Source organism: Carassius gibelio, chromosome B8 (assembly GCF_023724105.1).
Source record: "Carassius gibelio isolate Cgi1373 ecotype wild population from Czech Republic chromosome B8, carGib1.2-hapl.c, whole genome shotgun sequence".
Lineage (NCBI taxonomy): Eukaryota > Metazoa > Chordata > Actinopteri > Cypriniformes > Cyprinidae > Carassius > Carassius gibelio.
Window position 1 is genome coordinate 13,747,935 of NC_068403.1, and position 275,665 is coordinate 14,023,599.

Consider the following 275,665-nt stretch of genomic DNA (forward strand, 5'->3'; position numbering starts at 1 on the left):
GCCATCAAGAGGGTATTTTCCTTAATGGTAAGAGGGCTAAACAGAGTAAGAAGGTTTTAAAACCCTGTTTTTACTAGTTCTAGTGAGAAATTGAAACAAATTACATTTAGCATTGTTTGCATGTATACGGTATGTGTATATATGTGTGTGTGTGTGTTCTTTTGTGATTTACAGAACATTGAAAAACATACAGGTTTGGAAGAACATGAGGGTGAGTAAATGATGACAGAATTTTCTTCGGGGCTGAACTACTCCTTTAATGCTTGTTTGGTCTGTCTTTCTTTCTTCGTACTGTCTGTGCCCTTGAGGTGATGCTTCCTCAGCATGATAAAAAACAGCCATCAGAGCCTGTCCACATCCTGTTTACCCCATCACAAAAGACTAAGTTATCTATCCCTCTCTAACACACAACTTATATGGCCACCAAACCACCAGGCTCCACCAAATGAATGGGCAAAAATTTAAAGGGTAAGAATGACTCGTTGGCCTGGTCTGAATCACTATTACCCCACAGGAGTCTTTCAGCCCCAGGCATCATTGCTGTCTGACATTTGAGAGGTGTCAGTAACCTCTAGTTCTGCTTTACTTGGCTTAAGGGCTGCCTAGACTAACTGTAGATTAGCCTTATAGTTACCACTGCATGCTTTGACATAACTTAAAAATGTGTGATTTACCAGTAACTTAAACTAATATAGGTGACACAGAGATAATATCATCAACAGTTATTTTATCACGACTACAACCGTAATCCAAACCATTTAATCACACTGCATTTGTTCTGTGAGACTGAGCGCCATCTTGTGGCAAGATCGAACACAAACGTTGTAAAAAAAAAAAAAAAAACACTATTCAATATTCATCAAATAAAATATATTAACTGTTAACAACAAATAAACATGTTTTATCCGACAGTTACAGCAAAATATTATTTTAAGCACGTGCTTTCCCGACTTAATCCAAGCGCACGTGATAGACGCAACAGACGTCCAATATGACGCGATAAAGAGAATGCAGAATCGAATCTTAAAAGTTGCAGGGTTATCTTTTTATCTTTTTTTTTATCTTAACTTCTCATATCTTTTGAACACCGCAATTAAGGTAAGGCCCATATATTCTTGTTTTTGAATGATAAGTTGACATATCAAATACATCTTTTTCTTTCCACAATATCTGCAAAATTGTAATTATTTTCCCAAAATTAGAGGGATCATACAAAATGCGTGTTTTTTATTTATTTAGTACTGACCTGTATAAGATATTTCACATAAAATACATGAACATATAATCCACAACAGAAAATAATAATTTAACTCATAAAAATTAACCCATTCAAAAGTTTACATACACATGATTCTTGATCCAAGGATCATCCAGGTAACAACACAGTATACAGAATGCAGATAATGTAAACTTATGACCACAACTGTAAATATTCAGGTGTGCTATAGATATGTTTACATTAGTTAATATGTTGATTTAATACATGTATGCTAAGAATGTTTGTACAAATTTAATTTTAATATTACACAAATATAACCCATTTAAATAGAAAATGCAGTTTTGAAATAATTACTTCATTTATTAAGAACGTGCCTGGCCCTGCATGAAAAAGTAAATGCTTCCTAAATATAATAACTGGTTGTTTGCACCCTTTGGAGTCTTTCACAACGTTGAGGTCACAAACTGATGCCCGGACATTCTCCTTCAGGATTTTCTGATAGACTGCAGACTTAATGGTTCCATCAATTATGGCAAGTCGTTCAGGTCCTGAAGCTGCAAAGCAGCCCCAGACCATCACACCACGTTTGACTGTTGGTATGATGTTCTTTTTATGAAATGCTGTGTTGGTTTACGCCAGATGTAATGGTACAAACACCTTCCCAAAAAATACATAAATACAATTTAAAAAAAAAAAAACTAAAAAAAAACACTTGTCTCATCAGTCCATTTCATTTGGAACTCTCCCATGGATGCCGTTTTTGCTCAGACTCTTTCTTATTGTTGAATCATGAACACTGACTTTAATTGAGGCAAGTGAGGCCTGCAGTTCTTTAGATGTTGTTGTGTTCTTCGTCTGTGCGCTCTTGGAGTAATTTTGGTAGGCCGGCCACACCTGGGACGGTTCAGCACTGTTCCAAGTTTTCTCTATTTGTGGATAAAGATTCTGACCGTGGTTCTGAACTTAGAAATGGCTTTATAACCCTTTCCAGACTGATACATGTAAACTGTTTTTTTTTCTCATGTGTTCTTGAATTTCTTTAGATCGCGTCATGATGTGTTGCTCTTCAAGCATGCTTCACTTTGGCAGAAAGGTTCTTTTTATGATTTCTTGATTCAGCAGGTCCGGCAGTAATTATGCCCGGGTGTGGGTAGTGAAATTTTACTCCGCTTTTTTAAATAATGGGGTTACTTACATTTCTTTCATGATTTAACACAAGGGGGCAATTCTTTTTTCATGTAAGGCCAGGTATGTTAAAATGTTAAAACAACTTTTTTTCCCTTAATAAATTAAATCATAATTTAAAAACTGCATTTTGTATTTACTTGCATTATCTTTGTGCGGTATTAAAACTGGTTTGATGATCAGAATCTTATATATATATATATATTTATATATATATATACACATTTATATATACATACATACATTAATTAATTTATATAAATATTTGGGCTTACAGATTCTCATTCTGGATATTTTCTGGCAGCAGTGTCAGAAGTCACAATGGCACATTCAGCACTTTGGCTGGTGTTGTTGCACTGGATGTTCCTCCAATCTCCAAGCAAGTGTAACAATTTAACCCAAGCCGAACTGCAAGAACTGGAGATGATCAGCACCTGGGTCATCACCCGCAGTTTTCCCTGCAGTGCCACCTGCGGACTTGGCCTCCGCACTCAAGAGCTCTGCCCTACTGGGGGAAACCGAAACATCTCCAGCACCTCCTGCAAGATGAGGACCATCCGCTGCCTAGACACCTGGCAGTGTGGACTAAAGACCCAAACAACTACTGCTGGTCAGCGCCTGGTGCTAGACTGCTTAGAGGAAGTGATGGAAGCCATGGGCCGCTTTGCATTTGTGGTGTCTTGGCGCTTCGCCGGTGGAATCATCACTTCTGATGACTCGTTATTCAGCCGCTATGAAGCCCTGAGCCTGGACAAGGTGGTGCTAGACCCCCTTAGAGAAAAGGATTCTGGGACATACCGCTGTGACGTACTAGACACCGGCAAACGAAGAGTGAAGAGGATGTATAAAGGGGTGAAAGTTTTATCACCTAAAGAAGTGAGTTTAGACTTTGCTAAAGGTCTGATTCACTGGGAAAACCCTGAGAGTCTGTTTCCTAACACGACGAGCACAGGAAACCCGTATCCCAGCAGCATCGTCCGAAACATGGCACTGATAAGTGTGTCCGTATCTGCTGCAATAGCAGCACTCATCCTTCTGCTCTTGTGGGGATTTTACCGGATAACACTTAGAAGAACAGCTCAACTTTCCCAGAACAATGTTTGAAAACGCTTAAAAGATTAAAAAAGTCCTTAGTCACTGATGCAAAGTGTTAAGAATGAGTTTGACCAAGTCATAAATGCATGCGATTGAAAAACATGTTCAGACTATCTGTGTACTATTTATAGAGCAGAGCTGTTAATGAACTGTGAACTGAAAAGATTCACATTACATTTGTGTTAAAAGGTCAGAGAGTTCACGGCATCAACAATGGGTTGAGTATAGTCACAGGTTCCTAATATGGATGCCAGGAAACAATGCTTAAAATATTCACTTGCTCACCCTCAAAAGTTGTTCCAAACGTACACAAGTTACTTTTTTCCATTTAGCACAAAATATATTTTTAAGAATGTTGACAGTAGCCATTAACATGATTAATCAACAGTATTCAAACTATCTTTTTTTGTGTTTAGCAGAAGAAACTCCTGCAGGTTTGGAACAACTGGAGGCTGAGTAAATGATGACCAAATAACTTTTTGGGTAAACTATCCCTTTAAATTGTACTTAAAGCAGCCTTACTTTAAAACAATCACATACATTATAACAGCGGTTGATAATTCAGTTGACAAAAGATAATTAACCATAACGATTTTCAGATTAAAATACATTTCTAGCACGGTATGTTCTTCAAAAAGAAGAAGAAAAAAAGTCTTAATAAGATAGATTTATTCACTTTGTTAGAATAGTTGAAGGGACTTTTTAAAATGAATAAAAAATGTATAATATACGTTTTAAGGAACAAAATGTTCCTATGTAAGAGGAACAGAAGAGCCTCACACTCATTTAAATGAACTGGAATTTTATTCAGGACGTTTAACAGGTCAAAGTGTGCCCACACCTCAAAAACAAACTCTCTATCAAACAAATAAACCAGTGAAAGGTGCTCTGTGAGCGCAGGAAAAATCCACAAACACTCTACAACTCAAACTTAAGGCAGAGAGAGGAATAACGTCCACCTCCCACAGCAGAATGTGACATCAGTGAAAACTGGAACGGTGTTCAAACCATCCAGAAGCAGGAGTGCTGTTCCTCCATCAGCACTGGATTAACAGCAAAACATTGGATAGTTTGTAAGGACTAGTGCCAGTGTGAATAAACTCCTTTATACACATTGGTGTAGTTATTTCTTTAGCTCTAAGCAAGTAAATGTAGACCCCAGAAATCTTAAGACTAGTCTACATCCGGTTAGGTGAAAAAAAAGTTGCAAAAAGAAATACAAACTTTTACAGGCAAACAACACAACAGTCATTCAGTGTGTATTTAACAACCTGCCATGTGTCAATGTGTGTGTGTTTTAAATATACATGACATCACAACTAGCAAAAGGTGCATTGTTAATCTTTGAAAAGAAAAAAGAAAAAGTAATTTTTCTCATTCAAAGAGAGTATCCTCACATTAGGACAAGGTTGCAAGCAAGAAACCCACAGAAAAATAGGTGAGATTTGAAAACAGACACACTATCATTATGACACGCTGGTTTCATGGTCATTTTCAGCATGCGAGATACAGCATCAAGAGATACAAAGCAGCCCAGCCTGTGATCTGCTTCTTGTGGACAGTGTATCAGTTCATCAAGCCATCTTTCATAAGCGATAACCATGAAATCACCCTCACATATTCCCATTCAAAAACAGAAGAACAAGTGAAACAAATAAACAAAGCAGCAAAAAGAAAAATCTAAATACAAATTCTCCAACTCATTCTTAGCTCTTTTGATTTGTCCAGCACACAAAAACATGCAACAGGCCGACTCTCAGACAGCATGAAAATCTCCAGCCACTCTTATATATTAAAAAAAGGATAATAATAATAATAATAATACACATCCAGACCTAAGACGGTCACATATTGCTCTAAGGATAAAAAACACTATTCAATCACAATTTCATGCTACTTCTATTTGTAGCATTCTGCGATACAGTAATCCGTTACTTGTGATAATATTTCTCTTGCAGTATATTGTGTTCAACAGCTGCTCAGCTCGAGATCTAACAAGCAATTCCATATACAAAACCTTTGTCATGCTGTTTAGTCATCAAATTATTCACTCAAGCATTCAGGGGAATCTCCGATCATTCCAGGGCAGCCAATCCTAAACAAATGCAACTTCTAGAAGCCTATTTAAATCTTCAAGATACATTCAATTTGGTCACAGAAAGAAGACATATGGGTCCTGATTGTTGAAATATGACTCAGTCATTCTCTGTCTGGAATCTCACACACTTCTGAAAATTGTACTGGACACCTTTGTTTGATTTTTTACAAAGTCAGCCATCACAAGCAACATGCTGATACAAGCAGCATCCAATAACGCAGACTGACTGGAACCATTATGGAATGAATCTTTTGCTACAAGTTTATACGTTAACAGCTTAAGAACGTATAATTAATGCTGTATGAAAGCTTAAGCATCCACGACCAAACAACATCGAGAGTCAAGCCCATAAAGCCGATCAAAAGTGGCGCCTCTTTGGTAATATCATCCCCAATATTAAAATGGAAGACTCGATCAAATTCAAATCCCTGAATAGTGTTGTTATTTTCCTCAAGATGCAAAAAAATGAGACTTTGTTCCCCAAACATCAGCAATGAGCCCATTTTTTAAGAGAAACGACAGTATTAGCACCAAGCAACTTCTGAATCAGTCAGTGGCTAAAATGACCCATTGAATAAAAAACAAACACTTGTCCGTTTGCTAGAGTTTGCTTGGTCTTTGACATCAGCTGGTAATGTTTGCTAGCAAGCTGATGAACAATTTGGTTTGATTGGTAAATGCATTCATGATGTTTCTGCTGGTGTATAGGAAGGATCCGTATGTAAGGCATCATCTGCAGCTCCGGGGGTTTGTGTGTATCACATTCAGAAAAGACTGATTATGAAGCCCCATGTTATCCACCGTCACTGAGATCTTGGATGGTGACCACGAGAAAAAAACAGTAAGTATGGATTTTTCAAAACATCCATCTTATTGGACACAATGGAAGTTTTCAGTCTTTAAAATGTGTACAGCAGACGAGGACTTGAAAAATGCTGAGACAGGGCTTCTACCACAAATACTAGTTTATGGAAATAACCAACTGATGATCCACCTCTGCTAATGCAATTAAAACCAATTATGAGTGCAGGAGGTTTAACTAGCTTCCGTTCAAGCCCTTTTTTTTTTTTTACCAGTGTCAGAGTACTAAAATATCTCCATTCCAAAATGTATAAAATCTGGCAACCTAAAATATGATTGCCTTAAATGTTAGATCCTTAAGAAGTATAAAACCGAAAGCTCAGGGATGAAATGAGCACATTCAGGGTGTTAAAGGAAAAGAAGCCCTTAGATAAAACTTTTGTCTTTCTATGGATTGAGTGTGGGCGAAGTCCACATCCATAAATGGGAGAGTCTAAACAGGAAACGGATGATGTAGGATCCTAGAGATGTGAGGAGGAGCAATGGAGAACGTCTCATTTTGGGAAAACAACCACTGAAAGAGTGCAGCAAGTTCTCAAGTGCTATCGAAGCCTATCTCTTCCCAGTTTTCATGTACGATGGGATGCCTCCTCGTGCTGTCAGCCCCTCAAAGCGCTTGTATGTGTAGTTGATGAACACCCAGTCTTTACTCTTCAGATCCGCCTCAGTGTGGTTGGACACAGGAGCGACTTTAGAGAAAGAGGGAGGGACAGTAAGAATAAGATGTTTTGAAATACATAACAGCTCCAAAGAAATGTTATGTACTTTAGAAAGCACTAAAAACAAACCTGAAGGCTGGAGGATGTCTGAATCAGGAAACTCGTCAAAGTTGGAGGTGTCGTCAATGCTTTTGATCTCAATTGGAATAGCCGCTGGTCTCTCCCTAGGGGGGGAAATTGAGCAGCAAATAAGCATACCGGAATGATTTCTGAAAGATCATGTGACACTGAAGACTCTGTAGTCTTGTTGAAAAAATAATAATTCTTAACTGACCCCAAACTTTTTAATAATTGAAAAATGTTTGCTTTGCAAATGTCAGACAAAGAGTAGCCATATAACCTAGATTCACCAAAATAAGCAGTATCCAAATTTTAAAGAGCACACCGCATGGAATAATGTATCCCACAGTGCAATGTGCTCTACCTGAGCTTCTAATTGTAGCATGAATGAAAGAGCAGTAATACAAGCCCTAAAATTACCGTTTTCTTCCTGTCTGATTATTAGAACAAAATAATTTTTGAACAAAACTGGAATAAAAAATAAAAATAAATTAAATAACTAAAAACCATTTCTTGAATAACTGGATACTGGATACTACGTGCTGAATTAAACATGCAATGTGTCAAGGTCATGTGACAAATTAAAAGGGATCATTTGACAATGTAGCATATTAACGGTTTAAAATATTTATAATTAAAACGCAAAAGACATTATGCATGAATAGTAAGATGATTCCAGTTTAATCTGTGTGTGATGACAGTTTACCTGATATGGTCATAGTCCACTCCCTCAAAGAAAGGGTTCGTTTTGATCTCCTCCACTCCAGTGGCTCCAATCCTGTGTTCACTCTCACAGCAGAACCTGGTGGAAGACAACAAAACATGAAGAAAAACAGCCTGCTCAATATAAACCACGTCTGGTGTAGTTTCACAACATGGTTAATGAAAGCAAAATCCACTGGGTTGAGAGAAGTGCTACAGCTAAGATAGAGTACAAAATAACCACAGCAAAAAGAGATGAACATGAAGAATGGGAGAATGATAGGCAGTGACGAGGCTAAACCTGAGGATAAGATCCTTGGCCTTTTCTGAAATGGGAACCTCAGGTGGAAATGTCAAAGTTTCCCGCCAGTTCATCACTTTCCTGTAAGTTTCCTGAGGCGTCTCAGAGCAAAATGGAGGGTAACCTGAAAAAACCCACACAAACACTTTAGCCATATACGGTATCTAAAATACTCATTTTATTTTTGAACCAAAAATCAACTCACCTATCAGCATTTCATACATAATGACGCCCAAACTCCACCAATCACAAAGCTTGTTGTACCCATTTTGCATAAACACTTCTGGAGCGATGTAGTCAGGGGTTCCAACAGTGGAGAAAGCCTGAAAAACCACAAATAATTTGTCTACTCTTTTTCTTCTGATACAACACAAGAAACATTGTAAGATCTACTGGATTACACAAGAGAACATCGTAACCCCTTCCATGGTACTTCTACAATCATCGTCTACCATATTAAGAACACGTTCATTTCACAATAACTTCCTAAAACACTGGATTAATCTGTACCCACCCACCCACTGTGTGTAGAACAGTGCTAGGTCAAGAGAAATCTCTTACCAACTGTCTCCGGTTTCGTTTCCATGTTTCTGCTTTCCTCTTTGAGTTCATGTTCTGTAATGCTGAAATAAAAAAATATATATAAATATATATATTTTTTGAGCAAGCATGCATTACATTTAAACTGCTGAAAAGACAGTTTTAATGCTACAAAAATATATATTTCAAATAAATGCAGTTTTTTTTTAAGCATCCAGAAAAAAAGAATCATGGATTCCATAAAAATGAAGCAGCACAACGGTTTTCAATATCGATAATAATCAGAAAAGTTTTCAAATCATTAGGATGATTTCTGAATGATAATGTGACAGGAGTTATGGACCGTGATAAGTCTTACTGAAGTCGCTGGGAAGGCTGTGGTTAAGGTTTCTGTAGAACTCTGTGCGGTGAGCTTTCTTCAGACCAGTGCATAGGCCAAAATCAGACAACTTCACATGGCCCTGAAAGAGCAAAATGACATTGTGAATGAGAATCACTCATTAGATCAAAGCTATGTGACCCTGCTAGACCATTAGATTGAGCTATAATGTCACACTGTCACATTTTACCTATATTTTCAATATACATTCAAATACAGTTTAATATATATATATATATATATATATATTTTTTTTTTTTTTTACCCTTGAGTCCAGCAGGAGATTGTCTGGTTTGATGTCTCTGTGGATGAAGCCCATCTGGTGAATGGAGTCAATAGCCAGCACAGTCTCTGCGATATAAAACTGTGTGGCCTCCTCTGTTAAAGTGTCTTTCTTCATCAGTAGAGTCATCATATCACCTGGGCAAACACACACATGCATATATCAGTCATCCTTTGGCGTGGCTTTCCTACCATAATTTTGACTGTAAAGGGATTTGACATCCTGCACTCACCTCCAGGCAGAAACTCCATGATGAGGTAGAGGTTCATCTTATCCTGAAAGCTGTAAAACATCTTCACCACCCAAAGACTGTCTGCCTCTACAAGGATGTCCCTTTCTGCTTGAATATGGCCAACCTTGAACAGAAAACAGAGACCTGTTAACAGATCAAAGAACTTTAAAGTGTCATGAAACCCTAAAACTATTTTTTTGATATGTGGACATATATGAACAGGTTGCACATCAGTGCAAACAACAATAGCACTCATTATGTCTATTAAGGGAAAAGTGGTTATTTGTTCATTTTTTTGGAGCAAAAGAAAAGTTTCATATACAAAAAGTGATGTATGTGTGTTAATTCAGAGTGGTGATTGGCGGCCGTGGCTGCAGAGTACGTGTCTACGTCAGCAGTTTCCCAAGTTTTTCCCATGTTGATCCAATCACTGTGCTGTATTATGCATGAGGTTATTTTACAACAAAGAATTGAAATCTGATGAACGAGCTTCTGCGCTGTCAGTTCATCTCTTTAAACATAACAGTAACAATATTTAATATGCAACAACATGTGGAGCATGCATGAGTGGTTTCTGCGCAGAACACTGTAATGAGTCACTGTGTGGATCATAATAGTTCACATCCAGACCAGAGCAAGCTTCCCTGGTGAAAGACCAGTGCTGAAACAGGGGGGTTTCATGACATTTTAAATGACATCTTTGAACATAAGTGACTCCATCAGTGAAGACTTACCTGTTCTTTCTCAAGCATATCAGCCTTACGCAAGATTTTCATGGCATAAACGTGTCCTGTGTCCTTCTTCTGAACTAACCGCACCTAGAGAAATAAAGAGGATTTTAAATGTGCTAAAAATCACAAAATACACTACAGTTCCGTTTTTTTTTTTTGTTTTTTTTTTTTATGAAAAAGTCTTTCATGGTCACGAAAGCTGCATTTATATTCAGTAAAAACAGTAATATATAGTTAAAATTTTCTATTTTAATATTGAAAAAATTATAATACAATGGCAGAGTATACACAAACATATATAACATATAACATATATGCCAAATACGACAAAAAAAAAAAAAATGTAATGAGGTCTATAACAGAAAGAAACTCATACTTCTCCGAAAGCTCCTCGGCCAATCACTTTGAGTGACTCAAAGTCCTCTAATCCAAGCCGTGTTCGTTTGAGACGAAGGAACTCTGTCTCTTTCCTAGCATGCTCAGACCGCCGTAGACGCTTCTGCAGGAGCAGAAAAGGCAGAAATTAAATCGACCGATCACATGAAATTACATTCTGATCCGATTTTTTTTAACCGATGGGGTGTATTTTTTCAAAAACGCTTTTTGAAAACGGAGTCAGGCCAAATACCAAAACAAACTTGTAGCCAATCAGCAGTAAGGGGCGTGTCTACTCATGAGTGCAGCCGAGCCGAGCGACAACAGAAAGATAGAGATGGCGGATAAAACAAAAAATAAAAAGGGAAACCATCTTCTGTGATTTGAAATATCAACACTGGACTACCAGAAATCACTTACCCCACCTTTAAAATGTAACAAAACCACCAATATCTAGACCAAGATGTTTGTTAATGTAAGCGAGGAAATGGTTTCAGAAAAAAAGGCCAGCATTTCAGAAATGCTCACCTCTTCATCACCTAGTCCCTCTTGGTCCATGACCTTCTCCAATTTCTGCTGCCTGTAAGACATAAAGAATAACGTTCAGACATGTGATGAAACACTAGCAGCAAGAGGCAGATTGCTTCACCGCACCAATGAAAGGTGTGGTCTTCTAGTCTGACATCATTTCAAGAGGGACCAAACCGAACGTCTAAAAGGGCCCCTGGAATCTGGGAGGTTCTTAAAGAAACAATGTGTGATAATGACAGATTGTCGTCACACCATATTGACTCAAACCTACAGTATGTGAAGAATTATATGCATGTGTCCAAATGCTTACGGATTCATTTAGACCCGCCAAACCTGTTCACTAGCGAAAGTTTCAAAACTACATGTGTGTCACTTATTTTAACTAGCACATGGGCTACAACAAATGTTAAATGGGAAAATGGAAAAGTCTATATCTAAAAATAACATGAAAACAAATGAAAAGTCTTTTGCCTTTTTGGGTCTCACCTCATTTCCCTTTCCTCATGCTGTGAGATCAGGTTGCTATAAAAATTCTCCAGAGTCACTTTGGCCATGGTGACCCTTTCCTTAGTGTGGTTGCTCATCGAGGAGCAGGACGTCTGACTTGTCATCGCCATGGTAAACTGGACAGGAAAACCATGTTACATCAGAATGGACAAAATTAGACATGTTTATAACTACAAAAAGGATACAAAATAGCCCAGGTCGTTTTAACACTTCACAAATCAGAGCTCTGAATCTGATATGGTTAGATACAATGCCTCCCAGTCTTCAATCTATGAGGGGTTTTCAGATGCCATGGACCCCCAAATACCACCATGCTTTCCATAACCAGCTTCCCAGGGGCTTCTTGAAAGTGAAAGGCAGCATTTAACAACATTTACACAGCAAGCCACAGTCTTTTAACACTCAATCTTCCACTTCCCAGAAGCTCCACGCCTGTAAGGTCTGACTGGACCTTTGTTGCGCCGTGGCCAAAACAAGCATTAAATACCGGCTAAAAACGTACATTTGTGTACATTTCTGCTTGGAAATTCAAACAAACGCTATATTTGTCATCTGACTCAACTTCCACAGCTGATGTCACTGAGACTGAGGTCTGGGAAAGAGGCGTTTGCAGACAGCAAGGGGAATTTTAGTCTGAATAAATCGTCTGACTAATAAAATGAAATGAAACCAAGTTGACAACGAATATCATAATGACATAAACATACCATCGGATGAACAAAACTTAATACTAATAAAGTCCATCATGGAAAGACACAACAAACAGAAAAACGGACAGAAACAAACACCGTAACCACGCATACTTAAGTTTGTCAGTGCATGCAAAGCCACGCTTTTAGTGGGTTTTTTTATTTAACATTTATGCCGTTTTAAAAGCAAAACCAAGGCTAATAAATTCTTATAATTATAATAATTACAGTCCTAAAGAGAAACTATGTAAAGTAAAAACACAAGAACTATTCTCACTTAGTAAGACTGTCAGTGTGCTAGCAGCAGCCGCTAACGTTAACTATCTGTTCAGACTCGTCTGCTCTCAAAGCAAAGTGTGAAACGGCTGAGATCCAGCTTAATTTCTAATAAGAGCTCAAGTGACTTTGGCAAAGTATAAACAACTACCGAAAACAAACTATTACCTTCTTGTAAACAATGTGTTTGTTTGAAATAATCCTTGTTTACTTACCTTCCACTCGACCGACCTCAAACTGACTTGCTCTAGTGGACGACAACGGACATTATTTCCGTCTTCCGGGTTTGTGCTTGAGTGGAAAAGAGAAGAAAATAAAAGTCCCCTTTATGTCTTCTAAAATATAATTATTAAAATTAGATACTTTTTATCAACATTTCCTTGATTAACTGACCTACTGAAAACAATTATTCTTCATTTCATCCATACATTTTATAAATAATTTTTTTATTTTATGCCTGAACACTGATATAGGTATATATTTGTTTGTGTTTTATTGAAATGTAAAACAAATACCCTTTTTTGACTAAAACAATAGCAGCAACAACAGAAGAAAGTTCTGTTTATATGGTCAAAGAATAAAATCGAAGAAAAATGTATAATTTTCAGAAGGGACTCAAGGTCTAGCTATCAGACTAAATATTTCTTTGTAAAATGTATTAAAATAAGTTCTTGACAAAACAATGTAAGGGAAAAAAAACAATAGGCTTTTTTTAGGTAAATTAAATAAATAAATCATAATAAATAATAGAAATGTGTAAATGTATAACATAATAAAACACGTAACTACTTACAACGACCTGACTCTTTGTCAAGTCAGCATATAGTTTTACCACGGTCACTTATTTTTCCAATAGATACGTTTTTTTTTTTTTTTTTTTTTTTTTTTTTTTTTTAATATGGTGATATTGGAATTTTCGTTTAGTTATTTTAGTTTTAGTAGGGTTTGTATGAAGGACTGAAGGATTGAAAAGAATCGAAACCACTGCTGTGGTAACAACTGTAACAGCTGTTCAATTTAACACATCCCCATCCGAGGGCGCTATTGTTCAAAGAAGTCTGGACACTAGATCAGCCTCCAAACCATCATGAGTGACTATTCACACGCGGACAGGTGAGGTACAGCTGCAGAATATTCCACTCTCAGAAAGAATTAGGTACAAAGATTCGGGTGGTACCCTATCAAAAGATACATTTAAAGAGTACAATATTAGTACTCTGAAGGTAAATATTAATACCTAAAGGATACATATCAGTCCCTAAATATGTACATATCGGTACCCAAATGTTAGTACATTTTAAGAGGGTAACTACCACCCCAGTGACAGCTTTTGTTAAAGTGTACCAGTATGACAAAATACATTTACAATTAAATATTAGATGCATGCTTCTTATTATGTTGATGAGAGAATACTGCTTTTAACAAATGTAACATATTAAGAAAGTTGTGCAAATGAAGATGATCCTTAAATAATGAGGATTTGAAACTTCTTGGTTTTACCATACACCACAGATTTTTTATCTATCCATGTTAGATGACACAGCCTACTGTACATAAATGTTGCATGGGAGAATTAAAATATCACCTTTCTCTGCATGCAGAACTATGAGTTTATAGAACTAGTGAAGAGCTGCTTTTGGGGATTCTGACTAGATGCCTTGAGAGGTGATGACTGGAAAGTTACAGAGAGCCTTTTCAGCACTGTGCCCTTGAGAGACTGTCTCTTCTACAAGCCTACTGTTTGTCTGTTAAATACCAAATAAATGAGCTTCATTGAAAATCCTGGCCAGAAGCGTCACATTCCTTTACGGTTCTGCCTTACAAAGCCAAAAGCAGTAAAACTGCAACAGAAGAGGATTATCCCAATTCACATATTTATGCACTATTCAATACTTCAAATAATGTGAGTAGAATGCTCACAATAAACATTTAGAAAAAAAAGTTAACATTCCTGGATGATGCCCTTAATTAAACAGAACATGGTCAATTTTTTTTCTCCCAATCAAGAATAAGATTCCTTCATAATGAGGTTTTGTCTGATTTAGCTCGCTTCCTAGGTATGTACACACAAAGAAAAAGAAAGAGAAATGAGATTCAGAACAACTGACTTGAGAAGGCGGGCAAGACAAACTGGAAGTCCCACTTTTTTTCATAACTGAAGGCATGGCTAAAAGCTCCCTTTTCCCTTTCAATACATCTATCTGTATTAGATGCCATACTCAAGAACCATCTAGGAGTACCAAACCATAATTGTTCTCTTTTTAATATACACTGGAAGATTTTTTTTGTTCCCTATATTGATTTTTTTTTTACAGTTTTATGCTATTGAATAAAAGGAAACGATCCACTCGAAAGTCTCTGCTCATCATGACAGGACCTGGATCAATGAGCTGCATCTCGGGCCCATGACGTCACTTCCAGGGAGGCATGTTGTACATGTCCCCGTCCCTTGACTCCACCCCCGCGTCAAAACAGTGCCAAAGAGAGACGTGCAGAAAAGTGATCATCAAGTGTTAAAATCATTGTTTTGCAATTAAAAATTTTTGTTTGCAAAAAGAAAATTTATTTTCCTTAATACTTTAATTTTCGTTTGAAAAACTTTATTTTCATTTGCAAAACTTTATTTTCTTTTGCAAAACATAATTATTTTTGCGTATATATATATACTGCGTTAAAATTACTCCATACTATTCCACCATTCAGCACTAGTGCGAGAGTGGTTTGAGAATCACCCACAATTCAGGATGGTGTTTCTTCCACCATATTCTCCTTTCCTGAATCCTACTGAGGAATTCTTCTCCTCTTGGAGATGGAAAGTATATGATCGCAACCCTTACAACCAAGTAAGTCTTCTTCAAGCAATGGAAGAGGCCTGTGGAGATATTGGGGTACAAGCATGACTCGTGAAAATATTTTCTGTGATGTTGATGAAACTCTCTGGTCAGATGTAATTGAGAGGCATGATCAATAAAATAACTGATTCAATGAATGCAGTACATGTATCACTTTATTTTTTATTTACCTATGTACTTATTTGCATTATATATATATTTTTGTGTGTGTGGCGTGACAACTTATTGTTATACACCTGAACTCCTCATTAAAGAACTTAATGAAAAACATGTATTTTCATTTATTTCTTTGTGAATCTTTAGCTGAATTTGTTATAAAATCAATAGAGAACACACTTTTAGTTTTGATGTTAATATTGAATTTTAATAAATGCATTACTAGAACAAAATGCTGTGTTTCATTGTACAGTGAATACTTAACGGTTTCACCAGCATAAGAGTGTGTTTAGTTTGCAGTATTAACTGTAATTAAGGAAAAACTGTAATTAAAGTATTAAAAGGTAAGAAAACTACATTATCTCTCAGTTATTCCCTCAACACTATGTCAGAATAAACAACATAGTGGACAGTTGTCCAATGATTTCTTTATATAGATGTAATTACAAAATAGGAGCGATGATAATGCAAGTGTAATGAACCAAGTTCACACAGAACATCAGAGAATAAACAGAAAGCCACATGATGAATATAGAGCAGATCTCTCCCCGCCAGAGATCAGGTCCAGAACCAGACAGCAGGTGAGCGTGATGCAGGGATTGAGACGGGTGATCCTGACGAGTGAAGAACCAATGGTGAGCACGGGAGGGAGTAGATTCATCTTGAGAGAGACAGGAAACAGGGACTAAAAGACCAGGCACGAACATGGGAGACTTCAAACAACGATCTGACGTTGACGTTCAAACAACGATCTGACAAACAATGCCTCCTGGAATTCCCAGACGAACCTACCTGTCGATTGTAATCATCAATAAGGGAGTGATCCAGGATGTCCCTAGCAGGTACCCAACTCATCAAAACAAAACATCCGAATAAAAAAAAAGTGCCCACCAAGCTTGCCGGGAATGGAGTCTTTTAGCAGATCTATATATTAAAGAGTCTGATTAGTCGGTCCAAATGATAAAAAGTTACCTCCGACCCTTCTAACCAATGACACCATTCCGCCAATGACACCATTCCGCCAACTTCACGGCCAGCAATTCTGTAACCAATGTCATAGTTATGTTTGGCAGATGATAGACGATAGGACAAAAAAGACAAAAGGATGCTTCTGGTCGTCTGAGGAAGCATGTTGGGAAAGAACTGCACCTACCCCCCAATGCATCGACCTCCACCATGAACTGACGTGTGGGATCAGGGGCGGCTGTATCGGACCACCTGAACATAATTCTGGGGGAGGTCAAGGCAGTCAGAGGTGTGGCTAGTTGGCTGAAGTTAAAAATGAAACGCCAATAGAAGTTGGCGAATCCCAGACACAGCTGTAGGGCCTTACGGGAATCTGGACTTGGCCAATCTATCACAGCCTTAACCTTGTCAGGATCCATGTGCACTCCCTCAGAAGAGAATATGTAACCTAGAAATGAAACAGACTGTGCATGAAAAATGCATTTCTCCGCCTTGACAAAAAGTCCATTCTCTAGCCACCTCTGAAGCACTCGCCTAACGTGTTGAACTTGTTCCTGGAGAGACAAAGAAAAAATCTATGTCATCAAGGTAAACATATGAATTGATCTACCATGTCTCTCAACACGTCATTTACGAGTGCCTGAAAAACCGCTGGGGATTTGGAGAGCCTGAATGTCATAACCAAATATTCAAAAAGCCCTCTGGGGGTGATGAAAGTGGTTTTCTATTCAGGGATAGAAAGCAAGGGAAGTTTACATTTAGATGAAGACTTCCCTAGTAATAACTCTATAGCACAGTCATAGGGATGATGAGGAGGAAGAGAAGCAGTGCAAGGCTTACTGAACACCTCCTTTAGGTCCAGGTACTCTGCGGGAACGTTTGACAGAACCGGTGCCTTCTCCTGAAACACAAAACCAGACACAGGCAAACAAGCAGACAACGGACAGGACTGGTGACAGTGTTCGCTCCACATGGTTATGGAGTTCAAGCGCCAATCCACCTGAGGATTATGTTTCACAAACCAAGGATGGCCTAAAACAATGGGTGCAACAGGGGAGTCCAGGAGGAGGACTGGAATGGTCTCTGTGTGAGTGCCGGAGGTGATTAGGCTTATGGGACCAGTAGTAAGTGTTATGTTGGGGAGCCAAGCTCTCCCCACCTGCATGTGCTCGTGATTGATGACGGGATCGACCGTGTTTTCCGTACTGCTGCCTCGAACTCCAGTGCTTCCGGGAGTGCGTGTGAATCGAGTGCGTTGCTGCAGCTGATCAATGTGGGCATCAACCCGTAGAGCCAAGTCAATCAATCCATTGAGTCTAGGAGGTAAATCCAGCATATAAATCTCTTTGAACAAGGTCGGACAGACCATGCAGGAACATATCCCACTCCGATTCCTCGTTCCATTTGAACTCTACTGCCAGCGTTCGGAATTCGATAGAGTAGTCCACAACAGAACAGTCACTCTGCCTAAGATCCGCGAGTATATAAATTTGAATATCCCTTGTTTACAGTGGCACTATATGCCAATTCTCACACACAAATTTCAGCTTCACTGGATTCACTTGAGATGTGGACAGGATGTGGGGTGAATAGTGGTTGAAGTGATGGAATAAGATTGAATATTATGCATCACATTTCTTTGCAACTGTTTTGTTTTCCACATATAGTCAGAGCTTCAAAAGCCACTTTACTGGTTTAAAATGCATCAGACCTGTAGGATTTCAGTTCCACTTTGGCATAAAGGTGTTTCACGTCAACAGTACGTAATGGTACTTTGTGACCGGTTATACCATTTCAGTCAATTAGACTTTATAATATCTAGGACTCTATAATACACCTGACACAATGTGATGCAAGGCGCAGCGCAAGTGTGTTTGCTAGTTCCAGTCCGGCACCGTTCGCATTTTCCCGTCCAGCGCCACATCGTTTAATTAGCACACCCATTTACGCTCATTTTTGCGCACATGGGTGTGCTGGTCTAAAAAAGAGGTGTGTTCAGGTACATTGCTGGTGCATTGCTATTTTAAGGAGCTGAAAATAGAATGCGCCATAGACCAACTCAAACCTGGTCTAAAGTCTGGCGCAATGTTTTTTCTTTGTTATTTAAGGAGCGTACATGCTGCTTATTAAACACAGGGACGCACAGCAGTACACAAACATGCCAAATATTAAAAATTAAAGGATTGCAATGCATAAGATTTTTTTATATATGAATGGATAGTCATCACATGTATCAGAATTAGGCTATTTGCTCGCACACGAACAACTCCGTTTCATCCTGGAGACGTGTTCTGTCTTTGCGCTTGCCAAATGTAAATAGCAAACCTATCATGGCACAAGCACAACTAGGACTTGGGGAATGGGAATGGAAGATGAGACTCTAATTGGTTTATTGCATGTTACGCCCAAAAAACCCCCATTACTCTTTAAGAGAATAGGGACAACACGTTTAGACCATATGCCCGAGCGCGCCAACTGTTTTTCAGTCGTTAAAATAGCAAAAGTGGATTTGGACAAGCCCTGAGTGCACCTGCGCTGTGCTATTTACACTTTGTGTTTAGATCGTTAAAATATGGCCCTTAGTGTTTTGAGGCCTGTATAAAGCTTTGTTTTACCTTTCAAGGCATTACAACAATATCTTGCTGTGAGTGAGGCCCCACATGTGTCATATAAGCTAATTCCTGTCAAAATGCTAGTCTTTGTGTGACAACATCTTGTTTGATGACGATAATCACACAAAATTTTTGAAATAAATATTTTTATTATAGCTTAAAATGTGACCAAATGGCCATGTGCCTGCAAACACTGGCATAATGCCTTGTGTGTGTGTGTGTGTGTGTGTGTGCTCTTGTTTTTGTGACATATCAGGACACAACTCTGTATAATGACATGGGTATGACACGGGTATTACAAGGAGAGGGTGACTTATGAGGACATAACCCATGTCCCCATTTTCCAAAACACTTATAAATCATACAGAATGTTTTTTTTTTTTTGGAAAAAGTAAAAACGCACACAGTTTCCTGTGAGGGTTAGGGTTAGGTGTAGGGTTGGTGAAGGGCGATAGAATATACAGTTTGTACAGTATAAAAACCATTACGCCTATGGGATGAACCCACTTTTCACAAAAACAAACGTGTGTGTGTGTGTGAATACCGTTTTTCATACTTTGCCTTTGTTTTCTTTATTACACCTTTAAAACGTATACTTTTGCTCTCCTTAAATGGATTTACAGTATATGCATAGGAATTACATCTTGTGCTATGTGGTGTATAGTCTCAGTGAAGATTCCTGACCTTTCTAATACAGTAGCTGTTTTTGGTAATTCTGCGCCATGCATGTCTTTAAAACCACAATATACAGGACAACATGACGTCGAATCAAGCATTACTAGACATTTAATACATATATTGTTGTTTTTCTTGTTATTTTGAAACAAAAACATGAATTAAATTTAATTAATTAAATGAATACATAAATAATCAAGGGGCTGGCTTAATATAAGCCAATAGAATGTTTTTTTTTGTGTTTGAGTGGGCATTTACAGAAAGAAAGAAAAATTGACAATGCTTTTTTTAATTTCATTTTAGATTAACAGTCTCTTAATAGCCAATGTAGAAGATAACTATAACTATAACTTAAATGCAAATTTTAAGAGATTTTAAAAGATTAAAACCATTTATTGACTTTTCACACACTTTTTTTTTTGACAAACATGACTTAATTAATCAGGAAATTATACATTACAAATACATTAAATTAATTGCCTTGGTTCATAAAACTTGTAGCACATTAAACTATCAAAAGGGATTTTGGATTTATTTGCACTCAAACTTGAGGCTTGAAAATATTTGGCCATGAATGACTTGAAATTGTGACAAAAATGGTGTCTAAAATTAATAATAAAAAATACAGCATGTTTGCTTAACATGGATTACAATGTCTAATGGTTTTGTCCAAATGCTTGCAGTTAACCTTAACAAAGCACTGATCTTCTAATCCCACTTCTTACCACAACACACAATTACCCACAAACCCCTGCTTTCTCCCACATATTTTATAACCCCTAACCCAACTTTATAGTCAAGTCAAGTCACCTTTATTTATATAGCGCTTTAAACAAAATACATTGCGTCAAAGCAACTGAACAACATTCATTAGGAAAACAATGTGTCAATAATGCAAAATGCAGTAAAAAAGGCAGTTCATTATTGAATTCAGTGATGTCATTTCTGTTCAGTTTAAATAGTGTCTGTGCATTTATAAGTCAACGATACCGCTGTAGATGAAGTGACCCCAACTAAGCAAGCCAGAGGCGACAGCGGCAAGGAACCGAAACTCCATCGGTGACAGAATGGAGAAAAAAAACCTTGGGAGAAACCAGGCTCAGTTGGGGGGCCAGTTCTCCTCTGACCAGACGAAACCAGTAGTTCAATTCCAGGCTGCAGCAAAGTCGGATTGTGCAGAAGAATCATCTGTTTCCTGTGGTCTTGTCCTGGTGGTCCTCTGAGACAAGGTCTTTACAGGGGATCTGTATCTGGGGCTCTAGTTGTCCTGGTCTCCGCTTTCTTTCAGGGATGTAGAGGTCCTTTCTAGGTGCTGATCCACCATCTGGTCTGGATACGTACTGGATCCGGGTGGCTGCAGTGACCCTCTGATCTGGATACAGACTGGATCTGGTGGCTACGGTGACCTCGAAATAAGAGGGAAACAGACAAATATTAGCGTAGATGCCATTCTTCTAATGATGTAGCAAGTACATAGGGTGTTATGGGAAGTGTTCCCGGTACCGGTTTACCTAATTAATGCAGCCTAAAAATCCTTTAAAGGGTTAGTTCGCCCAAAAATGAAAATTATGTCATTAATAACTCACCCTTATGCTGTTCCAAACATGTAAGGCCTTCTTTTATCTTCGGAACACAGTTTAAGATATTTTAGATTTAGTCAGAGAGCTCTCGATCCCTCCATTGAAGCTGTGTGTACGGTATACTGTTCATGTCCAGAAAGGTAAGAAAAACATCATCAAAGTAGTCCATGTGACATCAGAGGGTCCGTTGGAATTTTTTGAAGCATCGAAAATACATTTTGGTCCAAAAATAGCAAAAACAACGACTTTATTCAGCATTGTCTTCTCTTCCGTGTCTGTGTGAGAGAGAGTTCAAATCAAAGCAGCTGGATTTCCGGTTCGCGAACAAATCATTCAGTTCACCAAATCGAACTGAATCATTTTAAACAGTTCGCATCTCTAATACGCATTAATCCACAAATGACTTAAGCTGTTAACTTTTTTAATGTGGCTGACACTCCCTCTGAGTTCAAACAAACCAATATCCCGGAGTAATTAATGTACTCAAACAGTACATTGACTGAACTGCTGTGATGAACACCGAGCCGAGCCAGATAACGAACAATAGATTGAATCCTTCAGGAGTGAAGAACCGGTTGCATCGGTGTTCGGATCACCAGTAGTTCTTTCGGACAGTTCGATTCAATAAACCGGTCATTTTTGGGCGAAATAACCCTTTAATGGATTTGGATATTAAAAGCATATTAGGATGTTATGTGTAAGCCAGGTTAAAGAGATGGGTCTTCAATCTAGATTTAAACTGTAAGTGTGTGTCTGCCTCCCGAACAATGTTAGGTAGGTTATTCCAGAGTTTAGGCGCCAAATAGGAAAAGGATCTGCCCCTGCAGTTGATTTTGATATTATAGGTATTAAAAAAATACCTGAGTTTTGAGAACGTAGCGGACGTAGAGGATTATAATATAAAAGGAGCTCATTCAAATACTGAGGTGCTAAACCATTCAGGGCTTTATAAGTAATAAGCAATATTTTAAAGTGACACATGCTAAGACAGACCGGGTTAAATACACAAGGAGAGACAAACGCTAATGGGAAATAGACAGAGTGTGATGATTGGTAACTATTGACAGCTGGGTGCGATAATTAAGCAGAGAACATGAGGAATGTGATCATAAAGTGACAGACACCGTGGGGAAGGAGGACATCTAGTGGATTCCCAGGGAACACAACCCAGACACTGTGACAATACCCCACCTCTACGGAGCGGCTCCCAGATGCTCCATGACACAAAACAGAGACCAGGAGGGAGGAGGACAGGTGGAGGCTCAGGGGGAGGCACGGAGGGCCAGAAAAAAAACATGGGGAACAGACAAAAAACAGGGAGACCAGGAGGGAGGTGGACCGGAGGAGGTTCAGGGGGAGGGACAGAGCGCCAGGCTAACAGAGGGGAACAGACAGAAAACACAACAGAAAACAAAAACCACAAAACATAAGTCCATTAAGGACATCACGTGGTGCCCACCAGGGCGGAACAGAAGGCGACCACAACCCTGTGGTCAAGGCAGAGTCCCCCCCAGGGTGGATCAGAAGACCACCACAACCTTGGTTTTAGGGCGGTAGCCCCCCAGGGTGGAACAGAAGATCACCACAACCGTGTGGTCAGGACGAAAGTCCCCCAGGGCGGAGCAGAAGACCACCACAACCATGTGGTCAGGGCAGAAGCCCCTCAGGGCGGAGCAGAAGACCACCACAGCCGTGTGGCCAGGATGAGAGCCCCCCAGGGCAGGGCAGAAGACCTCCACAACCATGTGGTCAAGATGAATGCCCCCCAGGGTGGAACAGAAGACCACCACAATCATGTGATGAAACTCGATGACCACAACCGTGTGATGAAACTCTGGTAATACCCTGGTGTTTCTACTGGACTCTGGTGAGTAGCCCTGACTCTGGAGGGTCATCAGTGACTAGCCCTGACTCTGGAGGGTCATCGGTTACTAGCCCTGACTCTGGAAGGTCATCGGTGACTAGCCCTGACTCTGGAGGGTCATCGGTGACTAGCCCTGACTCTGGAGGGTCATCGGTGACTAGCCCCTTACTCTGAAGGGTCCACGAACACCTGACTCGACTCTGGAGGGTCAATAGGAACCTGACTCAACTCTGGAGAGTTCACTGGAATCTGACTCGACTCTGTAGAGTTCACTGGAACCTGACTCGACTCTGGAGAGTTCACTGGAACCTGACTCGACTCTGGAGGGTCAACTGGAACCTGACTCGACTCTGGAGGGTCAGCTGTGACTGTCATCTTGTGCAGCGGCACTGGGCAAGCAGCCCTCTTGGGCCATGACTCTGGACAGGTGGCCATCTTGTGCCATGGTGCTGGATTGGTGGCCATCTTGGGCCATGACTCCGGACGGGCGGTCATCTTGGACCGTGGCTCTGGACCGGTGGCCAACTTGGGCATTGGCGATGGGTTAGTGGCCATCTTGTGCTGTGGCACTGGGCTGGCAGCCATCTTGTGCTGTGGCGCTGGATTGGCGGCCATCCTAGGCCATGACTCTGGATGGGCAGCCATCTTGGACCATGGCTCTGGACCAGTGGCCATCTTGGGCATTGGCACTGGGTTAGCGGCCATCTTGTGCTGTGGTGCTGGGCTGGCGACCACCTGGTGTTGTGGCGCTGGGCTGGCGGCGATCTTGGGCTGTGGTGCTGGCTCAGCAGCAATGACGTGAACAGTTTTGGGAGTCTCTAGGACCTTTGACAGCGTGGAGAAATAATCCAGCAATGTGTCAGCGGCCATCTTGGGCGTTGGCGATGAGCTGGCGGCCATCTTGCACCGTGGTGCTGGACTGGTGACCACTTTGTGCTGTGGCGCTGTGTTGGCATCCATCCTGCCTCATGGCGCTGGTCTAGCGGCCATCGTGGGCAGTGGCGCCACAATGGTGGACGTGCGCTTCTTCTCCCCTCTCCTTCCAGCATGGTGAGACGGTGGCTCTGATCCATCCCAGACGAGCCCCAGGTCGAAGGGAGGCCATGGCTGAGAGCGATGCTGAGCCTCCACTCGACCACTCCCGCCTCGGCGACCTCCCCTGGTCCCCCGAAAAACCACCAGGCGAGTTCCCTCAAACACATTCCTCCTCCGCTCTGTGGCTGGGGAGGAGACACAAGCAGACATACCCCTGGTTCTCTGTGTGACGGAGTCCTTCTGTCACGACCGGGATACAAGGATTCAAGGAGAGAGAACCAATTGAGAGTAAGTTTTTATTAAGGGGAAATCCAAAGAGAATAAACAGTCCAGGCATGAGTTGAATCCAAAACATCAATCCAAACATAAACTAAACATGAACACAGGGCAAGGGCATGAACTGACGGACATGAATTAACAAGGACTCCGTGACACATGCTAAGATAGACCGGGTTAAATACACAAGGAGAGACAAACGCTAATGGGAAATAGACAGAGTGTGATGATTGGTAACTAGTGACAGCTGGGTGCGATAATTAAGCAGAGAACGTGAGGAATGTGATCATAAAGTGACAGACACCGTGGGGAAGTTTTTTAGGTACTATAATTAACACTTCTGCTTTTTCAGAATTTAGCAGTAAGAAATTGCTCGTCATCCAGTTTTTTATATTGACTATTCATTCCATTAGTTTTTCAAATTGGTGTGTTTCACCGGGCCGCAAAGAAATATAGAGCTGAGTATCATCAGCATAACAGTGAAAGCTAACACCATGTTTCCTGGTGATATTTCACAAGGGTAACATATAAAGCATGAAGAGTAGCGGCCCTAGTACTGAGCCTTGAGGTACTCCATACATCTTCATTCACTGCTACGAACTGATGGTGGTCACATAAGTACGATTTAAACCATGCTAATGCACTTCTATTAATGCCAACAAAGTGTTCAAGTCTATGCAAAAGAATGTTGTGGTCAATTGTGTCAAACGCAGCCCTAAGATCCAATAAAACTAATAGAGATACACCCACAATCAGATGATAAGAGCAGATCATTTGTAACTCTAAGGAGAGCCGTCTCAGTACTATGATACGGTCTAAATCCTGACTGGAAATCCTCACATATACCATTTTTCTCTAGGAAGGAATATAATTGTGAGGATACCACCTTTTCTAGTATCTTGGACAGAAAAGGGAGATTCGAGATTGCTCTATAATTAACTAGTTCTTTGGGGTCAAATTGTGTTTTTTTTTTTTTTATAAGAGGCTTAATAACAGCCAGTTTGAAGGTTTTGGGGACATATCCTAATGACAATGAGGAATTAATAATATTCAGAAGAGGATCTATGACTTCTGGAAGCACCTCTTTTAGGAGCTTAGATGGGATAGGGTCTGCTCTCTTTAGGGTGCGAGTATGCTCATTATACCATGGTGTCAATCTGTTTTCCTTAACCCTCCTTAAGCGTAAAGGAGCAACTGTATTTAAAGTGCTAGAAAAGAGAGAGTCCATAGTTTCTGTTACATCATCAAGTTGTTCTGAGGTTTTGGATATGCTAAGGAATTTGGACACATCAGGAAGATAACTTAAAAAGCAGTCTTTTGTTGTAGAAGTGATGGTTCTTCCATACTTGTAACAAGAAGTAGAATTTACAATGTTGGCTATATGAAGTTTGCACAGAACTAAAAAATGATCTGAGATATCATCACTTGGCAGCATAATTGCAACACTATCAACATCAAATCCAGTATTAAATCTAGAGTATGATTTCGACAATGAGTACTGAAACGTGTTGTCTAACCCCAGTAGAGTTCAGAATGTCTATAAATAATGATCCCAATGCATCTTTTTCATTATCAACATGGATATTAAAATCACCAACTATTAAAACTTTATCTGCAGCCAGAACTAACTCGGATGTAAAATCACCGAACTCTTTAATAAAGTCTGTATGGTGCCCTGGTGGCCTGTATACAGTAGCCAGTACAAACATAACAGAGGATTTATCATTAACATTTGTTTCTCTGGATAATGTTATATGAAGCACCATTACTTCAGACGAGTTATACTTGAAGCCTGCCCTCTGAGAAATCCTGAAAACATTGTTATAAATTGAAGCAACACCTCCCCCTTTGCCTTTTAGGCGCGGCTCATGAGTATAACACTAATCTTGGGGGGTGGACTCATTTAAAATAATGTAATCATCAGGTTTTAGCCAGGTTTCTGTAAAACAGAGCACATGTATATTATGATCAGTGATCATATTATTTACGAAAAGTGTTTTCGTAGAAAGGGATCTGATAATTAATAAGCCAAGCTTTATCATTTGTTTATCCATATTGCATCTGTTTTTTATTTGTTGAACCTCAATTAAATTGTTAATCTTAACTTGGTTTGGACGTTTTTTGTATTTTCTAGTTCGGGGAACTGACACAGTCTAGGTGAAAGAGTAAAAAAATCCCCCATACTGTTATAAATTTCAAGCATGATCATTCTTCAGTGTTCTAATGCCTGGATGTCTTTTTTCTACCATAGTATAATTTGTATTCATATATAAGCATACACATACATAAAAAAAACCCTCTGCCGAATCATGATTTTAAACTATTTTATGGAAGACTCAGACCAGGGCTTCCCTAGACACAGACACATGTCCACTCCTCCACACAGGAGTTCATCTCCTCCCCTTTCCCGTCTCAGAACACAGGTGAGCTCTGAATGTTTTCTCACACAAGCTGGACAGCTTCACTTAACACATTAACAAACGAATGAATGAGGACTCTCTGACCTCAGGATACCACTGTTGCTACACTTAGAGACTTTTTTCATTTCTCAAGGTTTCTCTTTATCCCACAGGTGTGAGTATTTTCTCTTTACTGCTTGAATACAAGCGTGTGTTTGAATAAGGGTGTGTAGGGAGGTTCATTCTGTTTCAATACCAATAAAGTTTTATCCTACAGGAGTCATGTAACCAAAACTTGCCTCACAGGATTAACTTCCCTTGTTTTACAGTTTCTGTAAGATTGTTTTTATTCACATCATGCATTATTTCACACCAGTTGTTAATTTTGGCAGTGAATTGATGGTTTGTCATGAGTACCTTTGGCATTAACTTATTTTCCATATTTTTCCATATTTTACATCATGGATGATGGTACTCTGTTAAAGTACACTTCAGTTGAACTGTATATCTCTTGTCTTGCTTTCACTTTAAACAACACAAAATAGATTGTGCAGAGTATGATGGTCTTTAATATAGTGTTTTAAATGGAGCATTAATTAATATGTGGCTCTAAAGCTAAATATATTTCTGATATTTTAATCTTCACCGACTTATTTTGCTAGTAGCTTGACCTTTAAAGACTGTAGTTCTGTGCTTGCCAAGCTTTAGCAAGACTTAAAGTATTCAGGGAATCATGATTCAAAACCCAAATATAGCAGAGAATGAATACAGACATTTTCTCTTATAAGGCTACTGCCCGTATCCTGAACGGAAGATTAAGATCTAAGTATTTCTTGACGTACAAGAACTGGCAAATTTTTCACAATGTTTCCTTGTCATGCCGAGAGTGCAAGCTTAAAAAAAATTTCATCAGCCATGCTATTTGTACTAAAAGATGCCTATATGATATACAAATACAATATTAGACTTTTTTATAATAATAACATGTGACTCACACTGTGGTGTGTCCATCAACACTATAGCTTCATGCTTAAAGGGTTACTCCACCACAAAATGAATTTTTTTTCAATAATCACCATGTCGTTCCAAACCAGTAAAAGCTCCGTTCTTCTTAGGAACACAATTTAAGAGATTTTGGATGAAAACCTGGAGGCTTGAGACTGTCCCAGTAGCCGTGTTTCCACTATCGAGCTAAGACCGGGCGTGCTAGTGCGTGCCAGGGCCAGTCGCGTTTCCAATGTCACTTCCGGGGCTTGATCGTGCCTCGCCGGGGCTTCCTCGGGGCCAACGGCCAGGGTTTTTTGGCCCGACGAAAACCTTGGGCCAAAGCGGGCCAGCTGGGGCTAGAGGATGGGTTATGAACAAAGGTGGAGTTTCTCCGAGTCTAGAGAGCGTCAGCGCGGATCATTTCAGAACCGCTTGGAGAAATCAGACGTCAGCTTCTTATTCTCTATCACAATTGTGTATTTATTAAGTAACATTTTATCTGTCGTCTCGTTTCAAGAGTTTAGCTCCACGTTGCATATCATCAAAATATAATAATGATTTTTGTTCAGGAGCTTTTATAAAAATAGCAAGTCTGCGCTGCGGATCATTTCAGAAAGATAACAGCTTTAACACGAGCATTAAACACTTTTTTAAATAAGTCGAGCTCAAAACTCTCTTTCAGTCAGCAGCGAGTGTTTGAAATAACTTAATCCAATGTGGATTATAATCACTAAATAAGGCAGAAATATTTATAAGCGATGAAAAAGATATGCACGCTAAACATGTTACCATATGCCTGCCTTTCCACCGAAATTACCCGGAACATTTGTACCAGGAACTTTATTTCCCAGGAACTTTTTTCCCCCCAGACCTGTTGCTTTCTGCGTTTCCACCGCGGTGTAAAATACCAGGTAGATTAGGCAAACAAACTGGTGACGTAGGTCTGCGCGTGTTTCTCAATACAAAGTACCGCTGATAAAAAAAAAAAAAAAAAAGTAAGCTGATTTTGGACGTGCATCCTCGGTAGTTGGTTCAGACTTTGTGCATTCGTCTCGGGAGTGTGATGTCCGCGACGACGCAAGTCCGGTAAATCTATAAACAGCAGCGTACTTGATAACTTCAGTCTGCTCGTCTTGGCTACTGCAATTTTCCTTACTGTATATTTACAATAAAACGAAATAGGATATCAAATACCACTGCCTCCTTTCGTTTTCATTTGAGCATAATAACAACTGCAGAAATGTACTTAGTTCAGGGAAATGTGTATATGCAGCCATTACAATGAAACGAAATATTATATAAATTTGCCTTTTTTATTTTCATTTTAACATATAGATGAATGAAAACAGACCAAATAAAACCTGTTAGATTTACCCCGCAGCTGAATTATATTTTATGTTTAACCACTAAAGACACATCAGAGCCAGCGGCACATATCAGGAGGTCTATCCCAGGAAAGGCTGCTCTCTGCGGATACATGAGGACTGAGCTCCCGCTGATTGCGTGGAGCTCACCGTCTCAGAGATCGGCGAAACACATTTTTAAATAGACGCTGTCTTTATAAATAAACAACAGATTTGAGTTTCAAACAACTACATTCTCGCCTGAAATACTTTTAAAATTACATTTCATGACACAATAACAGTAATATTTTGAAAATGTTGATCCAAATAAATGGTGGTTTGATCTCGGGTTGTTTTCACTTTGTGGTGAATTCTGTGTGTTCTGCATCTGCACTGATTAGTTGTGGGCGTCTCCGTTTATTGTATCAGCAACAGCTGCCACTCATTACTCATCTCCTATATAATGGCTTGTCTCACGTCTTGTGTTTGTGAGATCGTTGTTTCATGTCGTTGTGTTACCCCCGTCTGGCTTTAGTGTTAGTTTGCGTTTGGATGTCTGTGTTTTTCCCTAGAACCTCATCCACTCTCCGCACGATCACTCAGCCACGGACACTTACCTTCGGCTCTATTCCCCGCAGTTCCTGTGCCACTTTCTCCTGCTGCCTCACGCCACCAAGACCCGGACTTCCCACCTACACTCCACTTCAGGCTGGATTTCTCACCAACCACCGTCTCCCTGGAGTGTTATCGTCCCATCTTCTTTGTGTGTCATTGTTCTACTTGTCTTCTTCTCATTAAATCCTGTTAACTCGCATTTGTTTCCGGACTGTCTTTCACCAGCCGTCACAGAACGATCTCAACCAACATGGAAGCAGCGAGCACCAACACCTTCACCGATTTCCTGCACCATAGCGTCAAGAGAATGGATCAGCAGCAGGAGAGCATCTCGAACACCGGACGCGCTGTCCAAGCGCTAGTGGCACAGGTGTCCAAGCTCACCCAGCAGATCCATCAGCTCACGTCTCCCACTGCGCCCATCGCCCCGCCTGCGCCGACCGTTCCCCCGGGGATTCCCCAGGACCACTTCCGGCCTGAGCCGCAACTTCCGGAGCCGGAGAGTTACGCTGGTGAGCCAACTTATTGCAGTACATTCCTTAACAAGTGCTCTATGCATTTTGCCCTGCAGCCCCGCACTTTCGCCACCGAAGAATCCAAGGTAGCGTTCATGCTCACACTCTTATCGGGCAAGGCTGCCTTATGGGGAATGGCGGTGTGGGAGAATCAACATCCGTGCTGTGCCTCGTTCCACCTCCTTTCTGACGAGATGAAGAGAGTTTTCGACCGGGCCGCGACCGGCAGGGAGGCCGCCCATCGCCTCTCGGAACTCCGTCAAGGACATTCATCGGTCACAGAATATTCCATCGAGTTCCGTATCCTGGCGGCCGCGTGCCAGTGGAACGAGGCGGCGCAGTGGGATAAATTCCAGCATGGGTTATCCGACCGTGTGCAGCAGGAGATCTACCTCCTCGAGCTGCCCCCTACCCTCAACGAACTCATCGACCTGGCGTTGCGGGTGGAGGCCAGGTTTAATCGCCTGGGCCGCCAACACAGTCCTTCCAGACCTCCATTCTCTCCTGGTAGGGGGCGCTTGAGTCGAGAGAACACGGTCGGCTCTGTCGACGATCACGAGCCCATGCAGGTGGGTTGAGCTCGGCTGTCCCGGAGGGAGAGGGAACGGCGGAGGTCCCAAGGACTATGTTTATACTGTGGAGACTTTGATCATAACATCTACTCTTGCCCGGTTAAAGGACCCAGCCCGGTAGTAAACCTGAGGCTACTATCGGGTGGGATCTCCGCTGAGAAGTCCTCACCTATATCATCGACCCTCCTTCCGGTGAAACTGCGGTGGAGAAATCAACATCACGAGAGTCACGCCCTTCTGGACTCCGGAGCCGAAGGTAACTTCATGGATTCTTCACTTGCACATCACCTGAACATTCCTGTCCTTCCTGTGTCTCTCCCCATCCATGTCACCGCACTCAACGGCCAGGAACTGCCTCCCGTCACCCACCATACTGAACCCATCACACTCATCACATCCGGCAATCATCAAAAAACCATATCCTTTTTTCTCATGGACTCCCCTGTTGCTCCCATTGTTTTAGGTCACCCCTGGTTGTCCAAACATAATCCACGAGTGGAATGGGGTTCGAACACTATCACATTGTGGAGCGAAAGTTGTCATGAGTCTTGTTTGGTTTCTGCCTGTCCTGTTGTTCCTGTGTCTGTCTTTCAGAAGGAGACCATGGCGTTGCCAAACGTGCCCGTAGAGTATTTGGACCTGAAGGAGGTGTTCAGTAAGTCCCGGGCTGCTTCTCTTCCTCCGCATCGTCCCTATGACTGTGCCATAGACTTAGTGTCAGGTAAATCTCCGCCTAAAGGCAAGTTATACTCTCTTTCTATTCCTGAGAGGGAGGCCATGGAGAAATACATTTCTGATTCCCTAGACTCTGGATTCATCCGTCCTTCCTCATCTCCAGCTGGGGCGGGGTTCTTTTTTGTGGGTAAGAAGGATGGTTCTCTGCGACCTTGTATCGATTACTGGGAGCTGAACAACATTACTATTAAGAATACTTATCCATTACCACTCATGTCTTCAGCTTTCGAGAGGTTGCAGGGAGCATCGGTATTCACAAAATTGGATTTACGTAACGCTTATCATTTGGTCCGCATCAGGAAGGGGGATGAATGGAAAACTGCCTTTAATACCCCTAGAGGGCATTTTGAATATTTGGTTATGCCGTTCGGGCTTTCCAACTCGCCCAGAGTTTTCCAAGCACTCGTGAATGACGTGTTGAGAGATATGGTAGATCAGTTTATATATGTTTACCTGGATGACATACTGATTTTTTCTTCATCTCTCCAGGAACATGTCCAACATGTCAGACGAGTGCTCCAGAGGTTACTAGAGAATGGGCTTTTTGTCAAGGCGGAGAAGTGCGTATTCCATGCACAGTCGGTCCCCTTCCTAGGGTTTATCGTGTCGTCTGAGGGAATACGAATGGACCCTGACAAGGTAAAGGCTGTGATAGATTGGCCATCTCCAGATTCCCGTAAGGCCCTACAGCGGTTTCTGGGGTTCGCCAATTTCTATCGGCGTTTTATTCGTAATTACAGCCAACTAGCCTCACCTCTGACAGCCTTGACCTCCCCCAGTACTCCGTTCAGGTGGTCTGACGCAGCTGAAACTGTGTTTTCCAACCTAAAGAGCCGCTTTGTTTCGGCTCCCATCCTTGTCGCCCCTGATCCCACACGGCAGTTCGTAGTGGAGGTCGACGCATCAGAGGTGGGGGTAGGAGCAGTGTTGTCCCAACGTGCTGCTTCAGACGATAAGGTCCACCCTTGCGCGTTTTTCTCTCATCGATTATCTCCTGCCGAACGTAATTATGACATTGGCAATAGAGAGTTGTTGGAGGTCAAATTAGCGTTGGAGGAGTGGTGCCACTGGTTAGAGGGTTCAGGGGTTCCCTTTATTGTTTGGACCGATCATAAGAATTTAGAATACATTAGAACTGCTAAAAGACTCAATTCCAGGCAGGCTCGGTGGGCACTTTTTTTCGGTCGTTTTGATTTTACCCTATCGTACCGCCCGGGTTCCAAGAACGTTGAACCCGATTCTTTGTCACGTCTTTTTGATCCCTACGCCCGTCTCGTTACTCCTGAGTGTATTTTGCCTGAGAGATTAGTTGTCTCAGCACTCGTATGGGAGGTTGAGTCGAAGGTCAAGACGGCCTTAGAAGGGGTAACGCCTCCGTCCGGTTGCCCACCGAACCGCTTATTTGTGCCGGAGGAGTTAAGGTCCGAAGTTGTCCGGTGGGGTCATTGTTCCAACATGGCTTGTCATCCAGGGATAAGTAGAACTAATGGGTTGGTTAGACAACGATTCTGGTGGCCACGTATGGCTCGCAACGTCCGCGATTTTGTTTTGGCTTGCTCAGTGTGTGCCAGTGGTAAGTCATCTAACCGACCTCCTGATGGGCTCCTTCAACCGCTGTCTGTCCCTTCGAGACCCTAGTCACATATCGCTCCAGATTTTGTTACCGCCCTCCCGCCCTCTAATGGCATGACAGTCGTTTTGACTGTAGTGGACCGGTTCTCGAAGGCAGCACATTTCATTCCCTTGCCCAAATTACCGACAGCCAAGGAGACAGCGGTTACTGTGTTAGATCACGTCTTTCGGCTTCATGGCCTCCCGGTAGACGTGGTCTCAGACAGGGGATCCCAGTTTATATCCAAATTTTGGAGAGAATTTTGCAAGTTATTAGGAGCGACAGTTAGCTTGTCGTCGGGTTATCATCCCCAAAGCAACAGACAGTCTGAGCGAACCAACCAAGATTTAGAGAGGACGTTGAGATGTTTGGTCTCCAAGAATCCTTCTTCCTGGAGTCAACAACTCTCTATGGTGGAGTAGGCCCACAATTCGTTGCCAGTGTCAGCAACGGGCCTCTCTCCGTTCCAGTGTAGTGTAGGGTACCAGCCACCAGCTTTTCCCAGTCTGGAGTCTGAAGTCGCGGTCCCCTCTGCTCACGCGTTTGTCCAGAGGTGCCACCGCACCTGGACCAGAGCCTGTGAGACTCTGCTCCGGGTGAGGGAGCGCACTAAGGCCAAGGCCGATCGCCACCGGTCAAAGCCTCCCGTCTACGTCGTGGGTCAAAAAGTGTGGCTTTCTACCAGTAACATTCCATTGCGATCCGTTTCGAACAAATTAGCTCCCAAATTTATCGGCCCGTTCACTATCACCAAGATCATTAGTCCGGTGACAGTCCGCCTCAAACTACCTCCTGCGTACAAGAGGATACACCCCGCCTTTCATGTGTCCAAAATTAAACCTGTGTTTTATGCACGTATTAATCCGCCTACTCCGGTTCCCCCGCCGCCGCGTCTTGTAGAAGGGGAACCAGCATATTCGGTTAATCGTATTCTGGACTCGAGACGGAGGGGACGAGGATTCCAGTATCTGGTGGACTGGGAAGGTTACGGTCCGGAGGAGAGGAGTTGGGTACCTGCTAGGGACATATTGGATCACTCCCTTATTGATGAATTCAATCAGCAGGTAGGCCCTTCTGGGAACTCCAGGAGGAGTTCTTAGAGGGGGGGGTACTGTCACGGTTGGTAAACCGTGATCTCGGGTTGTTTTCACTTTGTGGTGAATTCTGTGTGTTCTGCGTCTGCACTGATTAGTTGTGGGCGTCTCCGTTTATTGTATCAGCAACAGCTGCCACTCATTACTCATCTCCTATATAATGGCTTGTCTCACGTCTTGTGTTTGTGAGATCGTTGTTTCATGTCGTTGTGTTACCCCCGTCTGGCTTTAGTGTTAGTTTGCGTTTGGATGTCTGTGTTTTTCCCTAGAACCTCATCCACTCTCCGCACGATCACTCAGACACGGACACTTACCTTCGGCTCTATTCCCCGCAGTTCCTGTGCCAACTCTCTCCTGCTGCCTCACGCCACCAAGACCCGGACTTCCCACCTACACTCCACTTCAGGCTGGATTTCTCACCAACCACCGTCTCCCTGGAGTGTTATCGTCCCATCGTCTTTGTGTGTCATTGTTCTACTTGTCTTCTTCTCATTAAATCCTGTTAACTCGCATTTGTTTCCGGACTGTCTTTCACCAGCCGTCACATGGTTGAACTCAACCAATGCTGCGTGAACTCAACCAATCAGCATGTTTAGCACCAAAGTCCCGCCCCCGAAAGTTCCGGAACTTTAAAAAAGTACCACCTCGCCAGCAGGGACTTTCTGGGGGGCATTTTTTTACCCGGAACTTTTATTTAGTTCCTGGTTCCTGCGGTGGAAACACACCAAGTACCGGACCAAGTCCCTAGTTCCTGGGTAAAGTTCCTGCGGTGGAAACGCGGCTATAGTAAACATATGACAGCTTGAAGAAATCAGACATCAGCTTCTTATTCTCTATCACAATCGTGTATTTATTAAGTAACTTATATTATCTGTCACAAGCCTTGTCTCGAGAGTTTATCTATCGTTGCCTATCATAAAAGAATATAGCCTAATAATGTTTTTTGTTCAGGAGCTTTTATAGACGGTTTCAACGGCATCAACATAAACAAACGTTAATTTTGCAAAACTTTAACAAACTTTTGTGGACCTAACTTAACTTCCGGTAGACTCCAAATAGAATCAATAACAACAGTCAAGTCCCTCTAGAGTAGATATTTTTTTATAACAAACAAAATATGTTTGCTGCGTGGATCAGGCGGACTTAATGAAAATGCAAATTCATTCTTTGCCAGCAAGAGATGTTTTAAAGCATAGACATAAAGCGCGAGAAATAGAGGTTTCCCCAGTAACAGCTGTAAACAAAGCAGAGCTGGTACGCTCAGACGCTGCTTTATCAGGCATATAACATTCAAGTCCTACTTCAGAAATACAGCGATATAAAAACAACTGTGCCTCCTTTTGATATTTAAACATAAATGAAAGGAATTATTATTATTAAACGTGCAGTACGTTACGTAATGTTACGTTACTCATGTTTATTTAACGAAGCCTTTTTGAAAATCGATCAGTTTTAAAATTGTGTTGAGTCTCCAAAAATAAATAACTGTATGGAAAACACATCCTGCAGCACAACCACCTGAGCCCAACTTCAGTCAACTCATCACCTTGCCTTTAACTGCGTTTGTAGATGGCACCGCAGCCAGACCGATATAACACAGACCGGAAGTTAACTTAGGTCCAGGCGCGTGCGCCCGATGAAACCGTCATAAAATAAAATAGAGATATTATCATTCATTCTAAATATGACGGCTACTGTGGCTTCAAATGAACAGAAACAGACTAGACTGAATAAGCAGGCTATTTTCATAAGTGTTAAAAATAAATAAAATAGAAATAAGTGTATTTATGTGTGATTAATTTTGAGTCCTGATAAATTAAATCAATTCTATAGTTAAAACATCGATGCTTTTGAATGTGAATATATAACAAAGCATGCAAACAAACGGCCGCTTTTATCATGTTCATGTGTGATCGCGCATGTTCCAGTGACTTATTTCTTAGTTTTCTGATAACTTCTCTTTGATGGTGAAATGATGAGGTTGCATGACGTTGTTCTGAGAGGCGTGTAAAGGGCGTGTTTTAGTGACGTGCAGCGGTGCTTCAAGCTCCACTGTGGAAACCCTGGGCTATTCTGGCCTCGTGCTACTGGCCCGGGGCTATGAGCCCCGCCCGGCCCGCTTTAAGCCCTGGCTCGCACTGGCCCGACAGTGGAAATTAGGCTATAGATTGCCAAGTAAATAACAGTGTCAAGGTTAATAAAAGGTATGAAAAGTTGTCATCAGAATACTCCATCTACAATCAGACATGCAATCTGAGTTAAATGAAGCGACAGGAAAATGTTTGCAAAAATAACGACTTTATTCAATAATTCCTTTGTCAACAGTCTCCTCTGCGTCACTCCATATCACCGTTCTGCGTGTGTTCTTCTGTGTCATCTGCGCCACAAGGATGCACTGTTTCTATGTTTATGTAGAAGAGCATATGCAGCACAGTATTTACTTGGCAGTCTATGGGACAGTCTCAAGCCTCCAGGTTTTCATCCAAAATATCTTAAATTGTGTTCTGAAGACAAACTAATGTTTTACGGGTTTGAAACGACATGGGGGTAAGTGATTAATGACTACATTTTCATTTTAGGGTGAAGTGTCTCTTTAATAACCTTTGTGAAACAGATGAGTTCTTAAATTGTATTCAGTGTGCACTTTAGTGTACTTCAAATTGTTAAAAAGTATTATTTTTAAAGAAAATATAAAATGAATGAAATAAAAGGCAATTTTTATGACTTGTAAATACATATTAAGTACTTGATTGTAATTGTTAATTGTTAGTTGACCTATAGGCCTGTAATACTTAGAGAATACTTAGAGAAAGCTGTTACCATAGGGCCATGCTAAACAGTAAAACCTTGACCTCCTGGTTAATCATCCAGACCAACTGAAACAGCAACAATGGCTTAAACAAAATTAAGAATTTGGAGGCAGAGTTATCCATTCACCTGACAAATGGCAATTGTGTACAGGAAACCTGTGTGAAAACAGTCAGCAGAATTTTCAGTAGCATGATACTCTTCTTATTTGGGAAGATCTGAATATATTTAGTTTTTATATAGTATGTAATTGCACCTCCCACATATTAAAATGATAGTGTATTTTTACTTTGTTTAAAGTAATCAAGCTTTAAAAACACAAAGCATTGTAATGCCAGCCTGAATCTGATGATGAAGAGGAACAATATGCACACAGACACTCACAGCTGTTTTCTATCAAGGCTAATCTTTCCATTAGGTGTTTTTTAGCATGCAGTAACGCTCTGCAGAATGTTTTTACCATTACGTTTCCCCTGTCTTGTCCTCGACCTTAATATTATTTACATGAAGGATATGGTCCTGTTGAAAGTTATTGTCACTGATCTCAATGCTTAAGCAGATTTGAGCATGTACTGAATCTGCAATTTATGTTCTAGATTTTGGACATTTTTGAACAATTTTCAGCAAAGCACTCGTGTTTCATGTTGATTTCAGTTGTCAGTAAAATGATAATTTATCCCAGAACCTTTTCCTTGTGTTTCAGATTGTGTTGACAGAGCTTGAGCTTGCAGACAGTGTTCTTTGGAGGATTGTTAAGTGTTTTACAGTGTAAAATGGAACTACAGAATATATCAAACGGTCACTATGTTCTCAACTCTGACAGAAGTCTTGAGAATGGGTAAGTTTCAACTTCAAAACAAGAGGAACTTTTGCAAAAAAAAGTTACTGCTTTAAAAGTTCACAAATTTGACATGATATCATATCTTCTAGCTTGTAACTTTTTTTGCCAATTAATGCAAAGCTTGGTTTGAAAGATACTAGGGATCTGAAACTCAGGTGTTATTAGACTATCATTAAATCAGACCTCAATTTTCACTTGCATGTTGGTTTAGCTAGTAATATTATCTCATGTATGTTTTTTATATATAATATATTACACCAAATCAGTGTTTTATTAATATTTTAAATTAACTTTTTAAATTTTATATTTCATTTTTATCTTAGTGTAATATCTAGTAATATTATGTTTTATTAAATTTTGTTTTTAATAAAATATCATTTAAATATTTAGTTAAAGTTTTTATTTCCATTAGGATCAGTTCGTAATCGGTATGTTATCAGTTAGAAATTTTAGTACTTAAGCTTATTATACATGTTTTCATCTTATAATTTTTTTCAGCTTTATTAACATTTAAATTAACCATTTTGTTTTTAATAAAAAGCAATTCAGTAACCACTTGGTAATTTGAGCCTGCAACCACTGTTTTAAACGCATTTATTAATACAGCATTCACAAACCTGCTGCATTAATGCAATTAGAGATAAATCTTATATCTTGATGGTCCTCACCTGGTCAAAAAGAGAATCAGTAGCTTTTCCTGCATTTTGTTTTTAAACATTTTCAATGCAAGATGAAATAGAGCTCAAAACAGAGTAATTAAAATGTACCATTTGTTACTTTGCAAAATAAATAAATAAATCATTTTGCTTATATTACACAGATCTGATGCCCTCGAAAACATGACAGAGGGTGATACCTTCCTCCCCAGTAAGAGTAATGGAAAGACAGAAACTCAGTTTACAGATGTGAGTATCCAGATTTCAGAACTGCCTTCACAAAAACTTGCTGAATAAAGCTGGATGAAACTGATTCGAATGATGTAAAAGATTCACAAACATAGACCCTCTCTATATTACAGTTAAGTATAATGTGTAACAGTAGGAATTACTTGTAACTACTCTGTCCTAGTAATAGTTTGTGGCGTTAATACACAGAAAAAGTTAATCTACTATTTAAATTAAATTAACTTATTCAGATAAATAGACATACAATCCATGACTAACACAACATTCAACTTTTATCGCAGTTCAAGGAAAAGACTTCTTTCGGAATGTCTATTTTAAACCTCAGTAACGCCATTATAGGCAGTGGAATTCTGGGACTGGCTTATGCCATGGCCAACACCGGAATCATCCTTTTTGTGTAAGTCAAACTACAATTCCAATCAAGCATTTGCATTTAGGTTGATTTATGGTATAAATAGATAATAAAAATAAAGGTTATTGAAGGTGTGCTAGTAAAAATTAGTTCTAACAAATAAGTGTTTCTTTTATGTCATAAACATAATGAGTACTGTGTGTAAATTGTCTTTCTGGTATGTGCTCATACTTACAAATGTAAACAGAACATTTCAGGTTCTAGAGATGTTTAAGGGGCCGTTCACATATCGCGTCTTTTGCACGCTCAAGTTCGTTATTTCCAATGCAGGCTCGCAGTATGTGCGCTCATAATGGAAGCGACGCGGTGGTGCGTCCACACTGCATCGAGTTAAAAACATTTCAACTTTTCAGAATGCCGCAAGCGCACCGCGGGTCATGTGACAAGAACCATCCAATCAGCTTCATCCTTTCCCGTAACAACGTTGAAAGCTCAGCCAAGAAGAAGGAACAGCTGAATATAGTTGTATATGGATTGCCATTTTTAAATAAATTTAGTAGCAGAGCAACTGCAAGCGATTTTTAGAGCTGCAAATCCATTTATCTTTTGCTGAAATTTACGTGTCTTCATGGAGAGAGCACGTCATGGTTGCTTAGCAAAGGCAGAGCCTCAGGGGCACAACTGCCCGAGCGCTTTGGAAAGAAGGAGAAAGTGGCGGGCCTAGCTTTTTGCATGCGTTTTTAGGCGCGACATGTGAACGGCCCCTAATAAATCTCTCCTTGGCATTTGGCTACATTTTATTAATCTGTCTGTATCTCTTTCTGTCTGTCTGTCTGTATCTTTGTCTCTCTCTCTGTATGTCTGTCTGTATCAGTTCAACTTCAAATCAATTCAATTCAAATTTGCTTTATTGGCATGAATGTAAATGATACAATATTGCCAAAGCTTAGTATACATATGCGAAATAAATAAATAAATAAATAATATAACAATAATAATAAATATAGCTGCAAGCAGCAATTACGGGCCCAAACACTCCAGCGGCAAATTAAGGAGCTAAGAATGGCATGAAGGACCACAGTAGATGCAAAAGTGAGCAATTACAGCAATTTTAGGATAATTGAAATGGCTGAAAAATCATAAATACAACCACTAATAATACAATTAAATGGCCTATCACTTTTGACCAACAGGTGGCGCTGTAATCAAATCATTTTGGTTTGTTCTGTGTGAGATGACAATAACACACAAAAAGTTTAGTGTCAATATGCTAAAGCATTGCAGAGATACAGCCTGAGGTGTCATTTTGGCATGATGCCTCAAATTCGTCACGGTGGTATGCGAAAACCGTTTCGTGTATCGATACAAAATCCATAACATCTAGTCAGCACAGTCTAAAGATCATCTTTCAATTTTTTGGTGATTCATTGCAATAGGCTAATGCATTAAAAAGTTATTAGCATTTTTATAAGTGTAATTATTCAGGGTTAATGAATGGTTTATTACTCTTCTTGACCAATAGGTGGCCAAATTTATGTGGCATGGTCAGTTTGAGGTGACAATAACAGACACAAAGTTTGGTGCAAATATGTCAAAGATGTGTGCAGCCCCAAATGTATTTTGGCATCCTTCTAGCAAATTCATTGATGCGCTAAATGAGAACCGTTTTGTATATCGACACGAAATCCATAATTTCTGGCCAGCTTGGTCTGAAGATGATCCAAGTCACATTTGGTGAAAATCGGACTAACAGTTTAGGAGGAGTTTGAAAAAGTAAGATTTCAACATTAATCAAAATGGCGGACAGGAAGTATGGCCAATTTTGCCATAATTGGTATCGATGCTCTCAGCAAGAACCAAAGAATATAGGGAGAACATTTTCATTTCAATAGGCTAATATATTCATATATAAAAATATATTTTTGTGATATCTCATTATAACTTTTGACCAAAAGGCGGCGCTTCCACCAAACTTTTTGAATACCTTCAGGGCATGGAGCTTATTTTCGTAACGATACGATAATGCATTAAAAAAATACAGCATTTTAAAACATAATTCAAAATGGCTGACGCCTAAAAAGGCTGACACGGGAAAATTCGATATCATTCGACTCGACATGACTAACTGAATCTGAAGACACCAGTTGTGTGATTTTTGGCCAAATCATTCAGAAGTTATAAGCCAAAATATGCATTTTTCATATCTCCTGACCACTAGGTGGCGCTGAGTTGAAATACAGCAGGTTGTCTCAAATCATGGTTATTATAACACACACCAAGTTTGGTCTCAATATGCCAAACCGTTGCCGAGATATAGCCTCACATGCATTTTTGCATGCTTTCGTCAAATTTGTTCACTTGTCATTTGAGAACGGTTGGACGAATCAACTTTAATTCCTTGAACTTTAACTTTTTTCCAGCATTGTCTGAAGATGATCTGAGCCAATTTTCTTGAAAATTTGACTTACCATCTAGGACGAATGTTTTTAGAAAAACTTTTTTTTCCAATTTCTAATTTTGGGGTTCCTTCGACTTGGCATGAGCCAAGGATTCAGAGGAAAATTTCATTTTCTGGCTTACAGTTCAAAAGTTAATAGCATAAAAATGTTGAAATTTTGGACAAGTGGTGGCACTAGAGAGTTGGAGTTAGAGATCAAATTTGCTATAGTTAATGTTGGGACTTTCCTCTATCAGTGTGCCAAATTATACAGCTTTCCCACAGTCGGTTCTATGGGCTGCCATAGACTTGCGGCGGAAGAAAAAGGTAGAATAATAATAAGAAGAATCCTAATGGATAAAATAGGGGCCTACGCACCTTCGGTGCTTGGCCCCTAATTAAATTAACATCACAGTAATTGAACTGAATATTACAACTTAGAATATTATATCTTAGAATATTAAATTGTAACAAATTAAAATGTGTGAACATTTGATACCACAGTCTTTAACTTACATAGAAGCACACAAACATATTTAGGATCACTGTGGTGCACAGTAAGGTAACACACTGAGGTCACACACACACACACACACACACACACACACACACAAACACACGTTCACCTACTGTCTCTCAGGCTGTGGTACGTCCACATGTATCTCGCAGCCAATGCTGGCGTGTGTCCCTCTCCTAATATTATCTTTATTTGTTCTGTTTCTGGCTGTAAAGTTCTTTATTAAGTTGGTGAATTTGTTAAAGTAGAGGTCTCTTATGGACATGTATTTCTGAGAGTGAAGGAGGAAGTGGGTCTCTGTCTCGATCTCTCCTGTCTGACAGTGAGCACATACTCTTTGCTCTCTGGGTAACCGGGTAACTCATGTCTGCCGGTCTTGATGGCTAGACTGTGCTAGACTAGACTGTGATAGAGAAGAAAAAAGTTTTTTTAGTATAGTTTCTATTTCAACAGCTAAAACTACAAAAAAAAAAAAAAAAAACTTCCTGCCAGTCAAAAAAATCTGCAATATGCAAATAGGGGAAAGTGTTAGCAAATAAAACATGTCATTGACTTACTGTTTTGCATGCCTTTACTACGGAGTTATTTGTGTGTGTGTTTGTTTGTGTGTGTGTTTGTTTGTGTTTGTTTGTTTGTGTGTGTGTGTGTGTGTGTGTGTGTGTGTGTGTGTGTGTGTGTGTGTGTGTGTGTGTGTGTGAGAGAGAGAGATGGTGTTGTTGTTAGAAATGCACTCCCAGCTTGTCTAAAGCATCATTAATGAGATTAGAAGTTAGATTTGTGTCTCTGTCATCTCCTTGTCGACTGGTGATAATATCCCGATCAAACTGCATTTTGTGCCGCCTAATTATGATTACGTAAATTAGCAATACTGAAAGTCAAATGATCGGCTGATGAGTCTGTCAATCTATTAGAAATAATTTTGTGGGGAAAAGAATTCACTGAATATCCATCTACACAGGCTATTAAATTGTCAGTGGATTTTGTTTTGGAACTCTTTTTTTTTTACTCCACCAAAGACAGAAAGATGTACAGGTTTGGAACAAAATGAGGTGGTTATATTAAGATGAAAATCATTTTGGGTGGACTATTCTCACTGTCCACATGGGAAGTTGCTTTTTGCTGTTGTTGCTTGGTTTCATTATTTGTTTAACCTGTTTGCAGAATCCTGTTGCTATTCATCGCTGTTCTCTCTGCCTACTCGATACACCTGCTTCTGGAGTGTGCAGGAGTGGTTGGTGAGGAACTTTTTCTTTTTATCTTCAAGACAATCCTGATAACATCGCACCCTATGTTAAAATGTATCTTGACTTTTTTCTGAACTTTCCATTCTGTTTGTTTGTGTGTGTGTAGGGATCCGTGCCTATGAACAGCTCGGGAACCATGCATTTGGTCAACCTGGGAAAATATTAGCAGCATGCATTATAATAATGCATAACATTGGAGGTAAAATTTTATATATTATACATTTCAGTAGGTACCCACAATGTCAAAAAGACATGACAGCTGATAAAGCAAAGTCAGGGATAAGCACTTTAAGCAATATGAGCACTGAATACAGATGTACTACAACACTGTGTTTCTTTCTTTCAGGAATGTCCAGTTACCTGTTCATTGTGAAAATAGAGTTACCTCATATTATTCAGGGTTTTCTGCCAGATAACTCGATAGAGTGAGTACCAGAACACAGTATTGATCCTGATGTGCCGGATACAGGGAGGTTCAGAACTGTAAAACTTTTAAGATTCTGAAAAAGATAAAATAAATAAGATTGATCTTAAATAAGTGAGAAATATTTTGCACTATGGATTATATACTATTTCGAGGTCTGACATGATATGTGGTGTAAAACATTTACATTTATTCTCTTTGTCAGTTCCTGGCTTGTTGACGGGAGGTATCTCATCATTATCATCAGTGTCTCTATCATTCTTCCCCTGGCATTGTTGAAACAACTTGGTAGGTTCCTGCCTCCTTTCCTCACATTCTTTCATTAAGTTTTCTCCCTCTGACATTTATCATTCCGTTATATTTCATAATAATCACAATCAAATATCTGCACTAAGGATTGTTGAGTGCACCAAACGATGCTTTTAAATTCAGAAGTCATTGCTCAGCGAAATTTCACAGGTGAAGGAATCAACACAATTGTGTTTGGAAAATGTTCTTTAACCAGATTTCACTCATTTTTAAGATAGTCATGTGAATTCGGCACAATATACAACAGAAAGCAGGTTGCTAACATGACTGGGTAGGGTGTAATAAAGGCCTTTATTATAGCTACACATTTCATCAGTATCTACCAGTTGAGCTTAAAAATGTATTCAAACTGGTATCACATGAATGTAAATGCATTTATTATGTATTTCTGCATTTATTTTAGGGTATCTGGGTTACACCAGTGGTTTCTCCCTCAGCTGCATGGTCTTTTTCCTTATAGCTGTAAGTCCACTTTAGACTTCCACCTACATACAGTATAAACACACACGTCTACATTAATAATGACTGACCTGTAGTTGGGACATATAAAACCATCTCCCTCTATTTTGTCTTATTAGGTCATCTACAAGAAGTTTGTCTCGGAGTGTCCTGATGAACACAGCTATAACAAAACTGTGCCCACTGAAAGCAAATACAACTCCACCGATGATATGTGTGAAGCTAAACTTATAACTGTCAACCCAGAGGTTAGAGATATAAAGTGCAAATCAGACAAATATGTGTAATTTTAGCTTCACATTAAACGCAGTGAATTAATAATTTAATCTCTTTTTTTTTATTATTCATTACAGACTGCTTTTACCATTCCAATTATTGCGTTTGCTTTTGTGTGTCACCCTGCAGTGTTGCCCATTTACACAGAACTCAAAAAGTAAGACTGGATCTGCATTTTTGTTCAATCACATTGCATTTTTGAAAAATTACTTTATTATGTACTGCTATGTTTGCTTTTTTGTCTCCTTATTTTAGTCCAAGCAAGAAACGCATGCAAAAAGTTGCTAATATCTCTATTTTGGCCGTGTTGGTCATGTACCTACTGACTGCCATCTTTGGCTACCTCACCTTCTATGGTAAGAGAAAGTTTACAAAAAAAAAAAAAAAAAAACCTGTACAGTACCTGAAACTATGGCATTTAAAATGAACCATGGTAAATAATAATCAAAGTACCAGATTTTCAAGGTTTGTGATATTTGAGTTTGAACAATCACTGTGTGTCTACATATGTGCAGGAAATGTGGAGTCCGAGCTTCTGAATATGTACAGTAAAAATGACACCCTGATGCTGTGTGTTCGGCTGGCTGTGCTGATAGCAGTGACACTGACCGTTCCCGTTGTCCTTTTCCCGGTATTTAAATTTTTTCTAGTTTTCCTCGCTCATTAGTTATTGCATGCACACAATTCTTCATTAACGTGTTGGTGGAGTGTTGACAGTACTTCATTGTTTTTCTCTAGATTCGTCGTGCTGTTTTGCAGCTTCTTTTCCCCGATAAACCTTTCCACTGGGTGCGTCACATCTCCATCACTGTTTGCCTCCTCTTCTTAGTCAACCTGCTCGTCATCTTTGTGCCCAACATTCGTGACATCTTCGGCTTCATCGGTAAGTCAGGTCTGCCACTTAGAGGATTTAATTATCACATGAACATAATAAAAATACAGAAACTGAGCCGAATGAATTTTGTTTTAGGTGCCACATCTGCTCCCAGCCTCATTTTTATTCTTCCGGGAATATTCTACATTTACATCGTCCCTGAGGAAAAGGAGCCGTTGAAATCTCGGCCAAAGATCCAGGTGAGAATCAGAAAAAATGTAAGTAGTACATTCACAGATCTATGGCTTTTTTTTTACTCACTTTATGTTACATTTTCCAGGCGATTGCATTTGTGACACTGGGTTTCATCTTCATGATTATGAGCATTACGTTCATCATAATCGAGTGGGTCACCGGGAAGAAGACATCGGGTGGCCACTGAGAGAGCACCACCGGATTCCAAACATTAAAGACCAAATCTAATACAGAACACAAAACTCTTGAACCTGCAACGTCTGCATCAGGTTCAGTTTCATTTAATTTGTTAGATATCAAACAACTAATCCTTAAACAATAAACAGGTAATTTTGATTTTGTATCCCACATATTAAATTTGGTCTTAAACCTTTGCACCCCACTGAATGTGAAGTTCAGTTAATTTCATTTTTAAAGAAATAATGGGCAGTTTGATTATTCAACATTCCTAAAAGCAGCTTATAACAATCTTTAATAAGGAAGAGTGTACCGTTTTGTGATGAAACTGAAGTTAATGGATTGTTTTTATTGGTATATTTTTGTCGTTACATCAGAAAAATGAAACCTACAGTACAAGATGTCTTTTAGTAAACAATTAGTGTTTAGTGCAGTTCTCATCACCATCATATGACAACATTTCTTTACCCAGAAAAGAAGGAATATAAATATGTAGCAGTATTCCAGAAACACATGACACTGCTGGGGATTTTTCATGTTGTATGTCATTTTATTTGTTGAATAATAATAATACTTTTTGAACATCTTGAAAATGAGAAAACTTTTAACAAACTTAGGGAAAAAAATAATTGTGGTTAATGGTGAAATGTTGTGATTCAGTGACAAAAAATTCCACTCCAGAAATGGGCCAGATTATTAACAATGAAATGTTAATAATTATTATATTTACAATGAATGTTAATAATTTATTTTATTTTTTATTTTTCTTGTGAAAGGTCACTACAGTATAACACAGTATTGATAGGTCTGCAGAATTTATCATCAATAATAAGCTCACTGAAATGTTCCTGTGGTCATACTATGCCCATCTGCGTTACTTCTCATCAGTATCTGTGATTTTACATGGACCAGGACTAAAATTGTTTCCTGCTGGTCATTACAACTACTTTATCATAAATGTCAACATGTATGGTTGTTTTGTATAGTTTTTTATATACATATTGTTTGTGAAATGGAAGAAACCTTCCAATAATTGTTGTAAATAAGTGTATATTATTCTGTGTACATATTCTACAGTCTTTTTCTGCTCTGATTGGGCTTGAATGGTGATCGAAAATAAAACGTAATCCTGAATTTATCAATAATTAGTGGGAAGCTTATTAATAGTTTTGCATTTAATTTAATTCACATTTCCCCATGATTGTTTTTATAAAGTGCCTTACATTAAATAAATGGCAACCACGGTAGCATTCCACAATGATTAATGTTTAGAAATACATGTATTCATTGTTGAACACATTGATCCTGAATAATAAAGTAGAAAGGTTGTGTAAAAACGACTGGTTTTATTACATAAAACTATATTGTACTAAAAAAAGAATCTGACCAAAATACATATATGTTATGTATTTGCAACATCAGGAACATAAGACTAGTGTTAATTTAATTCCCAAATATGTCTGAATCGTTTGACTAAATGATTCTGGTTCATTGAATGATTCATTGACTCGCTCAGACAATAATTTGTCGCCACCTGTTGGCGTATCGATATAATCGAATATTTTAAAAGGCACCTAGAGTTTACTTTTTTTTTTTTTTTTTTTTTTTGGCAACTTATCAACTTTTGAAAAGTGAATCAAATTACAAAAAGGCATATATTTTCCATCTAAATTACACAAAAGAAAAGAAAAAAACATTGATGAGCTAGCCAGCCAGGCAGCACATCAGTTTGTAGAGACTTGAACAGAAGTGCCTAGATGACACGTGAATCAAGTTGCTAGCTGCAATAGTTTTTTGTTATTGTTAGTTTATTCCTAACATTGTTAGTTTGTTCCTATTATTGTTGATCAGTTAGGTACAAGTAGCAACTTTTAACAACAAATCTACCTGCTTTTAGCAACATTCCCTGAAAATTGGATGGCAACATTGATGTACAGTAGGTCACACCAATGTGGATTATTAGCATAGACTGTATAGTGGTCTACCGAAGATACATTGAAATTGTAGCTACAGTATCACTGAATTTTCTACATGAGCCAGTGGTTCATGGACCCTAATAAGTGTTTATGAAATTTGTGCTGTTTATAATTTATAATTGTGCATGTGTTTTGGTTCTTATCACACAGATGTTACTCACATGGGGTGGATTCCAGTAAGTAATAACAATGATTAACACCTAAAAAATTCATAATAAATTTCAAGTTTACAATACAAATCGTTGCAAAGCAACTTTGCAAAAGCAAATTAAGTTTCGACAATATTTAGTAGTAGCTTATCAGTGATGACCAGTGTTGGGAAGGTTACTTTGGAAATGTAATAGGTTACAGATTACAAGTTACTCTGTTTAAAATGTAATAGTAGTGTAACTTTTTCAATTACTTTATTAAAGTAATGTAACTAATTACTTTTGAGTACTTTTGATTACTTTCTAAATTTGTGAACATTATAATAAATAAAAGCATATATATCAACTCAAATAAAGTTATATAATAAGCATGTGACATATGCTGTTTAATAAACTCCTGAAACATTGGTGTTTTTTTTTTAAACTGCTCTCTTTATATATGATATGATGATAGTTTTCTCAAAATAAGTAAAATGCATGAAGTGACAGAGCAGTTCTAGAAATTATGTGTATGTGCTCGTGTACTCCTATATTGAGACGGCAGAGGTTGAAAACACTGCAAGCTTCAGTAGGCCTATGTGTAGTAAATGAAACTGCATGTCTTTGCCATTAATTTACAGGAGGGGCAGACTGGGAAGAAAAAATCATAATGGAAAATTCAAACTCATACAAACAAATTCATGGACAATACTATTTTTTGTATGGACCTGACATAAAAAAGGTTTAAATCTTTAATATGGGGACATGTCAAATAATTAAAAGTTCTCTCCTGAACGGCACTTTCACTTCCATTTTTCTCTTCAGTCTCATTATTTTGCCCCCTTATCCATCTTAATACTCAAGATTGAACAAAACTGTACTTTACAATACAATACTCTACAATACTACAATACATTTATAGAAAAATCCTAATACTGTACAGGAGTCATGTTTTTCCCTTACAAAAATTTACCATGCTTTTATTAGCCTATATAAAAGTACAATAACCTTGTATGGTTTTTTGTTTTGCAAATGGATTCGTATTTATTTTTAACCCAGCAAGCAATTTTGCGTCTAATAGACGTCTAATAGCCGTCTAAACACAGCCGAGACGTCTAGGCTAAATCGAGGCTAATTTTGGGCTGTCAGTGAAAATCTAATAGACGTCTAAACATACCCCAAGAATAGACAGCTATTGAATGACTACATATATACGTCCAATAGACGTCTAACCATAGCCCAAGAATAGACAATCAGACAGCTATTGAACGACTATATTTATACGTCCAATAGACGTCTAACCATAGCCCAAGAATAGACTAGTCATCAATTAGACCGCTAAACAACTACATACGTCTAATAGACAGGCAATATGGGTCTAGGCTAAAACAAGGCTGATTTTGGGCTGTCAGTGAAAATCTAATAGACGTCTAACCATAGCCCAAGAATAGACTAGTCATCAATTACACTACATATACATGTAATAGACAACAAAATGAGGCATAAGGATTCTTTTCACTCAAATATAACAGGTTCTCATAAATGAGAATCCATCCAAACTAATTGAATATAAAGGGATTTATTTTGAACAATTATATAGACAACAACAACTTGGACAACATTAAAACATAAAAATGAAAGATAAAACATTGGAAAAATATGTAAAACAATTAATTTTTAAGAATTAACTGTTTACTTTAGACCCATAACCCCCACCCCCTGCCCTCCCTGGTGCTTGTTTGAAATGATTAGAAATAGCATTTTTTATTTCACATTCCATAGCTGATGGAAAGCTGGTCATCACTGCGTCTGCCAAATGAGAAAAAGGAAAGAATTATTGCTCAAGAAGAACATTGTTGACAATCCTTTTTAACTAATTAGTCAATCACTTTTGCTAGGATGATTTAATAGATAGAGTTAACAGAATATAGATTGAGACTATATAATTTATATCAATATAGACAATAATTTATATCAATATTATAATTAATATCAATAATTGAACATTTTTGCTCGCGTAATGGTGATGCAATACGGCGTGTAACGATACGCGTATTGAACAATTCTGTACAAGGCATATATATATATATATATATATCAAGCTCATATATATTCAAGTTCTGTAATTTCACTTAAATGGCAATGAAAATGACCTATTAATTTTCAGCGAGAGCATTAACTCGATCTCTCAAGCGACGCCATTCTCTTAGATATTTGGGATCCATAACTTCTGAATATGGAAATAAAATTAACATTATAATTGATTATGTAACACTGTTATCCCAAGACATGTCTGACTACTACCATAATGTGTTGTGAAACTGAAATACAGTATTTTTTTTAATTATCATTCTAATGAAGGTGAAAACAGATTTTATTTTCATTTCTACTTTAGTTCTTCCCTCAAGTTTAAAGGGATAGTTCACTTTGAAATTAAATTTTGGTATGTTTTAGCTTACCTTAAGGACGTCCAAGATGTAGGTGTCTTTGTTTCCGCAGTAGTTTCAATTTTTTAGGTCAAACTATTCTTGTCTGTCAGTCATATAATGCAGGTCTATGGTCACCACCTAAAAAGGCCAAGCACAGAGAAGTCCAAATTAAACAATTCCCCATCGTAAGTACACATTGATGGACTAAGACACGAAACGAGCAGTCTGTGTGAGAAAATGAACAGTATTTATATCGTTTTTACCTCCTGTACACAGCCACGTCCAAGTGATATGAGGGCTCGCGTGCTTCCAGGTGTGTGATGCGTCCGCGTTCTGGCTTAATTTGCGCAAGCGCCACACTTAGACTGAGCCAGCCCAGAATGCGCACACACCGAAGCACGCGCGCCCTCAGATCACTTCGACGTTGCTGTGTTATAAGAGGTAAAACGATATAAATACTGTTAGTTTTCTGACACAAACCGCTCGTTTCGTGTCTTAGGCTATCAGTGTGTATGGTGGGGAATTGTTTAATTTGGACTTCTCTGTGCATGCTCTTTCAGGTGGTGACCATATAGACCTGAATTATATGAGTCACAGACAAGAACAGTTTGACCTAAAAATATAAAAATTGAAACTACTGCGGAAACAAAGACACAAAGTGAACAATCATTATAAATCATTCTTTATCACTTACTCATATAACTCTAATAAACATTAAAAAATACTTATAGGCGTAGTTCACTTAAAAAAAAAAAAAAAAAAAAAACATGTAATCATTTACTCACTTTCACTTGGTTCCAAACCTGTTTGGCTTTCTTCTGTTGAACACACAAAAAAATATATTTTGATGAATGTTGGTAACAAGACATTTAATGGTAGTCACTGACAAGTGTTCTGTATATTCAATTGCTGTACTTTGTTGACTGATTGCAGGATAATTTGCAATAAACAGTGTCTTTAAATCAAATAAAGTGGATTACATCACTCCAGTTCTGAGGTTTTTACACTGGCTATCTGTCTGTCAAAAAATTCATATCCAAAAACTACAGTTGGTTATTAAATTAACATTTTAAGGCCAAAGTAAATTTCTAATCTTCTGATGCACTATGAACCATCCAGAGCAGACCTCTCAGGACATCTGGGACAGTAACCAGCTACTTTTATATCTCCAAAGTCAAAACAAAACATGGAGAAGCAGCATTCAAATTTATATCTGAAACAAATTCACTGAAAACTGAATGTATGCTGCATATTTTAATTATTTACAAACAAGTTTAAAGACTTTATGTTTGCCACTACCTTTTATTAAATGGAGAGGATTTTTTTTTTAATTTCTTTTCATGTTGCACTATGCTGCTGTTAAATTTTATGTAAAGTACTTACAAAATTTGCTTTAAATCAACTCTAATTTAAATACAAATATATACTAGTATATTTATAATAATAAAAAATAGTAATGTTAAGTTTCATAGTTTCATGCTTACCACATTCATTGAATTTAGATACATTTGCAATAACACGTGCAGGTAACGTTAACTTTTTGGAGAAAAGTAGTACTCTGCAATGTTAATGTTAAAATGTCACGGTTTCTACACATTATAACAGCTAACTAATTTAAACAATAAACATATCAAAAATAACACGCATACTTACAAGATCGAAGTAGAAATGTGAAGGTTTTCACTCAGACTGTTGCTCATCCGTTGCTCTCCGACAGCTGCCTCGTGTAAAATAAAATGGCGGAAATGTTTATCGCGAGATTTGGCTAAAGTGATCTAGTCACGCAATGGCATTAGTCCCAGTAGACATGTCTCAGTAGTGTTTCAATTGTGCCATCTAGCGGTTGGGAAATGCAATTGCATTTGATTAGATATTTTTATCGTAGATTGTGTATGAATGTTTGACAGAAAATATATATTAAGCTGTGTAAGCGAAAACATTTCAAAGACTAATATTCTAGGTCGCTGGTCTGAATCTGGGCCAAGCCGTACGTAGACCAGATTGTCTTGATTTCGCCAGGTGGGCTAAAGCAGACCGCATATAGCCCGTCCAATTCGGAGCTAAATCGTGATCGACCATGCCGTGAAATGACGTATTGAACCTTGATATCATACCAATGCGAACATGATTGAATATTAACCATTTCATGCACTGCCTGGCAAAAAAATACAATTAATCAGTTTTGACAAAAAGTGGGCTACAATAGCCGGGTCTGAATATGAGCTAAATCGTGGCTACGCACAGCCTACACATATAACATGTAAAATAAAGTAAACCAAACAACTTGTAATCACGGTAGACTCTGCGTACATGATGGAATATCATACATCTCACAAGTTATTTTGCAAAAAGAATACATTTATCCAGATTAAATGTTATTTGGGCTAAAAGTGGGTTACACATAGCCGGACTATATCTGGTCTATATTTAACCCAGACGTTGAAATGACGGCTATTGCTTGCTGGGAAATAAATAAATTTGTAAAATAATTTTACATTTTTGGTTACCACAGTTAAACAATAATAACCATTTTCACTGGATTTATAGTAAAATAATAAAATGTTAATTTTCGCAAGGGTTGTGTCAAAAAAGCATCTTTACAGATTAAACTGACCTGAAACCCTGAACAGTAGTTCTGCTTCTCTGCTCCAGCTGTGCGCTTCCACAGTCCACTCTTTTATCTCTCTTTCGCATTGATTACTTGGAGTCTGATCCAAACCGTTTGGCGGAGGCGCGGAGAGCGCGCGAGTCACGACTAACAGATTTATTAGAGATTTAATTATCAAATGGCGGATTCGCAAATGATCGCTTTAGTACATTCGGCAGGCAATTATACAATAATGATATTAAAATATTGGGACAAGTTGAGGAAGACTGAGGAAGCTGGCAGGCCACCGGGAATTGTCCCGGTTCTCCCGGTGTCCAGTCCGCGCGTGATTTCAACTGACACGCAGAACGTGCAGGAGTCATATATTGCATTTTGGGGACTTGATATTCACAGACACCAGTCCGTGTCATGTTTTGATTCAAGTGTACTGACCTACTTTTGATTTAGTCATCCAAAATGTGGCATATTCCGTCCGCGTTAGGCATTCAATTTTTCTGACTGGATTCTACGAACCAGACTGTGTTTCCGCATCCCGGAAATTATTAGGGCGTATGTCTGAGAATAGTCAGTGCAATTTGGGAAATCAGTTAAATCTGTATGTGGATGTGTGTAAATATTCAAATGTAATCCCCTTTGTAATCGTTAAAAAATTCATAAGTAACTGTAATTTAATTACTCATTTTTTCTTAGTAACTGTAACTAATTACAGTTACATTAATTTTGTAATTAAATTACGTAACGCCGTTACATGTAACTAGTTACTCCCCAACACTGGTGGTGACTGTCAGTTTATGTGCATATGGCAGAAATGTAGCCTATGGAAAATTAATAAAATATGTAATCAAACAGACGATGAACACTATTAGAAGCAATTATTATATAATCAAACTTAGAGCAAAATTTGGTAGTTCTGAATGTTGTTTCAGGGTTAGCATCATCTGAGGTGTCCTCTGAGGGGATTGGCAAACTTGGCACTATATCTTTTCAGGTGTTCTGGATCTAAATGTAAATCCCGAGCCAGATAAAGAACAAAAGATTGACTTGTTGCTCATGTAAATATCCATATGTCAGAAACGGTTGACTAAAGCCCAGTTCATACAATAAATGATAATTATAAAGATAATGATAGCGTCCACAGCAGCGAACGATATAATCTGTTTATTCTAAGCGCACGCTCGTCCGCTGCTTTCAATTCTCAAGCTCATTATAGCAGGATTCTGATTGGCTTGTCAATGTTTTTAATCGTTTATCAGCTGAAAAAAAATTCTGAAACGGATTCCAATGATATTGTTTCTCTATGTCTTTATCATTATAGCTGTGGTGTGGACTCTTTTTTTTATACTGAGAACAATTTTTAAAACTATAACATTAAATCTTAATCGTTATCTTTATCGTTTGGTGTGGGCCTTAAAGATTTACTATACATGGCAATCTAAAAATCGCAACAGTAACGTATTTAAAATAATTCATATCAAGTGAACAAGTTCCTATCACAGCAAACACCTATCAGAACCACCAATGCAAATAAAAGTGGATTACCGGGAGACCTGCTGTTATTTCTAATATCTCTTAGGAGTTATAAAAAGATGAGGTGGAAGGAGTTTAAAGCTAAACTCTAACTTAGCCCTGCTATTTTTGTGCTGATAAAATCGGCAGAGGTATCAGCCTTATTAGCTAGATTTGCAAGAAGACAATTGAACAATATTTACCCCAAAGTTGTTGAAGTTACTTGAAACGTTTAATGCTCTTCTCCATGCGATGAAATTCATTTACAGTAATCAGGGGAAGATGAAAAATTGTATTCTTCCCTTGTCAATTTGAAACTCTACGGAACAAGCAATGGATTCCCGTGCAGCACTGGATTTAAAAAGACCCCTGAGGACAAACATTGTGTAAGAACAGACCTAAACTGTCCAAACTGAAAATATTATCAATTAAAGTCTCGATTAAATATCGGTGTTTAACTTTCAGCACTGCCCCCTAGTGGTCGGGAGCATTTCCATTGTGTTGTGGCTTAATTTCGTTGTGTTGTAAGAATTTCGTTTTGTTGTGGCTTAATTAATCTTAATAAGTATTAAGATAATGATAGCATCCACAGTAGCGAACGATATAATCTGTTTATTCTAAGCGCATGCTCATCCGCGTAGTGTGAGTAGAATGCTCACAATAAACATTTACAAAATAAGTTCAAATTCCTGGATGATGCCCTTAATTATACAGAGAACATGGCCCATTTTTTTCTCCCAATCGAGAATCAAGAATCAAATTCCTTCATAATGAGGTTTTGTCTGATTTAACTCGCTTCCGGGCTGTAGGTATGCACACACAAAGAGAAAGAAAGTGAAATGAGATTCAGAACAACTGACGTGAGAAGGCGGGCAAGACAAACTGGAAGTCCCGCTCTTTTTTTTAGAATTGAAGGTGTGGCTTAAAACTTCCCTTAAATGCTACCAATGTCTTTCATATCTCTCTCTCTCTCAATCCCTTTCACTCCTTCTGTCTGTTTTGGATGACATACACCATCTGGGAGTATCAAACCATAATTTTTCCTCTTTTTATATACCCTGGAAGATCTTTTTGTTCCCTGCATTGAAGATTTTTAATTAAAGTATTAAAAGGTAAGAAAACTACATTATCTAGCAGATATTCCCTCAACAGTATGTCAGTATAAACAACATAGTGGACAGTTGTCTAATGGTTTCTTTATATAGAGTCACTAGTTAATAATTCATTTGTTTCTTGATGAATTGTTAGCACCATTCATGAGAACTAAGTAGAAAGACCATGTGCCATATGGCTTCTATATAGTCGAAAGCAGCAATAATTCATGACAGAAGCAGACCAGAGAACAATCACACAACTGTCTGTAGGTTCACATGAATCTACCCTGTTTCTCAATTTAATCATTGCATAATTATTGTATATTTCTCATGCAGTAATTGTAATGGCAGCTGTAGTACAGACAATCCATGCATATACAGTATGTATAGATTCTAAAACAGACTTAAATTTGAATATACCTTGTTTACAGTGGCACTTGGTTGATATGGATTATGAATTGGCATATTTATTACTAAGAATTTTTGTTTTTTTGCTCTTATACTCAAATTCTCACACACAAATTTCAGCTTCACTGGATTCACTTGAGGTGTGGACAGGATGTGGGGTGAATAGTGGTTGAAGTGATGGAATAAGATAAAATATGATTCATCACATTTCCTTGCAACTGTTTTATTTTCCACATATAGTCAGAACTTCAAAAGCCACTTTACTGGTTTAAAATACATCAGACCTGTAGGATTTCAGTTCCACTTTGGCATAAAGGTGTTTATTGTCAACAGTACGTAATGGTACTTTGTGACCGGTTATACCATTTCAGTCAATGTTGATAGAGGCAATTCTTGAACAGTCTGTTCTTGTGAGATATCACAGAGTTTATCTTGAGTTGGATCACTGATATGTTCAACTGAATTTCTCAGAGTTTGACATGTCTTAGGCAAGTTACCAGAAAATAACAATAGATTATGTTACCTCCAAAAATAAGTAAAGACCATTAGACTTTATAACATCTAGTGTTTTGAGTCCTTTGTAAAGCTTTGTTTTACCCACAAGGTATTAAAACAATATCTTGCTGTGAATGAGGCCCCACATGTGTTATATAAGCTAGTTCCTGTCAAGATGCTAGTCTTTGTGTGAGAACATCCTGTTTGATGATTATAAACGCACAACATTTTTTTAAATCAATCTTTTTTATTATAGCTTAAAGTAAAAACTTGTGACCAAATGGCCACGTGTCTGCAAACATTGACATAATATCTTGTGTGTGTGTGTGTGTGAATACTTTTTTTCATGCTTACATTTAGCCAGCCAAATATTTATCATCTCACATGGTTCATGATTTTAATTAGTCAAATATATTGCTCAAGATTTTATTGCAAATAGCCTATTATATAACAAAGATTAATGAGAGATAGATTTCTTTTTATTCAACAAATATAGTGAGGTGGTTATAGGAAAGGTCATAAATTAATAGATAAATAATCAAGGGACTGACTTAATATATGCCAATACAATGTGCATGTGCCTGTTGAGTGGGCATTTACAAAAAGAAATAAAAATTGCCAATACTTTTTTTTATTTCATTTTAAATAAACGTCTCTTTAGTCTCTTAATAGCCAAATGTAGCTATAGATAACTATAACTTTATTTTAAAAGCAAATTTTTATTAAAGATTAAAACAATTTATTGACTTTCACTTTTCACATTGACACACTTTTTTAGACAAACGTGACTTAATTAATCAGGAAATTATACATTAAAAATACATTAAATTAATTGTTTTGGTTCATAAAACCACATAAAACTATCAAAAGGGATTTGAGATTTTACTTGAATGCATACATAAAAAACCCACTGCCGATTCACAATTTTAACGTGAATGAGAGTTTTAAGATGGTAGCCTCAGACCAGGGCGTTCCTAAACACAGACACACTTCCACTCCTCCACACAGGAGTTCATCTCCTCCCCTTTCCCGTCTCAGAACACAGGTGAGCTCTGAATGTGTTCTCACACAATCTGGACAGCTTCACTTAACACATTAACAAATGAATTATTGAGGACTCTCTGACCTCAGGATCCCACGTTGCTACACTTAGAGACTTTTGAAACCTCTCGAGGTTTCTCTTTAACCCACAGTGGTGAGTATTTTCTCTTTACTGCTGGAATACAAGCGTGTGTTTGAATAAGGGTGTGTAGGGAGGTTCATTCTGTTTCAATACAGATAAAGTCTTGCATCAGACAGACAGAGTCATGTGACCAAAACTTGCCTCACAGGATTAACTTCCCTTGGTTTACAGTTTTTGTAAGATGTTTTATTCACATCATGCATTATTTCACACTAGTTGTTCATTTTGGCAGTGAATTGATGGTTTGTCATGAGTAGCTTTTGCATTAACCTCTTTTCCATAGACATATTTTACATTATGGATGATGGTACATTGTTAAAGTACACTTCAGTTGAACTGTATATCGCTTCTCTTGCTTTTACTTTAAACAAGCACATAATAGATTGTGCATAGTATGATGGTGGTCTTCAATATAGTGTTTTAAATGGAGCATTGATTAATCTGTGGCTCTAAAGCTAAATCAATTTCTGATATTTTATTTTCACCGACTTATTTTGCTAGTAGCTTAACCACTAAAGACTGTAGTTCTGTGCTTGGAAAGCTTTGGAAAGACTTAAAGTATTCAGGGAATTATGAGTCAAAACCCAAATAAAGCAAAGATTGAATACAGACATTTTCCCTAAAAGGCTACTGCCAGAATCCTGAATAGCAGGTTAAGACTTAAATATTCCTGACGTAGAGCTGGCACATTTTTCACAATGTTTCCTTGTCATGCTGAGAGTGCAATATTAAGAAAAGTTGCATCAGCCATGCTATTTGTACTAAAAGATGCCTACAGTATATCATATACACATACAATTCTAGGTTTATTTATAATAATAACACTGTGGTGTGTGTCCATCAACACTATAGCTTCATGCTTAGTTACCCTTTTGAAAGTGTGCACTTTAATGTACTTCAAATTGTTAAAAAGTAAACAGTTTTTTAAGAAAATATAATATTAATGAAATAAAAGGCAATTTTTTATGACTGTTTCCACTTTTTTTTTTTAAAGTGCCCATTGTCAAACTAAAAGTTTTACTATACATTTTAAATAATGTAATGTATTTTATCACATATTAAGTACTTGAGCATGTATCTGCAATTTATGTTTTAGATTTTGGACATTTTTGCACAGTTTTCAGCAAAGCACTCATGTTTAATGTTGAATTCAGTTGTCAATTACATGATAATTTATCCTCAAACTTTTGTCTGTGTATCAGATTGTGTTGACAGAGCATGAGCTTGCAGACAGTGTTCTTTGGAGGATTGTTAGGCATTGTACAGTGTAAAATGGAACTACAGAATATATCAAACGGTCACTATGTTCTCAACTCTGACAGAATTCTTGAGAATGGGTAAGTTTCAACATCAAAACAAGAGAAACTATCGCAAAAAAATTTACTGCTATAAAAGTTCACAAATTCTGCCTGAAATCATATCCTCAAGCTTGTAACGGTAACCTTTTCTGCCTAATGCTTGGTTTGAAAGATACTAGGGATCTGAAACTCAGGTGTTAATAGACTATCATTAAATCAGACCAGTTTTTTTATATATAATATATTAAACCAAATCAGTATTTTTATAAATATTTTAAATTAATATTTTCTATTTCATTTTAATCTTACTGTAATTTCTAGTCATTTTTATTAGTTTTTGTTTTTAATAAAGTATCATTTAGTTTTAATTTTTATTTCCATTAGGATCAGTTCGTAATTGGTATGTTATCAGTTAATAATTTTAGTACTTAAGCTTATTATACATGTTTTCATCTAATATTTTATTTCAGCTTTATTAACTTTAAAATGAAAAATTTTGTTTTTAATAAAAAGCAATCCAGTAACCACCTGCAACCGCTGTTTGAAGGCATGTATTAATACAGCATTCAAAAACCTGCTGCATTAATGAATCAGTGATAAATCTTATATCCTAAGGGACCTCACCTGGACAAAAAGTGAATCAGTTCTTTTCCTGCAATATTTTTTTTCTTTTTTTTTTACGTTTCCAATGCAAGATAAATAGAGCTCAAAACAGAGCAATTCAAATGTACCATTGTTACTTTGCAAAATAAAAAAACATTTTGCTTATATTACACAGATCTGATGCCCTTGAAAACATGACAGAGGGTGATACCTTCCTCCCCAGTAAGAGCAATGGAAAGACAGAGACTCAGTTTACAGATGTGAGTATCCAGATTTCAGAACTGCCTTCACAAAAACATACTGTATAAAGCTGGATGAAACTGATTCGAATGATGTAAAAGACTCACAAACATAGACCCTCTATATTACAGTTAAGAATAATGTTTAACAGTAGGAATTACTTCTAACTACTCTGTGCTAGTAATTGTTTGTGGCGTTAATACACAGAAAAAGTGAATCAACTTTTTAAAAAAGTTAAAAGAATATATTCAGATAAATAGACATACAATCCATGACTAACACAACATTAAACTTTTATTGCAGTTCGAGGGAAAGACTTCTTTCGGAATGTCTGTTTTCAACCTCAGCAATGCCATCATAGGCAGTGGAATTCTTGGACTGGCTTATGCCATGGCCAACACCGGAATCATCCTTTTTGTGTAAGTCAAACTACACTTCCAATCAAGCATTTGTATTTAGGTTGATTTATGGTATAAAAACATAATATAAATAAAGGTTATTGAAAGTGTGATAGTAAAAATTAGTTCTAGTGTTTCTTTTATGTCATAAACATAATGAGTACTGTGTGAAAATTGTGAGTCTTTCTGGTATGTGCTCATAGTTACAAATGTAAACAGAACATTTCAGGTTCTAGAGAAGTGGAATAAGTCTATAATTGGCATTTGGCTGCATTTTATTCATTAGCTTCATTTAGTATGAAGGGAATGCGTGTGCTCCATATGCGTGTCTGACCAAGCATTAAGGCTTCTTTGTGTCCATCTACTTTAACTGAAGGCATATGGCCATACTCCAGCGTGCCTCTGTCACATACTGTACATGTACCTGTCACAAGGATAGGATAAATTATCAAGTTCTGGCACACCACAATACAACAATAAAATAGAACTATGCTCCTTGGTGGAAGAAATGCAATTGCTAATCCTTGTGAATGACAAGATTTTATTTGGGTAATAGGGGAGCCTAAATGTCGCTGTGTTTGCCTATGATGTGATACACCGACATGCACAGCTCACAGATCAGACCTGAGAGGATTATTATTATAAATAACCTGCTGTAATCTGTAATTAAAACCAAAGCCTGCCTGTCTGTCTGTCTCTGTGTGTGTGTTTGTGTGTGTGTCTCTGTCTGTCTGTCTGCCTGTATCTCTATCTCTCCGTCTGTATATCTGTCTGTCCACAGAGCCACAGTGCTGTTGTTAGTTGTACTCTAAAGAAATGCACTCCCAGCTTGTCAAATGCATCATTAATGAGATTAGAAGTTAGATTTGTGTCTCTGTCATCTCCTTGTCGACTGGTGATATTATCCCGATCAAACTGCATTTTGTGCTGCCTAATCGTGATTACATTAGCAATACTGAAAGTCAAATGACCGGCTGATGAGTCTGACAGCCTATAAGAAATTAAATAAATGTTGTGGGGAAAATATTTAACTGATTATCCATCTACACAGGTTATAAAATTGAAAGTCACCTCAATTACCTCAGTCACCTAAAATTCTCTCATCATTTACTCACACATGTTGTTTCAAACCATGTTGCTTTTTGCTGTTGTTGCTTAGTTTCATTATTTGTTTAACCTGTTTGCAGATTCCTGTTGCTATCCATCGCTGTTCTCTCTGCTTACTCCATACACCTGCTTCTGGAGTGTGCAGGAGTGGTTGGTGAGAAACTTTCTCTTTTTATCTTCAAGACAATCCTGATAACATCACACTGTATGTTAAAATGCATCTTGACTTTTTTCTGAACTTTCCATTCTGTTTGTTTGTGTGTGTAGGGATCCGTGCATATGAACAGCTCGGGAACCATGCATTTGGTCAACCTGGGAAAATATTAGCAGCATGCATTATAACAATGCATAACATTGGAGGTAAATTTTATTTTATTATACATCTCAGTAGTTACCCACAATGTCAAAAAGACATATCAGGGATAAGCACTTAAAGGAATATGAGCACTGAATACAGATGTGCTACAACACTCAGTGTTTCTTTCTTTGATCCAACAGCAATGTCCAGTTACTTGTTCATTGTGAAAATGGAGTTACCTCATATTATTCAGGGTCTTCTGCCAGATAACTCAGAGTGAGTACCAGAACACAATACTGATCCTGATGTGCCGGATACAGTGAGGTTCAGAACTGTAAAACTTTTAAGATTCTGAAAAGGATAAAATAAATAAACCTGATGTAAAATAAGTGAGAAATATTTTGTACTATAGATTATATACTATTTCAAGGTCACTAATTCAAATAAGCAAATTTGTGACATTGAGCATCTGAACTCCTTTGTATCAAAGGTCAGATGTTCTTTGCTTCTTAAATTCTAAATAGACTTTGAACCTCACTGTAGTTCATTTTCATTTCATTTCAAACTCTCTATGTATGCAGCTAAAACAAGCTCTTAAGCATCCATTCTGACTGCTTTTCACAATTATATCACTCCTTCTGACATGATATGTGGTGTAAAACATTAACATTAATCTTTGTCAGTTCCTGGCTTGTTGACGGGAGGTATCTCATCATTATCGTCAGTGTCTTGGTCATTTTTCCCCTGGCATTGATGAAACAACTTGGTAGGTTCCTGCCTCCTTTCCTCACATTCTTTCATTTAGTTTTCTCCCTCTGACATTTGTCATTTCATTATATTTCATAATAATCACAATCAAACATTTACACATCTGCATTAAAGATCTGTGTTGAGTGCACAGAAAGCAGGCTGCTAATACGATTGGGTGGGGTGTAATGTATCAGTATCTACCAGTTGAGCTTGAAAAATGATTCAAATTGTTATGGCTTGAACATATACAGTACATGCATTTATTATGTATTTATTTATTAGGGTATCTGGGCTACACCAGTGGTTTCTCCCTCAGCTGCATGGTCTTCTTCCTTATAGCTGTAAGTCCATCTATTATCCACCTACATACAGTATAAAAACACACATGTCTACATTAATAATGACTGACATGTAGTTGGGACATATAAAACCATCTCTCTCTATTGTGTCTTATTAGGTCATCTACAAGAAGTTTGTCTCAGAGTGTCCTGATGAACACACCTATAACAAAACTGTGCCCACTGAAAGCATATACAACTCCACCGATGACATGTGTGAAGCTAAACTTATAACTATCAACCCAGAGGTTAGAGATATAATCTGTAAATCAGACAATTATGTGTCCTTTTAGCTTCACATGAAATGCAGTGAATTAATCAGTTAATTTCATGTTTTTTATTCATTACAGACTGCTTTTACCATTCCAATTATGGCGTTTGCTTTTGTGTGTCACCCTGAAGTGTTGCCTATTTACACAGAACTCAAAAAGTAAGACTGAAACTGCACTTTTGTCCAATCACATTGGATTTAAAAATAATTTTATTGTGTACTGATATATTTGCTTTTATTTTGTCTTCTTACTTTAGTGCAAGCAAGAAACGCATGCAAAATGTTGCTAATATCTCTATTTTGGCAATGTTTGTCATGTACCTGCTGACTGCCATCTTTGGCTACCTCACCTTCTATGGTAAGAAAAAGTTTACAAAAAAAAAAACCTGTACCTGGAGCTATGGCATTTACAATGTACCATGGTAAATAATAATCAAAGTACCAGAATTTCAAGGTTTGTGATATTTGAGTTTGAACAATCACTGTGTGTCTACATATGTGCAGGAACTGTGGAGTCCGAGCTTCTGAATATGTACAGTAAAAATGACACCCTGATGCTGTGTGTTCGGCTGGCTGTGCTGATAGCAGTGACACTGACCGTTCCCGTTGTCCTTTTCCCGGTACAATAATTTTTTCTAGTTTTCCTGGCTCAATTACTTATTGCTTGCATACAATTCCTCATTATCGTACTGGTCGAGTGTTGACAGTACTTCATTGTTTTTCTCTAGATTCGTCGTGCTGTTTTGCAGCTTCTTTTCCCAGATAAACCTTTCTGTTGGGTGCGACACATCTCTATCGCTGTTTGCCTCCTCTTCTTAGTCAACCTGCTCGTCATTTTTGTGCCCAACATTCGTGACATATTTGGCTTCATCGGTACGTCAGATCTGCCACTTAGAGGATTTAATTATCACATGAACATAATACAAATACAGAACTGAGCTTAATGATTTTTGTTTTAGGTGCCACATCTGCTCCCAGCCTCATTTTTATTCTTCCGGGAATATTCTACATTTACATCGTCCCTGAGGAAAAGGAGCCGTTGAAATCTCGGCCAAAGATCCAGGTGAGAATCAGAAAAAATGTAAGTAGTACATTCACAGATCTATGGCTTTTTTTTCTCAATTTGTGTTATGTTTTCCAGGCGATTGCATTTGTGACACTGGGTTTCATCTTCATGATTATGAGCATTACGTTCATCATAATCGAGTGGGTCACCGGAAAGAAGACATCGGGTGGCCACTGAGAGAGCACCACCGGATTCCAAACATTAAAGACCAAATCTAATACAGAACACAAAACTCTTGAACATGCAACGTCTGCATCAGGTTCAGTTTCAAGTTAACTCCTCAGTTTCAATACGTCCAGTTAACTAACTTCAAGAAAAATGCAAAGAAGACTGGTAACACATGATCTTGAATAATTAAAGCTATGATGTTCTAAGGACATTTTACAAATATTTATGGAATTTTTAATGAAAGCCACTTTTACATGCAAAGTTATTGCTGTTATGACCGGCAGATGGAACTTTCTAAACTACACAATACTGATGGAAAATGTGAAACTGAGATGAGAATTCACTCATCTATATAGCCAAAGTTGTAAACATGCCGTTTGAAGTCTACCTCCTACTACACAGAGCAATTTTACCGTTACAGAGTCCATTTTTACAGCTCACTTGGGGTCCAAAGATCTTTTATAAGTGAAAATTCTTGTTTAATACACAATTTTCATTCTAAAAACAATATTATCAGCTTAGCATAATAATATTAGATCCTAAACAACACCATTTTATTATTATAATAATCACATTTATTTTTTTGTTTTGATTTTTATCCTAAAACTAATCCATAAACATTTTATTTCCAGAGTTAATTTTGATTTTGTATCCCACATATTCAATTTGGTCTCTGAATTTGGTGAATTTAATTTTTAAAGAAATAATAGGCAGTTCTGTTATTCAACATGCCTAAAAGCAGCTTATAACATTATTCAATAAGGAAGAGTACCGTTTTTGAATTCTAGCATTGTTTTAAGCACAATGCTTCAATGTCAGAGGATGAACCTGAAGTTAATAAATGTATTTACTGTGTTTTTTCTCATTACATAATCAAAGAAATTAAATCTACAGTACAAGATATCTTACAGTACACAATTAGTGTTTAGCGCAGTTCTTGTCATATGACAACATTTCTGTACTCCGTTTAAGAGAGAAGGAATATAAATGTCTGAATACGAAATATCTAGCAGTATTTCAGAAACACACAACACTGCTTGTGATCTTTCATGTTGTATGTCATTTTGGAAATACTTTTTGAACATCTTGAAAATTAGAATACTTTTAACAAACTTGAAAAATGTTGTTAAAATAATTTATTACTGGTTTACATGGTGACGTGACAAAAAATTAACTCCAGAAATGGGCCGGATAATGATTATTATTTTTTTTTTTAACTTACTACAGTATAACACAGTATTGATAGGTCTGCAGAATTTATCATCAATAATAAGCTCACTGAAATGTCCCTGTGGTCATACTATGCCCATCTGCGTTACTTCTCATCAGTATCTGTGAGTTTACATGGACCAGGACTAAAATTGTTTCCTGCTGGTCATTACAACTACTTTATCATAAATGTCAACATGTATGGTTGTTTTGTATAGTCTTTTATGTACATATTGTGTGTGGAATGGAAGAAACCTTCCATTATTTCTTGTAAATCAGTGTACATATTCTGTGTACATATTCTACAGTCTTTTTCTGCTCTGATTGGGCTTGAATGGTGGTTGAAAATAAAACGTAATACTGAACGGATCAATAATTAGTGGGAAGCTTATTAATAGATTTGCATTTGATTTAATTCAAATTTCCTCATGATTGTTTTTATAAAGTGCCTTACATTAAATAAATGGCAACCACGGTAGCATTCCCCAATGATTAATGTTTGGAAATACATGTATTTATTGTTGAACACATTGATCCTGAATAATAAAGTTGAAAGATTGTGTAAAAACTACTGGTTTTATTACATAAAAGTATGTTGTACTAAAAAAAAATTCGACCAAAATACATATATGTTATGTATTTGCAACATCAGGAAAATAAGACTAATGTAATTTCACTCCCATATGAATCTGAATCGTTTGACTAAATGATTCTAATTCATTGAATGATTCATTGACTCGCTCACAGACAACACTTTGTCGCCACCTGTTGGCGTATCGATATTTGGAAAAGTCAGACCGCCAACTTTTGAAAAGTGAATCAAATTACAAAAAGGCATACATTTTCGTATTTTCGACGTGAATCAAGTTGCTAGCTGCAATAGTTCAATAATATTTCTTAATTTGTGATACCCATTGTTAGTTTGTTCCTATTATTGTTGATCGGTTAGGTACACTGTAGAAACAGCAGAATAGTATGTGTGAAGCTTACAGATATTTCCGTTGAAAAAAAAAAAAAACAATGCTTAATTTAAAACACAGGTAAAAGCACCTGTAAAATTTCATATGGAAAGTTACTTCATATTATACTGTAACACACAGTGCCCTATTCTCATGGAATTTTCTTCAACTTTAGCATATTAACTAACTACCAATACATTGTTAAAAATTATGCCTATAATTGTTCGGAATGTGTAATTCTATATTTTAAAAGAAAATAGCTACTAAAAAAGTAATTGTTTAAAAAGGTGCAGATGTTTAATATTTCAATGTAGTATTTAAATATGACAATATCTGATCATAAACACGTATTTATATTTTTTTTTACAAATACATTGATTCACAGTGACAGTCTGTAGGTCACACAAATGCAGATTATTAGTGGTCTATCGAAGATACATTGAAATTGTAGCTATCACTGAATTTTCTACATGAGCCAGTGGTTCATGGACCCTAATAAGGCAATGTTTATGAAATTTGTGCTGTTTATAATTTATAATTGTGCATGTGTTTTGGTTGTTATCACACAGATGTTACTTGCATGTTTCATCTGGTCTCGTTGAGATATATAGTTGAGTATTATCAGCATAACAGTGGAAACTAATCCCATATATTCTAATAATATTACCAAGGGGCAACATGTATATTGAAAATAGCAGATGACCTAGGACAGAACCTTGTGGCACTCCGTATTTTACTGATGATAAATGAGATGGCTCCCCATTTAAATAAACAAAATGGTAGCGATCCGACAGGTAGGATCTAAACCTTCTTAAAGCCTACCGTTGAATACTTGTATAGTTTTGTAATCGATCTATGAGTATGTCATGATCTATGGTGTTGAATGCAGCACTAAAATCAAGTAAAACTATAAAACTAACTGGGTATTACTGTTATGCCATGACACAGTACATTTTTCTCAAACCTTTTTCAATTTGATGGGGGCAACAACTTGTGATGTATTAGAGAAGATAGTGCCCATGTTGCCAGTGATTTCATCTAATTCATGTGTATTTATGGGTACACAGAGCAGTTGAGATATATCAGGCAGGTTATTTGCAAATATGTCTTTGGTGGCAGGAACAATAGTTCTGTGCAGACGATAATGCGGAGTCATATAGTTAATATTAGTTATACGCAGCATGCACGATACAAGGAAATGGTCTGTAATATCATCACTTTGAGGTACAATATCTATAGCGGTAAGATCGATTCCATGAGATATAATTAAATCTAGTGTATGATTAAAATGATGAGCGGGCCCGGTGACATTTTGCTTGACTCCAAAGGAGTTTATTAGGTCAGTAAACGCATGTCCTAATATATCATTTGTATTATCAACGTGAATATTAAAATATCCCATGATTAGCGCCTTATCAACTGTAACTAGAAGGTCTGAGAGGAAATCTGCACATTTTTTAGGAATTCTGTATACGGCCCTGGTGGTCTATACACAGTAGCCAGAGCAAGAGATACATTAGATTTATTTTGCATGTCTGACAGAGTAACATTTAGCAGAAGTATTTCAAAAGAGTTAAACCTGTATCCTGTTTTCTGAGAATATCACTATTGTTGCAACACCTCCGCCACGACCAGTCTGACGTGGCCCATGCTTATAACAGTAGTTTGGTGGAGTAGACTCATTTAGACCAAAATAATCATTTGGTTTTAGCCAGGTTTCATTCAAGCAGAGTACATCAATACTATTATCTGTGATCATTTCATTTACAATAACTGCTTTGGGTGTGAGTGATCTAATATTTATGAGCCCAAACTTTGTTTGTTGTTTTTGTTCATTTACTTTACATGATTCTGGTTTAATTACGATAAGATTCTAGATTCTTTTTCTAGATCCTAAATTATATTTATATTTTGACCTCACTATTCGGGGAACAGACACAGTCTTAATAGTTTTTACAGCGCAAGTACTTTTATCATTTAAGCGGTTGAAACAAAACTCATCATAATAGTTATTGAGAATTGTCTTACTAGTCATATGGAGCGAAGTGTCCTGGAGATGTTGTCAGAGAGCAGCTCCGCTCCGATTCTGCTGGGGTGCAATCCATCAGCGCGAAACAGCCTAGGACGCTCCCAGAAAATATTCCAGTTATTAACAAATAGCAGTTTCTGTTCTTTACACCATGACAACAACCATTCATTTAAAGCAAAAAGTCTACTGAACCTTTCGTGTCCTTGTCGATACGTGGGCAGTGGTCCTGACACAATGATCATCGCCACGGGCGTCGTGCTGCGAACCGTCTCGATCTGGCTGCTGAAGTCCCTCTTCAGCGTCTCTGTCTGCTGCAGCGTGGTGTCGTTAACCCCGGCGTGAAGCACGGCCTCCCCGGGGCTCTCGTCGGCCTTCAGGATCGCGGGTATCTGCGCTGAAACATCGAGAACACGAGCACCAGGCAAACAATGAGTGTGCACTTTACCTTCGGCTAACATAGCACGGACGTGTCGTACGATGGAGTCTCCGATGATCACAGCGTCGCGTCCTCCGCTGTGGATGCACCCAGGGTCCGTGATGTCCCGGCGTCGGAGTGAAGGACATCTGGGAAGATCGCGTCCTGGGTGCACCGGGCCTGTGCAGAGAAACACACGGAGTAGACGTGGTGGGACTGTTAACAGCATGCTGTATACTTACCCCGGACTTGTGAGCGTCATCCCGGGTTGATTCCAGCGCGGCTCTCCGCTCTCTCAGCTGGGCCTGCCTCACCTCCAGGTCGCGAATCTGCTTCCCCACGGCCCGCAGCTCGAGCGTGTCCCCACCTGCAATCAAAGATAGACATTCATCCGCCATTAAAGCAAGTAACAGTGAGTCCAGCAGTAATGTGTGTGAATAGAGTATTAGCAATGTAAGCGCAGTTAGCTGCAACCACGCCGCTGATGCTAACAGGCTATAAGCTAATAGCGGACCCGGGAGATCAAAATAAAACGAGTGATAGCGAGGCGCTCTGATTGTTTTTGCAAATAGTTCTGTCTCCTTGGATAACAGTGAAATGGAAATAAATATAGTTAAATTAAATAGGATTTTTTGGGAAGGTAAGTCTGGCCAGTTATACAGCAACGCAAGATCTGAGCTGAATATGGTGAAACATTAAAGTTCTAGTCTGTGTCAATTTCTCTTATAATAAATAATAATAATAATGTTAGCCGTATTTTTCGGACTATAAGTCGCACCTAATTATAAGTTGCATCAGTCCAAAAATACGTCATGACGAGGAAAAAACATATAAGTCGCATTTATTCAGAACCAAGAAAAAACATCACCGTCTACAGCCGCGAGAGGGCGCTCTATGTTTTCAGGAGTAGACTTCAGGAGCACTGAGCAGCATAGAGCGCCCTCTCGCGGCTGTAGATGGTAATGTTTTCTCAGCCAAACTATGAAAAGAAGTGCGACTTATAGTCCGGAAAACATGGTAAATAAATGTTGTCTTTCTCAAGCCCAAGAAAGAAGACTAAAAAGAGAAACATCATTCAATTTAGTAAGTAATAAAACTAATATTACTAATTTTTAGTTTAATTTTAGAAATGTAACTTTATACATTTTCACAATTATGTATTAATGTCACACACACATACCTAGTGCCTTATGACTTAAAAGATGACAGTGGTAAATGTTACAGACATGGAACTGTTCAGTCTATTACTAGTCTATAATTTCACTGTTATCCAAGGAGACAGAACTATCTGCACTGTATTTATCAGTGGGAAAATATTCATACAATACTACAACCTAGAAATAATTTGCAGGTCGCAGCAGCACGAATTATATGCCCAGCTACATCTGATTCAATTATTATGCTAATTAACAGTGAGCGGTGGTTTCAGACATTATAGTGCCGTACTCGCACTGACTCTTATTCTGTCTGAAAGAATGAAAAGACCGAGCTGAAGGTTGAGCAATTCGTCCAATCAGATCAAGTTAAATATTGAAGCCATAAACCGAAATGATCAAAACGTAAACGGACCAACTGTCTTGTCCATGTTCTCTCACTTAAATCCTCTTCTTGAGTATTGAGTCTTTTGGCCTTCTGCAATCCTCGCCTTGTTCACGCGGTGATTGACATGACGGGAGGGGGCGGACACGTGATCGGCTCAGAATGCATTTTCAATGTGCACACTAAATTTTTCTACTTTCATTGCGGGACACTGAATGAAAATGCAATCATAAGTGTCTTGACTGTGAGTGTTAATGCAATTAAGAAAAATAGCATATGAATGAAAATTTTGCCACAGTTTTTGCTTAAACATGTTATACATATCTAATCATTTCTGTAATACATTTTCATTTTAATTTTGCAACTTATAAAGCGTTAAAATTAGCATTCATTTTACATATTAAAACTAGTGTGTGAAATGGCAAATTATGTAATTTAATTTTCATTTTCATTTTGCACCAAACATTGCAAAAATGTATTGGAAAATGTAAATGTAAATACAGAAATGCATTGCCATTTTACATATCGGATTGTCATTTTGCATATTACATTCCAAATTGAATATTGCTACCCATATGCTTCCATAAATAATAAGAAATAAACGTATGATTAGATGCGCCGCATGCAAGGTAGGTTTGTAGACAGCAGGGGGCGCCCTAGATCGTAACCACAGTTGTTGTTGTTGTTGTTTAATTAGCCTCCCATATTTCCAAAGACAGACTCTACTATATACATAAATTCTTTACACTTAATTTTCTGATCTATATGTATCATAAAAAAAGTATCATGATATCACCATGATGTTTTGGACATAAAAAATCAAGGTAGACCTACATGAATTCCTGTATCATGCTGACATGTTTTTTTAAAGGGGTATTCAACTTAATGTTGGTTACTAAAAAGTTGCATATATTATTGAATAAAAATATTAGTAGTAGTATATTAGTAACATGTTGTGCTTATTAAAGTCCTATTTGTATATAAACAAATGCTCTGTATTTGCTATGACAAGAGTTGGAAAGACATTTTGCATTTACTGGACAAACAAATTGACTTGACTTAAGTACTTTTGCATTTGTTAAGAGAACTAAAAAATATATTTTTCCCCCTTCAGCTATTAGCTATTTTTAACAGTTTTATTGTGTGAGGTACTTTTGGTGAACAGCCGTGAAAGCCAAAAATCCCTTACATGACACTGCCATTATTTGTTTCATTTTCTGTTTACCACCACTTTATTTTATTTTATTTTATTTTATTTATTTATTTTTTGACACTGTTAGGAATTCTCCAACCCATCTGTTTTTGCTCTTCATCCTGTGTGACATACAGATAGCTAGTAAAGTCACCAGACAGGAACCAACCAACAGAAGATTATCTTTGTATAGTTGTACATTGTAGACAGTAAATGGCTGTTCTGATGATCTGACTGCAGTGACAGGGCGGCTCTAAGGGGACTTCCGCTCTCATCTGAAAGCAACATGAACATACAGCAGTGTGTTACGCTGACAGCAAGGCGAGAGAATGAAAATAGAAAAGAAAAAAAAGTGTGGTTGTCCATTTCCTGTCAAAACCTTTTGTCTGCTGATGCTGAGAGTAAGAACTAGGAAGAGAAACTCAGTGCTTGCTCTTCAGTGTAGTCACCGGTAGTGCAGAGGAGATCGCTCGTTCTCTTCCAGGGTCTCTTTCTTTCTTTCTCTTCGAGTTTAATTTTTTAACGATTTGTTCCATGAGCATATGAGGACATGAAGCGAGCACCGAAGGGGAAAGGTCAGGAGAATGTGGGCAGCTCTCTGCTCAGTACACAGGAGAATGAGAGGCTGGAGGATCTGTTGGGCAGGAGGTGTGTGGTAAGTGAGTTCAAAGGCCTTCAGTACAAGCGTAAGGGAAATGAACACTTTGCAGAGGGAAGATGGGTAAAAGTGTTATCTTGATAAAATGGAGTGACATCTGTGTCAAATTGTGTACAATTTGACTGCATGCTTTGAAAGAATTTGAAAACACACAGTGTCTAATGGGGTTACTTAATTTGTTTTTATCACTGCTTACATTTGTTTTATGGCTTGCAAGATAGTATTTAAAGTTTTATACAGCAAAATAATATTTTGAAATAAAGTAATTGTTACCATACAAAAATATAAAAATGTTTTGCAATATCTGAAGAAAAGAACTATTGACCATAAAGATTTACTTCTCTTTTTGAGATGCTGTCATTTATTGATCTCAGTTTTTGTAAAGCTTTTCCCCTCATTTATTAAAAGCAAAATAAATGTAAAACAGTGAAACAGTTACTCAAATCAGCATTGATTAGATGATTTGAAGTTATGTTTTTCAAAGTATAAAATATCAGTACAATGATCTATCTATCTATCTATCTATCTATCTATCTATCTATCTATCTGTAACAACGTAAAAACTTTCATAGTCACGGGATTAACCAAATAAACACAAAACCAAAACACAAAATAAAACCCAGGCCTGGTCCTCTCTTGTCCTTTACTTTCGTAACTCCTCTTTTATACTTCTGGAGCTCCTCCGTGGGACTCGAGACCGTTGAGTGGTGCTGGTGTCACTCATTTCCAATTACTACACCTGCCTCGACCCTTTCCCATGGCTCTCGGCCCCAACCCACTGTCACACTGTCTGTCTGTCTATCTATCTTTCTTTCTGTCTGTCTGTCATCTGTCTGTCTATCTATCTAAATATCTATAGCTCCTTTCACACTGCATGTTGGTCCCAGAAAATTGCTGGATCGCCTTCTGTGTGTGCACAAACACATCCCAGGATCGATCCCAAGTTGTGGACCTAGTACTATTGCCGGATTCACTCTGTGTGAAAAAAAAAGCCAGAACTAATGCCGTAAAGGGTGTGTTTCTTTTACTGTCTATGGTGTGTTGTAGTGATGACGCACGTTATTGTGCGACTATTTCAGCAGGTGTATTGAAGGCAGATCAACGTTCGCGACAGAAAAACACAAAATGAAGCAGAGATCAGTTAAGCTCCTCACTATCTGTGCTGAAACTGAGATCGTTCGCCATCTTAAGTGAAAGTTAGCATGCCTAGCGTTTTCGACTTGTACATTATACGTCACATCCTGATGCCATGTGTCATTATGGCCCTTTAATGGGTTGTGTGTGAACACGCACATATTCCGGGAAACATCTTGGTTATGTATGTAACCACGGTTCCCTGAATAGGGAACGAGATGCTGCGGTGACGTCACCGTATGGGAACACCTCTTGGTGTGACGAATGTCTGAAGCCCTGTACCATAAAGGTAGGACTGTCTTTAGGGATTTTTTTTTTTCCAACACAGTTTCCAAGGGCTCAAACGGATGTCCTGATAACCCTCATAACACAAAGGATAGATCCAATAATGGAACTCGCGCAGGGCGGAAAGGCCGCAGCTGTCACAAACCCTGCATAAATCGAGAGACCAGGGGATGATGGCCCACTGAGATGGCATCTACATATGCATAGTTAGCTGATGTGGCTGTCACATATACTTTCAGAGTGGCTGGTGTTACTCCCTTTCATATTAACTCACTCTGTTCAAAGGCCACGCCCACATCTTCCATAGATCTGGCCTTGGTTCCGCAAACCACGACTTAGTGGGCCAACATGAAGCTACCAACAAAAGTTGTTCCACTCTGACCAACTGTATTCTGGATAGCACCGCTTGAATTAGCCGAAAAGAAAAAGCATACAAACTGGTTCTGGGGCATTCGTGAGCTACAGCATCCAATCCTAGGGTCGATGGGGGGATAGGGAGAACCATAGCGTACTGCACATTAAGAAACAAAGTCACAAAATTAAATCATAGTAAAAAGAATGGTTATTTTAAACAGAAAATGTATAATTCTGTGAATGATGGGGAAAAAACTGTGGAAAATACTGAATGTATTAATGTGTAAGAAGTCACAGTCATCCCCAAAATTTGTAGAATGTGAGGGGCATTTCATTACGAAGCCACATTATATTGCAAATTATTTAAACATTTTTTTTTACAAGGAAAGTGGATAATTTAAGATCTGACATGAACAAAACTGACAGTGATGCATGCCAGAAATTGGTTGATAACATAATGAAGGGCAAAAACTGCCATCTCCAATTCAATACTGTAACTCAGGATGCCGTAGAGAAGCTGCGACAGGGTCTATCTATTGATACATCTGCAGGTATAGATAATTTCTGCGACTCAGCTTTCAAAACCTTTGAGTTCATATTTTTAATAGGTCCCTTTTGAGTGGTATTTTCCTGAGCTTTGGAAACAGTCAAAAATTATACCCCTTCTTAAAGATGCAAAAGTGGGCTTTACTGGATCAAATAGTTGACCAATCAGTTTACTCCCAGTGTAAAGCAACATTTTGGAGAAGATCATCTTTAATCAAATAATGGATTATTTCAGTACAAATGAATTGATGACAAAGTTCCAACATGCATATAGACAAGGCTTTTCCACAAACACTGCCCTAGCACAAATGACAGAGGAGTGGCTAACATGTTTGGATGAAGGGACACTAGTTGGAGCTGTGTTTTTGGATTTTACAGCAGCTTTTGATGTAATAGACCATAGTCTTCTCATAGCCAAACTCAAAGCATATAGTTTTTCACACTCAGCACTAACTTGGGTGCATAGTTATCTTTCCAATAGGACACAACAGGTTTATTTCAATGGTAGTCTTTCCAACTGCGTAACAACATCATGCGGCATAGCACAAGGAAGCTGCCTGGGTCCACTTATATTCTCAATATTTATAAATGATTTTCCACATGTTTTTAGAAAGGCTAGTGTTGTTATGTATGCTGATGATGCTACTTTGTTCACTGCAGCATCAACATTACCTGAACTCAATGAGAATCTCCAGCATGAGTTAAACACAGTAGTGGACTGGGTGAAAAAGAATACATTGGTACTGAATATTTCCAAAACTAAATGTATGATATTTTGCAATATATACATGTTACCAAGTATCACCCCACTTAATCTGCATATAGAGAGCAATGTGGTCTAGCAGGTTATTAGATTCAAACTGCTGGGTGTTAGACTAGATAATTTATTATCTTGGTCAGACCAGATTGACCACATTGTCAGTAAGATGGGCAGGGGTATCGCTATGACCAGAAAAGGCTCTGTATATTGTCCAACTGCTACATTGAAAAATGTTGTCCAAAGTCTTGTTCTGTCTCACTTATATTACTGTCCAGTAGTTTGGAGTAGTGCGGCCCAAAAACATCTAAGAAAACTTTAAATTGCACAGAATAGAGCGGCCAGAGTAGTTCTGCACTTTTTTTTTCGCGCTTGTGTGCGTGAGATGCGTATTAAATTATCTTGGTTAAAAGTAGAGGCAAAAGTAAAATATAATCTTTGGTTGATCATGCACAAGGTCATGGCTAATGAAGCATATAACTTTATAAAAGAAAAAATATTGTTTAGTGGATATGGTCATGAGCATGTGACATGCTCAATCAGCAACAAGAAAATGATTACTCCTAGTCCAAGATGTAATTTTATGAAGAAAACTATTGTATACAGAGAGACTGTAGAGTGGAACTCACTTCCATCCAGCGTCAGGGAACTCAAAAGTAAATTTTCTTTTAAGAAAACAATAAAACAGAGATTACAGGTGTGAAAGTATTACTTATTTTTATTATTTGCATGTTTTGTTTTAAATTGTTTGAATTGCATGTTGAATAGATGTTGCTTTTTGGATAACTGCATAATTTGTACTTCTTTCAAATGTGTGTCATGATAGCTAATACATAGTATAGTTTTTACAGATTTTATTGATGTACTGATGAATTGAATTTTTGTATTTTTGTATTGTGATTTCAGTCGACCCCAGGAAGACTAGCGAACACCATAGTGGGAGCTAATGGGGATCCAAATAAAACAATAAAACCATAGCGGGCAATGAGTAGTCGTGCTCGACGCACATAAGTCCACTTCAACCTCTCCAAACGCTTGCCATATATAGCTCACCTTTTGGGGGTGCAACCTTCATTCCCCTTCCTCCAGGCTCTGTCTCCAGAGCAAATCCACAAATCCACTCCGAAGTTCAAGTGTCCGGGGATATGGACCGCTCGGATTGACAGAAATCTGTTCTGAGACCATAGAAGAATATTCCTCGCCAGCCTGCATAGGGGGCCAGAGTTTAATCCTCCTTGGTGATTCAAATATGACACAACCGTTGTGTTTTCCGTCCTGATTAACACATGATGGTCTTGAAAAATATTAGAGAGCTAGAAAGACCACCAGCAGCTCCAATCTGTTTATGTGCCACCCTCACTGTGCCTCTGTCCAAGTCCTGTGGGCTGGGTGTCCTTGACAAACAGCCCCCCAAACTGTTAATGACGCGTCTGTCGTGACAGTCTCGCGGCAAAAACAGACCCCTAGTCGAACTCCTGCTAAGACAACCTTTCATGAATGTCAAATACCCTCCCCCCACCACGATAAACCTGTTACATGGCTCCTTACCTTTCATTGACTCATTGCTTTCCTGAAGAAAAGGAAATCTAAGCTAAATAGAGTGTGGCAAATTCTTCACACCAAGAGGTGTTCCCATACGGTGACGTTACCACAGCATCGCAGCATAGCATCTGTCTGTCTGTCATCTATCTATCTATCTATCTATCTATCTATCTATCTATCTATCTATCTATCTATCTATCTATCTATCTATCTATCTATCTATCTATCTATCTATCTATCTGTCTGTCTGTCTGTCTGTCTGTCTGTCTGTACAGTATGTATGTCTGTCACTCCATCCATCCATCCATCCTGTGTAGCTATTAAACTGTCTAATAAACTGTTATCTAAAAAATCTGTTGGTTAACCAGCTTATCCAAAAATGTTTCTCACTTCTGTACCAGGTTGTTTATTTCTGCTTCTGTACTTGCTTGTTTATTTCATCATTCCATTATGACACATTCAGGACCAGATCCTGTTGTTGCCGACTGTATTCTTTACATTAACATTTGCATTGATGCGGTAGAAGTGTTAATCTAAAGCCACTACTGAGGTTATACACCACACACATAAAATATGCACCAATTATGAAATTGCATGGCTTAATTTGCACACTATTTAACTTTATGGAAAATTACACCGACTTAAATTTTTCAACATAGTAGCCTTCCTCTAACACATCAAGACCTCTGCTGCAGACCCGACAGTGCGGCAACTGCCATTTTGTGGGTAATTTTTGGTGCTGCTTGAATGCACAAGTGAAAGAGTTTGTGATTAAAGGAAGAGAAGGTGAGAAATTAGCCTTCACTGCAGATTGAACTGTGATCACCGAGGGGGGTTTGACAGGGGAAGTTGCTTAAACACATTTCCTGCCACAGAATGAGGCTTGTAAACAGCTACTGTGTATCTGCCATCTTATGTTTTGGACACAGTGTGATTTGTTTGGTGTGTTTATTAATGAACATAAATCACATGCAATCACGCATGTGAGAAAAACAGGCCTTTGTGAAAGTACGAGACTAGTTATGACCTTTTTTTCTGGTTTCGTCTGCAGTCTCTGTCCTCAGCGGTTGTGCAGTTACTCATGGCTCTTCCAAGTGAGCCGAACCGATGGACACCACAGCAGTCTGGAGTAGTTTGTTTCGTCAAAGACAGTCCTCAGCGATCCTTTTTCATCCGTCTCTATGACATGAAGGTTTTTAACATGAATAAAAATCTCAAAAATACATAAAATTTTCAACCTTGAGTAGTTCCTCAAACCCATGTTTGTCTGACAGAGATGATCTCAAACCTGTTTCTTCCCTTCAGGCAGGGAAGCTGGTATGGGAACAGGAAATCTATAACCAACTGATGTACCAAAGGACCAGGCCTTTTTTTCATACTTTCCCAGGAGATGTGAGTATTTAGCTGTTGTATTCACATCATTTCATAGCAACCTTGTGAGTCATATGCGGACTGTCATTCTTACAGTTGATTTTTAACATTTACACACAGAATGACATAGCAATAATCTATAATGTTTTGTTGGTGTGTTGGGGAAGTTTTTAATTCTCTTTCCTGTAAGGTTAATTTAGCGCATCACTGGTACTTCCTCATATCGCTGTCTACAACAATACAGTCTGCTGTTGCATATATGCAGGCAAAAGAAGTTTAAGTTACCCACATTATTTGCATGTATGAAAACACATGTACTTGTTACTGAGAAAAACCATAACTGCTCATATAACTATTACACACCACACTGTCATCCCGCTGTCAGACACAATGTAAAAATACTTCCTTTTTGTCAGACAAACTCTCTTTTAAAGACTGATTGAACTAACTAATGTAGAAAAACAAAAATATAGTCACATTTTAGGTTAAACCTAAAAGCTTAAATAGTGAGGACTTACTGTTTATTATCTAATAGTTTACTGTATGCTTTGTTCAGTTACCTTACTTTAATTAGATATCTTTATAATAGAAAAAAAAACCTCAACTTTGCATCTCTCCTCAGGACTGTCAAGTGGGGTTGAACTTTGCAGATGTAGGAGAGGCTGAAAATTTCTTTGCTGTAGTGGAGGACAAGATCTGCCAGAGAAACAGTCGTTTTGGTATTCAATTATTTTGTTTTGAACCATTTCTGTCAATTCAAAGTGATTCATAAATCTGATTATGAAGATGATGATGAGTAAGAAGGCATCTTACTTAAAATGACTGTTTTATGTTTTCCTCTAATAACATAAAGAGAAACAGCAGAAAAAAGAATATAGAGGTAACAACATGATTTCTCAAAATCACGGCTTTAATTATTATTTTTTTCTATTTATTTATATATATATTTAAGCGTAGGTTTTTTGAACAAGGTGCAAATCAAATATATTTTTCTTTTCTATTCTTAGATCATGGAGCTTTGCCACCACTTCCTCCACCAAATGGTAAGTAAATCACTTTTTCACACTACTATTGGGCTTGTCTTTTGCTAAACAAAGTATTTGACTGTATTTTAAATATTTTTGATTGACTTTTCTTTTTTTAATAGACCTAATTTAATTAACCTTTACTTTGTATTAGAAAACAAGGCAGTCCAATCTATTTCTGCTGCTTTTGTTGTTATTCTTTTTTAATAAATTACTTTTTTTACATGATTATTGTTACTATTAAAACATAACCTGGCCTGTATAATATATATTTTATATATTTCTATATATATTATTGTATTTTCAATCACAGGCTCTGGCATTCCTCTTACCTCTTCTCCCATGCTTCCACTGGTACCAAGTAATATCCAGAACCAAATTATCCCTTCCAAATCAAAGAAAGACAAGAAAGAGAAAGACAAGAAAAATAAAAAGAAGTCATCCAAACTGTTGAAGGTCGATATTGGCGCACCCAGTGGATTCACGTGAGTGAAGAGCAGGCTCACTTTAACCAAGATAAATGATTCTGAAAAGGTTTTTGGTTAGCTTATGTTTCTTTGTGTCATACTTTAGGCATGTCAGTCACCTTGGCATGGGTTCCAACAATGTGGACCCAGACCTGATGAAACTTCTGTCCCGTGCTGGGATCAGTGAAGCAGATATGAATGACTCCGAAACCTCTCAACTCATTTATGATGTCATTGAGCGTTCAGGTGGAATAGAGGCTGTTAAAAAGGAAGTGAGCAAACAAGGTAAGTTCAATTGTCAGATTTGTCATGTTAAAAAGATAGTTCACCCAAGAGTGAAAATCATTTAGGTAATGTAGCACACAAATGCCCTGGAGCAACACAAATGACACTTTCAAGGCCCAGTAAGGATGTTGTCAAAATAGTCCATATGTTGTGTTCTGTTAATGTCATGAACTTGTGAAAAAGAGTGAGACAGAAGAGAAGAAACTGAATAAAATCATTATTTTTGTTTTCTTTGCACACAAAAAGTAGCTTCATAATAATTAAGGTTGAACCACTGATGTCACATGGACTATTTTATCGATGTCCTCACTACCTTTCTGGGCCTTGAACGTGTCAGTTGCATTGTTGTCTAGGCAAGGTCAGAACGCTTTGAGATTTCATCAGAAAATATCTCAGTTTGTGTTCCAAAGATGAACAAAGGTCTTTTGGAATGAGGGTAAGTAATTAATAAGAGAATTTCATTTTTGAGTGAACCATCCTTTTCTTAACGTATAATTAAATTTTTTGTTTAGAGTCTCCTCGACCTCCTGTTCCCAGTGGACATCGGGGGTCTCTTCCCCAAGTGCCATCTGGGCTCTCCTCAGCACCGCCACCACTACCTCAAGGTCGAATGGGGCCTCTACCTCCTGTCCCGGGTCAATGCTCTGGTCCACCTTCTCATCGAGGTTCCCTTCCACCTACACCACCAAGAGCAGTTACATCACCACAAACCCCTGAGGGCCGCAGCAGTCCTATGCCAGCCCGTTCCTCATCATTAGGCCCACTGCCACCGGTTCCTGCTGGAGGACGTACTGGACCCTTGCCTCAACCTCCAGGACCCCGCAGCGCACCCTTACCTCCTCCACCTGGGGGTCGCAGTGGAGGTTTACCCCCACCACCACATCCAGGAGAACGTAGGGAGTCTTTAGCCCCTGTCCCAGGAAAGAGACCTGGACCACAAATGACCGAAAGACGAGGTAGCTTTCTGCCGCCCGAACCTGCTGGGCCAGCTCCACCACCTCTACGACCGGGATTGAGGAGCGCACCCTTACCCCCACCTCCGAGAGACAGTAGTGAATGTTTGCCACCTCTGCCTCAATCTAAAATGCCATTACCTCCTCCCCCATCTGATTTCTTCCCTCCTCCACCTTGTGATTCATTTCCTCCTCCTCCACCTGAAGACGTTTCTGTGCCTCCACCTCGTCCCTTTGAATCCAACTATCCACCCAGAAGCAATTCTTCGGGCTTCGCCCCTCCACCCCCTCCAGTCTCAACCAAACCCAGTGCAGGCGGTCCGGCTCCACCACCACCTCCTCCACCTCCCGCTGCTCCTCCTCCAGTGAACTTTGGGAGCAATTCCTCAACTCCAAGTGGTCCACCACCCCAAGCATCCAGCGGAGGTGAAGTGGGAAGAGGAGCATTACTTTCCCAGATACAGTCAGGGATGAAACTCAAAAAGGTGAGTATCTACACTATCATTTTAATTAATAGTTAAGAGTTAATGATTTATTTGATTTAAAAAAAATACTGTAATGACTAAACATTTCTATTTCAGTGCAAAAATTCTGCGCAGTTTCCTTAAAAATATCAAGCAGCACAATTGTTTTTCACATTGATAATAATAAAAAATGTTTTTTGAGACTAAAGTAGTGCATGCTGAAAAATCTGCTTTTCCATTATAGAAATAAATTACATTTGATTTATTTGGCATTATAATTTAATAGAAACGTAATAATATTTGACAATATTGCTGATTTCAGTGTATTTTTTTATCTTGTGAATGGCAGTGTAAATAGTAAATTTCCTTGAAAAGATCAGGTTAAAAAAGTTTTAAACACAAATAATGTTCCCATAATATTAGCTTCAAATTGTTGCTAGTATTATGCTTCAAGCATTACACGCTATACAAGCTATATACAGTAATGTCTTTTGCCCAGGTGGCCGCCAGCCCAGATCCACCTTCCCCTGCCCAGGATTCAGGAGAGGGAATAGTTGGAGCTCTAATGATGGTGATGCAGAAGAGGAGTAAAGTCATCCATTCATCAGGTAACCACTCAATCACTAGTGTTTTTTATTTTATTTTTTTATTTATTATAGTAATTATGAAAGGAAAGTAGTACCTTTCTTTTATTATATACACAATATATTTGGTAATTAATTCTTAAACAATAAGTTGGTCTGCTGGAGCCTGCATACCTATTAACCTTTTACCTTATGCCAAATCTACCATATCTTGTAGAAGAGGATGATGAATTTGATGATGACGAGGACGACGATGAAGACTGGGATTAATCCTGCTGTAATGGAAAAACTTTCAGAACATGTACCCAGGCAGTTTTACATGTTTTGAAAGTTAAACAACACGGTTTCAAAACATTTTCTTTAGGAATGCACTGATATTCTGCACAAAACAGATGCCAATAAATTTCTGATATTAAAATGATATTATTCTTAAATTTAATCAATTTTATTATACTTCATGAAAAAGTATAATGTTTATTTTAAAATTTTCTACATATTACATTTAAAAGAGTTGTTTAAATTAGTTTTTTTTAAAACCTTAAGTGAGCATTGGATTATGGCAAAAGGAATTTAAAAAGTACTCGAATTATTAAAAACTTTAAATATTGTTCCAACATATCATGCATGGGTTCTCTTTCTAGTCTCAGGGGTTCTCAGTTTCTGAGCATTTCAGTTGATGTAGATATCTATAACAATGTGAATCTGTACTGAATGTATTTACAATATGTAAATATACTAAAATGTGAATTGAAAAGTGAATCTATGACTCAAATTATTCCTCATTTATTATTTTTTCCCCCGTACAAGTCAACATCTAACAGCAAGACAGAGTATTGTAATTTACAACTAGACTATTCTACCATTCAACTAAAGAAAAGGACACAAATATTGTGAAATATTTCCAGTGTTAGATATTATCTGAGTGAACTGTGACATTTGTATTCACTTGAAAGATGATTGCTCAACCAGACACAAAGCACGAAATGCACAGCATAAAAGTGCTATTTCCTAAACAGTGTCAGTCATTTTGAATGCATTTAAATAAATATGACAACATACCTAATTTCTCAATCATGCAAAAATGCCCTCCACCCTTATTCAGTATCCTCAAAGACCATCCCATAAAAAATATACAACTTCAAATAAATATATATTACAAATGGTGAGAAACAGCCACAGTCACACAGACGGTGACTTGCAAATGTTTGGTGCCATTATTAACCCAGTTATTAGAATCCATACATATATTACTATTGAACATACATACAAAAAATTATTCGGACAATTTCATAATCCACATAATGGAACATCAGAAATTGCACTGGCCCAATGACAAAGGGTTTAACAAAGGGGCTTTCTGGCGACAGGATAGTGGAACGTTTTCAAAGCTTATGAGGTAATATCATCTTTAAAGGTGCTTTGTGGTTTATTGGTTGATTTTTTTTATGTAAATTAAACCCAGCATGTAATTACTGAATCCTAAAGGTCATTTACAGCTTAATTTGTGAGTGGTTTGTAATACTGTAATGCAGTCAGATCACTGTGGCGAGTGGAAAGTCCTAAATCAACACGACTACGATCCCAGTACAACAGATGAATGGTCTGTACTTTGGATCAGTGAATGAACAATGAATGTATGATTACATACAACTATCCCAAAAAGGACTTGGACATTTTATTTTTGGGGTGAATGTTGTTCAATTTGATAACAAAATGTCAACCTGCCAAATTCCAAAACAACTGGGTTTCAAACTGTGAACATTCGTTTTGAATAAAATTTAGGGACAGTGTTGAGGAAATAACTATTTAAAAAAAAACATTTTAAATTAAAATGTTTCAATCGTTTAAAAAATAAAGTAAGTTCCAACTATTTGGACTGTTCATGAATGTTTTAATTCAGTTAATTTAGTTAATTTAAGTGACTAAAAATATTTAATTTTGAATAATGTAATAATTCAATCATTTTTAATTGTCTAAAAGTATCCAAATAAGTTTTGGGGCCACTGTTCATTAATTATCCAGTGCAGGTACATTTAAATGAAAACATTCTCACTTTAGGTCTCATTTTAAGTGCATTTTGAAGGGTGTAAAAATGTCCAAATACTTTTTGGTGCCGCTGCACAAGAACTAACCTATGCAAGTTCACAAACTACTCGGAGCAAGGTGACCGACTCTCTTATCTTGTGCTCCTCACTCCCCACTAGCCTTCAGTGCTTCTGTGTGTCTGCGATTTGCACGTTTGGGGAGGTCAGCCTGTGAGTTTCCCCCGGCCGTCAGCTGCTCCCAGTAGGACTGGCAGTACTGCTGAATCAGACGCATTTCTGGCTCCATCAGGAGCAGTGGGGTAGGAGCTGCAGGGTGCTGGTGATGGTTTTTGTGATGGCTCCTCGATGCCTCTTCCTCCTCATCAGGGGTGGTGAGGGCTACAGCGATGTCCCGGTCCAGGATGCGCAAGGAAACACGAGCCAGCGTGTGCTTGAAGTTATTTTCTGTGGCCAGGCAATGGTAGAGCCCTGCGTCTGCTTTGGTGAGCGTTTTGAGAAGAACCCCCTGAGGAGTCTTCAGAACCTCTCCCTCTCGATTCAGCTGTCAACAAAGAGATGTGTTCATGTTTTTAAAAAGACCTCTCAAGCTCCACAAAGTCGCATATATCTTATTATGATGAAACTAAAAGAACATTTTATTAGAAATAATATAACTTTTCCTTCAGAAATCGTTTTAATAAGATGATCTGATACTCAAGACAGATTTATTATTTTTGGCTGGTTGGTTGGTTTGAAATAAAGTAAAAGAATGCAGTGGTACCGCTTTTCGTCTTCCCTCTCTCTGGTAAAGCCATTTGATGGTGGCCTGAGGAGAGCGCGGCACACACTCCAGAAACGTGCTGCTACCCTCCACGCCGAACTGAACTTTCTCCTGCAGTCTCCTCTCCACTAGTAAATACAGAAGGTGTTACAGTCATATGCTATGTCCTATCATACAAATACATCAGAATGAACTCCTACACACTATTTGCTGATGATTGTTTTTGTTACCTTTAGCGATGTAGCCCCGGCACTGACGCAAAGGGTCACCATGTTTAACATCCTGTCTTCTGCTCCTCCTAAATGAAATAATAGAAGATATAATTAAACACCATGTCATTTTTACTGTAAATAATATCTCCTATTAATTGGGACTCACAAAAGCCAATTAAGTGCAGAATTGAGCTTCTCTGACCTTTTGGTGGCTTGTGTAAAGGCAGAGCAGTTTTCTCCATCCCAGGCGCAGTAGGGGTCTCTGGCCAGACAGCAGTCTGAACAGGCCTTTCCATATACTCCACAACGGTGCAGGGACACTTGGGTAAGACCTTCTTCTGAAGATGCATACAGTTGTTGCTGCAAAATAAAAATATAATAATAATAATACTTGAAAAATATATTGTATAATTGTATGATTTCTAGAATTCATCTTTAAAAATTACACTCTTAAAATGTATTAAAATGTGTTTTATTATGTCTTACCCTTTTGGCTGATATGTACATTGTTTTGACAGGAGCAGGTGTCTATAAATAGGGAATAAAAAAAAGCATATAATATTTTCACCTTTACTTTTTTTTTTTTTTTTTTTACATACAGGCCTACATATATATTCTTAAATGTCATTATATATTAGAACAATAAAATGCTGAGGTCCAAAAAAAAAAAATGTATATATTTTCTTTTCATTTGTTTACCCTGAAAACTTCCACTTCCTCTAAAGTGAGCTCTTCCATTGTGGTGGGATCCTTGGGCAGAACTATAACTTTTTGGACTGTACCACGATCTGTGGGAGGACAGAAAAGTGATACACTGTAAACACAATACGTCTATTGACGTTTTGATTAAAAATCATTTAAAAAATAAACATTCATGGATAATTTCTTCAATTTCAACAAGATCTATAATATGCCTTTAGAACAGAAAGGGACATTTTTATTTCATGCTGACTTTAACAACTAGGTTACACCAGCCCAAGGTTAACAGATTTGCAAAGAAACTGAACTAATGTCAGCATTCAGAAGATGCCAGACTCACCTGTTCCCAGGAAGAGAACCTCGTATCGGCCGTCCACAGCATCCACCTGATCCACAGCAATTGTAGTAAAGCGATAGTCTACCCCAGAGCGCACCACCAGAGGGCGCTTGTGAATGGGATACACGGGGTGGTACATGAGAGGATGAGCGCGAATGAAGTTAACCGCTTCATCTGAGAACTCTTTTGTGGACTTGAGACCTGGGGTGAATGTGCCTCCCGGACACTGATATGAACAACAGAGGGAAAGTCAGTCAGATAAATGAATATGATTCTGGGTTTGCTCGTCTTTTAAAGAAAACACCCTTATAGCCATAAAAGATGTCACAGATCCTGTAAGATGTTAAAAACACACAAGCTTATGCAATAACAAATACTGTGAGAGAAACTTCTAAACTTTCATAAAACTTAAGAGAGAGATCAAATGAATCTCACTGTTCCCGGACGAGGATAGGGAATCTTCCCTGTGTATGTAGTCCACTGGTAGTTGTGTCCGTGTTTATGTGCGAAAGGGCCATTAAAGACATTTCGGATGTCGGCCATTGAGTAGACACACACGGCTGAGCCTTTAAACACAGAGCTAAGAGGCAAATACAAGACAGATGAGTCAAATATGACATCCAGAAACAAATCATTTACGAAAAGAAGAATATGAAAAGTCAAAATTTACTATAATTTGACATTATGTGTTGATCTTAAGGAAATATGTACCCAGAAGTTGAGAAGACGCCATACACCACAGGGTTTCGTTCATCCTGGGTGGGTTGGATAAACACGTCCCCTGGAGAGGATGAGAAAGTGTGTCAATAATACAGAGATATTAAGAATGCATTACTGGAAATACAACAGTAATTGCTATATCTGAGATACTTGGCAGATTTGACACAAAAAGGAAGTAAACTCACTCAGTTCATCAAAGAACGTTTCCACCCCATCATCGCCCATCACAGAGCACACCAGCCTGGCCTTCAGAAAAGTCGTCCATTTGTTCACAAGTGACTTTTGTCCGCCCTCATCATTCTGTGAATAAACAAAATATTTTTTTTTTTCCATTGACTGACAGAACTGTGAACTGCTTCCTGTGCACCTGCACTTTCTGGTTGCGAGCCTCACCAGGCACACGCGGCCCACTCTGGCCAGCACACTTGGACTCGCTCCTGCCCCTGAGTCCAGAGTCTTCTCACGGAAGAAGAAATAGAGTTTGTCATCATTCTTCTCGGCGCTGTCAGGAATCGGTTTCATGTGAACAAATATGGGTTCTAGGAAATAAACAGAGTGTGCATGTAATGTCCATCCAAATATTTCAAGCAAACTAAAACAGCTGAGCAAATATTTATTGTCAGACTAATTCAAATCACATCTAATCCAAATATGAACAGCCAAACTATGTACCATTCAGCCACTTCGAGTCATACTGCTCTGATCTCACAGCTGGCCGGCTGCCCATGGTCCTGAAGATGCCTGGATCAGTGCTCATGAAGTCCACCGGCACTCCAGCGTACAGGTTTCCATCTGGACGGAGGAGAGAGAAAAAAAAAATTCATAAGTACAAGTGAAGCCTACATGTTTCAGATGAATTGTGAAATACGGTCAAAATGTTGTGTGATGACACATTAGACAGGATATTGACCTTTCGATAAAATCTGCCCTAATACTGTTGATATGCTTTACAGAACACCAGACAAGGATAAACTCTACATTTCATAAACAGAATGGTTTCCAGTGGTCAAATAGATTTTAATCATTTTATTATGCATGTATATATGGACTAGAATGAATTGGTGTTTAAAGTTATTATTAAATTATGTAAAAACATGATTAGAAACTGCAACTCAAAAGCTTATCAAAGTCAGCTATATACCTAAATGAATATGTAAACAAATTAGCACTAAGTTATTAGCAATGATTTACCCTGCAGCAAATGTAGCTGTCCTTACCAATATTATTATTCTGTTATGATTTTGCTTCTATGATTCTGTTAATCTATTATGTTATGATTCTGTTATGTTATATGTTCTGTTAAGTTATAATTACTGTACATGTTCTGTTACTTTGCAATGTTCTGTAATGTATTGATATGTTATGATGTTATGGATCGGTTACAAAATGAAATGTTATGATTCTTTTGTTATATCTTATGATTTTATGACATATTAGGATTCTATGTTATGCTATGATTCTGTTATTTTATTATATGTAACTTTTCTGTTATATGTTACTGTTAACTTGTGTTATGATTCTGTTATGTTCCGCTGTTTTGGAGATTGTTTGATAATATGGTGAACCGCAACCATTGCTACAGTAGGATCAGTTAGTGATGTAAAGGATCAATTACATCAAATCTTCATGAATTGTTTCTTACTAATCAGGGCTGCGACATTCTCCTGGTTTGGATCATAAGAGCATTTTCCCTTGCCAGAGTCCACATATCCAGGAACCAGTCTGAAGAGATAGTCCTGTGGAAATCAGAGCAGGAAAAGCATTGGTTGGGTTAAAGCTGGTTGTGTCTACATATGAGTATAAACAGAATGTTTATATGTGTGTGTGTGTGCTGCACCTCAGCTCTCCATCCTCTGTTGATGAAGGTGCAGATGGGTTTATAAGCTCCTGTGCCACAGGTGTACAGGTGAGTCCTGTTCCACGGCTCAATCAGACGCACAAAGTTAGCACACTCTCCCTGAAAACACACACACACACACACAAACAAGCCACTTTTAAAACTGATTAACTGTATTTTCCGGACTATAAATCGCACTTATTTTCATCGTTTGGCTGGTCCTGCGACTTATAGTCAGGTGCAACTCATCAAAATTTATTGTACATGGACCAAGAGAAAACATTACCATCTACAGCCGCGAGAGGGCGCTCTATGCTGCTCAGTGCTCCTGTAACTGTTAATGTGTTATGTTAACATACCGGGCACCTATTCAGTTGTTCTGTGTACTGTTGTGTTGTGTATCGTTATCTGAATAACTTGCCTTCCCAGATTACCAATATCGGTTCTTGGACTTGGATATTGTTACATAAATTAAGTTAATATTTCAGTTAAAAGTTTTTAGTTGTTTTCATTTAATGTTTTCAGGGTTAGGCTACACGAGCACTGAGCAGCATAGAGCGCCCTCTCGCGGCTGTAGACGGTAATGTTTTTTCTCTTGGTTCTAAATAAATGCGACTTTTATATATATATATATATATATATATATATATATATATATATATATATATATATATATATATATATATATATATATATATATATATATATATGTTTTATTCCTCGTCATAACAAGAGTCTCACATCTTATTTAACAAGTCATTTAGAACTAATTAGATGACAAGAACTGATGTAAACTCACATGCCTGCCTTTCCCAGTCATCTGACACTCTCCCTTTCTCTGAGCTGGAGCCGGCCAGTGGATCTACAGACATAAAACACCCACTGCATTATGAGAACAATCAATCCACTGACACTACAGTTCTTCTGGGGTCAGTGTTTGGGTGCTGATTGTTATATTGTCGGGAATGGAATTGATTGATATGAATCATCACTTACAATGAGAGGCTCTTTGTTGATGTTCTGCATGTCCAGAGAGACCAGATATTCACGGCTGCCCAGGTACAACCGCCCCTGGTCTGGGTCAACGTGCAAGATCCGGTAGTCACTGGTGTTGAAGGAAAAACTGAATGGCCTTGCTGTTCGAGTGTCCATAAGTTCTGGTGCACAAGAGAGAAGAAAAAAAAAATCCAGTATTTTATATTGGGAAAAATGTTTTATTTTCATATATTTTATGTCAGCAGCCTTAATTTAAGTTGTTAGCGTTGCATGATCCTTCAGAAATCATTCTATTATGATGATTTAGTGAACAAGAAATATATCTTTTTATTGTTATCACAGTTAATAATGTCTGTGCTGCTTAATATTTTTTTTTTTTTTACATTTAAGAACAGGAAGTTTTATTTGAAACAATTTTTCAATAATGTAAATATAAATGTATTTACTGTCATTTTTGATTAATTTAATGTCCTTGCTGAATACAAATAGTCAATTAAAGTACCTATGAGTTACAGAAGACAGAAATGATGGGAAACGCTGTTCAATGTAATTGTAAAACAGTGTTTGATCAATAGGGGGTGCTCTTAACTTTCTTCTCGCGCATCTGCTTTTTAACTGAACCCTCACAACTCCCACGTGTTATAAACATTCAGTGGGTATTCTCTTTTCCAGATGAAATCTTTAAAATACAAATCTTGTGGTAGTGGTGTTCTGGGCCACCCCTTCTCAGCGAGCTCTTCTTCAAGGTGGAAAGAAGAGCCGAGAAGCCTAAGTTAGTGGCTCTTGGGAGCAAACTGCACTTAACACAGTTCCAGAAACATTTCCTGAGTGCTGGCAGATAGAAAAACACTTCCACATGTGGGCTAAGTATTCAGTCTCGAAGGCAAAGATTAAAATGAAGAAATTGAGGGGAGTTAAAATGAACCATTTCTTCAGACGTTCTTGCAGGCTGTCACATGACTTCAAAAGAACACCAGGCCCTGATGCAAGAATTGCAGTTAATGTTGTGTGAATGTTTAACAGCCTAGACTTGTGTCGGTTATGAAGTATGATCAGATGATTTCAGACCTGAGAGAGAGATGTCAGAATCTAATAATAGTCAGGAAAGATTTTAAAGGAATAGTTCCCGGAAAATATAAATTATATCATTATTTTGGGATTCTTTTATCGTTTTAAAGTTCAAATGCACAGCATTTATTTAAAAATCAAAATCTTTTGAAACATAAAAAAATACTGTTATTTTTGTTTTGATAAATGCAAAACAATCTTGCTGAATAAAAGTGTAAAAAAAATTCAGAAAAAAGAGAGTAATAGGAAGTAGTGATCGTTGCTAAACCAAAATGAGAACTTTTTAAAGGAAGTCTTGTGTCTCTCAATAGGTTTAGTTTTCTCTCCCTAAACTCTACTCCTTTAATCTTATTCAAACTCTAACACATTTATTAAAAAGCTGTTCTTTTATATTTCTTCCCCTGTTCCGGATCAGTCTGACACACTCAATCCCATGATCCCCTTTGAGGATGAAGTCCTGAAACTCTTTCATAAGCTACATTCATAGATAACTAATTACACACTAATCTTTCCTTCCATCCTCTGAACTAGATTCATTCACATCATGTCCAGTAACTTCCTGAATTTCTTGTCATTTTGAACTATTACACAATATGCCACTGTTCAAAAGATTCCCAGCTCCATGTTGGTGCTTCTCTTCAGTTCACTCCTCTCATTTTCATTTCATGTATCTAAACACAGGACCTCCAGCAGAAATAAAGGCCCACAACATCAAAAATACAGCAGTACATTTCATTGTACACAAGGGGTAATTTTTATCCCTGTTTTCACCAAACCCATCAGTATATATATAAATAGTGAACTGTCCCTTTAAGAATTAGACATGTCTATTTTGAAATATCTCTGGTAAATATTATTCAGACTACAACTGGAATATGAAATGTGATAATTTTTTTTTTTTTATGAGATTAGTTTTCACAAATATGTGAACCTGGACCACAAACCAGTCATAAGGGTCAATTTTTCCAAAGTGAAATTTATACATCATCTGAAAGCTGAATAAATAAGCTTTATTAGGATAGGACAATTTTCGGCTGAGATACAACCACTGTATTTGAAAATTTGGAATCTGAGGTTGCAAAAAAATCTAAATACTGAGAAAAATCGCCTTTAAAGTTGTCCATATGCAGTTTACTAATCAAAAAGTATGTTTTAATATATTTACAGTAGGAAATGTACAAAATATCTTCATGGAACATGATCTTTACTTAATATCCTAATGACTATCATTTTGACCCATACAATGTATTTTTGGCTATTGCTACAAATATACCCCAGTGACTTAAGACTGCCAATGCAACAATTTCTTTGTGTTTTATCAAGCTGAAATGAATGTAAGAGTGGTTTAAAGAGCTTGTCTGATGTGTCTGATGAGCTTTAAAAGCTGAATACTTTAAACAGTGCCCTACTGGGTGATAGGGTGAGCTTCAAATGTAGCTTAAAACAAGCACACTGTAACCAATGTATGAACTACAAGCGGAAGCCCAATTTGTCAATGAGCTTCATCATCCTTCCCTGGAAGATCATCTGTATGGATGTTTACACACTCATGGAAAAGTTTAGGCACAGGAAATGTGGCCATTTTAGTGACGTTGTTAATGTTCTGAAAGTATCTAATATGTTTAAATGTGTGTTTACAGGATGTTCTAGAGTAGGTGCTAAAATAACTGTTAATGATCGGATATCTGTTGGACACGGAACTGGGTGGGCAAAAGGGAAAGGGTTTGTGTACACTCCTGTTCCTCTCTCTTCCCTTTACCGTCAGGAAAGAACACCGGACACGGCACCTCTGCCAAACCTGCAGTGGACCAAAGTGGACGCAGCACAGGGTTCCTTACAATCACGGGTGAGAGATGCTGGTACAAAGGTGAGGCTAGTGATAAAACATCCTGCAGGAAGTCTTTGTTGTGAGAAGAAATCGACAGGAACTTAACAAAACACAGTCTCGTGCACTATTCAAACAGATATCAGTATCAAATATAACAAAACCTTAAAATAACAAAATAAAATAGTCAAAAATGTTTTATATTTATATTTGACATAAGCTGAAATATAAATTCAGAACAATTAATTTACCAAAGCAAATCAATTATTAATATTGATACCAATATTATGTAAAAATAAATATTTAAATTACATATAATCTGCCACAATATCCCTGAATTACAATAATAAATAAATAAAAAGGTAATTTCAATAACTTGATTATTTAATCAGCATATCCTAATCTGAATAAATTATTAAATTGTGTCAACAGCCTTATTAAATGGTTTAATCATAATAGGGTAAGGTTACACACTGAATGCATACAAGGCCATTGTAGAATATCAAGTTTCTCTTTCTGTCAGTTTCTTGCAGCGTTCTCGGTCTCTAGTTGGGTACACTTTCTAGAGTTACACAAAGACCTTCCCTCATCTGAAGGCGCCTCCGAAACAAAGACCATCCCGGTGGCAAACAATGAACAATCCATCTCAGATAACAGCAGAAAATAAAGAGGCCAACGAGACAAGTGGATTTTTCCGCCCAGCTATTCTTGATGTGAAGGAGAGGGTGGTGGCGAGGTTGAGAGGGGGCTTAATACTGGAAGGGCGATCTCTCCTGATGGGGGTAAAACACATTGCAATTGAGGAAAACAGGAGGGCAGAAACGGACTGGATCAGAGCCAAAGAGATTCGGTGGAATTACAGGGACGGGTGATGAAAGAAAAGACAAAGCTAACAATAACTAGTTAGATCCAAATTACTGAGGGCGTATAATTCAGCCCAGTCATCTCTTCAATTAGGTTTGATCAGGGCACAAGCAGGAGGAATATGAGCCCGGGGCAATGGGAAATATGAAACATGAGGTGATTGATATTTGGAACAGCTTTTCTTTCTCATGAATCCTGCTAACATCATTATGAATTTCCCTCAAGGCAATTTTAACCCATCTTGATTGGATTGTTTGTGAAAAACAGAGGGGTCAATTGAATTCTCTAAATCTCAAGGGTCACTGAGCATTGAGGCATCAAACACTTTAACTGTAAAATAGAAGAACATCTGCTTATAGGTCATGAAGCAGTTAATGTTATTTTATTTTTGTTATTGTCATTCGTCCATAACAATCATCAGACCATTTCACGTCCCACCTTAAAAAATGAGGGATGCATCAATATAACAATTCTGACTGATAACCAGCATATAAAAAAAAAACATAAAATGTTTTACGATTTTCCCTAAATAAAAAATAAAAAAACAACAACAACATTTTACACGTGCAAGTGATTTTAGACATTAAACAAAATTATGTACAGTGTGAAAATGGATTTACTCAAGATTCAATTCTTGTTTGAAATCATGAACTTTGAGTGTTTGATAACTGCAAAGGAAAATTATTCCTGAAATATCCTTGTCATAATTGCCAAATGACCTAAAATGAATTCTAAAAAATAATAAAATAATAACTGCACCAGAATATTTAAAGAAAGACCAACAAAGGTAGCACTGAGTGCTAACTCAAGTCGAGTAAAGTCAGCTTTTTATGTAGGTCATAGTTATTGTACCACAGCAAAGAATGAGGCCCCACAGAAATGGCAAACTAAACTGGAGTGACTTGGGGAAAATGTGGCTTTTGGAAAAAAGTTGTTTACACTCCGGCTGGTACAACACAAACAAATCCAAAATTGTGTTTATATTCTTGTGGGATGCTGTATTTTGATGTTTCCACTGTTTTTAATCTCAGAGCAGTTTCCAAACAATTATGAGCAGGGTTACAATCCCACATACATGAGAGATGGGCCACTCTATAATCTCTGTAGTAATTATGTGGGACCTCTCTCAAACCTTCAACTTATTCAGATGAAATGTTATATGAAAGGATTCCCCTTAAGTGATTCACACTTTTAATGCCTGTTTCCATCAGGTATGTGTTAAGCAGGCCATATTTCAACATGCTTCAAAATTGTAATTAGAGGGCCTGTGTAACATGAGGATACCTGTGTCAGTATTAGCTGCACTAATGTGTGTATAACGTCACTGCATGCATGTGCATGTGTCTTTCAAGAACAAGGGTGACAGCTTGACAGATGACAATGACTATAATTGTTTAAAATGACTTTGGTTTAGATCTCATATATGTTTGAAGACATACAATTATGAGAGGAGAATGCTGGGAAAGAATCTGTGGGAATATCCCTGAACTTCTCCACAACAAGAGTTTTGTGTCATATTCCCTTTGAAAAGAAAGATACTAAAACCAGGAAGAGAAAAATTTAAACCTCATATAATGAGTTACAGCACTGATTCTTGAGACAGCTACATATGCCATTAGTTTATATAATAGTACTATTTTTACTGTAAAAAAATATCTTTAATCGAAATTATGACTTATGACCCCCAACAAAACCAGCTATCCTCAGACTGTAACTCAATACTTTAAATCTAGTTAAAGCTAAATATGAATGGAATGCAAATGTCTGATAATGTGTACTGAGGTAAAGAAAGTTAAAATGATTAATTCTTAATAAATATCCTTTTGTAAAAATGCTCAAAATGACTACTGCATTTCATGTATTCATGTGAAATGCAGTGGTGACAAATGAACAGATTGAACTAAAAATTAGAAACTCTACTGTAGTCTCAATTCTCGATTGACATGCTAAATGAGAGCAAAGTAAACATTTCATAAGAAATAGGAAGAAGCAGAATGTTGCACTTGCAAAGAAGACCTCTGAACATGTATTGATTAATCCACAATTACGTTTTGGTGCTTAAACTGTTATTTTTGGATTCCTATAGAATGTTTTGTCTGATAAATTACGAATAACATTTTGTGGTGCACCAAACTGAGGAAAGTTTCCATTTAATGGGAATTCGCAGAGCTCCACATTGACACCACATTGCATTATCTCAGCTTAAAATCCAGTGAAATGACAAATTTAACTGAGCTCTTGGATTTCTGAACAATAAACAATACACAAGATTCAAGGGTTCTCTGGAACATGCTCCACTGAGGACACCCACCCAGATCCAGCACTTTCCACACCTCAACCGTGCTGACAACATCCACCATTTGTTTTCAGCCAAGAACTACTTGGCACTGACAAGGAAACTATGCTAACACATGTTTATGTCTGTGTACATAATTAGCTATAAAATTGCTCCCTACAAGCTAAATCTTACAAGGCCTTCCTACATCCAAATACATTCTCAATTAGAAACATGAGTCATACATAAAATATTGTAAAAAAAAAAAAAATACAAAAGTGTTTCAATTTGTATACTTAGTGTGAGTAGTATATTCACAGTGAAAAACCAACAATTAACTGGTTGATGCACTTATTTAACCAAGAAAATGAAGAGTGGAATGTTGTGTACCTATTGCACTTAAGCTTTAATTACATAGAAAAAGGGAAGGGGCTATCAGACTCTGATTCTGGAAGACAAACTAGCCATCTTAATGTCATATGCTAGAGAGCAAAATACATAGTGTACTGTAAAGCATGTCATTTAGGACACAACTAAAATGTTTTCTTGAAGAGGAAGGGTGTGGGCTATGGTTAGTCTATAGCATTCTGTATATAACTAGCTTTATATAACAATAATAGAAGTTTGGGATGTTCTCATTTAGACTAAGTGTGTACATGTGTGTGTATGTATAGGCATGTGGGTGTATGCAAAAGAGAAAGAGAGAAGCTGAGTGTTTGAGTATGCATGTACAGGTAATGAATAATGTTTGCTCTCACCTTTAAAAGCCAGGTGTACTCTGGGAGCGGAGCGATGTGTGCAGGCCACTTCAAACATGAACAAAGCCAACAGCACTAGGAGGAGTCTCGTTTCCATTACTCTCACAGTTAGACCCGTTCGCAGGCAATCTATACAAACCCACACAAAAGAAAAAAAATAAAACAAGGTGGACATAGGGAGAAATGCATGAGAGAGGCTAAATTTATCACTGATTCGACAAAGGAAAAGGCTGAAATGACAAAGGAAAAACAGACGAAGGGCGAGAGGAGGAAAAAATAGCTTGGAAATGAATGAGAGATGAAGAGGAGGAAGAGAGATGGAGACAGTTTGATTTAGACAGACAACAGAAGGAACACAAAGCAAACATTACTACTGTACTCTACCACTTGTTGTATATTTAGCTTTGAGTTTTAAAAGCCAGGCAAATCCCAGCCTGTCACACCTTCCTCTATTCAACTCCATGCAAAGATAGAGGTTTCAGTCCTGCATTACAGAGCATTTATGCAACCTGGGGTCAGTTTTATTTTAGAAAAAACAGGTGCTGTTAATCATCTTCATCCACCCAGTGCAACTGCACAGACTGATTTGAGAGTTAGCGGATTATGAGCATAAGAGCTGTGGTTTGTGACCAGCGTACAAGGGCTTGGACGTATGAACGAGTGGCATAAAAATCACAGAGCAAAGAATAAAGAGTGTCCAGGATAAAGCAAATAAATAATTTTTATTTTTTGGGAAATGTAACACAATGTACTTGTGTTGATATGGTTTTGAAAACAAATTAAATATTACATCTAAATAATGTAAAATATTTTTAAATGTACTTTTAAATGTAAAAAAATAAAAAATATTAATAATTGATTAACTATTACTACTAAAACAGTAGAACTAATACTGTTTTATATTTTAAATATATATATGTGTGTGTGTGTGTGTGTGTGTGTGTGTGTGTGTGTGTGTGTGTGTGTGTGTGTGTGTGAGTATGGTCCTCGAATCGAATCGTGATATTCTAGTGATAACAGAACCGCTTGTAGACTATTATTCCACTGGAGGAATTTCTCACAGGGAATGTCATAGTTAGGGTAACCAGACGTCAGGTTTTTACCAGGACCATCCCATATTTTTAGTGTCCTGACCTTTGAAAATCCCGATGTTTGAACAAATTGTGTTTTGTCCAAACAGCAACCTTGGAATCAATCCCATAGACTACCAATGTTAAAATGCCAAACTTTACAGCAGACAAAAAATAATAAAAAAAATTACAGCCTGGTTATAAAAACTATAATGGTCTATATAAGCTAGCTAATTTTGCCCTTCAAGATTTTTTTTATAACTCATCCGTTTAAATTATATTAAGCCTTAAAGGGATCCCCAGGTATTAAGACATTTATAGCTTAATATAGAATAAATTATGTCTCTTATTGAAATATGTTGTAGAAAACCCATGGAAGATGCATGTTATTAAAAAAAAAAAAAAAAAAAAAAAAAAACGACATCGTTTTTGGGAGGCACCATTATTTTATGTGCACAGTACATTCTGTGTTGATTACGTCAAATGGTTGTACTTGGTGACCTGGCACTTTTTACTGCGACAACTCAGAATATAAAACATTATGTGGCTTTTGGTTGTAATTTTCAGACAGAGGGCAACAAGAGAAGCCATATAAGACTTCACTGATTTCCTAGCGATAAGAAGAGGAGAAAAGAATGGGAAAATGCATGTGGACAAATACAATTTCCTAGAGACCCGCTTTTTCTCTCTCCACTTGAGCCCTGATATCTGAGTCTTTTAGTAGACCCCAGCTTCTGAAACAGCTTACAAACGGTTGAGACAAGATATGCTTTGCCATCCTGTAAGGATGTAAACATGCTGATGCTAATCATGATGCTGCGGCAGCTGGATGAGTATCTCAGTGCAGATTTCCCTTGAGATCCGGGGCGTTTAGACTCCTTGTGGGGAAAAATCAATGCTACGGCTTTTGGTTTAAGCCTACTTATATCCATCACCACATGCAAGTTCTTTCAGTAGCTGTAGTCATCATATCAGTATTTTATTTTCAGAGTTGTCTATTCCGAGTTGTGTTGCGGTAAAAACAGCAACAGGTAGCAGCAGTAGCTCACAGAGTGCAGCCATTTTACGTCATCAGAATAATGCTCCCCTCCATTAACGTAAATGATAAGGGAAATCATTTACGTTATATTAAGCTTTACATGTCTTAATACCCAGGTATCCCTTTAAAGTTCTGCATAATTAAGGGCGTGGTCACTTGAGTGACAGGTGAATTGCCGCTGTTGACACTGCAATCAAACTGTCTCGGCTTCAGCAACCAGCTCCTGTTTTTTTGCCCATTTTCGATTATCCAGGAGTGACGCGCGGTGACGTGCTACCAAGATGGCGATGGTCGGCCTCTTCCACTTTGAGCTTCAAAAACTCTCTTCAGAAAACAGGTGACGCCACGGACACTACATCCATGTTTTTATACGGTTTACGGTGAGTATATTACATTAATTCGGTCTTAAAGGGACATTAAATATCTAATTAAATACTTGTCTGTCTCACTAATGTTAATCAAACAACAAAAGATGTTAAATAAAGTAAACATGTTAAACCTACTATATAAAAAAAAAAAAAAATTAATATTTAATGTGTATCTATTGTATTTGTCTTACGGTTTGTAATTCGCTTCATTTTTATATAAAATTATATATATATATATATATATATATATATATATATATATATATATATATATATATATATATATTTAGATATCATGAAATAACATTTCTCATATTTTGGCCATATTTCACATGGTGGATGCCTAAAACAGTTATAACTTATAAAATAATACTGCTTTTGTGTCAGTTTTTTTTTTTTTAGACAAGAATGTTTAGACTAAATATAATGTCTATTTGAAAAATTGCTTGGCCAGATCTTCTGGAATTTGCCGCTGGCTCTGATGACAGTGGTTAAACATGAGATGTAATTTGTTTTAGGTAAACAGTCTTTGGGGCAGTCTTTGGTCTCATGAATCTATTATTTTTTCAAAATCAGATAGTTTTGGCTGAGGGCAAAATCTCATCACGTTATATTTTACTGTAACATTAATGCTGGCTGTTGTTGTATATGTTGTATATATTTATATGAATAATAGTAGTATTTAATAATAATATTTAGTATACAGAAATGGTGTGTGTGTTCGTGATTATTACATTATTTCACCATTAGCATGGGCACATTATAGCCATAATCACACTTCTACTTTTGTGATATTGCTCATATATATATTTTTCTTCATTATATCACGACAGTTGTTTCAGCCTGACATGCTCTCGCTAAAATATCAAAATAATTGTAATTTATTGGTGAATTTCCATTATTGCATGTATGAACTGCATATTTAATGTACTTAATGTAAAAACATATTAAAATGGAAAACAAAATTGACCCAGAAATCACTGCTTGTGATTTACAGCTTATGGGGCCATGTGCCTGGGAAAAGCTGGAGGTGGCAAATCACTCCAAGCTGCTGCAAAGCCCCGTCACGCTGCTCATTGTTATAACTTGGAAGATCTCGCTGGAGTCCAGGGCTGTGACTGCTGCCTCTTTTAGATCAGTTTTCGTCATTCCTATATATGACATCATCAGCTGATGTATGTGAGTGATGTCAGCACAGTATACACTTGCATACTTGGGATATGTATGTCCATACATTCTCTTTATTGGAGATCCATGATTAAATCATCTTAAATCCAGATTCTTTTTTTATTAGCACTTAGAAGTACTACACGTGTGTATGCCACAGCTTTGCTCTCGGCTGTTTGTGTGTTTTGCTTTAAGGCAAAAGTTTTGACACTAAGCAGCTTGCTCAATCCTTTTCCACAAACTCAGGCGCATACACAAACACAAACACTGGTCCAGGTTCTGCCAGCTGTCACTGGTTCAAATTCACATTCAAAGTGCATCTAGAGGCTTGTCCAGGAATGTACTACATGTCCAAACTGCAAGATGACATAGAGAGTGAGAGAGAACTGTAGATTGCATAGAAAAGTTGGTAAAAGAAGAGAGAAGAGTATATAAAAAAAGGAGCTGGAGATGGTTATCTCTCTGTATGTTCATGTAGATGTGTATCATGACTCTGTAGACATCAGATTGGGATCATAGCCAATGTTTTAGTGTTAAACAAGAGCAAAGAATTATTGGTCTGAAAGCTGCAAATGCACATTTATGATCTTGGGTGCTCTTGTGAAGGACTACAAAAACCAACAAATAATTGATATCATATTTTCCAGCTCAAAGAGTCCTCACTTTTGAACCTGATTTCAAAAAAATCCTCTGAAGTTTTACTGTTTTTCACTGGCTCTCATTGAAACTCACACTCTGTGCAAGATCAGATCTGTCTTATGTCTCCTCTCCTTCACATATCCAACAGCATCAGTCACTCAGGTGTTCTTACATGTTGGTTCTGGCACTGATTTGAGGGGAAAGAGTAGGAAGCACAGACTTTAATTCACTCACACACACGCGCACGCACACACACACACACACACACAAAGCTCTGCTATAGATCTAACCTAACAGGATAGACAGATACAGTAGATGGACAGACAGCCAGCCACAATAACGGACAGACAGACAAACAGACGGATAGACAGACGGATAGATAGACAGACGGATAGACAGACGAATAGAGAGATAGAAAGACAGACAGACAGACAGATAGATAGATAGATAGATAGAGCATTTGCATGTCTACATCACTCAAGTAAACCGTTAAGTGACATATTTGCTGTTTTAAATCTTGAGTGGAACTTCACAGGTGTAAACGGTTATACTTTCTTGTTAGCATGCATTATGTATCAGTCGTCCTCTGCTGGAATGGCCAGCATATGAATTATGGATGTTCAAGCGCAATCTATGACGTCCATTAAATCCAACTCCAGTGTGTCTGATTTTTTCCTTTTTTGTGACTGACAAAATGTCAGGCTTCTGTATCTCTCTTTTTAAAAGAACAAATATTGTGGTAAACACAAAAAGAGTATAAAAAGTAAAATATAGTCTGAGTTTGCCAAAGTGGACAGGACATGAACATCTTTGAAAATTTTGCCTCTCATGTTAATTGTAACTTTTAGCAAAACATTATGAAATTTAATTTAAATCATTTTGGTCCCTTTCTTTAAAACGGTTTATACTGTATAATACTACAATCAAGTTTAAGCTTGGGTGTTAAATTGTGAATGCAGTAGCCATACTACATAAAAATATACTTACACACACAACCACCATACAAACATATGCCAGTTACAATTTTAAAAATGTAAATTCATACAGCTGCTGTAACACACAACTGTTCTAAAGTATAAACTGCTCAAGCACCCATGCACACATTTAAATGAGAAGATGAAAGAATCCTTACCGAACACACAATAAACCATCTGCATTCAAGTCATAACATTCCTGCTCTTGATGCACCCTAAATTCACCAAGTAGTGGATAAACCCTAGTTAAATTTCATTTCATCTCCACAGTAGATACAGTTATTGGATTATATGTTCTTTTTCCTCCATGTAAAAATTTATTAAAACAAATTTGTCAAAGTAGCATTGAAGTATTTTTTGGGCTGATAACGACATTTATTATCGTAAATACAGAAAGGCTGAAAACAAAAACAATTAAATATTTATATAGCCTAACACAAATTGCAGGGTGATGTAAAGGTTATGTTGGAGTGCTTTTAATATTACTGCAAATGTAAACACTGTTGCTATGATTTGCATACATTTTTTTTTATATATTTTCCCTTCATCTACCTGAGGCCAAACTACTCTCTTAAGACTTTATGCAGTTTCAGATTGTTTTATCTCGAAGCTGAGAGAAGTGCTGTATATATTCACCTGATTCGCTGGTCTTGTGTTTTAGTCGGTTTGTTGCTCCGTGTATTTGGTGTCTTGAGGCGCAGGTGAGATGTTATCGTTACATTCCTTACCGTCTCTGTTAGCACAGCTCGTGCTTTAATGAATTTCTGAAATCCGTCCAAACCCTTCTCCTAAAAACATAAGAGCTTTTATAGCGCCAGCCTTTTGAATTCTCACTTTTGGGGCGTGTCAATCAGTCCAAAAATCGGCGATAAAAGTTGCAGTCTGTGCACGAAATTCCTCAAGATATTTCTAAGCTCTTATCTAGACAGTTGATGAGATAAAGGCAGCAGAAGTTAAGATGTGTTTTGCAGTTTGCGTGACAATATCTCCCGCGTTTGTAACTTTGAATACAAAACAGAAGATTGTGTTTGTCGTCTCGTCACGTAAGCTCCACGCTGCACGTCTCCGTGTGTTGAAAGTCTGTTTGGATAATTCCGCCGGTGAAGTGTCACGGTCCAGCCCCCTCAGCACTGCTCCCAACGAACCGCCTTTATCCGTGAAGCGGTCAGGAAAATGAAGATATGCAACAGATAATAGTGGATAATGCCACATTAAATGTTGTTTACATTTAATGCATTTATATGTATGTGTGTGTATATATATATATATATATATATATATATATATATAGTCACACTCACACTAGTCCTATATGGGGTAGGTTGTCACAGTCATAATATGAAGTTACATAATATGAAACACAACTATTAAGAGGTCAGAAAAATGCAGATATATCAACACATTGTATAATGCCACATGATGTGGGGTTACATTTAATACATTTGAACATATATATACATTCCTGCTCGAAAGTTTGTGAACCTTCCAGACAAGATCAGGTCTTGTGTAAAAAAAAAATATATATTCAAAATGTACATCCAAAACCCAATTTGTGAAGCAGACTTACGATCAAATCGATCACATCTGATCTGAACAAGCTAATAATGTCTTCAGGATTACAAAGGCTACAGAGACAAGTGAGTTTTTTTTCAGGGTTGGTGCTAAACTCTGCAGGACATCAGCACTCCAGGACCAATGTTGCCTACCCCTGATTTAGTAGCCTGTGGCACCTCCTTTTGCAGCCATTACTTCAACCATACATCTTCTGTTACCACATCTGTCTTTTACCCACTCCTCTTTGCAGAACTCCATCAGTTTTGAGAGGTTGAATGGCATGTACTGCCCACTTCAGGTCTAGCCACAACATTTCATTTGGATTTAGATTCAGAGTTAAGTTAAGCGTCTTGCTCAGGGACACAGTGGTGTCTCACAGTGGATTGAACCCGGGTCTCTCCCATCAAAGGCAGGTGTCTTATCCACTGCGACATCAACACCCCTAGACCATTCAAGAGTGTGAACCTTCTTTCTTTTAAGCCATTCCATGGTGGATTTGCTTTAATGCTTAGGGTCTTGCTGCATCTCCCATTTTTGGCCCAGCTTCAGCTCTTTGACTGATGGCAGGAAATTTTCTTCAAGAATTTGTTGATAAGTCTGAGATTTAGTTTCTCTGAATATTATGGAGTCACCCTGGCCCAGAGGCAGAAAAACAGCCCTAGACCTTCACATTTCCACCATTATGTTTCACTGTTGGGAGGAGGTTCTTTTCCTGTAATTTTCTTCAAACATGACGGCTTTGATTATGACCAGATAAATCTATTTTGGACTCATCTGTCCAAAGAATGGACTTCCAAAAGGCCTCTGGTTTGTCCAAATACTCTCTGGCAAAGTTGAAATGGCAGTTTGGTTCTTTTTTGAGAGCAGAGGCTTCTTTCTAGCAACCCCTCCCATAAATGTCATGTCTGATTGTAGGTAGATGCATGTACATTTACCCCAGATGCTGCCAGAGAGGTCTGCAGCTCTCTAGAGGTGATGTGTGGGTTGGCCTTTACCTCATTCATTATTTTTCTGCTGCTTCTTGATGATAGTTTTGATGGGCGTCCACTTCTAGGTAGAGTTGTGGTCATGTTGAATGCTCTCCATTTGTAGATGATTCGTCTTACATTGGATGGATAGAGTTGGAATATCTTGGAGATGGTCTTATAGTCTTCCCCAGACGGATGTTCTGTCACCACCTTCTTCCTGATGTCCCCAGATATCTCCATTCCTCTTGGCATTGTTTGACTCCTTGGCACCACAGAGGTTTGGTTGGTTTCCTCTCTATTTTAATCAGTTTTGCCCTACTACTTTCCAAAGGATGTAAATGATAATAAAGCACTCAAAAATGCAGCTAGGGCTTCACATTCTTTTGCACATACAATAATTCAATCTTTCATGTAGTTTTTTGGCTACTCACAAAATTCCCTCCAAACATGCAATTAATCAAAATAGATCTCACAGTTAATTTATAAAAAGCGGTTGATGATAAAATAAGACAATCATGGTAAAACAACAGAAAACTTTGAAACATCTCAAGGGGTTCACAAACTGTTTGTCTGTCTCGCCTCATTACATGTTCACATTACTAACTGCTGCAAACATAGTGACAAACCGTTGTCAAGCAGTTGTGTTGGAGACCCACTGCAGTGCATTTGTGGTGGATCTGTTTGTCCCGCCAGAAAGTGTCCCGAAATTCCCAAAGTTTTTTTGCATCCGGCTGCGTGACTCAAGATGATGGTGGGGGTAGGCTGGGTGAAAGGACGCTCTTTCGCACAAACATTTTTTTGTGACAAAAGGCCCGTGGTGTGTTCTTTCTGGGGTCTCTGACATGCATTAGGATGCCAGTACTTAGATTAAATGTACAAATGTTTTACATTGCCTTTATATATAATTCCAGAGTCAGTGGAAGGGTGTGTAAAAAGTTTTACCATTTCCTTTTCAGCTGATTTAAAAAGACGCTCTGCTTTTCATGACATCACACAATGTGCCCTTTTCTTAAAATGCTGCGGATGTGGAGGTGGTTTCTTGTCTTTCTCTCTCTTTGTGGGAGGCATCCTTTATTCTCCTCTGAGAGGAAGTGACTCAAGTCGGCTTTAAGTTCAGGTTTCCGTGTGATTTTTCACCCACAATGCAAGAAGCCCCACCAGCTTCACTATCTTCCATTCAGCCCAACATTCTCCAACGTCAGAGACACTTGACAAAGTCCGCAGTTTTACGACCACATCTACGCAAACCACTGAATCACTTAAGAAGCTTAATTGCCTAATATATGAGCTTATTTGATTTAAGTGTAAAACCTCAACTTGGTGAGCAAACACCACACCGGTGAAACGACATGATGTGGCATGTAACAGAAAAAGAACAAGCCAAATAGGTCATGTTTTGAATTGGTACGCACCCTGTTTAAAGTGAAAACACTTTTATTATATTCTAATTTACATGTGACCTTTGTATCTTGCATGAACATGCTACTATGGCAGCTTAAAAGTTGATGACCTACAGCTATATATTTCCCTTTGTTACTGACTTTGACAGACCTTTTGACTGATCATCTCATGTTTGTGAAAGCACAGAATTTGAACTCTGTCCTTTGTGTGAAAGAGCACATGATTTATTCCACTTTAAACTTTCATTGATTTGATACAATGTGCATTGTACAGATTGAAAAAAGGCCGTATTTGAATTTTAAAGAGCTCAAATGCATTTGGTCTACAAAGAGCATCACGTTTCATCATACATGGTCAGGAAGTCAGCGGGGTTTTGTTGGGAAATGATTGTCTTTCTTTCTCTGCAGTGTATAAACAGGGATTTGCAGTCTCAAAAGCAAGAGTTACAACAACAAATTTATCATGGTGGATACGTGGCGCTCATCAATCCAGACAGTGCTTCTGTGAAATGCTGTAGGCTATGTGCAAGCACAGGTTTCGAGTTGGGGAGGGATTCATTTTTAAAGTAGACTAGTGGGTCAATGACATAAGAGTTTCCACAATAAAGAGAAGAAAAGTCTTTTATGAATGTACTTCATGTCAAATATGGGCTTGATAAGTTCTTAAAATGCACTGTTTGTATTCATGTTGATTGTACTTGGTTTATTCATTATTTAAAATTTAATAAAATTTAACAATTTTCATTGGCTTTTGGATTATCACCGGAAGTTAAATGCTAACTTGTTTCCAAGCATTGTCCGTGCAGCACTCTATTGTATTTTAATTTATTTTCACATCATTAATGTCATGTCATTGACCCTAGTACCCTCTGACTCCATTAAAATAAAACATGTACCTACATATTTCCTCACTACAGGATAGATTCCCGCACGAGTCAGTATCCTGAGTAAACCTGGAAAAGCCTCCAAAATGCAGAGAAAAGGAAAGTAAATCCATGGAAAAGTTGGAAAAGCTGGAGGGGTGTGGGAGTGTAAAGTACATCTGTCTTAGGAGATAAATCTGTCAGCACCTTAGCCGCAGCCCACGGGATGCCCAGGATGGATGAGCGTATAAGCGGCCTGCCTCATCAAAGATGGATGCGGTGCCACGAGATTTTGAGATGATAAAAGTCCCACTGAGGTGCCTTTCCTTTTTTTCCAGTATGCTCCAGTTTCATCTTGATTGCAAATGCAATCGCCTGGGGCATGATGTTCTTCGAAGAATGGGTAACGGGCAATTTATAAACAAAAGCTGAGAAACACACACACAGACTTTGTTTACTATAGTCTAAAAGGCTAAAAGTGCTTTTGATGAAGTAGCAGAATGTAGAAATAAACTGAATTCAGATATGCATGTATACTCATATGTCGCCACAGCTGAGTCAAAACACATATTGGAGGGCAGACAGGTGGAAAGAGTACAGGGGACTGGTGATCTTTCAGATAAAAACCATTTATCTGCTTGCCAGGGCTGTCAGAGGTCTGCTAATTAGCTTTACCATTCAACTCTCTCTCTCTTTCCTTCCTTCTATCTCACACTCTTTCCATTCCCTCGCTCCCACCCTCTTCATCACACTCTGTCTCTGTCTCCTTCACTCGCTGACCTTCTTTCTTCTGTTCCGCCAGTTGCTTTTAACTATTTTAGTATACTTTACTGACCCGCAGTGCATATTTAAATTACTTGACAGACTATTTTATATGACTTTAATATAATCTAATGTTATGTTTTGGTATTATGGATGCTTTTCTGAAGTGTATTGGAATCTTTTTTTGAAATTGTAAAGGGTAAAGATGTTTTGAATCAGGATCTCTGTTCTTCACCTATTCTGCCTGACAAAAACTGTGCGTTATAACTTGCATGAGCAAGAGTCTCAAAGCTCCCATGGTCAACAACACGGAAATAATGTGTATAATTAATTCATGAATTTAATGTAAAAGGTTTTAAGATTCACTGCGCCTACAGTAAACACACAAGAAATGTGGCAGATATTGTGATATAATATAACAATGCAGCTAAAATGTGAATATTAAAATGTTTAAATATTATATATTTCAAAATATATTTGACGTTTTAAAATGTTACAGTAAAATTAATTAAATAAAATGTAAAAAATAAAAAACAATTTATATAAGTTAAATAAAAACAAGTTAATTTAGTTTAAAAGGCTTTGAGATTAACTTCACCTGCATTAGAGTAAAATCAATATTGTTTTTTAATGTTGTATAATATTTGAAAATATATAAAAAATATATAGAAAATTAATTAAAATTAATAAATAAATGAAAACTTAATTATAAAACTTTTAAATGGCAGCCCAATCATTTTTTGATATATATATATATATATATATATATATATATATATATATATATATATATATATATATATATATATATATACATATACTGATTATACAATTTTCTTCTGATCCAAACCATTTGAGTGTGGGACAGTAGCTTGTGCTCCCATGAGATCACGTATTTCCTTCAATCTTGATAAAGCGTGTGGTGGTATCTACATCTCCCATAACAGTAGTACAGCTCTACTCCTCTGCTGCCTGCTTTGCATTTACAAACAGGGCAGGCCTTTGCTAGTGGAATATTTATAGCATTGCATTAAGCATGAAATCAAAGGTTTTAAGTGTACCATTGCAACATCGGCACTCCTCTGTTGAGGCCTGCCCAAAAATGCCTGCCCTTTGGCTGTTTGCAGAGCTGTGCTGTTTCAATGCATATCCAAGCTTCATTACACATTGACCTCTCTTATGTCAAAATACAAGCTTTTGGTTAACATGCAGCCAGAGGTGACAAGGGCAAAGTAAAGTTTACCACGTGGATCACATATTTCCATATTTTAAAGCAAATATCACTTCGGTTTGATGCATGCATTTTTTAAGAGCTGCGTTTGACCTCTGAAGGTCAAATCTCAGATAATGCTGCTGCCGACTTGTAAGGACTGTTGAATTGATCATGAAAACATGGAATGCATCAGTTCACGTGATCAAGTGTTGAATTGATCATGAAAACATGGAATGCATCAGTTCACGTGATCAAGCATGGCACAGCTGTCTAAGCAAAGGCATCTGAATGGAGATAAGAGCCTTTGGCAATGACATCACATACACTGCACTAGGAGGCTTATCTCATTGCCTTTGCAGTCCCACAGACCCCCATATAACTACCCAGGAGCTTGTGTTGTCTGGAGGCATTTCAAATAAAGTCAAAACAAGCTCACAATGAAAAAGACTGGAATCCTAATATTTTGCACCAGAGCTGTTGTTCCATTAAAAAAAAATAATAATAATAAAACACGTGAAAACCATACAACGACTTTGTCCTTTTATCAGAAAAGCAGATTCGAATTTCTTATTCAGTTATTTTCTTTTCAATGCTGCCCTCTTGTGGGTAGACATGAGAAACAAAGACGTCTTCTGAAAGCTGGAAAAAAAATATGCTTGTAAATAAAGTTAGGCGCATATCAATCTGATGATGTTTCTTATCATAGTGTTGAGAGATTAACACTAAATAAGTTAGAAAACAGGAAAGAATAAAGCTGTTCATTTGATTCATTTTTTGGAAAAGCCGAAAAGACAAAAGCCACATAAAACATTCTGAATGAAAAGACAAAAACTTTATTTGACATGGAAAACAAAAACCAAACAAAGACACACATTTAAAAATTGTAGTTCTCTATAAAATTTAGCACACAAAATATAGCATTTCTTTGATACTGTAGGTCAAATCTACCCTAATAATTCAATAACAAATTATAAACCCTTTTTAAGGGAAAGGATTATGTACAAACCACTGGCCTTGCAAGTAGAACAAGTACAATCCAGTATACTTACAATGAGTGAACAGCTTTTCATTTTTAAACCAGACTTTTACAGGTCAAAACTCAAAATCTTTTAACACAATTGCCTTCTTACAGATACACAGGAGAACATTTAGAATGGTTGCATTCTAATAACTGACCAAAGTTAAAGAAATGATTCCTAAGGATCTAAAGAAACACTATTATGATATGAATATAAAAGACATCATGAAAAAAAAAGTGTACATATTCACTATTTTTACCATTTCATCTAAGCATTTAACTGGACACAAATGTTTGAGTACTGAGTGCACACATCATGCTGTCAAATGGGGGAAAAAAAACACCACACTAGATGACCTTGCCAATATTTCGCTCATTTAAATAACATTACAATTGTTATTCATTGCAGTGAATAAATGGTAATGTGCATGTGTTCTAGACATGACAAAAGTAGTTTTAAGGATTACATGATCTCCACGGCAAGAGGTACCAAGTGTCAGGATTTAATCTGCTTCTATAAACAAAGTGAAATAAACTACAATTATTTAAAGGTTCATCAATAAACAAAAGATGTCATGTATTAATGACACAAAACGGAGGAAATGGACCTCATGAAGGGAAACACATCTACAGTATAAGGAGGATGAAAGAGTAAACATCCCTGAGTTATCTAGTTTTGGTTCAGAATGAAGTGCATTTCAGAATGTTTGACCTTTCTCCTTATAAGCAACACGTGGTGGTAGAGTTTGTGAACAATAAAAAGGCAAGGAAATGTTAATTTCATGGTGTTAGAATTCTGTAGATGAGGATAAAAAAGTAACACAAACAGCAATTAACCAAAAATATTACAGCAATGACTGAAAAACATGATTAGGCCCGTAAAACATCCAAAAAGAAAAGTATGGTGTGTTTAGAAATGGTCATGATTGTAAGTGACAGACGATGCTACTGCATACAGTCAAAAACTAAACTAAGGGCAGTCTATAATCTCAAGCTTTAAACAGTCCATCGTGAGATAAACAAGTGTCTTATGGGTATCAGTAGCCCTCTGAAATCTATAAATGCAAACTTACAAGTGTAAAATGTGATGACATCTTAAGGAAAACATGTTTTCAGAGGAGTGCACACATTGAATTTGAAAATTCATCATCTTTAATGTACACAAAGTACCATCTACAATGAAGACATAGTTAAACCCTGATCATTAAGCATCATTAACCACTTGTTATTTGAAACACTCTTAATTTATGCAGGAACTGATATCAGTAAAACAGATCATAGAAAATTCTAATGATGCTATTCTGCATAAAAAGAAACCAAGACAAGCCAGACAACCCGGTTTCCTAACTCTTCTCTTCATCTACATCAATATCTTCATCTTCCTGTCCTTGCTCTTTGACCTCACAGCCGCTGGAGTCACGTGACTCTTCTACTTCCTCAACATCCACTTCCTCTTCATCTCTCTCCTCGTAGGAGGATTCCCCCTCATCTCTGTCATTCTCTTCTGAGCCTAAGAGAATATGATTAGTCATAATGATTTGGATCAGTTTTATTTATTGATTTGAAAGACATTAGAAAAGCTCTACATTATACAACATGACTTGATTGTGAAAAGGAAAACCTCACCTCCGACTTGGTCATCATCTTCATCCTCATCCTCTTGCTCCAAGTTTTGGCTCTTCTCCTCATCTTCATCTGAATCGGAGATGATCACACACTCATCTCCATTATTGTTGCCCTGAGGTTTGGGACCGCTGCTGGACAACAGAAATTGGTTTAAAAACAAAAACACAAATACAATTTGAAAAGTCTGGATGTTTCAGGCTAGAGATTACCTGCCATTCTCTCGTGGCTCCCAGAGTGGAGTCAGATAGTACCTCAAAGGGTTTCTGTACAGGTCATCTTTCAGGATCTAGAGCCAAGGGAATGGAGTTCATCATTTTTTTACTATGTTTAAGGATTTTGTTATCGCCTGTTTATACAGCCCTTCCTCCTGCACCTAACCACATGAGAGATGTACCTGTGCGATGTCATCCCTTCCTGGGTTGCTGTGGTCACTGAACCAGTGGAAGAAGCTCTGGTAAACTCCCCGTGATGTTCGACGTGGTTCTCCACTACCGACCAGATTCTGCCCCCTGTGCCACAAAATTGGGTTTGAGAATGACACCGGAGACCCTGAGCAAAAAGGAAAGCACATACAGATAAAGCACAATTACCTTTTTTTTTTGTACCCAGAATTTTTTTAAAAAGTAACCCAGAGTAATCCTTTTCACATTCATGAAAAGAGGGGTATTGTAATAATGGTCAGCTCACCTCCCATACCAAGATGAAGCTCCTTCACTATCATTTTGTTTTGAAAAAAGGGATTTCGCCGAAAATGGAAGCAGATGCGGTAACCAAGTTTGTTGTTCTTGAAAGACTCAATCTGTCGAATGACGAGCATATTAAAAACATAGATCGTTTGCAAGTTTAGATTGAAAATAGGAAAAAGAAAAACTGAAAAAATGTATTACCTCTAAATTAGTCATGTAGCTTAGAGCATCTTCGTCAGTCTCATCAATTTGCGCTGATAGATGTGGGTGATTCAGAAGCTGATTGGCTTTAAGTTAAGTGCACATTACGTAAATGAAGACAAAGATCTGGAATCCACAATCATTTGGTTGAAACGCATTTGACACAAATGGAAAAACAAAATGAACAGGAGTTTGGAGTATGATGAGTAAAGTTCTAGGGATTCTGAGCCAATATAACAGAATTTGCTATAGGGCCCCCTCAAAATCCCAAAGAAAAACATTGTGGGCCCCATGTACTTCGTCTCCCTTTTTTCCCCATTTGTGACACTCCCCAAGTATGATCTTTGGTGACAATTAAAGTGATAATTCACCCAAAAATGTAAATTTTGTCATTAATCACCTTCATGTTGTTCCAAACCCACAAAAAGGTAATCTCATAACTTCTTAACATTAAGGTTGAAACACTGATGTCACATGGACTATTTTAACAATGTCCTTACTGCCCTTGAACATGGTACTAGTTCCATTACTGTCTATTTAAGGTAATCAAAAATATCTTAATCTATGCTCCAAAGATGAATGATGGTCTTATGGGTTTTGAACGACATGAGGGTGAGCATTTAATGACAGAATGTTCAATTTCTGGGTAAACTATATAGACGTCAGCTCAAACCTTAACTTCAAAGGCCTTGACACTTATTAAGTTGTCCTGAACGCCACGCACAGTTAAAGGATACAGCAGTGACCCAGAATCCTGGGATGGCTTGAGTGATGGCGCTGCGCTGGTCTAGGTGAGGGCGTCGCTGGCGGCTCACTTTCATCTCCAGGCGTTGATGTAGACGCGCGCCTTTCTTCTCCAGCGCGTCCAGCCGCATCTGCACCTGAGCGAGCAGCGCCACGGACTGCCGCACCTCCGGGGCCATCTTCACCGACACTATGGCACACTCTCCGTCCTCGTTATCCTCATTATCAGAGGCGACAGACGAGCTTGCCGTGGAGGAAGAGCCAGGAAGGGAGTCGTCATCCTCCTCCTCTTCATCATCATCCACGAACGAAGCCTGCTCTGGATCTTCTCTGTCCTCGCAGAGCAGCAGGGATGAGGAGCTGTCAGCCGCGGCTGCCTCCGTCGTTCTCTCACTCTGAGAGCAACTGGGACGATTAGACTTATCCCTTGATTTCTCTCGGCTCGCTTTTTTAGAAGAACAGGGCATTTCTTTAGTACGGTCTTCGTCCGCGTCTCCACCGGTCAGACTGGCAAGCGCTTCTGCTGCGGCGATGGCAGCTGAATCTGACGCCTGGCGCTCGCTTTCAGCTTCACTAGTCTGTCCTGTGCTCTCCTGCGCGTCTGCTTCATTCACAACCACCGTGTTCTTCTCTTTAGCGTCTTCAGGATGCCCAGACCCGTGTTTTGGCTCGTCACTGCCAACTTTCTCAGCTTCTGCATCTTCACGAGAGTCAGTCCTTGGTTCCTCGTCACTCACTTTCGCCTGCTTGGGAAGCGTGGAGTCAGACTCTCCACCTGGACTTGCACTTCTTTTCCTCTGGTTAGTTTCGGACGGCTGACCGCTGTCCGAGTTTGTACTCATGGTACTGTCTAGTTGTAACTTTGTCAGACGTATAAGATGATTTTAAAACAAATTTTAAATGCTAATTGAGATAACTGTGCGGGTCTCTATCCAGAGCCCGCGTTCGCATTACAGCAATACCAAATTCCAAGTCTGCGCAAATGTCAGCAGGCCTAGGTAGCTTCCTAACGCTCAATGAGGCTAGTTTAAATTCTCGCTGACTGTCGCATATCGAATATTTCCGTTTGTATGTACACACAGCACTCGTAATATAGAGTTACTTTTCTCTTAAAAGTCACAATCCGTCTAAAAATGTCTAGTTCTGTTGTATTTGTTTACAGTTTGCCCTTCCGTTCGCCATTTATCTGAGGCTTTGCATACGAGCGCGAAAACAAAGCTCTGATTGGCTGAAATGCACCGCGCAAAAATATCTCGGCCAATCGTAGACGGTGTACTGCAGTTGGTGACGAGCAGGAGCATGGAGTACATCACCATTGCGTTGCATTTACGCACTGAAAGAGTTCTGATTAGGTGGTGTTGAATTATTATTTTAGTTTATAAGAAGCAGAACTTGACATTGTGTACTATACCAGAATAACAGTATTACAATCCTGGATTCCGTTTCAGTTTGGACCTTTATTTGAATAACATATTTTAAGACATTAATTCAAGGAGAGAAAATGTACAGTTATTGTTTAAGAACAATTAGCAATATTAAATTAAGTACCATACTAAATGTATTTACATACAGATGCCCTTAGTATCATTATTGTTGTACAATTTTAATCTTTATAAAAAACGCGTCTTGTACTTTTTAATCAGTACATTTAAAAGCAAGAAGGATAGTGAAAAGTTTGCTGAACACCCACTACTTAACTTTATCTTTGGATTATGCAAACTTCATAATTCCTTACAAAATTATTTTTTCCAAAAAATAAAAATAAAAACTGTCTGAAACAGACTGCCAGCTATATGTTTAAAACCACCATTTTAAACTATTATAATATTTATCATTCTTACTAAAGTCGTTGATATTGTTACTGGTTGAAATTTGATTGTATCTCTTCATGAGAGTCCATTTGGGCCTCGCATCTGATAAGTTTCACCTTGTGGAGTCACAGGAAACACGTGAAAAGGTGCCATCCAGCCCATATCCTGATCCCTGGAGGAAAAAGTGGTGCAACTGCAATAAATAATCTCTTATGATTCTCCCACCTCCAACGATAGATCCACTTAGATCCCTCCAAAGAGCCAAAGTGTTATTTTTAACCTTTACTACTCTGCCATTTTAAAATTAATTTATTGTATTTATACATACAACCAACAATCCACCAGGAGTGTGACAAGCATCAGGAAAGTACAATGTTACTGACACCCCTATGAAGAAGGAAAGACAGTATACCTGTGAAACTTTTGTCCTTTTCTTCTCAGAAACTCCTCTTCATCCACGGTCCAAACAGAACCTTTTCTTCCTTCAACGCGCACAAAGCACTTATGAAGACTGAGGTTATGCCGAACAGCATTCTACACACAGACAGAGACACATCAATGACTTGTTCTAACAGGAAGAATAAGATTCACTTAGTCCTAACATAAAACCACTGTAATCTCACAGTCGGATCATCACTTTCTGTCATTAACATACAAGCTGTGAAAGTTTTCTGGTCTACAAGTCGGAGGCTGTGGCTTTCAGGATTGGCTTGTCTGCAGTGAGTCATGGAATGATAAATATAATAGGTTTACAATACAAACAGCGCATCTCATACCTTCCATGTGGCAGTATTGTGACGAAAGTAGAAAAACATGCGGGTAAACCAGTGATAGATTTCATTCAGAGTAAGCTGCTTCTCTGGAGACTCCAGTATCGCCTAGCATAAAAGACAGCTTTTATGTGACTGGCAGGAAATGAAAAGGTAATATACAGGATGTTCAATTCAGCTGTACTTACCCATCGTATCATGGAGGCGTAGGTGAAAGGTGGCCTCATGTTTGTGAACTTATAATACTCAAAACTGGGGATAATCCCTATTGCCAGAAAAGAAAGAAAACAAAACGCATGAAGAAAATAATTACATCGTATACCGTAGTATTGTGTGTGGAGATGAAATACGAATGACTTGTAATCAGAACCAGTATTTTTGTATAGTATAATGTTAATAGTAACAAACGTTTGTGTGCTGGCTGACCTGGTATAACTTGTGAGGTAGAGATCTGCCAGTATCCTTGTGTTAGTGCTTCAGCTGCCGCTCTGTCACTGTCATAGACACCATTTGCGCTCTGACATGCTGCAGGTTGCAGGAGTTCTGACAGATGTCCTGACTTCTCCACACTGTTACCATCCTAAGATCAGAAGGAGAGAATTACATCAATATATAATCTTGACATACAATGCCATCTGTCTTTCATCAAGCCCTATAATCAGGTCAAATCTAACCTCAAATAACAACCAGAACATCAAACAGATCCCACTGTAATTATGGAATAATTTGATTCATTCACACAGGGTTTTGACTTAGCTTTTCTAATGCTCCCTTTTTGTTTACTGTTGTAGACTAGCTAAAGATCACTGTTGTCTAGTGTGACCTAATTTCAGGTCTGCTTTAGCTAGCAGACTGATGGCCTTGCATTTGTCGCAAGAATAAACTGGTGTGAAGACAAAGCCATAATCCACTTACAAATCTTTATAATAGTCCATTCAGCAGTATGCTTGGCGGTTGGCCAGCAGAAGATGTTTGTAGATACATTTGGTGCATACTTTCCAAACTCACAATTTTTTCCTGACTCCCTTTAAATGGCACTATAATTGTTTGTTTTTAACTAAGGAGTGTAGATCAATTGTTGTAGCTTTTTTCCTGAGAATTACATATTCTTCCCTTCCCTCCCCCTGAGCTTGCTGGGAAGATTTTTTTCCACTTGTAAATGTGTATTTTTATTACATATCTTAAAATAGCAATTGCCTTGTAACTCTTCCAAGATTTATGGGCGGCTGCAGTCATATTTATGAACTCTGTAATTATCAGCAACTAGCAGCATATATTGGACCACTTATTTAGATGTATTATATATTTCAGAACTAATTTAATACAAGAGAGCTTACCTCAGAGGTAGATTTGACGTCAAATAGGTGTAGCTGCATAGCCTGTAGTTTCTGTCTCTCTGCAATCAACTAACAGTAACATTCACAAAGGAAAGATAATGCAAGGCCATAAACAGGCATCCTTATATAATCCAGTTCTTATGATATATTATATATCATTAGTTCCTGCGATGCATATTAAATTGGTTAAGGTGGCTTAATATAGAAAAAAAGCATTGTTTTTGAGCGCAGGGGTTGCATACCTGATTCTCCATGTATTGTACTTTGTCTTTCTGCATCCTAAACTGGGCTATACTTCTGTCCCCAGGAGCATGGTCAGTAGAAAGGTGTCTAGATTATGGGATATACAGATATCAGGTATTGTTGGATTTAGTAAATGATATTTGTAATTCCATAACTGTCTCACTTTAAGAAATGTCCATATTCTTTGAACACTTCTCTGCTCTTTGAGCACCCAGGCCATCCACATTGTCCTTTAACACACAGAAAGTCACCTGGAAGACTGTATGCATGCCTAGAGATAACCATAAATGCTTCATTTAGCACAAAAACTGAGACCATACAGGGATTTTTTATTTGTTTGTGTGTTTATGTTCTCAAACCAGATACTCACTTCCCAGTATGCTCTGTGCTGTCAGGCGGAGGACTTTCAGATTGGTTGGTGTAAAGTGGCACGGGGTCTGACAGGTCACTGTCAGGTTCTGTCTTACACACAGTGTCCACAACCCAGTCATGAACACCACAAGCTGTGGAGCATTATCAAGAGTTCAGTGTCAGAGATAAATGAATTCATTTGTTTTGATAAAGTCTGCAGTACCAGTACCTTGTGGGAACGGCTGGTTGCCTTTGCGTAGTACTGATGGTCTGTGCTGTCTGAGATGTTTGCTTGTGATTTCTCTGACAGTCTGGATAAAGACAATATTCTTTTAAACCCTTTATTCTTGGGTAAGGTGTTGCAAGGGAAGTGAAACCTTTTCTGACTGAACTGTACCTGCTGTTGTAGAGTGGACGTTTGAATGTGAGATGAGCCAGAGCCTCTGAAATCACTGTCCGAGGCAACAGATGCCTTGGAAAAAGATACATTTTTAGGTTTGTTACAGAACTCATTCTCTCAGTACAATGTGTTACTTGAGCTGAAAAGTTCGTTTTTTTTTTTCAGCCAGGATTACTTGAATCAACATTAACCTTCATATATAAATATATCATTTAGTTCATATATTTAATATTATTATTTTTGCATTAATACAGAAATATGTCAGTTTCCAGTCCGTTACCTTTGTAGCCATGGGTTTGCATGAGATCAGAGATGAACTGCTTCCTCTGGCCTTCATCTGCATGCTGGAAAAGGTAGAACGGTCTTGCTCTTGGTACTGATTTTGGCGACTACTCCATTTATCTCCACCTTTGTGTGTTCCAGCACCATTTTGAAGCATTCCTATATAGAAATATGAAGATATAAAAGAGTTTAGTTTATTTACTCTATCGTACTACTGAGTACTAAGAGCGAAAGGAATCAGCCCTAGCGCAAACTATTTCCTGTGTAAATACATTCACCTTTGCTTTGTTTCCTATAGAACAACTATTTTTTTATTCAGCATATTTGAATAAAACTGGTAAAAGTATGGAAGTTGTTTTTCATTCTCGTTTTACTGTGCAGGTGTTTTCTGAACACAAACCACACTTCACCTTGAGTAGGCCCCTTATATACAAACTGAAGAACCTTTTTTAACTTTCTGTGAAACAAACGATTTTGTCAGCTAAAACAAGCAGTCTTTATTAATCTATAGGATATTACATATTTTACAATATGGCATAGCCACAAAATATGTACATTAAAAATGTTTATTTGTGAGATTGAGATTAGTGTTATATAAACAATAAGATGCTCAACAGAAGTTAATATGAGTTTAAGTAATTCGATCATTGTAGAAACACGTAGATAATAAATCATCATTTATCATTTTCTTTTTTACTTTCAACCCTATCAATTCATCAATTCAAGTGATATGCATGTTCACTCACCATTTACAATATAAATATGACACATCTAAACTTAAATTAATTTTTTTTAAATAAAAGGAGCCATCAGAATATTACCATTTGATTTAATCTTATTTTTCCTCTGTAAAAAGATGTTCAGTTCATCTTAGAAACTCAAAGCAATCAAATCAATAGCTACAGGTCAGTTGCTTTCGTAAGTCTCAAATAGCGATTAAATAATTATGCGATTGGCTATTAAATCTGAAAGGACCATGACGCTCCAAACTCAGCCCATATATGAAGTACTTCGATATGTGTTCTGATCTAATTCAGTAACTTCTGTTTAACATTTAAAAGCGTGGATTTATCATACCTTACATACAACCTTTGAGAAAGAAAAAAACCTTCATCTTTGGATTTTAGAGCGCCATTGTTATTGCGGTTTTCAAGTTCTCATTGACATTTGACATTAACCACATCCAGTCTTATAAATGTCACATTTTTTTCACCTGGGGGGTTTTTCAAACAAGCAACTTCACATGATGAGAAGCAGAAGAGCCTTATTTTGCATGTGCTGAAATGTTTAACAAATGTGCAAAAAAAATGTTCAAGTATATATAATACATTCGAACATCTTGAAAATGATCAACTACCCACGTTTGCAACATATTTTTAACAGTAGCTGCACGTTATATTTATGACCCTCTTCTGCCCTTCTCTGTATCAGTAGTCATTGTGACTAATTCTCGGAGATTTAGATCAGGAATATGCAAGGCTGTTATTTTCCAGTAATTTGCAGGATTAGTTTTTAATGTTGTGGTCTTGTGCCTAGTGAATGTGCATTGATTTTTAATTTGTTCCTCTGAGAGTTCGACCTGAAGATGATATTGATAAGACTGGGATTATTCAAGGCAATGAAACTCATTATTCATCTCTCAGTCTGAATAGAGTCTTCTCTCAGTTCCAATCACTGAGATAAAATCCCTCAAAATATGAGAATAGCCTGGACTGACAGCGAGTTTCATTTTACAATGACGACACTTTAGAAACTTCAGTATTCAGTAAAATCAGTTTTAGTTTCCGTGTTCTGTGGAATTCAGAGTCTCAAGTGATAATCTTCAGATCTAAACTGTGAGCCATTAAGCCAATTCGCATTCACTCGGAATTTAACCTGAAACTTGTAATTAATAAGAACATATATTTTTTAACAGTACAGATATGGAACATGAAGACAATTCTGGCCTAAATTCTCTCCCACAAACATAGAAAATATCATTCTGACTCACTTTTTTTCCACTGTACCCACTCATTTATGTTAGCAACATACAATATTATAAGAATCAAAGACCAGGATATCGGCGGTATGAACTGTACTTTAATCTGAAGTGTCAAATGATAGTGTTTAATAGTTGGACACCCTGCTCCACCCAGTTCCACCATCGTGGCTTCTTACTGTTGGAGGTCAGAATTAATCGATTCATTGATTAAAGTGGCATCTCCTCTGTGGTAACTGCTGAAGATATGCAAGACGAAGCTGATTTTGCATTAAAGACTGCTATTCTTGAGCATTCTCTGGTATCATACAGTAAGTACCAAGGCAAGTGCCTGAAAGATTTCCATGCTTGTAAAAATGGCTAACTAGCATCATGTAAATGCATCTATATATATAGTGATTTATCTTTTTATTGTTATTATTATTTACTTGGACAAAAAATATATCGGTTATCATACATAGCTTGAATATATATATTGGCTTGTTATATAATTCAGAATAGTAATATCGATGCATCGTTTCAATTTGATCAATTTTTACAACATATAACTTCATATACCAGCTCATAACTAAATGCTATAATTCTTAAAGATAACGGTTCAAACCATGAAAGATTTTAATGCCTGACATCAAAGTACTTTTTCAACTTCCTTTAAGAACTGTTTGTTTTCTAGTTGTGTTGAAACCATGATGAACTGATGTTTTAAAGAACACTAAACCAACGTACCGACCTGAAGAACTCATTTCTAATTTAAATCTTCAAAGAACTGTATAACTCATCTCAAGAATCCACCACAAGAATCTGCTAAAATGCGGATTGTTTGCTAAAAGATGCCACAAAGAACCATTGAAGAACTGCTACTTTTGAATGTGGCTGCCACAAGAACTTAATCTCTTGGTAATAAAGAATAAAGAGGTGACCTTTTAAAAAAAAAAACTTATTTTGTGTCAACCAAGTTATTTTTGAAATGTTTGCACCTACTCATTTTCTCCCCATGTGCAGCTCTCAGGTACACAAGAAGTGTATTTTTAGAGTTGTGTAACTTACCCTTTACATCTGTTGTCTGGGTGATCCCTCTTTAAGATGGAACATTGATTTCACACACATTAGTTTAACTAATACATGATGCAATTGCTATCATAACTGCAGGATCTCTGTAGAAGATAGGCTCTTTTACCTCCCACACCTTTCTTTGTCTGTCGCGCTTTTCCTGGAGACCTTCACTCTATGTCTGTGCTTAAACTCAATCCTTCTCCTCAGCAAAGGCCTTTGTGGTGCCTCTGAACAGGAAAGAAAACCAAAGACTAAGATGCACAGACCTCATTTGCGACTGCACTTTAGGAAAGCACACTGTTTGGTTGCTTGTCTCTTTTTCCTATACTGAGCTGTGTTAGTTTGTCAGAAACTACAGCGGAATGAAATGTTATGTAAGCTGTCACTTCATCTGGAATTACAATGCCATTTTAAGTGTAAAATGAATCACAATTAATTCAGTGGTTTGTTTGAGAAATGTGATCATTTTAACCAATCTAGCTTTAAAACATCCAAGGATTAAAACAATTCAAACTCTTGTCTGTCAAAACAAAAGCATATTTTGAGTATTAAAATGTAATCAAAAATGATGTACATTTGATGATGCAATATTGTTCATAATTTAAAAACACACAATTACTTAATCTCACACACTGGTGTCACACTGGCCAAAAAAAAAAGTAAACAGAAATGAATTTAAAGAATAAGCTTCAGTTTTGGGTTATAAAAGCACCAATAAAAAGTTTCTATTTTTTTCTAAAATTTTCTCTCTCTTGCTGAAAACAAACAAATACCTAATTAATACAACCAGGTTGAAAGGAGAAAAAAAAAAACTCACCTGTTGTGCGAGTGTCAGCTAGATGCAAGTGAGAGAGCAATTATTAGGTTGAATGCTCTGGAAAATGTTCGGGTCACCCCTTTTATAATGTTTAGCATGACATTTAGTGGAAATTCAGCAAGGCAGACTGTTTCCCCACTGGGTGTTGGCGTGTGTGTATCTGTATGTGTATGTGTGTGTGTGTGTGTGTGTATGTGTTCATATTGTATATTCATTTGTGCATTACAGGGTGTGTAATAACTGTCTACATATCATCTTAAGAAATTATGTGGCAAGTTGATGTTTCTGTTTCCTATTTAAGAAAACTTCTTCACTGCAGCAAAATCCAATTTCTTCCATTTTTTCTGAGTGATTACTCAGGTTTTCTACATGTAAATTTTATTGATAGTTGTCTTTGTATTACTTGGGTACTCATACTGTAGGTGTATTGCTGACTGTTAATCTTGAATAAACAAATAAATAAACTATTAAATTATTCCTTTGGTGTGGATGAGCCAAAGCCCAAATTCATCTTGACCATCTTTTGTGCTGTTTTACCATGAGACAGCAATAAGATTCTGCACATTTGCTTCTGACAGATATTTCTAATTCACCTCATTCGTTCTTTTTGATTTCAAAACATCTTCCTTATCATATCAGATAAAACGTATTTTCATGGATCAGATCATTCCTGTCAGATTTCATGACTGAGATTAAAAGAACATATAATAATTCTGCCATATACCCATATAAATTAGGACCAGCGTGCCACTTTCAAATGAAAAAGTTAATGAAAAGTCCATTCCGGAAGACCGGAAAATGAGATTGCAAAGAAAATAACCTATTACGTGTTCGGAAAGTCCGTTTGCAGGGTTTGTGACGTTGTATTCGGGTTCTGGGGGGAGACTGAACATATGTACAGGGTACATAGCATGTGTGTCGATTAGTTTAACGCAGGAAAAAACATCCTCATCCTGTGGTTGAAAAGGTTATTTGAGTGTTTTTGAACAAATTGTTCTTCAATAATGACACTCCCAAGCACATGTACTGCATGTAGACCTCTTCTGCCTTTTCTGAGACATGTACGTACCGTAACTACATACAACTTAAAAACATTTTTGAAGATGAAAACGATTTGTTGATTTGAAAATGTATCTCAACAACAGATAGATCAATGTTACAAAAAATAAAGTGATGTTTGGGGTCATATTTCTGAAGTCTGAAAAGCTCACATTATATGAAATACATACAGAACATGTACACATTTGAAAATTTTTCTTGGGGGGGGGGTGTAAACATAAGGGATCAATGTAGAACAATTATGTAAAGATTATACAAATCTTACACAGAAAAACATAAACTTTTGTGTCCATAAACTTTGAAAGAAAATGTATGATTTGCTTAACAACAAAGATTGTGTGTGTATAAATTCACAGATGGCTATTTTTTTTTAGCTCTTCTACATTCATTTATAACTTGTATAACATCTGCCTGCTGAATTCCATGACATGTGACGATATATAAGACATTTAGAGACAAACAATGAAAAAAAAAAAGTTTAACCACTTCCAGCCTGAACGTTTTGTTTTATTATTTGTCTCTAGTGCACGGATTATAGAATCACGTAGAGTTCTGTACAATATATTTGGGCCAGTTTTGTGACAGCAAAGGAAAATAAAACCTTTGGTAGGCAAAGAACCAACTGGATAATTAAAAAAAAGTTCTAGATTAGAAAAGAAAGAAAGGGTCATGTTACAGGTATCTTTGAGCAGATACTCATAACACAGGGTTAGTTATAAAAGTAGGCTACTAGTTACTGGAATGCATACAATTTTTGAGACACAAGGTTGTATGTAATTTTTTAACCATTCTAGCACATTAATTTTATTTTTAATCATAGACCACATTTGCTGGGAAATAGGGGGAAGGATTCTAATCGTAATTATCTCATATCCTCATTCAACAACAATACCTGACAGGGGTGTGGAGAGTTGTAACAAAACCAATCTCCAGTGAAGACTTTTTCTATTTTCTTGATTTTTCAGCATGCCTAGACAGACTGAAAAACAGACAGATGTTTCAGAGGTAAGAGATGTCTTGATTACTTCATGCAGGCAGCTGAGCTGTACTATGGATTTATTTTAAAATACAGTAGATATAGGTAACATGCAAGTAAAGGTAATTTCTTGTTAAATATTTCAACTGTTACGATGCAAATTATATGTATAATGATGTCCTTTTTTGCTGTTATTCTTACTGTTACAACTAGTTTAACAGCTTACTTTGAATTGCAATAACTCTTTGTATTCAAAACCAGTTATTTAAATCACCTTTATGATCATTATAATTGTGACTGAAATTTGTAGCAGACAGATAAAGATATATTGTGTTAAAATATGAGGCAAAAAAAAAAAAAAAAACTCTCAGAGCCAGTTTCCCAGAGAGAGATTAAGACCAGTCCTAGACTAAAATGACCCTATAGTCCAGAATTGAATAGGCTGATTTCTTGGAGGAAGACTAAATGGTCCTTTTGGATTGTTCTGTACGAGATCCAACCATGGTCCATTATAAGGCTTACAGACCCCAAGACTTAACTATTGTCTGCAATTATCCAGCTGTGATCCTTGGGGAGTCTTTGGCCATTCAAACTATCTTCCGCACATTGCATTAAGACAATAGATACACTGACAAAGATTTGCAACATTCCCTGTTAATTGGAACTCCGTAATTAGTGTCCTAATGTTGTAAAGGAAAATATTCAATGATTTAGCTCTTTTCTTTGGCCTTTGTGTTTCTGATAATTATATTCCTGTGTAACAGGAAATCATGGATGAATAATTTAATGTTCCTGCTTAAAAATGTTAATATGAATGGAAATACAGATCTTCAGAGATTTTATTAATAATAATTTCTAGGACTACAAATAATTATGGCCAATGTGTATTATGTGATATGGTTGAAATGTTAAGATTTTTGTGATTTATTTATTGACTTTTTTAATGAAAGATCAGAAGATTAAACAATACAGATTTATTTTCATAGTCCTCTTTGGTCACATTTTTGTAGCGTGCTAAAAAATTCTGACCATGACTCTCTCTCTCTCTCTTCCTGTTGCTCTCTCTCTCTCTTAAACAGCTGATTTATGTATAATATAATAAACAATAATAATAAAATAAGCTGGCTGCAATAAGTTATGCAAGAATTCTTTACAGATTCCTAGGCATTTATTATTTGACACCTAATTTTGCAGTTAACTTTGCTTACTTTAAAAAAAAAAAGTTTTCTCTTAATTAGTAAATTTGTTTTGTTTGTTTATTTATGTTGTAGTTGATCACCCTTTTTATGCTGCTATTGTTTTCCTTGGATTTGCTTCTCAGTTCCATTCAGTTTTTAGCTTTTCTGGGTTCATTCCATGTTTTTCAAGCAACCCGTCATGCTTACTCAGATTAGCACAGTTGGTTTTAAATGTATCTAGTTTATTTTAGTTCATGACTCCATAATCCATGAGTTAGTAATCTGTACTTAATCTTTGTTTCAATGTCATTTTCTAAACCAAGATTAACTATTCTAGATTAAGCCTACTCGGTTTATTTTAAACTCTATCTGGGAAACCGCCCCTCAGATTTATTCATTGTTAAACAAAAATGGATACAATCATGGTTACCCTCTATAGGCAGCTTGCAGTACATATCGGTGGTAATGTGACAATAAAAGTGATTTGACTTGATTTGACTATTGATTTCGCTATATTAAGCAAGACCGACTGCTCTGTCTAGGAGTTAAAATAGCTTTCCAATCAATATCTCTAAACGGTAATGATCTATAATCGAATATGCCAGCTTTTCTTTCTCACCACTAGATCTCATTAGCTTCATGATCATTCTACTATATTGTTCATTTGAAGCAGGTGCACTGGATTATGCTATCAGAAATTAATTTAACAGACTTTTACGGTTTCTTTTCACATACTCTCTGCAATCAGTGACAGGTAAGCAAGCTGTCCACAGGGACTTTTGTGTTTTGTTGGTTTATTATAAATGAGTGCAAGAATTAGGTGTTAAAACTGTTGTTGACTACTTTTTGGTACTCGTGGTATTTCATAATTCTTCACATATCTTGACTCAAAACTTTTATTTTACTCAAATTTTAAATCTTTGTGTTTAGAGCAATGGTCTCAGTCTCAATTGCTGGAGGGTCACCGCTCTTCTCCAACCCTAATCAAACACACTTTATCCAGCTAATCAAGCTCTTCAGGATTACTAGAAACTTCCAAGCAGGTGTGAGTTGGAGCTGGTTGGAGCTTAACTCTGCAGAGCTGTGGGCCTCCAGAAATTGTAGTGTGTTGCCCAAAGTGGGCTTTAGCCCCATTTCACTCTGGAGGGGACAGTATGTGTGAGGGGCTGAATCTTCCCAAACTATTTAAAGCTGCATATAACTGGTTGTTAAATGTGAGTGAACTATTACCAGTTAATTTGTTTTTAGTATAAATTCTATATACACAAAAAGTGACACTTTCTAGTGAGCCTGAAGACCTTGATTAGCTGGATCAGGTGTCTTTGATTAGGGTTGGAGCTAAAACGTGCAGAGCTGTGGCCCTCCAGGAATTGCATTTGAGACCAATGGTTTACATGTTCTGGATGGCAACACAAAGTATTTACTGTATTCTTGGCTGTAAATGTCTTTAATTGAAAACAAAAGAATGGTTGAGTTCAGATTGTCATTGATTATCTCATTGTTGTTGTTTTATGATTCGTTAACATTGTTATTATTAGGAAATAATAGCAAAATAAAATTCCATGACAAATGTATCATTATTTATAAGAACCAATTGATTTATTGTTTCTATAAGAGCAGCAGCATGCTTTATGGCAATATTGTCTTTTTTTAATATTAGTATTATAAGACTTCTCAAAACAAACAAGGCAGCATGTCTTTTAAAGTCGGCATGAAATCAAAATGGAAAATAAGATTTTTTTTTTTTTTTTAAATGGAATGCTTTAGTGTTTTATCAAGACCTGATTTGTACTTTTATTTTTTTATTTTATTTTTATTTATTTTTTATATTCATGTGCCCTCATAATCTTTGATCAAAAAGGTTAACCTCCCCCTTAAAATGACTCCTCTTCTGGTCACGAGCTATGATGCAAGGGCAGAGCTAGTGACATGAGTGCTGGTCAATTCAACCATTGCTGCTGCGATCCATTGGGCTGTAAACTTCCCATAAAAAACAGACGGAAGTAGTTTGTCTCTTTTTTTTAATTTATTTATTTATTTATTTTTTTTATTAATTGTGGTGGTTTTTGGCTCACATTTAACAAAAAAAACACTCATCTCACTGGTCACCTAAGTCACCATCTCAACAAATTAGAATATGGTGACATACCAATCAGCTGATCAACTCAAAAAAAACCTGCAAAGGTTTCCTGAGCCTTCAAAATGTTCTCTCAGTTTGGTTCACTTGGCTACACAATTCATTGCCAAAGAAGCTGGCTGTTCACATAGTGCTGTATCCAAGCATGTTAACAAAGTTGAGTGAAAGGAAAGAGTGTGGAAGAAAAAGATGCACAACCAACCAAGAGAACTGCAGCCTTATGAGGATAGTCAAGCAAAATCGATTCAAGAATTTGAGTGAACTTCACAAGGAATGGACTGAGGCTGGGATCAAGGAATACAGACGTGTCAAGAAATTTGGCTACAGTTGTCATATTCCTCTTAAGCCACTCCTGAACCACAGACAATGTCAGCGGAGTCTTACCTGGGATAAGGAGAAGAAGAACTGGACTGTTGCCCAATGGTCCAAAGTCCTCTTTTCAGATGAGAGCAAAGTTTTCTATTTTATTTGGAAACCTAGAGTCTGGAGGAAGGGAGGAGAAGCTCATAGCCCAAGTTCTGAAGTCCAGTTTTACCTTTCCACAGTCTGTGATTTGGGGTGCAATGTCATCTGCTGGTGTTGGTCCATTTGTGTTTTTTTTTTTTTTTTTTTTTTTTTTTAACCAAAGTCACTGCACCCATTTTCCAAGAATTGTTTTTATGGCATTTCATGCTTCCTTCCGCTGACCAGCTTTTTGAAGATGCTGATTTAATTTTCCATCAGGATTTAGCACCTGCCCACACTGCCAAAAGCACTAAAACCGTAATCCTGCTGTTTGTAAATGGTGTGCATCTCAGAACTACAATTCAAACCAGCATTTTAAATATTTGTTTTAGAGCAGTGGTCTCACTCAATTCCTGGAGGGTCACAGCTCTTCTACAACCCTGATTGAACGAGCCTTATCCAGCTAATCAAGCTCTTCAGGATTACTACAAACTTCCAAGCAGGTGTGACTTGGAGCTTAATTCTACAGTGCTGTGGGCCTCCAGAAATGGAGTTTGAGACCTCGGTTTTATAGAGTTGAAGTGTGTAGTTTTTAAATGACCATGATGTTGGTGTGCTTGACTGGCCAACAAACTCACCAGACCTGAACCCCCACAGAGAATCGATGGGGTATTGTCAAGGGGAAAATGAGAAATGAGACCAAAGAATGCAGATGAGTGCCACAAACTGATCGACTACATGACAGCCACCCTGAATTGAGGCTGTAATTAAAGCAAAAGGGTCCCCTAACATATACCGTAAATTAACATACTTTCCAGAAGGCCACCAATTCACTAAAAGGTGGTTATTTATATATATTTTTTTGTCTTATGAAGCATTCCAATTTGATGATGGTGGGTTTTTGTTAAATGTGAGCCAAAATCATCACAATTAAAAGAACTAAAGACTTCAGTTTAGCAAAAAATATAAATGAATGATTTTGCAATGCATATTTTCCATGGCCGTATCAATTTATTTGCAACTCTGCTTTTGTTTTGCATCTCAGTTTGAGCTTGCAATACAGTTTTTCCTTTTGCACTTCGTGTTTCTGTGCGTCTCACTTTCTGGCACTGTTTTGATGTGCGGTTGGAGTCAGATTCTCACTGGCTCTGAATACACATACAGACAAATCATGAGTCACAGGAGGGGATGCTCCTGATCAAATTATTTGGGCTAAGCATCAGCATTCACGATCCACTGTAAGTTTTAACAGAAAAGACCGCAACAAGCTCATAATCTCGACTTCATAAATGGGAAATAGGAAGTTTCCGATAGCATGTGAAGACAACAGAGAAGCGCATGCTCAGCACAGTGGATAGCATTTTTTTTTTTTTTTTTTTTGACTGCATACACGGTTTATTTTGATCGGGACCTCTCACAATATATTGCTTTACACATCTATTGCATTAGCTGCTCAGAAATATTCACTCAATCATGCAGCACGTATCAGAAGATCTGCGATCCGTCGCGGTTAGCGCTCCCACTCCATGATCTATCTATATATATATATAGCCCATCAAGTGTTGTCCTACACCGCACTCTGCTGCGATGGGTCCCGCGATCACGCAGGTCTCTAATAGGAAGGTGCCTGTAAGAATGTTATGCTCAAGGCTCTGGACTCTGAGCATAACTTGCTTTTCTATAAATAAAAAAAACTATAACATTTTCTATAAAAACAATAATGTCCTGGCAGTGACCAATAAATTGTTGTAGATTTAATTACATTAATGTTATATGTTAATATTAACAATAAATTTTATTTGCTACTATGTTAAAGAAATACTGCTGTAAAAAACCTTGTTTGTTTGAAGTGTTTGCAAAGCAGTACTTTTAAATGGAAAAAAAAAGCACAACACTACTATTGAATGCATTATTAGTTCTGTGCATAATGCGATTTTAATCTTGATAAAAATTGTAATCGTTGCCCAGCTCTCTCTTTTTATTTATTTATTGGCCCAAGACGCAGATAAGAACTGATCCAGGCACCTTCACTGAGCAGAGGCATGTGGGTGGTGCTTTTGATACATAAATGTATGCGTATACAGCTAAATGCATCTCTTATACTTGTGCTCTTCAGTTATTTTTCCTTTAATGTAAATAAACATGGGCAAACAAAATACTTGCTTTTGTGTACTTATGATGCTAATTAAATTGTGATCTTTCACTTTAATACCACTTGGTTCATGTTTCTGCTGATTGGGCTGATATTTGACACGCCCACCAAACAAGAGAAAACATCTCAAACCCGTTACACACCATTTCCAGGAAACCTGTTGTTCAAACTGGAAACCGTAGCAAAAAGTTGTACACTGGTTTGAGCTTGAACTTGCCCCTGGATCAGTTATGGTCTGCGTCTTGGGCCGTTGACGTCACTTCCAGGGAGGCATGTCCAGATCTGTTGTACATGCCTCTGTCCTTTGACTCCACCCCCATTTCAAAACGGTGCCAGAAAGTGAGACGTGCAGAAATGTGAAGCGCGTAGGGAAAAACCCAGGGGGGCAGGGTTTCATTTTTTTCTTTTCTTTTTTTAAGCACCCCTGGGTGCCGCCATTGGCTAGCAGACCCCCACCAGCCGTTAGCATTTTTATTGACTCCCATTCATTTTGGCGTCATTTTGACAGCGAATAATTTTACATCTGAGGTGTTTACTCCACTTGTCCATTTATTATTTCTAAAGAAACATGAAAATGTATACAAGGCTCGCACAGTAGAGAAATTACCATATGGACAGGAGGAGAAGCTCGCAGGCCATCTTTTACTGTGTACGAGGCTATCGGGGGGGACGTGGAGGCATAAAGTCAAGGTAGATAATTAATCACAATACTTAACAAAATTTGCTCAAGTTCATGTTCGGCTTCTCTGCAAGATTCGGTGGGTGATTCAGATTTCTTTAGCACAGCGGTTAGAGGACTTACAGGCTGCTCACGTGACATTATGTCATCAAGCTCAGTTTGAGTCTGAGGCAGCACACCCGACCCCCAGGAAGTGCGTGCTTCTAATTGACTTCACTTTTCTCTGTTGAATCCAATGGGGTCGCTGTGTCCATTTCTTTTACTGTCTATGGAAAACCGTATCACAAGCTCAAACTTGAAGGAAACGCAAAATAAATGCAGCATTGCAAATAAATTAGTAAATATGGCCATGGAAGATGTATTGCAAAATTATTGCTTTTGCATTGTCATTTATTTAGCAATTCCTCGTGTGTGTGTGATTGCAAAACTTTTCTTGCAATATTTTTTTTTTTTCCTCAATACTTTTTCGTTCGAAAAACTTTCGTTTCCTTTTGCAATACTTCAATTTTTTGTAAGTATATGTGCCCCCCCCCCCCCCTCCCCCCTCTAATTGCAAAATGGCATTCAGATCTGCCTCCACTTTGTTAGTAATGCCCCAACTTCCAATGATCCAATCATTTCCCGAGGGAAATCAAGTCCCGCCCTCTCATTTCATATGCAGTTTCACTCGGATAGACGTCACGGTAGAGAAAAACAAAACAATCGCTACTTCCGTTTCATGCCGACTTTAAAATAGTAGTGGGGGGCGTGTGCGGTTTGGAGCGACCAACAAGAGATCAGGGGGAGGGGGAAACCAAAAGAGCCCATCTTCCTCCTGACCTCTGGAAAAACGATGGACGTGCAGCTTCCTTCTAAATTTAGACACTCATTCGTGTCCGTGCGCTTTGAGCTCCAAACTGAAATTCTCGTTGATGTCAATAGTTTAGGCCTAGTTCGGTCGAAACGAGGTGACAGACCCTCGCGGGTCTCCGTTGGCACCATGAGCGGCAGCTCGGTCTGACGGACGCGCACATCGCAGAAACGGTACCTTTCATGTTTACGCGGCTCATAAACACGTAATGGCGCAGGGGCATAACAGTAATTTCCTAACTATTCCCTCACAAGAGGGTATTTTCAAGACTGTGAGGGTCGAGCGTTCCGATGAGAACAGTAATGACGAAGATGAGGAAGAAACGGAGGAAGACGTAAGGCTAATACCGAGGTCTTCTCCTGTTCCCAGAAAGCGAGGCTCTTCGATTGCGGATGAAACCGCCGAGTACATGCGAATCAGTCTGGTGTTAACGAACAGAAGTGTGTCGTTTGCAGACAGCACGGGAGCCGAGCTGGTTGATGTCAGGATGTTTGTCCCGTTTGATTCAGATGAAGAAGACGATTCAAGATGGGAGGAAGAGCAGGCGCGGTACCGAAAAGCCTACCGTGAGCCCACTTACCGTGTGTGGCCGGAGATCCAGCCGCTCACCGGAGTGGAGCTCGTGCTCGCTGTCCACAGCAACAAACTGGAAGTGGAGAGCGTGACATCTGTGCCAGACGAACCTCTGTCGTTCGAGGTCCTTATTCGTGTGCTCAACATTTCCTTTCACAAATCAGTCTATGTTAGGTCCACGATGGATGGTTGGATCAATCACTTTGATTACCCAGCCGAGTACGTCCAGGGCTCCAACGACGGCGAAACGGACAAATTCTCCGTGAAGCTGTCCTTCGCTTCACCGTACCTGTTCAACGGAGCGCGGATTGACTTTGTTGTGCGCTACGAGACTCCAGATGGAGAGTTTTGGGCGAACAACTCTGGCAGGAATTACTCCGTGACTCTGTTACAGTGGTATGAAGAAGACACCGTCCAGGCCACCTCAGCGGACACAACTGAGCTCAGAGGAATCCTGAAACCACCCAGGTACCGGTAAGTGGGTGTCAGTTATCTTGTACCACAGGTCAAACCCTGTTGTTAAATCTGTTTAGGCTGCTATCAGTTTTACTCTCTAACCAGCAAATTAAGCCGTTTATAACTGACAAAACAATTCATTTATGCAATGTATCAAAAACGTTTAAGATTAAATGTACAGACTAAAACCTGGCCTGGAGTCTCATATAATTGGAAGCGGAGAGACATGGCGTCCTATGAACACTCTGCTTGAGCTCCTGTCCGGGTTTTGCATATCCCACTTTATGCTTACCTGTAAGAGAGAAAACCTGCAACGAGAGATACTGGAGGAGATGTTGCACAAATGCGCATGTAAAAAAAAAAAAAAAAAAAAACAACACTATCTCAGATACTAAAATATAATGCTCTGATCCACTGCAGGCCGTGGTATTTCTCTAATGCTGCTTTGCAGGATAATTGAAATGCACCATCAGTTTATCTTAAATGTTCAGCCCAAAAAAACTATAATTAATGTAATTAATTACTTGCTCTCATGTCATTACAAATTAAAGTAGTATATATTTTTGAAATCCAAGTGCTTTTTGCTTTGCTCTTACATAGACAACAACACAACTGAAACGTTTTTTGGCCCAGAGAGGTAGGAAGGACATCGTTGAAATAGTCAATGTTATGATATAGCTACAATAATACTTTGTGCACACAGATGACAAAAAATATAGGAAATAACGACTTCATTCAATGATTCTTCTCTTCTGGGTCAGTCTCTGCCGCCATCCAGCAGTAAGAAGAAACATGCGTATACATTCCTCCATTTCTTTAAAATTTTATTTATTCCTGTCAATTCGATGCTAAATTTTTTAGCATCATTATTCCGGTCTTCAGTATCACATGATCCTTCAGAAATCATACTAATATACTTATTTGCAGATTATTTACGATACTTATTTATCGTATGTCTCTGAAGACTGGAGTAATGATGTTGAAAATTCGGCTTTGATCACAGGAATAAATAGAAATCGAAAGCAGTTATTTAAAATTATAAAATTATTTCCCAATATTAATGCTTTTGCTGTATTTTGTATCAAATAAATGTAGGCTTGCTGAGCAGAAGAAAATTCTTAAAAAAATAATAATAATAATAATCTTCCAGTTCAAACGGTTTGAACGGTCTATATTAATGTTTAATAATTCATTCAAATTTATTAAACCCTTTTAAATAGACTGCAGCAATAATATTTTGTGACCCATTATTTTGTTTAGTTCAGAATTGTGATATCTGATGAGAGGGAAAAAAAAAAATTAATGTGATCCTCAATTTATCCAGAATTGTGCATCTCTACTCTAACACATGAAAAAAATTACAATACTTAAACATGAACGCCTTTATTTAACATTACAAAAATGCAACATTGGTGGCACCTATACTCTGAATGCAAGCATTAGTTTTAATTTGAAATTTTTAAACCTAGTGGCAGGCCGAAAATATTTGTAAAACCCGTTAACAAACCACAATTAATGTGTAGCACTCGTGCTTTCAAAGCTGTGCGCCCTCTTTTAAATCTGACCAAATAATATTCCTATATCGTCGCCGTCTTCTACGTTAAGTTCTTCTGTGTGCTTGTAGGCTTTTTTTTTTTTTTTTTTTTTTTAATCCTTTGAGGACCGACTGAAACATTTCTAGGCATATGCTCTGCTGGTGTACCGATAAAACATGCTACCTATCAGATTGTGCTACCAAAGATATATATTTGCATTGTTTTTAGGGTAAGGGTAGGTGTGGATGGGTAGGTTTAGTGTAGGGGTAGGTATGGACATATAAAAAAAAAAAAACTTAACATGACTAAGATGCTGGTAGCACAATCTGATCGGTAACATTTTTCGCTATTGATTTGTGCCATCTATCTTTGTAAGGGGAGGTAGCACAATCTGAGCGGGTAGCACAAATAGTCAGAACCCAGGCCTCCGTCAGTTCCGGAAGAATTGCAGTCTCGCCAGTCGCTACCATCCGTACTTGCACTACACAAGTGCCGGCAGGATTTAAACAATTTTTTTATTCCTGACTTGGTACTTTAGTACGGGCCCATCGCCTATTTGCTTCATAAAAGCAGGAAATGATCAGCGTGTTTCTCAAAGAAGGAAGGGACCAAGAAGTGTTGAGTAAAAGTAAAATTTGCAGCTTCTGCATTTTTTTTTTTAATGCACATTTTCTTCTTATTTAGCCTTTGCTGTGTATGAAATCATGAAATATCAATTTTAAATGTTCTGCTTCCAAAGGAGAAGAACCATAGAATCAAAAAGCTTGTGAATCTTAAATTATACAGGGTCTGTTAAACGGCATCTGTATTGTGAGTTTTGGGGTTGCACCGTCTCCCCACCCCCCTCACTCCATTTTGAGAATGGCAGCCATTCGAGGGTGTGTGAAGAGGATGAAAATAGGACAAGGCAGGTGTCACTTTCAGCTCTGGTGTACCGAGACCTCAACTCTGACCTTTTATATAGGGGTTATGCAGTAAGAGACACAACAAACCAACAAAAGCAGACGCAAACCTACGCTGGTTCCGTCTGTACATCTGGAGACACATTCTTTTTACCCATTATTTCCACTTTTCCACCAACGCCAATGAAAGCTTGAGAAGAAAGCGAATGAGTGCATTTTTATGTACATTGTCATGGAACTCCTGTTTTGTCAGGAGATAGAAATCAGAAGACTAGTTTCGACCTACAGTTCTATACAGACTCACAAGTCTTGCTCGCAACCTTTCCTTAAATGTCAAGTCGTCTTTATACTATATTGCTCAAACATGCTAAAAACAGAAGGTCATAGAACAGGATGCCAATCGAACTGCTCTGTGCACAAAAATACTCGGAATATGCAGCAAATTCTGAATGAAAAGGAAAAGATTCACATGAACAGAGCATCAGACTGTCATGCTCATCTAGGGCTGGGCGATATATCGAATATTAGCGATATCGCAATAATTTTGATGATAATGTAAAATTTGAAAATATTTAGTGAATATAGAATTTCAAATTCAAGTATACTTTCTCAAAATAATGCACCGAACGTCCAAAAATGCATCATGTTACTGCGGACTGCGCAAGCCTCTTGAGCGCTGTTGCCAGAGATGACTAATTCAGTTCACGGAACAGAGATTCGCTGTTACATAGATATTTCTACCTGGTGTTTTGCTTATTTTAAGCAATCTGGCAACCTGCACACAAACACTTGCTCCTCATTGCAGAGGCGCTGCCGCAGATGATCTGAAAAACGAACAAGCTGGAGTTTAGCGATCTAAATTAAATATTTTTAACCCTTCATAGGATCTCTCATGCAGTTTAATGGTGAGTGTGGGCTACACTGGGTACAAGCGGCGTGACAAAATACTATAGAACTCATTATAATCAGTGATGTGGTCTGCACTGGATGCGGTGTGACAACCGTTGCGTCTGATGTTAAAACTTCAAGAGATGTAATGATTTCCCACGAACCGGTTGAAAAATGATTAGAATCGGTTGAGATGCTAAACAAATTGTGATTCAGTTAGGGGTAGGAGTTTATTAAATGTCTGAGGGGAACTTACTGTCTTTAGAAAATTTTAGATTTTTTTCTTTTCATCTTTAATCTGTATAATGCATATTAAAGTTCATAAGTGCAGCGCTGCTTTGTTTACAGCGGAAACCAAGGAAACCCTTTAAGCACCACCTGCTGGCAGAGAGTGAATCTGCGCCTCGTTCAGCTCATTTCATGCAGATAGTTTTTGTTTATTTTCACAAAACCAAAGTCAAACCATTCTGTTTTTGCTTCAAATCTTTAAATTATTCAATCAAATTTAGATTAAAAACTGCTCATGTTGCATGTATGTAGCATTTGTTTGGATCATGATTAAAATGTAGTAGTTGCCTCTAATTTTAAATGGAAAGAGCATGGGGGGGGCTTGCTTTAAGATTTACATTTAGTTTTGTTATTTACATTGTCATTTTAGCAGACACTTTTATCCAAAGCTACTTACAAATGAGGACAATAGAAGCAATCAAAACTAAGTGATATGCAAGTGCTATATTCAAATATTATTATTATTATTATTATTATTATTATTATTATTATTATGGTGTTATTTCAAATTCACAGAGAAATCTGCAGTATTTTGTACAAGTAATAATAAAAGAACACCTTTTATAATTTGTCTTAATCTTATTTTGTAAAAAAGAAAAGCATGAATCGAATCGTGTTTTGAGTGAATAGTTGCATCCCTATATAGACCGGATCACGCACTGCTCTGAATAAAGCATCTCAAGCTCTGGAGGCAGTCTGATATTACCAGAATAACAAATGTGACCGTTCAGTTATTTTCCATTTAACGAAACAACCATGTATGCCTCTGGCCAATGAATTATATGTATACTTTATAATCATTCAGCCAGAAATGAAAATTGTTATTATTTACTCACCTTCATATTGTTCCAAACCTGTATAACTTTCAGGTTTTGTTTTTCCATGATAAAAATTAAAAGATGATTTACTGAAGAATGTTTGTAACCACTTTTGATTACTTTCATTGAATGAAAGTTGTATTTCTCAATCATTTGTGTTCCACCGAAAAAAGAAAAGAAAAAAGTCATTCAGTTTGGGATGACATGAAGGTGAACATTCTTGATGAACTATCCCTTTTAATATGGAACATTCTGTCATGAGCAGCTAATAATCTTATATTAATAATTAGTTATACAGATTCTATATATATTTCCGTTATTAACGCTCTTCATTGATGTGTACTGCTGAAGAATGATCATTTTGGTGTGTATGTGTCTTCTTTTTAGAGCTGACATTCATTATGATGACTCTAATGACGGAGAAGATGGTATGTGTTCATAATATCATCCAATAGCTTATTTATCTCAGGGTAAATATAAGAAACCTTTTCCAGGTTAGTCGTTGTATGTTTCAGGTTTCTGTGTTATTTTATTTTCAACAGATCTTAGCAACACTAAGTGTGAAGAAGTGGAAAATCCAGCGTCTTTTGCACAGCCGGTTCCAGTTCAGCCAGAGATCGACATCGACATCGAGGTGAGTGAGGTTTGGTTTGCAATCACCATTTTTAAGTGTGGCTGGGATAGCAGGTGGAAAAAGATGCATCGTTTATGAACATACAAAAAATTAAGTTTGTTTTCCCCTCCTTACTCTAACCTTTACCAGGTTTCCATGACGGTTTTCGTATGCGCTGTAACAGCAGCTCTTTTTCTTTTTTTCTCAGGGTTTTTTTTTGTGTCAGATCTCATTGACCTGTATGCTGTCTAGACACTCTTACAGTGTATTTTTGTATGATGTTACTGTCTGTGTCGGTATACAGTTATCGATCAGTGATGTCTTCTGATCGTTCTCTTTAATCATTTGTTTCGGTTTATTATTATACCCAGGATCCCTGTCTGCAACAGATGCAGAGCTGTGGTGTTTTTCAGAGCAGCCCAGGCTTAAGATAACTCAAGAATCTAGATAAAATGAAACCTTTTAAACTCATTGATTGCCTAATGTCTATTTAATACTAGCTAAAATTCTTATGATGTGGATTTCCATCATACTTGCATACTCGCATAATTTGCTTGTTAAATTCCCACCAACATTTCACTGCCCAGATAACCGCTTGCTTGTCTATTTGCAGCTGTTTTAAAAGCCTGAACCTGCTATTTACAAAAATACTATCACTATCTCGGTTTCTGGTCTGTGGTCTGCCCTTTACAATAAATTAAGACACTTATTATTATTATTATTATTATTATTATTAACTTACCAGAGGCCTTTGACTAATAGACCACACAGAAATGGAAATTCTGTTATCATTTTTGTTCCAAGCCTGTATAACTTGGTGTATTCTGAAGAATGTTGGTAACCAAATAGTTCGGTAATCAAGCAATACCAATGAATTCCATTCAGTTGATAAAAAAAAAAAAAAAATCTTAATGTTCTACAGAATAAAGAAAGTCATACTGGCTTGGACCAATATGATGGTGAGTAAATGAAGGCCGCATTTTCATTTTTTTTATTTGTGTGAACCGTACCTTGAACTGCTAAGCCTTTAAATGTTTAAAAAATATGATTTTTAAATATTTAACAATGTAGTTTTTATTTTATTTTTTTTGGTTCTGCTGAGAGTATGTCACAGCTTTTTGTAAATTAGCTAAACAATGTCAAACAGTTGTTGGTTATTAACCAACAATGATTTAACCTATGCTCCAGTATACATCGTACTAAAAACAAGAAGTGTATTTGTTGATATTATTCTCTTCATCTGTCTACCTGAACAGCTCATTGAAGCTTCAGCATCAACTTAGGTAATGTGCATGTAACTTACTAAATTGTCAATTTCACCCATTCATCGTGTTGCATGTAACATGCATCCTGTATTATGACCATTAGTATATGATATCAAGATCAACCCTGCGGAAGCTATTCGTGTTCATGCTTGGAGTAAAAAAAAAAATGCTTAGTGTATGCTATACGTTTATAGAAGCAAAACCTATACAGTTAATGTGATTTTTATTTTGAGAGTTCCTGATATTTACAACATGAGAAAAACTGCTGTTAATTTTTAGCAAAAGGTTGGGCTGTTTTATTGGGCTCCTTGGGCTGTTTTCCCATAGAGCATTTTGGCAGGGAGTCACTGGGATGTGAAAGAAAAAGAAAAAAAGTGTATAACTGAATTAACACACAAAACTGTCAAAGTTTTTTATATATATATATGTGTATATATATGTATGTGTATATATATATATGTATATATGTGTGTGTGTGTGTGTGTGTGTGTATATATATATATATATATATATATATATATATATATATATATATATATATATATATATATAATTTAAAAATGGCAGTAGAGATTGTATTTCTGTGTTTTAGTAATGTAAATATTGTCAGCATCATTGCATGTTTACCCTGAGATTTACCCTGCACAATCATTCCTCAAATATTTTCAACATCACTTTTCTCATCATTGTTTTTAATTCTTGTGTAAATTTGTCACAAGATCTTGTCACATTCAGAGCCTTTAAAGGTTTTGTTTCCATTAGCCTAATCTCCCCTCAATGGCACAGACTTCTGGGAAAAAAGCCAGAAAAACTTGCACAAACTCCATGCTAACACAAATCACTTTCCTGTTCGCACTTGGTATTATAGGTAGTTCTATTATTTATTTATTTGCTTGTGTGGTGTTGTTGTTGTTTTTTTTTTAGATTTATACACGAAAGCTGAATAAATTAGCTTTTGATTGATGTATGTTTTGTTATGATCGGACCATATTTAGCCGAGATACAACTATTTGACAATCTGGAAGCTGAGGGTGCAAAAAAAAAAAAAAAAAAACCTTTAAAGTTGTCCAAATAAAGTTCTTAGCAATGCATAGTACTAATCAAAAATTTAATTTTGATATATTTACAGTAGAAAATGTACAAAATGTCTTCATGGAACATGATCTTTACTCAATATCCTAATGATTTTTGGCATAAAAGAAAAATCGATAACTTGCAATACAATAATCGCAAAAATATACCCCAGCGTGTTTTTTTTATTTTTTTTATTTATTATTAGTATTGATAAACCGATGTGGTCTGAAAAATTGCATGTATTAAACATTTAATATACAACTGTTTATACTAATATCAGTAGATAATTTGTGCTCCTAATCAGTGTTGGTGTCAATAATAATAATAATAATAATAATAATATGCATTAGCAAATCCAATTTCTTTTTGATTCTCAACTAGTTGCAATCAAGAAATTACAGTGATGCATATTGAATTTCAAGTTTGTGTGATTTCCATCTTACACTCTTTGTTAGTTGGTAGTAATTTAGATTTATAAATGCAAAACCGAGTGTTTACTGCCTACAGTATACAATCTTTATTTATTTTTATTCATCTTTCTTTTTTTTTATTTCTTTTTTCACTTTTTTTTTCTCTCTGCAGACTGCCAAGAATTTGTCCAGTTCTCCAGAGTCCACCAGGATTTCCTCCACAGCAGGATGTCCTCAGTCCACTTCAGATACTCCCCTCGGAGAACCACTTGCACTAGAGTCAATGTCATCCAATAATCTACCACAAACAGAAGAGTCTGGACTTCAGCAGTTAACTCTATCCATCCCCCAGTCACGTTCAACACCGCAGTTCTCTGAGCCACAAGATCAGGTCTATAATGTTGGCCCTTCCTTGACCCTTCCTCTTCCTGCAGTCATCATACACTATTGTGATCTCTCAGAGACAACCAAGGATGAATTTGAGGATTCAAGTAAACCCGAGCAAGCCCTTCTTTCACAGAAGGATGATTTCCACACTGAGATGTTAGCACAAGTGCCTTTCGAGCTAAGCCAACCATCACTGGCTGGGTTTCCAGACATGCCACAAATCCTGGAAGAAGGTATGAATAATATTAACGTGTTTGAAGATGTTGGAGAAAAGGATGCCACATTGGCAGATATGCTAGAAGAACTAAGTAGGAATGTAGAAAATAAAACGGGGACTTGCTTTCACATGTTGGAAGAAGCCAAGCAGCTGCATCCATCAAAGGAAGTAAACGATGCTACTAAAGAGGCGAAGAAGCCCGATTTATCAGAGGCACTACAGCACCCTCTGGAGGAAGGAATTCAAGAACAGAAAGTAGAACTTGTCTCTTCAGTCCGAGTCGATACCATCGCGGCCATTGAGGTGGAAAGTACCAAAATGGATGTTTTGGAGGCTTCCTGTTTGTTCCCATCTTATTTAGGTCCCACAAGACCGGACAAAGAATCCCAAAGTTTACTCGTCCATCCAGACTCGGATAAGCCGGTAAACATTAAACATCTGCAAGAGGAAGAACTTGTCTTGGATCCAAGCATGTTGACCTCAGTCCACCCTAAGGATCCAAAACTTGATCACCACCAAACTATTACAACGTGTATTCCAGCGCATCCAACAAGCAAACCAGAAAAGCCAGAGTTGACCAGCATTTCTGAAGCCTCACCAAAGCCAGCTTCAACTGTTAACACTTCAGCAGAAGATGATTTAAGTTTTAAGGGTGATGAAATGTCTACTGCTCCATATCAGATGTGTAAAGACCCTGAAACCCAGCACACACTGCCAAGACCCGGCACTGAACCATCTCCGATATCAAAGGATCAGAATGAGGTTTCTCTGGACACGTGTCTGATGGTATCTGCGACCTTTTTGAGTGCTGTTATTTGCCTGGCTGTTGGGATTCAAGAGCCCAGTGTTTTTCTGTGTGTGGGATTATTCCTGTTGTCCCTCTGGTTCTAAGTTCTATGCCAGTTTAATTTCCCCTCCATCTGTTTCTTCTACAAAGCCTTAAGACTTTCCTTCCTTCCTCTCCCCCCAGTGCCTTCAGGAATTCCAAAAAAATGACATGCAATCAGATCTGGTGTTTGTGTTTATGTGGTATTAAATAGTTTAGAGTTAGTGTTTTCACATTTAGGAGTTGAGATTTTGCTTGATGTATAGAGTAGTTTATTGTTCAGATTGTCCGTATAAAAACTGCAGTGGTTTATTTGCAGCCAAAAATAATAGTTTGAATAAGCAATGTGTGTTTTAGCTGAATGACATCACTGTGTACCTCATACATGATTGGTTAGTGGAATGTGGCTCAGCTTATTGATTCCTACTTGCCAAAAATGTCTATTTAGTGAGCTTCTCTATATATGCGTACATTAGCTACTGAAGATTACATTCTGCTGTATGGGAGTCACTTGTGAGTGGAATGACTTGATGGTGCACGTATGTGTGATAAGAAATGTGGTGAGACTGGACAAACGGTGCAGGTGATTGCGGCGTAGAAATTTAGAAAAGTTGGAGTTTCAAGTTTAGTTAAATGTGAGGTTTTGCTTGTTCTCAGTGAGCAGACATCTATGAATTAAGCAGAGCATTTATGTAGGTAAGAAATGTTCAAAGACACTTGCGTTTGTTTATTCACTTAATTTCACTGTGAAGGTGTTCGTTGTTTGTGGTCGTTTTGTGACTTTGACTACACTCATTCTGTCTACGAACTTAAAATGAGACTTAAGAGTTAAACCCTTAAAATCGCTAACCTTTCTTGTCAGTTAGCAGACAAGTATATGGTGTTTTGCGGTGATCTTTAAAAGCGTTCCCTTAAGCCTCTGATACCCCAAAAGGTCATGCATTGCACTGAAGTCATGGCATCAGGTTACTGGGTGACTAAACACCATTGTAGGAAGAGAGGATCGAACCGTTCCTTCTAGAAATCTTTGACCCGTGATTCACTTCTTCCAAAACCTGTCACGAAAGATGATATCGAGTCACGTATTTTATTACTTTGTCGTCTCACTGAATAAATGTGCAAAGTTGTGAAGACATTGTGCTAAATATTATGTAAAATGTATTTTATTATGTTAATGTCCAAGTAGAAATAAAAGTTTGTAACTGATCAAAATGGATCTGTTTATTTCACAGCTTTTTTCTTTTTCGTTTGTGTACAGCCAGATGATCAAGCTTGCTGTTAATGTCGACAAAAATGTGAAATGATCCAAACTCCAGTCAATTAAACTTTGGTATTACACTGTTATATTCACAGAGCAGTGGAACTCATGATACCATTTAATGAACAAGAACATATTTTGTTGCACAATCATGAGTGTGAGATAAATGTGAGGTCTGACAAGGCGTCTTGATTTGATTTTTTTTAATGCAAAACCCCAAAAAAATAACAAGTGGTAGTCTTTAAATATTTACATATGCACAGATTTGGTTGAACGATAGTTAAGTAATTGTGTGAATTTATTTCATTTAAGCAAAATGGTCCTGGGCATTGGTTAATCCAGAATTGATATACCATCTCACATTAACCTACAGCACACATTCCAGCTTCACTGTCCAGTTCTGAAAACCACCTGAGCTCTGACTCCCGAAAGCAAAGAAAGCATAAGTAAGCTTTTGGGAAACACAGCCCTGAATAGTCAGACCTGTGAAATAATAAAGTTAAGCATTTATGCATCTGTTTAGGTCCAGCACTCAAATACAGTTACTGAAAAAACAGTTTTGACAGTATGAATTTTGTTAGACTATACACACGTAAAACACAGAATGATAACATTTTGTATGTATAAAAGGCAACATTTCATGTAGGTCCCCCTCCTTCAGTCTAACGAACTTCCGCTTCTGTGCATTAATAATAAAATTTCGCCCCCTGGTGGAAATCTGAGCGCATGAAAAAAAAAATTGAGGGAAGGACATTATAGATTTTTTATATTTTGCACTGGCCTAAAAATATTTCCTAAAAATATGTCTACATTTTTTTTTTTTCTGGTAAAAGTAAAAAATAAAAAGAGAATCCATTCTATTTGAACAGATAAAGCATATTTCAATGTACAAAAAATAAGAATTCCAAGGAGTCAAAGCTTGATATGAATTAAAATAAGGGTTTAAAAAATTTACTGAAAATATTTTTTTTTGTTTACTTTACAAACTTTTCTAATGGACAAACTGAAAAAGTATTGCTACATTTTATACACTATTTAAATGTGGAAGACAACAATACTAAGTTAATAGTTGAGGTTGATCTTGAGGAAATAAAAAAATTCTTAAATATATATTTAAAATTCAATTAAGTATTTCAAAACGCCTCGCAAAACAGTTTCTAAACTGCAGATGCTTTCAACATTCACTGGAACACATGATCTTCTTTCAGTCCCTATTTAGCATGGACTTCCTCTAGAAGAGGTACTTTCGACATGTCGACACCCCGCATTTGCACTCTACGCGCATTCGCTTTTTAGGAGAGCCTGGGAGTCCCGTCAGACTGAAATTAGAATCCATCTTCGTGCTCTCAGCATCTACTGGGTCAACTGAGGAAAAAATGAGACACACAAAAAAATTATAATACTAGATTTATATTGAAATATATATATATATATATATATACACATGTACCTTCAGTGAATGACACTCAGTTCAATGCAACATTAAATTAAAAAAAAATACAGTCACAAATGTAATTTATTCATGTGATGGCAAAGCTGAATTTCAGCAGTCATCACTCCAGTGTCTTTAGTGTCACATGATCCTTCAAGAATCAATCTAATTTGGTGCTCAATCAACAGATTCTAAAGTAGAAACATTTTGTTGTATTACAAATGTCTCTATTGTCAATCAATTTAATGCATCCTTCCTGAATACAAGAAAAACAGATAATCATCCCAAACTTTTGAACAGTTGTGTATGAATCAATTGATCTAAATAATGAAATGGTAAATGAGCCCAAATGACTTGTCATGATGTACCCCCTCTTTTTCTATAAAGTCCCACGCTTACTTTTCATGTTGTAGTCAAATGTGAGTTCCTCTCCTGCCTTTATCCCACGAGTGGCAAAGAACGCTATCCGCGGCAGCCGCTCATCCAGGTTATCAATGAACACATTATATACCTGGAGGTTGGGGTCACACTGAGGAGAAAAAAAAGACACTTCTCTCAGATAAAAAGCTACAGTTTAACTGCTATCAAGTCAGTTGTGTACAAGATGAAGCAAGGATCTCCAGTCCACTCACACTGTGATTGACAAAGTGAGAGATGTTTCCATAGTGAGCAGCATCCACGGTGTACTCGTCGTCAACATAATCCAGATCAAACAGATAGGTGGCGCCTTCTTTATCATATATGTGACCTCTGCGTTCGGCTTCTTCTGTTGTAATGATCTAAACAAAAGAGAGTTTAACAATCATGAAGCCAGACTCACTTCTGGGAAAGACAGATAAACAGCCAATCAGCTATCACAAGGAAACTGAAAAGTTGATTGATAATGCCATTATCTACCAGTGAAGCAAAACATATTTCAGTGAAACACAAAAACCTTGAACTGACAGAACGGAACACTGAACGTGAAAAAATGAACAGCTTCTTTAAGCCACAGTGACTGGGTGCCACCAATACATAACATGTGTTTGTATATATATATATATATATATATAAATCTGATGTGTACAGGAAGTAAACACATATCGCTCCTCACCTCCCCGACATACTCCATAACGAAAGTGTTCTTCCGAATGCGCTCCATGGTTTTTACCCCCCATCCCCTTCCATTGTCTGTCCTAAAAATGCAGAGGGAATACTGAATTCCCCTCTGCACCACTCTGTTGGGGCAGTCGATCCCGCATCGGCAGCGCTTGTTGCATTCGTAAATGGGCAACCCGGGCCGAATGCGGACCTGGCCTAACTCATTGTAAGCAAACTTGTGCTGCGATGCTCCGGCACAGCATCCCTCTACGGGGTTTTCCAGGCAGTCTGTGCATTCGCAGCCCACGGATACCTCATTCAGCAAGATCCCATCACCCACTTTATAGTCGTTTATGTAGGTGAAGTTCTTCGGCGGGCCTTCCAGGTCGACCTGGTTCCGCACGTAGATGTGGCCCTTGTGGGTGCCCAGGCTGTTGAGGTGTGTCTCCCACTGTTTAAGGGTCTGTCTGAGTTTGGCCCGCTGGACGATCTGTGACACGGTGGCGGGGTCTAGGCGACGAGGGGCAGCACGCTTCTTCTGTCTCCGCATCTCTGCATTCAGGTCCTCCCAGAACTGGTTGAGAAGATCTACGCACTTCAGGTTCTTCCGTGGTTCCCAAGTGTTGCTGGATTCGGGGTAGCCCTTCCATTTCACCAAGTATAACTCCTGTGAAGAGGGTAACAGGGATGTGAGCTTAAACACATTTAAAACTGGGGCCAGTAGCATAAACGTAGCCACTGTTAAGACTGAGCTTGTCTGACCAAGTAGCGCTTCATCAAGTGGTCAATCAGTCGAATTTTTTGGGCTCAAATGAAACCAAATGTTTTAATGTAAATTAGATGAAAAGTTAATATAAGGTGCTTTATTTTCATTGTACGTGACGTGACACAAGAAAATGTAAAGTAAACATGTATACTATAGAAAAATTAAACTATAAAAGACATTTGTTAATTTAAAAAAATGACATTATGACAATATCATATTGTGAACAACACTATATACATTATATAATATACATTATTAAATATAAATACATTGTCTTGATTAATTATATATTAACTATATATTGAGATGTATCTAGTTATGACAAGACTTGAAGAAACAGTTAATCCAAAAATGAAAACGAGTTAACAAATTACTCATGTCATTCTATATGTATAAGAAATTTTTTTTCTCCATCAGAACAGATTTGGAGAATTTTAGCATTACACCGCTTGCTCACCAACAGATCCTCTGCAGTGAATGGGTCAAATAATTGAATGATGAATCGAATGATTAAAGCTGCAGTAGGTAACTTTTGTAAATATATATTTTCTACATATTTGTTAAACCTGTCATTATGTCCTGACAGTAGAATATGAGACAGATAATCTGTGAAAAAAATCAAGCTCCTCTGACTCCTCCCAGTGGTCCTATTGCCATTTGCAGAAACTCCATCGCTCCCGGTAAGAAACAACCAATCAGAGCTGCGGTCTGTAACTTTGTTTGTGTTCAAAATGTAGAAAAATGTATATAATAAGCGAGTACACCATGAATCCATTTTTCAAACCGTGTTTTTGGCTTGTCCTGAATCACTAGGGTGCACCTATAATAAGTGTTTATATTTGGACTATTTTAGATTGCTTCGGGGATAGCGCGGCGGAGTAACCCAGTACCTTTGTGATTCTTCATAGACATAAACAGAGTGAAGTAGCTCCGGCTACAATGTTCTTCCGCAAGACGCAAGCAGTTCTGTTTATTAACCGCTAGAGCGTCAAAAGTTACCGACTGCAGCTTTAAAGCATCGCAATAATCCACACAATTCCAGTCCATCACTTAACATATTGTGAGGTAAAAAGATGAGTGTTTGCAAGAAACAACTTTAAACGATCACTTCTGGCCAGAATATCAATCCATAATCCAGAATTTACTGATATATATCTTTAGACCTGTTTTGGCTTGTATATGGTGCTTGATCTGTACATATTTATCTCTTGATTCAGACAAGATTACTTTTTCACTAAGGAAAGCATCATTTTGGACAGAATAATTTTAGTAGGACACAACAGTTATAGTAAAGTGTCTTAATGATAAATCAGTTTATTACAAACACACAACTTTCTCAACGGATGGCCTGGAGATCGGATTGGATTATTGTGATGTTTTTGTCAGCTGTCTGAACTCTCATTCTTATGGTCGGCACCCATCCACTGCAGAGGATCCACTGGTGAGCAAGTGATGCTAAATATCTCAACATCTGAGGGTGAGAAAACTGTCAGCAAACATTCATTTTTGGATGCAAGATTCCTTTATTATAAAAAAGAAAAAAAGATGAAGACTAACTTGAAAGACTAATCTAAGCAGTTTATGTGTCTGGCCACCACTTAAGTTTAGATTTGAAAAAACACATTTTACCCATCATGTAATAGAATTTACTTTGACATGAGTACATTTATGAGCCAGAATTTAAAGCTCACCTGTACTATTTGTATCTTCCCAATATTGATGACTTTCTTTTTGTAGTCGCAGAGATATTCCACCTCATAGTCGCACAGGTTGTGCTTGTTGATGCCCAGCTCGTCACACTTCACCCCCTGCTCTCGACAGATCACCTCCAGCTGGGCTACAGTAGCGATGCATGCTACCCTACAAACTTCAGCCACAAAATACAATTAGATGTTCATTTCAGGAAAAACGTGGGATGACAGACATGTGTGTAAGCTTTAGATCAAGAACTGCGCAGCTCTTCATCAAATAGGCTTCTTGATGTCCTCAAGTTTTTTTTTTCAGGGAATAAGGGAATAAAGCTAATAGTTATATTACTGTTATATGTTATTACTTGCATATTAAACTATACTAAAACAGAAAACCGTTATTTAAAATAGTACTAATATTTTGCAATATGGCCATTTTGACTGTATTTTTTTTATCAAATTATTGCAGCCTTTGTGAGAATAAGAAATTTCCAAAGTGACAAAAATTACAGATGTCAAACTTTCTAGCATTCAAGATTATTTTGAATTTGTGTTGCCTCTAAAATTTCTCCACTGTCTGCTTTTCTTTAATATCTGTACAGTTTTGAAAGGATATTTACTATGGAAAGTGCTTTTCAAATAACCTTCAATTAAACTGACAATCGTATATTCTAATATAGGCTTTAACAATATATGTTGCTATCTTGCAAATATTTTCCAATAGTTTAGCATACATTTTAACATACAATTACAGTGGCAAACAAAAGCATGTCGTTTAACTTAGGAAATTGACAGATGATATTAAAACATCAAACAAATGTATATACAAAGAATAAATGAATATAAAAAGATTGAACCAAACATATTGTACAGATAACTTGATAATTTGGGCAGTTTGAGATAAATACCCTTATAGAAAAAGTCCCATGTATTATGATCTATGAGCCATTTAATACATTGTCTAAAGACCAAACGTAATAAGCAAAACAGACAAGAGAACCTAAACTAAGTAACTTAGGTAAACAACGACGTAGGCATTAGATTAACATTTTACGGAAGAATTTTAATTAACTTGTGTGCTTTATGATAAAGTGTCCAGTGATCAAACATGTTGAGTAAATCATATTCCTCAAGAGAACGTAAAAGTTAAACACTGAAGATTACTCTGAGTGTGCACATCTTTGCACCGTATGTTACGCTGTATAACGTTACAAAGAAGTCGATGCAAAAGAAACAGATGAGTTCACAAAGAGCTTGTTTGAATGTATTGCATGAGCGCGCGGCAGCCATAACATCGACCTAATGTGAATTTGTTTCAACAACTTGCAGCAAAGATTCTTCCAAAACGGAGTGTTTAATTCCGGGGGGGTCTTTGATAAGACGTCACTTAACTTACAACTCGTGTAATACATCAGACATATAGCGTGTAAACCGTTGTTTCTTGAACGATTAACACGATATATTCTTACCTTTCAAATTTTCCGCCATCTTCCGACCGCCGCCAAAATTATAGGATTGAAAAGCCGCTAGATGATTGGACGTGGCTCCGTCTGACTGACGGTTTGGTAAACCAATAGAACCAGAGTATTTAAATCGACAACTGTTTGAACAAAACGTACGGAAGCTTTTGCAGTAAAACTCATATTCATGTTTTTTTGTTAACTCTAAGTACCTGGATTTAACATATGTTATATGCATTTTCAGTTATTTAAGCTCCCATTTTGCTCATTTATTTCCTTTGTGATAGTTTACAAAATCTGAAGAGACTTATTTGTAGGTAACATTCGTCGGAAGAGAAAGTCGACGTGTGATTACTTTTATACCCGAGGCTTTATTTTTATAATATGATTCTGGGCCATTACAGATTATAAATTGATTAATTCTGTAATAAATAACGCTTTTAATTTGCCTTTCAGCGTTTGTGAAGGCGGGGCGTAGAGTGCATCCATCATCACGTGACACAGATATACTCCAGAACTTCCGGAGAAATTCATCATCTATTTGATGGGTGGTTATAAATATTATAGGTGCGTATATGCATTTATTTTGACATTTGCATGTAAAATTTAGTTGAAACATTTGACTTTTCAGATTTACATTTTCCCTCTCTCTCAAAATGCACAACAAAGGGGATAAAAGGCCTAAACTGCGGAATTGATAGACCGGTGTTTGTCATCTTCATAGAAAGCAACTAACGTTACCGCATAAGTTACACAAAATTGATTTTGAACATATTGTTAAGGTTGTACACGAATAAGTATTTTAACTGACGACTAGTCTTGTATGTTTTCATTTGGATTTATTTATTTGTAATTAAAAAGTACCGGTTGGCCCATTTCAATTCAATTATTACCTTCCCTTAAACAATAAATGTTTAATTATGTAAATGATCGAATTATGTTTATGCGCAGGCATCATGTCGTCCAGCACTGCTCAAAATCTCCGGATAGCCGCTGTCCATCTGGCGTTTCTTTTTCTTCTAGATGTGATTTCCCTCGTATATGCAGATAAGGTACAGTTTATCCCTGACATATACATTACATATATGTTCTCTGTATTTCACCACATGTGCTCCACTTATGGAAAAACATGTTCTATAAATGTAATTTTCTTAAAATGTTGCCTAAACAGAGTTATGAAGATGTGCGTTGCAAGTGCATCTGTCCACCCTACAGAAACATTAGTGGACATATCTACAAAAAGAATGTGTCCCAGAAAGACTGGTGAGACGGACTACTGTAATGACAAAAAACTGTCCAAACAGGCCTGTGTTGTCTGTAGAGGTTATTACATATAGATCAATATTTTTTTACACTATTTTCTGCTGTCTGAGAACGCATTGTTAATGTATTGGTTTGTAGCAACTGTCTGCATGTGGTGGAGCCCATGCCAGTGCCTGGCCATGATGTGGAGGCCTACTGTCTGCTCTGTGAGTGCAAGTATGAAGAACGAAGCAGCAACACCATTAAGGTATTGTGCTACTTCCAGTAATCACTCAATAAATCCTACTTTTTTTAAAGATGTTTATTAGAATATGCTTTTATGCCTTCATTACCTAGATATCCGCTTTAAGCTAAATTGAGGAGTATTCATATTCTGATGTATTTTGCAGGTGACCATTATAATCTACTTGTCAGTGGTTGGAGCTCTTCTGCTGTACATGCTGTTTCTACTTCTAGTTGATCCTCTTATCCGCAAACATGATCCGTACACCATGCCACTGCAGAATGAGGAGGATTCTGAGGTTTGTGCACATTGGAGTTTGTTAGGGTTTTTTTCCTGGGTATTTTACAAAGATAGAAACAAGACATTGACTCAGCTTAGACTTTGCATTGACTTGGACTTAAATTTACATTACATTTACATTTATTCATTTAGCAGACGCTTTTATCCAAAGCGACTTACAGATGAAGACAGTGGAAGCAATCAAAAACAACAAAAAGAGCAATGATATATAAGTGCTATAACAAGTCTCAGTTAGGTTAACACAGTACACGTAGCATGGGATTTTAACTAATATAATAAATAAAACGAGATTTAAATGAGAGATTTTAGAGCAAAACAAGTCTTTGGGTCTAATAAGAGAAAATGTTTTCTCACTCTCACACCCACAAATGCATTAATATGCATTTTCTATTTCTTTTCATTCAAGTAAAACATAACATACTTTTATACTGCTGTTTATGACTTAATGATCAAGATATTGTAATTAACATTAAGATTTTTTTTTTTTTTTTTAAACAAGTATGTCCGCCAAGGCTACATGTATTTGATCAAAAATACAGTAAAAGTAGTAGTATTATAATAAAAAAATATTATTAAAATGTATTATCAGTGTTTTCTATTTAAATATATTTTAAAATGTAATCTATTCCTATGATGTCAAAGCTGAATTTACAGCAGTCATTACTCCAGTCTTCATTGTCACATGATCCTTCAGAAATCATCACATTCTGATTTTCTGATCAAGAAACATTTCTTATTATTGTCTTATAATACTGAAAGGGTAGATTTTTTTTCTTCTTTTTTTTTATCTCTTTTGTAGATAATTTGCTAGTTAAGGAATATTTTTCTATTTTTGTTGGGTTTAGGTATTAATTTTGTCCTTTGTCTCCCCCTACAGGATGTGAGGCCCCAGGTGGATGGTTCACAAGGTCGTGGGAACACTGTGCTGGAGAGAGTAGAGGGGGCTCAGCAGCGCTGGAAGATACAGGTCCAGGAGCAGCGCAAGACTGTGTTTGACCGGCACAAGCTCCTCAGCTAAGCCCTCAGATGGACTCCAGCTGGGAAAAAGTCTAACAGGCACCACTGACTAAGACAACATGCGTGGTGGTCTTATAGATTTAGCTTTTATGACAATGTTTTATCAGTGGGCCTGCATTATCATTTGCATTATAATCTTACCAAGACTAACTTGGTTGATTCCAGCTTTCAAACCGAAACTGTGAAAACATAAAGCAACTTGTTTAGTTGCTTGCTGTTAACATAGATATAAATGAAAAGAATCAGCCAGCTCCAGTTGGTCTCACACCCACGGTCACCTTTACATTTCTCACACAATAACTTGAGTATATCGGTGCTGTCACTACTTTGCTTTGAAAAAGCATTGCAAAGGATGAGATTACATGGAAGTGTGCCGTGTGGTCTGGGATTACTGATGTAGACAGGAATATAATATAGATGCGCTTATGAATGTGAAAAATGTCATTACACTGTTGTACTTTCGCTTTGAATTAACAAAAAGTATTGAATGATTACTATTTATTTATTTATTTGCAAGCTGATAATACCATTCAGGATGGTATTAAGTGATCAGCGATCATTTAAGTGATCAGCACTGTCGAATAGTGTGTCATAAGCTTCCTCTAAATGTTTGACACTTTTGTTGAATTTTCTGATTAACAGACATTCAGAAATATTGATTTTGCACCTCGAAATGTGAAGGAATTTGAACTTTGCTTGACTATTGTATTTGCTGCTATAATAATTATCCAGTGTGTATCCAAACAATTTGCAGCTGTTTTACATCTGAAATAATCTTGCTTATGTGAAAATGCACTAAAATATTAAATATAAAAATAAAGTTGTCAACTTTCTTTGTACATTTTTTTTCCCTGAGAAAATCCACTATGGGTAACACTCATCTAATGTTTTGTACAGTAAATCAACTATAATAATGCCATATTTCAATACCACTTTATGTTTTCTATTTTTAATGTTTTCTCCTTTTTAGTGTCTTATGTCATCTGTTGTGATGAATTCCTCTCACAGAACCTTAGTCATTCTCCTTGTTCATCTGCTCTACCCCAAGGCCACCCATCCCCTCCTCCACCTGCCTCCGCACCCCCAAGAATGGACACTGACTTCCCGTCTATATATATCCCTCAGAAGGGACCAGCTGCGCCTAAATGCGCCCTACCCCTCTAATGCCTCTTTGTCTGGTGTAGGTTTGCAGCAAGGGCCAGGACCAAGAAGGTACACTGTGCCTTCTCAGAGAGGGCGAGATGGTGGATGAAGCTTAGGACCATACTAAAGATCTGACCTGGACGTAAGAAGACCAAGGATTTGCTAAACTAGGAATTTATTTATATAAATTTTTTTTTGTTTGTTAATGAATTGAAAGGCTACTTTTTAAAGATTTAAAATGGAGGCGGGCGGTGGTGCTGGTGGTGGGGTGGCAGCTTTGGCCTCATTCATCATGAATGAAGAAGAACTGAAGAGAAAGCAAAGGGAGAAACTCAAGAAACTACAGGCCACAGGAGGAAACCCTCGACCGCCACGTTCCTTGTTCTTCTTCACGCTCAAAAACCCTTTCCGGAAGACCTGCATGAACATTGTGGAATGGAAGTATCCTTCAAACTTAAATCCATTTTGGTTTCCATTCTTTTGGACTGTGGTTTGATGTTTGTTTAGTCTGAATCATAGTTGAGATGGTTGTGTTTTAGAAAGGCATCCATCCCCCAGAGAGCCAGTTTAGCTTGCATGCCAGAAAAAGCATGCAACCATAACTCTGATCTGTCTTACTCAGCGTCTTATGTTTAGCAAAACCAGACTGAGATATTTACTCCATTATAGATCTCTTCAAATGTGAGGTGGAGAAAATAAAAACAGACACCGTTGTTTTTCATAATCCCCAGGTTTACTGTGTCTAAAGGTGCTGAAATCTGTGTCTCAGCCTCACCACGGTCAGTAGGAAACAGTTAGATCAGGTCTTTACATAGATGATAAGGATGAACCCCAGCCTATTTACAGCCAGACAGCAAATACACTATTAATAAGACTTTAAACTAGTGTTAATTGACCCTATTTACAGTTTCTATCATTTTGGTTTCAAAAGGTTTAGATTGAAAATTTTGTATATGCAAATACACATCAAGATATTTGTAAGACTCTTTCATAAATATAAGGTCCTAAATTCACAGCAAGAACAAAAATCGACTGTGTTGTTAATCAAAAAAGTCGGAAATGGCTTCTTAACTTCATCTTTGAGACCACCCTTGGAGACAAAACTGACATATACAGTAAACATTTGCTTTATGAGGTGAAACTTTCAGTTGCTGATTAGTTCATTAACCAAGATGCATACAAATATAAATGTGAATTGATTTTTTCAAGTAGAAGTGTTTTAGCTCGTGCAGTGGTAATTAGGAGATGTCAGTTTGGAGTCCTTTTTTTTTTTTTTTTCATAGATGTATTTACAGTATACAGTTTAATGATATTCTGGTTGTGCACAGCTGTTGCGTGGGATCACTAGTGGACATGATGCTGAGCTGGCAGGGAAATTCTGATCCCACCCCCTAGTGGCAGAAATTCACAGATAGTTACAGTTAGTTGAAGACTATGAAACTGCACTAATTTATAAATATTATGTCTTTTTGGACATGAAATCATATATTTATCATATATTCTGTCTTAGTAAATGTTTACTCTGAGGTAAAACCACCTTTACTTGATGGTTTGTGTGTCAGTGATTCTAATTTATCTACTGACCAAATAAATACCCAAGTCTCTCTCTTTCATTTAATCACCAAAGCCAGTTTTACATGTATTTGGCTTTGGGGACTGTTCATTTTTGGTTAAATCAGATTGATGCAGTCCATACTCATATCCACTCTCAACTTGAATGTGAAAAATGATTACCTCCATTATCCAGTGGTTGTTTTTGCCATGTCTACTCACTGTTTTCCTGAGCAGACTCCATCAGACCCTTTGAAATCATTATCCTATTAACTATCTTCGCTAACTGTATAGCTCTGGCCGTGTTTCTGCCCATGCCTGAAGAGGACACCAACAACACCAACTTAACATTGGTGAGAAGTCCCTAAACTACGAGTAACATAGGAGAACATGTACAGTATGTTAAATGAAAAAGTTCTGATTGCAGGTAATTTGAAGTAGTTCATCAGATAACTTTGAAAATATTTGCTACTGAAAGTAGTAAAGAATATTATGGCACAGGTGAACTGGAGTAAAGGGATAGTTGTGTCTTTTTGCCAGAGAATCTGAGATACTGAAACATGTCCAAGATAAAGGTTTGTTCAGATTTTTACCTACTCAGCTTTTTTGCCCTTGGGTTATAAGGGGGGCATAGATGTTTTGAAACTGATACATATGTGCTAAAGTTCTCACCCTGTTGGCCATTGCACAGGACAAATTTGTGATTTGCATTAGCTCTTAAAAGTACAAGTTAGATCAAATTATAGGTTCGTATATAGAATGCAATTTAGAACATGTTTTACAAACTAAAAATATACCATGTTAGTAGGTGGTGTTTTGTGTGATGAGTTTTATATTTAGTCTATGATTTGAGATGTGCATGTCCAAAAGGTACAAGTGTGGCATTTATAAATACACTCAAATCTCAGAAGGGGATTTTCATGACGCATATGATGACAATTGAACTAAGATTCTATTATCATGTTTGTCCCACATTGAGGGTCCACTTATTGCATGCTGATGAGATCAGTTACCCCATGTGGACACAGACCTTTGCAGTTCTGCTCTTTTCCTATGAGTAACATTTTTTGTTTCATCTGCTGTAAATAAACACATAAAATACTGATAAATCCTCTTTACACAAGCTTATTTAATGACTCTAGATTTGATGGTATGTAGGTCACACACTCTTTCCTCTAGTGTGGACAGTCATGTTCTCCTTTCTCAGAAAACAGTGTTATTACATTTCAGATTGCACATATCTGAGCCCCACTCACTTATTTACTCCCCTGGGTTACAATGACATTCTATTCGGTCTATTCCTCACTAAGCCATTAAATGGGAGCTGAGAGTGGATCTCAGTAGACATTAGTCCGAATTAGGTTGATATGACCTGTCCGTGTAGAATGAGAGGCTGAGAGAGAATGAGATGTGCTGTGTAAACATTTCATAATTCGATTCGATCCTAACTGCATATTGATGACAGTTAAGGTTCAGGTTTCAGTGGCACTTTGCGGAAGGAGTTTTTTTTTTTTTACAAATGGTCCATGCAATGCAGCTGAAAGTGTATTGAAAGTGACAAAACTTGAAGAAGAAAAAATTATTATTATTATTTTTTTATTTTTTATTTTTTTTTGCAGTTCTCACAATTGTGGAAAAAAAACACGTCAGAATTGTGATTGTATCATGATTGTATTATGATTGTATCATGATTGTATTATGATTGTATCATGTTTAACACCCCATTAATCCCTCCTATATTCTTTGTTTCCTTGCAGGAGAGTCTGGAGTACATCTTCCTGGTCATTTTCACTCTGGAGTGCTTCCTAAAGATAGTAGCATACGGGCTTTTGTTCCATGAAGGGGCCTATTTACGAAATTGTTGGAACATATTAGACTTTGTCATCGTGTTCATGGGGTAAGATGACATTTAGAATGTCCAGAAGCCATAAATGAAACACAGTTGTCCCCTGAAATGTTTCCCCAAAACTGTCCTGAACTCATTTCAACCATAGATTCTTGGGGTATTAATTTTAGTTTGAGGTATTAATAATACAATAATAGCAGACATTTTAAAATGTATTGTTTAACATTTCTTAAACAATAGTCCTTTTAAATGACCTCTGCAGGCTCTTCACACTTGTCGTGGACACCATCAACTCAATAGCAGGAGTTCCCAAAGAGAAAGGAGGAGGGTTTGATATGAAGGCTCTAAGAGCGTTTCGAGTCTTGCGACCACTGCGGCTCGTGTCCGGAGTTCCCAGTAAGACCTTTGAGCACCACAAGTAGGGCAACATAGACCATTAATATACTCTGAAGATAATATCATAATTACTTATTAAGTGTTCTCCTACAATATGCTTAATATCACAGAACGAGCCAGTGCTGAGTGAAAACAGATTAAATATGTACACAAATGTCCTTATGAACATGCTTTGCTTAGCTGTCTTGTAAGATTACAATATAATCATGTCTTGTCGAATGTTAAAAAAGCTGGTGTAATTTGTTGTCATCCAGGCCTCCAGGTGGTAATGAGCTCTATTCTGAAGTCCATGTTGCCCCTCTTCCACATTGCATTGCTGGTCTTCTTCATGGTCACCATTTATGCCATTATGGGTTTGGAGCTGTTTAAGTGTAAAATGCACAAGACATGTTACTACCAGGGCACTAGTGAGTGTTTTTAGATCTTCAAACATATAAAGGAAGTCTCATAATTGAAAACTAGTTTTGGATATGTAAAAGAAACCTTGTTTTAATGATAGCAAATTGACAAATCATCCTCTGCTTCAGATATCATTGCCATCAGGGAGAATGAGAAGCCCTCGCCCTGTGCTCAGGCTGGACACGGGCGCCGCTGCACCATCAATGGCACTGAATGTCGGGCAGGTTGGCCTGGTCCCAACTTTGGCATCACCCATTTTGACAACTTTGGCTTTGCCATGCTCACAGTCTTTCAGTGTATCACAACGGAGAGCTGGACTGATGTTCTCTACTGGGTAATTACTTATGGGCATGACAATCCTCCTCTTTACTCTCTTATGGAGAGGACGCAGACAAACATTTATATTAACAGACAGTAATGAAACTTCTCTATGCTAAAGTTAAAAAAGAACTGATGGGACGCTGTATATTTAACTTTCTTATTCATAAACAAAGCCACTTTTGGCCACCTACAACTACTAAAAATTTCCACAAATAATGCACTGAATGACCATTCGTTAATCCAAATGTAATGTTTTTTTCAAATCTAGTGATGATTTTATCTTTTAGATTAATGATGCCATGGGGAATGACTGGCCCTGGATCTTCTTCCTGACTCTGATACTTGTGGGCTCCTTCTTCATCCTCAACCTCGTCCTTGGAGTACTGAGCGGGTATGAGCTCTAGCTGTGTATTTAATAAAAGGTTTTAATACTAACTGCTTAAAGTCTGGTTAACAAGTTTGGAAATCTTTATTATTATTCCATTCAAATACAATCTGACTGAATGAGTCTACTAAAATTGTTTGTGGGAAACAGATCTTTTTAATCTAAACTACTTGAGAGACATAAAAATACAAGAATATCACATGACCAGGAAGCCATTTCAGCTACATGGTTAAGTGGCCCAACTGAGATGAGTTTTTCCTCTCTGTAGGGAGTTTTCTAAGGAAAGGGAGAAGTCACGGTCACGCGGAGAGTGGCAACAGCTACGAGAGCGACAACAAATGGATGAGGATCTGGAAGGATACATGGAATGGATCACTCATGCTGAAGTGATGGATGGAGATTCTGAGAGTAATATTACAGTCCTTTTTATATATGTGTTATGTTATTCTCTCAATCTATCTACCTTATGTCAGAAAAAAGCACACACACTGCATCTTTAAAGTTTCTCACTACTTTGATTTACTCTCCAGCACTTCTTCTTCTTAGAAAGGACACTGATTCAGAGACAGACAATTTATACCAGAGGGAGGGGATCATCAACAGGGTGATCTATTTCTAGTGAGTGTGCAATCAAGAGCAAAAATATGCATCCTGATTTAACCAAAGACTGATTCTTCATTTACTGTGTAATCCGCAGCCGTCTCGCACGCCGCTGGAACATTGTTTTACGGAGAAAGTGTCATGTTTGGGTGAAATCTAAATTCTTCAACTGGTGGGTTCTCCTTGTTGTGTTACTCAACACCCTGGTCATTGCGATGGAGCATCATAACCAGACGGAGGGGTTAACACGTTTTCAAGGTCTGCTCCATTAAGCAATACATTACACTACATTAAGCAATACAAAATTCCCAACTCCTATTTAGTATTTAAAAGTTGTTGTAAGGAATCTTTCAAATGGAATCATTCAGTAATTCTAGTGATTGTATGATATATTTATTTTGGTGAACCAAGTAAGATCTTGATGAGTTGTGGTCCTGTTTGCAGACACTGCCAATGTACTTCTACTCGCCTGTTTCACGATTGAGATGGTTATGAAGATGTATGCATTTGGTCTGAGAGCCTACTTCATGTCCATCTTTAACCGATTTGACTGTTTTGTGGTCACGATTGGATTACTGGAGATCTTCTTGGTCGTGTCAAACATCATGACACCACTGGGGATCTCCGTGATGAGATGCATACGACTCCTGCGCTTGTTCAAGCTCACAAGGTATGTTCATATATTAAAACTGGAAGTTATTACAAATAATAATAATTTGTCTTAACTTCCTTATTTTCCTGCAACAATTCACAAGAACTTTAACTCCGAAGTAATGAGAAAAGTACCTTATTAGTACATATACTTTACCTATTATCTTTGGATTTAACCCAGGATTTGACACTGTGAAATATAACATTTGTTTATTAATTTTATTTTATTTTGAGCTCTCATACACAAAATACATCTTTCCTTCCCCGAGACTGTTATTTCCTCTCATTGGTCTTTAGGTACTGGACATCACTTAATAACTTAGTGGCATCCTTACTCAACTCAGTCAAATCCATCGCCTCCCTGCTCCTGCTCCTCTTCCTCTTCATTGTCATCTTTGCTCTGCTGGGTATGCAGGTGTTTGGTGGGAAATTCAACTTCCCTGACAGAGTGATTCAGCGCAGCAACTTTGACAACTTCCCACAGGCCCTCATCAGTGTTTTCCAGGTTCTTCAACTGCAGTTTTAGTGATATTGTGCTCTGATTACAGAAGCTGTTTACGTGAGGCTGGGCTTTGTTTTCAGGTGCTAACTGGAGAGGAGTGGGACTCCATTATGTATAATGGAATCATGGCTCATGGTGGACCTCAGTCCCCAGGAATTCTTGTCAGCATTTACTTCATAATTCTGTATGTCTGTGGAAACTGTATCCTTTTGAAGCATATGTCATTGTTTTCATGTCCATGTTATGAATTTGTCAGAACTGCATGCAGATGATTAATGAGAATTTAGTGTGTTTTAAAGAATATAGCAAAGCACTCAATATAAAATAAACATTTGCTGTTGTTTCTGCTGCTAAGAGCAAAGTATTTCACAACCAGTAATGTTGTATTGTTGTGATAAGTTCGTTTGGACCTTTCCTTAGCAAGCTGTTAAATAGTCGTTCTCTTGAATGTGTTCCTGGCCATCGCTGTAGACAATCTAGCCGAGGCTGAGAGTCTGACAGCAGCACAGAAAGAGAAAGAGGAGGAGAAAGCCAGAAGGAAACTCATGAGGTGAAAGAACAATTAATGAACACTTGACTGATCAAAAGTCATAATTATTATGTAGCAAATGTTTCTTTTTCAAATAAATTCTGTTGTTTGGAACTATTCTTCATAGAGTTCTGAAAAATGTTGCAAATAAAAGAAAAGAAAGAGAAAAGAAATTATGCAGCACAATTGTTTTTGACATTGATAATAAGAAGAAATGTTTCTGGAGTATCAAATTAACATATTATAATTATTTTTAAAGAATCTTGTGACACTGAAGTCTAGAATAATGGTTGCTGACAATTCAGCTTTGCTGTCAAAAGCACAATTACATTTTAAAATATTAAAATAGAAACAGTTATTTTAAGTTGTAATCATATTCCACAATGTTACTGTTTTTACTTTATTTTTGATCAAATAAATTCAGACGTGGTGAGCATAAGAGACTTTTTTTTTTTAAACATAAGAAAATTTGACTAAGCCCAAACTTTTGAATGTATTTGCATATCTATATATAACTAAACAACATTTTGTTTTTTGTTTTCAAATAAGATTGCCAGAGAAAAGTGAGGAGGAGAAGGCCCTGATGGCTAAGAGACTAATGGAGTCCAGGTCAAAAGCCGAGGGAATGCCCACCACAGCAAAGGTACATCTGATACAAAAGAGCTCTCTGTGCTTATTCTATATAAACATACTGCAATATTTTACTAGTTGGCTTTCTGTCTAGTCTATTAGGATGATACACTACATCAGGTTTTCAATCAGCCACATCAAGTTTTAGGCTCTTATTGTCTGCTAAATAAACAAAAGTGTAAATGCCTAAACAAGTTTCATGTTTTGTCTCTAGCTCAAGATAGATGAGTTTGAATCAAATGTTAATGAAGTGAAAGACCCCTTCCCTCCTGCAGACTTTCCAGGTAAGACTGAAAGAGTCTAACACAAGACTTTATATATCCTTTGAGGGCTCTGCACTTCAGAAAATGCTGGCACAGACCTCACAGTGCGTCTCTAAACATGTAATGGATGAAGTTTAAAGATAGCTGATCTATTAAAAGTTAAATGTATTATTGGCTCCAAGCCTTCAAGCTCATTTATGGAGCACATTTCAAACCACAAGCCTGGCTATTTTCATTTGATTTTCGAGCTGTGCAAAATTCAGTTCGCTGCATCACAGCAGAAATGGCTTTATGATCAATGCTAATCCAAATAAATCTTATTTCACAGAAGTAGATCACAAATAAGCGCAATGCTTTTGAGTAGATCATGCTATAATCTCTCTCTCCTCCTCAGGTGATGACGAGGAAGAGGAACCAGAGATCCCGATCAGCCCCAGACCCAGACCCATGGCTGACCTACAGCTGAAGGAGACAGTGGTGCCCATGCCTGAAGCAAGCTCCTTTTTCATCTTTGGCCCACAGAACAAGTGAGGCTTTATGGCCTGATTTATAGACCGTTAAAACTAAATTTAGAACTAGAGATTAATTTTTCCAAACAAATGGCTCAAAGATGGTTTTACTATCGCTGTTTGTCGAAAGGTTCCGGAAGCTTTGCCACAGGATCATCAACCACACGACCTTCACCAACATCATCCTCCTCTTCATCCTCCTCAGCAGTATCTCCCTGGCTGCTGAAGACCCCATCGACCCCCGTTCATTCCGAAACAAGGTACCAAAAACTTTGATTATTGCGTTAACTGAACTATCTGTTCATAAACATTCATTTATTCATTTCACAGGTCCTGGCTTATGCTGATATTGTTTTTACGACTGTCTTCACCATTGAAATTGTGCTAAAGGTAATGTGCTTGTCAACTTGATTACTTGTTACTTTCAGATTTGTGGTTTGGCTGACATTTAATTCAGCACCTGTTTTTTTTTAGATGACGGTTTATGGAGCGTTCCTGCATACTGGCTCTTTCTGCAGAAACTCCTTCAACATTTTGGATCTCATTGTTGTGGGTGTTTCCCTCTTGTCCATGGGCATGGAGTAAGTTCAGTAATATTTGATGTTGTTGCAGTTTTTAGTATACATTACCCATCCTTTTATTGCTTTGACAAGGATATTTTTGTCTTAAACAAGGAATATTCTAACTTGAATATAAATTACAAAGACAACCAAATAAAAAAAAAAAATATCAGTTAACTTTTCACGCACAATGCATTATTTCACTGATGACCACCAGCAGCAATTTTGCACATTTTTCAATATGCACGAACACCATGTGTGTGGAGCCATTTCTTTTAAATGAATCAAACACATGCAGATTACAACTGACTTCATTTGATAGTGTGTAGTAAAAGAAACACATCTGAATGTTTTTTGTAAGTTTTAATTAAAATACAGTGAAGGCCAATAATTGAATTGCATTATTGTATTGCAGGTCGAGTACTATCTCAGTGGTGAAGATTCTCAGGGTGTTGAGGGTACTAAGACCGCTAAGGGCCATCAACAGAGCCAAAGGGTTAAAGGTGTGTATGCATTTTCGACAACATCTTAACTAAAAAACTGCTTTGATTTGTGATGTGGTGAGCGTTTATCTGTATATTTAAATATCGATAGTCATTGGTTGGTTGGTTTAGGGCCAATCTTCAAAGCATGGTACATATTAGGCACTAAATATAATCAAATATTCTAAATATTAACCGATTTTCCATCTCCAGCATGTGGTCCAGTGTATGTTTGTGGCCATAAAGACCATTGGTAATATTGTCCTGGTCACCATGCTCTTGGACTTCATGTTCGCCTGCATAGGAGTGCAGCTCTTCAAGGTGAGGCAACCACCATATTGTGCTATAAAACCCTGTGTTTTGTGACTGAATGCTAAACGCATTACCTTTAATTAGGGCAAATTGTACTATTGTACGGACCCCCTTCAAAATACAGCAGAGGAGTGTCAGTGAGTATTTTTTTTGCCACATTTCTTTGAATGTTGTGCCTTTTCCTCCTCCTGTTGTGGCAGATAATGTATCTAAAACATTGTTTTGCATTTGGTTTTTCTAAGGGGAACATTTTTAAAGCATGTGCAAAACTCTCTTCATGACATGGAGGTCCATCAGCGCATGTGGGTCAACAGTGATTTCAACTTTGACAATGTCCTGAACGGCATGCTGGCTCTCTTCACCATCTCCACATTTGAGGGCTGGCCAGAGTGAGTGTGTGAAAATAAATCTACTCCTATGTCCATCTAACGTTGTTCCATCAGTCAAGAACATGTTTCACACCAAACCATCCTTCACTCATCTTCGACAGGATCCTGTATAAAGCTATAGACTCGAATGCAGTAGACACAGGCCCTTTGCACAATAACCGAGTGGGCATCTCCATTTTCTTTATTATCTACATCATCATCATTGCTTTCTTCATGATGAACATCTTTGTGGGCTTCGTCATCGTCACTTTCCAAAAGCAAGGAGAGCAGGAATACAAGAACTGTGAGCTAGACAAGAACCAGGTAACCAGTGGGATCTTTTACGTTCTTCACATGGGATATGATCCAGGAATTTGTGTGTGCACTGAATGACAAATTACAAGCAAAATATCCTATTTACAGTATACTGTGCATCTGCATTTCACATACCTGGTTTAACTCCACTTTTACTGTATATACAGTATCTATCAGGTTTGTGAAGGTAATGCAACTGGGCTTACTGTGCTATCATTTTATAATCATCTTCTCTTTCCATCTCACCCCTCACCAGCGTCAGTGTGTGCAGTATGCACTGAAAGCACGGCCCCTCAAGTGCTACATCCCAAAGAACCCGCACCAGTACCGTGTGTGGTACTTTGTGACTTCTTGCTATTTTGAGTACTTAATGTTCTTTCTCATCATGCTCAACACACTGTGTCTTGGAATTCAGGTAAGCAGTTAAATAGTTACATTTATTAACAGCTGATGATATACTGATATACTGATGATACTGTTCAAAAGTTTGGTTCAGTGAGATTTCTTTAAAGAAATCAATACTTTTATACAGCAAGGATGCATTAAATTGATCAAAAGAGGTGGTTGAGTCATTGATAATGACATTAAAAAACATTTTAAAGTGTATTAAAATAGGAATTGTTTTCAAGCCAATAAAGTAAAACTTAATCCCATTTTGTCAGAACAATATTCAGTCTGTATGATAGTTCATAAAACAATTTCGAAATGGCTGCCTTGTTAATGTGCTGACTCTCTTCTCTCTGTGGTACAGCACTGCAACCAGTCCGATCATATAACCAAACTCTCGGACACTCTCAACCTCATCTTCACGGTCCTGTTCACTGGCGAGATGATCGTCAAACTCATTGCATTCAAAGCAAAGGTACTCCTGCTTCCTCTGTATGAAACTGTGTAAGAAGATTTGCTCTATTTTATGACATTTTTGGTATTTTGTGTGTGTCATGACACAGGGTTACTTTGGAGACCCTTGGAATGTGTTTGATTTCATCATCGTGATCGGTAGTATTGTTGACGTGGTCCTCAGTGAGGTTGATGTGAGTATGACAATAACTCCAAACTTACTTCAAAATATCGTCTGAGTGATTTATATGATGTGTTAATGTCTGCAAAAGCATTTCAAATGGCGACCAACAATGGCTTGTATTTTAAACCCGTATTTAGCGATACATGAAGCACAGACCACAGCAAGCAGTCAATATCAGCATTAGTGCACAGGAGGTACAGATTTCATCAGCTCCAGCTTAGTATTGTTCTCATTCAACTTCACTCATCAGTGGCCATGTAGGCTCGTTTTCATGATTCATTTCACACTCTTTCCATCTCTTACAGCTGATTAATACACACCGCTCCACATCTCCAAGAGTGATTTGATGCACTTTTTATTGTCTATATAACCACTTGTTTTGGAAGTCTGGTTCAGAGTTTTGATATGTTGACGTTTGTCTCTTATTCGCAAGATGCATTGGCGTTTCTCTGAAGTCATCTCTCAACCATCATCCGTCTTTCTGTTCTCAGGCTGCGCTGGAGGCCGGTGGAGGACTGTGGTGTCTACAAGGTTGTGCGGTAAATATCACTCTGCGCTGCATGGGACACCCACTGCTCACATTACCTCCTACTAAACGGAGAACTGAATTTGTTAGACAGCCATTAATAATAATGCCTTCATGGCTCAATCAGCAGATTCCGACTGATTAAAAAAAAGATTTTTTTATTTATTTATTGCTTCATCTCACTGTGCTTGCCTAACTGGTTTGAATTAATTATTCCTTATTCTTCATGTAATATGCAAACATGCATGACACCAGATTATGTTGTAGCTATGCACTTTTGCTTTATATGATATTATACACTATTATATTATATTGTATTATATTGCGTGACTGATGGAAACAAGTGAAAAGAGTCTATTCTTTTTTCAGGAAGTGAATCCAATGCAGGCAATAGCTGTAAGTACATTATGCTGGTTTGTTTTATTTTTAAACACATAAAAAAAATCAAGTTTAATATTTACAGCTGGAACTAAATATTTGTCTCATAATTGAACTGGTTTATAGGAGGCAGAAAATGTCCGAGTTTCCATCACGTTCTTCCGGCTGTTCCGTGTGCTGCGTCTCATTAAACTGCTCAATCGCTCAGAGGGCATCAGGAACCTTCTGTGGACCTTTATTAAGTCCTTCCAGGTCAGACAACACAAAAGAAAATGAAAATAAATAATTAATAATTCTATCAAGTTAATAAAATAATGATCATAATAATGTATTTATTTATTTTATAATTTGATCGTATTATTTCTAATGAAAAGTGCTTTACCTTTAACTGAATGTATCTCACAATCTATGATGATGTGTTTCCTGTTTCAGGCGCTGCCTCATGTGGCTCTTCTCATTGTCATGCTCTTCTTCATCTATGCTGTGATAGGGATGCAGGCGAGCTTCACTCCTTCAGTTGTTTAAATTTCCTAAAGTTTCTCTCTTTCTTTTTATAAATGTTTCTTAAATTCTTTCGTCCTCTCTCATTCTCCTTCTGTTTATAGATGTTTGGTAAAATTGCTCTGGTCGATGGTACAGAGATTAACCGCAACAATAATTTCCAAACTTTCCCTCAAGCTGTATTGTTATTGTTCCGGTGAGTCAGCAGTGTACTGAGAGAAATTGTTCTTAAATAAATGCCACTCAACTCTGTTCTATTTAGTCTAATAACCAGGTGACTGATGAATGTGTGGGTTCACAGTGTTGCCACTGGAGAGCAGTGGCCTAAAGTCATGCTTGCCTCTATGTATGGGAAGCTCTGTGATGCCAAATCAGACTACGGCCCTGGAGAGGAGTATACCTGCGGCTCCAGCATCGCGGTCTTCTACTTCCTCAGCTTTTACATGCTGTGTGCATTTCTGGTAAGCAGATCCTCCTGTAGTTTACACATGGTAATCAGCTCAGAATACAGAATCCAACATTTTGCTGTTTGTTTTAGAAACTAAATCTATATCTTCCTGTAGATTATTAATTTGTTTGTAGCTGTCATTATGGACAATTTTGATTACCTCACTCGCGATTGGTCAATCCTCGGCCCCCATCACCTGGATGAGTTCAAGAAGATCTGGGCAGAGTATGACCCTGAAGCAACGTGAGTTAAAGCACACAAGGCTCCAATGCCAGTGTCATCTGATCCTGATGTTCATTTTATCACTTTCCTTAAGACATAATAATGTAGCCTGTCTTCTGTCCTTATAAAGGGGACGAATCAAACATCTGGATGTAGTAACTCTCCTGCGGAGGATTCAGCCACCGTTGGGTTTTGGTAAATTCTGTCCACACCGCTCAGCGTGTAAGGTAAGAAAATTTAGATTTTTTTTTTTTGGTTCTGTTCAGAAATTTGGGGTTGGAAATAGTTTTTAATATATATTAAAATATATATATATATATACAAACATTATTATCAATAACACTGTAAACAATAAGATTTAATTTAGATCAATTCAGTGCATCCAAGCATTAATTAAAAAAGTTCTGACCCCAAACTTTTGATCAGTTGTGTATTTCAGTATTTCAAATCTGTATTTGTGAACTTCCACCTCAGCGACTGATTTCCATGAACATGCCGCTGAACAGTGACGGCACAGTGACCTTCAACGCCACACTCTTCGCACTGGTCAGAACCGCTTTGAAAATCAAAACAGAAGGTGTGTAATTGAGATTAAACTTAACATGCAGTTTATTTAGCGGCATAGTATATAATTGACATTTTTCTTTTAGGAAACTTTGAGCAGGCCAATGAGGAACTGAGAGCCATCATTAAGTCAATCTGGAAGAGGACCAGTATGAAGTTATTGGACCAGGTCATTCCCCCCATTGGAGGTGAGACAGCTGTGATAAAAATCATTTCTGTTTAATTTACACAGTTTTAAATACAATCCATGGCTGACTATGATGTCATTTTATTGGCTGCAGAGGATGAAGTCACTGTTGGAAAGTTCTACGCAACCTTCCTGATTCAGGAACACTTCCGCAAGTTTATGCAGCGGCAGGAGGAATACTACGGTTACAGGCCTACCAAGAAGAACGCTGATGAGATTAAGGTGCTCTTTATAATAAATGCTTGTAGAAACATCATAAAAAGGACACGTTTCAAGAAAAATACTAACAAGACTTCCATCTGACTTCGCAGGCAGGTCTGCGCAGCATTGAGGAGGAAGCAGCACCTGAGCTGCACAGGGCCATCTCAGGTGACCTGATCGCTGAGGATGAGATGGAGCGTGACTTGGAGGCCGGAGAGGAGGGCATCTACAGGGTCTGCACTGAAGCATCTCCTTAAGGATATAGACACAAGTAGATAACGATGTCCTTTTAGACTTATAGTCTCTGTGTCTCTATCCTTGCAGCGGACAGGAGGCCTGTTTGGACTCAACACAGACCCCTTCTCCTCTGAGCCCAACAGCCCCCTCTCCACACAGGTGACCAGCCAGAGGCCCCTGCAGTTTGTGGAGACACGTCTGGAGGATATAGACTCACCTCCAGACTCCGTCTTCCTCCCAAACACTGAGTTCTTCCCTGATAACATGCCAACAACATCCAACACCAATAACAATGCCAACTTTGTTGAAGAGTGAGTGGATGCCTATACTGTATAATGAAAAGTGCTACACTATAAAACTTTTTCTATGTTCAAAATTTGCAAAGTGTATATAATGAGCGAGTACGTTATAAATTCATCTATCAAACTATCTTTTTGTCTTATCCCAAATCCCTACGGTGCATTTATAAAACGTGATTATTTTTGGACTATTGTAGCCTGTTCGGGTCGTCGCCGCTGCGGAGTAACACATACATGTGTGAATCGCAATAGACATAAACTTGGAGAAGTAGCTCCGGTTAGAAGGTTCCTCCGCGGGATGCGTGCAGTTCTGTTTATTAACCACTAGAGCGCCAAAATGTACATAACAGCGTTGCTTTAACGTGTGTCTGTAAAGGTCACAATGCTCATTTAATGCTGTTTTTAGTATGTCATCCAGGTTTACGTTTGAAAACGAGTCACTGTCAGCTGCTGCAACCAGAAACTATTCGTATGAGGACATAAGTAAGTGAAAAAAGTGGGTAATTGAAGAAAAAATAAATAAATAAATAATATATATTTATAATTAATTACAATTATATATATATATATATATATATATATATATATATATATTAAAAAGATGTATCTATTTTTTCGCTGTGATATTGTTTTCATATCAATTAGGCATTTTATTCAGTTTTATACTCAACTCATTACTGTCATGCAGTCATTTGTTTTACAGTATTACATTGAAAATATTTATTTATTTAACTTTTTAATGAAATTGTATTCATTTTAAATTCATTTTTATTGAAAGCACTACAAGAAATGCCACCAAATATATTACTGTTCAAAAGTTTGGGGTCAGACGTTACAATAATACTTTTATTCAGCATGGATGAAATAAACTGATCAAAAGGGACAGTAAAGACATTGTAATGTTAAAAAATATTTTTATTTCAGATAAATGCAATGATTGCTGAATTAATTACATATGAAAATTTATTAAATTAGAAAATAGCCATTACAAATTGTACTAATATTTCACCATATCGATATTGTATTTTTGATCAAATAAATGCAGTCTCTATAAGCATAAAAATACTTCTTTAAAAAGCATTCAAAAATCTGATTATAATCTTTCAAGCCATTTATAATAATCATACCATGAAGAAATTCAGTTGATATGACAGAAATCGACACACTTTATTGTATAAATGACATTATTTTCTGTGCAACCAATAGGAGACTCAAGTTCATATGTGGGTGGGGCCTCAAGTGTTGATAACAGACGGCTGTCAGATTTCACTGTGAGGACCAATATCACACAGGTGTGGACAGGTGTCACATTTCTTGTGCTAATCACAGTACATTGACTACTTGATATTCCTCTGACTCCTCCATGTATGTCTGACTCTCTCAGTTCCCCTATGACCCATCATATGGGCCATCCAAGAACCAGACAGCAGCAACAGAAGCTTCACCAGCCACCAACAAACTCATTCAGCAGGTAAATACACCTGGACACATCTCACACACTTAACATTTGCTCCATACCTTCTCAGGAACGACTATTACACCATACTGTCCATGAATCCTCAGGCACTGAGAGACGGTGGTCTAGACTCCTTGGCTGAGGACCCACAGTTTGTATCAGTGACTAGGAAGGAGCTGGCAGAAGCCATTAATATTGGCATGAAGGATATGGAGGGCATGGCTCAGGGTATTGTAAATGGGCAGAGCGGCAAGGTAACAAAACGTAAACGCCGTCCCATCCCAGTTCCACCAGACACCATGTCATCCAAACCCAAGGAGAGCACTAGTGCCGTGTAGAAACATATTGAGAGACATTCAGCAAATTCATGAGATGTCATCAGCCTGAATCTTCTGTCGTTGTTCAAAATCACTTACTTCAGTTTATGAAACAGGTAGTGCACTGGTTGTTTTAAAAGGTACTTTTTTCAATGATGGCAAGAGAAATAACATATAAAAAGAGAACATGTTACTGCTGTTTTAATGAGGCCTGGTGATTTGTTTTTTTGGTGACTGAATTTACAATCATCCTCAATAAAACTGCTCACACTCTGTTCTGTGAACATTTACAGTTGAGTTAGTTACATAACACAGACAAATGTCTGACACCTTGTAATCTGTGGACATAGAACCACAACGGCAAGTCTTTTCTTAGGTCTGTCTACCCACGTGTACCTGTGGTTTAAAGTTTTTTTGAAAAGGGTTTGCATACTTGTGACTGAAAGGACAAGTACAATATGCAAAGAACTTAATTTGTGTTTTTGCATTTACTCACTTAGCAAATGCTTTTATCCAAAGTGACTTACAAATGATGCAAGAAGGGCTTATAAGGTCTGATAAAGGCTTAATGAAATGTTTTTATCTGCAAATTGAAGTACATATTTATGTTTCACATGAGCCTTTACATTCTTTAAAAGAATCTTCCTCAATTAAATGTCAGTCATTGGCTGGTATATGGAGAAAACTTCCCCCAATTTCTTGAATATGTAAATGATTAAGGATTATATATATATATATATATATATATATATTATTATTATTATTGTTTGAATTAATGGCTTGTATATTTGTCATATAGTATCTTTGAGATATAGGAAAGTGGCAATGGGATCAGTATACAGGCCGGATTTAAAATGGGTCCCTGTTTTATATATTTTTTTTTTCGTACACTACCCACCATTGACAACTTTTTCTTAGAAAAGGGGTTTTTGGGCTAGAGAAATTTTCTAGGGACATTGGATGTAGACATTTATATGTGAAGCATGCACATCAAAAATACAATGCAAATAATTGACTAAAATAAGTTTTTCAGTATTTGAATCTTCTCAGTGTAGCAGCTGAAATGAAATCAAATGAAATCATTTTGCTCACTGACTATTGCAAGGTTGCACCTTTTTAAAGTATAGCTGAACTTAAAAGAATGTGTGGACCGATGCCACAGATTGACGTCTTAAAGCTGTATTTTCCGTTGTCTGATTTGTAATTTCTGTTTAGCACATTTTTATATTTCACTTCAAAGTACAAACGTTTAATGGATTTGCATTTACACACGTTTTCACTTTCCACCTCAGCCTGTGTGTCTTGCAAATGAACATTTGTTAAAAGTGCAATTGAATAAACATGAAATAAGCATAAACATTTTTTCTTGGGAAGTAGGGAAAGGTTGCCATTTAGATTTATATTGTGTTGTAGAAATAATCTGGAAAATATGCACTCATTTGATGAAATCATTTAATGTTAACACTTACAAAATAATCACTGTTTTTCAAATAAGAGCACAGTAATAATTGCATTTGAATTTGAACGAATACTAGCTTTAATATTAATATAACTGGCCCGTCACTCTAGCTTTACATCTGCATTATGCCTGTGAGCACATACAGATGAAGTGCAACTACAAATAGCACAAAGCAAAGGCTAGTATTGAAATATTATTATTAATTTCATGTTTACTGTAGACAGATAGTGTGATGAGCGTTTTATGGCCAGTGCAGCTGTACTACACTGTAGAGAGGGAAACTTGAGAGTAGCTCTAGGTACTATTAATACTGCAACACATTACAGCTCAAGCCTCTTATGGCGTGAAACTAAATCCATAAAGCGGAGATGAGAGGTTCAGACAGTGTATGAACTGACGTCAGAACTGTAAAAGCTTTACAGTGGTTAAATCAATTGATCCCACTAGGCTTCAGTAACAAGATGCGTAATTACAATGAATTTATTTATACAGGATTTTTACTGACATCAATTAAAGTCAAGTGGTGTAATCAAACTTAATCGAACACACTTAAAGAAAATGCATAAAGCAGAGGGCCAGTGAGCTGATGGTTCCCACGCTGAAGGATAATGTCTTCAAAGCTCTGATGGGACAAACAGTGCATTTCCAGCAGTCCATTTCAATGAAGCACTTCCCCTCAAATAAAGTAATGGGGTTTCTTTACATTTATGCCATACTCTGCCATGGCTGGTGTCAGATCTTCCATCGTCAGCGTGTACTTCTTGTCCTGGGAGGTGCGATGAGAGCAGTGTGAATGAGAGATTTTTTATAACACTTCCACAAATGATGGCTTGCAGATTAAATATTCATTCTATAGATTTATTGTAGAATATGTTACTGTACTTATCACAGTTTTAAACACAAACCTTGGTCTTGTTTCGGGAGCTTCCAGAGGCTGTGCCCTTCATTTTGCAATGCTGTAGTGCATCGTTTGCAATATCTGAGATGAACTTCTGAGACGCCAATGATATGAGACGGATTCTGATAACACAGGATAAAGATGTCAAGGAAGATTCATAATCAGCATTTTATAAACTCTGATGAGTAAATGATAAAGTTTTAACACTAGATATTTTTGTGTTTTAATATTAGCAAAAGTGCAATACACTTCATGACACAATACATATCATGTTTTAAAAATCATTTACTTCTGTATAATAAAGGACACGGCAATGGTCACTGGTATAATTTCTAAAGCAATTTATTTTTTTCCAGCTGATAAATGGTGAAACATTTAAAAGCAATCTGACTCTGGAAACGTCTCCAATATTCTTCAAGAAAGCTACCTGCAAAGCTCCCTGAAAAACTATGCACAAGTGCACCGAGGGCAAAAACTGCTTTAAACACAAAGGATGGTCACACCGAATGTTCATTTTATTTAGCTGATAGTAATTAATTGATAAAGAAAATACTAATGAGATTATTATTATAGTTTGTAGGATTATTACAATTAATGGCAAAATGAATTTTTGGAAATGTAAACTGATATTTCCAGACACACTACAGCAAAATATAGAAATAACTGACTTAAAACTATTTTTTAGCTGCTGAAAATACTAATAATAATTTTGACCACCACTGTAATAACTCTTAAATATATATTATTTTTGTATTTATTAACTTTATGTTTTAATAATTTTCTTGTGTTTTTGCCATTTTTTTTATCAAGCTTTATTTCCATTTTAATTTAGTAATTCCAGCACTTCACCTGTATATTTATTCCAGTTAGTTGCCAAAGCAACATGTTTCAGTTTCTTAAACTTTTTATTTAATTTGATCAAATATATATTTACATTTTATTTCAGCTTTTGAATGTTTTGTTAGAGAGCCTAACATGTTACATATCAGAGTACATCATCCCAACTCACATTCTTGGATCTGATGCTTCAAATCCAGCTCGGTTGAGGTAATATCCGGTGACTGCGTCTGGGATCTGAAAAACAGAGAGTTGTTAACATGGCTACAAGACTCCAAGACTCCAAGAATATAGTGTATTACTGCAATCATATGTGGACTGACAGTAGGAGTGTAATCCTCCAGCTGCATCAGGAAGTCAGCCAGCGGTGTGCTTGAGATGACGGGCTTCACGTCTCCGTTAGCGATGCCCGTGGGCACATACACCCCGTTTGACACGCTGGAGTCGGATGATGGAGTCGTCATTGCTGCCGAGGTCGGAACTGCGAAGGGAAAAGTACGACAGACCTTACAAATACACTACTCTCCGTCTTTATACAAACCAAGACTTAAGCAAGTTAGCTAAAGGCTAAAAGGGAAAAGCTACTCTGTGCGCGTTTAAGCTATCAAAAAAGACACCCACCATTACCGCTGCTGAGCGCGGGGATGCTGCTGGCGTTTGTGGAGGCGCTGCTCGGGACGCAGTTGCTGCTCGATGTGGATGTGCTGGAGGCGGCTGCTGCTCCAGTCTGCGGAAGATCCACGTTCATTTTGTCCTGTTTAGATGGAATATTCCAGTAAATTGTGGATACGAGACAAAATCTACGCCGTTTAAACTAGGGAAAAGTTAAGTCGATATTCATTTATAAAGGTAAAACAGCGAGGTCGACGATCATTCGCCGTGAGGAGAAAAATATTTACGCTTGATATGTCACGTGACTAACACTTCCGCGCGCAAACCATGACGAAAGTCCGGAGGAGCTGCAACAATAGTTCCGGGATCGATTGCGTTTCCGTGAATATATCAAAGCGTGCTTTGTTTTACACACATATCCGCCGCAAATCTTGTAATACATTTTATTAATGCAAGTTACATTTTGTAATTTAGATGAGAAAAACATTTCACGCGGCTACAGAATCAGATGAGGGCTTGCAAACAGCTCCATCTAGTGATGATATTTTTACTTGGTTGGACACTTGACATCATAACTTTGAAAGTAATTTTAAAAAATAATAATAAACGGAGTGTTTTAATCGTGACTCGTGTGCAAGGTCACATTTTCTCTTTGAAAACGGCCCTAGATACTCAAACATAAGACTGACAACATATATTTTATTACCTTAAAACAACCAGTTTATTTGGTATTTTTGTACTATATTATTTATATAATAATACCATTTGTTTTATATTGATATATTCTATATATTTATTGTAAAAAAAAAATTAGAAACTAACTTTTTTTTACATAACTGTATAAATCACCAAAACAAATAACATGTTTCCAAATTAAAAGTATTTTTATTGTCACAAGAATAATTGTACATTTTAGTAAGAAAATCAAAAATAAATGTGCATATTATAGGAGCCACATATCAATATGTATAAGCTTACAAGAGTATGATACCATAACCACCAGTTTTAAAGGACATTGACAGTGACAGCCAGGTACAGATATGGACAGGATGATTCAAGGCCCTTTAAACCATTATCAAATCACTGGAATTATTAATTAAACAACAAAAACATGCCATAAGATAAAATAGTGAACTTTAACTACACTCTCATTTTGAGTCTTCCTGGTATTATACTTCACAGAAAAAGAAAAAGAAAAATGTTGTGCTTTTTGCATGTTATCTGCTTTGGAAGGAGCAGTTTTCCCCCACAGAAGTAAATACTGCTAAAGCTTTAATGTGATTATTCAGATGTGCAAACATTAGTTCTAAAGCCAAAACTGTAAAAAGTGGTTTTTACCAATTAATTACGAGTTATTACTTTTTAAAAGTTCTAACATTGTAGATCAGTGATGTTCAGTCTAAATTCCAATTAAGTGTGCTCATATGAATTCAAATCTCTGCTGGGGCTGTTGACCAGAAGTATCCTGATGGATCTCAGGGAATGTTGTTCTAAAATTAGTTTAACACAGTGTGAAATCATTTGGCACGACAACAATGGAACAGCTAAAATCTCTCAAAAGGAATGACAGAATGGTTTATGACTTCTAACAGAACGTTTGATTGGCGTCATTAGTTGACTCCTCAACAATAACATAATATAGACCACATTCACCCTTTAACATCCAATATTTTAAATACTTTTTACTTGAACAGTAGAAAACAAAAGAAAAAGAACATGTGGATGGCTGACAAGACTGGGAGACAAATATTTATACAACTATTATTTGAATTTCCAGAGAACTAGTGAGTAAACTTGAACATTTAGCAGTGACTCAGAACACAAAAACAAACAGCAACATGAAGCATAGCAATTGCCAACATTGTTGTCTCCATTATAGAAAAGACTAAAGGGTATTTTGCCTTTACTGATTAGATTGTAATGGAAAAACTTAAGGAATATCAGATACACGGAGAACGAAACGGAGACAAGATTGTAGGCAACAAAATTCATATTGAGAAAATAAGAACGTTTCTTTACACAAGAGCCCATTCCATACAAAACTAAAATTATTATTTTTTGATTATCACATGAAAATATAGATTTGTCTTTATACATAGCATCTCAGCTAACTTTGCCACAGTGTAATGCATGTCACATGACCATAAATGGTAAAAATCCTTATTTTGGATGATTGCATTAGAAATGTTCCCTCATTTTTCAAATTATGTCACAGTAAACTTTGAAACCCATTTTGTTTTTTTTAAACTAAATACTTTAACATTAGATCCTATTCAGACACATGGCATTCTTTGATTAATAGGTTGAATGACATGCACTGGCTCAACAGAAAAGCCATGCATATTTCATTAGCAAATGACATCTATACTCTATGCATGAAACACTTTTTGATTCTACCTTATCTCACGGAGCATGGGCTGCTGTGCAAGGCTTGCAATTCTGGTCCTAATTTGAATAATATTAAGCAACCCAGAGTTAGATTTAGGGAGTTGACTTGAGGGAAAGTTCACGCAAAATAATTTATTCACCCAAATGTCATATCAACCTGAATGAATTTCTCTCTTCACACACTAAAGAAAAAATTCTCAGTGATATTTGTGTGTGTGTTTTTTTTTTTTAAGGGGTTTCAATGTAGTTCTGGATCCCACTGACTTTCATTATATGGACAAAAACTGTGTACACTTGTTCCGAAGTAAACCCTTGTGTCCGACAGAAAAAAAGCTATTCAGCTTTGGAAAAACACAAGGCTGTGTAAATTATTTCTGGGTGAACTATCCCTTTATATAAAAGCGGAGGAGGATTTCACACCATCTGTGGCATCTGACCAACCCCATAAACATGTTACAGTTAAAGGTTCAGGAAGCACAAAATACAGGGGTTCATAAACAGTCAGATGACCTTGTCCTAGACACCCCTCCATCCACATCAACCAGACAAGCTGAAGAAATTCAACTGTATAGAGTAATTGAAGTAAGCCGTTTCAAATTTACAGCCATTTCATGCCATCATTTTGATCTTAAAAGCTAATTGTAAGCTTGTGTGTGCCACATTTAACACTGGACACTTTATAGCCTAAAGGGACCCATGTAGGAAAAACAACACAACAGTGACCATGCAAGAAAATATTGATAAACACTCAACAAACACCATTACAATCATCACCACACATGCACATACACCCAAAACCACTTCTCCATCTCTCTCTCTCCGCTCAATAAAAATAGTTTATTTTATGCTCTTAATATTTTATGGATCTGTGTACTAGAGCAGAGATTTGTTGTTTGTCCTCTCATGTTCAAATGGCCAACGATGTTAGTCAAATTAGTCATGGTACAGTGAAAAGCATTTCCTGCTTAAATTGCCACTGACGTAAATACAACGGACTGGATATGGCATACTGAGAGTACTGGCTGATTTAAGAAGAAACTTTAAAATGTTAGATTTGAATCTACTGGCATGTTGACGAGAACAAGACAAAATGCCATTCGAACTAAAACGAAACGGATGGGGTGAATGGACAACAGCACATATATACAGACGTGTGACTGAAACAACAAATCCAATCCAGTGTATTAAGATCAGTGTCTGGCTTCACATTTAAAATCAGCCTGAGAGAGAGCGAGAGAAACAGGCAACAATAAACAGATGATTTCAACACCAATATCCGCTCAGGAGCACACACTACACAGGTGTCCCTCTCTCAGGAAGATGGATCTGCATGGATCTGAGCGTTTCATAGCCTTGCATAGTTTCTCTGATTGCGGGGGACTCTGACGGCAGACAGACGGACAAACGTGATGAGTAAATCGAGGCTGTGAGGTGGATGAGGCTATTTGAAGGCTGACTTCAGCTCTTTGAAAGCGGCTTGTTTTTTTTTCTTCTCCTCTGCCTGACGCTTCTTGTCTTCCTGCTCCTGACGGATTTCTGCCTCAAACCGGTTTGAATCATTAATGGCCTGCACCTGTCAGAGACGAAAATACATTTTTAGGGAATCCTAGATTTGGTTTCCTTATCAGAGGCACTCATTACAACCTATCTAGACAGGAAATTACAGTTATAGAGCTGTCATAGACTATGAAAGGTTTACAAATGAATGAATGAATCTGCTGATGGTTAAAAGTGAGGATTTATTTCACTTGAGATGTGGTGAAAAAGTATTAAATGTCATGATTCTTTACTTTTGCCTCAAAGAATGATTTGGCTCCCTTCACTCCCTCCGTAGACACGTCAATCTCTGACAAACGTGCCAAGGCATGAAGCCCGCTGTCCTCTGCCAGCTCTCCCGCTGCTGCTTTTCTGAAGATAAGAAGAAACTAGAGAGAAAAAGAGGAAAGAACTGAGGAGATTAATAGGGGAATATACGTAGCTGCATTATGTACTTCATTGCTGTGAAATACGGCCCAATCAAACACAATATTTCATGTTTCGACATACTAAAGCATTTACCTCTCTAAAGCAGAGTTTGCCATCAAAGTCCTCATCTACTTCTTTGATCATGTTCTTCAGGCCCAGGTGAGTCTGAGGTGCTTCGAGTTTCTCCATCATCAGCTTCAGCTCCATCAGATCGATGAAATTATCTTTCTCTATATCATACCTGCACACACACACACACAAGCAAACAAGTTATTAAAGCATAATTATCATGTTAAACTTATTGTGAAATAAATGTTCATCACTGGTGATATTGCTGCAATGTCTCCAGTGATCAACAGAGGGCAGTGCAGATAAACATCTTTCACTTATCTTACCCACTGTTCATATATTTTCAGCTTATTTCAATTTAAAAGATCATTTAAATAATTAAACGGTAAAAAAAAAGGCATTTTTGTGTGTGTGTTGTGATCAAATCATTAAAAAGACTTTGATCTGGGAAGACACTACATATAATCTTATTTGAATGAAATCTCCTGTGAAGGGCAGATGTACAGCCAAAAAAAGGGTTATTTTAATGTTTTACATCTTTATTATTTATTTTTATGAACATGGTTAACACAACTATTTTTAAATCATTTAAAAACTGAGAACCACTGATCTACACCAATACAACCCATCATGTTTTCATTTGTGTACAATACAATATGGCATCTATCCAAACTTACGAACATTATGCTCTGAAACATACAGGAATCCATTAAAGCATAGATATCATCAGTCAGAGCTGAAGTGTTCATTAACAGCCAGCCATTTATTATACCCGCTGCTGAGTTCATCTTAATGTTCATCTCTCCTGCATTTTTAATAAACAGAGTATGAGCTGCTGGCAATTTATTGAGTTGATAGCAATCCAAGACACTCGTGTGTACATTCGAGAGCATTCAAAATGTGTGAACTTTAAACATAAAATCTACAGACTAAACAGAAGCCTGATGTTATATAAATGTTAAAGCATTTCAGTATTTTCTCTTATACACAGGAAAGAGAGGAGGACACTTATCTTACATCGCTCTCTCTCAGACACACACACACACACACACACACACTTCTTGTGGTTCAGCTGACATAATCACTAATGGTTTAGAACAAGTGACATTCACACAGGCCAGACCGATTATATCTGCCTCTTCTTTTGCATCGATAATGAGATGTTAAATTGATCCACGGTGCATATTTTCTGGTGCAAAGGCCAGAGAACTGTGTGGGTGAGTTATTCTGCAGCAATGGGTCGATGAGTAAGAAAAGTCACATCACTTTTCTCTCAGTTATTATGTATGAGACCACTTCCTCTACACGTCCACATATACACACACACGCAAGCAAACACCACATATTGCCCAAAGATGAGGTTTTACGTTGCCATAGTAACAGGGTCTTTTAATTAAAAGCAGAGGCCAATGAGAGTCTTTGAATGAGACTCTTATCAACTAGTTAAAAAAATCTCCTTCCTTCCTTGGACTAAATGAAACAAGATATTCTTAAATTCTTAAAATAAAACAATGAAATAAGAGACATTTAAAGTAAAATAAGACAAATGTAAAATATTCAAATATTTAAATTTCAACTAAAGACCTAAATCTATATAAATATTCTGCCGATGAGTTTTTATCTCCCTCGTTAACTCCTTCTAGGCATCCCATCATGCTCCCTGCTCATGAATATGGAGTGTGTGTCCATCTGCCTCAGAGACATGGCTACTGTATTCCTTTCTACCAACACAAGACACCCTGCTGACGCCAGGTCTATCACACGCATCTCTTCTCATTAACCCTGTATCACTGACATCTTCTCATCACTAATTCAAAGGCCAAAAGAGTGTGCTCATGGTCAAATTAACTCTTCATGCTGTGGCATCTGCCATAGTGAAAAATGCAATATGATGAAGGATTGCAGTTGTGAGGCATCTGAGAGTCATGTTTCTCTGTGGATGCTGCTATCCAGGGTTTGGTTGAAGATTAGAGTACAGCAGCGGTTAATCAAACTAATGTGATTACATGGCAAGCGAGACTGAGCTGGGTTTATTTTTAAAAAGGTAAAATCAGATCACTTGAGAAACCGAGCAACCAGTGCCCATAGTGGGTTCAAATCAATAATTTACGTATACATACGGCTAGTCTGTTTAACGAAAAGAAAGGTCAAGCGTGCTCAGTGCAATTAAAGGTCAGCTGTAATTTAAACCCTCCATGTTTAATTATGCAGTCAACTCCTGAAAGAGTCCTCATGCCAAGATTTGTGAAAGATTTCCACCATGATAATACTTTAACTGTTCTTTGCATTTTATTGTCACACTTGGTGTCATTTCTTCTCAATCATGCTCAATAGACGTTTTAGCCTGAACATGATGAATTTCGACTTATGGACTCCTGGGTTATCAACAAATTCTATTTTACATAGAAATGTAAAAGCGATCTGCAGGAAAAAAAAAAAATGTTACATTAACAAGACTCGTTGCAAAACGTCATCAACCAATTACAATTTTCCAGTGGCCTTGGTTCTGAAGATACACGATCATAAATTAAATATGTTGGGGTCATTAGGATTATTTTTTAGAAATTAATATTCGGCAAGGATTCATTTAATTAATCAAAACACAAGATAATGGTAAAATCAAGACCAGTTAGTTAAATTATTTTCAGTTTCTGACTGACTCAGACTAACCTGTGATGTTTAAGATACATCACAGATTATGAAAAGCTCCCAAGTGCTAAAAACATAATGTAGTAACACTTCAGTTGGTTGCAACAATTTGGAAAGCATTAGCTGTATTATTACCAAACACAGCTGACAAAATAATGTGTGACCATCTATATGGAGATGCAAGCAGTGGCTGCCCAAAAAGGTGAAATAAAGAAATTTTCCCCTTTTCTGTAACCATATGCAGTTGAGGAAGATCACATTTTTGCCCAAATAAGTCTGTAAGCTGAACACTTCACACTACAGACGATTGAGGAAGCAAATGCAATGAGCACTTCCTTATAATAACCAAGTGAGGTTCACAGTCGTAAGCTGATACTGATTTCCGTCTGCCTTAGCAAAAAGGTTTGACTCATCTGATTGGCTTTGCTGACAGCTGCATTTGAACTGAGTGTATTCACTTGCTGTTGTTGGAATTAAATCAAGTTTAAGTAATTATGAAGAAAGTCAAAAGAAGGAACGTGAAAGCTAAAGTGTAGCTTTATTTGTGCTTTGTGTATTTAAAAAGTCCTCTTGTTATCCAGTTATCTACTTTCAAGAACTCTTGGAAAACGAGTCTGAACTTGAATGAAAGTTCAGGAATGTTTCTTTTCCTTGCTCTTTAAAGGTGTTTAGACATGCTACATTTTTTTCTGAGCAGTCTCAGGGGACTCCAGCTAATGAGGTTTCAGCTGCAGTGCTGACTTCTGACGCTGGACACAGATGTGCTGATTCTATCCCACTTACTTGTGACACATGACACATTGTAGGAAAACACGACTCCAAAAGAGAGTGAGAGAGAATGGAGAACAGGAAATACTCAAATAGCCTTGCGAGAGCTTCAATCTGCTACTTAGGCACTGACCTCGAAAAGTGCTATTGCTGCACTTCCGAATTCCTCTTGAAATTCATTTACAAATGATTTGTTTAAAACGATCACTTCAGCTGAGCCACCCAAGAGCAGAAATCTGACTACAAGAAAATCCTTTTACATAAGTTACTGGACACTTCAAACCATTGACATTATCATCAGTGCTTCAGCTGGACAACGTCAAAGACTGGAAATATAACAATACTGTTCACTCAAATCACTATAAGTCCCGCCTTCTAAATAAAAGAACCAATCATCATTTTGTAAAGTCATCATGTCACTACAGCTGCCATTAGAAGCTCTGGTTCCCTCTGCTTAATACTATTTGAGCATGGGACACAACACTTTTTTTTGTTTGTCAGATTTCATTGCCGTTTCAAAATATATTATTTAAATGCGAGTTCTGGCAAGCAGTTTTTGAGATTTCAGTGCCGGAAAGTTCATTCTGTGGTCTTTGCATGTCTGAAACCACTGCCCAGAGGTGTGAGTGAACTGACTTTCCTTGAAAGGGACTTTTTCAAAGGGACAGTGATTGTTCTCTTAGCCGCGCCGCCCCCTTTGGTTAACCCAACTCAACACTTCACAGAACATTCCACAGGAGTGAACGGAGACTTCCACACACAGACTGATTTTTTAGTATAGTTTTAGTTAGTATAGTGATAAAATTGACCCTAAATTAAAATTTGCGGGGACCGCAAATCTGAGTTAAGACATAGAAAAAAGAAAATCCACATTTCAAATGATTACAGTAATAAGTGTTCAGAATTGTTCCTTATGTTTCTACAACACATTCACTATTGTACAGTGAACAGCAATAAAACAGCAATGACATGAATCCATTTGTGAACAAATATTAATCATGTTAATTTTTTTTTGCAGTTTAGTTTACACAAACTAGTATTTGTTTATTTAAAATACTGAGAAAATAAATTGTATTCCTATTATAAACACCATGCTTTTACCACATTTTCATTAAGCAGCCAAATTCCAAAAGTATCCACATGACTTCCATAAGACAAGATCTTGTCTGATCTATGGTATATGTCAACACTTGATTGGTTAATAACATTTTTAATGCAGGTGCAAAGAGGAACTTCTTCAGTAGTTTCAGAGTTTCATTTTCACTTAATATGGTAAAGTATATATCTTGGCATCTTTCAGAACATGTGTGTGTGTGTGTGTAATGACACTTAAACTTCAAAAGCTTCTGACAGAACTGGATGCAGTGGAGTTTAAATGGGGCTGAATTTAGAAGAAGTGAACAACATTTTGGGGAATCTGTTGATGCTGATGCCTAAAATACCACCTCTTCAACTCATGCAGACTGTTACCTAAACCAACCACTGGAGCTAAATGGACTGTGCATTGTGGACTTTTGTGGTTGTCACAATGTGAGGCATGTAACAGGATTTGAGATTAAGCAATTGCCTGAATTTACAGAAATGCTGCCTGATGCCAGCCTAAATACACATGCCTGTCTGAATAGTCACCCTTTAATGCATGCCTATAGCTGCTGCTGATTTAATTATGAAAATACCTGATTAAATTTGAGTGGAATGATGTCTGGAGCTAATAAGAGACCGCAGTATTGCTCAAGGTGGTCTGAAGGACAGTAGTTACATGTCAGCATAGCATTTTCTCATGATTTTTTTTCTTTGTCCATTATGTGCTGATACGCAAGAAAGTTCATGCTTTACTTCGACGCATGAGGAGTGAACAACCAACTCTTTTTCCTCCTCCCTCCTTTTCCTATCTCTTCCTGCCAATCTCCTTAATCCCAGGTTGCCCAGCAACAGCTGACAGAAGTAGTCATGAGAAAACCCTCATAAACACGTCATCAGCTCCAAGCACATTCTTCACAACGGCCCGGCGTCACAGGCGTGATCGATCAGGACCAAACGCACCAAAACTGTGTGTTCGAGGATTTCACATTCACTAGACATCTGCGCAGCGTGTGTGATGACATCATTTACGCTCGATTTGATTTCATGAGATGGGACAGGATGAGGGAATGGTCCAGAGAGAGACACAAAGAGAGAAAGCAAGCGAAGGTCAATTCCATTCACAGATCATTGGAGAATTTCCCTGTACTATCATGCACAAATCTTGATAAGCAAATCTGAAAGTATAACAGCCTGCCCTACACAAAACATCAAATCATTTCTAAAAGACTGTAACCTATGAAAGGGGAAGCAACAAACTGTTTTCTGGAAAGAGATCAGGTAGTTCATGTTCTTGTGAGGCCAAGTATTTCCTGTTTTTCATTATTTATAAAAACTGAGGTAAATGTGCTACTAAAAAAAAAAAAACCCCACAAAGATCATTGTCGGAGAATAATGGCTTTCAAAGACAGAATCTGAAAGCGTCTGTTCATACGGTTCATGACCTTCCCATCCACGTAAATCAATTTTCCTGAATATAATTCAGAGCACTTCACACACTTGTTCTTCTATAACTAATGGTCAGTTTGAAACTCAAGTCAAGAAATGATTTCAGATCATTTTCAGTTTCTTCACTTGAACCAGAGTCTGCAAAATGCTGTTTTAAGATGATCCCTGCTCCTCAATCCAGATATTCAATCCAGCTTACATGACATGCTAAATGCATGAAGGTTTACATAACTGTTAAGATGGATTCATCATTATCCACCCACTCTATAGATGATTATTAACAAAAAGATGAAGCATTCTCAAAGAGATGAGTCACTGTAATGCACTACTGGCTAACATTTCTTCCTAAAAGTCAGTCCATGGAAATAGTAAACCAACCTAACAAGGTTTTGTATGCTTTTCATGTTAATTTTTATATGCAAAAATTGACAGTTACAGTTCCTAGCAAACAGGTTACTTGACTGCTTTTCCCAAAGTTGCACATTTAATTAATTTTGGTGAGAAAGTGAGATGTTATGTCTTCCTTTTTGAGTCCAACACTACACTGAACATAACACTTTAGGCCAGGTGACCTCAGGAAATGTCCAGCAATTGTATTACTATTAATATATTAAAATCTAATTATAATATTCTAAAAAGAACAGAAAATCAAGATGGAAACTTGATTTAAATGAATATCTATTTACATTAGGTTTAGGTTGTTTTCTTTAAATAATATACAATTTTGGAATTTTAAATCTTTTTTACAAATCACAAAATGCTAACATATAAAATGTTAATATAAACAAAATATTAATATAAAATGTTAAAATTTAATTTCACCACATTAATTTAATAAATCATTATACAAGTTTTAATTTCTATAAATATTCTGCTGTAAGAAAAAAAAAGAGATTCACAGATTGACAAAGACATGGCTTTTCACACTTGAGTCATTCTTAATCCTGGGTAAAGGTTATGTTTTCATGTTTCACACTTCATTCTGGGGTAATGGTCTTATTTGAGTATTTTTCTCTTCAACATATTTACTATTGCTGTTTAACATATTTAACCATTTCCCTCAATTCCAAAAATTTCCTGAAACTAAAAGCACAATGTTTCTGTGACTGTACAAAGCTTGTGAATATCTATTGAGGTAAACACTGATGCAGTTGATGCACGACTGTATGCAGTGCATATAATGCAGCCTTCTCTGCCACTAGCTGATGATCGCTGGCAGAACTAACCTCGATCTGCTGGGATTATAGACCAGGTGACTAGCCATTAGTCCTTAAGCAGAATCCTTCATGGATCAGCCAATAGGCCACACAGTCCCAGAGGTTATTTATAGTGAGCGGAGAGTGTGAAGCATGAACATAAAATGTCACAAACAGAAAAGAACAGGGAGTAATGGTCTGGCGAGATGAAAACTAAAAGAGGAGAACTTCCTGAAGGAGTGCTGAGGTTACATATGGCCTTTTCTGTAATCACAACAATTTAATACACTTCCTACTGCATAAATGAGTCATTGAGCTTGTGATGACTGTGTGTATGCCAAATAAGGGTGTGCGTCTAAATAAACCTCACACCTACACAACCATTGCCAGCTTCTGAAGAAAAGACGCCCCTTGCGCTTTAGGCATCAGTCTTATATTCTTTTTAAAAGGAAAACAAAGCTACGTGAAATTGATAAACAATAAGGGAAACTAATTAAAAGTTTCAGAAAATCCAATTCGAGACTTTCATGCATGATTTGAGTGATCACTTCCTATCCGTCTTAAATATAATGTGAGCGAGTGTGGTATCTCATTTGCTGAGACAGCATGCATTGATTGGCTTTCTTATCCTCTTAGGTCACAGTGTCAGTTAGATTTGGCAGAATTCAGTAGCTTTTGTGGATAAAATCCCTGGCTGTGTTTACTTTCAATGCCTCTAAATCATATTAGAAGCACAACATCCTGAGAGACAAACTGAGCTGCGCTAAGGGGCTCTTTAAACACGCAGGATATTCAGAAATGAGGAAATGGGTGATTTAGAGAATAATCACATCATACTACTTTCTGCAGGGAGAAAGGCATAACCATTTAAGGACTTGGCAAATACATACGCTCGAGAGAGAAACGCTCATTACATTCTGCTTTAATACATTATACATAACCACAATTAATTTATGATGGCCGCCAAAGTGAAACAAGCAATATTTTGCCTACTGACAACTCACCACCACAGTGGCCTGCAGGCTTACATACAAACATTCCTTAATGTGTCCGATGTTATCTTTTCTGAGAAATCTGTCCCTGAGAAAAATACACAAGGAAGGGAGCAGAGTTTCTCTTGCTTCTCTCATTACTAAAGGCGACTCTGCAGGAACGCTCCTCGCAGGACTAAAGCCCCTTGATCATATGTAGGCACAGCATGGGACCTGCACACATAATCACTTAGCCAATTAGGTCACGCTGCCATTCACATTACTAGAGATGAGCAGGGGGGATAAGAGGGGAGATCATCTGCTGGTAGGATCTTAAGGGTAGGGACACACCAAACCGACACCAGAGAACGCCTTGCATCATCTGCATCGGGGCAAAAACTGTTGTAATATCACACCCAACCAAACTATAGCTGACTGCCAACTAATGTTAATGTCTGCACTTGCGTGAGAGAACATAACCCTCCCAAAAGAGCTAGAACTGTGTATTTACAAACCAAGCAGTGCTTGTCACTGTTTACACCAGCCGCACTCATTATTGACGGATTAATGTTGATGATTTTTTCTATCTTAAGTTGTTAATGGTTCTGGCATTGTCAGACCTTGGCCGTCTTCTTGTGGATAAATAAAAAAAAAAACGATAGTATGACAAGTTTCTTTGCATTCTCTATTTACTCCGTTATTGGTTTGCTTTTGTCAGTTTTTTTTCTTTGCGCTTATTCACGAATTCTGAATTGTCAGTCAGAGTTCTCTTTCTTGCAAAGAGTTTTGAAATAGATTCTGTAGAACTATTTCGACATGCAAGATTGGCTGAAAAACAGAGCGCATCCAACTCCATAGAGTCAACACCCCCAAAAAATTTAAGCTGATCAACGCTCAACAACCACCTGACATTGCCCAAGAGCTGACCATCTGCTTGGTGTGTCCCGGGCTTTAGATAGCTGTCCACACAGTGCCATGCAGAAGGAGGAACAACTGCTGTTTACCATTAAATTTTATGTATAAGATAATTATTTTCAATGTATGCCTAATATGGCAATGAATATACTGATATTAAATTTAATGCAATTTTGTGTATTTAAAATATACAAAAAAATCATGCTACAAATAAGTTTTGGCATTACAACATTATAATCTACAGTATGAAAAAAAATATTTTATTGAGATTTGCCATTTCCACACTTAGTTTTATTATATTAGTAGCATGTAAATGTCAAATATCAGCCAATAATTTATTTGTGGTTGCTATGGTGTGGCTATGCGGTTGCTACTGTACTTGGGGTGGTTCCTAGGATGTTGCCATGTGGTTGCTAGGCTAACTGGAGTGGTTGCGAAGGTGTTTCTATGTGGTTGCTAGGGTACTGATGGTGGTTTTTAGGTTGGTTTGGCTAGTTGCTAGAGTATTGCAATACAGATAGATATCATTTTTTCTATGATTTTTAGTCTTTGTTTTTATGAAAACTGTAAGCAATATAGCAACTAACTTCAGATCAGTCTGAAGAGCTGGGCTGAGTTTGGAGTTTGTACTAGGGCTGCACGATATTGGGAAAAATGACATTGCGATATAGAGAGAGAGAGAGAGAGAGAGACCGAGAGAAAGCGAGCCGTTTTCAAACAACACGAGCTCTGTCTTGCTCTCTCTCCCTCGCGCATATTTATCAATTGACACAATGGTGTCGATGTTTAAATCATTTAAAATGAGAATGTAAGTGTGCTCACCCCATTTGTTTGTAAGAAAAAATATCGCAGTATATATCACAGAAAAATAAAATATCGCAATGTCATTTTTCCCAATATCGTGCAGCCCTAGTACAAACTCCAAACTCAGCCCAGTCCTGCGATGTGACTATCGTGGATTCGTACATCGCGATATCGATGCTTCAACGACACATCGTGCAGCCCTAGTTTGTACAGCTACAGGAGGAGTTAGATTCAACGTTTTTAGTAAGAAGAAGAAGTAGTTTAAATAGCATTTCAGTAAAGACTTAAAGACTTGTTCTGACACGAATGAATTCCTCTTATGAATAATCCTCAGTGATAAAACTGTATCTGCTCAAAAACAAACTTACTTTAGCTGCAGGCTAAGACAAGGTTAAGTTCTTCTATGAGTTCTTGGTGTTGGCCAACAAAAAAACCTTATCAAAAATATGTTTCAGGTTTAATTGCTTGTACTTTTAAACAAAGCAGGGGTCCCCCACAGGACTGATTCTACAAGGACTGATTCTGTACTTAGTAAACAACACATGCATTTATATGCATTATTATCATTTACCACAAATATGTAAAACATTGAAACTAGGGCATTCTAATCTGATAAAAATAGAAAATATTCAAATCACTACTTATAATAACCATACCCTAAAAGATAAATGACTCACACAAAGTTATAACAGTTTTGTGTTCATCTTCCAGTTTGAATGCTGGACCTGAATCTAAAGTTTTGAATCCCCCTGAACAGTGGCCTGAGGTTAAGGCAAAGCATGCATTCCTCTTATCAGCTGGACTCTAGCCAGACTGTGGCCGTTATGCAGTTTTCTTTCTCTCACCCCGTGTTTTTCTGCCTCCCTCTGCACAAAAGCATTTAAGACTGCAACATTTGCTGCAACTGAAGCTTTTGAGTACTGAATGTGCCTACATGAAGCAAAACTATATAAGCTTTAGTTTGGAAGGTCATAATCAATCAGGGAGTTCATTCAGACACATAAAACATTCCTAACCTGCCTCCTCACTGCCCTTGTCTCCTCTTTCTTTCCTTATCTATATTCAGGGCTCCAGGCAAACGCACAAACAGCCATTATAAGCTGAAAAGTAATAAATCAATATCAATTGCAGTGCACAATTCTCTCCAGCTGGAAACCTGTATGAAGGTAAATGACATGGAGAAGCAAATGAACGACATGTTGACTTACAAACCCCTTATCTCATAAATTCTTAACTGGGAACAGACCATGAAAAACTCTAGCTAATATTTAACATGTGAAGTAACCACAGAGGCTTTGTTTTCTCCATGACAAAGGGCTATGCACACTTCACTCACTCCTAAACCTGAAACCGTCTCACTGGTCTCATTCAGCCCATTTAACGCCATGGGCATCACCATCAAAGAGACTGAATGAAACCAGTGCTATATCTCACCCTGGGCGAGGTCTTGTGACTCCAGACACCTTGAACGAACTGCACAAGGAACTAATTTATAGGCATAGAAAAGGTGATACTCTGAAACAATAGTCTACACACAATAATTTAAAAGAACACCCATGTGGTTATCTAGAGGTAATTAAACTATTTTGATAGACTGGGATCACATCTCTTTTGCAGCAAAATGAGATTAAAACGTTGAACAGTCACAGAACTATTTGTTCTCAAGAGCAGATGAATAACATTTAATTATTTAAAAGGGAAGTTCACCTAAAAAAATAAGATTTGATTATCTCATAGGCATTTACTCATCCTTCTGTATGTATGTACATGTATTGTCTTTATTCTGTGAAACATAAAAAGCCTATTTTAAATAGCCTATTTTAAAAGATGTTTCAACTGTTTTTGTCCATATAATGAAAATAAGTGGGGTCCAATATTTGTTTTGGACACTGTTGACTTTCATTGTATGGACAGAGAAATATATTGAGACAATTTTTAGGTATCTTTCCTTGTGTTCCACAGAAGAAATTAAGTCAGTAAAGCTGTATATATTAAGTGAAAAGACAAGTGTGTAATACAATTACACTAAAATTAAAAAACAAATAATAAAAAATCTCATTCAAAATATTAATAACTATAATAGCATATGTTTACAGCTAAATATAATTGTTCCCATTTATCTCAATGCCAAAAAAAAAATCACCCTAAATAATACTAAATTAACAAGAATCTGTGAAAAATATAACATCCTGATAAATGAAATTCATTTGTGACATTACAGAAAATGCATAGGCCAACTCATCTAGATGCAAAGGCTTCTCAGATGGATTTGGGTGGCCTGTTTTGGCTAATTCACAACAATGGCTTTCTGTGATAGCAGAAATGGGCAGATAAAACCACCACTTCCTCAGAGAACTAGTTTCTCAACCCCTTTCCCACATGGTTCAGGCCTGTGTGAAACCGACCCTGCAGTCACTGTCGCGGCACGAACCGACCCGCTCCACCACAGAGAGCAAAGGGGACACATTCCTGCAGTGACTCTCACGAAGATTCGGCTCTCCATACCTCCCATTCCCAGAGAAGTTTTTTGTTTCTGTCAGTGAAATCAGCCTAAAATAAAGGCCCTGCCAACCCTGTACGCAGCACAGCATTTACAAAAGCTCAGAGCAGTTTTGGATCCCAAACGTGGAGAAAATGCGTAAACTGCCTTCCATTCATCAAATGTAAAGGAAGAGGGCAGTCTCACTAAGAATCTGGCAAAGGTGGCCACAGAATTGTGTCATACTGGGCAGTCTAGACTTCTCTGCATGCCTCTCGGTTAGAGACACAATGAAACTTGGACATGACCGAAGGGACTTTCTCAACCCATGGCTCTACATGTATCGTTGTGCAAGTGCATGTGGATTAAACGATACAGACTTGGGTGGGGCTGAGCTCATGGCCCTTTCTTAGATGTGTGAAAGAGTTTCAGCCAAAACATGAAGCACAATGAAGAAAATAGAGAGTGACTGATGTAGATTGTAAACTACACAACTTGTTCCTGTTTAAACATTCAGTTCGGAGAATCAACTTGTACAGTAGTATTGTTAAACTAAACCAGAATATTCATCAGCATGTTTCTTTCATGGCATGTAGGGTTAATAGAGGTCATGTTGGTTGTCTTTGGGGGTTAAGATGACATGCACATGTCTCGCATCTGCTGCAGCAGAGGATGACAGCTGGCATGAGGTACTTACTGTTTGAACATCTTCTCCATGTCTTTGATCTGCTTCCTCGAGAACTCCTTGAACTCGGTGTAGGGGTTGAACACCTTCATGCTGGGCTGGTGGTGCTCACCGACGCCCTCGTTCAGCTCCCCGCGCCGCTGCAGCTTGGCTCCCAGCTCGGAGTCCGCGCTGGATGTGGCCGCTTTCTCGTGCGCTCCGTTCTCGTGAGCCCCGTCCAGCGCCACCGGGTCGTGCTCGCCCTCCTCGATCTGCAGCCTGCGGCTCAACTTCGATGACAGCTCGTCCGTTGCCATTTCGCCTTATTCTGAAATCTGACGAACGTTACTATCTACGGGGAAAATACAGTGAAGAAATACGCAGAATGCTGCAAAGAGCGCGGACCATATAAAGGTTCAGTGCGTTAAATCCAGATTCTGTTTAGTATTTGGTTAAATACGTTTTCAAATGCAAATCATCCGATTTCTAGCGGTGTGACGGACACACAGTGATTCAAACGGACAGCGCTCGTGCGTGTGACGACGCCTCCGTGCTCGCTGAAGGTGAAATAAGCTCGCTCGTGCGCGTGCAGTGAGATGGACACACAAAACCATATCACGACGCCACGCCTTTTAAAGAGACGCGCCGGACACAAAAGATCACTTGCGATACAAACCCTATCTTTGATACCTTTTGTTGTTATTAAACAACAATAATCTCACCGCAGAAGTGTATTGTTTCTAGTTTTTTAATAAATAGCAATTTGGGAAATTACGTCATTTGTTTGTCATTGATATATTCAGGACCGAAGAAGTAAACTTCTTTGTGGACCCAGTCCAAAGATTAGGTTATACTGAGCTGTCAAATAATGACATCAATTTCATAGGCAAATCAGCATGCTTGCGTATTTATTTATGTATACCGAAGGTAAACTGACCTCATGTATTATATCTCGTGACTAAATGTTGACAATGAAGTATCTAAAAGGAATGAGAAACTTTTTTCTTTCGTGTTCTTGGTAGACCCACACGGAAGCTATGCCTGCATAAAGCTCAGGAGATTTCCACTGAATTTATACAAAACACTTGTCATTCATTAAGTCATTCATCATCACCTCTTGCATATTTATTCATTAATTTATTTATGTTTTATATTAAATGATTCATATTTCTGCTAATCTGACCATGATTTATTAATAGATGTACTAGCTTGAGCTGTATAGCACATTTTACTATAAAATTATTTCACAGGCATCTGAATATTCATCAGATCTTTCTTTAAAATAAGTGCTGAAAACACCTAGGAGATTCTGTTTGTGTGATGTGAGAAACACATTCAGGTATTAAAGATAAACATAATTTATTTTTATTTTTCACATAAGCATGAAATTGTTTTAATGTGAGAACAGGCCTGTGTGCTGAAATATCAGCATAAGATCTGAAGCCATCAGCTGAGTGACTAAAGGGTGATTCATGAAACAGGAAGCCACACACACATACACACACACACACACACACACACACACACACACACAAACACACACACGAGCTTACACACTTTGTCTCTATCTGAGACATCCCCTCTAGTTAGAGGAGGGGCTGCACTCACTACCTGCGTTCTGTCCTTATATGGAGAAAGAAAGAAATGTAGGATTTCACAGCTGAAGAAAGGAGTGTTTAGTTCATCACACCTCTCTGAGGAGCTAATGTGATCTGGCATGCTGTAATACCAGCACACATTGAAAATATTTCCTTTGTGTTGTGTGCATGGTGAAAAAAAACTGTCTGCATTAAAAGGGCCAGGCTATCCATGGTTCCAGATGGCTGCTTTATAAACACACTTTTTTCCCAGAGAAGATTCAGATACAATTATGAGAGCCATAATACACTAGGGACTCCTCTTACTACTCTCTGTGATGGCCTTTTGCCTGGAGGAAATGTGAACTGTAATCATTCTTGCTTTCTCTACTTTTGTGGGATATATCTGGGTCAGACAAAATAAGCAAGCTGAAGAGAGTAACACAAACATAATGGAATCTCCTCATGTCTCTTTCCATCATTCATCTCATTTCGTCACCCTGTTGTGTTTTTCAGTATCGCATTTGCTTTCCTTCTCGGACCAATGTATATAAACAATCAAACATTTTATAAAAGAAGATAAACTAAAAAAAGATTAAGAGAAGCAATAAGTCACTTGTCAGTGATGCAAATCCCAAATCCCTTTGTGCCTAAAAATCAAAAAAGGTCATTGTAATTTCTGAGACTCTCATTAGAAAGTCACGTCATTTTTTTTTTTACTATGACCTAGAAAAACAATTTCACAGTATATATATATAAGCTACTGAGGAGTGTGTGTTGATGTGTGTTTAAGACAGATTGTATAGCCCTCAGCTATGTAGAACTAGCAGTAAATGAGCATCATGCTAGTCAATGCGAGCTGCTTGAATCTGGTCCTTGGATAGATGCCCAATCTCATAACGGAGCATTTTCTTTGTGTGAGAATAGAAACAGGAAACCATGCAGAGAAAGAAAGAGTTACTTTGTATAAAAAGGGAAATGTAGGCAATTATCCAACACAAATATGTATTGTTATAAAGAATATTATATTATTACATTTAAGTAGCGCAGATTATGTCAAATCTCTTAGTCAAAATATCTATATTTTAAATGTAAACTATATGTATACATTTTTAAATGTGTTTCCTGAATGAAACAACAAACAAAACTTTTCTAGCATTACAAAATGTGCCAGAGTGCAATTCATGGCAACATTAAAAAATAGCATTCTCAGCATTTCCACAATTGGTGCTATAGCGGTCTTATCAGTTTTTATTAGGCCAAGTTAATATTATGATGGTGCATGAATTTTTAATTAACAAAATTATAATGGGTATATATGGGGAATTTATAATAAACAAATCACTATTACAAAAATATATTAAATATAAAAATATTGAATAAGACATAAATTACCATTTTTATGAAACATTATAACATTAAAACTGACTAAATCAGCAAATTAAGTTAAGACTCATGCCAGTTTTACAGTTCTGTTGCTCTTTCTATTCAATCTCCTTCTTCAACAACCTTAAAAATAAAGATGCTTTAAGGCATTGCTTTTTCACAGCAATGCCATAGAAGAACAATTTTTGGTTCCACAAAGAGCCATTCAGTTTCTTTAAAGACCCGTCTTACCTTTTGTAATCTGAAGAAGTAGAAAGGTTCTTCAGATGCTAAAGGTTCTTTATGGAACCATTTATGCAAAAAGGTTCTTCTATGGCATCGTGAAGAACCTTTATTTTTCAGAGTGAAAGCCAGCTCATGCTCTTTCATTCATCATCTCCTGCCAGGTCTTAGTTTGCCCCACTGAGGCCATTATAAGTGCACACAGACATACCCACTTAGAAGGCAATAGGAAATTTAGATTTGGAGTCTCAAAAAAACAACTTCAAGGGAACATAAACAGAGGTTTAGGCACTATTTACAGCAGTGGGTTAACGAGTTTTAAAACACATTAGGCAAAAAAACAAATTAGCTGGTGCAGCTGGGGTTGTAAAATCCATTAATGACACAGTGTGATGTTTGGCTATAAAACTTCTGGCAGTCAAGTGTGGTGGATGGCATTAGTGCAGGCCTGGAGTCAAACGCACATGCACATACACACTAAAAAGAGGATAATGCCAGTACTAGTCCCAAAGGAGAATACACTGACAGATCTGTGAGTACGGTACAAAGAGGATCAGCTGTTTTATGAATTATTCATAAACACAAGCCCAGTGAGACTACTGATTCAAGCTGCTGCCAGTAAAGTGAGAAAATGAGCCACTTTCTGATGAAACTCACTTTAATCATTCAGAAACAGGACTGAACAGAACTGGGACCTGTACCATGAAGCTGGTTTAGCTGGCAAGCCAGGTAAGTTTCAGTTTAGTTTGCACCAATCCTGAGTTTTAAGTACCATGAAAATGGCTTGGCTTTTAGTGATTTTCATCAACATAGTAACTTAGGCTTCACAGCTAACCTGCTCCAGGGCAGGTTATGTTCTGGTTTAGAGAGAGCAAACTGAAAACTGACCAATCAGCTTCAAGCAAAGTGACACATGTCTGACGCAATAAAACCACTCCCCCAGTTTCTCTTATTCCAAATTAAAGGACGCTAACAAAACATTTTTAAAGATAAAATTGTCTGATTTTTACACAAGCTTTATTAGTTCAATAGTAATTATTAAGATTTTATTTTAGATTAATACAAATATAGATCATATGCAATATAAATAAGTTTTAGAATCAATAGCTTTAAACATGATTATATATATTATGTTTTTTTAAGTTTCTCTCTTTCATGGATAGATAATTTCATCTTGTAAACGTGTTTTAATTCTTCATATTGTTCAATCTTTTAATCTTTGGAAGTGAATTCTGACTCTCTCATGACAAGTGAATCACAGTTTCAAGACATTTGATTGGCTGTTCATTAGTGATGTCACACTTTCATATGCACATGCTCCATTGACTCAGGATCAAGCCTGAGTTGACACAGAAAGTTGATGATCAGCTTCATGGTACCAACAAAGCAAGACTGGACTGGTTTGGTTTTGTCAACTTAAAACTAATCCTGTAAACCTGAGTTTGTTCAGCCACCATCATGGTACAGGCCCTTGGTCTGACAGCTGTCTGTGTGAGTTTCAAAACAGCAGTACAACTACAGTAATAGGAATAGCAGTAAAGTTTATTAATATATAGTCAAAATTTTATAAAAAATTAAGTGCATCTCTATGGAAAAAACTAATTTTTGATTGGTCAATCATGGCAAACATTAGACCACTGTATATCAGTATGCTCATCCTGTATAAATAAAACCGCAGCTACTTCATTTATCACACACACTGTGGATTCACGTTCTGTGGTTGTTCCTTACAAACTCAGCTGTGGTACCATCTTGCGCATTATTTATCGTCTGTAATAGTGAAAATAATCGCGCAGGTCCTAGCCTAAGTATTAGTGTAGCAAATATTGCTGGTCTTGTTGATGATTGTTTTGCACTGTTTGCACATGGCATTTTATTTTTTGTGGAAACTTTAAGGTAGGCCTAATATACCGGCGGTAAAAATTAAAATATTAATAATAGTAATAATAACTTAAAAATATTAATAAATCCTCCTGGACTATATGTTATCTCTTACTCCAGGGTTCCCCAAATTGGGGTTTGTGAGTTGATGACCATCTAATAATGAATGAAATCATAGAAATATAAAAACTGAATTAATTATTTACAAATAAAAACATACATCTAAATAAAACACACTTAGATACTTGACTTGATCACCTTCATGTCAAGTGACCTTTAACTGAAATCCGAAAAATGAGAACTGTGAACAAATGTCATGAATAATTGAAATATTAACCTAAAATATTAGGAGTTACGGCTATGTCCAGAGGGTTAGCTGATGTTTAAGAATGCCTTGCTCTGCATGTATGTTCCCTGCAGATCAAATCCCTGACCTTTCCAGCTGAGCTACAGGAATGGCAAGTTCAGTTCATTTGTTTGTTAGAACAATACACTCAATTATAAGAATACTTGAATGACCTGATTTACAAGAAGACACAACCGTCTTCTTCCACATCTGAAACCAATACATCATTAAAGCTGAATAACATTTGACTGGCTTTGAGACAAGTCAAGGACAGATGCTGGGTGGACCACGACTGCATCTGTTCAGTGTGAGGTAAGGCAGATAGAAAGAGAGGGCAAGAAACATCTGCTCAGCCAAATTGAAGGGAAGGTGAGATCATTGTATATCTGAATGTAGTTCTGAGATTCTTTGAATTTGGATTGGAGAGCTTTATATTGTCCCACCCAGGAGCCATGAAAGATAAGTTAAAGGGTATAAATGAATCTAAACCTCAGACAGAAATGCACATAATTGGACAGAACTGATTAGGTCTCATGATGTGCCTTGATAAACATTTAGTTTATCCAAGTTAATTTATTGTATTGCTAGAATACTCTGTCATGTTGTAAATCATTTGGATAAAAATGGATTATGTATTGATCCTTCCGAGTCAGTCCTTACTAAGCTAATTTACAGAAAGACATAAACTCAGATGAATGAACACACAGAAAGACAGCACCAACTGCAATGTAAACAAGTTAAACAGGGCAACGCCTAAGCAGAAGGACAATGCAGCATCATTTTATTTATGCACCCAGTATTTTTCCCAATTAAAACTGATTACACCTAAATAATTGATTAGTATTTTTATTATGTATATACACACACACACACACACACACACACACACACATATATATATATATATATATTCACATGAGACTTATTAGTGGTGTATTAAAGCTGGACTCGCTTTCATTCTCCCCACTGAAACCTACAGATAAAGTGTAGTTGAATTTTGATCAGTTTCCAGAACTTGTCGACACAAAAGAAATGCCCTGAAAACCCTCTCGGTTGGTATTAAAAGCCTCTGTTTTAGATATCGACTCTCACATCCCTCCAAGCAAAGGTTCAGTGAGTGTTGGATTGAGCACAGCGCACTGCTGTGAAGTGCTAGTGTGATTGTATCTGTTGAATTGCATCTCTCTCAGTCAAGGCCTGAGGAGGGAGCTAATTGAACAATAGAGTTAACAGCTGCCAGTGAAGGGAATAGTTTAGCCTGGGTAAATCAATAGTTATTTTCTTCATAACATATCTCCTAGTCAAACATCTAACTGTAGTTTAAGTCAGATTTTGGATTGTTTTCATGAACAGATCTTTTAGAGGTTTGATTTAAAAATAAAAACCTATCCTGTCTTTTTCTGTATGCTTTCTTTGAATTGGGGGTGCCTCAAGGCTATTTCACTGAATTTCCTGATCTCTTTTTCCTGCCTCTGTCTATTTTTGAGAGTGTAGTGACCCATATAGGTAGACCTTGCTCATTACACCATGCTTGCAGGCTACAGGGTGCATCCAATCAACCTCACCAACCACTGCAAATTTACTGCAATTTCCATTTAGATTAAGTACTTTTGTCCTTTAATGAATCAATGTGCAATAGGAATGGGAGCCGTTTAGATGGGAACAAACAATACTAAGTTTGTAGTTTGCTTTGCTATTGCACTGTTAGTCTGTGTTACTATCACACGGACATTGATAATACTGGCTTTGTGTAATTTTATCAATGCTTTGGCAATGTAAACCCACCCAATCTTTTCAGTTGTAATACTCCTGTTCAGCCAGCAGATGACAATCTTTATTTATTTAGTGAACTGACCTTGCTTTTATCATTGCAAACCATGTCTGAAACTAAAACACAGTTTGTGAGGTTGAACTTCAATTGTTTTTCGAAATCAGTATCTCACTGGTCTTTAAGTGGATTTGGTTCAGTAAACATTGGTGAAATCAGCAGGAAGTTCTGAGGATCAATAAGAATCCAGAAACAACAGGGAGATTTTTTTTATTCCTTCTCCTCAGCTTTCTTTGTCCTTGTGTTTGGGCATCTAAGGACATCTGTGATTCTTACAAGTTTTATCATCCTTTCCCTCCTTACATTTTATGCATTCTTTCTTTATTGAGTATCTCTCACAGGAGGTCATTTTGCATTCTGTCAGTCAGTTGTCTCACTGGAATTTCACTCTGAACGGTGCCCTCCAGAATACGCGCAGTTCTCTGAGGACTTATTTGCTGAAGACGTGGCTCTGCTTCTACAGAGACATGACATGCCCCATAACTCTCTGCATGTCCACTGGAAAAGGGTGTGGAGGTGCTGGCATCCTTATTGTTGCACTGCTGAAAGTTCTGTACCTGCCGATCCTTTACTCCTGCTGTGGGACTGGCTTTACTATGGCTCAAACAAATCCTGTGGCGGATGGTTTGGGTATCCTTACTCAGTGATTTGCGAAAGTTGGGTTTGAAGAGGAGATAAACCATAGGGTTGTAAATGGTGGAAGATTTGGCCAGGATGGCTGCCAGCGCAAAGGCGGTGGGTGGGACCTGCTCATTGGCACTGAACGCAGCCCACATGGCAACAATGGCATACGGGCTCCAAGCCGTAAGGAAGCCAATACACACAGCCACTGACAGCTAAAAAAAAACACACCACTCTTAGTTGTCATGCAATTAGATTCAATTATTTGTTTTTAAATGTTTTGAGATCATATTTTGACCTCTGTAACCTATATTCTCACACACATACACATTTCTTCAGGAAGAATGCATTAAACTGATAAAAAGTGACAGTGCTAAAATTTTCTTACTCAGTATTTTTGTCTTGTTTTCCAGTACAAATATCTTAACATTCTTTAAACAAGATTCATTTACTTGAGAAGTAGAATGACTTAAGATATTAAGTCTTGTTTTATGAAAAATTGTTAACTGAGTTTACACTTAAAACAAGAAAAAACTAAATAATTCAAGGGGAAAAACAAGTATGTTTTTCTTATCCCCTGGAAGATTTTTTTTTCTCCTCCTCAAGTAAATACACATTGATTTAAGATTATTTAGATATATGTAATGGAAAACAAGATAAGAGTAAGAACTTACTTAGTTTCATACTAAGTACTGAAGACTTACTTTTTTTTTTCTTTTTTTTTTTTGCTGAAAAGACATTTGATGTCATTAACATTTATGTTACATTTATTATGTTACAAATAGACAGTTCTATTTAAAAAACAAATGCTGATCCTTTGAATGTTCTATTATGAAAGAATAGTCCTAGAAAAAAAAAATATATATACAGGTATATATGCTTATATTATGTGTGTCTGTTGATTGCCAAATGTTTGTAAATGTATGCAATACAGCATACAAATATGTTTAGAGGGGACATTTGAGTGCCTCAGTAATCAACATTGAGCACCATCATATTCAACAGTGCAGTTACACAAGGGCACAATACACCAGGACAGCCAAAGGTACAGCCAGCCCTTGTCCAGAGGACAGAGGATGGGTAATCAGCATTACATTTTGAGGGACATTAGGTACATACTCAGCAACAGCATCACGTCCGTACTGTCTGCGCCACAGGGCAATAAAATGTGGTATATTTGCGCAGTGTGATAGTGTGGACATCATGAGTTTTTGTACACTTTTATGTCCCAGAGGTTCATTTGTATTAAAAGCAGTTTTTTTGCTATCTAAAGGTCACTGTAAACACAAAAACAACAATGAACTCATAAAGCTTACTTACCTTGACAATAAGAGCGTGTGCATTGGACACTTTGGTTTGTGGAGAGACGTGCTGTTGAACGGCTTGGCTAGACCCCCTCACTGTCAGTAGGATGAAGGTGTAAGAGAGGATGATGATGGTACAGGGAATAACATAACAAAAAATAAAGAGACTGATGATGTAAGACATGGCTAGGGCATCGTGGGATGGAGTGTACCTTGGAACACAGAATGTAGAAAAAGCATGACTGCAGAATCTGTTTGCGTACATGTCACATATTAATGCTAAAATGTTTGTGGTCATACCAGTTTATGCAGCAGGCGGTTCCGTACGGTTCTGGTCCAAAACTGCCCCACCGGGCCAAAGGTCCCACAGCAAAGACAGAGGCGTAACACCAAACCCCAACCACCATCACACAAGCATGGCTGGATGAGAATTTGTTACCTGTGGAAACAAGGACTGCATGAATAAATATTTTTACAAGAAAATGAACAGACTGGTCATGTTGACTAATTGGTCTGCCTGCATGATTCTCCTGACACAGGTCGGGACAGTTGGAATTATTTTAATTTCATATCCCACAGAGACAGAAGGAAGAAATGACCTGGTGTTTCAAGCTCCAGCAACCCCTTAAATGTGTGTTCATTATCTGTGTGTTCTTTCCTTGTTAGGTTCATTTTCCACCACTCTGTCTCTCCTATTTTATCTAATTTTCTCTACATGTTCTGATTTGTTCCAAGTGTTCTCTCTTATCTTTTTCTTCTGTGTCTCTTTTCATTTGTTTTTAAACACTGATTCTTGCGTATTTAAGCCTGAGGGTCTTTTAATTTCACAGTGAACTGAATGTGACAGTTTTCAGAATCTTCCGACAGAACCCGGCGCAAGCACTGTCCACTGTCCACTAGCACGAGTCCACCATATGAGACGAGACTTGACCCCAAAAAACTCACATTCATGAGAACAGTATCATTTATGTTAATTGTTAATATTTTAATCTAGAAGAAGCCTAGAAATGCGTATATACCATTCCAATGCCTAGAGAATTAGATGCAGAAACCAAACTGAACATTCACCAAGCTAAAAGAGTTAATCAGAAGTAGGTCTGTAATTTTATTCAGAGTTGCAACATTGTTTAAAGTGAATTCAAATTCACTGAAGATATAAAATTAAAGAAAATACATTTGTTTTACTGACTTTTACCTCAGTGAAACACTTTATCTGGATGTCTTAAGAGTTCTCGGGGGCGGGGGTTGTCTTCAGAACTTCTTAAAATTTTGTATATGTAAAATATTTCTCACATAAATCAACAAAACAGTGACAAAATCACAGTGTTTATTCATGTTATTTGGCAGACTCATCTTATCTTTATAACATGCTTATATTTAAAATAGAACATAGGAAACAGTAGGCTATCACTTTGTAATGGTTTGTAAAATAATTGTTTGGTTAAAGAGTATCAAAAGAGTTTCATACCGTAATTTGGGACGCAGACTTTGAGACAGCATACTGAAGACAAAGCAGTCAGGTTTGTTAGGCTGCATAAGCCAAATAAAACCCCGCACACAGCATAGCACAGACATGCTACCTCCCCAAACAACCATCTACAGAGAAAAAAGAGAAATCAACTTACTGTTTTTGCCGAACTCTGAAACACCCCTTTTCTTTATTTTTTTACATAAGAACCATGATACTTTACTGAAAAATAGATATAAGAGTATCAGGCATTTGAAGGGAGAATAAGAGAGTGGTGAAGCTTTTAAATTGTAGCTTGCTAAGCTAGCTTTATCACAAGCTACTAACAAAGATTAGCTAACTAAATTAACACTAAAGTAGCTATATCTTTTTATATAAATATGTTTTTTAATTCTTTAATTCCATCATTTATCAAAAATGGAAATTTGAGACATAACTAATAAACCTAGAAAATACTCAGTTATAAAGTGCACATTGAGAACATAATTGCTGAATAACAGTGCAACACTTTTGAACATTTGTTTTTGAACAAAATGTTTCACTAAAATGAATCAGACCTCTCAACCCTAAAATGTGAAATAGGGGTAGAGCGCACTTATATATTAACACTTTTACAAATGTTATTTCTGATATTTACAGAAACATAAGTTGTAATATTGTGAAGTCTCTCAATCTTTCTCTATTCTCTATTCTAGTGAGGAACAGTATGAAACAGGATCTCACCTGTGTGCTAGAGCAGATGGGATGGCCAGAGGAAACAGAGACAGGGTCATCCCTAGATCACTCACAGACAAGTTCACAACGAAAAACTCTGCTGGCTTCAAAGATGACCTCTTACGGTAGGCTACAAACAACAGTATGCCATTTCCCAGGAGCGACAAGACACCTGGGTGAGCAAAGGAGATCTTTTCATATTTTCATCAAAGTAGCTACTGTATTTGTAAAGCTGTATTGAAAATGTGCCCGACAGTGTGACATCTCCATGCCATAGCTGACAAACCTGTCACATGAAGACACCATTTGAGCTTGGAAATGCTAAGTGAACCCTGCTAGGTGTCTCAAGCAGTCTAGAATATCAATTTTCCTTATTTCTTTTAACAGACTGACGTTGGATCAATCCATGAGCTTCAATAATCTATGCAATTTGTCTGCTGCATTAGAGGCATAATTAAAGTTCTCACTTCTAAAGAAACGTTAATAGTAAGCAGACCAGAATAATCACACACATACATACCAAGTGGTCTCAAGTAAAAAAAGCCCACCCCATTCTCTTTTTTAATTATATCTGTGGCCATATCAGGGAAATAGATTATAGAATATAAATTTGATCATCCTCATTACTCAGGACAGTTTGACCACAGGCAGGGCAAGCAGCAGAAGGAGGTTAATTACAGGTGAACAGTTTCACCTCTGAATTATTCATAAAGAATAAAGGCATGCAAATTCATTGGGGTGTTGAGTGTTGTCCTGCTCTGAATTTTCCACATTTGAAGATAAAGAAGACAAGCAGGAGAATGTAACTGCAGTTGTGGACTCACAGAACACTGAATAAATTGATCCCATGAGGATGTCTTGCTGTCTGGAGATTGTGGATACAAACAGGGCAGTTTTTGACACATTGCCCATCTGCAGGGGAGAAATAGAATGTGTCAGATAGAGTTTCAAACAGAACTTCAAATGCATCTCTGAATGTTCTCAGATGCATTGGCTTTACATAGTGAACTTGTATGACTTTTTTTCTTGCGTGCAACACGAAAGGAGCTATTATATACACGAATGTCCATGTCTTTAGCAAAAATGTTTTCACTGTCCTACTCAAGCTTTGAAAAGGTCTGAGTTACAAACTTTTTAAAGAGTTTGCTACTGAAAGTTCCCCTGAGATGTTTCACATTCTAATTCATGTTTTTTACTGGAATCGTTGAGAAAAAAATGACACCTCAATTTGATAATTTTTTCTATTTCCTCCTCTCTCTCAGTCTCTTCTTGACGTACTTGTTGCTCTTCTAATTCTAACAGATCTTTCAAGTGTTCAGCACTTTGGCTGAATTTAGACCTTCAACTGTAGCGGGCAAATTGCCAGTATTAATCAGCGAGTTATTTGGTTCTGTTTCAGTTTGACAGGTCAGCTGTGTGTTCATTTATACTGTGTATGGTCAGTGAGGTAAACCGGGCTGGTAAACGTTGATTTGGGCTCTATGACCAATTGTGTTTTTTATGATTTGTATTATCTTTTTGTGGATTTCTTTTATTTCATCATTCTGTGTGTGACACATGATAATTGTACTATTTTGTACAACTACTTTATACTATAATAAATTTAATTATTATTTGGTTGTAAACCATTAATTCTTTGTGGTTAAAATAATCATAATATAGTATCTAATATTTTATTGTTTAAAAAAAAAAATTGTTCAGTATTTCAGTAAAGAGCATTTTGCTCAATGGAATGATTTTGTGGACGTTAAAGGTTCTTCATGGAACCATAGATGCCAATGAAGATCCTTTTAAGAGTGTGAAGAACATGTTTTAAATAAGCCTCAGCCTCATTTTCTCCCTAGTCTGTTTTCATTCATTTCTCTGGTGCAAAGCCCCAGACAACAGGCTATATTGGTTTGGATTCATATGATCTAGGAAAGTCTCTAGACTAAAAGCCCAGCTGGATGTTGCTTTCAACCATTTTTATCTCATCATTTTCACCGTATACATTATCTTTCTCGCTGGCCAGGGTCCTTGATGTATTAAAGCAGACAGCTCATTTTGAATTAACCCTGCCGACTGCTTTTAAACCCTAAACACATTCCTAGATTCCATTTCTGTAAAAATGCACAACATCTCCTGCTGCCATGTCATTTATTAACTCAAAGCCAGACTGCTACAATTGCCAACATTTTCTTGATAATTGTTCATGCTCCCCACCTCTCTTTGCTTAAGCTCTCCTGACATTTCCTATCCTTTTTTGAGTTGAAAAGAGCAACATATATATTTTTTAGATCATGATACACTCATAAGCAGGATCACTTTTCTTAATAAGAACATTAATATAATAAAATACATAGCTTGTGTTTTTGATCAACTTATTTTCCCCTTCATTCATCCCTTGTTAATGCTTGATCTTATCCTCACACTTTCAGACCTTATATTCCTTATAGACCAAATGTTGTGATGTGGTTTTCTCCATAAAAAGACAAAGCACACTTCTACACTCTCAGAAAAAAGTACAAAAGCTATCACTGGGTTGTACATTTTTAAAAATCACACTTTTTTTTTTACCTTATTTGCCCCTGAAGGATGCGCATACGTATCTAAATGGTACTTTTTTATGTAAAAGTACCATCCATCTGACAGCTTTTGAACCTTTTTATTGATATGCCTTTGAAAGACACATTTCCTCAGGCTGGTCTACATTTACATTACATTTCTACAGTAGGGCTATGTTCAATGTAATTTACAAAATAATGAAACATAAAAGCAGGCTTTGAATTTATCATAAAGGAGCCAACAATATTTCCTGCAATAGATCAGAATATTATAGAAAAGAATTACTTTCTTATTATATTTTTTTTCAAAATAGTATTATAAAATTATTTTATAATATAATTATTAAATATTATCAGTAATGTTACTTTTTATTTATAAACACTATTAAATATGAAAAATATTGTATTTTTATAATGATATGACCATATGCAATCAAACATGCCAAGTGTATTTGTAACATGATCTTTCATCTAGGAATCAACATGCCAGTTTACAGCCTCCTATATTTACATTCAATAAGATTTTTGGATTCAGAAACACATTTATAACAAACCACCAAATATTCCTTTCAAAAAGCTCATACATAACAGTCACCCCTAAATACTACAGAATAACAGTGGGCCCAGTGTGGTGATGCCTAGTTTAGGTAACCTTTTTTTTCCACTCAATCATAAACCCCAGACAGAACTTACCTTCTTACTCTCCGTGTGTGCTTGACTATCCACATGGAGTCCAGGTAGAATCCAAAGTATGGCAAAACTCAAACAAACAAACAGAATGAAGGACAGATAATGACAGAGAGACACTGAAAGACATAAAAGATAAATATCCTCAAATTCTGAGAGCCTAAGCTCTGGTGTTCAGTGCCAGACGATGAGCAGGTGAATGGCAGTCAGTCCTCTTTGACAGTGATCAACTCTACAACTGATTCTTGATGTGAAGGACTGATATAATCCAAACAGACTCGGAGTCAGAAAGCCACAGTACTGACGTCTGATGTTGCTAAGAAAGCACACACTCTCTGCTACTGGTCCTCTCCTTTTTTCTCTCCATCCCTCTCTCACTCTCGCTCTGCTCTTCTTGTGTTTTTTCCCTGTCCCCTTGTTTTCCCCTTGTTTTTGACCCTCCTCCCCACTCCCATTGTATGGCTAGACACTTTCTCTCTTTGTCTCAATCTGTCAGATTTTTTTGGTACTTCACTGAAACAGACACATTTTTCTCAAATGTTTGGTATGAATGATAATATATTTTGATCCAATAAATCACTAATTGTCTCTTCTTTCTCTGTGTTTTTTTTTTTTTTTTTTTTGAGATACATTTTTGGCTTTTTTTTGCCATTATTGTTATTGGACAGTGTACATGAAATGGGAAGTGAAGTGGGAGAGAGGGGGCGGGATCGGGATCAGGAAAGGTCCTCAAACTTGGATTTGAACTTGGGACACAAGTAGAGCAATGGCACTTAATGTTGGTTAGCTGCCCACAAGGCTATTTGTGCCAACCTTTCGCTTGCTTTTAAAGAAGAACATCTGTGATGGCATTTTCGTCTGGCCACAGGCCATGATGTCATAGCTTTCCAGAAATCTTCTGGATCAGCCTCCTGCTAAACAACAAGAAAACAATGTGTAAAGTTGAATTTTGTCACTTTTCATTTTCGTTTTTTGGAATCATATGTTTGACAAATCGTATCCATTTTTGGACTGCTTTCTTCTCAGTTGTAAAAAAAAATTTTTTTAATTAAATTAAATAAAAAAGATGAATTTAAGCTTTGAATAAAACCACTCGTTTAATTTGCTCACCATATTTCACTAAGTATTTTAACCACCAGACAGGCACACACCCTGCTGCTTGCAAAATCTTCTGTGATGCGATTTGCTTCCGGAGAAAAAACATTGTTCATCAAGACAATCCAAAAAGTGTTCCGGGGTTCTTTTGATCCGACATCCAAGGCATGCTTCAAAGCAATCCGTCTCAATGCATCCCATGCATTTTTAATAGAATCTGACTATGGTGGAGATTACTGCAAAAACCTATGATGAGGTGCTTTAGATAGGGAAATTTTGTACTGGGAAATTGTGCATATATAATAACATATCATAACTTCATAATCCTTCATAAACATGCATACAGATGAGCAAAACTTTCAGGATTAGGCCTGGAATGAGCCAATGAAATCTCAAGGAACACTATCAAAACATTTGTACATATATATTTTTTTTCAAATCCAATCACTGTCACTAGTTTCAGATCATTCCAATTAATTTAATCAAAACACTATTAAAGAGTTTCAATGAGGTAAACATCTGAATGTTTAAACAACCAGAAAAATCTCCTATGACATGCACAGGTCTAACAAGCAAGTAAGATATTTAACATTATTAAACATTAACATTATTTGTAAATTATTCTGCAGGTTACATTTATAGACCAGCAGGTGGCAAACAAAACGTTTGAGTAGGACATTGACTCATTTACTCAACTGACTCATTCAAACCGTTCAAACACACTAATGCTGTGTTCACACCAAATGCAAACAGAGCGTCTGGTGCGAACTATTTCAATGTTAAGTCTATGCAAAGGCGCGTTTACGCACATCTGGAGGTCTCGCGGCGCGAATGAGGTGTTAAGCACAGCGTGGAAGATGCAAATTCTCCTCATTCGCATCAATGACGGGAATTGACGCGTGAATTGGGCGTTTCACGCGAAATATATATATATTAACTGATTAATTGAATAAAGCGTTTCGTTTTACCCAAAAAAATTATAGCCAGCGGCAAATGTCAGAAGGTCTAGCTGAGGTGAGGCTGCTCTCGGCGGATAAATGATGACGGAGCTCCCGCTGATCATGTAGAGCTCACATCTCCGATATCGGCGAAACACATTTTTTAAATAGACGCTGTCTTTATAAACAAACCACATATTTCAGTTTAAAACAACTACATTCTCGCCTGAAATACCCTTAAAACTACATTTCATGACACGATAACAGTAATATTTTGAAAATTATCTGAATAAAAACGGCGGTTGAAAATGCTGCGTGAACTCAGCTGGCAGAAGCCCCCCCATGACGCGAATTTGCGTCTGTTGTGAAGTTAATTTCACGCGCGAATGAAGCGAATTTGACGTGCGAATGAAGCGAATGATGTCAAAATGTTAAAGCGGCAAACTAGACGCGGTAGACGCAAATTCGACGCTTTATTCGCGTTTGGTGTGAACACAGCATAATACTTCATTGAGGAAAGAACAAATCACTGTCATGAATGACTCATTGAATCATTCACTCAACTGATTCATTCAGCTTCCTCAGTTTCTTGGCAGAACACAAATGGACAAAGTAACTGGCAATATTGCATCTAAAATGTAAGTTATCAAATGTTTTTGCTTATATAACTGTTGTATAAAAGCAATATCAAACCAGTGATGTAATATTTTCGCCACAGTTCATGTAAAAGTAATGCGTTTCTTTTGCAAACTAAGACTGTGGTTGCAGCATATGTGTGTGCATTTTTTCTGGTTTCCTGCTATTGCACTGTAACTCCAAGGTAACCAGAATGACTGCATGAAGCCGTGAATAACAGGGAGAAGCAAGGATGGGCAGATGGATTGAGGGAGGGAGGGCTGGAAGATGAGATATGGCAAGTTTTAGGGTGAAAGAGCAAAGTTTGTGCATCTGACACAGCAGCATACAGTTTTGAAAGACACACATGATCTCATACAGACAATAGATGTATATATATATATATATATATATATATATATACAGAGAAAGAGAGATTGCTTATTTTAACTTTCATTTTGTGAATGGTAGCCAGTTTTCCTGTTCATCAGCACTAGTTACATCTGACACAAACACAAAAAACACAAAGCAGTATATGAAAGTAAAGTATATAAAATAACAAAGCAAAATTATAAAAAGTAAAATGTAATTATTAAAATTCTAATATATGATGTATTATTATAAAATATATTGAATTCTATATTTCTATTTTACTGACATTATTGTCCTATACTTTGGCCTGTATTAGATGCAATTCTGATTCTAGATTGGTTAAGTCATCCTGAAAATAGTCTTTTGTTTTCAGAAGAAAGGAAACAGCATGATTTGTTTTCACTAATTATCAACCACCTCATGCAGAAGCTTACAATACAACAGTATTCTCAAATAATGTCACGCACAGGGGGAGACGATTCATTGTTAGGCTTTGGCATACATGCATATCTTCCTGACATACAATTTTGTGTCACGATCACTGCAGCTGTTGGAGGAGCATTTAGAGGAAAATTAATGTAGGGTTTCTGTTACAGCATGGTGGTCCATCATCTGCTCAGAAACAACAGAACAGCAATCTCCTCAACTGAAAACCAGAAATAAGTAGTCTAAATGAATAAATGAAAAATAGCAATTTTTTGGCAACTTGTTAGGCCAGCTGGTCAGCACAGCCATTATGCCACAGAGACAAGATTGATGTTGTTTACACAGAAAAAATGAAATGTTTCTCAAGTACTCTGATGCCATCTACCTCATCTATTAATTTCATCTAGAACCTGTGTCGGACATATCCAAGAGAGCACCAGATCCACAGGCTTTAAAATAGTTTTGACTAGACGTTCAAAACTCCAGTACTGACTTAATCCAGGTTAAAAAATGACATATTGGAATGGAATTCTGAAACAAGAACTGCATTAGCATTTTAAAATGAAAATTGATCTGGAACCGTTTCCTAAAATTAACTACGAAGAGCCCGAAGATGGAGCTTGCTCATGGTTAGACGTTCTCCAATCTGAATTTTCCCTGTTTAGTAAATATAAAACGTTTGATATATCGAATATAGAATGTTACTTTTCATGTTAAAAGTTCTATTTCATACATTTATTTAATTATTTCCCGTAATTCAAGTGCTATACTTCAGGAACATTTAGGAACATTTGCAATGTTTAATAATCTCAAAATGCTTTTATAATGTTTTGACTAGATACTTTGGCAGAACTCCGGTTACATTTTGTAATGTTTTTCTATATGTTCCTCAATAATTTGTTCTCTAAAAGTGTCAAGATGGGTTTTATTGACAAGAGTGTCTCTGCTGAATAGAAGTAAAAACCGTTGGCGTCTGATGTGGTTTTTACAGAGAGGTCTTGATTGCCTGCTGTTATCACTACGACTCTCTCAAAAAAAGTGCTTTTGACTGTTGGGTTTTTCTGATGATGTGGTTTTGTTGAGTAATGCTTTGGCAGTTTTGAAAGAAATCAGTGAATTAAAAAATGAAATCAGTGAGTTTGCTTTTCCCGATCTCGCTCTCAATTTTATTTTTAATTTTTTTTGCCTACTTCACTGGCCATGCAGGAAAGGTTTTTCAACATACTTTCATCATACTTTTATTATAATAATTCCTGCTTATACATCCATAAAGTTAATTGGGCTTGTATTATTATTGAAAATAGCCTACTATATGTGAAACACAAGCCCCCAAACAGGTGAAATATGATTTGTCATCTATGAGTCAGTATCATGTGTATCTAGTTGTCATCTCAAAGATGATGAAAGATGTGTTCAGAAAACCCTCGAATAAACCTGAGATCAAAAACATTGTGCGTTTAAGGTTCTTTCCAATACCTCATTGATGCAATAAACAGACAGAGAATAATAAATGAACCATGAAAACTAAATAACAAGATGTGTGTGAGATCCTCATTAAAGCTCACTCTCATCTCTGCATTTTTTGTTTGACTTTTAACAAAAGAAGAACTTTTCTGTCTGTTTTCTTTTATTTTCTTTTTGTTTCACTTTCTTTCCCCCTTTCCTTCCATTCCCTTATCTCTCTGTTCTGCTTTCACTCTCATTTTTATGAATGAATGAATTACTAAATGAATGAATGAAAGAATGATGCATTTATATAGCGGTTTCATTGTACACCCAAAGTGCTTTACAATCATATGAGGGGGATTTTAATCAGTTTTAGTGGGATTTCTTGCCCTGCCTGTACATTTGTACTGTACTGTACTGTACTGTGTGCATATGAGATGTAATTACATTATAATGTATTATATTATAAATATACAGATGTAATATAAATGAAAGATGCGTAAACAATATATTAGCGTGAAATGAAAAATAAATAAAACTGGAGTAAAATAAAATGTGTAGTGCAGAGTAAACCAAGAAAGTTGCAAATGACAAATTTAACAACAAATTAATAAAATAAAGAAGTATATAAAACTGCACATTTAACAATGGCAGACTAAACATTAAGCATAATAAAAAAAATATAATCAGAACATATTGATGAGCCACAAAGGGCTTAAATCTACTCTGTTTTACTTTCAAACATATTGGTGATCACTTGTTTTGTGTGGATATATTCATACATTCATTCTTTTTGCCTTTTGCAGAAAACTTTTTAATGACCAATTTAAAACTTACAAAATGTGAAAATTATACACAGATGTCAGTGAAGCGCTGATCGAACTCAAAGATGACGAACAGTTGGATCCAAATACAAATAAGGTTTATTTAAGACATTAAAGAACTGATAAACAAAGTAACAGACACTGGTGAGCTCCAGGAATTATAAAACAAATAAACACACGGGTGAATAACAGCCTAGGCAGAACAAAACCTGGCAATAAACACAGAGACAAAGTGCTTAAATACACAGGGGATAACAAGACTAAATAGACACAGGTGTGAATCATCAGAGAGAAATGATGGGAACCAAAAGAACTACAATTGTAGAAAAAGGAAACAAAACAGGGCAAAATGTAAACTAAACATAAAAGTCCAGATGGGAGACTTGGCAGTTGGAGCTTAATTTTAATGAACTTGTGGCAGACAAACGCACAGCACTTCTATAAAGCAGAAGTGCTTGCATTCATTGTTTGTTGATTTATCAAATGTCTCGTGTATCAATTTAATTTAGTGATAAATCTCATGGGTATCTTGATTTTGCTTTGATCACACTGGAACCGTGCTTTTTGCTGTTTAGCAGTTTTAATTCTGAGGTTATGTCCACCCTCTCTCTTTCTCACAGTCTCTGTAATGATCTCATTCCATGAACAGTGAATGTGAATAAGTATGGCAGCAGACCAGAAGCTTTAATTGGGAATGCCTGGTCTTGTCTGGTCTAGTGACATCGAAAGGCCTGGGAAAAACAAAAAATGACCCAACCCCACGGAACCGTTCTGAACTAGTGCACATCACATGTTATCAGTGATGAAGATTCCATTTCATAATGGATATAAGAAGACATTAAAGTGGGAGTTCACTCAAACTTGTAAAGAAGATGGAGCAAAGAGCAGCAGACTGACAGCAACTAACGAGTGATGAGGACAACAGATGAGTAGTGTGATGAGTGCTGGATGACAGATGAAAAGATGCTGTGTAATCTGGGACTGACAGAATTGAAGAGAACAGATAGTGTAAGTGTGTTTCCGCATGTGTTTGCATGTGTATATTCAAAGTCTCGGAAAGACTGCAATTTTCAGTGACATTGATCTCTCCCCTCCCCATTATCTTTCTTTGTCTTTTCTCCTTTAGTCCTTCTCTCACATTGAAATGCACAACATGCATTTGTGTCTCCTAACAAAGTGTATTCACCAGGTGTTAATTTGTCATGCTTAGGTGTGCTGGGTAAATGTGGCACTGGAGACAAGTGAGACAGGAGACAGATCTCCTTCATAATGCAATAAAAATTAAAGAGTGCAGTTAGAGGGTCACCGCTTTCCTTTTCCTAGAAATATGACATATTGAATTTGTAGAAAGGTCCTGCTTAGTATTCAGTGTGTGTGTGTTTGGGGGGGTTGAGCCACAGCCAGTCCTCATAAGGAAAATGGCTTTATGAACATACTAAATAATGATGTAATGAAAATCTAAATGAAGGTTTCTGCTAGAGTTAGGTTAAGGAAATAGAAAATAGAAAAAATCCCTGAGTTAGTTTGTGTTTGGGTTTTACATTGTGGGGTGCAAATTATCTTATCTTGAATGATGTTGTCCGATATTAAAATTAGTTGTTTCTTCAAAAAAACATATAAATCTAAAAAAGAATTTGATGTGAGTTAATTTAGTTACAGCATTATAATATACAGTATTAAAAAAAATTTATTCTGCTCAGTGTTAAGAATTATTTTTACACAATTATTGTATTTATATTTTGATTTAACTTATATTTTCATATTTTCTGTTTTCATTTAAATGCAGTTTAAATGTTAATAATTGATTCAATATTTTAGCACATTTGTCTACTTTGCTTTTTATTCAGCTTTATTCATTTTAGTGCTTTAGCTTAAAAATATTTAACTAGAAATTGTAACATTTTTAACTTTTTTCATATTTTTTTATTTCAGCTTTATGACCAGCAGTCAGTGGTTGGAAAATGGCTTTATGATACTAAATAATTATTTTCAAATCCAAATAAAGATTTCTGTTAGGTTTAGGTTTGGGAAATATAAAAAAATTACTAATTAAATTAAGCATTTAAGTATTAGGTCCAAACGATCCTTGGGCATTAAAACATTTTGGTTACCAGATGTTCCACAAACACAAATACTTAACAATGATTTTTACAATTTAATGATTTAGGATTGGAGGGGAAAAAAAAACATTAGCTCAGTACATAAGTTGGCAAGTCAATGGAAAGTATTTGCCATGATAGATAAATGTGAATGTGCTGGCAGAACAGATGATTGGACATAAACCATTGACATTTAAAACATAGGCCTACTGAATTTGTGGAAGAGCTCAACCTTTCTAGACGTCAGGAATTGTTTTGTGCGTGAGAGGGTGAGAACATGTTATCCTTGCTGGCTTAAATATCACTGTCTGCTCTGTGAGGACACGATATGTGCAACAACACCTGTCAGCATCCCAGCGGGTCTGCGAGACCCCAGAACTACAGGTGAGAACAAGTGAAGGAGCAGCCGAGACCTTTTTGTACATGGTGTTTATCACAACTGAGGTCACGCCCTCTGTGTAATTGAAAAACCTTTCCAGACTCTGACGGAATGCAAGATACTGGGCTCGAAGAATCCTGTGTAAGGTGACTTTTGTCCGCCATCTAGTGGACAAGATAGGACAACGCATTTGATTTGTCATGTCATTTGACAAGCATTTGACATTTATTGCTTATAACTAATATTTATTTTTATTTTTCAGTTGCGTTATCCAATAGTGATTAGTGTCTTTCTTTTATTATTACTATTATTAATAATAACCTTGAACATGTTGCTAAATCTGCGTGGGAAAGTCGTCCACGAAATTCCTGATCTCATTGGATTAATGACTGAATTTCACCAACGAAAATGCATCCAATTCTGGTAAATGTCACACGGGAACAATGGAAAAATGAGTTATCACTTATGGAATAGTGACTAGCAGCAAAATAACAAATAGCTCATTTGTATCAGCTTGTAGCTACCAGTCACTATTGTATTTCTAGTATTAAAATCCATACTGCTGGTAGCTTAAAAATAATCACTGATTAGGTGAAAGTAGCTGTTAAAAAAACGACTTGCTTTCGTGTTCATTGGGGAAAACTACATATCCCAGCAGTCTTAGCCCAACAGTGCCGTAAACGACACGCCCAGTCGCAAATCTGAACGGTGACGTTTGCAAATCTGATGTTTGTGCTTTGTGGCTGTTTGCTGGAAACGCCACACTCTTAAATAACAAAAAACTAGGTTTATTCAGAAGAAATGTCGACGTTAGGATGTTAAAAAGAACAGCCGGGACGCTTGTTTCGGATTCACGCTTACTGGCTACAAACCTGCTACCTGGAGGCCTGTTGTGAGAGGAGATCCTCGGACTGAACTGCGACTCCAGGCCGGTCTAAGAGGACATGCCACCGTAGAGAAAGCTGTTCATAGCTCGTCTTTCTTCGCGTGTTTTACCCTTAAAACAAACGGCAAGTGCCTGAACTAAGACCAAAAGACTTATCTAAGACATGAAACTGTCATGAAAATGTGTTAAAACAAATCGAGGAGGTGAGGTTAATGAAGTGTTAGCAGAGGGTGTCGATAAACAGGTAACGTTAGAGTAGCTCAGGTGACCCTGATAGAAACGCATAAGTGATGAATTATATATTAACAACTCCGAACAGTTAGACCTGAGCAGGAAGATAGTCAACATGTTTTGTCAGTAAGGTCAACTACTTATTCAGTTAGAAAGTAAACGTTACCTTGACAACAGCTTTAGTAAAAAAAAATATTTTGTACGCATTCTGGAAGATCAAAATATTTGTATTATTAACTAGGTAACAATATTATTTAAAGCAACAGTTCTTCGTTCTTTGAGGGAGGATAAGATCTACTTTTCTCACCACAAGTGTTGCAATCACCTGTAAGACCAGTGTGAGGTAGTACTGTAATTTACTCTCCACAATCTTCATCTAAGACACCATCCCAAAGTAGCTTATGTTGCAGAACCTCTGTTGACGAGGTCCCACTTCTTTGCATGTTGATGTCTGGGCTTCATCTCCTGGTTGTGTCCCTAATATTTGACCTAAGCTGCTGATTTCTTAGGCTTGCTATTTCCGGAGCGTTTACAACTGAGGATTCGAATCTGTCAGGATGAACCGTTATCTGCCAGTGGCACGGCAGCACTTTTTGAGTGCCCTCGCGAGCACAAGCGTGGTGGTCAAGTCCATATGTGCCACAGTGATCCTGATGTACCTGCTCTCCTGGGCTGCTAACACCCCTTACCTGCTTGGTGTCACACCTGGTTTCCTCTTCCCACCAAACTTCTGGATTTGGACACTTCTGACCCATGCAGTGGTGGAGCAAAACATTCTCGGCGTGGCAGTGAACATTGCTACTGTGATGGTCGCTGGACGGCTTTTGGAGCCATTATGGGGAGCGCTGGAGCTGCTGATCTTCTTCGCTGTGGTAAATGTAGCAGCCGGTCTCCTATCTGGACTCTCTTATCTTCTCACCTACGCTGCCACCTTTGACCTGGACTACCTGTTTGCCGTGCGGGTGTACGGCACACCCGCCTTTCTGGGGGGCGTTCTTGTAGCGCTGAGGCAGACTGCAGGAGACACAACAGTGCTTCGAGTTCCTCAAGTACGTTTGAAAGCCGCCCCGGCGCTAGCTTTACTTGCAATAGCCGTCCTGCGGCTAGCAGGGCTGCTGGACACTTCAGCTCCACTAGCAGCATGCGGGTACGGTGCTCTGTCCGGGTGGGTTTACCTGCGCTTTTACCAGAGGCACTCTAGGGGGCGTGGAGACATGTCAGACCACTTTGCCTTTGCCTCGTTCTTCCCAGAGGCACTCCAGCCGGCCGTTGGCTTTTTAGCTGGGCTTGTGCACGCTGCCCTTGTGAAGATAAAAGTTTGTCGTAAGATGGTGAAGCGATATGATGTCGGGGCTCCATCCTCCATTACCATCAGCCTACCAGGCACAGACCCACAAGACGCAGAAAGGCGGAGGTAGGTTCATTTAATTAAGAGTGACTGATATTTATTTTCATGTGTTGGTTTATATTAACATTTATATACAATTTCTTCCAATTTGAAACAAAAATGTATTGTTTAAATGCTACAAATGTGTTTAAGAATTTTTTTATGTAGAGTATGAACAGTTTTTTTTTTAGTTGCCTAGTTATTTTAATATTTATATACAATTATAGTGTTTATTAATATTTTATAATTAATCCCAAATAATTAAAAATGATATCAAAATTGAAAATATATATTTAAAAAAATTCTACGACTTAAACTAAATATTTTATTGAGTATTTTACTAATTTTGGTAAATGTATTTGTCATTTGTTATTTTTACTCTGTGCATTGTCTTTCATTTGTTTTTATTTCAGTTTTAGTTATTTTAGTACTTTAAAGTTTGTTTTCATCTAATAGTTATATTTTAACTTCAACTTTATTTAATCAATTGTTGAATACATTTAAAACAAATCTCTAATATTGACCAAGGCCCAATATGGTTCTGCCATATTGTGCATTTCTAGAGCTTATACAGTAAGTCAATTTGACACAGACCAGTCTAATCGTTCTCAGTGTTGCTGTATCCATGTCTGTTTGTTGGCAAATAGCTAAATCGGTTAATTTTTTTGTTTTTCCCTTAAGGCAAATTGCTTTGAAAGCTCTGAATGAGCGTCTGAAGCGTGTAGAAGACCAGTCGGCTTGGCCCAGCATGGAAGACGAGGAGGATGATGAAGATGAGGAGGTGCGAACAGACACTCCACTCCTTTCAAGCCGAGAGACTTTGCCACCAGCACCCAACGCCACACAAAATCCTACGGGACAACAGGAGTCCAGCATCATAAGTTTTGAAGATGCTTCGACCCATTCCTAACCCAAAAAGACACAAACACAATCCTTGTTTTTGTCCTGCAGAGTTCAGTTTATCCTTACAATCACAAATGCTACTGGAGACATCTCACACAAACACACGCACATTATCTTGCTAATGTTTTATACACACAAACAAGGAGTTGTCACTAAATGAACACATTACCTAAACTAAATGACAAAGACATCCGTACTCCGTTTTTCATCTGTACAAAAAAAAACCTTGGATTAGCCTGATTCATAGCATCTGCAGTGCTCCAGTACTTTTGCTTTGTAAAAACAAGAATATCTTCTCTCCCTCTTGTGTCAGGTTTTTGGGAAGTATCCTTTTGAATAAATGCTCTAATGGTTTCTGGGATTCAGTTTTTAAATATATGGCAGACTCTGAAAATGTTTATGGCTTGCCTCCTATTATTATTATTTTTTTTTATTTTTTTTTGGCCTAGTAACAGAAAAAAGGCAAGATTCCTCATATTTATTGGGCAGAAGATGGGATTTTTTTTTTTGCTGCTTACTGATGTAATGCATCAAAACAATGTCTGGAACATCAAGGGCAGGATTGCTAAAGGTGAAGAATGTTTATGCAAAATGTGTTACTTTTCGAAGAATGTGTGATATCTTATTCAAGGTCTTGCTTTCAATGATAAGGTTGTGGCCCTTTGATTTCCTGTTTCAGTCATGATGATTTCATAGGTGGAGGCACAGTGAGGAGAAAGTCGGATACAGTCATTTCAAAGATATTTTTGTTCAGAATAGTTTGAAATGATAATAGCAATACAGAATCTGATTCTGTCCCCTGTTGTACCCTTTTCCTCATCTGTACTTTAATGATCTGTCTATATGTGTTGGCTTTAGAGTGTTGCACTCTAAATTATGAGCTTGCATTATGGACCTGTTTTTATAAAACACAGATTGTCTACACAATGTGGCTCGAGTTTTATTTAATGTTAAAATTTTTGATTATGGTCCCTGAAATGTACACTTATATATATAACTCATTTTCTTTAAAGTTTTCTAGTAATTGTTGATCTGTTTTCTCATGGTTCCTAGGTGTCAGCCTTGATGCTTCTCTCGCAGACTTATTCTCTCATTCAGGTTTCAGACTAATTTTCGGATCTTTCTAAATCTATAATAAAGACTGAATGAAGAGCACACCTGTCCCAGAGGATCTTTTTGATTCGAAACAATCAGTCAGTGCTTTATTCACATTATTAGTTAGTGTTTATATCTGTGTGTGTATACCATTCATTGGAGTCTGTAGGATTGTTAGTTTTGACAGAAGTTTTATGCTCAGCTAGGCTGCATTTAAATTATCCAAAATACAGTAATATTGTTAAAAAGATCTGTTTTATATTTTATTATACTTCTAACGTATTTAATTCCTCTGATGGGAAAGCTGAATTTTCTGCAGTCCTTACTTGAGTCTTCAGTGTCATGGTCCTTCAGAAATGTTTATATCTATCTAATCTAATATGCTGATTTGCTGCTTGAGAAACATTTTTTTTATTATTGTTAATTTTAAAGACAATTATGCTGATTAACTTTTTTGTGGAAACTGGTACATGATTTTACAGGATTCCTCGATGATTATAAAAAATAAAACACTTGTATGAATATATAAAAATAACAAATTTAAATTAACAAAGGCTCTTTGTGAGCTTTACCATGTTAGGCAAAAAACAGTCTCAAGTGGTTTTAAAGATGTTGAAAACAGACAGTTCTTGTTCCATGAATGAAGGTTCGTTGAGCCCAGAACTTTCATGACGTCCATGAGTATATGAGAATAGTAGTTTAGGAAATAAAATAAATTCATGTTCAGGTGTTACCCAGGCCCTCAGCCTGCACATAATCTCATTATAATGCATAAGTCATATTGTGTTTTTAATTTAGATTAACGTGTTGAAGTTAGGGTGAAAATCTCCTACATGGATGTATAAATGGAAGATAAAACCATTAGTTGATCTTTAGTGCCAAGGTAAGAAATGGAACTAGCCACAATACATTCCCACCTCCTCCAAAATGTCAATTCTGTCATTTACTCACCCTGAACCATTCAACCATATGACTAAATGCAGCACACAACAAGATGTTAGACAAAAGACAGTTTCAGTCACCGTTCACTTTTATTTTATGAAACAAGTGCAGTTAAAGTGTATGGTGACTGAAGCTGTCGTTCTTATTATCATCTTTTTATGTGTTCCACAGAAACTCGTACATGTTGGGAACAACATGATGGAAAGTAAATAATGAAAATGTTTGAGTTCAATATTCTTTTATCTGCAGGGTTTGTACACTGAATACATTGTAAAGACACTGTAATGAGGCACAGTTGCCGATAGATGGCGAACCAAACACGCATTAACATCGTCTTTCCTCATTCGGTTTGAGGGAAGTCCTGTGCCGTTTCTATACACTATGTAATTGTTGCTTCCTTAAACATGTCTACCGAGCATAACATTTGATGCTGATTACATTTCAAACGATATAGTAAGATTTTTTCAAAGAAACTTTATTCAATGGTATGCTTATACAGTTAGTGGTTGTTTTAAGCTAGGAAAAAGTTTTACGTTGGTTAAATAATAGTCCCCAATTGCTCCATGAACGACACACACATTTTTTAGTTTTTAACTTCATATATAACACAAAACGGCCTTGTTAGGATGGCCCATCTCTCATAATGACTCATTCATCCACCGCCAAATAAACTCTCTTCGACGTGATCGCGCAGGCGTGGCTCGAGCTCGTGCACACAATCCCTTCCCCCTTCTGAATGCCCGCGCTCTGCTCGTGCTCGACAACGGTTTATTGTATCGGACATAAGAAGCGACGGAGCTCCAGCGCTGATATAAAACAGAACGGCTAGCCATCTAAACTTCAAGTAAGATTACTTTTTCTCTCGCCTTTGTGTTTATGAAGCTATTATAAACTTTTAAAGCCAAATTCGCTGCGGACTGGTTGTTTTAAAACTACTTTTTTGATACAGTGGAAAGGTAAGAGCTCAGCGACTGATCATTCGCCGCTTCCGCGAGCAACCGCCGGCCGGGAGAAGCAGCTCACCCTCGGCGATTTTAAAAACCGTTTAAAGATTTATCCAGGTATTTAACGTTAGACATATAAACGAGCTTTACTATGTGTGGTGAAGTAAAGTTCACACACAAGTGTTTCTTCGTGAATATATTCGATGTTACCGGTTACAGTTCTGTATGTGGTGGAAGCTGATTGTCTTTGCTGATTTGAAGCGTGAGCCAAAGCTCGACTCAGACATGCGCATAATCTCAGATTTAGACGTAACTGGATGATTATTGCTTTTATTTACATATAACTGACATTGTTCTTGAGTGATTTTCAACATTTATTTAAATAAATAAGATTAGTAATCTAAATAAGCATGATTCATAAACTGTTATCAATGCAAATCTTAGATAGTATAATATAATTCATGTGTGTTTCATTAACCTTTGTGATTTATCGTATTCTTGAACATTTTAAAAGTTTTTCTGAGATATATATATATATTTTTTGGTAGCACAAAGTACTTTATATCGTTATTCTAATCATTTAGTTCAGTCTTAAAAAGTTGAGTGTGTTATTGTATTGTAACTTTAAACCGTATAACGCTTAGTTATGTTCAAGTGAATTATGTTTATGTATTATGTCATACAACCATTTTTTAAATGGAAAATAACAGTACAGGCAGACACAATGCTGCACAACACAATGACATATTTCAAAAAAAGCTAAGATATAATAATAGATAGAACAAAAATCTTGTATTTTGATGCCATTAAATTTTCTGAGTGACCGATAGAAGTCATTAATTGTCAGTGATGTTCCTATTAATATGGATCTATAATCCCATACAGTGGTTGGAAACTCCCACTGGGTCTTATTTACAATTTCCATGACAGCATGAGTGGAAGACATTTCTGAGCAAATCTTTGTATGTGAATGTATAATGTCAAGTGGTTTTACAGACATTTTATACAGAAAGTTCTTGTTTCAATAATGAATTTTCAATAAACCTACAGGTGCCGTCAAGATTAATCTTTATCACTTTGAATAATTTACTATCCTTACTGTTGCCACACAGTTATCAGGAGGTCCCAAAAGTCACATGCAATGAAGTTTGCCTTTTTGACATCCATGTGGATATGAGAATATTAGATTAGGAGGTGCTGATAAAAATCAGATTCATCTTCAGGTGTTCCCCAGGAACTCAGCCTGCATAGCATCTTATTATAATACATATTGTGTTTCTTTTTAGGTAGACATTATGAACCCCACATGAATGTATGTTTTAATATAGAGTGGCATATGGAAGATAGAAGCACTAGTTGATCTTTACTGCCAAGGCTTTGTCTCTTCTGCTGGTTTTCAGACTTTGATCTTTAGCTTTGCTGTTCTGTGTATGTGTCAGTGTTTAATCTACTGTCCATCTGAGCCGCTCTCATCACCACAGGCCTGTTCATCAATAATGTGGGCTCTGTTCTGTAGCTGCCAGCTTTATCTTGTCCACTGGGGTGCTACTTGCACTTCAAAGACATCTGGCCCAGTTAACAGACACTTCCAGATCTGCCTCTATTTAAACGGCTGTTCTGTATCAGAAAATGAAGTGCTGTGTCATGTTGATGTGATCGGATGGGTTGGTTCTGCTGTGGTCATTTTGAAATGACTCAGTTGAAGGCTTAACAGATCTCACCGTTGGCTGTGATGAGTCATCTGAGGACTATGAAGTATCTGAACCCTGTGTGGTTTTGATTACTAGGCCTAAGGGATGGTTTGATGTGTATTTACATTACTTTATAATGGAAGAGGACTACCACGAATGGCACCGTTCATATTAGATTTTGCAGGAATTGACATTGGGAAAAAAAAAGTATCCCAACTTTATAGCCATGGCAATTATTCTGGTTGCTGCTACAAAGGTGATTGGTAGCGCAATGCTGCAGTGTTTAACTGTGTATGTGTATGTCTTTTGCAGGTATGGCAGCGATTCGCAAGAAGCTGGTGATTGTAGGAGATGGAGCGTGCGGTAAAACCTGTTTACTTATCGTCTTCAGTAAAGACCAGTTTCCTGAAGTCTATGTCCCCACGGTGTTTGAAAACTATGTCGCCGACATTGAGGTTGATAGCAAACAGGTGAGCACGATGCGCTTGAGAAATACAATGTACATAAATACTAGGGCTGGGTATCGATTTAGATGTCCTGTTTTGATTTGACTTCGATTTGCAAGCTTTCGATTCTTGGTTTGATTCTCGATTTTTAAACATTTATTTTATTACATTCAGTGAATATAGTTTTAATACATATGCTATCGATATATCTTAAAACAAAATGAACAGTTAACATCACTTTACAAATTAAGAAATTAAGAGCCACAGATCTGTATTTTAAAACTTTTGTTTTTATGCACTGGGTCCTTTTTTAACAATAATAGGGCCATATAAAATTATCTTCTTCATGTTTTCTGGTAATCAGATGAAGGCATGAAACATTCATTTAATTTATCCTAATCATATGAAAAAAAAAACAACGTATTTTTTGGCAAACAAAGTGCTGCACAACAGAGGTTTACTGTTAAAATTGAAATCAAAACAATGTGATTGTGCCTTTAAAAATAAAGATTTATTTACATTTAGGAGTAGTAGTAATAGTAGTAGAAGCAATGTTGTTACATTGAATCTTAAGATTTCTAAATAGTAATATATTTCTGAAGCCCCTTTTACACTGCCATTCCGGCAAATACACGGGTAAAGTGTTCCGGCAATTTTTCACGGGTCGCTACATTTTGCACTTTCACACTGCCAGTGATTACCCGGGATATGTGTGTGCTTTCACACACAACCAGTAAAGATCCCGTAACGACACGTGACATCAGTGCATGACGTATAATGTACGAGTCGAAAATGCTAGGCCCGTTATACTTTCACTGAAGCAAGCAAACGATCTCGGTGTCAGCGCGGAGTGAGGAACTAACTGATCTCTGCTTCATTACAGTTTGCACACATTTTTTGGTCGCGAATGTTGATCTTTTTCAAAACAGCCGGTAAAAGAGATGCGCGATAACGCGCATCATCACTTCGACACGGCATTAGATCTGGCTTTTGTTCACACAGCGCTCATCCCGGGTTGAACCCGGCAATGTTACTAGTTCCCTGACCCGGGTTCAATGCTGGAATCAACCCCGGGACGTGGTTGCTTTCACACAGAAGGCGACCCGGGAATGTTGCGGCAATATGCCGGGTCCGACGTGCAGTGTGAAAGGGGCTTGACAGTTCTTTCACGGAATTCTTTCGGAATGCTTTTATGATGCAAGATGAATGTAAACACAGCCCACTGTGAACCAGCTTCTAATTCGCTTCAGCCTTTTCATATTTTATGAATTATTATTTTAGGTTCAACTGTGTAAGGATTTGGAAACGAGCAGAGTACGGCGGTTTCTAAAGCATGCAATGCCATCTGCTGTTCAAAACTAAGCTCAGGATCAACCTGAAAGAATCGCGATGCATTTGGAGAATCAATATTGAATCAACATCATCTAAATCATTGAAGATTTTTTTTTTTTTTTTTTTTTTGCCCAGCCCTAATAAATATCATGGTTCCTGCTGTTTGTAATTGTCACTCACTGAAGGTTATTTTATGCTGATTTAAAAAACAATGACTTGTTAAATGTAGATGTTCAATAAAGTTTGGCTCATTTAAGATCAAATTATTAGCTATTGGAAGACCATGTCTTCACATGTAAACCCCAAAACCTAGTTTTATAGGCTAAATAAGTCCTTGTCAGTTGGAGCTCTTGGAAGTGGCTTTAATGTAAAAATATTGACCTGATTCACTTTCCTAATTTAGTTTAACATTCTGATGGCACCTCCATCTGTCTTTTCTGTAGTGGAAGTCAATTTTAATGGTTTGGGATGTTCTGAATGTGCATTTGAGCTCAACGTGTCTCTTTATCCAAAAGGTGGAACTTGCTCTGTGGGATACCGCAGGACAGGAGGACTACGATAGGCTCCGTCCCCTTTCATACCCAGATACTGATGTCATTCTTATGTGCTTCTCTGTTGACAGTCCTGACAGTTTAGGTAAGGATGCTCTCTTCAGTCTATAGTTCTGTGTACCTTTCTCATGTGTGCATGTTGTAATTATATTAGCTTTCCTTTTTCTAATGAAACTGATCTCTGGTCAGTGTTAAAACTCCAGTGTTGACCTTTGATCTTTGACCTCTCTGTAGAGAATATTCCAGAGAAGTGGACACCTGAGGTGAAGCACTTTTGTCCAAACGTTCCCATCATCCTCGTCGGCAACAAAAAGGATTTGCGGAATGATGAACACACACGCAGGGAGCTGACTAAGATGAAGCAGGTAAACGCATACTAAGTATTTGCACAGAAAATACATCTGGTAAATACATTTACTGTACTCTTCAGCTGGAAGTTTTTAGGATAATTAGTTGTTAGTTTTTCTTGTTTCAATAAATGTAGAGTATTTGATTAAATCAAGACACAAATAATGTACTGACAGCATATTTTGTGTTGACTGTCCAATAGGAGCCTGTTAAGGCAGAGGAAGGAAGAGACATGGCCAATCGGATTGGAGCATTTGGTTACATGGAGTGCTCAGCCAAAACAAAAGATGGTGTTCGGGAGGTGTTTGAAATGGCCACTAGAGCAGCGCTGCAGGCACGCAGGGGAAAGAAGAACAACAAATGCTGTCTGCTGTGAATACTAGCCATTGGACTCTGTGCCTGTACTGGGGCTCAAAAAGAGTGTGTCTGAGGGGCACAGACCCCTCCCCCACCTTCCCCCGTCACATTCGCCAAATGTTTTTGGGAAAGAGATCCCAGATAAAAAGCTTTGTTTTGTCTCCTTTTTTTTTTTCTCTTCGGTCTTATTTTTAGTCGTGGAGATGTTTATCAGTATTTAAGAGAACTTGGACAAATGGGACTATTTTTGATGCTTTACCTGAATTTGTGGTATCATTCAAGCTTGCCCATTTGCCAAATGCTGTCATGTGACCCTGTGGGCAGTTGGAAAAGTGTGATCATGTGAGCTGCAATTCAGTACTTCAGCCCATCCCTCATATGTTGGGCTCTTTTTTTCTGCAACATGAAACCGAGCTGAACTTGATTGTTGCTGTATGTATGTATGGATAATTTTAAGGTTTTCTTTTAGATAAGGGCAAGATTGGGATTTTTGAACAAAAGTACAAAATAGCGGTTTTAAAGCAAAAAGGGGGCATGGGGTGGGTGGGGGTTTATGTATATTACATACATGTACATATGAACGTGTGTAATTATATGTACACGCATTCAGGATTGGAAACCGTATTTGTAAACTAGACTTGGTAATCTTGTGTAATAAAAGATGTTCTATAAGGAGCAACTCTGTGTGTGTGTGTGTGTGTGTGTGTGTGTGTGTGTGAGAGAGAGAGAGAGAATGATCAGGTTCCTTCACAAACTAGCAGAATGTAAATGAACAGAAAAAAAATACCATTTTGATTCTGCTTCCTTTTTGTAAGTAGTTCACCAAAACAATACACTTGTTATTTATTCATTACAGAAATGCTATTCATAAAGTGAATCTCTTTTTTTCATGAAATAAAAATGTTAATCAGAGACATAAATAGACTCTGTGCACACTTACTCCCTATGCATTTCTGCTAAAGGATAGTATTCTCCATAACAAACTACTATTGGTAGTAGTATACTATTTGTTATATTTCTGTTAACGGTCAATCAAAAATAATTATAGGGTATATATATATAAACTATGGTAAATGTAATTTTTAGTACATTACAACATAACACTTAGTTGTGAAATCTAGAAGCTATAAATGCCTTAAGAACAAAGGTGAATTGCATACATATTGTCTTTGTCATGTTGTGACATCCTCAAGGTGTAATTTTTGTTTGATTTGCTCATAATTTCTATGCATTACACTGCACTGGAAATTGTCATCACAAAGACTAACTGAAGAAGCAATTAAGCATAGAGTTCATTGTTCATCTATCAACTTCCAATTGACAAAAAGTACCATAGAATTCATCTTATTTGATTATTAGTGAATAATGACAGTTTGGACCATTCCTCATACAAGCTAATGTATGACTTGAAACTGAACACAGAAATAGAATGGACTTCTTTTATGGTGTTTCATTAATGTTTGAGATCACTAAACATTGTGCACATGCACACGATACAGAACTCAAGTCAGTTACTGGTGTAAAATTTGGAACTACTTTTATATTTCAGAATTTTAGCACTATTTACACACCAACAAATTGTAGCCTGGTGACAACCTACCTGGGAAATGAGCCTTAGGGGGTCATGAAGGCTTAACAGGTGACAAGACAGTTCCTTTACAGAACTCGAATGAAAAAGTTTTAACAGGTGTGGAAATCCTGCTTTCATTTTGTCAGTGAACAGTATGTTCTGTTTTTACGCTGATGACTAAGCCTCTGCACTCCAGCTAATGTTGAGAGAGAGAGCTTACTGAATCAAAATTTAGCCAAGAGAAACTGGAATTATTTCGAGTTGCCACCCACTGGATAATCCTGGAGTCAGAACAGCAGATGAAACGCTCTAACCAACCTTACCAATATGTTTAATGACAGTGTAGTGGTTAATTCTCGGATATTATGCAACATAACACAGCCTGCTTCTGTTTAACTGAAGAGGGGAAAAAACATGACTTGTTGAGGAAGGAAGGAAATAGTCATACAGCACCCACCCCCTGCGGGCAACACCCAGACCCGGGCTGGCTGAAAACTCGACAACTTGCCATTTCTGTCTTCTTTTGTGAAAGACTGGCGTGACACGGGACCGAGAGAAAGGGCCGCCGCCCTTTCGCAATCTCTCATACTCTCTCTCTCCGTCTCTCGGAGAGTTTCGTCCTCCTCTGATACTGCTGCGTAAGTGCACCGAGCCTCGCTCAAACACCAGCCTTTATATACACGCCTATTTTTAGCCCCAGCGCTTGAAGCTATTTTTAACCAATATGAGCTCATCGCCTTCCTGCTCATCCAATCAGAGCACAGAGGTGAGCACGTGTGTGGGCGGGAAGCACAGAGAGACAGCTGATGGAAACCGGGCTTGCAGCACGGGAGCGCGCAATGCCAATTTGAAAATAAAAATGAGATCAAATGAAATTAAACCATTATATTGTTTTATTAAAATTATTTTAATACTAGCAAAATAGTATTATAAAAACAATACATTCACATTAATATAATAACAATAAGTAATTTTAATATTAAGAAGGCTTAGGTCATTGAACATAAACATTACGCAGTTCCACAGTAACATAACAAATTATGTTCTATCGGATGTGGTAGCAATCGCTGTTTCTATTCAGTGGTGTGCTGACGAAACAGCATTAAAGGGGAACATGCCAACAGCAGGGTTGAGAAAATGCTGAGGAAGGCAGGCTCTGTCCTGGGGACTAAACTGAACTCGCTGAAGCTGGTGACCAAGGGGAAAATGCTGTTCAAACTCTTAAGCATTTTCACTTCTAGATTGTAATGGACCGATGTCCCATTGAGACACGAAAAGATCCTTTCTACCTACTACAGTATGTATCTGTGTAGGCTATTTATTATTTGTGTGATTACATCTTCACACATTATCCATACATTATCATACATTATCATACACAACCCCCCCCCCCCCCCCCACCACCACCACCACCACCACCACCAATTAAAAAGGGGACTAAAAACATAAACTTTTTAAGTGGTCAACTGATTTAAAAGTTCAACTGTTGTACAACACCGACACCTGGTGGCCAGTCATCATACGTTCTTCTTCTAATTTCCACTCTGTAATCGATATTGAACTTTAGTATTGAACTGTATAATCCTCGTAAGATTTTATGTTAAATTAAGTATATTAGTTGGTACTGCGTATTTAGTGTTTTTCTCATTTAAATTATAGATAGGCCTACTGCTCAATCCAGCTGTATAGTGACGCTTGCCCTTTTCCTAAACTGAGAAAACACAATACTCTTCTACAATCGTTTGGACTTTGCGATACTTTCATAGTAAAAAATAAATCAATGGTAAATTCATTCAGCATGGACGAAAAGAAAGAAAACATCTCTCAGAAGGTAGGCTAAAGAGACACGGTCAAGAGGGAATTAAATATGACGTCTGTATTGATAGCTAATGTTAATGTATTGTAGTAATAATAGTAATAATAATAATAATAATAATTCCTTACATTTATATAGCGCTTTTCTAAGCACTCAAAGCGCTTTACATGAAAGGGGGTGTTTTAGTTCGTTATCCATTGAAAAATTAACCTGGGTGTAGATGAATAGGCCTATATTTATAGTCATTAAAATAAAGAAAACTCTTTGAATGAGAAGGTGTACTTAAATTTTTGTCCTACTTGCACATTAACGTGAATACAAATAGAGCAAATATTTACAATATTAACTGCTTTATACAGACCAAAAGTTTGGACACACCTTCTCATTCAAAGAGTTTTCTTTATTTTCATGACTATGAAAATTGTAGAGTCACACTGAAGGCATTGAGGGCTATTTGACCAAGAAGGAGAGTGATGGGGTGCTGCGCCAGATGACCTGGCCTCAACAGTCACCGGACCTGAACCCAATCCAGATGGTTTAGGGGTGAGCTGGACCGCAGACAGAAGGCAAAAGGGCCAACAAGTGCTAAGCATCTCTCGGGGAACTCCTTCAAGACTGTTGGAAGACCATTTCAGGTGACTACCTCTTGAAGCTCATCAAGAGTGTGCAAAGCAGTAATCAAAGCAAAAGGTGGCTACTTTGAAGAACCTAGAATATGACATATTTTCAGTTGTTTCACACTTTTTTGTTATGTATATAATTCCATATAAAATCCCACATGTGTTAATCCATAGTTTTGATGCCTTCAGTGTGAATCTACAATTTTCATAGTCATGAAAATAAAGAAAACTCTTTGAATGAGAAGGTGTGTCCAAACTTTTGGTCTGTACTGTATATATATGTATAAAGCAGTTAATATTGTAATGTTGTTGCTCTATTTGAGATTTTGCTCTATTTGTATACACGTTAATGTGCAAAGTGGGATAACAATTTAAGTAGCCGTGAAATAAGGGGAATAATGTACAGTTTACCAGTCATTTTAACAAAATAAACCCCTGCATGATAATACAAGCCCCCTCGGAGTATTTTGTAAAGTTTTAAAGTGAACTGTGGCGTCTTATTTAAGAATTTTCTTAATTTTACTTCTTGTAACGAGCTATTGTATTAAACAATAATCATCGTTTAGTGGCTAGAGGGCGCCAAATCCACACAATTGCATCTCTGATATTTCCATAATTTAAAGAACTATGATCCTCCAGAGATGTGTGTGTGCTTTGAGTTTGTGTGTGTGTGTGTGGGGGGGTCACCCAGTGGGCAATGGGGGTTTTGATTCTCATTTTCTTATTCTTTTGATCTTTTTGTTAATTGTTTACGTGACCTGATTCAGCTACCATTAATTCTGATGCTGTTAGATTTAATTGGAGTGTGTGTGTGTGTGTGTGTGTGTGTGTGTGCATAATCCAGACAGTGAGGGTGAGAGATGAAAAGAGAAAAAGCCAACAAGAGATTTCAACAGCCATTAAGCAAATGAATCCTAAGAGAGAATCACATTCAGCAGCTGTCTTATTCTTAAAAAAAGATATACACAAAGAGGGAGGGAGGGAGGGATAGAAAGAAAGAGAGCGAGAGAGGGGTGGGCACAATTGGGACAGTTCCCTCCTTCCCATCAGGGGAGTGTTTGAAAGAAAGGAGTGAATGATAAGAGACGACTGAAGGAGAGAGATCAGAAAGAGTTCAAAGATGCAGAGAGATGCAGAGGGAAAGACAATAACAGAGTGAACAAAACGAAGACAAATTCAGACGGCAATATTATAAACACAGAAGACAGACCAAGAGAGGATTCTGCTGCAGCACTGACCTGAGCAGGATTATATTACACTGCACTGCACTGCACACACAAACACACACTTACGCAGAGGTGTGTGATGCTGACATCAGGTAGACACCATTTGTGTGTGTGATATTTCAGAGCAGAGTACGCAGTGTGTGTGTGTGTGTTTACTCCGAGCCAGAGTCGCAGAGTGTGTGTGTGTGTGAGTGTGTGTAAGACAGCCATGAGGAGGATGCTGGCTCTCTTCTGCTTAATTTCACTGGCGGCACCTCTAACGGACGCATGGAGACCATCGCAACCACGACTGCACTTCCAACACTCAGGTGAGGCAACTGACTTTCCATTGACTTTTCTGTAGATATGTAGGTGTTTTCAACCTCCTAACCCCCACACAAACCTGTACTATTATTAATAATATTATTATAAAATAATATAATTTTAAATAAGAAGACTTGAATCATTCTGACTTGAGTCAATTATAATTAATTTAATTAATGTTCTGTTGGTCTACATAGTTTATATTACAGCACTCAGGTGAAAAAACTGACTTTCCATCGACTTCTAATTTTTTTATTGAGCTCTTTCTATTAAACCTTTCTGCATCTATTCTTTCAACCCAGACATTCAATATTTTGCTAACATTTTACAGGTTTTACTATCCTTGTGGACGCAGAATCACACAAATATCCAGTCTTTCTTTGCTCCATGCACAAACCCTTTCTCTTCTCTTTCTCTCTTTTTTACCCAATTGTAATCAGCCGTGGTTGGAAAGAGGTGTATCATGTGTGTAGACTGACACTGGTTTTGTGTTTCTTCATGACCTAGAAAACCCTGCACAGATACATTCGTTGGTCCGTCACACCATTCTGCTATTAAGGGATGACTGAAAGTGTATGTAAGAGAAAATAGAGAGACTGTGTGTGAAATGTTTGTGTTTAGAAAGTTCTAGGAGTACACATCTTAATTAATCTGCGTACATCTGTATGAATGTGTGTGTTGTGTTTACTTGGATCTCTTAATTACCCAATTAGTCTTTCATTCACGCAGACTCGCAAAGGGTAGAGCATAAGTGTGTGTTTGTGTAAGGGAACGGCTGGTGGTTGATTATTATCCAGCTCATTTTGGCTTGATTTCCCCAGTGAGATGATAAATGACAGCTCTTGAGTAGAACACACACACACACTGTGAATTTTGTGCCACTGGATTCAAGTGAAATTAGATATCCAGTAATCTGTCCAGCAGATCTATAAAATGCATTTTCCAGGTGGTCGGTTTTGATTGGTCACTTTGCAGTTGATTGTCCTTCAGTAGCTGTGATTATAACTAACACGAGCATCAATCAATTATGCACTATAACCTCTGCCAAGTGTGTGCATTTGAGTGCTATAATTATGATGTATACTCATATTCAGCCCAGGTCATAGGTCATGGTTAGTAGGTCTGACTGATGGAGAGTTGAGAAATTCCAGAACACAGCAGTGTGTGTTCACCAGTTTATTTTAGCTGTCTGTGTGTTTGTGCATGCGCCTTGTGTTTCTCCGTCACAGACTTATAGACGCACCTGTTAACATTTCTACCACACACATATGAACATGCCAACTGGATTGAGAAGTAATAGCTGATAACTCAATTTGCACAGGAAGTGTGGACTGTTTGTTCTTGTCTGCATTGTGGGAAACATTGTGCCAAAGAAAATACACCTTAACATACTGCCATCAACCCTTTTGGTAGAAGAGTTGTGTGCTTGTGAACAGGTTTTTGAATCACATTTTTACACAATACACATTCCATTTGATAGCCATTTTAATTCAGTTTGTTTTAAGTCCAATTGATTCACAAGCTCTTGATTCAATTTTTATTCAGTTCAATTTAATGTCCAATTTGGTTACTTCTCTTTCGAGAATCTCTTTCAGCGAATGCATTGTTATGTTAGTTTTAACTCTAATTTATTTATTTTTTTTACATTGATTTCAGTTTTAATTTGAGTAATTTTAATACTTAATTATATTTTATTTATAAAGGCAACATGTTTCATCTAATATTTACATTTTATTTTTATTTAGGCTTTATTCCAAATAATGAAAATGATTTGTAACAGTTTTAGTTTTAGCAAACTACAAGTGTTTCATATACTGATTCAACAGTTCCATCAGAATTATTCATGAAAAGAAGTCGAAAGAGTTATTTGTTCATGAAGCGCCAGTTGTTTATCGTCTGTTTCTGCATGCATTGTGAAATTTGGTTGCCAGTTTTTTATTTTTACATCACACTGAATACAGACCAGAAACTCACATTCACATCCGAAAACATTTGCTGACACCTACAGGACATGAAGTGCTGTACACTATCACGCTGACACTGAAAAAGCCATAAAAATACAAGATTGATCTTTGGGGGTTCATCGATATCGGTATCCATAAAATGAAGATTGCAAATAATCTGAAAAGAACAGGATTTATACCTTTTTTAACCTATAAATAGTTGTTAGTGCACTCTTGCACTCATGTGCATGTTTATGTATAAGTTAACCAGTGTTTCTTAGCTGTGTCATATGCCACATATTTGCACTAATTGAGTAATTCCACTTCAGTCTCTCTCATGATTGAGGTAATCTAATGTTCAGATACACACTCACAGCTTGTGTGCGGTTAAATTTACAGCACTAGGTCTGTATGTGTCTAAATATACCCTCAGCTGGTCATAGAATGATGGACAGAAGGGTTTGTTACTCACACTTTGTTCATGTGTGTGTGTGTGTGTAAGACAGAAAAATGACAGTTGTAGTTGTAGTAATTGTGTAAGACCATCAGAATGTCTCACTGTTTGTCTAATTTAGTTTATGGGTAAAAAGTTCATGAGTCAAACTGATTACAGTCTGGAGCAGGTTCTAGACCACCTAGTCATGAAATCTCCTTCACTTCCTGCTGAACACACTCGAGACAGGTGGAATACCAGCCCCTAATCCATCAGTGAGTTTAGCACACACACACTAACACATACACACCCTTGTTACCACAGCAACTGCCCCCAAGACAGGGGGCAATGGTACCACTAAGAAAGAGCCAGGAATGCGTTGTGACAGATTGTGTGCATGTCCCTCGTGACAGCTGACATTTTTTAGTGTGTGTGGGTGAGTGAGAGAATATTTTAAAAGAGTGATAAAGATGCAAACCAATAGAACATCCAATGTAATATTTGCATTTTTAACGGCTGTTTTTTCTTCTTCTTTTTATGTATCTCCAGCTCACTGTAATTAACTGATTTCTTAAGATTCTCAAGGCATGTTTTTCAATCTTTTTGTCTATTCTATTCATCTCATGCGTTTTTTTATCTCTGTCTGTCTCATCAGCTTCATATTTTTGAACAGGTTTTTCTGCCCAAAGGTGAGACTGTCTGGTCCACATATGAGTTTATATGGGTTCATTGTGTTTAGGAAAAGTACAGAATACAATTTTACTCTGGTGGAGAGCTTTAAATGTATTTAAAGAAATTGTTTACCCACAAAAATAAACATTCCATCATCATTTACTCATCCTTATGTTGTATCAAACCTGTGGCTTGGCTTTATGTCTTCCATGGAGCACAAAGGAGATGTTTTGAACAATACTGGTTGTCTCTGGTGCTTTAAGGTTTTAAAAATAATGCAAAAGTGTTTCTTACAACTTTTTTGTAAGAAAGAGATGTCAAATTTAAGTCATCGTTCACTGAATTTCTTCTCCTTCAGGGGGCTTCTTAATTAATGGCTCTGGATCACCGAGCCATTGATTTTTCAGTTATTTCTACTGAATACTAACTTAAAATGAGGTGTGTTCCTCAAATAAAACCATCATACAACTTCATTGCACGAGTTGTAGACCGTTTTATGATATGGTAATTTTAGATCACACTAAAAACAGCCTCATTCATTGTAATTATATTGTAAAAACTGACCGAGATATTCTTCAGAAATTCACCCTCAGTTGCATGGCAGAAAGAAACCCTCATTCTCCGTTTTTTCCCCTTTACCATAAAAACAATAAAGCAGAATTGCATTTTCTTTATTGGCCTGTCAGAAATAAAGGATTTGTGATGGAAAACAGCAATGCTGCATATCTGCCGAATTCAGCCGCGAGGGTCTACTCATAACAGAGATGTATGAAATAATCTGTTGACTTTCTCTCTGTCTCTCCATCTCTCTCTGTCTTAGAGCTGGTGCGGAGCGGCAGGCTCATGTCTCTCTCTGTGCCTGCTGGGGATCTGAACTCTCTGTTGCCAGGTGAAGATGGTCGTCATCTTTACATCGGTATGAAAGACCATCTGCTGTCCACGAGCCTGGATGATATTACTCAAACCCCCCGCAAGGTACGTACACACCCAAACACACATCGGCTCACATATATTCCTCATATACTTTAATAAGGGAAATTCTGTCATTATGTTCTCTCGTTTTTATGTGTAACTTAAAAGGAGATGTTTAACAAAATCATACAATGAAAGTGTGGGCTGTCAGGCTCCGAACATCAAAAAATCACAAAACCATCATAAATAGCTTGTATTTTACACAAAACTATGATATTACATTAGTATGCTTGGAATATATCATATATAAATCAAATGAACTGATGTTATAATACTTTTATGGTATTTTTGGAGCTAGACAGTCCTGGTCACCATTCATTTCATTATATGGAAAAAAGCAAGTTTTGAGAAGTAAATAACAAGAATTTTAGAGAGATAGTGAAGTTCACCGAAACATGCTGTAGGATCAAACAAGAAAGCTTTTACTAGCAGATTTGTCCCAGGCTAAAAAAAATTTTCCATTCGCATTGAAATTGAAAAACACAACTTTTATTGCATGAAGGCCCCCCTGTGAGTGTATTTGTGAAAGTTTGTGTGGGTAAGGGTGTGCGTGAGCCCATCCCTGCTTGTCTGCATAACTTAGTGTGTATTCATAATGATTTGATCTGAGTAATGCCAGGGTGGCATTCAACTGTAATTCCTCACATGCTACATGATGAAATCAGCATATGCAACAACATTTAATATGACTAAGAGGAACTTTTATGCACACTTGTGCAACAGATTAGATTCACATCTCTGTGTGTGTGTGTGTGTGTGTGTGCTGTATTTCAGATATACTGGCCTGCAAGTCCAGATCGAATCCAGAACTGTATCATGGCTGGAAAAAGCCTGCAGGTAAAACATTATTTTATGAAGCGCAGCTTATTTAGAAAGATGTTCTTGCACTGTTTAATTGCAAACAAAACCAATTCAATCCTCACTGTGATAGTTTCATTTTTATGTCACAGACGGACTGTGCAAATTTCCTGCGTGTGTTAGAGCTGTATAACCAAACACATCTTTACGCCTGTGGGACTGGAGCGTTCAACCCTCGCTGTGCCTTCATCCCCACAAACCTATTCCTCAGGGTAAAGGACTACATTTCCCAGCATGCACCCCTTTCACAGAAACTCATCATGTAATATGCATGTCTCAGGTGATAGAATAGATAGATTAAACTATTTTGTGAGCAATTATATTGCTAATAAATAAATTAAAATGAAATATGATTTATTAAATTAGAAATAAATAGTGTTTTTATACATAAAAATAAAAGTATATATATATATATATATATATATATATATATATATATATATATATATATGTATAAATAAAAATATTCGTAATTATTTAAATTAAGGTGGTAAAATATCCAAACAGATGCGTATATATATATATATATATTTATATATATATATATATATATATATATATCGTCGCTGCCCGATGAAACTCACGTATGTCCAAAACGGTTACTTTTCAGGAAGTGAAAAAAACACTGTATTTCAAAAGCAGTTGAATGTAGCGTTGTCATACTTGGTACGGCATCTTTACATGTAACCATATTCTTGCCAGTGTAATGATATAATCCACATTTGACCAAAATTGAGTTTAAATGGACATACGTGCATATTTTACAGTAATGGTGGTCGATACGCGTTCTTCCGATCATTAATTAGAATGGCCAAGTCACGTTTCATATTGACAGATGAATACGCTCGGTTTATTAAATAGCCTACGTCTTAGTTTATTAAATACGCTTAGTTTATTTAATATTAATTATAAATTTATTAAATGTCTCTTGCAAACTATGAAGTGACAATGAATCAATACACTGACTAGGGGTGTGCCGGTTTCAGAATTGGTGATGACAGTTATGACGTGAGTCAAATGTGACGGTTCATAACATAACCGTCGGGGGGGGGGGGGGGGGGGGGCATAGCGTGTTTCATTTTGTTTCATATTGTCTCGCCACCACGCTAGTGGATCTGCCGTAGAGTCAATTGGTTGATCTTGGAGATAGCGGGTTAACTCCGTTTCAGCGCGCGCTCTGATCGGTAAAGGGGCAGAGATTTCAGACCTCCGTTTATTAAGGAGATCTGTCACAAAACTCATCATCCGAGCCAAAGTTTTTTTTAGCAAATTTCAAAGCCGCACCCGCCCGCCATCCGCTGATTGTTTTGCGGTCTATGCTTTGCTGATGCGAGCCGCAAAAAAAAAAAAAGCAATTGTCTGTTCTGGAAAGGATGCTGCAAAAACATTTAATGCTAGAGTATGAGGCATAGGCCTACGCTGAATTTCATTTACAATGAGATGCGCTCTAGTTCACAGTGCTTCCATGTCACGGTTATCATTGTCTGCTATATTTGCTTTTTATTTATTAAAATACATGCAATTGGTTGATGAAACATCTATTAAAATTAAGATAAAATTTGTTCAAAACGAAATTCGTTTTTAAGAAAGGTTTTCTACAAAGCAAAATTTAATGAAGTGGTAAATATCATGTCTGACGATTTACAAAACTTCATTAAGTGGTAAAAACCATGTCTCCCGATATATTGCGCATCTGATGATCCTATCTAAAAAATGAAAATAATTTTTGATAAAAAATGTTTGTAAAAAATATTTTAGTGACACGGTTTTGGCGGTTATAAAGTTCTAATGACGGTGTTCAACTCACGGTTATATACTAACCGTCACACCCCTAACACTGACATGGTAATGCTAGACAGATACTTTGTTTGCACAGTCCTACCGTAATTTTGTCACTCCTAGACGTACGTCTGGCGTCAGGGGGGAAACGTTTACCTCGATGAAGGAAAGTCATTGTCTCACCAGGCTATGTTTATTTACTTTACCTCACGGTGTTATTCGGCTATCCAGTGCTGAGCTTCGATGAAACTTTACGAGACCGGCGAGATGCTTCCACAGGGCGGGAGATACGCGGCGTGATTGACAGCTTTGACACCAAATGGATATACGTGAAAATCAGATGACATGATTTCACAACTTTTCATTGGCCATTTAGATATGTGAAGCATACTGTATACGGAAATGAACCTGGACATTCAATCCGTCAAAAAATCTCAAAATCGGCAAAATGGACATACGTGGTTTTCATAGGACAGCGACGATATATATATATATATATATATATATATATATATATATATATATATATATATATATATATATATATTTATATATATATATATATATATATATATATATATATATATATATATATATATATATATATATATATTATTTATTAAAATAATGAAAGTATAATAAGATTTTTAATTAAAAAATGTTTTATTGAAAACAATTTGATCTGTAAATAATGTAATGGGAATTTCAGGCCGAGGAACAAAGGCTGGAGTATGAAGACACTGAATCAGGGAAGGGAAAATGTCCTTATGACCCTCACCAGAGAACAGCTACTGCCATGATAGGTAAGACAGCATGTTTATAGTTTGTGTGTAGTTTATCTGTTTGTGTGAGAACATGCCAGTGTAACTCTGATCGAAATCTTCATGCATGTTTGTTCAGACGGAGAGCTGTACGCTGGTATCTCATCTGACTTTCTAAGTCATGATACCGCTTTTATTCGGAGTCTGGGGGAGCGACATGCGATTCGCACCGAACAATACGACTCTACATGGCTGCAAGGTGATATATGCATGCATGTACAACCCACAAACACCTGAGCTAGCACTAACACTTACACTCACACTTTCAAAAATACACTCACCAACTTGTTGACAGGAATTACAGATGCATTGTATTCTATCAGTTTAACACAAGAATATGCTACCATATTGTTTAAACAAAAACAGATATATGTGTTAGTTAACTGTGTTTGTGTCTCTCTCGCTCTCTTCAGGCGCTGAATTTGTACATGTCGCAGCGATGTCAGAGAGCGATAATGAGGAGGATGATAAGGTCTACGTGTTCTTTACTGAGCGCGCACAGGAAGCAGAGGGGGCTGCTGGGAAGGTCCTCTATTCTAGAGTCGCCCGCGTCTGCAAGGTATCTAATAGTGTGTTCCTACGTGCCTAACCGCACTTGTGTGACTCCTGTGCCTGTATGACCACCTCTGTGAATCTGATAGGATGTGCTCTGTGACAGGTCTCTGACTGTTCCTCTGGTGGATTTCTGTCATTTTTATATTTTTTTATACAAAGGTGTTACATACAGATCCAAACAGAAATAAAAAATAAATGTAATATTAGTCAAATGGATTAGTATTATAATTACAATAAAATGACAAATCCAAACATAAATAAAACAATGTAGTATTTTCTTGAAGTAATTAAAATACACTTAATTTTTTTGAAAAATAAAAAGTGTTCCAAACAGATGATCCAAAGCAGAAATAAAATGAAATATTATTTTAATGATATTTCCATCAGGTGGATTTTGTGTCATATCATAAAAAATAATTAATAAACTTTCAAAAAGTACTGTAGTGCTACCATGGTAAAGGGATGGTGTCATATGGTAATACCTTGGTACTTTTGTGTATGTCATTGAATATGACGATTACCCTATTAATTTAATAGGGTATTTACATCTACCTCAAAGATCATGCCCCAAAACACAGTATTAACCTAGTACATGTCTAAAAACCATGGTATTAGCATAATATATTAAAAAAATATATGGTATTAGCAGGGCACATGTCTAAAAAACTCTGGATTAGTAGGGACAAGTCCAAAAAAGCATGGTACATCTCAAAAACATGATATTATTGTGGTACATGTCCAAAAAATATAGCAACAGGGTACATGTGCAAGAAAACATGGTATTAATGTAGTGTAGTGTGTAGTATGGTACTACATTAGTGTGTTTATGTCTCTTTCTCTCTTTTTCAGAATGATATTGGTGGTCAGCGTAGTTTGGTTCATAAATGGAGCACCTTTCAGAAAGCTCGTATTGTTTGCTCCGTACCAGGACCCGACGGCATACAGACACACTTTGACAAACTCCGTGAGTAATAGACACCTTCAGATAAATGCCACACACACGCACAAAAATAAAATAAATCATTTTCACTCCTGCTTGATTACCTAATCAAAGTGTAAGCAAACCTCTCAAATTAAATAAGGCTTTGAGATAACATTGTACATCTTTAAGAATATAATTTGTACTGTTGATAATGTGTGTATGTGTGTCTTAAGCCAAAACTTCCCTGATTTAGGAACAAAGTTTATCAGTAGACACACACCACACACAGACTCAGACAGAAACCGGTTTCTTATCAATCAGTCTGTGTAAACAAAGACCTTGCATAGAATAAACAATTCTTGAATCCTCATTCTGACTGAAGTTTTACTGTAGTCTCATACTCATATATCTATAAGATATACATGTTACAGCACATACAGTACATGTTCATCTCAGTTATCAGTGGTGACTACACTGAAGATAGCACGTCCCCTAACTATTCCACCCAAATATCATATAAAACAAGCAATAATCAGAACTCAAGAATGGGTTCCATATCTGGCTGCTACTTTATCAAATCTGCAAGCGGCTCTGAAAGGAACTATTCATTGTCCAGCACCATGGCCATCTTTAAACAGCTGAGTTTATTTAATTTGTTTAGCTGTGTGCATGTCCAGTTATGTTCAGTTATTAGGGACTTGTGAAATGTGTTTATTTCTTGGCCTAACAAAGTATTAAGATCATCTGAATCTGCTTTGTACTGATTGGTTAACACTTTAATACTTACTGTAAAAATGTTCTGATGATTATATAATGCAAGCATGTTGTAATGTAAATATGCATCTCATCTTAGCTGCCCTATGGTGGTAATCTATAAGAATTCTCTTCTCTGTCTTGTTTACATTGTGCTCCATGGCCTCTAAACCACTACATCTGCCATAATCTCCCCCTGCATCACGGACCCTCATCTTGCTATGGTTATGATGGCCCAGACCACACTGCAGTCAGTGAATGTTAATCAGGAAAAGCCAGCTTATAGATTGTATAAAGAAACATGCATAAACTGACAATACGATGAGTCAGATACAATTTAAGATTTGCTGTTAAAAGAGCAGAGTTAGAATTGTAAGTTATTGTGAAATATGGAACTGATGAAGTTTAGGTCCTTAAGAAAAAATGGACTGGCGTGTGTTTTGTTATACAAGATTGAAGATGCTCCAGAATGTGTTACGGTCTAAGTAAATAAGTTTAGATAATGTCTGTGTGTGTGCCACCAGTTTCTGTGGCTGTGAATTTGAAGCTAAACTAAATTAGTGTATGCTATGTTTTGGATTTTAAATAATGTTAAGTTAATTCAGTTGGGGTGTGTGTGTGTGTGTGTGTGTGTACATGTACAGAACTGTTCCAAAGTTTGTGGTTGGTTAGATTTTTTTTATTTGAATAATGTTTTTTTTCTCTCTCTCTTTGACTCGTTGGATGGAAACGGTGGTTCATTCGCAAATGTTTTTATGTGATATTCCAATTTTGCACACAAGTTAAATTTGAATCTTTAAGTGGAAACATAGCTAGTCTTACATGGTCCTTCAGAAATCATTCTAATGTGCTTTTGATACAGAGAGGGACAATATATATTTAAATACATATTTGCTCTAAAAGTTCAATGTTATATATTTCAACATAAAAACCTTATATGAAATTATTCCTTATGGTTATATACAGACGTGCTTTCAAAAAGTGACCTAATTTTCTTAAGTTCACCCTGAATGTTTTAAAATTTGAACCATATGATGATAAATATATTTAAAAATGAGTGCACAATTGCATGTGCCATTTGTCTTGGTGGTCTGCTGAATGTTTTGAAGGCCGCCAGTATCTGTGTGTGTGGATTTTCACGTCTCCGGTGACACCCCCATCCTGTTTCCACACAATCTACTGGCTACCTCAAGATGAGGATGAGGGAGGAGAGCAGAGAGCAGGAGAGCTGGAGGTTAGGAGGGATAAGGACGGATAGGGGCAGGATAGAGACGTGTCAACAAGTGCAGGGCAGACAAAACTATCTGCCCTCAAGGAGAAAAAAAGCTTTTGTTGGATGAAATTGACACAACTATAGCGTCCCCACAAAAGTGAAAGAGAAGAAGAGCCAGAGAATAGGGGTTAGTGAAAACAATTAGAAAGAGAGGGAGGAGAGGTTGAACAGAAATGAGGGATAGTAATGGGATTGAGAGGGAAAGAGGGAGTGTGAAAGCTTAATTAAAGGGATTCTTTTGGTTTGTGTGTAAAATATGAGGGGAAAACGAAGAGTCTGTGATTATGTGTGCGGTTAGAGCCCAGAGCGGTGTGTAATAAAGGTCTCATCCATTTTAAAGTACTGATCTAGTTTATGTTCTTAGTTTTTAACAGTTTACGAGAGTCAGTAAATCTATCTCAGGTTTCAAAAGCATGTCCGCGGTAGCGTGAATGTTTAACACTGTGGTTTCTAACTGGTGGGTTGTGCCCTGTATCTTTTATTGTTGTCAAGGGCTGTGTGTTTGATCAAACTCGCTAAGAAATTTGAATGTTTTAAAAAATAATAATAATATTAATTTCCTGTGCTCACCAAAGCTGCATTTACAGTACAAGATCATTCAGAAATCAATCTAATATGCTGTTTTGGTGCTCAAGTAACATTCCTTATCAATAGTGAAACCAGTTGTGCTGTTTATTATTTTTATTAAAACGGTAACATTTTTCTTTCAGGAATCTATTATAAATAGTAAGTTCTATAAAAATATATATTTTTTTCTAACAATGTAAAATTCTTTCCTGTCACTTTTGATGAATTAAATGTGTCCTTGCTATAAACATACATTAATTTCTTTAAAAAAGCAGTCTTGCTGACCCCACTCTTGCATATTGTTTGGTCTGTGAAGTTCATGGTCATATTCATGTTACATTTTTGTTTACTTTTAATAGTTAAAAAACTATTTTTGTATTGTTTTTGGTCATCGCTTATTGTCCAATGTAAAATTTGGGTCCTGAAGCAAAACCAGTTGAGAACCACCATCTTAATGTGTGTGTGTGTGTGTGTGCGTTTGTTTGTTTGATTTGATAAGGTGTATGATCATATCTATCATGGCTGGAATGCGAGAATGCAGAAATGAACTAGCATACCCCCAAGAGCACAAGTTTATTGTTAAGATATAGGTGTTTTGTCTGGATGTGTGAGTGTTTTTGAACAGAAATTAAACCACAAAAATGCTGCATTACACGTGTTTGTTTGTAAGAGAAAGAGTGTGTGACCAGGTAAATATTCTTTTCATGAGTTTATATAGCCTTGAGAGGGAATAAGAGACCACACACACTCACTCTTTCTCATTTGCATCGACTAAAGCACGTACAAAGCATGTTTAATATTCTAAACCTGTTTTTTTTGTTTTTCTGTAGAGGATATTTTCATTCAGCGTGGAAAGGACAAAAAGAACCCCCTCATCTATGGGCTCTTCACAACTACCAGGTGAGTCTTAAAAACTGACCTGGTATCAGATTCACTACATTTCACGGTAATGACTCACATTTGAGCTAAGAGAAGATATTAAAAGGGAAGTTTACTCAACTTCAAGTCACTGCAAACTCATTTCACTTTCTTAAAAAAAAAAAAAAATCCTTTTAGATTATTCTTGAGACTGTCCTTGAATACTTTGAGACTAAAAGAGATGTTTAGCAGAATGTTGGTGCTGCTCTTTTCCATAAAAAAAAAAAACTAAACTAAATGGTGGCTATGGACTTTCAAGATCCGAAAATGACAAAAATCATCATCAAATTAGTCCAGATGACTCATGTGTTACATTCCAGGTCTCTAAAGCTGTTTTAAAGATTTGTCTGAGAAAAAGACTATAAATATAAGCTGTTCTAAGAGCTAAGAGCTTGACGGCCCCTAGTCACCCTTCACTTTAATTGTATGGAAAAGACAAACGTGCACATCATGACAGCCCAGTGTGTCTATGTGGTTAAGGGTGTGGATAAAACTGCAGTATTACTGAGTCATACTTTCCAGCTGGCCCAAGATGACATTGATGATGAGCCCATGATGTTTAAAACACATTAGAAGTTGGACCAATTTTACATCAGTGATCTCAAATAGCATATGCCTTCATCTATCTTTGTGAAAATATGTGTGTGTGTGTGTGTGTGTGTGTGTCTAAGGTTTTGGAGAGGGCTGCATAGGGTGGAGTGCACAATGAAGTATGAATATAAAAAAAGCTGTATGGAAAGAGTGACAATGTTATTGCTCTCTGCTAAGCTGTTCCACTGAATGTGTTAAATATCTCAGTTCAGATCAGGTGACATTTTACCCTCAACTAAGGAGTCTCTGCCAGCTGGCTTCACGTTTGACCTGATGTGCCACTTTCATTTATGCCACCAGAGCTTGGTTTTAATTGGATTTATGTCTGGTCAAAAGCATGTCTGTGAACTGAATAAGATCAATTCTGTTGTTTTGGTACATCGTGATTGCTAATTGATCCTGTCTACTTAAAGTATATCTTTCAATCAATTAATGTTTCTATTAATATGTGTGTTTGTTTCCTCTCCCAACAGCAATGTCTTGAATGGATCCGCTGTGTGTGTTTACCACATGCAGGACATTATTAGAGCTTTTAAAGGAAATTTCCTTCATAGGGAGGGTCAACAGTACAAGTGGACAGAATATACAGGCAGAGTTCCCTATCCTAGACCTGGAACAGTGAGTGTTCCCATACGATAAGATGATTTTATTTTTTTTATGATTATGGACTATTCAAATTATAATCTTTTCTTTGTTTATAATAAAATGAAATGACTAAAAACTCAAATCAATCAGGTGAAAATCAGTTTCTGGACCATAATACTGAGTTTTCTGTCAATCTTCAGTGTCCCAGCAGCACATATGGAGGGTTCAAATCAACAAGGGAATATCCTGATGAGGTCATCTTCTTTAGCCGCACACATCCTTTAATGCAAGAAGTGGTACGTCCTCTTGGAGGTCATCCTTTGCTCATCAGAGTGGGCGTGTCTTATAAACTGACCCGCCTCCTTGTGGACAGAGTGGAGGCGGTGGATGGACAATATGATGTGCTGTTCATTGGTACAGGTGTGTGTTTGTGATGAATACTGTAGGTTTACTGAATTTTTGACTGACCTGTCCATTCGGTTTTTAAATATTATGTGTATTGTATGTGTGTATTCAGATTCTGGCCTGGTTCTGAAAGCGATTCACCTGCCTAAAGCCAACGGACAGAATCAGGAGATCACTCTGGAACAGCTGCAGGTTTTTAAGGTAAAATTTCTCCAGATAAAATATCCCAGATATGGATGATCATTTGAGCTTGAAGCATTAACTGCTCATCTCCTGTCACTCAACAGAACAAGTCACCAATCACTGCCATGACGCTGTCTAAGAAAAAGGTACCATGTTCATCACTGGAAGCACACATACACAGACATATGCATGTGAGATACACCAACACACTTTTATAAACCTTTCCAACTTGTCGTCATGGCAATTTGAGAGGGTGGAAGATATCTAAAATGAGACTGTGAGTTTTCACACATTTGTTCCATCAAACACTCACTGAAACCTGAAGATCTGGGATGGAAAGTGCTCTGTAATTCTGAAGATGTGGTTTAGATGTTTGCGTTTCTGACCCAGTTTTTTGCTGAAAAAAAAAGTGATAACTAACATCACAGCCCATATCATTGTATCTTTGTGTGTGTGTGTGTGTGTGTGTGTGTGTGTTTTGCTTCCAGCAGTGGCTGTTTGCTGGATCAGCAGAGGGTGTGATTCAGTTGAGTCTGTTCCACTGTGATCTGTACGGCCAAGCCTGCGCTGAATGCTGTCTCGCTAGAGACCCTTACTGCACCTGGGACGGCCACTCTTGCAGCCCTTACATGCCAACTGCAAAGAGGTGACACACATCTCACACTTGTATGGGCAGCTTGTTTGATAGAATCCATTACATCATCGCTTTCCTGTACACTGAAACCGGAAAGTATTGGTATTTGGGATATCTGAAATAAATCTGATCTGAAACATTCCTCCCTGTCTGCAGAAGAAACATTCGTCAGGTTAACGATGACGGCAACCCGCTGAACCAGTGTGTCAGACAGGGAGGTAAGAGACACAGGCAACCAGACATTAACTATTGCTAAACAACCTGCTTTAGAACAGCACTGTCATTTTTGTTTTTATTTATGTTTTTATGATTTCATTCATTGCTCATTAAATCTGGGTTAAAACTGAATGGTTGAATAAACGTTCACCACATGGGCCTTTAGAAAAACACTTACAATTAATGTAAAGTAATTAAATCATGCAAAAAATAGAAATGCAGTGCTTGAGGTGTGAAATGCTGCGTGTATGTGCACAATACATTCAATTAAAACTCAAAATAATAATAATAATAATAAGAAATGTATATATAATATAGAAATAATTATTTTTATTTGTAATTTATAATTAATAATAATTGTAATAATAAAAATAATGTGAAATTCATTAAAAATAAACAAAATACATAATAATAATAATAATAATAATAATAATGAAATAATATTATGTGAGAAAGGCCATGCACTAACTAGTAGTAGTAATAATTATTATGATTATAACTGATGTTGTTGTTGTTGTTATTAATAAATTATTAATTTAAAATTTTAAGCCCCAATTCTTTCATTTAATTTATGTATTCATTTGACTTTACTTATTCTATTCATTGTTATTCAGCTGGTCTTCAGGTGGACGCAGAGGAGAAGACACAAGTTGTTGCCTTGGGTAATAGCACCTACCTGGAGTGTCTACCCAAATCTCACCATGCCACGGTCACCTGGTTTAAAGACGTAGGCGAGAACAGTTTGGAGCAACATAAGGTACATGCATGAACTAAAAACATGACCAAATATTGAGCTATATTTCTAAATTGATCTCTAAATGTGAACCTTCTGTCTTCCAGGTCACATCTGGGGAGCAGCTGGTTGTCATTGAAAGGGGAATCCTCATTCCCCGGGCTGAGCTCAATCATGGTGGCATTTATCATTGTCAGCTTGAAGAGCATGGATTTCGCTGGACAGCTGTTACTGTTCGTTTAATTGTGTGGAGCCCCGCTCTGCACCCCACCCTTGCCTCCACCCAGCCATGGTACCAAGATGTGATGGCATTGATCAACCACGGCAAACTGGAGCGACACTGCAAAGAACTCAGTCAGCATCACAACAACAAGGAATCAGGGAACCACAAGCATAACAAACAGGACAGAAAGAAAGCAGATCGGCACAGGCAAAGAGGAGGGGGCGAGAAGGAGAAAGGAAGGGGGCGGAAGAACCGCAGCCGAATGCAGAGTTCAGCACAGAGGCTGCCGAGGAGTGCATAGACCGAATCACAGGTGTTTACAAAGCTGCTCAAAACAAAAGAATACAACAAAACATGCAATATACACAATACATGTACACAGTATCATAATAACAGTAATTTGCTTTGTTTCAAAACCTAATGAGCTGCCTGCATGCAAGTTTAAAAAAAATACATGCAAGATGGAGGATGAAAATAGAAAATTTTACTTACATTTCATTCAATTCTTTCAAAGAAGTGTATCACTATAGAGTGATCAAAAGTTTGGATGCAATACGATTTTGCATTAAACTGATCAAAAGTAACAGTAAAGACATTGTTACAAAAGATGTCAATTTTAAACAAATGCAAAAAGTTGTAGCACTGTGTCCAAAAAGTATAAATCAGCACAGCTGTTTTCATAATTGATACTAATAATAAATGTTCCTTGAGCACCAAATCAGTAAATTAAAAATTATTTCTGAAGGATCAAGTGTTGCTAAAGATTGGAGTAATGGCCAGCTTTGCCATCACATTTCTAAAAATATATTAAAATAGAAAACAGTTATTTTACTTTACTATATTCTTGATCAAAAAATGCAGCCATGGTGACCATGAGACTTAACTACACTTTAATGAGTTCAGTGATGAGTAGAATGCTTCCTGTGTAGGCAATGAGGCAGCTCACCAAGATTTGGAACAAAGCTAGTATCTGAATCATATGAAGGATTGTTATCAAGCAAATTAAGAATGATCTGGTATAGGTGTGGTCAAGAAGAAGTGTTTACTTTAGTATTAAAAACCAATTGATTATTTGAGGACTGTGTTAAACATATTTGACCATTTTTTAAGGCAAGGGAGTGTCCCCAAATTATCCTCTGTTGAAGAAAAGACAAATCTTCCAAAGTTATAGGGAGCATCTTAAAATGTTCTTTGTTTAAAAAGACTTCAGTGTTGATGGCACTTTTTCATCTGTACTGAAACGTATTGCCTTATTTATCTTTCATGGTATTTATTTTCTTGTGTTTTTGTGCTTTGTGTTTATTGTCTTGAATTTTAAGTGTAAAAATTGTACATGGTATTATTTTCTTCTTAATATTTAAATAGGGTGTAATTCTGTCTCTGACGTCACTCAATAAGGTTTTAAGACATTTATTTAAATGAATTGACAAAAGCAAAAGTCCCAAAATGCAGCAGATCCTGTAGGATGATGAACGATGTGTTTCTCTGGGGATCGATGGAGGCACAAAGGGTGCGTTATTTTACTGGACTGAAACGGCAGCTACTTTCTTCTGCACATGGACGATGCATGACTGCCAAGAAGTTTGGCACCCGCCCTGAAAGGCCTCCATTCAGAAAGATGGAAAACCAAAAAATAAATTAAGAAAAAGTGATTTAAAGGCTTTAAAGTACAGTACAAACAGAGAGAGAAGAGGAGCAAATTAAAATGCGGTCAGACCCAAACCACATGACGGAGACAGAAGCAGTGATCTGTGTATATGTTGGAGCAGCTCGGTTCGCCAAGAGACTTGAATGTTGATAACATTTAGAAAATAAACAAAGAAAATGTAGAATAGATGTTCCATGTTTTACATGTGAAGAGGTAAATCCTGCCCTCAATTATTTAAACCTTGTGAAACATGTGACTTTGTCTTACCTTTAACTGTAAATCTGGTTTTCATTAATGGACTCTGAACCTTGAATAAAGTGTTTTGGAAGACTCTCATGAAATTGAGAGAAAAGAACAGAATTCAGCATTGCACTACTTAATGTATTCCACTTTTTTTATAATAATAACATTCACATACAATATAATGCTTTATACAGTACCAGAAAAATGACTGAATTAGTACTTTGGTCTGTATAATAAAAACAGAAAAACACCCTCACATGCACAAACATGTGCTGGAATTTTCTCTGGCCACTGCTTGCTGTGTGACAAGCATTTGAATTCCATGAGCGCATTAGTGTATATTGCATTCTGCTTATAAATGACAGGACACTGGGAAATTGACTGGGCGGGTTGCCTTGGATACAGCTGCCCCTTAAAACACAGAACTGAATACCAAATAGAGTCAGAGAGCCTATATGTGCGTAAATGAGATCGGTGATGCAAATAAGGAAGTGAGGGGGAGAGACTGGAGGAGAAACAGAAAATAAATGAGAAAAATTGATCTATTTTATGTCAAGGAAGATATTTTGATGTATACATTCTTAATTCACTGTTTTGATCTTGTTTAGAACAATTATTCAGCATATATTATACCACAGTTAAAAAAAAAGGTTATCAAAGTATAATAATTTTCTCCACCTCTGAAACTAATTTCCTTTTCAGCTGATGTCACCTTAAATTGTCATGTAGGTATGTTTTAGTCTTCTGTCTTTCTAAATGCCAATAGTTAATGCTGTAAATTAATGTAAACGTCAAGGTCTTTGCAAATAACAGGATATTTAAAGTGGATATGCTACATCAAGATAACAGTAAAGTGAACTTGACCTTCAGACTTCACAACCGTAAAAAAAAAAAAAAAAGCCTCCTCAAAAGCAAATTCTGAAATCTGCTAGAAAGTAGTCCTTCAAAACTGCTTTATTCCAGTATGGAACGAACACTTTTTACAGTCCAATCAATTCCTGATGAATAATAATGAAGTCCTGCCCTACAGTTTTCACGTTGACTACATTTTTTCACTTAGAAATAGATCAAATTACCAATTTAAACTGACTTGTGAATGTTGTTTCATGTTGACTAAAGTCCCCTAAAGAGGTCGAGAGAGAGAGAGTAAGTAAGGGTCAAGACTGACTCACAGCATTACTCTGGCTTTACTTCAGAGGGCTTTATTACAGGAGGAGGTTTTTTGGATAATGACAGGATCTTAGAGGTTTTGGTCTTGGTCAGGGTTTTGTGACAGGGTCAAAGCTGACCTAAGCTTTGCTGATGTGGTTGACAATTCCTTTAATTCCAGACTATAAAATGAGAGCAGGATAAAAATACACACAGCCCACTGCACAGGACGTGGGAGAGAGCCTCGCCAGCAGCTATTGAATCAATCCACGGCGTCTACCGCCCCTTGTGGTGAAATCTGTGTACTGTGTCTGTCTGGACAGGCTGTCTAGACATCTCTCTTTGGGCATATAAATAAATAATTAACCCTAGGTTTATTATTGATTTATTCTATAACTCAAGCCTTTGATAAACTACATCAAGGTATGAATATATAAAACCACACAATTACGTTTACATGCAATTTTACGAACGTCTTTTATGTCATGATATTTATCTCTAAATGTTATGCGGAACTATAAACCCAACGTTTTGTTTCAGTACGACAAATATTTAGTGCGGACTCAGTTGGCAACCTTCATCCTGGGCGAAGAGCTGCAGGTAAATATTTAACATCACAAACCCTCCACTGCATTAAATACATCTGACAAAACTCTACAAAACTACAAAACTACAAAACAACCCAAACTCAAGATTAATAGACATAAGGCTGCAGGTTTTCGCTGAAATTCAGAGGCCTGCATTACAGCTAAAGCTTATCTTACAGCTAACGTCAGGGGATCACTGATCCGTTTATTATCATATATTTATGTTTTGGTTGATCTGCGTCGGTTCGTCAGGTTGTGATGCTGAATGTTTGTGAGATTAACGTTGTTTGTGCGTCAGGATTTTTAATTAAGACTCGCAAATCATTGTTGATGGTGATTTCTGCGTCATATGATTTCAGTTTATCTGTCATTAAAGAGACACTTCATCACTAGATAAGATATATTTAGGTCTCATAGCTTGTCAGTAAACTTAATAAACGTAATAAATTAATGAGTAAACTGACAGCTGTCAAAACAGACTCAGGAAACTGATCGAGGCATTAAATATGATAAGTGAAACTTAAGATCGTTTGTGAAAAATAAGGTTTTGTGATTAATTGCACAACCATAATAAATAAAGAATAAATTAATAACTTATGTAAAACATTTTTCATTCTTTAATTGTTAACTGAAATTAAATATTATATTGAAAAAAGACATACAACGAAATTACTAAAACTTCAAATATTATTACCAATTATTGTCTTAATGATACTAACACAATTCTGTCTTAAATGAATTGGATATGCAATGTTGCCTTATATTATTTTCCCCATTGTGTAGTTCTACATGAAAGATTTCATGATGCCATATTTTATTTTTTCATCCTTTCATTGGAATAAATAGATTTATTATAATAATAAGATTTTTATTATATGCCATTTTTCCTATATAATTAAAATTGCACACTCTTTGTTTGTATGGTGAATTTACCATAAATGAGCATGCTAACTCAGGCATTAAATATAAATTAAGAATGATCTGGTATACATTATCATTCTTTGTGCTAATTTGAATAAGAATTTATGTCTTACATCACATTTAACTTTAGCTTTACATCACTAATGATGATGATGATTTGTTATAGCGGGTGGAGGGATGAGCCATTCTTCTGTGACCAGTCAGGATTCGCAAGAAGCAAGCAATGGTGTGGACACCTCTGACTCTTCCAATGCATCCAGTTTGTCAGGACCTCATGGATTCGCCACCCAGGGGTTAATGTTTAGGGATGGGGCTGATTTAGAGCCTCATGAGGGGTCGCCTGCCCTCTCAGAGACTCTCAAACACACACTTCACCACATGGACTCATGTAGAGACAAACACACACTCCAGCCACACACAGATCACTCAGAGTCACTGGTTCAACACATCCAATGTGCACATATTCCAACTGAAGACTGCTCACACAAGGGCACGCACTCTACTAAGACTGAGCTATTACACGGCCGCTCTAAAAAAGAACTGGAAGAATGGAGGGGTGAGGAGGATGAGAGAAAGACAAGTGATGGAGAGGTGAACAGTGTCAACAAGGGAGAGCTCAAGCCAAAAAAGGAGACTCTTATTTCTGTACAGGTAAGGGGTTAGATCAGAGATGTACACTGTTACTCATTCAATTTAATACTAGAGTATAATGTAATAAAAACGTAATATTTTTAATAGGGTTGCAAAGGGATGGAACATTTCTGGAAACTATACAGAACTTTTGAAAAATGTTCCATGATTTATTTGGAAAGTTTCCAGATAATTAGCAGAAATTTTCCACCCCTTTGCAACCCTAATTATTATTTTTTAACTAACTAACATAAGAAGTATGATACAATAAATAACTAACATCATAACAACAAAATAATGAATAATAATTAAATATGTCCTACAAATTATTACATTTAAAAAGCTAAATCTAATCCATGCTCTGGTACTCCTTTTAATGAATTTATAATAATTACATATATACAACAATTAATTAAAGTATTACATATAATATTATAAATGCTAACATAATAAAAAAAGAATTCTACAGATTACATAATAATAGTAGTAACAGTAATTTTCATAAATTACATTAAAGGACTTTTGTAGCAATATTTCCAATAAATTAATACTTTTAGTTCAGTTAATTAATGAATTAATAGTGAAATAATTTAACTTTATGTCCAACTTGTGTAAGTCAAATATCTGTTGCTTTTTAATATATGTATATATATATATATATATATATACTGATCTGCACAAATTACAGCCAGTTGGTACGCTCTCAACCGAACACCCTCCCACTCGCTCAGAACATGATGAATGGGCCAATCCGGATTCTTCAGATGAAGTCCAGCCAGATGCTTCCATTTCTCCTGATGAAGCCCCTCCCCTTGTTCCGGCCCCTCCTCCCGACCAGGCCACACCCCCTCTGCTGCCAGACCTGGACGATTCTCCGTGCCCGGCTCACGTGATGGCAGAGGTGCGAGTGCGGTCAGTACCAGAGCGAGATCGAGTCGTGCGTGGCATGCAGGACAGTAAGAGCCTTGATGAGATCAGTGGGGCGTGTGGGGGCGGAGCACGAGGAGGCGGGGCTAGAGGTGGACAGATGGAAGGACGCAGGGCTACCATATCCAGCGCCCTCGAATTGGAGGGAACCGTCAGCCATGATGGAGATCTCACGCACTTCATCACCAAAAATCTTGAACAGAAGATAAAACTGAGCTCGCGGCTGAGCCTGGACACAGATTGTGAGTATCTAAGGGTGTCAAATATTTTTTATCATTTATGTTATGTAGCAGTAATATTTGATCTGTGTGTGGCTACTTCAGCGGACTGTTCTGGGCCTGTGGTATGTGGTCGTGGCTCTTTGCGTCGGCCGGCTGATATTCCGCCCATTGACCCGTCAGTGCTGGTAGACCTGCACAAACACACACAGGATGTGGCTCAGAGTGTAGAACTGATGCTGCGAAGCCTCAATGGAACTATACAGAATGTGAGTATTACCCTGGATCAGATACAGCCAACCAAAAAATATTTGGACGCTTAATCCTCATTTAAAAATACCAAAACCAGTGCAGCCTGCAAATAAATAGTGCTGTTCCTCAATATTTTTAGCTATTTTTGAACTACTTTTTAGACACATGGTCTCAAGGTCATTTTTATTGACTATATAAAGGAAATCCCCCTCAACTTCACACTTCACCTTATTCCACTGATGTTGTTCTGGTGCTCTTTCGTGGCCAATTTGCATACTGTTTCACAGACCTTTACTACAGAATAGCCATTTCTGAAACATCTATTGTCCCCTTGCCATCTGTCTGACCTCAATCCTTTGAACAGTAGTATATATAATTTAATTTAAAATAAATTATCTTTATTTTGTTCTAGAAAGATCAAATCACATTGTAGGTTCAATGTGTGCAAAAATACAAAACATTTTTAAGGGTTTTAAAACTTGATAGGTTTTTTGGCTTCACTTTTTATGAATGCAACTCTCATTTGAACTCACTTATGTATTTATGCACATATTGCTTTGAATTTGAATTAAAATCTTGTGTCTCTCCAGATGACTGCTTTAAGTGTGGGCTATATCCAGACCTACAGAGATTCTGTGGACAGTTTGGGAGAGTCAGTGGACATGAGTATAAAGGTGAGAGTGACTTTTATTTATCAATTCGGGTGAGTTTAAATGTTCTTTTGTGTTTTGATAGTGTGTGTGTGTGTGTGTTTCCAGGGAATGTACACACTCATGGCACGCTGTGAGGAGCTAGATCGGTCCATGCAACCTATACATGCTCTAGCTGCTCAGATCAGAGACATCAAACGAACCCTTGATGCCCTAGAAACCGTCTGCAAGTAACTGTGGCAGCAAACCACACCCCCTGTCTGAATGGGGACTCCACCCCTTGAGAAAAACAGAGGCTCCACCTTCGGCAGTCAGGCTGCTACACACCGTGCAATGGAACCATTTTGCTGATTATAATGTTTACTAGCAATGCTCTGCAAGTGTCGTCCCCTTATAGACAGCTTGTTTCTCACCCTTCCGCTTTGGAGACCACATCTTTAACCACCTCCTTTTAACCTGGCTCCTCCCCTTTAGAATGTTTGCACGGCAAAATAGACTCCTCCCTCTGATTCATGCCGTCCAACATCCACAGGAAGCACTCTTTGTTGGTGGCTTTTGGGAAACTGATTGGTGTTACCATTTCCCCTGTTTATGAAGTCAGTGTGTGTGTATGGAACTATCGGTGGGTACCGTATATTGACAGATTGCGTGTTAAATGCACATCTGTAATGGCCTCAAATTTAAGACATAGAGTAGAAGTTTAACACCAATATTTGTCAGTATGGAAGCCATGCTCTGTGTATACTTGTTCCTCCCGGACGTCTGTGTTTCTGCAGGATGGATGCTATGCATCCCAGATCAGTTAGTTCACCTGAAACTAAATTCCAATATCATTTACTCACCTTCATATTGTTTGAAACCTGTATGACCTTCTTACATGGAGTGCCAAAGGAGAATTTGTGAAGACTATGCTCACCACAAATCATGAGTAACAACTTACTTTTGAATCTGTTTCTCACACAAAGATATCATATGACTTCGGAAGAGTTGTGCACACATCACATGAACTACTGTTATGATACACCTACATGTTTTTGAAGCTTGAAAGCTTCAGTCTACATTAAGAGTCTCCTTTCATTAATTGCATGGAAAAGATTGGCCAGTACATGATATAGAAATATCTTCTTTTGAATTCTTCAGAGGAAAGAAAGTCATACAGGTTCGAAATGACATGACGGTGAGTAAATAATGGCAGAAGTGTCATTTTTTGGATGAACGATTCTTAACACAAGCACTGGAAATAACCACCTACAAGTATTGGACTCTTGATAACCGTATTGAGAGTAATGACAAATGTCCTGTCCTTTGTTTAACTGTGTTGTTGTCTGCAAGTGATTATCACAGGGAAAACCCCACAAATCAGAGAAATGTGAGGAGAGATTGGAGGTGGGTGTAAAAAAATAAAATGAAATACAGGATGGATGAAAGTTTCTTTTTGCAAATGATCTGAATATATCTGTTACTGTTTGAACCGTCTTTCTCTTAATCACTGTCTTGCTAACTGATTTGTCCAACAATCTGCCATCAGTGTATATTTTACATTATTATATAAACCAAAATAAATTTGCTAGAATGAGACTTGATTTTTGTGAGTCTTCTGACTAATGTGAAAAATGTTCATTGCTTTTTGACATACAGTTGTTTTCTTTTGAGAGTCTTCTGTCTGCTTGTTTTGCTGAGCTCAGTAATAGCTGCACCCTGATCTGCACTATTAATCTGTGAAATTATCAGGGATAGAGCATCTTGTTTGTGTGTACTGTGTGAGTGAGAGAGAGAGAGAGTTTGTGTCCTCAAATGGCCCTGGATTAATTTACACTGTGGGATAAAAGGTTTTGCTCTGTCACCACTTATAATCTCTGATGAATTCACAGATACGTAAACTGATGCACACATTTATTTGTTCAATTTGGATATTGTAGTTGTTATCCTCCTTAAATTAACAAATCAGAAGATTTGCCTAGTCATTTATATCTGTCACTGAATGTTTGGAAAGGCTTTACATTTTCACTATGGCGGATGGCTTTGTTTGGGACAGGCAGGTCAGATAAAGCACGCATTTGGCTGACTTATTTTTCTTTTTTTATCTTAAATGTTAAAGATAAATTGGAGACTAAATATTTGATTATATTTTAGTTTAGACAGATATAGGCCTGTTACACCCTGGTCCAGCTGCTTTCAGGACATATTATGATTGTGCTATCGCTGTCATGTCACACGTCTTACGAAGGTTTGATGTTGTACGCAGGTTTGACGTTGTGATATATATATAAATATATATATACACAACGTCAAACCTTCGTAAGACGTGTGACAGAGATTTTGATTATCTTTGCTGAATATAAGTATCAATTTCTTAGTCAAAGATCTTAGTCAAGAATATTTTTGTCATTTAGTGTATGATATGAAGGGTTAATGCAGACATATATGTTAAATAATCTGTTTTCATGATGGAAAAAGAAAGGTATGATATTAACTCCAATCACAATTATTTTTGCTGGAACAAAATAATCGTAATTTATATGTTTAAAAAATGATTCAGCTCGTAGCTAGTCTGTTTGAACTCGGTCTATTATTATAATATAGTACATTAAGGTAGCTAATTTTGTTTAAAAAACCATTCATTTGTATGTAGATTAAATGGATACCCCCCCAACCCCCCCCCCCCCCCTCAAAAAAAAAAAACCCTACACTTATTCCAAACATTTGTTGATGGTATAGACTTCCAGTATTTTCTTTTACATTCTTCTGAAGTCAGTGGCTCACATTCTTCAAAATATCTTCTTTTGTGTTTAACAGAACAAATTCATAGGAGTTTGGAACAAGTGGGGGTCAAAGATGGCAGTACCCCTTTAAAATGTTTTTATCTAAAATAAGTTTTGTAGTTCATATTCAAGTGTGATTCAGAACAGATCTGTTTATTCAGTCATGTTCAGATTGTGAATCTAAATCTGTCTTTGAGATTGTCTTTCACAAAAGCTATCCTCTTAACAGAGTTATTCTTTTGGGTATTTATATTAAAAATATTTTTGCAATCAAAGTCAAGGCCAACAGAGGTTCACAAAAGTTCCTAGAGACTCCAGCTGTCTCCTCGTCAAACAAAGTGAAGAACCAGTGAGGAGAGAAGGATGATGGGAGTAATAAATGCAGAACTGCCACTGTCCACTGGCTGTTTGGTAGGCACTACTGTGACTGGAATCACTGGAACTGCTGTACTCTGACTCTGGCTCATCCCAGCCACTGTTTTCACTGTTGGCGATGTTATTTTCCCTCGGTTTTCCAGCACCACGCCTGATTCTTGATCTGCTGCTGCACCCTCCAAGGCTTCGAACCACTGGCAGCGGAAGTCCTTCTTCCAGAGGTCTATGTAAGCAGTGGGAAGCTCTCCCGTGGCCCGGACACCTTCTGCCCCTTGTGGGAGAAGCATAAAGTGGGCTGATGGAAGATGCAGGTATGTGGGGTCCTCAGGTTTCTTACGCACACAGCGTCCACGGCCCTGACACAATGAGACTCCACAGAGACGTGCTGCAGTCGTCACATTGACAGCATATGGGCCAAGAACCTGACGAACGTATGAGCCAAACTCTGAGCAGGATTTCTGTAGGAGACACACATGCATGTGTAAATAAAGTCAGTCTTACAGAAATCTGTAATGACTAATGAAAAGTATTATAATGAATAAACTAGAAGGTGGAGGGGTATGCATGTATAATACACACAAGTTGTGAATAATTTTTTGATGAACTTTTAGAAAGTTCAAATGGAAATCTTTTCTAAAGTTATAAATATCTTTATGATCAACTTTGACCAATTTAATGCACCCATGCTGAATAAATAATTATCAATGACATCAAACTTTTGAACGTTGCTGGAAAAATGGACAAATGATTGAATGGTTACCTGTGTTTTAACTTCTAAGGATTTTTCCCATATTATGACTCCAGATGCTCCCATAGCAGCACTCTCTCCAATTGTGTTCACCAGATCAATCTGATACGAATTCAATACAGACATATGAGGTTGTACTGAGTAAGCCCTTATAGGGTACACAGATATTATTCAATTATATTATATTTGTTATATTATTTTGGCTTATTCAGTAGATTACATCTTACTATTCATTACCTCTGAGAGAAAGGAGTTAGAAGAGATGTACACAATCTTGATCAGTGGAAACACAGGAAGATCAAAGGTAGTCCCAGAAAGAGCCGCCACTCTTAAAGCCTCTCTGATCTGATTGGTTGCATAAAGCCACGTCCCTTTAGTGCCCTCTGGAAGCTTCTGCAGTGAGAGGGCTGGATAGAGGGCACCGCTTCGCTTCCACAGCCACATCAGCTCATCATTAAGGGCCATCTCTGCCGCAGGGCACCGTCCCGTGTAATTGGCTAATGCTATCTGGGTGGAGTCAAAGTTATAGCAGTTAGGAAATGGGGCCATGCCCCATAATCTTTGTGGGCGGAGTCTCTTCACCTCCCACAGGGTTTCCATCATAATGGACTGTGCTGCTGCTTCATAGTCAACCTGACAGGAAATTAAATCATATGATTAATTTCTTCAACATAATACAGAATAATAGTTTCTTATATTTCATTATATGTTGTGATTTTCATCACCTGTGACCATTTCTCCACTTCCTCTGTGCTCCAGTCTGGAAAAAACTGCTGGAGAAGTGCCCTCGACTCCACAAGATACTTTGTTTTAATTCCTCTGTTCCTGTTCCATTGAGGCGTCCACTCCTGCCAGCGCAGCACCCCTAAACCAGGTGCTCCTGCTTGGGGTAACGAGGCCGTCAGGTCGCCCTCCACCCTCTGGAGGTGAAGGTCAAGGCTGGTGTGTTGTGGTAGGCCACCATTGACAGGACGATCCTGTGCAGTGTAATATGGGTAAAGTCCTAGTGTGTCCTCATAAAATATCGCCACACGGCCTTCCCACTCCATCCCAAATGCAGCTGGGTCAGGCTGACCCAAACAGTCTTTATCTGGAACCCCCCATAACACCAGGAAAGGCTGGCCAGCAAGAAGAGGGGCCCGGGCAGGACCACAAACACAAGGACGAGTGAAGAGACAGAGGAGGAATAGAAGAGACAGGGAGAGGAGGACGAACGTGTGTTTTCTTCCAGCCATAGAGCTGAGCAAGAGGATTCAGGGCCCCTCACCCCAAAACTCGCACAAAAGCCTCCTTGGAGAGGGATAATGTCTGGAGATAAAGACATAGAGACATCTATTTATTTATTTATTTTTTTCTTGGCGCAATTTTCAACAGCTTTTTGTGTCAGACATTGTCAGTTATAATAGGCTTATAATAGCTACCACCACCACCAACAATAACAACAAAAAAGTGTGAAGTCTGAGAGAAAAAGTGTGATCACAAGTCCCTGTTTACCAATCCAAAAGATAGAGCTGCGACGCTACGTCACAGGAAACAAAGGGAGACACTTTAGTATAATTAACTGCTAACAGGATTAATTAGTGCTGCCCAAATTCAGCGATAAACACTCTTTAAATTGTACTAAGACGAGTCTGCAATTCACAAGTTTTTCAACAGAGGTCGCCAGAGAGCCAAGCAACACCTGCATCTCACGAACCTGACGCAACTTGTTTATCGATCTCTTCACAGATATACTTTAAAAGAATACTGCAACAACATACTAATTTCCACTTCGTTATTTGGCAGTTACTGTTTTTTTTTTTTTTTGTTTTTTTTTTTGATGGTTAAAGAAGTTTAGCAGCTGTTCTGTTCGTGTATTCCTTGAAAACACATTCCACTGCTGCAACCATCCTAAAATAGTCACACACACACAAAAAAAGGGAAACCATGTACATTCAAACTATGCTAACCATAATTTATACCACAATTAGTACAGATATTTCTACTTCAATAAGCTGTACTTATTATGGTTTAACAATAACTGTTGTAGGCATATGTGTTTTGGGGTGGACAAATGTGTGGCACTTAATTGCATTGCTAAATGTAACATGAACCCATTTTACGCTGGAGGGCTAACTCTGAAGTGATTTCGGCCACTCAAACCATGCCAGATAATAGCCATGACACATGCAGCTATATATGTGTAATGAACTGAATGCAAAGTCAAATGAGTGCCTTTCTCTGAATAGGCTCTCTGAAATTGAAAATGAAGGACCTGAAAGCTATGTTATCATTCTCACACATTTAGAAGTTCTGTTGTTTTTCATCTTGTTAAACTTTACTATGTCAAAGTAAGCTTTTGTTGATGGGTGTGATAGTTTTAGGCCAGTTCCTGCTCTCAAGGAAGCGGCTGGGAATCGACTTAGCTTTTATAATGCTAATTTCCATCTCATTTATCTAACATTTGGTGCAAAACACATTGTTTAACTGATAGTTTGTCCATCTGCAGGTGTTTGAGGAGATGGGATCGGAGTGCTGGATTGTGTTACTCACCTCTGCATTGGCAGATCAGGTGTGTGTGCCTGGATCTCCAGGTCAAAGAATCCAGAAGGAAATGTCAAGATGATGAGGACTCCTCCGAAAGGGGAATAATAAGAAATGAGCGTTTCTGTGCAGGTTTGTGTTTTCGGGTCTCCTGGCTCAGTACAGGACAGCACAGAAGGTAGAGACTTCAGCCCAACCATGAGGGATGAGATGACAGGCTGTCCTGACAAAAGGATGGATGAAGTGACAGAAGGAGGAAATAGAAAGGAAAGGAAGCTACCTCACCTTCACCAGGGTAATCTGTTTGTAAGTAGGGTCATCACAGACCATGACAATCACATGATCAGACTCACCATAATCCCTTAATCCACCACTTCTTCCTAACAAACACACCTAATTCAAACACATCCATCCATCCATCCAAGCATACATATGCACAAAACTGTCACAGTGACACAAATTTACCCAAAAGAAAAAAAAGAAGACAAAATGCATCATGTTTTCTTTTTATTCAGCATCATATCTGTCATGAAACAGAATATTTAGCTTTTATGGATGACCCTCATATCAAACTATACATTTCATACCTCCTTTACGTTTTAATTTCTCCCTTTTTCCTTGATCTCTGGTTTCTTGCCTGTCTCCCATTCCTCTCTTTCTCATTTCTATGTCAATTTTCTGAAGTCTAATCCCATTTCCTGAAAAAGGATCACTGGCAAGATTATTCACAATTATCTCATCCAGACATAATCTGGCATAATCCTGTTCTTTTCTATGGTATCTGTTGGTATTACAGATAAGATAAAATAAAGATTTGGTCTTTCTTATTTCCATATTGAAATGTATAGACATAAATGTGATTTTTTTATGAGCATTTTTGAAAAGTTGAGAGGGATAAATGTTGTTCTATTCATCAAAGAGAAGAAGAAGAAGAACAGCGCGGTTTCCACTAAAATATCAAGCAGCACAGTTGTTTTCAACATGGATAATAATAATAATAAGCATTTCTTGAGTGTAAAATCAGCATATTATAATGATTTCTGCAGGATTATACATAAATATATTAAAATATAAAACTGAATTATTTACGTTGTCTATATATTAATATAATTATAATAATAATTCACAATAATTATACTGTATTTTTATCAAATAAATACAGTCTTGAGAGAGCACAAAAACTTAGCAACCCCACAGTTCTGAATAGTGATATAGTATATAATGTATTGATATTATTCAAATTCTAAATAGTGCATTTAGAATGTGTATTAGAGCGTCTATATTATATATTTTAAATATATTGTTATAATTTAAAAAACTATAAAAATATAGAAATACATTTATAAAGCAAAGTTGTGTTTGTCATAAGTAATTTATCCTTATTAACAAAATGTATAAAAAAATGTAAACAGACTTAATTAATACCATTTTCTATATGAAGAGTTCAGATGCAAAAGCCTCTAGGTGCCATCTGAAATTTTCATCTAAAATTAGGATTGTTATCACGCTCCTATATTTATGTTCAGTTATTTCACTTTAATAGCTTGGAAAAGGACCTGTACATTGCCATTAAAGTAATATGACTCAACCTAAGCATGGGAGCTTTTATAAAAGTCCTAATTTTAGATGAAAATTTCAGATGGCATTTAGAGGCTTTTGCATCTGAACTCTTCATATGTAAATTTCTTCTAAATATGATCTGGAATGATTTACCAAGATTTTGAGGTCCTTATAACACTGACAATTCTGGAGTGAAAGTAAGTCTTCTGGTGGGCTTTGTCTGTTCTCTATTTAAACATCTGAAGCTGACCTCTAATTGCAGGTTCACTTGTGCTTATATTCAGTATTCTACGCTATTATGTTATCAGTTGTATGTTCATGGTATGTGTGTGTGTGGATGTCTTACCTGGTCAAGGTTGTGTGCATTTGCGTGTGCATATGTTTAGCTGAGATTATCTGTTTGAGGTATCTAAGGTGATGCCTGCTCACCAGGTCCGTCACCATGGCAACGACTCAGATGAGTCCGGCCCAGCCAGCGGATGGGGGTTAAGGGTGTGTGTGTGTGTGTGTGTGTGTGTTCATGGTTTGTACATGTACATCCAGTTTTGTGGAAGCAGGTTTGACAGATCTATGCGTGTGTGTAGAGATGGTTTTGGTAAGCCTGACCTTTATGTCATCATACTTGAGACTGAACACTGACGATATTAAAAGTGATTTAGTGAAGACAGATGATCAGAACATAGACTCATCTTAAGTTATGACAATCAAATTGTACTCAAGAACTCACAGTGTGAGATAACATGTCAAAGACGAAGCTCACTTGTTATTTTTTTCTGTTTCTGTATATGCAGATGGAAACAGGTGTGTAGGCTTGGACTTGACCTCGCTCACCCCACTGAGCCACTGTAAACACCTCTAACTCCAATTTATTCTCTTAGTCCTGCTTTTCACACAATCACTGCTCATGTGTTTTTGCTGTTTACTTGCTAGGCAGTTACACTGAAGATAGTTTAAAGCTATTTTTACTTGTGTTTTGTATTAATTTGTTATGTGGGCATTATCTATAATGAGTGTAAATAGAAAAATGCCCGATCCTTGTGTCACCTTTCTCAGTATTAGCCAGTATTTTGATATTGTGGTTGCTTTCCATGAAATGTTTTTCGTGTAGATGTTTGTGTCATACCAGGAAAATGTGTGAGGGGTGTGGGGTTCACTACTACAATTTTGTGTCCAGAATGTAAGCAGCAGAGCTTCTGTGAATTTAGCTGAGGAAACAAATAGTAAGAGAGAGAGAGTGAGGCCATCTGTTAATATGAAACCTATCTTACTTTTGAGGACATTTGAAGTGTTCCCTGCAGTTTGAAAGGCTCATAAATAATGTCTTACCTTAACAGAGGAAGTTTACAGATTTCTGTGTTCTGTTGGTAAGGGGTGGTTATACTAATAAATGCTTTTTGACACTTTTCAATGTTATTTTAAAGTTAATGTAAATCACATGGTTTACTTCAAGAGCAAAGGGACACAATTATTTCCTATGGTAACTGGCGTAAATGCAGCTGACAGAGCTTAACTTACATTGAACCTTGAACATTCCTTTAACTTAAGACTGAATCCCAACTTCAACCTCAAACCAACAAAGCTTATTCTCAGTCCAACTTCAAACTTAAGGCTAAAATCAGTCTTGCGCTTAACCTGTGCTTCATTCCTAACTAACCACAACCACAAAACCAGCCTCCCCCTTAACCTCAACATAAAAACCTCCTTCATAACCTTAATGTGAACTTTTCAACCTCAACCTGAACCATCATGTCACTGATTGTTGCTTATTTTACCCTAATGTTAAATGTAGTATTTATTTTCATTTTACATTTCACTTTTAATGTACTGTCATAGTCCTGCACTGTTCTATACTGTACATTCACTGTATGTACACACTTAAAAATAATACTTTTATTCAGCAAGGATGCATTAAATTAATCAAAACTGAAAGTGAAGACATTTATAATGTTACAGAAGATTTCTATTACAAATAAATGTTTCAATAAAAAAAAAAAAGAAATTTCTAAAGGACCATGTGACACTGAAGACTGGAATAATGACTGCTGAACATTCAGAAATAGAAAACAGTTATTTTACCTCGTAACAATATTTCTGAATACTACTCTGTTTACTGTAGTTTTGAACTAATAAATGCAGCCTTGTTAAGCATAAGATACTTCCTTACTGTCTCCAAACATTTGAATGACAGTGTATTTTATTCGAATTAGCACTTGTGTTTAATGTCAGTCTAGTTTTTCTTTACTGTTATTGTCCTGCCATCTGAGCCTTGTCACAAGCATTCAGTGCCCAGTGGACCGGGTGTAAGCTGTGCAAATGACAAATAAAAACAAACTTGATTCAACTCAGCCTCCAAAAAAAAAAAAAAAAAAAACTCAAGCCTTAAAGGGATAATTCCCCAAAAATGAAAAATTTTAGTTTTTCTATTTACCCCCAGGGCATCCAGGATGTAGGTGACTTCAGTAGAACACAAACCAAGATTTTTAACTGAAACCATTGCAGTCTATCAGTCTTATAATGTAAGTGGATGGGAATCACGGCTAAAACATATTTAAACAAATATAAAAAAAAAAAATACATACATAAAAAAAACAAATTAAACCCTTTGGCTTGTGATGATACATTGATGTGTAAAGACACAAAACGATCGGTCTGTGCAAGAAACTGAACAGTATCCGCCATCTCTCAAGTGGACCATTGACACTCCTAATCGAGATTGTAGATAGAGGGTCAATGGTCCATTTGAGAGATAGGTTAAAGCAAGCAAGAAGAAGAAGATGCCTCATGCACATGCAGCTGAGAACACGCTCAGGAGAGTCCTAACAGTCTTACAGACATTGCGTGAATCAGAGATAAAAAATGATATAAATACTGTTACATTTCTTGCACAGAATGATCGTTTTGTGTCTTTACACATCAATGTATCGTCACGAGCCACAGGGTTTCATTTGATTTTGTTTGTGTATGTTTTTTTTTTTTTTTTCTAGCCGTGATTCCCATCCACTTACAATATAAGACTGATAGACTGCAATTGTTTCAGTTAAAAATCTTGGTTTGTGTTCTACTGAAGAAACAAAGTCAATACATCTCAGATGCCCTGGGGGTAAGCAGATAAACATCAAAGTTTCATTTTTGGGTGAACTGTCCCTTTAATATAAACCTCAACCACAAACCCCTTTTAGGTTCTGGGTTCATTTCAAGTTACATGTTACAGTAATGTACTATCAGTGCAAGTTTAAGGAGCAAGGATTGTTCTGGAATAAAGTTTAAAGCGACTCATTTATAATCATTAATATCAGTTTATATCAGTTTCATGACACTCTGTTGCTTATGTGTCAGATATAAGTTTTATTCTCCATGTTTCCTATAATTGCATTAATACATAAATATGTTTGTGTTCCATGAAAAAAAAAAAGTAATTCAGTTTCAGGGCGAGTAACTGACGAAACTTTAACATTGTGCAGCACTGCCCTCGTGTGATTATTTGAGTTGTAAGGAAATGACAGGCTCTCTGATGGCATTGCTTGATCCAGTGTGTTTTATATTTTTGTGCTTGAGTTTCGCTATATTCCTATCATTTACTAGTCATATGATAAATGATTATCACTACTACTTAATCACTTTAGGTTAAAACAAAAAATCATATTCCAGCCCATGAAACTTTGTTGTAGTTGTTTTTGTGTGAGTGTAAAAGCCTAAACGGTGAACTTTCCTCCGGTTCCCCCCAGACTTTGAAAATCTCTCTCTCTCCTCAGGTGGTTTATCCCTGTTGTGTGTGAGTGTGTGTATTTGTGTGTCCGTCTGTGTAAATGTGTTTCGGACCCACATGACAAAAGGAGAGTTTGAACGTGGCATGAAACCGGAAAAAGGTCCACAAAGAGCGAGTGACAGAGAGGTGGGGACAAAACCTTCTGGAGGAGAGAGGAGGGCCGAGCCTTTGATCTGTCTGCTTCACAGAATCACAGGAGCAGGACGAAAAGAAAGAGAGAAAGAGAACGAAAGCAGGAGACAGTGAGGGAGATGAAGCGAAACAGGGAACGAGACAGGAGCAGATTGTAATTCCTCCACGGGTGGAGCAGATGGGGTGGGGGGGTATATTCAGGAGCTACAGGAGTGGCTGTAAGTGCATGCAGGAGGAGGAGGGGAAGGGTCGGAAAGAGAGAGAACTGGGAAAATAGAGGGAGAAGGACGAGGGTGGGAGAGAAAGGGGGAATCTGAGGAATTTCCAAATGAAAGGAGAAGGTTTTTCTTTTAATGCGATTAAAGTTTCCATCTCACTGCATCTCCTGCAGACAGTTGGACTCTGGGAGCAACATCTCTCCAGAGTGTGAGACAGAGTTTGTGTGTGCTTCTGTGTGTTTGACTCCATGAACCCAATGCCTTTGAATATGATAAGTGTGGGCGGAGTTTGGAGAGTATTTAAGCAGTAAGTTAAATGCTCTTTTTTGTCATTAAAGTATTCTTGGTTCAATATAAGTTTGGTTCAAAAACTTTTGGAATTTGAAGATCAATGTAAATTGTACTTAATTTGTGTACCGGGAAACATACAAGTATCTTCTGTTGCTTACGAAGGGCAGAACTAAATAGAAAAAAATTATATTTCAACAAAATAAGAAAAATTTGGCCATCTTCATCGTGTTCAAAAGTTTCCACCCCCCATCTCTTAATGCATCTTGTTTCCTTCTGGAGCATAAGTGAATGTTTGAATCTTTTTAAATAGTTGTGTTTGAGTCCCTCAAATGTCCTCAGTCTGAAAAGATGCATCTCAAAATCATAAAGTCACTGCTGGAAAGGGTTCAAATATGTAAAGATGTTGGAAAACTGAAGAATCTGCAGGACCTTAAAGATTTTTCTGAAGAACGCTGCTCAGTTTAACTGTTCAGAACAAACAAGGGACTCATGCACAACCATCACAAAACAGAAAGACAGTCGAGGATCATCAGGTAACAGAACACAGTACTAAGAACCAAGGATTCCCAAACTTTTGAGTGGGGTTATTTTAATAATTTCATCAATTTTTTTGTCTTGTGGACTAAATGTATCTAAAATATCTTTTATGTACAATATCTTACTCAGGACAGTACTAAATAAAATATAACATGCATTTAGTATGATCTCTCTTATTTTTTTTAAATTACTCGCATTTTCACAGATTCTGCAAGGGGTGCCCAAACTTCTGATCCCCACTGTATATATATATATATATATATATATATATATATATATATATATATATATATATATATATATATATATATATATATATATATATATATATATATATATATATATATATATATATATTTATATATATGTAGATAGATGGATGGATAGATAGATAGATAGATAGATAGATAGATAGATAGATAGATAGATAGATAGATAGATAGATAGATAGATAGATAGATAGATAGATAGATAGCGAGAGAGAGAGAAAGAGAGAGAGAGAGAGAGAGAGAGAGAGAGGAAGAGAAACTCCAGTATTTTGAACATTAGTGAATTTGCTTCAAAATCCTCTAAAAATTGCCCCCACTCAAGTACCTCACAGAAACTTAGATTTTTTTGCATTTTTAATTTAAAAGATAAAGAGAGATGAGTCTGAATTTATATTTGTTGTAAGCAACATCATGACACAAGAGAAAGAACACCACATTCTGTTCCAGTCTATTGAACTCTAAATGTACTATTCATCTGAACCAGTATTCTTCAGATATCAAGAAACCTTCATCCGTGAATACATCCATGTTTACTGGCTTGCTGACATCTGTCTGTGGAGAAATGGCCTTTCGATTTAAAGGTCTCTGTATGTTCTCTGCATCTGTGTCTGTGGAGATTCTAGTCTCATTCAGGAAGATCAATTTTATGATAACCTTGTGTTTATGGGGTCATGTGTATATCTGTCATATGTAACAGGTTTTGGATTTAAACTGAATATTTTGAGCTGCTTTATTGCAATGCAAACGGTTTGTATACAACCGTGCTTCCCGTTTTATCAAAATAAATTATTTCATCTAGCACCTAAAAAGAACTTCACAAAATGCTTCAACAATTGCCTCACAGCCCCAAACTAATTTCTCCTCTTTGTTATGGCAACACAGGGGTTTTTCAGCTCTGAAGGGACCACTAAGAACGTTCTCTCTCTCTTTCAAACTCACTCACTTAAACACACACCCAGCAGGATTTTCCTCCCAGCATGCACTTCTGTGTGCAAACACATTCCCTTAGCCGCTGACCCCCGGCCCAGCTGTTACCATGGCAACCGGAGCCCCTCTCCATGACGACTGCTACCACCTCCCCATGGCTCAGCCCAGGCCAAGGATCTCCAGGTGACCAGTCCCGCTTTTTCTTTTTTTGCTTTCCCTTACATTTATTTTTACTTCTTTGCTTTTTATTCTGCAGTTTTTTTCCCCACCTGTTTAAATCTGCTTCATCTGCCCCCTCGCGCGGTTTTTTGTCCTCCTTCCATATGTTTCTCTCCTGCTCTTTTTGTCTTGTCACATTTAATTAAAAGTTTTTGTTGGCAGGATAACAGGTAGTAACTACTTTTGCCAACTTTTCAGATTAGAAGAATTAATAATAGTAACCATACCAAAGTAACCATAAACAAACATTGTTAAAACTCTAAGAGATAGCTAATTGGAATTACAAAGTTTCTTATGCTTATTTGATTTTTAAAAAACATCTGTTTTGTTATATTATGATATATTTTAAAATCTAATTTTGACATTTCAAATGAACAGCATTTATTTTAAATTCTTACAAAAAAATCCAACATTGTAAATGTCTTTATATTATTCATTTTGACCAATTTAAAGGAGACCTATATACAGTTCTAAACAGTAAATAAATCAATAAGTCCACTGCTTTCTTGTCTCCTCTGAGACTTGTACTCTAAATAGTGTTCTGTGTTCATCTGTGCAGCCAAAGACAGAACAGTTAGCATGCTTTGCTCACACTTTTGCCGTGCATGCCATTAGAACTGGCACCCCATTGTCATTTGTGAAAACACAATGCCAGCGATGTGTGGATGCAAACTTGCAGATTAAGGGATGGTGATATTATAATAAGATCCCCTTTCTATGTAACGGAGGGAGCAAAATATGAGTGGCTCACTTTTTTCACAAGCTTGCAGAGAAAGGTTTACCAAAAAATGTACTGGGTTGTTTTTTCACCGTTTCTTGGTTGGTAGATGCACCAGGGACCTGATTATAGCACTTTAATGTGGAAAAAGTCTGATTTTCATGATATGTCACCTAATGAATCCTTGCTGAACAGGAGTATCACATTCTAACAGACTCTAAACAGTAGTGTTTATGATGGTTGTATCATGACAGATTTTACTGGTGGCAAATTCGGATGTAGGATGACTATGAGCATAAAAAATTTGATGAGCAGTTCTTATATGATCAGCATAGGAATCGTCTCCTGTTCGTTACTTGGAATAGAATTAGCAAAATCTCTAATGTTTGGGTGTCTTTAATTGTGTATCAGGATTTCATAAACCTAATCATAAAGCTCTCTGCTGACACTACTAGTGGTAGATTTCAGCCCCCAAGCAGCCATTAGCGACTAATTACATGCACACACTGGCAAACACAGCTGCTTAATTGTACAAAACCTGCTAACATCACCGACAAAGGTTAGGATGTACTGATATATTTCGTCCAATCAGTAACTCTCTAGTGCCTGGACACCCGTGCTTAGACTGAACTTGAATACTTCAATATTTCAACAAAGTTAGTTGTATTTAGTTTGGCTTCAGACTTGTTCCAGTAGCATCAGAGCTGGCTGAAGGACAGGTGCTGAGGTTTATCATGTTTTCATCGAAATGTGCAGTTTTCTGTTGTTCAAATTTCAAGCTTCATTTAAGTTATTAGAACTTGTGTAGGTTCAGTGTGTTTGAATGAACAAAAAGCAAAAAAAACTAAAAGTTTAATGTAGACCACTGCCACGCTTACTGCCTACTCCTCTTTGGCTTTTCCTGTCTCCTGGCATGTTCTGACCTTTCTCCCAAAATACCATCAGTACGTTTGTGTGTGTGTGTGTTTGAGTGTGGTTGATTGGGAAATTGAGATATTTACCGCATTCCATCTCCCTGCTGTAACCATGACAACCACTCAGCGGGAAGAGCTGCCTGTCTCACGCAAAAACACACGCACGCGCTGACTAACACACACACACACACACACACACACCGCTACCCCATAACCTGGACACAGAGAGTGGGAGAGAGATGCACATGGTTGACAGTAGCCTAAGGCCTCAAATGGTATTGATTACCTCTCACCGTTCAACTGTTATTTTTGCAGCTGCATAACGATCACTGTGTTATCATAACTAGCAGTATACTGATTGTTGCTTTATGCCCCTGTTAATGTTATTACCAGTTTCTATGGACACTTTAACAGATTGCTGCTGTTGTGAAAAGCTTTGGCAACTATTTATCCAGTAGGTGAATTGGCAATGAAGCGTACTTTAATTGAGGATTGAGACAGAAGGAGAGCGAGAGAAGGTAGGAAATTATCCTGGAGGGGATCGTTAAAAACTGCTAATGTAAGTCCAGAACGAAGAGTCTCCCCAGAGACACATCCTGGCATTTTCAGAGCTCAAAGTGTGGGGGGAAAGTCACAATGCATTGTGTTGAAAACAAGATATGGAGAGTAATAGAAGTAGCAACAGATCTGCTTCTGCATACTGTGACTTATGGGTTATGACATTTTGATTCAAAACTACAAGTAAAAAAAAAGTTTTTACATGATATTATCATTTCATGCTGACTTTAAAGGTACGTGGTGATACCTTGTAGTGAGACACTCATATTAAAGGGCTAAATTTAGCACAAACTTTATTGATGATGCATGCTTTGTACAGGCAAAAGGATGAACTCAATGTGCAGTAAATTAAGGCACTTTAAGTGTTTTCCACATTAAATGTTTTAGAAAGTGCCACTGTTTTTAGTCTGTTTTTGCTTTATATGGTTTTATAGATGGCCAAAACTTGCCTTTTTTTCCACATTGTCTTATTCATTTGAGTGGTGATCTACATATTTGTGGATTGGAAACAGGCAGCTTGTGCTGCAGTTCTATGGATGTTTTGCCCTTCACGTCTTTGAGCTAGTCTCGTGGCTGAAAACTGTGAATTGGTGGCAAAGTTGTGTAATTTCATATTTACATATTTACATACAATTGTTGTTTTCTCAATTGTTACATATGGGGCTTCATACATATGAAATAGGATCGAAATCTTTCCCTACTGAGCTCACTGGTACTTTGAACAGGAATTTCAATATCTACTGCTTCTAGGGTCCGAGTTCACAGAGCTTTCCCAATGTTTCTGGATAAAAAGATAAGAAACAGAGATTTCACCCTTGAGTGAATGAACGGATGGTCTTGGAAATTCAACCCTAACAGAAAACCTCTGACAGAAATCTACACTCTACGCTCTAAATAAACACGCACGGATGGTTACTTTCGTATGGTGGGAGTGTTTACTAAAATATAAAATGGCTGATATAAAATTTAAAGTACTGAAAATAGTGTTTACGTGTGTGTGTGTGTGTGTGTGTGTGTGTGTGTGTGTGTGAGTGCTGGGGGTGGGAGGGGTTGCAGAGCTCTGTCAGAGCTTCTCTTCTGCAGGCTGTCATGATCAAAGAGCTGTTGGACCCCCTATCAGACTCACACCTCATGCTCACATACACACACAACTCAGCCAGCCATTCACATCGCACACACTGTGCTCAATTTACCCAGCCATCCATATCACAAGTATACAAAGAGCTCCACACCTGCAATTTCCTAAATAAATCACATCAGCCACTAATTAAAGCGTGTGAGTGTGTTTTATAGACGGGGGCAGTTGTGTTCTCATTTACTATTGGCACTGGTCTAGCTGCTGATTCAGTGCTTCTAAAACTGTGAGTAGATGCTTATTTCAGCTGTGCCTGTGTGTTTGTGTGTTTGTGTTTGAGCGAGTGTGTTTCAGGTGCCATGCGTGTCTGTTCCCCGGTGTGTGTGCGTGTATGTGTGCCCATGTGTGGCGGCTGTTCTTTGTTAGGTAAATCCCAGTTGATTATACAGTTCATTGTGTGGTTGTGCTGGTGCGGCGTCCAGAGAGCTGAGCGTGGAATTCTGACAGAGAGCCTCGCTGCAGACCAGATGACTCTCATGATTTTCCTGTCCCTCTTTTTGTTCCAACGGCCGACGCTGCTGTTCGCACAATCCCTCCGTCTAATCGCACATGCAGGTGTGCAACTGTCAGCTGTGAAACTCAGGTAGTGTTTTCCACAGCCACGCTCCTCTGCCTGGTAAATCGACAGATACCAAATTACTGATCAGCATTCTGTAAATACGGCTATTACAGAGGCTTGTCCTTCCCAGCAATTGCTTCCACTCGCATTTCTTCAGATTTGTTTGAATACTTAGAAATGTTTCAAACACCTGCATTCTTTGGCAGAATGATTTCAGAGGCATTCAAGCATCTAGCCTCTTAAAATATTCTTACTATTCTCCTCAAAGAGATGCACAATTGTGTCTGGGCTCTTTTATCCTGTAGTCTTTATGGCAGTGTCTCTTGGGTGGATCAGTGTGTGATATTTCACATAGATTTGTCACATAGATAAAGTTATTATTATTATTATTTAAAAATAGATATTAAAATGCCTAAACAAAAAAATGGTTACACTTTATTATAAGGTGACAAAAAAAAAAGATGTAACTACAGTATTGTTGTATAACTGTCATACATTGTTACATCTCAATAAACAGATTGTTCAAAAAAGCATTGTGATAAAAAGGAATCATATTTTTTTCACATTACAGGACTTCTAGCAGATAATAATGAATGACTTTGAATCTGTGTAAAACACACACTGGACCAGCAGTAGGCTATTCACCCAAATATTGATCCAACTGGCCTAACAGAGTTGTCTGCACAAACAGTTTCTTATTGGAGAATGTTGCTAATTTGTTTAGTTTGCTAGCTCCCAGCATGCACTGCAGTCTGTGAATAAATTATGCAGCTGGTGTTATATGATTTTTTTTCTCTCTGTTTGCAGGCTTTATTTATGCTGCTGTTATTTTTGAAACCACTGTTTAGTGTTTTTCTTGTGTGCTTTATTTCTTGTTTTCTCGCATTTTAATTTCAGAGATAGCTCCCCCCAAAATGAAAATTATCATAATTTGCACACCCTATTGTTGTTCCAGACCTGAATGACTTTCTTTCTCTATTCTGAGAGATATTCTTTTTGTTTTGTTTTGTTTTGTTTTTGTCATTCGTAGAAGTCCGTATAGTCCAAATCACTGTTTGATTGCCAAGATTCTTCTAAACTTCTCTTTTTTTTTTGTCATACTCAGAAGAAAGAAAGTCATACAGGTTTGGAATGACATGAAAGGTGAGAATAACAGATTTTTTTCCCGTGAACTATCCCTTTAAAGTTGTTTGTGCTTTCGACTTATAAAGTAAAATAATTAAGCTGTTACTTGAAAAAAAGGTGCTAAATAATACAATTAATTTGAATTAAATTAGCTCTTTAGGATTCCTAATAAAATTCATAAAGTTAGTTCAGTATTCTCTCTTTCTTTCTTATTTATATATATATATATTTTCTTTTTTCTTTCTTTGCCCCCTAAGATCCCAAGACCACTCACTTCAAAAAAGCATCAAGTTTATCCCAATGGGCAATGGAAGTACGAGGCAGCCTCTTCCTGCCTCTGTGCCAACATAATTATTTTTGTCTCTGGGCACAATGCAAAACAACAAAAACAACTGCGGATGGAAGAAGAGTGACATCATTTGACATTTGCCTCGAATGGCTAAGCTATCGCCTGAAGAAAAGAAACCCTCTGCCTCCAAAAAACGGCTTCAACCCCATCTCTCCCTCCCTCTCCGATCCACAGTGATGTGTCCCGCTCGACTCAGGGGAGACAGCAGTGGAGGGGCAAGGGGAGAGAGGGCGCGAGGAAACGCTGAGGAATGTGCTGGAGAAAAGAAGGAGGGCAGTGAACCCTCCAAATGGCAGTGGAAGGGCCCCCTTCTTCTTCTCTCAGTAGACACTTGGAGCTGTCTTTTGTCTCAAGGACCTGAGTCTACAGTGTGTTGTTAGGACAACCAACAGGAACGGACTCCTGACAAAGTACCAAAAGGGGAACCACACACACACACACACACACACAGATTTGGGAAAGCAAAGAGGGAGGGAAGGACAGAGCAAGTGCAGGATGTCCTGGTGAGGTGTTCATTAGAATGAAGGAGCAAGATGGAGGAAGAGTACAGAGCTGCCACAAACACACATTCTCTCTCTCTCTCTCTCTCTCTCTCTCTCTCTCTCTCTCACACACACACACACACACACACACACACACAAATATTTTTCGGCTCTCCCAATGCCTCTCCTGTACTTTACGAAGCAGAAAGAAACTGCTTTCTGGCGGTATTTGAAAAGAGGGTTAAAAAAGGCCCTATTCAGCGGCCGCAGCCCTTTATTAACGCGCGCTTCTGTTACAGATGAGGGGGGGAAATCCCCCGCGCGCACGCAGGTTGGTCTCGTGCTCAGGTATGATGTCCTTTCTGTTCTCGCTGCTCGCCTGCCATTGGTCGTCCTGGCTCCGGGGGAGGGGGCCTGTCGGCACCCCACCCCTCCTCGCGGCGGCCCCCTCGCCTCTGTCTGCGCGAGAGTGAATGGAGGAGCGCACAGCTGCACAACGCTGCTCAAACTGCGAGCGGCTGCCTGCCTGACTGACGCTGCTGTGCCCCGTGAAAGCGGCGCTCTGATTGGACGAGGCGACATCCACCTGCTGGCTCACAGTCGCTACTACCGATACCTATTCGTGGTCATCCGAACTGAGGCACTGGAGCTGGAAACACGGGCATTTGGGTCGGGATGACGTGCTTTAGAATGAGGAATGCTGTTCCGCTAACTTTTCTCATCCGCCGCTTCTGTATCGCAGACTTTATCCCTCCGGAGTCTGGAGCAGTTCATCATCCCTCTCCTGTCAGACTGCTGCGCCATGGCTCTTCTCATCCGGTCACTGATATTATCGATCAAGGGTATCTCTGTCTGACTCACTTATCTCTTACAGGGCAAACTCGAGAAAAATGAGGCTACGTCAAACTTAAAACAGAAAAGCAGGTAC

General features: G+C 37.5%; 20 protein-coding genes and 1 long non-coding RNA gene across 37 annotated transcripts; 11 read left to right on the top strand and 10 right to left on the bottom strand.

Moving 5' to 3' along the window:
* Positions 1-2,675: 2,675 nt before the first annotated feature.
* Positions 2,676-3,601, top strand: tmem81 (transmembrane protein 81). Its single transcript, XM_052563666.1, has one exon. The coding sequence runs from the start codon at positions 2,726-2,728 to the stop codon at positions 3,506-3,508; it is 783 nt and encodes a 260-aa protein (XP_052419626.1). The 5' UTR covers positions 2,676-2,725; the 3' UTR covers positions 3,509-3,601.
* Positions 3,602-4,284: 683 nt separating this feature from the next.
* stk38a (serine/threonine kinase 38a) lies at positions 4,285-13,075 on the bottom strand. Its single transcript, XM_052563665.1, has 14 exons — positions 12,999-13,075; positions 11,798-11,934; positions 11,309-11,360; positions 10,782-10,904; positions 10,409-10,492; positions 9,675-9,798; positions 9,425-9,579; positions 9,139-9,241; positions 8,802-8,863; positions 8,446-8,563; positions 8,241-8,364; positions 7,944-8,039; positions 7,247-7,341; positions 4,285-7,147 (listed from the first exon to the last, which is right to left on the bottom strand). The coding sequence occupies exons 2-14, from the start codon at positions 11,926-11,928 to the stop codon at positions 7,011-7,013; spliced, it is 1,404 nt and encodes a 467-aa protein (XP_052419625.1). The 5' UTR covers positions 11,929-11,934; positions 12,999-13,075; the 3' UTR covers positions 4,285-7,010.
* A 25,122-nt stretch (positions 13,076-38,197) lies between these two features.
* On the top strand, positions 38,198-66,438 carry LOC127963013 (sodium-coupled neutral amino acid transporter 3). Of its 6 annotated transcripts, XM_052562660.1 has the most exons (17): positions 56,093-56,248; positions 58,172-58,328; positions 59,519-59,653; positions 60,393-60,477; positions 60,761-60,876; positions 62,043-62,116; positions 62,230-62,322; positions 62,461-62,536; positions 62,944-63,026; positions 63,293-63,351; positions 63,468-63,596; positions 63,699-63,778; positions 63,877-63,977; positions 64,124-64,239; positions 64,348-64,492; positions 64,579-64,682; positions 64,761-66,438. In XM_052562660.1, exons 3-17 carry the CDS (start codon positions 59,535-59,537, stop codon positions 64,860-64,862), a joined length of 1,482 nt encoding a protein of 493 aa, XP_052418620.1. In that variant the 5' UTR covers positions 56,093-56,248; positions 58,172-58,328; positions 59,519-59,534; the 3' UTR covers positions 64,863-66,438. The 6 variants fall into 6 exon arrangements, with proteins under 6 accessions (XP_052418623.1, XP_052418622.1, XP_052418621.1 ...); XM_052562659.1 differs by lacking the exon at positions 58,172-58,328 and having other exon boundaries at positions 56,091-56,248; XM_052562663.1 differs by lacking the exons at positions 56,093-56,248; positions 58,172-58,328; positions 59,519-59,653; ... (1 more) ...; positions 60,761-60,876; positions 62,043-62,116 and adding exons at positions 38,198-38,317; positions 39,141-39,225; positions 39,507-39,622; positions 43,693-43,766.
* LOC127963014 (sodium-coupled neutral amino acid transporter 5) lies at positions 45,377-66,438 on the top strand. The gene is made up of 7 exons (XM_052562665.1): positions 45,377-45,400; positions 45,499-45,599; positions 45,759-45,874; positions 45,982-46,126; positions 46,214-46,317; positions 46,398-46,581; positions 64,945-66,438. Exons 2-6 carry the CDS (start codon positions 45,515-45,517, stop codon positions 46,497-46,499), a joined length of 552 nt encoding a protein of 183 aa, XP_052418625.1. The 5' UTR covers positions 45,377-45,400; positions 45,499-45,514; the 3' UTR covers positions 46,500-46,581; positions 64,945-66,438.
* Positions 66,439-72,235: 5,797 nt separating this feature from the next.
* Positions 72,236-72,717, bottom strand: LOC127963015 (uncharacterized). The gene is made up of 2 exons (XR_008154716.1): positions 72,576-72,717; positions 72,236-72,471 (listed from the first exon to the last, which is right to left on the bottom strand). It is a non-coding gene; the product is annotated as an uncharacterized LOC127963015 (long non-coding RNA).
* wasa (WASP actin nucleation promoting factor a) lies at positions 72,592-83,375 on the top strand. The gene is made up of 11 exons (XM_052562658.1): positions 72,592-72,851; positions 78,524-78,664; positions 78,778-78,864; positions 79,466-79,562; positions 79,697-79,723; positions 79,851-79,886; positions 80,182-80,353; positions 80,442-80,620; positions 81,133-82,058; positions 82,537-82,645; positions 82,839-83,375. The coding sequence occupies exons 1-11, from the start codon at positions 72,747-72,749 to the stop codon at positions 82,889-82,891; spliced, it is 1,932 nt and encodes a 643-aa protein (XP_052418618.1). The 5' UTR covers positions 72,592-72,746; the 3' UTR covers positions 82,892-83,375.
* A 13-nt stretch (positions 83,376-83,388) lies between these two features.
* On the bottom strand, positions 83,389-103,393 carry LOC127963010 (semaphorin-3F). Its single transcript, XM_052562657.1, has 18 exons — positions 102,911-103,393; positions 97,018-97,146; positions 90,228-90,388; positions 90,031-90,093; positions 89,232-89,351; positions 89,037-89,130; positions 88,067-88,186; positions 87,788-87,933; positions 87,580-87,694; positions 87,386-87,455; positions 87,110-87,254; positions 86,678-86,900; positions 86,338-86,426; positions 86,125-86,166; positions 85,841-85,998; positions 85,657-85,724; positions 85,427-85,554; positions 83,389-85,207 (listed from the first exon to the last, which is right to left on the bottom strand). Exons 2-18 carry the CDS (start codon positions 97,112-97,114, stop codon positions 84,812-84,814), a joined length of 2,235 nt encoding a protein of 744 aa, XP_052418617.1. The 5' UTR covers positions 97,115-97,146; positions 102,911-103,393; the 3' UTR covers positions 83,389-84,811.
* Positions 103,394-111,181: 7,788 nt separating this feature from the next.
* Positions 111,182-114,594, bottom strand: tspy (testis specific protein Y-linked). 2 transcript variants are annotated; one of them, XM_052563686.1, is made up of 7 exons: positions 113,303-114,594; positions 112,566-112,643; positions 112,366-112,477; positions 112,073-112,227; positions 111,888-111,964; positions 111,679-111,806; positions 111,182-111,562 (listed from the first exon to the last, which is right to left on the bottom strand). In XM_052563686.1, exons 1-7 carry the CDS (start codon positions 114,149-114,151, stop codon positions 111,396-111,398), a joined length of 1,566 nt encoding a protein of 521 aa, XP_052419646.1. In that variant the 5' UTR covers positions 114,152-114,594; the 3' UTR covers positions 111,182-111,395. The 2 variants fall into 2 exon arrangements, with proteins under 2 accessions (XP_052419646.1, XP_052419645.1); XM_052563685.1 differs by having other exon boundaries at positions 111,679-111,809.
* Positions 114,595-114,746: 152 nt separating this feature from the next.
* On the bottom strand, positions 114,747-127,326 carry foxp3a (forkhead box P3a). Of its 4 annotated transcripts, XM_052563690.1 has the most exons (15): positions 122,352-123,476; positions 121,659-121,761; positions 121,529-121,557; positions 118,502-118,662; positions 118,219-118,293; positions 118,051-118,132; positions 117,841-117,973; positions 117,634-117,741; positions 117,470-117,557; positions 117,228-117,296; positions 116,317-116,470; positions 116,079-116,155; positions 115,897-115,998; positions 115,533-115,654; positions 114,747-115,292 (listed from the first exon to the last, which is right to left on the bottom strand). In XM_052563690.1, the coding sequence occupies exons 4-15, from the start codon at positions 118,658-118,660 to the stop codon at positions 115,196-115,198; spliced, it is 1,266 nt and encodes a 421-aa protein (XP_052419650.1). In that variant the 5' UTR covers positions 118,661-118,662; positions 121,529-121,557; positions 121,659-121,761; positions 122,352-123,476; the 3' UTR covers positions 114,747-115,195. The 4 variants fall into 4 exon arrangements, with proteins under 4 accessions (XP_052419650.1, XP_052419651.1, XP_052419649.1 ...); XM_052563691.1 differs by lacking the exon at positions 121,529-121,557 and having other exon boundaries at positions 121,668-121,761; positions 122,352-123,477; XM_052563689.1 differs by lacking the exon at positions 121,529-121,557 and having other exon boundaries at positions 122,352-123,473.
* Positions 127,327-131,686: 4,360 nt separating this feature from the next.
* Positions 131,687-143,290, top strand: LOC127963664 (protein phosphatase 1 regulatory subunit 3A). Of its 3 annotated transcripts, none has more exons than XM_052563684.1 (4): positions 131,687-132,873; positions 137,674-137,714; positions 137,829-137,912; positions 140,819-143,290. In XM_052563684.1, the coding sequence occupies exons 1-4, from the start codon at positions 132,035-132,037 to the stop codon at positions 142,141-142,143; spliced, it is 2,289 nt and encodes a 762-aa protein (XP_052419644.1). In that variant the 5' UTR covers positions 131,687-132,034; the 3' UTR covers positions 142,144-143,290. The 3 variants fall into 3 exon arrangements, with proteins under 3 accessions (XP_052419644.1, XP_052419643.1, XP_052419642.1); XM_052563683.1 differs by having other exon boundaries at positions 131,688-132,867; positions 137,829-137,920; positions 140,821-143,290; XM_052563682.1 differs by having other exon boundaries at positions 131,689-132,873; positions 137,829-137,920; positions 140,821-143,290.
* LOC127963667 (histone-lysine N-methyltransferase SUV39H1) lies at positions 143,289-150,000 on the bottom strand. The gene is made up of 6 exons (XM_052563687.1): positions 149,772-150,000; positions 148,306-148,481; positions 145,862-146,515; positions 145,401-145,547; positions 145,168-145,297; positions 143,289-144,701 (listed from the first exon to the last, which is right to left on the bottom strand). The coding sequence occupies exons 1-6, from the start codon at positions 149,998-150,000 to the stop codon at positions 144,568-144,570; spliced, it is 1,470 nt and encodes a 489-aa protein (XP_052419647.1). The 3' UTR covers positions 143,289-144,567.
* On the top strand, positions 149,916-153,404 carry LOC127963670 (putative protein 2). Of its 2 annotated transcripts, XM_052563693.1 has the most exons (7): positions 149,916-150,075; positions 150,219-150,329; positions 150,714-150,814; positions 150,934-151,025; positions 151,164-151,272; positions 151,415-151,546; positions 152,426-153,404. In XM_052563693.1, the coding sequence occupies exons 3-7, from the start codon at positions 150,719-150,721 to the stop codon at positions 152,564-152,566; spliced, it is 570 nt and encodes a 189-aa protein (XP_052419653.1). In that variant the 5' UTR covers positions 149,916-150,075; positions 150,219-150,329; positions 150,714-150,718; the 3' UTR covers positions 152,567-153,404. The 2 variants fall into 2 exon arrangements, with proteins under 2 accessions (XP_052419653.1, XP_052419654.1); XM_052563694.1 differs by lacking the exons at positions 149,916-150,075; positions 150,219-150,329 and adding an exon at positions 150,446-150,467.
* A 298-nt stretch (positions 153,405-153,702) lies between these two features.
* On the top strand, positions 153,703-170,971 carry cacna1sb (calcium channel, voltage-dependent, L type, alpha 1S subunit, b). Its single transcript, XM_052563681.1, has 45 exons — positions 153,703-154,149; positions 155,507-155,612; positions 157,017-157,156; positions 157,368-157,501; positions 157,756-157,908; positions 158,029-158,234; positions 158,509-158,612; positions 158,875-159,014; positions 159,137-159,224; positions 159,304-159,464; positions 159,651-159,876; positions 160,155-160,362; positions 160,440-160,560; positions 160,795-160,909; positions 161,438-161,531; positions 161,733-161,802; positions 162,176-162,308; positions 162,421-162,550; positions 162,621-162,680; positions 162,765-162,871; positions 163,266-163,353; positions 163,546-163,653; positions 163,729-163,781; positions 163,887-164,033; positions 164,135-164,336; positions 164,584-164,742; positions 165,079-165,189; positions 165,278-165,361; positions 165,843-165,890; positions 166,247-166,273; positions 166,382-166,507; positions 166,688-166,753; positions 166,861-166,952; positions 167,058-167,217; positions 167,320-167,447; positions 167,557-167,653; positions 167,901-168,003; positions 168,077-168,178; positions 168,272-168,399; positions 168,489-168,611; positions 168,703-168,926; positions 169,321-169,397; positions 170,121-170,206; positions 170,299-170,385; positions 170,478-170,971. The coding sequence occupies exons 1-45, from the start codon at positions 153,947-153,949 to the stop codon at positions 170,706-170,708; spliced, it is 5,556 nt and encodes a 1,851-aa protein (XP_052419641.1). The 5' UTR covers positions 153,703-153,946; the 3' UTR covers positions 170,709-170,971.
* A 1,637-nt stretch (positions 170,972-172,608) lies between these two features.
* taf10 (TAF10 RNA polymerase II, TATA box binding protein (TBP)-associated factor) lies at positions 172,609-174,820 on the bottom strand. 2 transcript variants are annotated; one of them, XM_052563696.1, is made up of 5 exons: positions 174,509-174,820; positions 174,205-174,362; positions 174,054-174,118; positions 173,052-173,166; positions 172,609-172,912 (listed from the first exon to the last, which is right to left on the bottom strand). In XM_052563696.1, exons 1-5 carry the CDS (start codon positions 174,627-174,629, stop codon positions 172,823-172,825), a joined length of 549 nt encoding a protein of 182 aa, XP_052419656.1. In that variant the 5' UTR covers positions 174,630-174,820; the 3' UTR covers positions 172,609-172,822. The 2 variants fall into 2 exon arrangements, with proteins under 2 accessions (XP_052419656.1, XP_052419655.1); XM_052563695.1 differs by having other exon boundaries at positions 174,503-174,817.
* Positions 174,821-175,358: 538 nt separating this feature from the next.
* LOC127963669 (EF-hand domain-containing protein D2) lies at positions 175,359-192,468 on the bottom strand. Its single transcript, XM_052563692.1, has 4 exons — positions 191,924-192,468; positions 178,940-179,087; positions 178,672-178,806; positions 175,359-178,454 (listed from the first exon to the last, which is right to left on the bottom strand). Exons 1-4 carry the CDS (start codon positions 192,205-192,207, stop codon positions 178,323-178,325), a joined length of 699 nt encoding a protein of 232 aa, XP_052419652.1. The 5' UTR covers positions 192,208-192,468; the 3' UTR covers positions 175,359-178,322.
* Positions 192,469-198,175: 5,707 nt separating this feature from the next.
* Positions 198,176-204,500, bottom strand: opn7c (opsin 7, group member c). Its single transcript, XM_052564174.1, has 6 exons — positions 204,062-204,500; positions 203,247-203,409; positions 202,524-202,651; positions 201,356-201,494; positions 201,072-201,267; positions 198,176-199,966 (listed from the first exon to the last, which is right to left on the bottom strand). The coding sequence occupies exons 1-6, from the start codon at positions 204,204-204,206 to the stop codon at positions 199,466-199,468; spliced, it is 1,272 nt and encodes a 423-aa protein (XP_052420134.1). The 5' UTR covers positions 204,207-204,500; the 3' UTR covers positions 198,176-199,465.
* A 10,831-nt stretch (positions 204,501-215,331) lies between these two features.
* LOC127963964 (transmembrane protein 115-like) lies at positions 215,332-219,223 on the top strand. The gene is made up of 3 exons (XM_052564071.1): positions 215,332-215,671; positions 216,288-217,192; positions 217,847-219,223. Exons 2-3 carry the CDS (start codon positions 216,336-216,338, stop codon positions 218,073-218,075), a joined length of 1,086 nt encoding a protein of 361 aa, XP_052420031.1. The 5' UTR covers positions 215,332-215,671; positions 216,288-216,335; the 3' UTR covers positions 218,076-219,223.
* Positions 219,224-220,782: 1,559 nt separating this feature from the next.
* rhoab (ras homolog gene family, member Ab) lies at positions 220,783-226,453 on the top strand. 3 transcript variants are annotated; one of them, XM_052563951.1, is made up of 6 exons: positions 220,916-220,949; positions 221,055-221,166; positions 223,053-223,210; positions 225,034-225,154; positions 225,304-225,434; positions 225,620-226,453. In XM_052563951.1, exons 3-6 carry the CDS (start codon positions 223,055-223,057, stop codon positions 225,791-225,793), a joined length of 582 nt encoding a protein of 193 aa, XP_052419911.1. In that variant the 5' UTR covers positions 220,916-220,949; positions 221,055-221,166; positions 223,053-223,054; the 3' UTR covers positions 225,794-226,453. The 3 variants fall into 3 exon arrangements, with proteins under 3 accessions (XP_052419910.1, XP_052419911.1, XP_052419912.1); XM_052563950.1 differs by lacking the exon at positions 221,055-221,166 and having other exon boundaries at positions 220,783-220,949; XM_052563952.1 differs by lacking the exon at positions 220,916-220,949 and having other exon boundaries at positions 221,055-221,061.
* A 4,350-nt stretch (positions 226,454-230,803) lies between these two features.
* On the top strand, positions 230,804-249,353 carry sema3h (sema domain, immunoglobulin domain (Ig), short basic domain, secreted, (semaphorin) 3H). 2 transcript variants are annotated; one of them, XM_052562617.1, is made up of 17 exons: positions 230,804-231,314; positions 235,178-235,332; positions 236,104-236,166; positions 236,280-236,399; positions 238,676-238,769; positions 238,867-238,986; positions 239,201-239,346; positions 240,192-240,306; positions 243,688-243,757; positions 244,840-244,984; positions 245,152-245,371; positions 245,469-245,557; positions 245,644-245,685; positions 246,028-246,185; positions 246,330-246,391; positions 247,004-247,146; positions 247,230-249,353. In XM_052562617.1, exons 1-17 carry the CDS (start codon positions 231,215-231,217, stop codon positions 247,644-247,646), a joined length of 2,259 nt encoding a protein of 752 aa, XP_052418577.1. In that variant the 5' UTR covers positions 230,804-231,214; the 3' UTR covers positions 247,647-249,353. The 2 variants fall into 2 exon arrangements, with proteins under 2 accessions (XP_052418577.1, XP_052418578.1); XM_052562618.1 differs by having other exon boundaries at positions 246,031-246,185.
* Positions 249,354-250,896: 1,543 nt separating this feature from the next.
* Positions 250,897-256,148, top strand: borcs6 (BLOC-1 related complex subunit 6). Its single transcript, XM_052564268.1, has 6 exons — positions 250,897-250,985; positions 252,060-252,544; positions 253,212-253,692; positions 253,774-253,937; positions 254,511-254,594; positions 254,679-256,148. The coding sequence occupies exons 2-6, from the start codon at positions 252,071-252,073 to the stop codon at positions 254,802-254,804; spliced, it is 1,329 nt and encodes a 442-aa protein (XP_052420228.1). The 5' UTR covers positions 250,897-250,985; positions 252,060-252,070; the 3' UTR covers positions 254,805-256,148.
* Positions 256,149-257,464: 1,316 nt separating this feature from the next.
* On the bottom strand, positions 257,465-261,244 carry LOC127964056 (hyaluronidase-1-like). Its single transcript, XM_052564204.1, has 5 exons — positions 260,988-261,244; positions 259,181-259,763; positions 258,693-259,088; positions 258,468-258,557; positions 257,465-258,165 (listed from the first exon to the last, which is right to left on the bottom strand). Exons 2-5 carry the CDS (start codon positions 259,688-259,690, stop codon positions 257,662-257,664), a joined length of 1,500 nt encoding a protein of 499 aa, XP_052420164.1. The 5' UTR covers positions 259,691-259,763; positions 260,988-261,244; the 3' UTR covers positions 257,465-257,661.
* Positions 261,245-275,665: the final 14,421 nt, after the last annotated feature.

Coding starts and splice junctions, on each gene's coding strand:
- tmem81 (XM_052563666.1), top strand. CDS start 2,726: ATGGCACATTCAGCACTTTGGCTGGTGTTGTTGCACTGGATGTTCCTC.
- stk38a (XM_052563665.1), bottom strand. CDS start 11,928: ATGGCGATGACAAGTCAGACGTCCTGCTCCTCGATGAGCAACCACACT. Junction 8,864..9,138: donor CAGCCTTCCCAGCGACTTCA/GTAAGACTTATC, acceptor TTTTTATTTCAG/CATTACAGAACATGAACTCA. Junction 7,342..7,943: donor GTGGACTATGACCATATCAG/GTAAACTGTCAT, acceptor TTCCCCCCCTAG/GGAGAGACCAGCGGCTATTC.
- LOC127963014 (XM_052562665.1), top strand. CDS start 45,515: ATGCAAAAAGTTGCTAATATCTCTATTTTGGCCGTGTTGGTCATGTAC. Junction 46,127..46,213: donor TGACATCTTCGGCTTCATCG/GTAAGTCAGGTC, acceptor ATTTTGTTTTAG/GTGCCACATCTGCTCCCAGC. Junction 46,318..46,397: donor AATCTCGGCCAAAGATCCAG/GTGAGAATCAGA, acceptor TACATTTTCCAG/GCGATTGCATTTGTGACACT.
- LOC127963013 (XM_052562659.1), top strand. CDS start 59,535: ATGAGCTTGCAGACAGTGTTCTTTGGAGGATTGTTAGGCATTGTACAG. Junction 59,654..60,392: donor GACAGAATTCTTGAGAATGG/GTAAGTTTCAAC, acceptor TATATTACACAG/ATCTGATGCCCTTGAAAACA. Junction 64,240..64,347: donor TTCCCGTTGTCCTTTTCCCG/GTACAATAATTT, acceptor GTTTTTCTCTAG/ATTCGTCGTGCTGTTTTGCA.
- wasa (XM_052562658.1), top strand. CDS start 72,747: ATGAAGCGAGCACCGAAGGGGAAAGGTCAGGAGAATGTGGGCAGCTCT. Junction 72,852..78,523: donor TGTTGGGCAGGAGGTGTGTG/GTAAGTGAGTTC, acceptor TTTCGTCTGCAG/TCTCTGTCCTCAGCGGTTGT. Junction 79,724..79,850: donor GCAGAAAAAAGAATATAGAG/GTAACAACATGA, acceptor TTCTATTCTTAG/ATCATGGAGCTTTGCCACCA.
- LOC127963010 (XM_052562657.1), bottom strand. CDS start 97,114: ATGGAAACGAGACTCCTCCTAGTGCTGTTGGCTTTGTTCATGTTTGAA. Junction 86,427..86,677: donor GGTTCTCTTCCTGGGAACAG/GTGAGTCTGGCA, acceptor GTCCTCCCACAG/ATCGTGGTACAGTCCAAAAA. Junction 85,555..85,656: donor CCGGGGCTACATCGCTAAAG/GTAACAAAAACA, acceptor TGTATTTACTAG/TGGAGAGGAGACTGCAGGAG.
- tspy (XM_052563685.1), bottom strand. CDS start 114,151: ATGAGTACAAACTCGGACAGCGGTCAGCCGTCCGAAACTAACCAGAGG. Junction 112,478..112,565: donor GCTACATGACTAATTTAGAG/GTAATACATTTT, acceptor GTCATTCGACAG/ATTGAGTCTTTCAAGAACAA. Junction 112,228..112,365: donor GCTTCATCTTGGTATGGGAG/GTGAGCTGACCA, acceptor CTTTTTGCTCAG/GGTCTCCGGTGTCATTCTCA.
- foxp3a (XM_052563688.1), bottom strand. CDS start 124,378: ATGCTGAAAAATCAAGAAAATAGAAAAAGTCTTCACTGGAGATTGGTT. Junction 116,471..117,227: donor ACGTCAAATCTACCTCTGAG/GTAAGCTCTCTT, acceptor TTCTGATCTTAG/GATGGTAACAGTGTGGAGAA. Junction 116,156..116,316: donor TACCTCACAAGTTATACCAG/GTCAGCCAGCAC, acceptor TTCTGGCAATAG/GGATTATCCCCAGTTTTGAG.
- LOC127963664 (XM_052563682.1), top strand. CDS start 132,035: ATGGCGCAGGGGCATAACAGTAATTTCCTAACTATTCCCTCACAAGAG. Junction 132,874..137,673: donor CTGAAACCACCCAGGTACCG/GTAAGTGGGTGT, acceptor TCTTCTTTTTAG/AGCTGACATTCATTATGATG. Junction 137,921..140,820: donor AGATCGACATCGACATCGAG/GTGAGTGAGGTT, acceptor TTCTCTCTGCAG/ACTGCCAAGAATTTGTCCAG.
- LOC127963667 (XM_052563687.1), bottom strand. CDS start 150,000: ATGCATATAACATATGTTAAATCCAGGTACTTAGAGTTAACAAAAAAA. Junction 145,548..145,861: donor TTATGGAGTATGTCGGGGAG/GTGAGGAGCGAT, acceptor TCTTTTGTTTAG/ATCATTACAACAGAAGAAGC. Junction 144,702..145,167: donor ATTTGACTACAACATGAAAA/GTAAGCGTGGGA, acceptor TTTTTTCCTCAG/TTGACCCAGTAGATGCTGAG.
- LOC127963670 (XM_052563693.1), top strand. CDS start 150,719: ATGTCGTCCAGCACTGCTCAAAATCTCCGGATAGCCGCTGTCCATCTG. Junction 151,026..151,163: donor AATGTGTCCCAGAAAGACTG/GTGAGACGGACT, acceptor ATTGGTTTGTAG/CAACTGTCTGCATGTGGTGG. Junction 151,547..152,425: donor AGAATGAGGAGGATTCTGAG/GTTTGTGCACAT, acceptor CTCCCCCTACAG/GATGTGAGGCCCCAGGTGGA.
- cacna1sb (XM_052563681.1), top strand. CDS start 153,947: ATGGAGGCGGGCGGTGGTGCTGGTGGTGGGGTGGCAGCTTTGGCCTCA. Junction 166,754..166,860: donor ATGCTGTGATAGGGATGCAG/GCGAGCTTCACT, acceptor TTCTGTTTATAG/ATGTTTGGTAAAATTGCTCT. Junction 167,654..167,900: donor CACACCGCTCAGCGTGTAAG/GTAAGAAAATTT, acceptor CTTCCACCTCAG/CGACTGATTTCCATGAACAT.
- taf10 (XM_052563695.1), bottom strand. CDS start 174,629: ATGAACGTGGATCTTCCGCAGACTGGAGCAGCAGCCGCCTCCAGCACA. Junction 174,363..174,502: donor CGCGCTCAGCAGCGGTAATG/GTGGGTGTCTTT, acceptor TTCCCTTCGCAG/TTCCGACCTCGGCAGCAATG. Junction 173,167..174,053: donor GAAGCATCAGATCCAAGAAT/GTGAGTTGGGAT, acceptor CTGTGTTATCAG/AATCCGTCTCATATCATTGG.
- LOC127963669 (XM_052563692.1), bottom strand. CDS start 192,207: ATGGCAACGGACGAGCTGTCATCGAAGTTGAGCCGCAGGCTGCAGATC. Junction 179,088..191,923: donor ATGGAGAAGATGTTCAAACA/GTAAGTACCTCA, acceptor GTGTGTGTGCAG/GTATGATATAGAGAAAGATA. Junction 178,807..178,939: donor GCAAACTCTGCTTTAGAGAG/GTAAATGCTTTA, acceptor TTTTCTCTCTAG/TTTCTTCTTATCTTCAGAAA.
- opn7c (XM_052564174.1), bottom strand. CDS start 204,206: ATGCATTTGAAGTTCTGTTTGAAACTCTATCTGACACATTCTATTTCT. Junction 202,652..203,246: donor CCATCTGCTCTAGCACACAG/GTGAGATCCTGT, acceptor TTTTCTCTGTAG/ATGGTTGTTTGGGGAGGTAG. Junction 201,268..201,355: donor ACCGCCTGCTGCATAAACTG/GTATGACCACAA, acceptor CTGTGTTCCAAG/GTACACTCCATCCCACGATG.
- LOC127963964 (XM_052564071.1), top strand. CDS start 216,336: ATGAACCGTTATCTGCCAGTGGCACGGCAGCACTTTTTGAGTGCCCTC. Junction 217,193..217,846: donor CAAGACGCAGAAAGGCGGAG/GTAGGTTCATTT, acceptor TTTTCCCTTAAG/GCAAATTGCTTTGAAAGCTC.
- rhoab (XM_052563950.1), top strand. CDS start 223,055: ATGGCAGCGATTCGCAAGAAGCTGGTGATTGTAGGAGATGGAGCGTGC. Junction 223,211..225,033: donor TTGAGGTTGATAGCAAACAG/GTGAGCACGATG, acceptor TTTATCCAAAAG/GTGGAACTTGCTCTGTGGGA. Junction 225,155..225,303: donor TGACAGTCCTGACAGTTTAG/GTAAGGATGCTC, acceptor ACCTCTCTGTAG/AGAATATTCCAGAGAAGTGG.
- sema3h (XM_052562617.1), top strand. CDS start 231,215: ATGAGGAGGATGCTGGCTCTCTTCTGCTTAATTTCACTGGCGGCACCT. Junction 238,770..238,866: donor AACAGCTACTGCCATGATAG/GTAAGACAGCAT, acceptor ATGTTTGTTCAG/ACGGAGAGCTGTACGCTGGT. Junction 244,985..245,151: donor CCTATCCTAGACCTGGAACA/GTGAGTGTTCCC, acceptor GTCAATCTTCAG/TGTCCCAGCAGCACATATGG.
- borcs6 (XM_052564268.1), top strand. CDS start 252,071: ATGAGCCATTCTTCTGTGACCAGTCAGGATTCGCAAGAAGCAAGCAAT. Junction 253,693..253,773: donor GCTGAGCCTGGACACAGATT/GTGAGTATCTAA, acceptor TGGCTACTTCAG/CGGACTGTTCTGGGCCTGTG. Junction 253,938..254,510: donor TCAATGGAACTATACAGAAT/GTGAGTATTACC, acceptor GTGTCTCTCCAG/ATGACTGCTTTAAGTGTGGG.
- LOC127964056 (XM_052564204.1), bottom strand. CDS start 259,690: ATGGCTGGAAGAAAACACACGTTCGTCCTCCTCTCCCTGTCTCTTCTA. Junction 258,558..258,692: donor CTAACTCCTTTCTCTCAGAG/GTAATGAATAGT, acceptor AATTCGTATCAG/ATTGATCTGGTGAACACAAT. Junction 258,166..258,467: donor CCTTAGAAGTTAAAACACAG/GTAACCATTCAA, acceptor TGTCTCCTACAG/AAATCCTGCTCAGAGTTTGG.